Source organism: Accipiter gentilis, unplaced genomic scaffold, assembly GCF_929443795.1.
Source record: "Accipiter gentilis unplaced genomic scaffold, bAccGen1.1, whole genome shotgun sequence".
NCBI lineage: Eukaryota > Metazoa > Chordata > Aves > Accipitriformes > Accipitridae > Astur > Astur gentilis.
In genome coordinates this window covers 261,861-540,502 of record NW_026060847.1, presented here as the reverse complement: position 1 = coordinate 540,502, position 278,642 = coordinate 261,861, and the positions used below count along the sequence as shown (strand labels likewise).

Below are 278,642 nucleotides of genomic sequence, written 5' to 3'. Positions count from 1 at the left end.
CAGAGTCCAGGGCAGGGAGTGTTTTGGGGGGTTCTGGGATCTCTCCTTACACAAAAATGTGGGTTTTGTTCACCTAAGGCTATCTGCTGTGGGAAGTGGACTTCAGAGGAGATAACATGGACTTAATATGCAGCTGCTGAGTGTACTGCATCACTGCATGTCTGTGTGCAGCTCGTTCTCCAAGCAGGAGGGAGCTGGTGCCAGGTGGCTGAGAGAAAAGGTGGGGCTGGGGGTAAGGATGAAAAATGACCATAGATTGTTCAGACATAAAGGGTCTTGCTTTTACCAATCATTCAAACTCCATTAGGAGGATCAATATGAATTGAGGATTACTGATAGCATATGGTGCATGAGCAGAAAAATAAAGAAAAGGGGGGGGGGGAATAATTCCTTCTTATTGTTTAGTATTGAAGTCTTTCCACTTTGACTACACTCCTGAAATCTCTCTAATTAACCACATAAGAATTGAAGACCTAAAAGAAAATACTGCACAGAGCCTTGGCTCATTAGGGAGTTTTCATGCTAATGAGCCCTCTGGTGCCAAGTTCCTGAACTGCAGATCCTGAAAGACAACAAGCCTCTCAAGAAGTAAAAGCCAGCATCAAACTTCCAAGTTTCAGAGGGTGTTAGTGGGCGCCACTGAGGAATATCATTGAAGAGACCGTGGAGGGAATGCCCAGACAAGGAGACCGTCCCTGGGGGCTGGTGAAACAGGAAGTCAGAGGCACTGATTACAGGTGGAAGATCAATTGTGGAGGTGGCTGTGAAAGCCCCAAATGTGTTTTTCCAAGCAGGATGGCCAAACCCTGACCCCCATTCCCCTGGGAAGGGGGATCCTTTCCTTCATGGGGTGCTCACAGCTCTTCCTGGGAGCAGTTTGATGTGTGTGGGGGGGTGTGATGCCGAGTGAAGGACAGTGGTAGGACACCTCCCAAGCTCTTTTCGGGGTCAGTGAGGAGGGAACAAGGGCGTAGCGCTGTAAGGAACCAGTGTCCTCGCAAGGGCTTCAGTGGAAGAGACAGCAGCCACCGTGGAGATGACAAGGACTTCAGTTGTGTTGGCAGGGAGGAGGGGGGCACTGCACAAAAGCCCTGTTTGCACCACACACAGTCCTACACTGTCCTATGCCTGTGCCAGTTTCCCTGCAGACTTTAGCTGCCTCCCCCTGTTTCCCTACCTCACCCTGACCTTGGGATCTCCAAGTAGAACTTGGAGGAATAGAGTAATTTGAGCCGGGGGGGAAGTGCAAGGACAATGGACTTTACAATTTTGTCATTGTTTCTCACACTCCAAACCTTTTTTACTTGGCATAAATTAAATTGATCTTCCCCAAGTCAACCCTTCTTTGCCTGTGACAGTAATTAGTAAGTGATCTCCCTGTCTTTATCATGACCCATGAGCTATTCCATCTCATTTTCTCCCTTCATCCTTTTGAGTTGGAGGTTTGACTGGTCAGCAGGGTGGGGATCTGGGTGTTGGGCAAGGCTAAACCACTACAGCACAACCACCTCAGGACTGCTGTGTCTGGTATGGGGCTCACCAGCACAAGGAAGACCCAGACAGACTGGAGAGAACGTTGCAGAGGCCAGAAGGATGGTTGGGGCCTGGAGCACATTATGCACAAGGAGAGGCTGAGAAAGCTGGGGTTTGGAAGAATCCCTCAGAGCCAAACACTGGATCAAGGACCCAGGCCAGGTGGTGAGATCTCTATCAGTGGAGATTTTTAACATCTGTCGAGACAAGCACCTGATCTACCTGGAGGTGTCTGAGACTGGGCTTGGCTGAGAGTCTGGCTGTGGCAAGAGCTATGGGACTTGATGTGTAATGAGTGTTGGTAGGAAACTGGTTCCCTTTGTATTAGTAATGGCAGTAGAGCTGGGTATCCTAGAGACCTGGAGGAAGACAGGGGTGACCATGCAGCAAAGGTCCTTCCTCAGGGTTGGGCTGTACAGCCACTCATTCTCTGGCTCTTCTGTGTTCATATTATAGGTGATCCCCAACACTGACTGCATTTGCCCCTTCTCTGCCCCCTCCAGTCCCATGCCCCAGGGCAGCATGACAGTCCTGGCCCTGGAGCTCCTCAGCCAGCTCTTGCAACTCTTTAGCCCCCTTCCCCTGTGCCAGCTGGGTTCACGCTGCTTGTCTTGCGATTGCAGAGTCCTCCTTTCCCTCTGAATACCTGGAGTTAACGCTTTTGTGTGATTCCACCTGGGCAATCTCTCACTTTGTGGAGCTCCAGCCACACCCCAGGCACACACTGCCCATGGAGATCACCCGGGATATCCAGGCAGCTACAGATTCCCCTCCTGGAAGATGTCTTCTGCTCTGTCACATGTGGGAATAGACTGGGTTTGTACCTCAGTGACGACTCATCATCTCTATTGTCACCAGGCACCAACAGGTGAGTCCAAAATCCACCCCTCTAGTAGGTCACAAGATGACAATGAGCTTTTTGCCCTTGAAAACATGGATCAATAGGCCTTTTGGAGGTGCAGTATCTCGGGCCTGTTCCTGACACGAGGTTTGGAGAAACAGCCTCACCATCAGGCAGTGCACAGGGAAGATCCCTTTTTGTTACAGCAATTCTATGAGGGAGTCAGCTTGGACCCAGTGTTACAAAGACACATTTTTATATGGTCCTCCAGGTGAGACAGAGGAGGTTCATGCTTCACATGAAGTACGGGAAGTCCAGTTGTTGGTCTACGAACATGAAACCCCAAATAGCAATAACAAGAAGAGTAATAAAACAAAGCATGGACCTAGTATGGGAGTTACTTGTGGAAAAAGACTGGAAGTTTACTGGTATTGAAAAATGTCCGTGAAATCACTTTCCTCAGGGCATTTTTGAGCGCCCTGCTTCTCATGGTATAAATGAGGGGGTTCACAACTGGAGGCACCAGCGAGCACAGCACTGCCACCACCACATCCAGGGATGGGGAGCAGATGGAAGGGGGCTTCAGATGGGCAATCATGCCAGTGCTGACATATATGGAGACCACTCAGCCCACAAGACAACAGCCCTACCCAAGAGAACAAGGACCTCATTTCTGGGTCCCAGCACTACCAAAGGCCTTGGCTTTCCCCACCACAGGCTGTCCTGTACTGTCCTATGTCGGTGATCGTTTCTCTGCAGATTTTAACTCTCCCCCCTGCTTCCCCAATTCTCTCTGACCCCATGATATCCCAAGGTTTACTGAGAACTCTCTGTCCTCACTGTTCTTCAAATATAAAGCTGTAGTTTTCTGAGGGTTAGTCAATGTCTCTGAGTTCCCCCAAACCCATCTGGCTTCTTTCAAAGCCTTGTTTATGTTCCTCGAGCACCCAAGATGTGCTCCTCTAGCCCCAGGCTTCCTTGAATTCTTACATGCACGGCTCTCTCCCTGCACTATCACATGTCTCCCAAACCCTTACCTCTTCCCCCGCAGTGATGAAACTTCACCCCAGGGGGTCTGTGCATCCTTCACACTCATAGATGTTTCCTGAGGTCCACCCAAGTATGGGAAGTGAAGCAGGAAAAGAGCAAGGTCTGCTCATTTGGGATGACTGGGCATGGCCACCCTCAGCACTGGGCACTCCTCATCTAGGCATGCACACAACATTGAAAAATCTCTTTCATCCCTGACTTGCAGAAGAGGGGTCTTCCTTCCTGACATCTTCCCAGGACCTCCTCCTCTTCCCCACCCACAGACATCCACTGCTTTCCATTTCAGGCCTCAGAGAGAGTTTCAGGATTTGCTAAAGCCATCAGTCACCTCCTTGTTTCTCACTAACATCCCTCGACCTTCTGTCTGTGCCGTACACATGGCCAATCTTTGAGTGCTGCTCAGTGCTACTCACTCTTCAGAAGAAGCCTGAGATTCCTGCATATTCCTGGTGCTTATTAACTATCTTCCTGACTCCCTCCAGAGCTCATGGCAAACATTGTTGTCTACAACAGGGCCTTTATGACCATCTTTGTCGGGGAATGTAACGAATCTACGGAATTCCTGACAGTTCGAGAACAGCGCGACCTCGAGCAGCTTGTAGTATATCCTTGAAGAGTCTGGAAAGATCCGAGAAGACCGGTACAAAAACAAGATAGTGATAAGAAGAACCGTCCTAACGAACTCACCAATCATGAATTGTTAGTTACTAACCAAACCAATCATATACTAACACATACTCTAAAGAAGGGTATAAAAAGGTGTGTTAGAACAATAAAGTAGCCATTTTGTGTGATCTATTACTTGTCGTGTCCTTCTCTACCGCGACAAATGGTGACTCCGATGCGCCTGAGCGAACAGATCATCTAACGGCGATAAATCCAGCACTAGAGAGAAGTATACCAGCGGCGGCGAGAGCTGCGAGAGAGTATACCGGCGTCGAGAAAAACGTTGCGGAGACGGAGCCCGGTGAAGCTGAGAGCAGTTGAATCTGCCTGGTCCGGACCTGAGCCTAGACACCTAATAAGGTGAGCTGCCGGGGACTACTACTGTTAGAATGGGGCAGCAATTAACTAAGGAAGAGGAGACAATTTTGTCTACCTGGAGAGCCCTGTTAAAAAGAAAAGGGGTTAAAACCTCCGAACAAAACCTGAGGAGGATTTTATTATGGTGTAAGACCCACGGCTTTCAAGCCACAACTCTTACTGCGTTTAGTGTGGGAGCATGGCAATGTGTGGCCTTGAAAATGTTTGAGGAGATTTCTAAGGGGCAGACAGACCTGTGCGAGTTGGCTGTCGTATGGCGTTTGTTAACTGAGACTCTGAAGGACTGGAAAGCAGATTGTGATGCAAAAGATCAGCAAAAGAATGATGAGAAATCAGTAAATGGTAACACGGAAACAGCTTCGGCTCAAGCAACGGCTGCGGCCGATGCTGCGATGACAGCAGTTGCGGGTAGAAAACCCCTCACGAGCAAAATTAGATCATACCCTTACTCACCTCCTCCTCCTACGCCATTAATCACTTTCCCGGGCGATGAGGGGCCCTCCTCACCTACTGGTGCGGCGGCAGAAGGGGTGACTCCATCAGCCCCCCCCGAAGCGAAAAATGTGGCGATTAACACTGAGCCCGAAAGCCAGGGCCGTGCCGAAAACCAGGGCCGTGCAAAAAGCCAGGGCCGTGCCGAAAACCAAGGCCATGCCGAAAACCAGGGCCGTACCGAAAGCCAAGGCCGTAACGAAGCCCAGGGCCATAACGTACGTGAGGGCCGACAGGATGGTGGGACTCAAACTGAATGTGAGGGCCGCACGGAAAATGAGAGCAAAACTGAAACTGAGGCAGAAAAATCTCTAACTGACGCTATGCGATCCCTGCAGCTTGCAGACAAATCCATACCAAAAGAACCCCTGCCATGGACTCTCCCTCCGTCCATGGTAACTGTGGTCCCGAGATCCCCTGATCAATTTTGGGAGGGAGTTAGACGATATGCTGCCGACTCCGGCAACTGGGATCTAGTAGAACGCCTCAGCCCGTGCTCTCTAACACCTGCATTTCTAAAGCCTCTAGATAACGCAGCGGGGCCTCTTGTTACATTTCCTGTTTCCAAAGCTGCTGCGGGCACGAACCAGCAAGATGAGCACACTCCAGTCGGCTGGAGAGTAGTGCAGGATTTGCAGAATAAAGTACAAAAATTTGGAATCAATTCTCCTGAGGTAATGCAGGTTATTCGTATAATCAGCACAGATCTGCTGTGTCCATATGACATTATGCACCTTGCGCAAGTGCTGTTTCAGCCCGTACAATTGCAAGTATTTCAATACACCTGGAGGCAGATGGCACGCGCGGCGGCGCTGCATAATTCACGACTGCCACGGGACGACCCGAGAGTAGGCCTGGGAGAGGAAGCCTTGCTTGGTGAAGGGCAGTATAGTAACCCTCAGCTACAGGCTACGTGGCCTCCACTGGCTCTCGAACAGGCACAACATATAGGCCTTCTGGCAATAAAGAGAACCATGGATTTGGCAGCCCCGAAGCAAAAATATGCCACTATTCGTCAAGGCCCCACAGAACCCTTTTTACAATTTGTAAAAAATTTGAAAACATTTGAAAAATATTTGAAAAAAATATCTGCCGCCCTGGAAAAACAGGTAGACGATGAGGTCTTAAGACAAATGTTATGCAAACAGCTGGCAAAAGATAATGCTAATGAGGACTGTCAAAGGATCATACAGGCTCTGCCAGGAGATCCTTCTGTCCCTGACATGGTAGCTGCATGTTCTAAAGTTGGGACGCTGGTACACACAGTGACCACCATAGCCAATGCTATCAAAGATTCTGGAAAGTGCTCTGGGTGTGGCAGTGAAGGGCGTGTCGCTGTACAGACTTCTCCACACAAAACTTCCCCACGTAAACACCCGGTACACCACTCACCGGAGGTTATTTGCAAGAAATGCGGAAAATCAGGGCATTTTGCCAAACAGTGTCGTTCTAAATTTCATGCTAATGGGCAGCCGCTACAGGGAAACCGCAAAACGAGCGCGGGAGGGCGCGCGATGATATCAAATCCCCCTCCAACAACGAGCCAACTCCCCTCTGTGAACAACTGTCAGCCGCAACAGCTGGCTCAGCAGGGCTGGATGTATCCACCGCCGACACAGTAACTCTAGTCACGAAAGACATTGTTAAGGTCCCTCTTAATGCAAGGGGTCCTATCGGATGAGGGCTGAGTGCATTATTATTGGGAAGATCAAGTAGCACGTTAAATGGAATAATTGTACATGTGGGAGTTATTGATGCTGACTTTACAGGTCAAATTTGCACAATGATTTCAACCCTCTATCCACCAGTAACAATCCCTAAAGGTACTCGTATTGCTCAACTTGTTCCCTTTTTGAGCTCTGTTTCGAAAGCAGAACAGCGACTGCGATGCGATGGAAGCTTCGGCTCTACAGGACCCCCTCAGGTCTGCTGGTCCCAGACTGTCTCATCATCCCGACCACAAATGACGTGCACCGTGTCGAATCATGGAAAAATGCCAAGTACAGTAAGGCTTGCAGGGCTCCTGGACACCGGAGCCGATGCTACTATTATAGCCGATTATTTGTGGCCGTCCACCTGGCCCACAGAGGAGGCTGGTGTGGGAGTACTGGGGCTGGGAGGGTCCACGCCTGCAAAGGTAGCAGCCACTCCAGTTCTGATTACCAATCCTGAGGGCCAACAGGCAGTTCTTAAACCATATGTGGCGGCAGCTCCCCTCACTTTATGGGGGAGGGATTGCTTGTCGCAATGGGGGGTGAAAATTACTACGGATTTTTAATGGGGGCCACTGTGTTGCAGGGTGTTAAACAACCCACGCTTGTTCTAACCTGGTTAACGACTAACCCTGTGTGGGTGAATCAGTGGGCCCTACCAATTGACAGATTAAAGGCCCTGCAAGAATTGGTAGCGGAACAACTGGCTGCCGGACATATTGAACCATCTCATAGTCCGTGGAATACTCCAGTGTTTGTGATAAAAAAGAAATCAGGTAAATGGCGATTGTTGCATGACCTGCGGCAGGTCAATGCTGTCATGGCCACGATGGGGGCTCTGCAACCAGGCATGCCTTCACCTGCCATGATCCCTCAGGACTGGGAAATCATTGTCATGGACCTTAAGGATTGCTTTTTTACAATTCCATTAGCTACCCAAGACAAAGAAAAAATTGCATTCTCTGTGCCCTCTATCAATCATGCAGAACCAGCAAAAAGATATCAATGGAGAGTTCTGCCACAGGGCATGAAAAATTCACCAACCATTTGTCAATGGTTTGTTGCACAAGCTTTGTCACCTGTACGGGAAAAATTCCCTACTAGTTATTGCTATCGTTATATGGATGACATTCTGTTAGCATCAGACAACAAGGAGCAGTTGAATGACATGAAATATTTGACCATGCATTCACTACGACAATATGGGTTAGTTATTGCCCCTGAAAAAGTGCAAGTAATAGCACCCTGGAAATATTTGGGAATGACAATTACAAACAAACAGGTTGTGCCCCAACCTGTGAAGCTTAACCTTGCGGTTAAGACACTCAATGATGTACAGAAATTAATGGGATCCTTGAATTGGATCAGGCCCTATCTTGGACTGACTAATTCGCAGTTACAACCTCTATTGGACTTATTAAAACATTCCAATGATCCAACAGAACCCAGAATATTAAATAAGGAAGCATTAAATGTAATTCACATGGTGGAACAATGTATATACCAGAAATTTGTTTCTCGAATTGATCTGTCTCAATTGGTGCAGTTCTTTGTACTAGTTGACAAAACTGTGCCATTTGGTGCCTTGGTGCAGTGGAATTCTGAGTGGGATGATCCGTTACACATTTTAGAATGGATGTTTGTGTCATTCCGACCACGAAAAACTGCTCCTGGCTTGTTTGAACTTATTGCTGATGTAATCATAAAAGCCAGAAAACGATGTGTAGAACTAACAGGACGTGATCCAGCTACGATTGTTTTACCTGTTCAAAATGGGTACTTTGAATGGTGTCTGGTGAACAATTACGAGCTGCAAGCAGCTATGGCGGGCTTTCAAGGACAGATCTCGTATCATCTACCGTCGCACCCGCTCCTGAAATTTGCTCGAGATATACCATTTGGGCAGAAAAAATTAAGCCAGCCGGAACCTGTGAAAGGTCCTACCGTCTTCACGGACGGCTCTGGAAAAACGGGTAAAGCAGCAGTAGTATGGTACGAGAACAACAATTGGAACAGCAAAGTGGTACATCAAAATGGTTCCCCACAAGTAGTAGAGCTACGTGCAATGGCTGTTGCCTTTTCTATTTTTTCTGCTCCTGTAAATATTGTAACTGACTCAGCGTATGTAGCTAATCTAGTTTCTCGACTAGACAAAGTGGCTTTGACCATGTCAGACAATCAATTATTATTTGATGTGCTTTTAGACCTTTGGAAACGTATTCAATTACGAACAGAACCTTATTTTATCATGCATATCCGTAGTCATACCAATTTACCAGGTTTTTACACGGAAGGTAATGCCAGAGCGGATGCTCTTGCTTCTGCTATGGCTTTGGCTACTGTTCCTAACATCAAGCAACAAGCTATATTATCACATCAATTTTTTCATCAAGGTTTTCGAGCTTTACGACGGCAATTTGGTCTGTCCCATGCTGAAGCTCGTTCTATTGTAGCTGCCTGTCCTGATTGTCAGGGAATTCACACTCCGGCGTATTTTGGTACTAATCCCAGAGGTATACAAGCTTTACAGATTTGGCAATCTGATGTTACTCATATTAATGAATTTGGCAGACAAAAATATGTTCATGTTTCTATTGATACTTATTCTCATGCTTTGGTAGCAACAGCACATAATGGAGAAACAGGAAAAGATGTAATTCGGCATTTCCAGAAGGCTTTTGCTATGCTCGGGGTACCTCACCAAATTAAAACGGACAATGGCCCGGCATATGCTTCGCGAAAAGTTCAAACATTTTTTGATCTCTGGGGTGTTACTCATGTCACAGGCATTCCCCACTCCCCCACAGGACAAGCAATTGTTGAGCGTGCACATGGCACACTGAAGCAGCAGCTTCAAAAACAAAAAGGGGGAATGGTTGGGGAACCACCACAGGCATGTTTAGATAAAGCAGTTTATGTTCTTAATTTTCTCCATTGTAGCGATAATTCTCCCCTACCTCCTCTTTTTCAACATTTCTCTTCTCTCTGTTCAACACAGAATTTACAAAAGGGTATCAAAGTACATGTTAAAGATTTAGTTACTGGTCAGTGGAGTGGACCATGTGAGCTATTAACCTGGGGAAGGGGTTATGCTTGTGTTTCCACAGATGCTGGTCCTTGCTGGGTTCCTGCTCGGTGTGTTCGGCCTGTATTGGAACTTGCCTCAGGGTGAAGGATGGGTGATCTCACAACCTAAACAAAATGTCTGGGTCACTTTAGCAAACATGACACATCAGGACACCTTGTGTCTCGCCACAGCAACCCCTGAGAATCCATTCTCTACATGCTTGGTGGGACTACCCGTGGACACCTGGCCGAACCCACTGCGGATCCCGAATCTCTGTGATTCTCCAAAAAGTTGTACAAAAAACTGGGATCGTGTGTATGCACATCTTTTGCCAGTCACCCAGGAACCCCAAGAGTTAGGATTATTAGGATCTGTAATGATGGATGCTTGTGTGTTCTTTAATTACTCTTATAGCAATATTGCTCATCAGGGTCGAAATGTTAATGCAACTAGTATTCTCTATCACAATGCAACTGCGTGGAGTAATTATACTGCACCTAATGCTTCGCGATCTTCTGTTGTTCCTCTTGCGCTACCTCCTGGCGTGTTTCTAATCTGTGGAGATCGTGCCTGGGGAGGCATTCCATCTAAACTGAATGGAGCCCCGTGTAGCCTCGGACGCCTCACGTTATTAACACCAAATATGTTAACGATTCTGAACATGACTCGAAAGCATAGGCGAGTCCAAAGGTTTGCTCATCAGTTTAGCAGTTCCTGTCAAGATGACATCAAATTTTGGAATCGAGGCCAGATTTTAACAGCCTCCATATTGGCACCAGGAGTTGGCATTGCAAATGCCTTAAGAACTTTAAATAAGTTAGGATGTTGGCTTAGTAAGCAATCTAAGGCCACCTCTTTAGCTTTAAGTAACCTTCTAACTGATGTTGGTAGTGTTAGACATGCTGCGTTGCAAAATAGAGCTGCAATTGATTTTTTGCTTTTAGCACAAGGACACGGTTGTGATGAGTTTGAAGGGATGTGTTGTATGAATCTGTCCGACCATTCAGAATCCATTTTTAGTAGTATTCAACAATTAAAGAAGGGAGTCAGGAAGCTGACAGAAAGCGATGAATTAGATTGGCTAACAAAGATGTTCAAGGGTTGGGGATTGTCTGGATGGTTGTTATCTCTGCTCAAAACTGTGGGGGTAGTTATCTTGGTTGTGATAACTGTGCTCCTAATGTTGCCCTGTCTTTTCAGTCTTCTGCAAAGGGCCCTGCAGGGGGCGGCCAGGACAATATTTTTAGCACAAATACAAAAAGGGGGGATTGTCGGGGAATGTAACGAATCTACGGAATTCCTGACAGTTCGAGAACAGCGCGACCTCGAGCAGCTTGTAGTATATCCTTGAAGAGTCTGGGAAGATCCGAGAAGACCGGTACAAAAACAAGATAGTGATAAGAAGAACCGTCCTAACGAACTCACCAATCATGAATTGTTAGTTACTAACCAAACCAATCATATACTAACACATACTCTAAAGAAGGGTATAAAAAGGTGTGTTAGAACAATAAAGTAGCCATTTTGTGTGATCTATTACTTGTCGTGTCCGTCTCTACCGCGACACATCTTTTATGAAATCATTGTCTTTTTAAGATCTTCTCTGCAGAAAGAGTAGCCACAGAAGAGCACCAAAGCCACCACAACAGAATCTGAGAGAAGTGCCAGTAAGAAGCGACTGAGCAACACCCAATGTTCTGGCTTCCTAGCAAGGAGTCTCTCCTGTGTGTCACCTCTTCTCATGAAAGGAACAGGAAAACTGTCCATCCCATGGAGCTCTGCAGAAAGAAGATGGAGCTGTACATAGTGTGAAGCGATATAAGTGGTATCAGCAGGTGGAGAAGACTCCTGTAGGGAAGGCTTAAAGAGGGAGCACTCTGTTTTCACCCAGATAAAATAAGAGACCAAGCAGTGTCCTCACATGATGGTTAGAAATGTCCTGAGATAAAAGAGCATGGATGAGAGAAGGTGCGAGAGATTTGGTTTGCAGAGTTTTGAGGTAGTACTTTCTGTGTCTGAGCAGCCTGAGGTTTGGAACTAAGAAATATATCAAAGCTCTTGAGGACATTTTGGAATTAGTGGAACTATCACTACTAGCAGTAACAGGACAGTGCTGAAAGGGAACTCCTTTGTACTCTCAATGATGAAGTAAGGCTATTTAATTTATTTTTTTTTTACATGACAAAAATAGCTATGCGTTCTTAGTGATTAGCCTCTGGTATACAATTCTTAGAACAAGTGTCCATGATGGCAACTCCGGGCAGCTGCTTCATGGCCCCCGTCAGTGCCCTGTCCCTGTGCTGGCCCAGCCCCACTGCCCATACACGGTCCCACAGCCCCACTCTGCAGGCACAGCATGGGAAAGGGAAGAGTCAGGGGTGGGGAACATCCCCCCATTGTGATCCCAATGATGGTCTTCAGGTCATAGTTGCCCCATGACCCTTCTACATTTGCAGCTTCCCCAGCACTCGACCCATGCCCTGCCCCAGACTTCTGCCAGTTGGGTTTTGCAGACAGCTCTGCTCCAGGATCTGCCAGGGTCTGGGGAAGGAGAGAAGAAGCTGGGCAGGGCTGTCTGTTCCACCAAACCAGCCTTTGGACCACCAGGAAGATAGAGGTGGCCTCAGCAAAACTCACCCATAAACCTGGGGAGACCATCAAGTGCTGAAAATGGCAAATGAGAGATGCTGGGGGTGACAAAGGCCCTGAGCCACCTTCTGTGTCTGTCCACACCACCAAAGCAGAGACTTCCCTCCTCCTCTCCCAAACACCTGCATGTCTTCCATGCTTTCAGTAAGCCCTGGCTCTGAACAACAAAACCCCGCTGTGAGTCTTGCCCTGCATAGTCATACACTACAAGCTCAGCAGTGATGATTTTCTCCCCTGGGCACTTTCCAGCCCAGACCAGCTCCCTGTAAACTCTTCCCACTGCCCTTGACCTCTGTCCAGCTCCCCTGCCCTCTGCCCACCACAACCCAGTCTGGGCTGGCCCCACAGCAGTGCCCACCACAGGGTCCTGCAGAACTCTGGGCACTCACCCCACAGCCCCAGACCCTCTGAAGGGCACAGCAGCTCCTCAGGAGTAGAGAGGGGTGAGCCCCAGGGGTGGGGGGCATCTGTTGCACATGGTCTGAGGAGATCCCCTTGTACGAAGAAAATGCTGCAATGGAGGCCAGCTCTGTCACAGAAGTGCCCACCGCCTGTCCTTGACTGTGGCCACAGGCCTGCCACACAGCAGGACTCTAACCATGCTTGAAGAGCACTCAGGCCTTCTACCACCCCAAGGGTTCAGAAGGAAAGCATGGAAGTGGGAAGAGAGCAGCTCGGGAAAGACCAAGCTCTGCTGATGCCTGGCTGCTGTGCCAGGAATCTTTTCTTCTTCCCCTCTGCAGACAGGCACTGCTCCCTGCAGCTGCAGAGAAGGTCTTGGAGGAAGGATCTTGGAAAAACAAGTCACTGTAGGGCCATTTATTTGGTTAAACTCATAGAAGGTACGGCTCCGCATTTGCACAGCCTGCGGGGCACACAAAAGCTGGATAGACTGTAAATTAGAAACCAGAGAAGAAAGACATTTCTTTGTGGAAAGCATTCAGATAAGTAAAACAAAGCAAAAATGAACCAAAAAAACCCCACACTCAGAACCCCAAATCAACTTAGGACAACCATCAGAAGACAAGCTATACTAAGATATATTATGAGTCCTATGCAAAGGACAACAAGCAGATTATTCCTTTGGAAAAACATCCATTGATTAGTTTTCTCAGGGCATCCTTGATCTCATGGTTTCTCATGCTGTAGATGAGGGGGTTCACGGCTGGAGGCACCACTGAGTATAGCAATGCCACCGCCAGGTCCAGGGATGGCGAGGAGATGGAGGGAGGCTTCAGGTAGGCAATCATGGCAGTACTTATAAACAAGGAGACCACAGCCAGGTGAGGGAGGCATGTGGAAAAGGCTTTGTGCCGTCCCTGCTCAGAGGGGATCCTCAGCACAGCCCTGAAGATCTGCCCATAGGACAGCACAATGAAAACAAAACATCCAACAGCTAAACAGACAGCAACTACAAGTACCCCAACTTCCCTGAGGTAAGCACCTGAGCAGGAGAGCTTGAGGATTTGGGGGATTTCACAGAAGAACTGGTCCACAGCATTGCCTTGGCAGAGGGGTAGTGAAAATGTATTGGCCGTGTGCAGCACAGCATTGAGGAACCCAGAGCCCCATGCAGTTGCTGCCATGTGGACACAAGCTCTGCTGCCCAGCAGGCTCCCGTAGTGCAGGGGTTTACAGATGGCAGCGTAGCGGTCATAGGCCATGACAGTGAGAAGAAAATACTCTGCTGACATCAAAAAGAGAAACAGAAAGAGCTGGGCAGCACATCCTGGGTAGGAGATGGCCCTGGTGTCCCAGAGGGAGTTGGCCATGGCTTTAGGGACAGTGGTGGAGATGGTGCCCAGGTCGAGGAGGGAGAGGTTAAGGAGGAAGAAGTACATGGGTGTGTGGAGGCGGTGGTCACAGGCTACGGCGGTGATGATGAGGCCATTTCCCAGGAGGGCAGCCAGGTAGATGCCCAGGAAGAGCCAGAAGTGCAAGAGCTGCAGCTCCCGTGGGTCTGCAAATGCCAGGAGGAGAAACTGGGTGTTGGAGCTGCTGTTGGACATCTGCTGCCTCTGGCTGTGGAGCACTGAACAGGGGGGCAAGGGCAGTGACAAGTTAGGGCATTATTCTTTGAGCAATAGCAACGCTATTTCTCCTACTACACGTTCAGAGCACCTTTACTATTGCAATGATATTTTCATTTAGCTCCATTCCTGGAGCTCTGGATGGTGCTGGCTGAGTGTGCCCTGAGGATCAGGACCTCTGCCTACTGGTTGCCAAGGAATCATCTTTGCTCTGCAGCAGTGGGTTTCTGGGAATGGTTTCTGTCAGACCTGGTGTTTGAATTGGTCAGATGAAAGCACTACTAATATAAATTGGTTGTCAACATCAACACTCCCAGGGCTAAGAAAACACAATCAAAGCATTGTTTGGGGTGGCGGGGGGGGAAAGGGGGGATAAGGGGTGGTGTTTACATCTCTTCCCCATCTCACCGTGAGATTTTCTGGGATTTCAGAAAAAACTCATCATTTCTGCTACACTCAGAGAAAATAAAGTGGGTCCTGTGAGGAAAGAGTTCTGCCTGTGGCTTAGGGGAGCTGATCTGTCACTCTGTCTTGTTGCTAGATACCCTGAGCTCTCACATTACTGAGATGGAGGGTAATCACCCCCCGATGTTAACCTGAAAAGAATCCAGGCAATACTGAGAGCAGGGACATCCACTGTCCAACACCAAGTGACTCCCTCTTTCTTAAGGTCTCTGCACCCCACTTCTTGCCAAGGATACACATGGTTCATTTCACAAACCCAGCAGCATTTCCTCAGTCATAGGGTCTCTGTGCATCTCCATGGGGCATTCAGGTAACACCAAGATGCTATGGGACAGACCTGCATCCTGGAGGGCAACTCACATCTTGGAAAGACACCCCAAGAAAATAGCTAAGTGTCCTGATGATGGTATCTCAGGATGGGAGAGTAGCTCATTTCCTAGAGAATGACACAGGCTAAGTTGCCTACAGCTCCTCAGCTTGGAGGAAAGCTTGGACACCTGTAACCTTGTTCCCATGGACACAGCTGCATGGGAGGACCCACAAGATCAGTGTGTGACTCTGCAGCTGAAACTCCCACCCCAGAGAAACAGACAGCAGGAACAAGGTAACAGTAGCAATAACACAGACTAGCGGAGAAGCAAGGAAAAATAGGGTGAGGGTCTGGCTCAGAGAGGCAAAGGCAGAGGCAGCCAGGCACTCAGGAAAGAGTTACCCTTACCCAGCTGTACATGCCACCTCCCAGACACCAGCACAGCCAGGCAGTTGTTCCCAGTCCCTGTGCTCTACTTCAGGAGGCTCCTCTCAGACTTACTGATCACTCCAAGTTACAGCTCAGGAGTCTCAGGGACTTGTTCAAGCATGACAGCTCTTTTTCCATTCCTTCCCCCAAATTCCCCCAGAGTAGGAAACTGAAAACAAAGACTCAAGAAGGATCCTTATGATATAGTAGTCCCTGCTTCGACCTTCCCCTTGAAAAGTGCCCTTGGAAATGTCCTTGGGATGATCTGGAGCTGAGAGCTGCTCTGACCCACACAGCACCCTCTTGTCAGCAGAAGGACCCTGCCCTGCTGGGGATTGCTTCTTCCACCCACAGCTTCTCCCCACTCTGCTGTTTACAGTTCCTCAGGTAGGCTGAGTACTTACCCTGACTGGTGGCAGAGTCCCTGCCCCAGCACACAGCCCCCCACGGTGCAGGGACCCTGCTCAGAAGGACAGCCCTGGGCACCCCTGGCTGCACACCCACCTTCACACTCTGCAGCCATCCCCAGCTGAAGGCAGCTGACATGCCCTGTCCCTCTGAGGGCGCAGCAGGGAAGCTGTGCTCCAAAGCACGTCCCTTTTCTGTACGCTGGAGAAAATGTGAGAGTTTACCTGAGAGATCCCATAGGCTGTGGGATGTGCCAGCTTTAGGAGGTCATTCCAAGACCCACAGCTCCATTGCCCTGCTGCCAGAGACTTACCCTGTGAACGGCTGTCAAGATTTTTCTCCAGGTCAGCTCTCCTCTCTCCTCACACCCCAGACCACCTTTAACCTCCCTCCGACTTCCCTCCTCTCCTCTCGGTGCCTGCTGGCAGTGCCCTCAGCCCTGCTGCGCTTTGCAGAGGAGCTGCTCCTGGGCAGAGCTGTCTCTCGGCAGTGCTGCCTGCTTGCCATGAGCTCCCTCCAGCCCTGGAGCCCAGCCCAGCTCAGCAGCAGAGGACCAGCCCAAGGCAGCCCTTTCTCTGCCCCCTCTGGGCTCCCTCCAGGTGTCCCTGGGGCTCCAGGGGAATCTGCTGGGAAACAGGCTGAAGCAAACACTGGTGTTGCCTCCCTCAGCTACAGAGAAACTTATGTTCTGTAGTATTTCTTTCATTAGAAGAAGAGTTGGGTACATGTTAGGGAGGCTCACACAATCAATTCCAAGAGGTGTTAAAACTCAGATTTGTTCTTCAGTAAAAAGTTAGTTAGAACTCTGGTGACATTTGTGAACGACAGGCTTGAGGATGTAAGGGGAATTAGTACTTTACAGGCAACTTAAGTATTCTTAAGATTTAAAATGATGACTCAAAAGGTGCATATCACTCACCTAGAAGATGAGCGCTCCCAACCTGCAGGAATTACCTAGGGCGTCATCCCGACCCAAGGGGAGAGTCCTGACTGCAGACCCGCTTCTCTGAGGAGTACTGATTCCAAAATGTCCTCGGGCAGGACCCCGTTTATACCCTTGTTGAATCTGATCTGTGGTCATTTTAATCCTCATTGGCCTAAAGGTCAGTACTTCAGTGTACCTTGCGCTTCTCGATTGGTCAGTTTAATTTTCAACCTGCAGCCTCTAGAGTTTGGGTTATTTTTCCTCTCCTCCCTGCCCAGAGAAGTTTTGTTTCCCTTCAGGGGCAGGGTGTCCTGGCACACATTGCATCCTGTGACCACAGCCCAGGTTTCCTTGGAGTGGTCGTACAGTTACCTCTTGCCTCCAGAGCTAAAAGGGACCGCAGTCTGATGAATTTGACTCTCATTGTGGGTCATCATTTCATTCTGGGCTAGAGTTCAAGTGGACTATCTGACACACGAACAGGTTTTGAAGAGAGTATACTCAACCGCTAGTACAAACTTCACTGCCAAACGTGTGATACAACTTAGTGCAATACAGATTACAGTAATCATAACTGCAAACATTATTAAAGATTAGAGAAGGCTGGTCATCCACCCTGTCAAAGAAAATCCCAACATATCAATACTTTCCCACCCAGCCAAGTAGTCCCTGGTGCAGAAGCAATTGCCTCTGAGTCTCTTGCCACTTTCTTTTGTTGATTTGATCTTGAAGCTACATTGACACATTTGGAATGAACACAGCAGTCCCCCATCAACAGGTTCAAAACTCCACATACACCTTTCTCTTTCAGTAGCATCAAATCCAGTACGGCTCAGTTTTGGATGGTCATTTTACTGGTATGTTGTAACTGATTGTTCAAGAGTCCCAAACTGGCAGATGTAACATTGGCTGAGGTTGATAGCTGTAAACTCAATTCTAGAATGCTCTATTGGTGTTCCCTTGGGTACCGTACACAGCCACCCCCATGGAATTTCAGGGCATGGTGTAGTGCCATTCCAGCTCCACCCCGTGATCTCATGGGTTAGTTGGAGGATATAGTCACATCTGGTGTTCCATACCAAACTAGCATTTACTGCACCTGGTGACCAACTATAAACAACATGCGTATACCCTCCTCCCCCATCCAATCTGAACCTCCAACTATGATAGTTACATTGCTCCCATGTGAGCTTAAGGGCTTGCGATATATTGATGTCCATCATCTTTGCCATGATGTTGTCATCCAGGTCTTAATCATCCACACCTGCCACCGCCATCACTGCCAGTAGAACCACTGGAATGGCTCGTTTCTTCATTGTCCTGTAAGAAAGCACAAACTAGACCTCAGTCTTAAAACTGGGTCACAGAGTTAGAAGTCCAGGATTATCCACCGGGCAATGTGGTGACATGGTGAGTCTTTCCGCTCCTGTCTAAGGCTTCCCAGGCATATAAGCCTCTGGGTTTTGCTAAGGTGACAGGAACAATACCAATGGAAGGTAGTTTCACCATGATAGGTTGGCCCACGTATGTCCCCAGTGGAAACTGGCATCTCTGACCTCTGGTATAGTCATCGCCTGTTAACAGTCCTGTAGGACAAAATGCTCGAATTTTTGTACTACCCTAATTTCCCCACCGGTTATTAACAGCAAAAGCTGCTCGTGGTAATCATGTATCCCAGTTATGGCATGAGACATCAGCATGTTTTTTAATCAAGCCATTGGTTCGCTCAACTATACCATTAGCTTGGGGGTAACATGGTGTGTGAAACACCCATTTGATGCCTTCCCCTCGCACCCAGTCTTGTACCACTGTGGCTCTGAAATGTGACCCATTATCACTTTGAATACATTGAGGAATAGGTAGAATACCAAACCATTCTCACAAAACCTGAACTGTCTGGTCTCCAGTAGCTGTGCCAACAGCTGTTGCCATAGACAATCCTGATGCTACCTCCACTCCTACCAAAATATATTTCCTCCCAGATGATGGTCTCAGAGGACCACTGTAATCAGCCTGCCACGTGCTCCAAAGAGCCTTGCCTTGTCTGATATGCTGGGCCGGAGCTTGGTTTGGATGATTAGCCTTAAGGCTTATTTGGCATTGCGGGCAAGCTGTGAGAATAGCTTCATGGGTTTTCATAGACACCAGCCAACCCTGAGATCGGCATTCATAATAGAGTTGCTCTTTCCCTGAGTGGCCTTTCTTGATATGCAACCATTCATCTAATCTATCCCAGTCTTCCTTCTCACTGGTGACCATCCTGATTTGGGCCAGGTGGTCCACCTGTTGATTCCATTTTGCAGCTGGGGTTCCATCCCAAGCATGTCCCTTCACCCATCGTACCTTTAAATGTCGGGACCTCCCTATTGCCAGGAGACGTTGACAGTCTTCTGTCCTCCACACTTTCACATGACCTACTTCCCACTTACTAGATTCCCACTGACATATCCACTCTGTAGCGCCCTTAAAGGTTGCGTAAGAGTCAGTATAGATGATGGTAGCACCATTCTCTACGGCCAGTAATAAAGCCTGTAGTTCTCCTACTTGTGCACTACCTTCACCCTCTTCCTCGACTGTCTTCCCAGTACCAGTCTCCAATGCCACTGCTTTATATTGCTATTTTGATCCCACTTGATGGGCAGATGCATCCGTGAACCACACTGCCTGCATATCTGGGCCTGTCACAGATTTGGGTGCCTCCTCAATTGGAGAAGGACCTTGACATTTAGAAGATGGGACGTCTAGCCCATTCTTGACTAACAGATTCCTGATGGCCTCAGACACTTGCCCTACCTGTTCCTTGTTATCCCCACCAGCCAGGATATCATCTATATATTGATACATGTGAACACCTGATGGTACTTCCACAGCATCAAGGAGCTTGGCTGAAGCATTGTGAGCAATAGTTGGGGAATGCCTATATCCCTGGGGAAGTCAATTAAAAGCACATTGGGTCCCCTCCCAAGTGAAGGCAAACTGGGGTTTGTCCTCTTCCCTTAGGGGAACCATAAAAAACATATCCTTGACATCTAAAGCAGCCATCCATGGGTCGGCCGCAGCCTTTATTGCTGTTCCTATTGAGGTTATACTTGGAAGAGCAGCAGTTAATGGTGAGGTATTACTGTTCAACCTCCTATAATCAATTGTTAGTCACCACCTCCCATCTGGTTTTCAGACTGGCCAAACAGGAAAATTATAAAGGGAATGTGTGGGACTTATGAACTTGTCTCTTCTCAAGGTAGTTAATTACTTCCAAAATGCCCCATTTGGCACTGGCTGGCAGCAGGTATTGATAGACATGGGTTACTTTAGATTGCGGTAGTGCAGGAGCAAGTCGCAAGGTTCTCACATGGAGAGCCTCTGCCCCTCTGCCCTCAAAGCTCCACAGCCTGCCATTGGGTAGGTACCATTGTTTGCCTGCCCGCACATCAAATCCCAGTATATTTCCCTCATAGGGGCTCTGAGCCACTTCCACAGCCATCATTCTCTTTTCCCCAGGTAGCCAGAATTGAGTTCGAGCTATGGGACATTGTTCTGCTGCTCCTGTCACTCCTATAATGTTTATAGCCTTTCTCAATGGTTTAATTGCCAGCTCACTAGCTTGTTGTTCATTTAAAACACTAATTTGGGCTCCTGTATCAATTAAGAATTCTAAACTTATCTGTCTTGGACCCACAGGAATGTGTGTATAAGGCTTTTTATCAGCAGACCATTGGCAAGTATTCACCATGCGGATTTGGTGGCCTGAACCCCAAACCGCAGCTTCTAGTTTGTTGACCCTTCTGGTTCTTCTCACAGTGCTGCAAAAGGGTTATGGTTCTCAGCCAGAGGGGGTGGGGTTACTGGCGCTTCCATTTGGTCTCTAGCGTTCCCCTCTAGCAATTTCATTCCTGGATGTGGTCAGGGAACTGCCTGTGTGAGACGGGTTGACCCTGGCTGGAGGCCAGGTGCCCACCAAAGCTGTTCTATCACTCTCCCATCCTCAGCTGGAGAGGGGAGAGAAAAATATAACAAAAAAGCTTGCGGGTCGACATAAGGACAGGAGAGATCATTCACTAATTACCGTCACGGGTAAAACAGACTCAGCTTGGGGAAAATTAGCTCAATTTATTACAAATCAGCCAGAGTAAGGTAATGAGAAATAAAACCAAATCTCAGAACACCTTCCCTCCACCCCTTCCTTCTTCCCGGGCACAACTTCACTCCTGGATTTCTCTACCAACCCCCCCCCAGCAGCACAGGGGGACAGGGATGGGGTTTACGGTCATCACACTTTATTTTCTGTCGCTTCAATCCTCCTCAGGGGGAGGGCTCATCACACTCTTCCCCTGCTCCAGCGTGGGGTCCCCCCCATGGGACACAGTCCTCCACAAACTTCTCCAATGTGGGCCATTCCCACGGGCTGCAGTTCTTCATGAACTGCTCCAGCATGGGTCCTTTCCACAGTGTGCAGTCCTTCAGGAGCTCACTGCTCCAGCATGGGTCCCCCATGGGGTCACAAGTCCTGCCAGAAAACCTGCTCCGTGGGCTCCTCTCTCCACAGATCCACAGGTCCTGCCAGGAGCCTGCTCCAGCGTGGGGTTCCCACAGGGTCACAGCCTCCTTCGGGAACCCACCTGCTCCGGCGTGGGATCCTCCACGGGCTGCAAGTGGATATCTGCTCCACCATGGACCTCCCTGGACTGCAGGGGGACAGCCTGCCTCACCAGGGTCTTCACCACAGGCTGCAGGGGAATCTTTGCTCCAGCAGCTGGAGCATCTCCTCCCCCTCCTTCTTCACTGACCTTGGTGTCCACAGGGTTGTTTCTCTTGCACGGTCTCACTCCTCGCTCCGGTGGCTGTTTCTCTGCAACCCAACTTTTTTCCTTCTTAAAAATGTTATCATAGAGGTGTTACCACTATCGCTGATGTGTGTGTGTGCAGAGCTGGGGGGGTGAGACCGTGTGCTGCCACCTGTCCCATGCACCACCCCATTGAGTGCCTGGCTGTGGGGCACCAGCAGCAAGGGGTGGAGAGAGCCCAGAGGCGGGGGGAGGTAGCGATGGGGCGAGGAGAGAAATGCCAGAGCGGGGCCGGGGGAAATGTGAGCGGAAGACAGATGGCCGAGGCTGGCAATGCTCTGGGTAGTGCTGGGGGGGGCTCTGGGACAAGGGAGATGATGGGAGGAGTGCAGGGCAGAATAGTCCATCCCCGTGGTGTCAGGCCCCCAGGCTGTCCCCTCTGCCCAGCCCTGCCCACCCCCTGGCTACTCTAGACCCATGGGGCAGATAGGGGAAAGCTCCAGGTGGAGGAAACATGGGAGCTGCTCCAGGGTCAGACGAGGGGTGCATGACCCTGGGGCCAGAGGGGCATGAGCGCTGACTCCGATGGGATGATGCGAGGGTGACGCTGCCCCAGATAATCTCCGCGGCGATGTTGCCCTCACTGGGGATGTGGTAGCTGTGCCTGGACAGTGCAGTGGGGCTGTGCCATTGGGCCAGTCCTGGGCTGGCCCAAGAAACAGGTTTGGGGCAGCACAGTGTGATCCCATTGCCCCTCTGCCTGTCCCTCTGCCAGCCTTACCTCTGTCCCCAGGCTCCAGGAGTGCTCAGGAGCCCTTCCCTGAGGCCCTGTACGAGGAGATCGGTTACAGCCCAGTGTGGGAGAAGCAGGCGAGGTTTGGTCGCTCAGGTGGGTGTGGGTCCTCCCTGGAGGAACATCTGCAGGACCCTTTCCCCTGGCCCCAACCCCGGGCTGATTCCCTGAGGCCCACCAGCCCATGGTCCTTGTGACACTGGGGCCACGTGGTCTGTGGGGAGACCATCCAGGTCCTGGGCCTGGAAGGGGAGCTTTCTGCCAAACAAACAGCTTTGCCTGTCCCAGCAGGACAGCCCCTCTCTTCCTGCCCCTGCACCCCAAGTGACACCCACGGAGTGAGGGAAGGGGCTGTCCTAGGGCAGCTCTGGGAGCACCTTTGAGACAGGGTTTGCCCCAGGGAGACAGGGGGATTTCCCAGCCCTCCTCCCCACGCAGCCCCAGCTCTGTGTGTTCCCCTTCCCCAGCAGCTCTGACCACGAGGCAGGTCAGAGGGGCTCACTTCATAACAGCCACCGTGCATCTCTGCAGGCTCCTATTCAGAGGAGTCCCTGACCCAGCTGCAGCCCTACCCTGGGGTCAGCTGTTGCCTTTCGAAGGTGTGGAGACCTGGTTCAGGAACGGCACGGCGACCAACCCCAGGTCGCTCGGTCCATCAGCTCGCAGACGCCAATGTGGTAGACGGCAAATGGCGTTTATTTGTGAATGACCCGGCATTATATAGCTTGGGTTTACAACGTCACTTCCGTCCGCTTACATCATGAACTAAGCACCATTGGCTGTCAGGAGAGGGGCCCTACCTTTCCGTACAGCGCGGTATCTTCCGGCCGCCAGACCCTAACTACCAACAGTCAGCGAGGAGGAGGATGGTCTGGGCTCAGCACCAGGTAACAGAGGCAAGAAGGAGTTGATCTCCCTGAAGACATGTGGTGGGCAGGGGTGTCACTCTGTGTCAACGCTGGAGATGGGGAGGACATGGGGGTCTCCTGTGGTACTGCCAATACCCGTGTCTCAGCCCTGTGTCCCTGCGCATCTTCGCTCTGCTCTGCAGGACGTATCTTCTCACTGTCACCAGCTCCCTTCTCTCTTCAGATGTGCTTGTCCCACCTGGAGGTGACCCAGCAGATGGTTATGATGATGCCAGGGAGGTTTCTGATCCCGCGATGGATGTTGCCCCTGGGCAGGGAGAGAGGGAAATGACCAGGGATCCAGAGGAGGGAGCAGAGCCCAGGGATGCACCCAGAGGTGAGAGGGAAATTTAGCACTGCTGGTTCCTGGGGTGCCACCCCTGGGGCCACCCAAGTCACTGCTGTCCTGAGACCCCAGCCGCCTGTCCCAGGAGTTTTCCTTGGAGGGACTAGGGGTAGGAGAAGGAGCTGAATGTGGTGAGGAGCAGGGAGGAAGATGCTGTACAGTCTCCATGGGCCGAACTGCGTTGTCCTGCTTTGCTGCTTGCAGGGGCCAGCCTGCGCTCCTGGAGAAGTGCTGGGCTCCCTGGAGCTGAAGGAGACACGTGGCCCCTGCCCCTGGGGAGCGTGGGCTATGATGATGCTGAAGAGGTGTCTCTGGCACATCCCCTTGAGGACAAAATGGCTGTGACACCGGAGCTCTGTGCACAACAGTCCCAGGGCCCCAGGCCATGAAAGCCCATCGCTGCTGTGCAGCTGCATGCAGCCAGGAGGGAGAAGAGGTCTGTGGAGCTGGGAGAGCCGTAAGCACCAGGGAACCATGTGCCTTCGCCCACGGGCAACAGAAACCGCCTGGAGTTTCCTCTATTTTTATTCCCATTGTTATGCTGTGCATCATCTTTGTTCTCAATAAAAGTCTCCGGGGGCTTTGACCCGGAGCTGGTGCTTGCCTGGCCAAGTGTGAGGGCATCTTCTTGAGGCTGATGAGGAGGACAGAGAACAAAGTCATGGAGGTGGGAAAATGGGCATGTCTCAGGGACAGCAGGCTTGGGGTCAGGCTGTGGGGCAGCGAGAGCCCATGGTCCCTGGGGAATAATCCTGCTGAGAGACATTTCCACCCTAATGGGCACAGGCAGTTTCTAGTCAAAAATGACTCTCTGATAGGTCCCGTGGTGCATCACAGTGGGAGCACCCATTTTATGAGTGTAGGGTTTCCCAGCTGCTCTTTGCCTCAGGCAGGGCCTGGGCCATGCTGGTGCCACAGTGCAGAGGCCATGACAGAGCTGCCATGTCAGGGTGAGCCCTGAACACCCCAGCCAGCCCCAGGGGGAGAGATGGCCCATGGATTACCTCCCACCATGGTTAGGAGGTAGCTCTGCTCCCCACTGCCCCAGCACAGGGTGTAGAGCTGCTTTTTGGGAACCATGGGGCTGGGATTCCCTCTCCTCATGCTCTGCCAGGACCCCAGTCTCCATCGGCTGCTCCTGCTGCCTTGGGCCCTTGCAGACCCTGAGCACTCTTTTCAAGGCACTGAGCTGCCTTCTATCTGAGCAGAGGCTGTAAGGCCCCACGGCAGCCCTGGGACCCCCTCCTCCTGCTCTTCTCCAGCTCCCACCCCCGCTCTTCTTCTGCCTCTCCATGGATGTCAGTTTGGATTTGTGTCAGGGTGGTACTTGTGTGCAGGTACAAGAGGGATGGGAACAGAGGGGATGGGGGCACCTTTCCCCCAGCACTGTTGGAGGGCCGGGGGGATGGAGGAAAGAACCCCAGGAGATGTGTGCTGCAGCCAGAAGCCATGGTCCAGTCCCTGGCCTGGAGAAGGGCTAATCTGGGAGGACGCTCAAGTGGGCACATTTCCATGGCAGAGGAGATTTTGTGTCCTTCCCCTAAAAGAGGCACTGCTGGAAGCTGAGCCAGGGTTCCTCTGCCTTGGCTGTGGCTTTCAGCTGCCCCAGTGCCTATGGGCAGAGAAACCTCTTATGCAGGAACCAGGAGGTGAAAAGGATTTGACACCTGGGCACGACCTGGTGCCCAAACCGCTCTCCCTGGTTGTCCTGGTGGGTCTCCACACCCCTCTGGCACTTCCCCAAAAGGCTCCTCTGCTGTGGGAAGGTGCCTTGGCTGTCTGTGGCAGGGTTCCCTGTGAGGAGTTGCTGGAGCTCAGTACTGCTGCAAGCAGCAGGATCTGGCCCTAGAGGAGAAACGGGAAGGAGGCGGAGGTCACCAACATCCTCTCCCACTTCAGCATTGCCCCATTCCGTGCTGGGAGCTCCTCCACCCCTGGGGTGATCCTGGGGGGATCTGGCAGAAGCCCAGGCACTCACATCCCTCTGCCCCATACCCCAGAGCCTTCCTGATGGCAGACCCAATGGGAGAGCAGCGTTCCCAAGGTGAGACCCTCACGGTGATGGGTGACATACATGGGCACTGCAGACACAGCCTCCATCTCCTGGAAAACTCCCAGGGGGGCAAGCTCCAGCCCTGCATCTCAGAGAAGGTGTAAAAGTGAAGTAAAGAAGGGGGGAGTGTTATCTTCCGAACACAGGACGGTGGGGGCTATGGGCAGTATGGACACTGACGTGCAGACTCAAGGTGCTCCAAGTGGGCACTGGGGAGAGGAACCCAGCGCCTGTCCTGTGCCACCTCACTGCCAGCTCTGCCCTCCCACAGGTGTAATACTTCTCCCTTACCCTGGTGCTTGGCAGGTATTTTCCTCTTCCTCCTTGGGGAGATGAGCCACAGGCCTGTGTGTGCTTGAGGGGGCAGCACACCTGAGCTGGAAGAACCTTTTTCATGGCATTTGGGGACCTGAACTGTCAGGCCCTGCAGGCTGGGTCCATTGTCTGCAGCAAAGCAAGATTGTCTCTGTACCCCAGATCTGTGGTTGTTCCTGCAGCTCCCGAGGACCTGCCTGAGGGGGGTCACAGTGACACCCCATGTCTCAGCACTGCAGCCCCCATGCTGGGCAGAGCTTGGCTGTTTCAAGCCCATAGGAGAGCAGCCTTATTTCTCTGAGTTTCGGCTCACCAGGGTGCTGGGCACCCTGCAGTGAAAGTCCATGTCTCATGCCCCATTTTGGTTGTGGGTGTTATTGCCAGGGGAGGAGCTGAGGCACCATCTCCTGGCCCTCCCTGCCTGTGCATGGCTGTGGACAGACCTGTGACTCCCTGATCCTACCAGCACAGTAGTTACGGACTAGTGGCGGAGTCACCAAACACCCCAGGCGCAAGAGGTGGGCACTGGTCGCACCTCTGCAGGGCTGTTCCTGACCTCAGCAGATCCAGGTTCCCTGAGCTGAGGCTCTTCTCAAGCCAGTGGCAATGGTGGAAGGATGGTGGAGACAAAACTCCAGCTGGGAGTCCCACAGCACTGTGCATGCTCGTCCAGCCCTGACAGCCTTACCTGCTGGCACAGAGTGCTTCCCATGTGGTATGGGATCTCCACCTAGAGTGGAGACAGGACAATCCCAAAGCCTTCGCCCTGGAAAGCCAGCAGGGCAGTGTGGCTCTGGTCCCAAAGGACACCTGGGCTGGACCAACACCCTCACACCACATCTCCCAGTGCAGCCAGAAGGGATTCTGTAGTGTGCTGCTGCTGTCTATCCCCTCCCTGAAGTCTCCTTGCAGGCACACTCTGCTGCCAAGCATTTCCCCTGGCTGGTTTGTGGGTCTAGGATTCAGGGCAGTGACCTGGGCTCAGGTCCAGCACAGCTGCCTGCTTCTCCTCCAAGAAAGGGCCCAGCAGAGGCAGCACACACAGGACTCCCACAGCCCTGCCCACCTCACAGCCAAGCCCTGGGTGGGCAGGTCAGGCCCAAAGGGCCTGGGGAGGAGCAGTGCCCGAGCTCCAGCCCACAGCTGCCTGAGGCTGGGCAGTCAGGGCAAAAGCACCACCCCTGGAGATGCCAGGGACTGAACCCAGGACCTCCCACATGCAAAGCGGGTGCTCTTCCACTGAGCTCCATCCCCTTGATGCCTGCCAGCAGGACAGCTGCTCTTCTCCTGTGATGTGTCTATGACAAGGGAAGCAGTCTGTGCACCATCAAGAACGGCAAAGAGGAGAGAGACAGGGTCTTTGCAGAGACCCTGCAAAGGAGAGATGCCAACTGCTGTGGTGCAGGGAAGGAGGGTCGGCTAGAGACCACCCCAAAGAAGCACAGAATGGAGAGTCCTGTCCGGGGGAAGGCTGGGGGCTTGCAGTGCAAGAGGAAGGCTCATTCTAACCTGCAGATCTGCAGCTACATGGGCAGTGCTCTGGAAGAGATGAAGGAGCAAGGAGGGCCAGGGCAGGTTGGAAGAAGTCAGGCAGGCAGTCTCTGCAAAAATCTACAGGAGCAAATCAGTGCTGAAGCCCGGGGTTGAACCAGGGACCTTTAGATCTTCAGTCTAACGCTCTCCCAGCTGAGCTACCTCAGCCCTGCCCCAGCAGCCCTTGTCCCAGTTCCACCCCTGCCAGGCCACAGGCTGACAGACAGATATGTGTTGGGCCTCAGTTACAAAGGTGAGTGGTGAAGGCAAGTGGGCAGGCCAGGCACAGGCAGCTGCCAAAGCTGCAGGTGGAAGAAGGGTGAGGATGGTGGAAGACCTCTCTCATAGGGAAGAGAGGGCCCAGAGGAAGCAGAGCTTTTCTAGTGCCATAGGCTTTTGCTTCCTTCTTGCATGAGCAAGAGTGTTCTGTTCAATGTGTGGAGACCATATTTAGGGGGAGAGAAGGCTTGAAAACCTCCAAGGACTGGGACTGCACAACCTCTCAGGGCAACCTCTTCCAGTGAGTAAGTGCCCTTATGGTTATGACCTCATGGACCTCATCTCCTGGCTGAACATTCTTTCAACTTTTGTCCTTTGCCTCTCATTTTCCCACCATGCACCACAATGAAGAGACTGGTTCTGTTTTCTTAACTGCCTGGTAGGTACTGAAATGCTTCTGTGAGGTTTCCCGAAGCCTTCTCATCTCCATACTGAACAGTGTTCCCGAAGGCTTTCCTCAGGTGGAAAGTTCTCCAGCCCCGTGCACACCCCGCACACCTGACTGTGTTGGTGCCCCTTCACTGAACTTGCTCCAGTTAATCAATGTCTTTCCTGTACGGGGGGCAGGAGGCCCCAAGCTCAGTGCAGTGCTGTGCATGTGGTCTAGCAAGCAGTGAATGGAGGGGAGAATCCCTCCCCCTCATCTCCTGGCCATGCTTCTCTTCATACAGGCAGGCTGTTCTTGTCCTTCTTGGCTGCAGGGGCTCACCGCTGGCTCATGGGCAGCTTGTTGTCCACCATGGCCCCCAGGGCCTTTTCTGCTCAGCTGCACCCTACCCGGGGGCTGTTGCCCAGGGTTAGGCCACCCCAGGGGCAGGACTTGGCATTTCCTCTCTATGAAATCTAGTAGGTTCCTTTTGGCCCACTCTGCCAACTTGTTGAGATTCCTCCAGAAGGCAGCACTCCCGTGTATAGACTGGTCCGCACCTCAGGTTTGTGTCATCCAAAAACTCTGTCAGCTCCTCCAGGACACTGACAGCATCATTAAGCCCCAGAAGAGACCCTGATGCATCCAATCAGTCTTTTACTCACCTCCTTGCCCACCTCTCAAGACTGTAGCTTCCTAGCTTTGATACAAGAATACTGTGGGAGACCGTGTGGTGGGTTGACCTTAGCTGGCGGCCAGATGCCCAGCGGCCAGATGCCCAGCCAGCCACTCTCTCACTCCTCCTCCTCCTCAACAGTACAGAAGGAGAAAAAAGGAAAAAAAATGCTGAATTCCTTGTTATGAAATCAGGGACATCACTTCCCAATTAGTCATGAGCAAAACAGGCTCTAAAGGAGGAATATCAACTTATTTTATTACCAATTCAAATAGGGGTATTGTCATGGTTTCAGCCCAGCTGGTAACAAAGGACCACACAGCTGCTCACTCACTCCTCCCTGCTCCCATCCAGTGGGATGAGGAGGAGAACCAGAAAGGAGAAAAGAAAAAAAAACCCTGGAACCTTGTGGGTTGAGATGAGGACAATTTACTGGGACAACACAAAAAGAGAGGTTACAACAACAACAATGGTACTAACAAAAGAATATACAGAATGAGTGATGCGCAGTGCAACTGCTCAGCATCAGGAACCCGACACTCCACCACTTCCCCCATGGAAAGCCAAGAACCCCCCCCCAGCCCGCTCCCCATTTATATACTGAGCATGATGACACATGGTATGGAATAGCTCCTTGGCTAGTTCAGGTCAGCTGTCCTGGCTGTGCCCCCTCCCAGGTTCCTGTGAAAATTAACTCTACCCCAGCTGCACCCAGGGCAGCTGGATAGTGAGAAGAAAAGTTAAATACTACAACAGCACCTCCCCTTTCCCTTTTTTTCCCAGGGTCAGTTTCATTCCTTCATTGCTGACTCCTCTACCTCCTTTCCCTGTGAGTGGTCAAAGCGGGAATGGGGACGACAGTCAGTTCCTAACAGTTCACCTCTGCTGCTCCCCCCTTACGCTTTTCCTGTGGCATCCTTCCCACAGGCTACAGTTCCTTCAGGAAATATCCAACTTCTCTGGCATTTGATCCTTCACAGGCTGCAGGGGAATCTCTTCTGCATCATATGGAGTTCCTCCTCCCCTCTCTTCTTCACTGACCTTGCTGTTTGCAGGAATTTTCCTCATGCTCTTTTTTTTTCCTTACTCCTGTTCCACTCTGGCATTTCTGCCCTTTCTTAAATACACTTTCACAGAGGTGCTACCAGCTTTGCTGATGGGTTAGCTTTTGCCAGCAGTAGGTCTGTTGCAGAGCTGGCTGGACTTGGCTGTGTCCAGCATGGGATAATCCATTGTCTCTTCTCCCAGGGGCTCCTGCTGCCCATCCGCTACCAAAAACAGGGACACAGACACCAATAGAGAGCAAGAAGCTTGGCCTTGCTAAATGACATCCCCTGCTCTTCTAGTGTCAAGCAATCCAAACTACTTGTTGAGGGGGCATAGAGAGAAACAGAGACGGCCTTGACACTGTGCAAGCACTGCTTAGCAATAGCTAAAACATGGCAGTGTTATTAACACTGTTTTGGCCACCAGTGCAAAGCACTGTAGGAGCTGCTGTGAGGAAAGTTAACCCAAGCTGCTACCCAAAGTTGAAAATACCACAGCAACCACCTCAAAAATAGGATACGGAACAAGAAATGCAAGACCAATGTGGAAAGGTTTAAGAGGGTAGGCTGTTCCTCTTGGCAGGTTTTGCAACAGTAAAAGAGAAGAGCTTGGGTGGGGGGAATAAAAAGAGAAGCAAATGATGTGGCCAAGGTTGTTTGGTGTCAACTGTGAAGCAGCTCTGCACCTGATGCGAATAATTTCTGTGGTCAGGGAGAACCTGAGAGATTTCCCTCATTTGTAAACATGAAGGGGAAGGAAGGACAGCATCATTTAGGCTGGAAGGGACCTCAGGAGGTTTTTGGAAAAAACTCCTGCTTGAAGCAGGTCCAGACCAGATTACTCAGGGCTTTATCCAAAGATGCCTTGGTCACTTTCTGGGATAGAGCCTGCACAATCTCCCAGGGAAACAGCTTCCAGCATTTGGCTATCCTCATGTTGGAAACATATCTCTCTATATGTACACTAATGCCCTTGTTTCAGCCCATTGCCTCTTGTCCTTGTGTCTTGTACTATGGACACGAGCCTGACTCAGTCTTCCTGGGAACACTGCAATGCTGCTACATGTTTCGCCCAAGATCTTCCTTTCTCCAGTCTGGACAAGCCCAGCTCCCTCAGCTTCTCCTCACAGCTAAAGTGCTCCAGACTCTGACCATTATGGGGGCCCTTTGCTAAACTGGCTCCAGCTTGCCAACATGTTTCCTGTGCTGGGATCTGAAATCTGGACACAGTGTTCTGTAGAATCTTCCCTCAATCAATTGGCCGTGCTCATGTTTGTATAGCCCAAGGTGCTCCTGTCCTTCCTTGCTTCCAAGGCACACGGCTGCATCCTTTCCATCTCACTGGCCACCAAGACCTTTCCGAAATGCCTCCTTCCAGCCAGGCGGTCCCACGCCTGTGTCATTGCCAGGGTTAGTCCCCTGCAGGGACAGAAACTGGCATCTGTCCTTGCAGGATTTCCTGACTTTCCTGCCAATGCATGCTCTCCTCTTCCTTGAAGCCTTTCCCTGAGCACAGGGGCCTGGAGACCATTTCAGGAAGCATTCAGGCACAGCAGGCATTCATTCCTTCAGCCCCAGCTGTGCATGTACATGTAGTTTGCTGTCACCTACATGTATCTTGGACCACCTCTGGCAACTCAAATGTCACCAGGTATTTGTGTCTGAACACCTGATTCCTGCTTTTCATCTCCATTAATTCAGATGGAAGCTGAGAGAAGGAACTCACATGCAGGTGCCTATTTTGTGCACACCTGAAGAGATTCAAGAAAAATCCCACCTCTTGTGGCTCTGTGGTGTGCATGGGAGGGAGCTGACTCTCCTTCAAATGCCATAAATAGAAACGCAGGATGAAACGCCACCATTGACCCATGGATCCCTTCCCTCAGTCCATGGATCCCTTCCCACAGTAGGTGCAAAGGAGATCCCTGCCCTTCACTCTCTGAGTACGATGTCTAAAAAATAACATGAAAAAGTGGTACATTAACAGTAACTCTGAGAGAAGGATTATATTTCTGGAATGAAAAAAAGGTTGCATGTAGATGTAACTTTGTGTCTGAGCAGAAAGTTTTATTTCAGGAAAGAACTGTCTCTCCCTAGATGAGGGAAGGATCATCATTGATTGCCTCAGCCTGTTTCCCAGCAGGTTCCCCTGGAGCCCCAGGGACACCTGGAGGGAGCCCAGAGGGGGCAGAGAAAGGGCTGCCTTGGGCTGGTCCTCTGCTGCTGAGCTGGGCTGGGCTCCTGGGCTGGAGGGAGCTCATGGCAAGCAGGCAGCACTGCCGAGAGACAGCTCTGCCCAGGAGCAGCTCCTCTGCAAAGCGCAGCAGGGCTGAGGGCACTGCCTGCAGGCACCGAGGGGAGAGGAGGGAGGCAGAGAGAGATGTTAAAGGCAGTCTGGGGTGGGAGGGGAGAGGAGAGCTGACCTGGAGAAAAATCTTCACAGCCCTTGACAGGGTAAGTCTCTGGCTGCAGGGCAATGTAACTGTGGTTCCTGGAATGACCTCCTAAAGCTGGCACATCCCACAGCCTATGGGATCTGTCAGAGGGACTCCCACAGTTTCTGCAGTGCAGAGAATAAGGCCGTGCTTTGGAGCACAGCTTCCCTGCTGCACCCCGAGAGGGACAGGGCATGTCAGCTGCCTTCACCTGGGGATGGCTGCAGAGTGTGAAGGTGGGTGTGCAGCCAGGGGTGCCCAGGGCTGTCCTTCTGAGCAGGGTCCCTGCACCGTGGGGGGCTGTGTGCTGGGGCAGGGACTCTGCCACCGGTCAGGGTAAGTACTCAGCATGCCTGAGGAGAGTGGGGAGAAGCTGTGGGTGGAAGAAGCATCTCACAGCAGGGCAGGGTCCTTCTGCTAAAAGGAGGGTGCTGTGTGGATCAGGCCTGCTCACAGCTCCAGATCACCCCCAGGACATTTCCAAGGGCACTTTTCAAGAGGAAGGACAAAGCAGGGTTTACTCTAAACTAAAGGAAATTTTCTGAGTCTGTGTTTTAAGTTTCCAACTATGGGGGAATTTGGGGGAAGAAATGGAAGAGGACCTGTCATGTTTTCAGCAAGTCCCTGAGACTCCTGAGCTGTAACGTGGAGTGATCAGTAAGTCTGAGAGCAGCCTCCTGAAGTAGAGCAGAGGGACTGGGAACAGCTGCCTGGCTGTGCTGGTGTCTGGGAGGTGGCATGCACAGCTCGGTGAGGGTAACTCTTTCCTGAGACTTCAGCTGCCTCTCCCCTTGCCTCTCTGAGCCAGTCGATCTCTGCTTTTTTCCTTGGTTCTCCACTTGTCTGTGTTACTGTTATCTTGCTGCTGCTGTCAGGTTCTCTGGGGATGGGAGTTTGAGCTGCAGAGTCACACACTGATCTTGTGGGTCGTGCCATGCAGCTGTGTCCATGGGAACAAGTGTCCCAGCTTTCCTATCATCTGAGGGGTTATGCTCAATGCTGTCTGTGGGGCTGGGGAATGAGCTGATTCTCCCTTACAGAGATGCCATCACATCAGGTCACTTGGCTATCACCTCCGAGTGTCCTTCCAAGCTGTTAGCCGCCCTGCAGGATGCAAACCTGTCTCAGAGCAGCTTTTTGTGATCTGAAAGCCCCATGGAGAAGCACAGAGATGCTAGGACTGAGGAAATGCTATTGGGTTGGTGAAATGAGCCCGGTGTGGTTTTGGCTAGAAGCAGGGTGCTGAGACTTTGAGAAAGGGGGAGACATTTGGTGGTCTGCAGTGGATGTGTCTGCTCTCAGCAGTGTCTGGTGGCTTTTCAGGGTAAAACAGGGGAGTGTGATCGCCCTTCATCTTAGAAAGGTGCAAGCACAGTGCAAGTGGGAACTAGACAGAAGGACAGAGCAGCTCCCCCTGTCTCTGCACTAAGCCACGGGCAATCCTCTTGACTTGCCTGGCTCACTGTGTTCTCCTGGAGTGCAGCAGAAATGCTGAAGGTTCCTGAGATCTAAGAAAACTCCCCAGGGGCGATGTGGGCAGCTGTAAAAAACCCTAGAACTCTTAAACTTCTTTTACCTTCCTGGTTCCTTAGCACTGGGAGTGCAAATGCTGACAAGCCCTTCTGTGTTTAGGAGCGGTTTCAGCTGACAAAGTCAAACACCAGACTGGCCCCTGCCCGCACCGATCCCATGAAGCCACTGCTGCAGAGCAGGGCTGACTTTTCAAGAGCCCATGGGCAGAGGCTCTGCTCTTCATTGCACGCTCAGCCAGCACCAAGCTGGGCTCCAGCCACAGACCTGAAGGAAGGTGTCCTGGAAAAGGAAAAGGGTCTCTGTGTGTGAGTGGAAGGGTCTATGGGAAATGGCTTTGATATTGCTCAGAGAATAATGCCCTGACACTTCAGTGTCTTTTTTCTACTTTGACAGCACCCCATTCCCAGAGGCAGCAGATGTCCAACAGCAGCTCCATCACCCAGTTCCTCCTCCTGGCATTTGCAGACACATGGGAGCTGCAGCTCTTGCACTTCTGGCTCTTCCTGGGCATCTACCTGGCTGCCCTCCTGGGAAACAGCCTCATCATCGGTGCCGTAGCCTGTGACCACCACCTCCACACACCCATGTACTTCTTCCTCTTCAACCTCTCCCTCCTTGACCTGGGCTTCATCTCCACCACTGTCCCCAAAGCCATGGCCAACTCCCTCTGGGACACCAGGGCCATCTCCTACCCAGGATGTGCTGCCCAGCTCTTTCTGTTTCTCTTTTTGATGTCAGCAGAGTATTTTCTTCTCACTGTCATGGCCTATGACCGCTACGTTGCCATCTGCAAACCCCTGCACTACGGGACCCTCCTGGGCAGCAGAGCTTGTGTCCACATGGCAGCAGCTGCCTGGGGCTGTGGGTTCCTCAATGCTGTGCTGCACACTGCCAGTACATTTTCACTACCCCTCTGCAAGGGCAATGCTGTGGACCAGTTCTTCTGTGAAGTCCCCCAGATCCTCAAGCTCGCCTGCTCAGATGCCTACCTCAGGGAAGTTGGGGTACTTGTGGTTAGTGTCTGTTTAGGCTTTGGGTGTTTCGTTTTCATTTTGCTGTCCTATGTTCAGATCTTCAGGGCTGTGCTGAGGATCGCCTCCAAGCAGGGACAGCACAAAGTGTTTTCCACGTGCCTCCCTCACCTGGCTGTGGTCTCCTTGTTTATAAGCACTGGTAGTTTTGCCTACCTGAAGCCCCCCTCCATCTCCTCCCCATCCCTGGACCTGCTGGTGGCAGTTCTGTACTCGGTGGTGCCTCCAGCTCTGAACCCCCTCATCTACAGCATGAGAAACCATGAAATCAAGGATGCCCTGACAAAACTAATGACTGGATGCTTTTTAGAAGTAATAAACTGCCTCTTGTCTTCTGCATAGTACTTACATCTCATTACAGACCCAACCTGTCTTTTGCTGGTCTTTTTGTGGTGATTTTGGGTGTGGTTTTACTCCTTCTATTTCGCTTTGGTTTACTTATCTGAATGCTTTCCACAAACAAGTGTCTTTATTCCTCTGCTTCCTAATTCACAGTCTATGCAGGTTTTGTGTGCCCTGGAGGCTGTGCAAATGAGGATCCATAACCTCTGTGTGTTTAAACAAAATAAAGGGCCCTGCAGTGTCTTTTTTTTTCTGAGATCCTTCCTCCAAGACCTTCTCTGCAGCTGCAGGGAGCAGTGCCTCTGCGCAGAGTGGAAGAGGAAAAGAGTCCTGGCACAGCAGCACTGCAAGGGATCACTAGCGCTTGGTCTTTCCCGAGCCGCTCTCTTCCCACTTCCATGCTTTCCTTCTGAACCCTTGGGTTGGTGGAAGGCCTGAGGGCTCTTCAACTTAGTTAGAGTCCTGCTGTGTGTCAGGCCTGTGACCACAGGCAAGGACAGGCAGTGGGCACTTGTATGACAGAGCTGGCCTCCACAGCAACACTTCCATCATACAAGGGGATCTCCTCAGGCCTTGTGTCACAGATGCCGCCCACCCCTGGGGCTCGGCACTCTGCACCCCCGAGGAGCTTCTGTGCCCTTCAGATGGTCTGGGGCTGTGAGTTGAGTGCCCAGAGCTCTGCCACACCCTGTGGTGGGCACTGCTGTGGGGCCATGCCAGACTGGGCTGCACTGGGGAGAGTTTAGAGGGGGGTGGAGGGAGGTCAAGGGCAGTGGGAAGAGTTTACAGGGAGCTGGGCTGGGCTGGGCTGGAAAGTTCCCAGGAGAGGAAAATGTCAGTGTAGAGGTTGCAGTGTGTGACCATGCAGGGCGAGGATTCACACTGGGAGTTTGTGGTGCAGAGCCAGGGCTTGTGGCAAGCATGGAAGACATGCAGGTGTAGGGGAGAGGAGGAGGGAAGTCTGTGCTTTGGTGGTGTGGACAGACAGGGAACGTGTCTCAGGGCCTTTGTCACCCCCAGCATCTCTCATTGACCATTTCCAGCACTTGCTGGTCACCCCATATTTTACGGGTGAGTTTTGCTGTAAGGCCACCTCCACATTACCAGTGGTCCTAAGGCTAGTTTGGGGGAATAGACAGCCCTACCTGGCTTCTCTCCTTCCACAGACCCTGGCAGACCCTGGAGCAGAGCTGTCTGCAAAACCTCACGTGGGATAAGGCTGGGGCAAGGCATTGGTCAGGTGCTGGGGAAGCTGCAAGAGTAGGAGCATCATGGCGGAACTGTGATCTGAAGCCATCTTTGGGATCACAATGAGGGGAAGGTCCCCACCCATGACTTTCCCATGCTGTGCCTGCACTCTGGGGCTGTGGGTCCATGTACAGGCAGAGGGGCTGGGCCAGCACAGGGACAGGGTGCTGACAGGGGCCATGAAGCAGCTGCCAGGAGGTGCCATCATGGACACTTGTTCTAAGAATTGTATAGCAGAGGCTAATCCCTGAGAACTCATAGCTATTTTTGTCATGTAAAAAGATAAATTAAATAGCTTTAGTTTATCATCGAGAATACAAAGGAGTTCCCTTTCAGCGCTGTCCTGTTAATGTTATTACCGATAGTTCCACTAATTCCAAAACATCCTTGAGATCTTCCATATTTTTCCTTGGCTCCAAATCTCAGGCTGTACAGACACAAAAAGTACTAACTCAAATCTCTGCAAACCAAATCTCTCCCACCTTCTCTCATCCACGCTCTTTTACCCCAGGACACTTCTCCCCATCAGGTCAGCACACTGCCTGGTCTCTTTTTTATCTGGGTGAAGTCAGGGTGCTCCCTCAAAATGCCTTCTCTACAGGATTCCTCTCTACCTGCTGATTCTGCTTGCATCACCTCACACAATGTACAGCTCCATCTTCCTTCAGCAGAGCTCCATGGGATGGACAGTTTTCCTGCTCCTTTCATGAGAAAAGGTGATAAACAGGAGAGACTCCTTGCCAGGAAGCCAGAGCCTTGGGTGTTACTCACCTGGTTCTTACTGGCATGTGATGGGTCTGTGCCCATAACCCAGAGGTCAATGGATCAAAACCATCCTCTGCTACCAGGAGCAGGTTTTCTGGCAGGCCTTGTGACCCCGTGGGGGACCCACGCTGGAGCAGTGTGCTCCTGAAGGACTGCACACCATGGAAAGGACCCATGCTGGAGCAGTTCGTGAGAACTGCAGCCCGTGGGAAGGACCCACGTTGGAGAAGTTCGTGGAGGACTGTCTCCCATGGGAGGGACCCCACACTGGAGCAGGGGAAGAGTGTGATGAGCCCTCCCCCTGAGGAGGAGTGAAGCAGCAGAAAATAACGTGTGATGACCGTAAACCCCATCCCTGTCCCCCTTGTGCCGCTGGGGGGGCTTGGTGAAGAAATCGAGGAGTGAAGTTGTGCCCGGGAAAAAGGGAGAGGTGGAGGGAAGGAGTTCTGAGATTTCGTTTTATTTCTCATTACCTTATTCTGGTTGATTTGTAATACATTGAGTTAATTTTCCCCAAGCTGAGTCTGTTTTGCCCGTGACGGTAATTAGTGAATGATCTCTCCTGTCCTTAACTCGACCTGCAAGCTTTTTTTATATTTTTCTCTCTCCTGTCCAGCTGAGGATGGGGGAGTGATAGAATGGCTTTGGTGGGCACCTGGCATCCAGCCAGGGTCAACCCATCACACTGGCACTTCATTCAGACTCTGTTGTGGTGTGCTTGGTGCTTTTCTGTGGCCATTCTTTCTGCAGAGAAGATCTTACAAGAAAATGATTTCATAAAAGATGGTCATAAAGGCCTTGTTGTAGACAACAACTTTTGTCATGAGCTCTGGAGAGAGCCAGGAAGATAGTTAATAAGCACCAGGAATATGCAGGAATCTCAAGGCCTCTGCTGAAGAGCGAGCAGCTCTGAGCAGCACTGATTGATTGGCCATGTGTAGGGCTCAGAGAGAGGGTTGAGGGATGTCAGTGAGAAACAAGGAGGTGGCTGATGGCTTTAGCAAATCCTGAAACCGTATCTGAGCCCAGAAATGGCAAGCGGTGGATGTCTGTGGATGGGGAAGAGGAGGAGGTGTGTCCTGGGAAGGTGTCAGAAAGGAAAACCCCTCTTCTGCAAGTCAGGGATGAACGAGAATTTTTCCATGTTGTGTGCATGCCTAGGAGATGGTTAATGCTCACTGCTGAGGGTGGCTGTGCCTAGTCATGCCCCACGAGCTGACCTTGCTCTCTTCCCCTCCTTCACTCCCCAACTTGGATGGGCCTCAGGATCCTGAAGGAAGCATGAACCTTCTAGAGTTAAGTCCCATCACTGCGGGGGAAGAGGACTAGAATTGATTGCCTATAATATGAACACAGAAGAGCCAGAGACTGAGTGGCCATACAGCCCAACCCTGAGGAAGGACCTTTGCTGCATGGTCACCCCTGTCTTCCTCCAGGTCTCTAGGATACCCAGCTCTACTGCCATTACTAATACAAAGGGAACCAGTTTCCTACCAACACTCATTACACATCAAGTCCCATAGCTCTTGCCACAGCCAGACTCTCAGCCAAGCCCATTCTCAGGCACCTCCAGTTAGATCATGTGCTTGTTTCAACAGATTTTGAAAATCTCCACTGACAGAGATCTCACCACCTGGCCTGGGTCCTTGCTCCAGTGTTTGGCTCTGAGGGATTCTTCCAAACCCCAGCTTTCTCAGCCCCTCCTTGTGCACAATGTGCTCCAGGCCCCAGCCATCCTTCAGGGCCTCTGCAACTTTCTCTCCAGTCTGTCGGGGTCTTCCTTGTGCTGGTGAGCCCCATACTGGACACAGCAGTCCTGAGGTTGCTGTCCTGTAGTGGGTTAGCCTTGCCCATGTCCTGGTTTCAGCTGGGATAGAGTTAACTGTCTTCCTAGTAGCTGGTACAGTGCTATGTTTTGAGGTCAGTATGGGAAGAATGTTGATAACACACTGATGTTTTTAGTTGTTGCTAAGTAGTGTTTAGACTACAGTCAAGGATTTTTCAGCTTCTCATGCCCAGCCAGCGAGAAAGCTGGAGGGGCACAAGAAGTTGGCACAGGACACAGCCAGGGCAGCTGACTCAAAGTGGCCAACGGGGTATTCCATACCATGGGACATCCCATCTAGTATAGGAACTGGGAAGGGGGGGCAGGGAATTGCCGCTCGGGGACTAGCTGGGTGTCAGTGGGTGGGTGGTGAGCAATTGCCCTGTGCATCATTTGTACATTCCAATCCTTTTATTACTACTGTTGTCATTTGTTAGTGTTATCATTATCATTATTAGTTTCTTCTTTTCTGTTCTATTAAACTGTTCTTATCTCAACCCAGGAGTTTTACTTCATTTTCCTGATTTTCTCCCCCATCCCACTGGATGGGGGGGGGAGTGAGTGAGCAGCTGCGTGGTGCTTAGTTGCTGGCTGGGGTTAAACCACGACATCCTCCTATCTACAGCCTCTGGACTTTAAACATTGGGGGAGGGGGACACTGAGAAAAATGCTCAGGGAAGCTGAGATTTGCATGGAGAGCCCATCGGAGCTATGGGCCTGCAGGAAGAGATTGCTTCTGGTTCTCTTTTGAACCAGCCCAGAGGACCTGGACTGGCATGTGCAGTGTCCCGGGCACTCCCCTGCAAGTGTGGAATAGGAAGATGGCTCTTAGTGTGTGACACAGCAGAGAGGTGCTGGTGGAGCTGGCTGGTGTCATCACGAGGCCTCTCTCAAATATCTTGGAAGGGGCAGAGACATCAGGATGGTTCCAGGATCATCAGAAAAGGTAAATCTCAAACCCATCTTCAAGAAGGGCAAGAAGGTGGATGGGGAGTGTTACAGGTTGGCCACCTTCACCTCAGTCCCTGGCAAGGTGATGGGAAAGTGCTCTTGCAGCCATCTCCATCGCTTGAAGGACAAGAAAAGGATTGCTGAACCCATGTGGGAGGGGAAAGAAAGGCATGCTGTGTACCTGGACTTTTGCAAGTCCTTGGATGTGGTTTCCCATAGTCTCCTTAGAGCGGATTGTTGACATCTGCATGAAGACGTGGAAGATGCAGTGCATGGGAAGTTGGCTGGACGATCAGGATCAAATTCCATCAGTGGTACATACTCCTCTGACGAGCCAGATCCTAGCAGCAACCCTCCATGATCAGCAAAATTTAATAAACAATCATTAAAAGATGGAAATTAACACTTTCTGTGCTATTAGATAGCTTTCCATTTCTGCATAGGCTTCAACATTTTTCTAAAACTTAAATTCTGATCTTGATTCAGTTGCCTGCACAGAGGTGGCCATGGCTTACAAGCTGCCCTGTGGTAGCTGAAGCACCCCTGTGGGAAAAGTGGTTCAGGAATCCTTCGGATGTACGTGTGCGTTTGCAGGCAGGGAACCTCTGGGGTGGTGCAGGGCATCACCTTCCTCCAGTGCTGCTGGGTAGGCTGTGAAGAGGCCTCTCAAGCACAGCAGACAGTACGTCCCCTTGGATGGTGGCTGTGAGGTCACTTCTCACTGGTCAGCAGCAGAAGAGAGAGAGATACTCTGAGGTCATGAAGGTCATGAGGAAGCCGTCCTCAACAAGGTGACACATTTGGGGAGGTCAGGAGCAGCCTGGGCAAAAGAAATGGGAGATTTGGGGGAGGGAAGAGGGGCTTGACCAACAGACACAAAAGATTTTGAAGAGGTAAAATGGGTTAAGGGGACGTTGCTGTGAAAACACTGACTCTGAATACATTCTTGTTAAGCCCTTGCACTATCTCTAACTAGTAAGCTTAAGCCTAACGCTACCCCTAAATACTCCTCCCCCTGACAGTAATCCACTCTTAGCAATCTAACAGAGTTTAGGCTATCCCTAAAAACAAACCTTACATCTAAACCAAATCCCAAACCCATATCCCCTTTCCCTTACACTTACCCGGTTGCTCAACCTCGTCCCTAGCCTCTACCTCTAGTATTAACATGTTGGCCTTAATCCTCGCCCTCACCCCAGCCCTAAAGAAAACCCTAACCCACCATGCTAGCCCACACCTTAAACACTAGCCAGGGAACCTCAGCAGAACACCAAACTCTCTCCCGAAGCCTTTGCCTAATCCCCAACCCTGAAAGGTGAGCTCTAATCCCTAAACTCCAACCTCAACACCGAATCCCTGAAGCTCTCTTTCCCATGCTCTAGTCCCCTCATCTTGGTCACCTCTCCTCAACCTTACTTAAGCTGTATGGACCCTGGGACTGGGGCAGGGATTGCGAGGCCCCAGAACAGTCGCATGGCATTGGGAGAAGAATGTGAGGTGACCTGTATCTGATGAGCTCATAGGCCACAAGGAGGAGATGGGTGGGAATGCTATGGTGAGGTCAGCTCTGCCTCAGGATCTCATGGGACAGCAGGTGGCACAAGGCTGGGGAGGTGGCTGGGAGGTCCCTTCTGTCCTTGGAGTTGATACGCCAGCAGCAGGACCATGGCTGGGAAAGGGACTGTGAGGTCATTTCTTTCTGAAGGAGCTGATAGGTCAGCCCTTGACTCATGGCTGGGATATCTGCTTTTATGCTCACATCTGCCAGGCCAGCAAAAGCGTGTTGATTGGGAGAATCCCTTTCCCTAATCACCTGGTAGGCCCATCCAGGAAGAGGGCTCGCATATGGGTTCTCACACCTCTTCTGCCTGAGTACATGATGGGACAGCAGCAGGCACATGGCTTGGAAGATCATGGTGAGTTTACTTCTGGCTGGTCAGCTCACATGCCACAAGAAGGCTGATGGGTTAGGCTATCACTCTGACACTAATTATGTCTGAGAAGCTCATAGGCCAGCAGGAGGCACATGGCCATGAAGACGAGCGTGAGGTCATTGGAAACTCCAATCTCTGGGGGTCATTTGCCATCAGCAGACACATGGCTGGCATGTCGGCTATGACATCACTTCTGCCCGAGAATCTGATAGCCAGCAGCAGACATGTGTCTTGGTTGTTGTTCTGTACCTGGAGGTTCTGGTTTATTACGTCCCCAGTAAGAGAGGCACGCAGCCTCAGTGCAGTAGCATTTAAAATGCCATTTGATACAGCAAACACTACAAACAGTGAATAAAGCCAACTACATACAGGGCTGTATTATGAGAGACATGGCCATCCAGACAAGGCTGTTCTCATCCCTCTGGCCTCGGCACTGGTGTGGCCACATCTGGACTAGTGTGTCTGGGTGTGGGGTTCCCCTTTCTGGAGGAGCAGGGAAGAATTGGAGTGGTCCCAGAGGACATCTGCCAGGACGGGTATTGGGGCCTCTTTGGAGAGGCTGAGGGGCTTGGGCTTCTTTAGCCTGGTGAAGTGGAGGCTCAGGGCACGATGGTAGTAGAGTGCACCTGCTTGAAGGGTGGCTTCAAAGGGGATGGAGCATTTCTTGGTAGTGGGAAGAGAAGGAAACCTGCACAAAGTGCAGCTTGGAAGGATCAGACTGGGTGTGTTGAGAAAGAAATGTCACTCAAAGGGTAGCCTTGTGGTGCAAGAGGTCACCCAGAGAGAGCCCGGATCAGCCCATGGCGTTGTGTTTCAAGGAAAATCCAGCCAGGCTGCAGAGACATCAGTGAAGGAACAGAAATGCTGGGCTGAGAGCTAGGTGGGAAAGCAAGATGGACGTCAACAGCCTGAAGGGAAGGAGGTAAGGCATGGGACAGGTTATGACAGCCTGCAGTAGAGATGGCCAAGTGCTCTGGCAAGGCTGAAAGGCAGAACAGGTCCAAGGGATTTGTTGTCTTGGCTTTGTCAGATGCCTCTGAGGCCAACAAGGCCTACCAGCCAAAACTGGTTTTGAGGCTCTGGACTTAATTTCTTCCTCACTTCTGCTTGGGGAGGCCGGGAGGTGTTGCACAGTTTCCCTACGCTTGACATTGCTCACCCTCACATCCTGCTGACCCAGGAAGAGGCCTGAGCCATGCATGAGGGACAGGTTCTGCCTTCCCAGGGCCTGGGGATCAGGGCTTGACCTTTCTGCTGCATAAAACAAAGCAAGGGTTTTCTCAGCATTACAGCCACCTGCACAGTGCTTTTGCCTACCTGCAATCACAGACTCCAGTTATCTGCTCTAACGAGTCCCTGGGGAGGCTTTGCCAGGAATGGCCCTCAGTGGGGCCCATTAATGCTTCAAGGTACTTTGCTTCTGACTTTGACTTCTTGAGAAGTTTATTTCAGTCTGCTCTCAGTAGCTGAGCTTCATGTGCTGAGTGTCAAACACACCATGGGGCTCATTACAATACACAAAGCTCTAGGAAGCCATTTTTCTTCCTGCAATTTTCTTCAAGTCTTCAAGACTTGTACAGCTAATTAGAAAAACTTCATAGTGTAGTTAAGGAGGAAGATTTCAAAGTGCACCTATACCCATGACTTCTTTCTTTTAAAGGATCATTTTTCTTACTTTTCAGTACAGACAAGAGGTGATAGAAGCATTCTCCAAGTGATAATGATCCATAGTGTCTGTTCTGGAGGTCTGGACAGCTATTAAAGGCAGTCTCTTGAGGTCTGACACTGTATGGACACCCTTGCTCCTCATCTCTCAAACCTCAGCACTTCTGACATTGGCCACCTGGGGGCTTACATCTCTGTTCCTTGCCTCAGACTTCTCCACTGATCTCTACAGCTGGAGGTTACAGCTCCATTGCATCATCTCCCCCCTGCTCTCCTTAGAGAACTGGCTGCACACAGGCCCAGAAGATTTTTTCCTATTTGCAAGCAAAGCAAAGACAATCATTTTCAAGTTTCGTAAACAATAAGTCACACTGCTCAACCACATGTGAAGTACAAGCTGCCCCTAATGAGGCTGCCTTTCTACAAGGGATAGTCTTATGAGAAATGTTTGTGACAGATACTAAAAAGTTAGAGATAAACACAAGTAAAGAACTGCCTAAAGAGGCAATTAGTCTACTGGAGGACAGGCAAGCTTGTAACTCCCTGAAGCTCAAAGCAGCTGCATAGGGGAGAGGTATCTTGAACAAAGAGTAAGAGAAGGAGACAAGTAGAGCATCATGGAAAGGGCCTTTGCCTAGGCAGTTTGCATCTGAAAAGATGACTTTCAGAAATGGTCATTGTATCAGGCCAGGTGTAAGTATATGAAAGACTTGAGAAACTAAATACACTGAGAGAAGGGGAGTCAAAAGAATCTCAGTACACATAATAACGGGGCGTGAAAGATGATGTTTAGTGCTTACATTGCTGAAATTAGCTGAGGTAGAGACAGTCCTTGATAAGAAGAGCTGATCCCAAGAACCAGCCAATGAGGTAGAGACAGTCCTTGGTAAGAAGCAGGAGCAGGCCCCAAGAGCCAGCTAAGACTGGTCTTGCGGCTTGGGTGGATACCAAAAATTCACTGAGCCTGCGCAAGGAAAGAGGTTACTAGCAGTGACAAAGAGAAGTCATCTTTCTTCATCTCTGCGACCACCAGACGACCACCACAAAGAGGCCCTGCACAGGCGCAGTTGGGAGGAGACTATGGAAATGACCTCTCGGAGCTAATTTTAATATGAAGCGGGGATAGGTCATGTATAGGTATAGGCATATTGTGAATATGTAATACCTGACTGTATAAACTTGAGGCGAACTGCCGAGTCGGGCGCGCACGAGTTTGGTGGGACTACCCTCCGTGCTGCCCAGCGCTGAATGAACATACCTACTTTACAATCTCACTGACTGTGGAGTCTGTTTCCCACACGTCAGCTGGACACACAGGGGATCACTCCACCTAGTGTGTGCACCTGTCTGGTTTAACCATGCAGGTTAAATACACACCTGTTATACATATTCACTAAATTTCTGGGAAATGTTATACATAATCATCAACTGTCAGATAAATCATTAGCATATGTAAATGTCCCTTTACACAGGCGTGGTGAAGTCTTTGGTGGTCTTCAGAAGCCCTCTGGTGGTCTTCCATAGTCTTCCTCACTTTGTCCAATAGTTGACCTCTCTTATGTGATTCTGTGTAGTCCGATTTTTGCCATCATGTATTAGATTACGTAAAAAGAACATTCAATGTTAATTCTTGAATTTAACGTTTCTAGTGATTGGCCCTCAGTCACACCACCTTATCAATATTCTTATACTACAACAATTATTGGTTAATCTTACTTAGTTCCACTAACTGGAATCTTGATCAAAGTGGGGTTTCTAAGCAACAGAACTAAGGTCCATAACGATCTCTCTCAGTTTCTTAGGACAAAACACTACAAACTAACAAATCGGTCAAAGTTTCTATGGTTAACTAATGTTAGACAATACTTATTCTTTTATGATTGTATACAGCACATTTTGTATGTTCTTAAGTTTCGACTACTACATTGCGAGCTTCAAACCCCTATATTCTACACTCTTTACCTTTTGATCAAACCCAACTCATATAAAATTTTAACTTATCAGAATATTTGTATCATCACCGACTGAAGGGTAGTGTGGTGAAACCTAATGAATATTCAGATTGGCAACAGATCTTTAAAGACACACTAGTATCTAACTTGGGGACACACGGTATAGAAGAGAAGAACAGAAAATGTAATGCGAGAAAAAGTCGACACAGCGGTTTGCTTTCCCACCGTTGGTGGTCCACATCTTCTGGCCATAAATAACACATTCATCTCCTTTCTTCTCAGCCTTTGGTTTTATACCAGCCACATCAGAGCCTGCTCCAGTCTTGCAGAGTCCAGGCGGATCCTCCTGGAAGTGGTGCCGCTGGTTTCTCGATGGCCCATCAACTACTGTGAGCAGTGAAGTTTGCTTCATGCCGTTGCCTCCAAGTTTGCTCTGCCAGGCCTGTGTCTTGATAAATTTTGGTTGCTGGTTTCCCTTTTTTCTATTGGTTTCCCAGTTGACAGCTCCTGCCCTGACCCCACAGCCCAGGGACAAGCCACAGTGAGACAGGGACCCAAAGGAACCTTAGTAGATATAGTAGATATATGGATGTAGCTAGGAACTGTTTAGTAATTATCTAGCTTATAATGAAGTTAAAGAAAATTCAGTAGAGGTAGACATGGCGAGAGGATGAGAAGTGATGATTAACGTTTGCATTGTTGAGGCTGGCTGGGGCAGGAGATAGTCCCTGAGAAGAAGCAGCAGTCGACCCCAAAAACCAGCCAAGACCAGTCTTGTGACTTTTTGGAACTAATTTGAAAATGAAGCGGAGATAGATCATGCCTATGTATGGGCGTATTGTGAAACTCCATGTATATGTAACACTTGACTGTATAAACTTGAGGAGAACTGCCGAGCCGGGCGTGCACGACTTTGGTGGGACTACCCCCCGTGCTGCCCAGCGCTGAATGAACATACCTACTTCACAATCTCACTGATTGTGGAGTCTGTTTTCTGCACATCACAGGAAATCATAGAATCAGAGAATCAAGGAATCATTGAGGTTGGAAAAGACCCTTAAGACCATCACATGCAGTGGCGTGGGGGAAAAGATCCTAATGTAAAAGTCAGTGGTAATTCAGTGTATGCCTGGAGAGACAAAACCACAGCCATGAACAGCCCCCAGGACATCATGAACACAAAGTCCTGCACAGCTCGGCCATGCAAGGTGGAGGGGAGGTGCATTGAGCATCTGGAGCCCATGACTGTCCTGATCCAATGTCAGGGAAAGTTTCAATATGATCCCAAGAGCCAGATTAAGACACAAATGAGGTCAAATGCCGTATACCCAAAACAGCTTTTATTATCAAAAGTAGCAAACGTAGAAAATAGTAGCAATAGGATAGAATGGAAGGAAAAGGCAGAAATCAAACAAGCAGTCGGGATAGAGTTGCAAGAATAGTCACCACCATGGATCAAGCAGCGTCCCGTTGGTCCTCAGTCTTCAATTCTTCAGTTATGGGTGCACGCCATGGCCTGTGTCCATGTCTTTTTTTATACGGCATAGCCTAATGCATGCACATACGTACTGTTAGCATGCTGCAGGTTTCGTCTATCACATGATCTTTGGGTGATCGACACCAGAAACCAGTATGTTTTCTCAAAGACTACAGCTTCCATGACAATGGTAGTCTCCACATTCCTGCATGCTTCACCAGCTCCAGCCTGCCTCTTCCCCTGGATGCCTCAGTGGCCTGGTTATCGTCCTTATGGGCCAGAGGAGTATCCTGCTTAAACAAGCCATCCCAGAGACAAATGGCTCAAGATAAATAGTTCACAGTTCAGCCTCTCACAGCAAACAATTTTTGAGACAAATGCCTCGAGATGACAGTCTCTCACAATGACCTGCCCTCCTAGCCTGTGATGGGGGGTGCCCCAGGGAAGGCTGTGGGCTGGGGGTCCAGGAAGGCACTTGGGTCCAGCATGAGGCTCTGAAACCTCCTGTGAACCCAGGACTGCTGAGACCATGAGGCAGGGAACCGCCACCCCTCCCAGAGCAGGGCAGAGGACCCAGGGGTCCAGGCTGCCTGCTCATGATCCTCTCCTGCCCCGACACCAAACTGTGCATACATTCTGTATGGTATGTCTAAATATTTTGATGGTTTCCATATTTTGCACCAGCCGTGGAAACTGCTTTGCTGCTAGGTGACTGTAAAAGTGTGATTTGGTAAATAATTATTAGAAATCTTACACTAACACTATGATTGAAACAACAGACAAAAGTATAGCCAAGCAATTAACTAGTAGAGGTAGTTACTCTTAAGTTTTGCAGTTCTTTGCTCTTTGGACTAGATGTTCCTGGACACTAGATGAGAACAATGTTGAGACTGACCACATGTGATTGATGCTGCCTTAAGCTTCAAGATCAAAGAACAAGGACAGGAATAAAGACTTCAAGGACAGCCAGCAAGAACTTCAAATGGGTCGGTGGTCGCAAAAGCAGCCCTTCGACTCAAAGGGATCCTTCACGGCACGTGATCGGATATAGGCAGTACTAAGATAATCAGTTGCAATAATTTTTATGTAAATGCATACTAATCTGATTAATATGCAATTAGTTATTCTATATAACCTGTTAGTGCTAAAGCTGTGGGATGCACGCTAGGTGGAACTATCCCCCATGCATCCAGTGCTGCAATAAAGAATGCCTGCTTTCTAAAACTCCAAAATGAGTCTTGGATGGTGTCTTCGACCGGCTTTTTGGTATCACTCACTAGAGCCCTGGTAAGAACCTCTTTCCCTCTGTGCCTCCAAAACACCGGCTGCCCCAAGAGTTGGCATCGTCTCCCCCTCACCTCTCCCAGCCTCCTGGGGGGACAGTCCAGGTTGCCCTTATCTGGGGGCACATGGTGGGTGGGAAGGGGACACCCCAGGTGCCCCCGCTCCCTCAGCCCCTCTGCTCATCGTGGTGGTCCAGCCAGAGAGGACCCAGGCATCTGGGCACTGGGCAAGTAGACGGGACATGGATGCAGGCACACACACACACACACACACACACGCACACACAGAGCGTAGCTTTGCTGAAGGGGTTTATTGATCATGAGAGGGAAATGGCCCAGGGCTCCCAGGGGATCAGGTGGGGTCATCCAGGGATGATCATCTCCTCATGCCGCTGGAGGGGGACAGGACAGGGCTGTCACCATCACTTGAGGACCTGCAAGAGAGAGCCCAAATTGTGACGCACACACCCCCCCCCCCAGTGTCTGCTGGGACATGAGAGGGGCCTTGTCCCCACCACCTCTCTCTGCAGAGACCTGGGGAAGGAGAAGGGAACTGGAGCCCTCTGTCTACCCAGGACAGGACTTGGCTCACCTGAGATCCAGATGGCACCCAGAGCCCCCTATCTACCCCAGGATGCCCCTATATCTCCCAGAAGCCTGCCCAGACCTCACAGTGATCCTGGGGGGTGTGTATGGCACAGCCCCCCTGCCTGGCCTGCACAGTGACCTTCTGGCTCCATAGAGCCCTACTGCATGCAAGGAAAGGCATGGGGGCAGCTCTGTGCAGCTCACCCTGGGACATGCATCAGGGACAGTCCCCTCTCTTTCCCTCTGCATACCCAAGGTCTGCCCACCCCAGAGGGCTCAGGGATCCACCGGGGCCCAGGATCCTTTGTGGGGCTGCAGACGCCCTGATGTTGCTCACCTGGACAGCAGCAGCTACAGGCACGCTTCTCCGCTGCAGAAGAAGTCTTAATTCCTGTTCGGTCAGAAGATCCTGGGGCGAAAGGGAGGATTAGCGACATGCTTGGGTGAACTGGGTTGTTCTGGGAGGCAGGGGAAAGCAATGGAATCCTTGGGGAAGGTGCCTCTGGGAGAAATGGGGTACATGAGCTCGTATGGTGGTGCACAGAAAGCAGTGGGGGTCCTGGGGAGGGGGCCCACCTGGGTGTGTGGCTGTGTACTGGGGTACACATATTTTTGTTATAGCCAGCCAAAGAATACTGGTACATTCAAAGACTATAAGTGGCACCTTAAATTAATGCCCGAGTTAAAAGTAGTACCTTAAATAAAAAATACAGCTGAGATTAAATAAAACTTTTACTCCTTTCCATATATCATATGGTCAGAGGACCTGGTTTGTTCAGTGGGAGCAGATGCCACTTTCTCAGGCCGGTAGTTCGTCAGGTGTACTTTCCATCACACGAGACAGCTGGGTGGGAGGCACACACAGGAAAGATGCTTGTCTCCATTGCCATCGTGCACAATGGCCTGAGCACAACCTGTGCGGCTGAGTTGCCAAAGCAGTGAGCTGACGCAGCCCTCGGAGGGCTTCATTGGTAACCGAATGAGTGGGCAAGGGTGGAGGGTAAACACCATATAGATGGGAGTCGACAAACAGAAATGGGATGGGATAGTCCGGGTGTGGGTTCCTGGGGCTGCTGCCGATGCCTTTGAGTACCTGCAACATCTGTGTGGAGCAGAGAAACACTCAAAAGGATTCAATGTCCAAAGAAAGGACATACAGTGTGCTGGTAAAGAGTTCCCCCTCTTCCTTGACCATCACCAACAGGATGAGGAGTGCACATGTCCAGCTTGGACTTGGACCCCCAGCACTTACATTGCAGTGCGAGGCTCCTAAGAGAAACCGTGATTCATCTCTCTTGTCTGTAGGAGCAACAGCACAACTGTCTGTGCCCACTGGGCCTCCTTCTCCTGCCTCCCCAGCCAGGGCAGAGGCAGGTGGTTCTCACAAACTGCACATCCAACAGGACTGGAAGGAGTATTACAGAGGCTCGTACTATCAAACACAGCAGGTGTTAAAAATCAGATTTATTCTTCGATAAAAAAGTTCCTTAGAACTCTGATTAGCGAACCACAAGCTCAACGATGTAAGGGGAAATTAGTACTACACAGCGGACTTTAGAATTCTTAAGGTTTAAAAATGATGACTCAAAATGAGCATATCGTTTACCTATGAGATGAGGGCTCTCACCCTCAAGGAGTTACCTAGGGTGGCATCCCAATCCAAGGGGAGAGTCCCTGACTGCAGACCTGCTGCTCCCAGGATGAATTCTGGAAATGTTGCCAGGATCCCAGGCAGGGAAGGATCCTGGAAAGTCTCTCAGAGCTCAATATTGCTAGTCCTATGGATTCAGCAGGAAAATCTGAAGTAGTGCCATGATGATATTGCTGCTAACACAGCCATGAAAAACAGATGCAGTTGGGTACTTGTTGGAGCGGCGGAGGAATGCACATAAGTCGACCCAATATGAGGGATAGAAGTGATTCAACTTTATTTGCACGGATAGCTCATATTTATACAGTTTGCGATAATTATGCCTACTAGTCCTCATACGATTGGTACATTGCTAATGTTTATTCATTACTAATACACACCCACTTGTGGCTGGCAGCTATGCGTGTTCAGTAACTTTCTCATGAGAACTTCTTCAAAAGTTACTTGTGAAGTTATGCCAAGGCCACACCCTCCCTGTCTTTCTCCTGATAACAGCGAGACCAGCTGTTGTTTTTCTCCTGATATCAGCAAGGCGAGCAGTCTTCGGCCAAGGCCTAGTCTTGCTGCCCACGCTGACATTCCTTCACACAGAACTCTGCTCGCACAACTTTTCTATAGACCCATGTCCTATCTCATCAAGCCAATTCCCAACAGGTACTTGCACCTTTGGGGCTTGGCAATGTCCCCGTGCAGAGCACTGTCCCTGAAAACAGAGATGTCCATTTCCCTCTCGCCAGCTATCGGAGTAGCACTGAGGTCGGTCACAGCACACCACCTACTGCTCGTACAAAGGCCTCCCAGGTAAAGGCAGAGCTTGTTGCAGACCAAAGCAGATGTCTTTGCACTGCCCGTGCATGCAGTGAGCTTTCCTGAACGAGTGAGCACCTGTCACAACGTGGCCCATGAGATGAAGCCAAATGTGAGCTGGAAGGAGTGGGAGGTGGCCACAGAAAGAAGAAACCAAATTGGTGCCAGTCACATCTGCACAGCTTGGCTGTGGGGTATGAGGGACCGGGGTTGATTCCCTCTGTTGTCCAAACTACCCCACCTCGCCAAATGGTGTTCACTTTCAATAAGGTTTTACTGAGGGGCGAGGGGGTGGAGAGGAGAGACACAATTTGTAGGGGAAAAGCATGTGTTCACACACATGCAGACAGACAGCCGCACAGAGCAGCATGCCCAGCCCTGGTGACAAGCTGGTGGGAGAAAAGCTCCTGAAGAGGGTGCATGGAACAGGCAGGTAAAGAGGGGCAGAGCTGGGCTTCCCAGAGCAGACAGGGAGAGACAGGGGTCTGGGAAGAGGCAGGAAGGGAATGCCAGGGCTCTTGGAGAAAACAGAGCGCCACTGGTGTGCTCCCACCTCTGACAACACCCATGAAAGCAATCGCCTTGATGACACTCCCCCTCCCATCCTGAATTCAAGATCTCGTGCTTGGTTGCCATGTATGAGTTTCTAGAAAAATCCTAGCCTTTGTCCTGCATTATGTCCTCTGCTGTCCTGGAGGGATTTAGTTTCCCAGGCCATGGCACATGCATTTTCTAGCCTTGTTCTGGGGGAGGGGTGTTCCCCCTTTTAACTTTCCATTTCCTTTTTAGTTTTCTGTTTCTTCCTCTGCATTTCCTTTTCCTTGTTGTGCCTGCCCCTTTCCATCCCAGTCAAATCTACATGGGGGTTTGCTTGGCTTGCACTCACCTCTGAGGCAGATGAAGGTGCTGATGCAAGGGGAAGCACCGTGCTTTCCCAATGCCTGCCTCAGCACTGCAAAGAGGACAGTCAGATCCTGCCACTTGTCTTTTCCTCTGGGAATGGACTCAGCTAGGCGAGAGGGTTGACGTGGGAGGAGGGCCTGCTGGACATTGTTGCCTTCTGGAGCGAATATTTGAGAGAGACCCACAAGCACTGTGGGACCATGGGTACGTGAGCTCGTCCACAGAGGCTGCAGTGAACAGGAGATGGTGCCATTTAAAATCCCAAGAGAGGTGTGCAAGATGGCCTGAGCCCGAGGCAGCTCCAGCTCCCTTGGAGGGATGAGCAAGCCCTTCAGGCGCAGGCTGAGGTGGGGTGACCAGGGATGGGCTCTTGGCACAGCCAGGATGGCAGGCCTGGGCAGGGAGCAGGCAGGTCCCGCCTGTGGGGTTGGGCTGGGACTGGTCACAGGTACCTCCCTGCAGAGCACACCTCTTGCGCTCCAGGCTGCGCTCAGGCAGGGCTGGCACCAGGGCAAGGGCTCCTGGGGCAGGGCTGAAGTAGCTCACCTGGGAGAGGCTTAGACTGACAACCCACAGGTTCAAGCCCCAGCACAAGCAATGTGTTCCCCTTGGCTTTTCAAGAGCTGCTCTGACTTCTTCCAGCCTTCCCCGATCCTTGTCCCTGTACTCTCCCTATGTGAGAGCAGAGCTTCCCCCATGCTGGACACTGTTTGTGTGATGCAGATGCTGCAAGAAGGGCTTCAGCAAGTGTGTCGTCAGCCAGAAGGAGACAAAAAAATTGTGGGCCCACTGCTCACAGTGGTTCACAGACCACTGAAGAAATGGAGACCTGAGGAGAACCAGGTCACAAGGACCAACCCTGCCCTGGGTCCTGCATGGGTTGGGGGGAGTGGGTTGACCCTGGCTGCCAGTGAAGCCTCACACAGCTCCTTCCTCACCTACTCACCCCACACCCCAGTGGGATGGGGGCAGAGAATAGGAAGAGCAAAAGTGAGGAAAGTCATGGGTGAAGATAAAAATAATTTAATAAGGGAAGGAAAGAGGAAGAAGGAAGAAAGAAAAAAACCACCCTCTGCCAAAATAATAAGTGATGCAAAGGCAATCACTCACCACCTTCCACAAGTACACCGATACCCAGCCAGTCCCCAGGCATTGGCCACCCACCCAGAAAACACCCTCTCCTCCATCTTTATTGCTGAGCATGATGCCATATGGCATGGAATATCTGTTTGGTCAGTTCCAGTCACCTTTCCTGGCTGTGTCCCCTCCCGACATCTTGCACACCCCCAGCCTACTCACTGGGGGACAGAGTGAGAAACAGAGAAGACCTTGATGTTGTGCAGATACCTTTCAGCAACAGCAAAATCACTGATGTGTTATCAGCACTGGTTTTGTCACTAATCCAAAGCCCAGCACCTTATGGGCTGCTATGAAAAAAATTAACATCATCCCATCCAGATCCAGTACATTGGGTCAAAGAATTCTAGTGGGGAAGGAGGGCCGAGGTGGAAAGCCTGATCCAGGGATGAAGGGGCTGGGGCAAGGGAGTGGGTGTCTCAGTCTGTCCAAGATGTAGAGTGAACAGAGAAGAGGAGCTTTATCTGGAGCCAGAGGAGCATGGCTGGAGCAGGGACTTGCTCCCTTCTCTGGGAACAGGGGAGGAAAAGAGGGGGGGAGGGAGATCTGGGTGAGGATCTTGGTTTAGTCCTCAGAAAGAGGAACTGCTCCCCTTACTCCAACCTCTCCACCTCCCTTTGCAGCAGGAGAAGCAAAGGCTTCTTACTCAGCTGCTCAGCTGCTGCAGTCTCCAGCTGGTTTCTGAGGCATGCCTGCAACAGGGCCTGGCCAGACAAGGGAAGAGGGGTGCGTGGGTGTTACCCACGAACCACCCAATAGAAATGGCCCATTTTCCCTTGGCAGTGCAGTGAAAGTAGACCTTCACTCATGGCTGACATGTGAGCTTCATGCTCCCGAAATTTGTACCAGAGGGGAAGATGACTCCCACCCTGGGAACCCACAGTGAGAAAGATGCCCTCATGATGGCCCTTGGAAAATATTCTCGTATGAGGCCAAGTACGCTTTTTTATCTCCTCCAGAAAAGAAAACCTTGATACTTCCAACAGTTCCCACATGTAAGCCTACCAAGATGTTTATTATCAAGGGAAAAGCAAACCCGTGACCTTGTCAGCATTGCTTTCTAAACAACATTTCTCTACCAGGACCTTTTGCTTTCTTCCCCTTGCTGCCTCACAAGCAGTCTCAGTGGCGTGCACATCTGAAGACCCCATTGGTATCTAGAGCTTTCCTATTCAAAGGAACAAGAAGTGTCTTTTGCCTGTGTCACCAACGTAGCTGTGGGTGCAGGTCGTGGCTTTCCTGATCATTCTCCTGAGGGCCTCCCTGACCTCCCTGTTCCGCAGGCTGTAGATGAGGGGATTGACCAAGGGCGTGAGGATAGTGTAGAAAAAGGAGAAGACTTTGTTGAGCTGCCTCAGTGGGGCTGTTCTGGGCAGCAGATAGACAACAAAGAGGGTGCCATAGAAAACAGTGACAACGGTGAGGTGAGAGGAGCAGGTAGAGAAGGCCTTCTGTCTGTGCTGGATGGGATCCTCAGGATGGCAGCTATGATGCACATGTAGGAGGCCAACGTGAACAGGAATGGACAGATTAGGTCCAGGAAGGCGAAGATGAACACAACGAGCGTGAACACCCTGGTGTTACTGCAGGCAAGCTCCAGCAATGGTGAAAACTCACAGAAGAAGTGGTCAATGGACTTGGGGCCACAGAACTGCAACTGGGAGAAGACAACTGTGACTACCAGCAGCAGCAGTGAACTCCCTAGCCAAGATGCAGCTGCAAGATGGAAAGAGACCTTCCAGGTCATGAGGCTTGCATAGAGCAAGGGCTGGCATATGGCCAAGTACCGATCATAGGACATGGCTGCCAGCAGGTAACACTCGGTAGTTGCAAAGGAAGCAAAGAAGTAGAACTGAGCCATGCAGCCATGTGCAGAGATGCTGTTGTCCCCAGTCAGGAAGCTGGCCAGCAACCGTGGCAGGATGGTGGAGCTGTAGCAGGTCTCTAAGGAGGACAAATTGCCCAGGAAGAAGTACATGGGGGTGTGGAGATGCCGGTCTGCCACCACTAGCACAACAATGAGGATGTTCCCAACCATGGTGACTGAATAGATCATAAGCAAGAGAAGAAAGAGCAGGTTCTGGAGTATGGGGACATCACGTATTCCCAGCAGCACAAAATCTGTGGATGATGTCCAGTTGTCATTTTCCCGTTCAGCCATGCAATGTTGTTTGTCTTTTATTTCCCCAGTTGCCACAAAGAGGGGCTACAAGAAAGAAACACATTTCAGCATATACCTTCAATATTTTTTTGTGTGTGTAGGACATTGCTCCTTTCACATTAGATTTACGTGTTTCTTGTATAATGAAAGCACAAAAAAATGTTCTTCCTGATGGGTTAAGAACACTCATCCCAGCAGACCCACCGGAGACTCTAGAGGCAAGCTGCCCAACAAAAGTTCTTCTTTCTCACTGCAGAATAAACCTGTGATGTGCATTTGCTCACACAGAAACAGACAACTTTCATATGCCTGTGGGTATGACCTGGAAAACAAGTTACAGGTGTTGAGGATCTACATCCTTCCACTCTCAGGAAAGAAAAAGCATGCCAGAAAAAACAACCCCCACTCTCCAAAAAAACCCATTGTGTGAAATATCATGCCAGATGCTGTCCGTCGTCCAAAGCAAGGGATGGGCACATCACAGGGTGAGTGGCCACAGCTCTCTCAAACACCGACATGAGGGGAAAAGGACTCCCACCCCACTCCTTCCCCACCACCACACAGGCCAATTTCTTCCATTGGGAAAGGCCAGATGAGGAGTTACTGCTTCAGATGAGCAAGGGACTGTGCTGTGGAACTGCCAGAGAGCATGCTAAAGCCCACTTTGTAGGTCAAAACGCAGCATAAAAAGTGACCAGGAGAGGACCAAAAAGAAGATAGGGAAAGGGTAACTGAGGTAACCGAGCCACAGGGGAGAAGTTGTGAAGGGAGGAGTAACGAGAAGGATTAAGGAGACAAATCCCAGGCTTTTTTCAGTGGTGCCATGAAGAAAGGACACATTGAAAGACAGGAAATTCCATTTAAAGATAGGGTGGTCAAACACTGGAACAGGTTGCCCAGAGAGGTTTGGGAGGCTCCATCCTTGTGGGAATTAAAAACTTGATGGGGCATGGTCCTGAGCCACATGCTCTAGCTGACCCTGCTTTTTAGAAGGGGCGGTTGGACTAGATGATAAGCTGGGGTGGCTGCCAAGCTGAGCTGCTCCATGATTCTGTGATTGAAAGCTGCTTTCCATTTTTTCCCTCCTGAGCAGTGGTTCCTGAGGGCTTTGAGGCTGCCTGCTTGCAAATCCCAGCCCAGCAGCAGGACCCCAGCATGGCCAGCTGTGCTTGTGGGGCACAAGTGAAAAAGCAGGACGCTGAGCAGGGCATCCCCAGGAGGCCTGGGGGTGAGGTGGGACAGCATCAGGGTCAGGGGCATGGACAATGTCAGGGTCATGCCTCAGCATGTGATTGGAGAAACCTCATGCCCGAGAAACACAGCTCTCTGCAAGAGCAGTTCCCTCCAAGTGTCTCATGACCACCTCTTGGGCTGGAATGCATTTCTTCCAGCGCTGATCATCACAGGAACTCTTCTGAGAGTTTTCCAAAAGCTACTCAGAATAATGTATACCCCCAGCCATCTCCACTGCATGGGACTGAGAAAGCTGAGCGTTGCAGAACAAATCCTACTTCATCATAATTCTGTGAGTGAGAAAGCAAGCAAAACCCAGCCACAACAAAAAAGAAAAAGAAACCAAGAGAGAATTGAAATAGCCCTGTGAATGATGAAGTGAAGGGCACAGGCTATCTGGCCCCACAGAGCCCGCCCAAACGCTCCCCCGCTGCCCAGCCAAGGTGGGAGACTGTCCCAGGGCTCTCCCTGGGATTTCACGGTGCAGTGCCAGGGGCTCAGGAGTGTCTAGGAAAAGCGGGGAGCTGGGGTGAGAAGACGTGCAGGAAAGGACAAGGCTAAGACTTAGGTCCCTATACTCTCATTTCTTCTGTTCAAAGACCCAGCAGATTGAGTAATAAGACCCAGCCTTCACTCACCCTCGGCACATCCAGCACAAACCTACAGTCTCATCATGAAGCAGTGACATCTGCTCTGAATGGATCATGGCAATGAAGTCCAAGGTTAGGGTCTTACCTTCTGCCTCTTCCCTACCGTGTCCTTCACTTCTTGGACTGCACTGCAAGCCCTGCACCAGGGCTCATTCCTTACTCTGCCCTTGCCCTCTTCTGCCAGCAGCTCCTAAGGTGAGTCTCCAGCAGCACCTCAAGGCTCCCTGCTCTCTCAAGTGTCCCAGGGTTTATAGCAGAAACAAGACTCTAAAGGTTCCTGCTGCAGCGTGTCCCTCCTGAGGATTTGCAGAGTAAAAACAGTATAATTGACTCCCTGGTGGGATGGAAGCTCTGAGGTGGTGGGGACTGCGTCAACAGCCGCAGGCAGTGCTGAACCCCTGGGAATATGATGTAAACTGAGGCAGGGCAACTGAACCAGGGACATCTCTGACTTTGGTGAGCAGGGCAGGAAAGTCCCCGGGAATGGCATTCACCTCACTTCCCGTCAGATGACTGCATCTTCATCAACTCACATAGAATTAGAAAGGCTCAGACCTTCTGAGGCAGAGGGGCCTGGCTTGTGGGGAGCTGAAGTCAGCAGAGCAGTGCCTATGTCCTTCCAGAGAGGATTCCCTTCTCCAGCATGAGAGGTGCACAGGGGCCTCCCTTGCTCCTTTGCTAGCCAACGGGAGCAAGTGGGCATGACTCCTTCCAGTCCTGTTGGATGTGCAGTTTGTGAGAACCACCTGCCTCTGCCCTGGCTGGGGAGGCAGGAGAAGGAGGCCCAGTGGGCACAGACATTGGTGCTGTTGCTCCTACAGACAAGAGAGATGAATCACAGTTTCTCTTAGGAGCCTCGCACTGCAATGTAAGTGCTGGGGGTCCAAGTCCAAGCTGGACATGTGCACTCCTCATCCTGTTGGTGATGGTCAAGGAAGAAGCGGAAGATGTCTATGAGGTTGTTTTGGAAAAGAGCGGCCATATGGGTCTATTAAAGGGTGAGCGAGTCTTTCTGACCACTCCCTGACTCTCCAGGCACTGAGCTTATGGATGGGAACCAGGGAGTCTCAGTTGGTGCGATACTGTTCCTGGTGCACAGTCATGGGAGAAAATGTCACCTGCTGTTCCTTACCCCACAGCAACCCCACAACAGAAGGATCGTCTGAGGGACTGGGCAAGCTAAACAACTGCTTAATATTCTCTGGACTAAAGGCAGCTATACCCAAAGACCACCAGTACCCTTTTAGGCCTTTGAAGTATCCTCCCCTGAGGTAGTCTCTGCCAAGAATACATGGAGCCTCAAGACCAGTCACAATACCTTTCCCAGGTAGGCTTACCTCAGGCTCCGACACAGACACTTCATTGATCCTCCCATCAAACCAGAAATGCAGATGGATTCCTCCCCTTTGTAATCTGATGGTATTAGAGTAGCCTCTGCACTGGTGCCCACAAGAGCTTTATACTCCTGTGGGGCTGATGTGCCAGACCATCGAACCCACACAGCCCAGTAAACCCGGCTGTCCCTTTCCTCCGCCTGGCCAAAGGCAGGGCCCCTCTATTCCTGGCCAGAGTCTTCATCACTTGGGTTTTTGTAACTGCAAAGCACAAGTCCCTTCATCAATGTCAAAAGCAAGATCAGCCCTTCTACTCTGACCCACAGACCTTGGAGCAGTAATTTTCCTGGATGGATGCCTTCTCTCTGTTGTTTTTCCTTGCAGTTCCTGTACCCGAATTTCTAGTCTCCAGGTAGGTTCACCATCCCACTGCCTCATATCCTTCCCGCGGTCATGCAGAGAGAACCACAGGGTTGCACGTGGTGTGCACCACCGGTACCCTCTCCCTGGAACAGAAAAAGGCTGGCTCTTAATGGCTGGGACCTTGGTTGGTGTGGGTGAGGAAGAGCTATCCTTCTCGGATTGCTCGGACAATTTGGGGGTGAGTTTCTCCACAGCCTACACACAGGCCCATAGGGAGGAAGCAAGATTATCTTTGTATTCTTGGAGTTGTCTGTCCAAACCATCCATAGCTGGTGCCTCTGTGTTTCTCCAGCTCATTATTGCCAGGGTGTTGGCATATGACGTCGGAGCATTTCATACAAACTTTTGCCACATGGACCGCTTGCACTGGATTTCATCCAGGTCTTTGGATGCCTGGTTTTTGTCCAGGTTGCTGTAATGCACCTCCGCCATGGCTAATTCCCTCAGGTACTGGACACCTCCCTCAATGGTGGTCCACTTGTCTGGGAATTTGCAAGATCTTCCTTGAAGGGATACCTGTCCTTCACACTCGACAGGACTCGCCTCCAGAGGCTGAGGACTGCTGCCCCTTTTCCAATCCCTTTGTCAACGGCCTTACCCCTAGCAAGGGATCCCAGCTGCTGGGCTTCCTTACCCTCTAATTCCCGACCCTTGGCCCCAGTATCCCAGCATCAGAGCAGCCAGCTGATAATTGGCTCTCCTGGATGATGGCTGAAATCTGTTTGCATATCTGCCAAGCTGACCTCAGCTTCCGTTGTTTCTTCTTGCCTATAGGGGCGACTGGCATAGTTGAGGCCTGGGTCTCTGGTTCAGCCACAGTGTCTGTTTGTATGTCGTTAGATGCAGAGACCCTCTCTTCTCCTTGAGGGTGCTGAACAGTGCTGAATAGTGCTCAGTAGGCGAAGGGCAGGCCCCAGCACAGCGCAACAAGCTGTGTCTCTTTGGCATAGCCAGCACCAGGGCACCCTTTTTGCAAACATTCTGTCACTTCATCAGGATCCCGCGCTCATCTGGGTTGAAGTCTCAGATCCTTGGAGGTGACAACAATCCTCAGTACCTGCCTGTATTCCCCTGCATGCCTTGCCACCCATAACCACACGGCCTTGGGGCATATCCCTGGGTGGTATTCCTAAATGGTTGGTTAACCCTAGAGAAAGTGGAATAAAAATTCTTGAGAAGTACCAATAAGGAGTATTTTGGCTACCCAAGGATGTTCAAGCTACTGAGAATTTATTGTAACGAGGGAGAAAATATATGCCATGAAGAAAAAGCTGGTGAAGGTGACATTCTGTGTTTCCTCCCTGTCCTGGTTTCAGCTGGGATAGAGCTAACTGTCTTCCTAGTAGCTGGTACAGTGCTATGTTTTGAGTTCAGCATGCGAAGAATGTTGATAACACTAATGTTTTCAGTTGTTGCTCAGTAGTGTTTAGACTATAGTCAAGGATTTTTCAGCTTCTCATGTCCAGCCACGGCACAAGAAGTTGGCACAGGACACAACCAAGGCACCTGACCCAAACTGGCCAATGGTGTATTCCATACCATGTGACGTCCCATCGAGTTTAGGAACTGGGAAGTGGGGGGGGGGGGGGGGGGGGGCAGGGAATCGCTGCTCAGGGACTGGTGGGCTGTCGGTCAGCAGGTGGTGAGCTATTGCCCTGTGCATCATTTGTACATTCCAATCCTTTTATTACTACTGTTATCATTATCATCATAGTTTCTTCTTTTCTGTTCTATTAAACCGTTCTTATCTCAACCCAGGAGTTTTACTTATTTTCCCGATTTCCTCCCCCATCCCACTGGATGGGGGAAGTGAGTGAGCGGCTGCGTGGTACTTAGTTGCTGTCTGGGGTTAAACCACGACACTCCCCCAAAAACTCTCAGAGGAGAAAAGGGAAAAGGTGTAATTGTTAATTGTCTCCATGAGATGATTCTTAGAGTAATGGCATCAATGCAGAACTCAGATACCTGATTAAGATCAAGGCCAGTGCTTTTGTAATAAACCCCCCAGGCAAAACACCACCAAGTGCTACAGACCACAGCAAACTGCAAAAGGCAAACCCAAGCTTTAACATGCACAGCAAAGAGGAGCCTGGCACGGATCAGATACACTAATGGTGAGAACAGTTAAGTCAATACCATGACCAGCAACTGCTGAACAGATATCAAAGCTGTAAATTCCATCTAATATGCTCTGGTCAACTCTGCTGTTGACTCTACCCCAGCCAAAAGTAGTACAGCCGGACAGAGACGGCCTGCTGAGCCCTGTCCGTCCCTCCACCTTCTGCAGGTACTAAGGGCCACTGGGAACCTCGAGGGTACTGGGAGCTGGGACGCAAGACGTAACGGTGGGGAAAACGGAATGCCCACTCTCCATCTGTTGCCACTAACACGCCTGCCAGTGCTGCAGCAAGTGCCTCTGCCCCTCCTTTCCCCAGCCCCAGCCCTTCTCTTCCCCTTTTGTGCCTGCCTCGGTTGGTCTCTCTCTCCATCCCTGCCTCCATCCCTGGGTTTCCGACAATGACGTTGGGGAAAATGCATCTGAAAATGGTAGAGGGGAGAGCTGGGGTGAATGCTGAGGCTCCAACCCTATATACGTATGCAAGATGAACAGATAACCCAAGTGTCTCCACCAAAGAAGAGGTAGCACATGCACTTTTCTTTTTCTCCCCTTTCCCTCTGTACAACAACGGGATACCTCACTGCAGCTCAAAGCCTGAGGAGAACAACCATGCTAAAACTTTATCGGGAAAATAAATGTGGTAAAATTTCCACTGCCTCACAGAAGAGACTGCAAGAAAAAACAGAGAAAATTCAGAAGTGCTCTCAGCCCTGCTCGGAGAAGGTGGTAGGAGACAGCACAAGTAGGAGTAGCTACGCTTTAGACCAACCTTGTAAAGTCTTTGTCCATCTCTTTGTCAAACGGGCAAACGCATGACATTTTACTTTTTTCATTACACTCGTGTTACAAAAACACAAGCATGTCTTCTTAGAGACCATTACACCAGCAGCAGGGATCTTCCTGAATTGCACCTTTCATGTTAAGTGGCGATCAAATGCCGTCCACCTGCTTTGCATTTAGCTCAAAGGCAGCCTTGACCTCTCCTAAGTCAATATCCCTCAGTTATGACAGTGCGTACAATTCATCGATTCTTTGCAAAATCACTTCAGAATACGAATAACATCACAGCATACTTAAATATGCTCTCCAATTCAACACTGTGTAACTTAGCTATCTAATAAAAAGCGCAGAAAGCAGAAGCTGTCAAAATGAAAATCCTCCAGGTGACTGACTGCCTGCCTGCCTGCTCTTTGGGCACTTTCCAAAGCAAATATTGAAGTCAGTTGCCTTAGGTCTTTTCACAACTGATCCACAACACATCCCTTATTTATAGTCAGTGTCCTGTAAATATAGAACCATCACCCTTAAAAAATGACGCATATTGTCAAAGAAGGATCTGAGCCATGTACACTTCTCATGCACCACGTATCAGTGTATTTTTATTTATCTCTTTTCATGTGGATAAAATCACACAGGCTTTCTTTGCAGCTATGGCAAGAGTCTGTATCATCATGGGAACAAAGGCCGGGACACCCTGGCTGCACCGAAACTCAGTCAAACCTCCCACTGACTTCAAAACCTAAACCAGATCTTTACCACCAGCCTTTGATTCCCAGCTTGCATCTCATAGAAACAGATATTCCTCTCACCTTAATAGACAGAGGACTAAATTAGAGCACTATTTTACTTTGAGATACGTGATGTGGGCTTCTGGATGGTTTTGGAAGTGAATGGCGATTGGGAAGCACAGCATGGTAGCTTGAATTACTGCGGTGCATAACAAACAGAGGATGAGTTTACAGAGGAATGTGACAACCTTACGAAGTATTCATGGTTCTGCTATCGTAATGTTGATGTCCCACGAACTCCGGACAGGCAATGAGTCCAATGCAATTAATGCTGCCCTTGCTCAATGTGGCTAGTGGGTTTGCTGGTCATTCCGTGTGGTACTTCTAACTATCAGCTAGTCAGAGACAAGTAAATATGTGCTGCGTCTCCTGGTTGAGAACTTATGTATTGGGTCTGGCTGAGATGGAGTTAGTACTCCCTATAGCAGCCCTCATAGCACTGTGCTCTGCAGCTCTGTAGCTAGAAAGGTGTTGATAACACACCAGTGTTTTGGCTACTGCTGAGCAGTGCTGGCACAGCATCAAGGCTGTCTCTCCAACATTTTTGCCCTCCCCTCAATGGCAGGCTGGGGCAGGGCAAGATCTTGAGACGGGACATAACCAGGACAGCTGACCTAAACTAACCAAACAGATATTCCATACCATATGACGTCAGCTCAGATATAAAAGATAAGTGAAGGGAGACGGAGGTGGGGGCATTTTTGTCTTCCGGAGCAAGCACTACGCGTACAGGAGCCCTGCTTCCCAGGAAGTGGCCAGACATCGCCTGCTGATGGGAAGTAGAGAGTAACATCATTTGTTTTTTCTTTGCTTTCGCGCGCAACCTTTGCTATCATTTTATTAAACTGCCCTTATCTTGACCCACGAGCCTTTCGTTATATTTTTCTCTCCCCCGTTCCAGCTGAGGAGGGGGAGTGATAGAGCGGCTTTGGTGGGCACCTGGCATCCAGCCAGGGTCAACCCACCACAGTCCTTTTTGGCACCCAATGTGGGGCATGACAACGGCAGTTTTGCATTAAGCGTTCTATAGCTAGTCATTAAGTGGCAAGCTCCTGTGCAGGTCACAGAGCTTGTTAGCTGCTTGCTTATCTCTAGCTTGCTGAGTTTGGGAACATGTTAATGCAAATAATGGCTGTGTGCTTTGTCCTGGCACTGATGGCTTTGTTGTGCTGTGGGAGCTATCTTGTGTGGAGAATGAAGGAACGTGGGAACGTGCTAATACCAATAGTGTCTATGTGCTTTGTCCTGGCAGTGATGGTTTTGCTGTGTTGTGGGAGCTATCTTGTGGAGGAGATGAGGGAACACATCTCCCTCTCCCTACCAGGCATTGATGTGAATGGTTTTATTATGCAGGCTCCCGAGGTCCTTGTTCACCCTTACGTGAGCCCTCTCTATCGAGTAATGTGGAAAAAGAACTATTTTGAATGGGGCCCTGAACAACAACAAGCCTTTGAGCATATCAGACAGGAAATAGCTCGTGCAGTAGCTCTTGGGCCCGTCCGAACAGGACCAGATGTACAAAATGTACTCTACACTGCAGCTGGGGAACATGGTCTCACCTGGAGCCTGTGGCAGAAAACACCAGGAGAAACCCGAGGTCGACCATTAGGGTTTTGGAGTCGGGGGTACCGAGGATCAGAAGCTCACTATACCCCGACTGAAAAAGAGATCTTAGCAGCATATGAGGGGGTTCGAGCCGCTTCAGAAGTTGTTGGTACAGAAACATATCTCCTCTTGGCACCACGATTGCCCGTGCTACACTGGATGTTCAAAGGAAACATCCCCTCTACACATCATGCAACCAGCGCTACATGGAGTAAGTGGATAGCATTGATCACGCAACGGGCTCGACTGGGGAAATCTAACCACCCAGGAATTCTGGAAGAGATCATGGAATGGCCAGAAGGCAGAGATTTTGGAGCATCACCTGAGGAGGTGACTCGTGCCCAAGAGGCACCACCATATAATGAGTTATCAGAAGATGAAAGGTGTTATGCTTTGTTTACTGATGGATCCTGTCGTGTGGTAGGGAACCATCGGAAGTGGAAAGCTGCTGTGTGGAGTCCCACACGACAAGTCGTTGATGCCCCTGAAGGAGAAGGCGAGTCAAGTCAGTTTGCAGAAGTGAAAGCCATCCAACTGGCTCTAGACATTGCTGAACAAGAAAAGTGGCCGGTACTCTACCTCTATACCGACTCCTGGATGGTGGCTAATGCCCTATGGGGGTGGCTACAGCAGTGGAAGAAGACCAATTGGCAACGCAAGGGTAAACCCATCTGGGCAGCAGCATTGTGGCAGGACATTGCTGCCCATGTAGAACACATGACTCTAAAGGTACGTCATGTAGATGCTCACGTGCCCAAAAGCCGTGCCACTGAAGAACATCGAAATAATGAACAGGTAGACAAGGCTGCCAAAATAGATATAGCTCAGGTGGACCTGGACTGGGAGCGTAAGGGTGAGCTATTTGTAGCTCGATGGGCCCATGAGACATCGGGACATCTAGGGAGAGATGCAACGTATAGGTGGCCTTGTGATCGAGGGGTGGACCTGACCATGGAGGCCATCACACAGGTCACTCATGAATGTGAAACATGTGCTGCAATCAAAAGGGCCACCAGAGTAAAGTCTCCCTGGAACAGAGGGCGGTGGTTGGGTTTTCAATATGGCGAGGCCTGGCAAATTGACTACATTGGACCACTGCCACGAACACGCCAAGGCAAGTGCTACGTACTCACCATGGTGGAAGCAACTACTGGTTGGCTAGAAACATATCCTGTAAACCATGCCACTGCCCGAAACACCATCTTAGGCCTCGAAAGGCAAATTTTATGGCGACACGGTACCCCAGAAAGAATTGAATCAGACAGTGGGACTCATTTCCGAAATAACCTTATAAGCTCCTGGGCAAAGAAACATGGCATTGAGTGGGTATACCACATACCCTATCACCCGCAGGCATCTGGAAAAAATTGAGAGATATAATGGACTGTTGAAGAGTATGTTGAGAGCGCTAGGCAATGGGACATGGAAGCATTGGGATGCAAATTTAGCAGAAGCCACTTGGCTAGTTAACTCTAGAGGATCTGCTAACCGTCCTGGTCCTGCCCAAACAAAACCCCTACATACTGTGGGAGGAGATAAGGTCCCCGTGGTGCACATGGGGAAGTGGCTGGGGAAGGCAGTGTGGATTGCACCTCCCATGGGAAAAGGCAAACCCATTCGTGGGATTGTCTTTGCTCAGGGACCTGGGTGTACTTGGTGGGTAATGCGGAAGGATGGGGAGACCCAGTGTGTGCCTCAAGGACATTTAACCTTGGGGGAAAAATAATCTGTGATGTGAGTTGTATGTTGCAGGAAGTAATGTAGCAGGAATGACCTGAACTGCAGAGGAGTGAAATTCGCAAGGAACCAGACAAGTGCATCGGTGACCCAAACCAAGCCGACGTTGGTGCCCAACGATTGAACGTACTGCTTCTCCTGTCCTGACCACTCATCTAGACGGATGGGGCCCAAGTCATAACCTGTGTGTGAACATCTGAAGGAGTGGAAGAAGCCCCTGTAATATCTATCTCTTAAAGGACAAGGGATAGTAATTAATAAGAATGTATAAATCTGTACGTTGGGTATAAAAGTTGTTTAAGTATGTAGTTTCAGTTGTAAGTGTTGGTAAGAAAGGATTTCAGTAATGAGAATTAAATACAATAGTATGGTTAGAAGATATCTGTATTAAATTATGTGGGACCTGAGCAGGACGCAAATGGTATGGAATAAGGGGTGGAGATTGTATTGGGTCTGGCTGAGATGGAGTTAGTACTCCCTATAGCAGCCCTCATAGCACTGTGCTCTACAGCTCTGTAGCTAGAAAGGTGTTGATAACACACCAGTGTTTTGGCTACTGCTGAGCAGTGCTGGCACAGCATCAAGGCTGTCTCTCCAACATTTTTGCCCTCCCCTCAATGGCAGGCTGGGGCAGGGCAAGATCTTGGGACGGGACATAACCAGGACAGCTGACCTAAACTAACTAAACAGATATTCCATACCATATGACGTCAGCTCAGATATAAAAGCTAAGTGAAGGGAGATGGAAGTGGGGGGCATTTTTGTCTTCCGGAGCAAGCACTACGCGTACAGGAGCCCTGCTTCCCAGGAAGTGGCCAGACATCGCCTGCTGATGGGAAGTAGAGAGTAACATCATTTGTTTTTTCTTTGCTTTCGTGCGCAACCTTTGCTATCATTTTATTAAACTGCCCTTATCTTGACCCACGAGCCTTTCGTTATATTTTTCTCTCCCCCATCCAGCTGAGGAGGGGGAGTGATAGAGCGGCTTTGGTGGGCACCTGGCATCCAGCCAGGGTCAACCCACCACAGAAAATTTCCTTTACTTTAGAGTACACCCTGCTTTGTCCTTCCTCTTGAAAAGTGCTCTCAGAAACATCCTGGGGGTGATCTGGAGCTGTGAGTTGCCCTGACCCACACAGCACCCTCTCGTCAGCAGAAGGACCCTGCCCTGCTGGGCACTGCTTCTTCCACCCACAGCTTCTCCCCACTCTGCTGTTGGAGTTCCCCAGGCAGGCTGAGTACTTACCCTGACCGATGGCAGAGTCCCTGCCCCAGCACACAGCCCCCCTTTGGGGTGCAGGGACCCTGCTCAGAGGGACAGCCCTGGGCACCCCTGGCTGCACACCCACCTTCACACTCTGCAGCCATCCCCAGCTGAAGGCAGCTGACATGCCCTGTCCCTCTGAGGGTGCAGCAGGGAAGCTGTGCTCCAAAGCATGGCCTTTTTCTCTGCACTGCAAAAACTGTGAGTCCCTCTGACAGATCCCTTAGGCTGTGGGATGTGCCAGCTTTAGGAGGTCATTCCAGGAACCACAGTTACATTGCCCTGCAGCCAGAGACTTACCCTGTCAAGGGCTGTGAAGATTTTTCTCCAGGTCAGCTCTCCTCTCCCCTCCCACCCCAGACTGCCTTTAACATCTCTCTCTGCCTCACTCCTCTCCCCTCGGTGCCTGCAGGCGCTTTGCAGAGGAGCTGCTCCTGGGCAGAGCTGTCTCTCGGCAGTGCTGCCTGCTTGCCATGAGCTCCCTCCAGCCCAGGAGCCCAGCCCAGCTCAGCAGCAGAGGACCAGCCCAAGGCAGCCCTTTCTCTGCCCCCTCTGGGCTGCCTCCAGGTGTCCCTGGGGCTCCAGGGGAACCTGCTGGGAAACAGGCTAAGGCAATCACTGGTGTTTATTCCCTCATCTAGCGAGAGCCAGTTCTTTCCTGAAATAAAACTTTCTGCTCAGACACAATGTTACATCTACATGCGACTTTTTTTTCGTTCCAGAAATATAATCCTTCTCTCAGAGTTACTGTTAATGTACCACTTTTTTTGTGTTATTTTTTTAGACAGGATACTCAGAGAGTGAAGGGCAGGGATCTCCTTTGCACCTGCTGACGGAGGGGGTCCATGGACTGAGGGAAGGGATCCATGGGTCAATGGTGGCGTTTCATCCTGCATTTGTATTCATGGCATTTGAAGGAGAGTCAGCTCCCTCCCATGCACACCACAGAGCCACAAGAGGTGGGATTTTTCTTGAATCTCTTCATCTGTGCTGTCTGTTTATTTGGGGGTGGGAGTTTCAGCTGCAGAGTCACACATTGGTATTGTGGGTCCTCCCATGCAGCTGTGTCCATGGGAACAAGTGCCCCCAGCACAGGAAAGACATGCATCAACTGGAGCAAGTTCAGTGAAGGGGCACCAACACAGTCAGGTGTGGGGGGGTGTGCACGGGGCTGGAGAACTTTCCACCTGAGGAAAGGCTGAGGGAACACTGTGCAGTATGGAGATGAGAAGGCCTCGGGAAACCTCACAGAAGCATTTCAGTACCTATCAGGCAGTTAAGAAAAGGGAGCCAGGGTCTTCATCATGGTGCATGGTGGGAAAATGTAAGGCAAGGGACGAAAGTTGAAAGAACGTTCAGGCAGGAGATGAGGTCCATGAGGTCATAACCATAAGGTCACTTATGCACTGGAAGAGGTTGCACTGAGAGGTTGTGCAGTCCCACTCCTTGAAGGTTTTCAAGCCTTGTCTCCCCCTAAATATGGTCTCCAAACATTGAACAGAACACTCTTGCTCATGCAGAAGGAAGCAAAAGCCTATGGCACCAGCAAAAGCTCTGCCTCCCCTGGGCCCTCTCTCCCCTATGACAGAGGTCTTCCACCAACCCCACCCTTCTTCCACCTCCAGCTTTGGACACTGCGTATGCCTGGCCTGCCCACTTGCCTTCACCACTCACCTTTGTAACCGAGGCCCGACACATATCTTGGCACTCCCACTGTAAGCTGGCACCCACCCCACACCTGGAGTCTACCTGGCCATGGAGGCAGTTAGAGGCCAGGTCTCCTCTGCCTGGCACTGGGCACAGATTTTGCCTGGGAATGTCCCCAAGGAGCTCTCTTCATGAGTATGTCAGCCTGTGGCCTGGCAGGGCTGGAACTGGGACAAGGGCTGCTGGGGCAGGGCTGAGGTAGCTCAGCTGGGAGAGCGTTAGACTGAAGATCTAAAGGTCCCTGGTTCAACCCCGGGCTTCAGCACTGATTTGCTCCTGTAGATTTTTGCAGACACTGACTTCTTCCAACCTGCCCTGGCCCTCCTTGTTCCTTCACCTCTTGGCAGAGCACTGCCCCTGAACTGTAGCTGCAGATCTGCAGGTTAGAATGAACCTTCCTCTTGCACTGCAAGCCCCCAGCCTTCCCCTGGACAGGACTCCCCATTCTGTGCTTCATTGGGGTGGTCTCTAGCCGACCCTCCTTGCCTGCACCACAGCAGATGGCATCTCTCCTTTGAGGGGTCTCTGCAAAGACCCTGTCTCTCTCCTCTTTGCCATTCTCGATGGTGCACAGACTGCTTCCCTTGTCATAGACACATCACAGGAGAAGAGCATCTCTCCTGCTGGCAGGCATTAAGGGGATGGAGCTCAGTGGAAGAGCACCCGCTTTGCATGTGGGAGGTCCTGGGTTCAGTCCCTGGCATCTCCAGGGGTGGTGCTTTTGCCCTGACTGCCCAGCCTCAGGCAGCTGTGGGCTGGAGCTCGGGCACTGCTCCTCCCCAGGCCCTTTGGGCCTGACCTGTCCACCCAGGGCTTGGCTGTGAGGTGGGCAGGGCTGTGGGATGCCTGTGTGTGCTGCCTCTTCTGAGCCCTTTCTTGGAGGAGAAGCAGGCAGCTGTGCTGGACCCGAGACCAGGTCACTGCCCTGAATCCTAGACCCACAAACCAGCCAGGGGAAATGCTTGGCAGCAGAGTGTGCCTGCAAGGAGACCTCAGGGAGGGTATAGACAGCAGCAGCACACTACGGAATCCCTTCTGGCTGCACTGGGAGATGTGGTGTGAGGGTGCTGGTCCAGCCCAGGTGTCCTTTGGGACCAGAGCAACACTGCCCTGCTGGCTTTCCAGGGCAAAGGCTCTGGGATTGTCCTGTCTCCACTCTAGGTGGAGATCCCATACCACATGGGAAGCACTCTGTGCCAGCAGGTAAGGCTGTCAGGGCTGGACGAGCATGGGCAGGGCTGTGGGACTCCCAGCTGGAGTTTTCCTTCCACCATCCTTCCACCATTGCCACTGGCTTGAGAAGAGCCTCAGCTCAGGGAACTTGGATCTGCTGAGGTCAGGAACAACCCTGCAGAGGTGGGACCGGTGCAGACCTCTTGTTCCTGGGGTGTTTGGTGACTCTGTCACTAGTCCGTAACTACTGTGCTGGTAGGATCAGGGAGTCACAGGCTGTCCACAGCCATGCACAGGCAGGGAGGGCCAGGAGATGGTGCCTCAGCTCCTCCCTTGGCAATAACACCCACAACCAAAATGGGGCATGAGACATGGACTTTCACTGCAGGGTGCCCAGCACCCTGGTGAGCCGAAACTCAGAGAAATAAGGCTGCTCTCCTATGGGCTTGAAACAGCCAAGCTCTGCCCAGCATGGGGGCTGCAGTGCTGAGATATGGGGTATCACTCTGACCCCCCTCAGGCAGGTCCTCGGGAGCTGCAGGAACAACCACAGATCTGGGGTACAGAGACAATCTTGCTTTGCTGCAGAGAATGGACCCAGCCTGCAGGGCCTGACAGTTCAGGTCCCCAAATGCCATGAAAAAGGCTCTTCCAGCTCAGGTGTGCTGCCCCCTCAAGCACACACAGGCCTGTGGCTCATCTCCCCAAGCAGGAAGAGGAAAATACCTGCCAAGTACCAGGGTAAGGGAGAAGTATTACACCTGTGGGAGGGCAGAGCTGGCAGTGAGGTGGCACAGGACAGGTGCTGGGTTCCCCACTTGGAGCACCTTGAGTCTGCACGTCAGTGTCCATATAGCCCATAGCCTCCACCATCCTGTGTTCGGAAGATAACACTCCCCCCTTCTTTACTTCACTTTTATACCTTCCTTCTCTGAGATGCAGGGCTGGAGCTTGCCCCCATGGGAGTTTTCCAGGGGATGGAGGCTGTGTTTGCAGTGCCCATGTATGTCACCCATCACCATGGGGGTCTCACCTTGGGAATGCTGCTCTCCCATTGGGTCTGCCAGTAGGAAGGCTCTGGGGTATCGGGCAGAGGGACGTGTGTGCCTGGGCTTCTCCCAGATCCCCGAGGATCACCCCGGGGTGGAGGAGCTTCCAGCAGGGAATGGGGCAATGGTGAAGTGGGGAGGATGTTGGTGACAGCCACCTCCTCCCCTCTTCTCCTCTAAGGCCAGATCCTGCTGCTTGCAGCAGTACTGAGCTCCAGCAACTCCCCACAGGGAACCCTGCCACAGAGAGCCAAGGCACCTTCCAGCCCACAGCAGAGGAGCCTTTTGGGGAAGTGCCAGAGGGGTGTGGAGACCCACCAGGACAACCAGGGAGAGCAGTTTGGGCACCAGGTCCTGCCCAGGTGTCAAACCCTTCTCCCCGCCTGGATCCTGCACAAGAGGTTTCTCTGCCCATAGGCACTGGGGCAGCTGAAAGCCACAGCCAAGGAAAAGGAACCCTGGCTCAGCTCCCAGCAGTGCCTCTTTTAGGGGAAGGACACAAAATCTCCTCTGCCATGGAAATGTGCCCACGTGAGCATCCTCCCAGATGAGCCCTTCTCCAGGCCAGGGACTGTACCATGGCTTCTGGCTGCAGCACACATCTCCTGGGGATCTCTTCTCCATCCCCCTGGCCCTCCAACAGTGCTGGGGGAAAGGTGCCCCCATCCCCTCTGTTCCCATTCCTTTTGTACCTGCACACAAGTACCGCCCTGACACAAATCCAAACTGACATCCATGGAGAGGCAGAAGAAGAGCGGGGGTGGGAGCTGGAGAAGAGCAGGAGGAGGGGTCCCAGGCAGCCGTGGGGCTTTGAAGCCTCTTCTCAGGAAGGAGGCAGCTCAGTGCCTTGAAAAGAGTGCTCAGGGTCTACAAGGGCCCAAGGCAGCAGGAGCAGCCCATGCAGACTGGGGTCCTGGCAGATAATTAGGAAAGGGAATCCCAGCCCCGTGTGTCCCAGAAAGAAGCTCTGCACCCTCTGCTGGGGCAGTGGGGAGCAGAGCTGCCTCTTATCCATGGTGGGAGGTAATCCATGGGCCATTTCCCCCCCTGGGGCTGGCTGGGGTGTTCAGGGCACTGCGGCCACCTCAGGGCTCACTTCTGTGGGGCCACAGCCCAGGACTCACCCTGACATGGCAGCTCTGTCATGGCCTCTGTACTGTGGCACCAGCATGGCCCAGGCCCTGCCTGAGGCAAAGAGCAGCTGGGAAACCCTACACTCATAAAATGGGTGCTCCCACTGTGGTGCATCACAGGACCTTTCAGAGAGCCATTTTGACTAGAAACTGCCTGTGGCCAGTAGGATGGAAATGTCTCTGTCAGCAGGGTTATTCCCCAGGGACCATGGGCTCTTGCTGCTCCATAACCTGACCCCAAGCCTGCTGTCCCTGAGACATGCCCATTTCCCCACCTCCATGACTTTGTTCTCTGCTCCTCCTCATCAGCCTCAGGAAGATGCCCTCACACTTGGCCAGGCAAGCACCAGATCTGGGTCAAAGCCCCTGGAGACTTTTAGTAACAACGAAGATGATACATAGCATAAAAAGGGAATAAACATAGAGGAAATTCCAGGCAGTTTCTACTGCCCATGGGCCAAGGGACATGGTTCCCTGGTGCTCATAGCTCTCCCAGCTCCACAGACCTCCCTTCTGGTTGCATGCAGCTGCACGGCAGGGATGGGGTCTCATGGCCTGGGGCTCTGGGACTGTTGTGCACAGAGCTCCGATGTCACAGCCGTTGTGTCCTCAGGGGGGTGTGCCAGAGATACCTCTTCAGCATCATCATAGCCCATGCTCCCAAAGGACAGGGGCCACGTGTCTTCTTCAGCTCCAGGGACCCCAGCACTTCTCCAGGAGCGCAGGCTGGCCCCTGCAAGCAGCAAGGCAGGACAATGTAGTTCAGCCCATGGGGTCTGTACAGCATCTTCCTCCCTGCTCCTCACCACATTCAGCTCCTTCTCCTACCCCTAGTCCCTCCAAGGAAAACTCCTGGGACAGGTTCCCCCTTCCCAGGAACCAGGGGTCTCAGGACAGCAGTGACTTGGGTGGCCCCAGGGGTCGCACCCCAGGAACCAGCAGTGCTAAACTTCCCTCTCACCTCCGGGTGCAACCCTGGGCTCTGCTCCCTCCTCTGGATGCCCGGCCATTTCCCTCTCTCCCTGACCAGGGGCAACATCCTCCACGGGATCAGAAACCTTCCTGGCATCATCATAACCATCTGCTGGGTCACCTCCAGGTGGGACAAGAACATCTGAAGAGAGAGGGGAGCTGGTGACAGTGAGAAGATACGTCCTGCAGAGCAGAGCGAAGATGCGCAGGGACACAGGGCTGAGACACGGGTATTGGCAGCACCACAGGAGACCCCCATGTCCTCCCCATCTCCAGCGGTGACACAGAGTGACACCTCTGCCCATCACATGTCTTCAGGGAGATCAACTCCTTCTTGCCTCTGTTACCTGGTGCTGAGCCCAGACCATCCTCCTCCTCACTGACCCCAGGGTAGGGCTGCAGCTGGGTCAGGGACTCCTCTGAATAGGAGCCTGCAGAGATGCACAGTGGCTGTTAGGAAGTGAGCCCCACTGACCTGCCTCGTGGTCAGAGCTGCTGGGGAAGGGGGACCCACAGAGCTGGGGCTGCATGGGGAGGAGGGCTGGGAAATCCCCCTGCCTCCCTGGGGCAAACCCTGTCTCAAAGGTGCTCCCAGAGCTGCCCTAGGACAGCCCCTTCCCTCACTCCGTGGGTGTCACTTGGGGTGCAGGGGCAGGAAGAGAGGGGCTGTCCTGCTGGGACAGGCAAAGCTGTTTGTTTGGCAGAAAGCTCCCCTTCCAGGCCCAGGACCTGGATGGTCTCCCCACAGACCACGTGGCCCCAGTGTCACAAGGACCATGGGCTGGGGGGCTTCAGGGAATCAGCCCGGGGTTGGGGCCAGGGGAAAGGGTCCTGCAGATGTTCCTCCAGGGAGGACCCACACCCACCTGAGCGACCAAACCTCGCCTGCTTCTCCCACACTGGGCTGTAACCGATCTCCTCGTACACAGCCTCAGGGAAGGGCTCCTGAGCACTCCTGGAGCCTGGGGACAGAGGTAGGGCTGGCAGAGGGACAGGCAGAGGGGCAATGGGATCACACTGTGCTGCCCCAAACCTGTTTCTTGGGCCAGCCCAGGACTGGCCCAATGGCACAGCCCCACTGCACTGTGCAGGCACAGCCACCACATCCCCAGTGAGGGCAACATCACTGTGGAGATTATCTGGGGCAGCGTCACCCTCGCATCATCCCATCAGAGACAGCACTCATGCCCCTCTGGCCCCAGGGTCATGTACCCCTTGGCTGACCCTGGAGCAGCTCCCATGTTTCCTCCACCTGGAGCTTTCCCCTATCTGCCCAATGGGTCTAGAGTAGCCAGGGGTGGGCAGGGCTGGGCAGAGGGGACAGCCTGGGGGCCTGACACCACGGGGATGGACCCTTCTGCCCTGCACTCCTCCCATCATCTCCCTTGTCCCAGAGTCCCCCCCCCAGCACTACCCAGAGCATTGCCTTGGCCATCTGCCTTCTGCTCACATTTCCCCCAGCCCCGCTCTGGCATTTCTCTCCTTGCACCATTGCTACCTCCCCCCGCCTCTGGGCTCTCTCCACCCCTTGCTGCTGGTGCCCCACGGCCAGGCACTCAATGGGGTGGTGCATGGGACAGGTGGCAGCACACGGTCTCACCCCCCCAGCTTTGCCAATGCCCCTCACTGACACCCCACAGCCCTTCCAGGAGGTATCTCCCCCTGGGACCGCTGTGGAAAGACCAACCTCTGCGCCCAGCCCTGGTGCATAGAGCTTGCCCAGCCAGGAGGGCCAGGAGCAGGAAGAGAAGGGCCCCCAGGATGATGCAGATGATGACGGGCACTGAGACTCTCCCTCTGCCACTCAGACGGCCCTGGGGGGAATCTGTGTGGGCAAGAATATGGAAAGGCCAGCACCAGGCCTGGGTGAGGTGGGAAAAGCACCATTCCTGACCCCCATCACACAAGGCAGCAGGGATTGGAGAGCCCCAGGGATGAGCAATGGAGAAGCTTCTACCCTGGTGAGTAAATTATAATGTTCCCTACCCTTCTCACCACCAGACCAGTGCCTTCTCCTGGGAGTTTCACACCCCAGCAAGGAGCCCCTTCCACCCTGCTGCAGGTCACAGTCTTTCCCTGGGGATACCCAGCTGCAGGGGCAAGGCAAGTTACCTGCTCGGGGTGGGAGTGCTGCTGTCCTGGGTGTAGCTGCAGAGGAGGAAAAGAAGAGCTGGGCTGAGAGGGTGGGTGTGAGGGCAGCGGGGAGCCTCTCCCCCAACACACCGTGTGTGTGTCTGTGGATGTCCCTGACACATCCCACCCAAATTGCCTCTCCTGCAGTGCTAGAAAGAGAGGGCGGGATAGGGAACAGTGCCTCTGCTCTGGGTGGCAGGCAGGATGGCACAGGCAGCCCAGGGGATAACCCTGGGGCTGCAGGGCCCCACAGGCAATGGCCAGAAGACGTCCAGTTCCACCGAGGCTGCTCCCCACTTGGCACCAGGCTCCTGCACTCTGCAGAAATGTTCTTGCTCTTGGGAGGTTACAGGCCATGCCAGGACCAACGGGGCAAAAGGCCTTCCCCTGAGCAAGGGGTCCCAGCCCTGCCACTCACCTGAGCAGTTTACAGCAGCGTCCTCCTTGTGCCGGCAAGCACCGCCATCCCCAGGCCGGGCCCAGCAGTCCTGCAGAGACGGCTCTGTCCCACGGCACTCCACCTGCTCCAGCCAGATGGGGCCCGTCCCCTCCCCAAACGCAGCCTCATGCAGGGCAGACATCGCGGGGCCACAGCCCAGCTGCCTGCACGCCACCTCGGCATCCCGCATGTCCCAGGAGTCGTCACATACTGTTCCCCAAGAGCCACGGTGCCAGACCTCCACTCTGCCCGAGCACCTGTCCTCACCTCCCACGGCACGAATCTTCTCCCTGTCTGGAGAAGGCAAAGACCTCCCATGGCACGGAGACTGCAGGCAGAGCCCTGCCAGACAAGAAGCATCCACAGAGGAGCAGCTCCCTACCTGTGCAACTCGTGGAGTTGGGGCACGGGGCCAGAGGGATTGAGGGCATCTCTGGGCGTCTCCCTGAAGAGGAAACACTGTGGTGAAAGGTCTGGTTTGGGAGATCGTGCAGAAGAGAGGAGAACTGAGCTCTGCTTGTGCCTCCCTCTGCTATCTCGATCTCGGCAGCAACTGAACCCTGGTCATTGAGGGGGCATGCACAGGACTGTGGGGGGACCCAGACTGCTCAGCCCCCAAAAGTCCCTGTTTAACAGAGCAGCAGGAACATGTCTATGGAGGGGAGGTTCTTCTGAACCCTGTCTGGTCTCTTCTGAGACCTCACCTGGAGATGCCTCTGCCTCCCCCAGGCGCTGCTGGCAACCTGGGTGGCAACTGCTGCTGGATGTGTGTGGCTGTGATCGCTTTTCTGCCACCAGCAGCAGAAGGGACTGACATGGAAAGGGAAAGCCCCTCCAAGCTCTTTCTCTACATTTGGCCATACCCAGCAGGCAACAGGCGCTGTGGTGACACTGGGGTGCCCAGGTGGTTCAGAGTTACCAGTACAGGTGATGTGGGTCTCCTCTCGCAGCTCTTCACATGACCGTGGGTTCCAGGGAGCAGAGGGACACTGCCAGAAGGAGCTGGTTTTTTCCCCACATTGCACGTAATCCAGCCACGTAGGACCAGACACCCTTCCGTAAGGCAGCTGTGTTTCCAGAGTTCCTCCATCCCCGCAGCCCAGCTCCTTGCATGCCAGAGACACCGTGTCGAGAGTCATCGAGTTGGAGCAAATGCTGCCCCACGTCCCGTTGTAGAAAACCTGCAGGCGCCCGGAGCAGCCATCACTGTTCTCCAGCCTCAGGGCCACGAACTCTGGGAGGATAGGCACCAAGGGGGAACAGGCTGGTCTGGGGCTGTGGGACCCAGGACACCCTGCACCCCCCAGGCCCTTATCTGGGTAGGGCCAGGGCCAGCACATCCCCCTTGCACCCAAGTGCAGAGAGAAGTCCCTGATGGACAGACACCCCTGCCCTTCCTGCTAACCCTCAGGGATGGCTGAGCTCTCCAGGGACCCGCAGTGGGACTGAGGGTACCCGTGCATGGGTGTCCACAAGACATGCTCGGGCTGGAGCTCAGAGGCAGCCAGGGACAGCCTTGGCCATGCCTGTCTCTCCTTGTGTCCTGGCCTCCCCAGGAACTAGATTCCCACTACAGCTCCCACCACAGACCTGAGCAGATGACTCCCGCATCCTCTTTGTGCCCGCAGTCGTGCTGCCCCCAGGGCCTGGCAGGGCAGTCCCAGAGAGCAGCTTCGGTCCCAGAGCAGTTCACGCCATCCAGCCAGATCTGCCCGGAGCCTTCCCCGAACTGAGCGGAGCCGGCTGCCTTCACTGCCCCTCCACAGTCCAGCTGGTGGCAAATGACGGCAGCATCAGACAGGTCCCAGCCATCATCACAGACAGTTCCCCAGATGCCCTGGTAGTAGATCTCCACTCTCCCAGCACAGCGCCCAGACCCGTTCACCAGCCGGACCCTCCGGCTCCCTGCAGTGGGCAGAAACCTCGGTTGCTGTCAGGGGCCGGCTGCCCACCCACCCCATCACCTGGGGGGCCCGTGCAGCACCACTCACCCCAGCAAATGACTGCCACGTCCTCCGCAACCCCTGCTGCCAGTGCACTCTCGGGCCGGGAGGTGTTGCAGAGAGACAGGTTGGCCTCGTGCCCTGTGCACCGGACCCCTCGCAGCCCCACGGGACCCGTCCCTCGCTCAGGCTTTGGGGGGTTGTAGGCTGTCCCTGCCTCTCCACACTGCAGCTGCCGGCACACCACGCTGGCCTCCTGCACGTCCCACTGGTCGTCCAGGACTCTGCCCCATGTCCCGTTCTGGAAGATCTCCACTCGTCCGTCGCACCGGCTCCCTCCACCCACCAGCCGCAGGGATGCAAAGCTGGCTGAGCCTGGGGAGAGCAGAGATGCCACAGCACCCTTCAGGGAGCAGGGTGAGGGGGGATTTTGCAATCATACACAACAAGATTGAGACTTTTGCTGATGAGAAGTGAAGGCAAAATCCTCTCTGCAGCTCACACCCAGGTCTGCTGCTGCTGGGGGCACCCAGGCACTTGCTGCCTGGGTGGTGGGATAAGGCTCTGTAGAGCTCTGTCTGGGGTTGGGATGCAGTTGTCTGCAGCCAGAGAGGTGGAGCACAGCCCTGGAGCCCTGTCCTGGGCTTGTCCAACAGTAGGAGAATGGAGGAGCCCAGGCCTGGTGGTGGTGCTGGGACCTAAGCCACTGCCCTGGGGGCAGATGCTTGCCTCCGTTCAGCCCTCAGCTCTCACAAAGTAGAGCTGTCACTCTGAGCAGGCAAAGCCCTCCAGATGGCTCCTGGGGAAGCCAGGGTTTCTCCAGGGAGAAATTCAGCCTTGCACAGCCATGGGATCCCTGCTTTGGGTGGCCACGTCACACACGAATGGCAAATGGAGTTAATGAAGCATTTTTCCAGCACTCACCTGAGCAAACGACAGCAGCGTTGTTCCCGTGGGAGCATGGTGAGGCTCCCAGGGTGATCACTGGGCACTGTCCCAGGTGGGCTTCTGTCCCGTCACAGTGGAATGAGTCTCTCCAGACGGGGCCAGTCCCTCTCCCAAAATGCTCTCCTCCAGGAATGGACTCAGCAAACCCACAGTTGAGTTGACGACAGAGAACGTGGGCATCTGAGAGATCCCAGTGGGAGGCACAGAGGGTCCCCCAGGTCCCCGACACCTGGACCTCTACCCTCCCTGCACACGCTGTGCTGCCGTTCACCAGGCTGAACCCTGTGTATTGTGGGGACAGAGGAGGAGGAGAGAGGGTGGATTGGTGCTCACATACCCGCAGTAGCTGGCAGGGAGGCCAGAGGGACAGCATGCCTTTCTTCTCCTTCTGCACTATTTTCATGCTGCAGACAATCCCATCATCCCTCCTGTCCTCACACCTGGCCCAGCACGGTCCTTGCTCTGTTCCCCAACCCCTGCCACAGCCCTGGTGGTCAACACCTCCCTGAGTCCTTACGTGTGCAGGTGACAACAGCGCTGTTTGCATGGGTGCAGGGCTGGTCCCTGGAGGACCCTCTGCGGCAGGAGATGAGGCGGGATTCATTCCCCACACACTGCAGCTCTCCATCCCAGATGGGACTGACCCCTTCTCCAAAGTGAGCTGGCCCAGCAAAAGGCAGGGCCACGCCGCACTGCAACTCCCTGCAGACAACATCAGCATCTTTGGGACTAAAATGTGAATCACAGACAGTTTTCCACTGGTCCCCGTCATGGATCTCCACACGTCCTGAGCAGTGGCTCTTCCCTTCCACCAGCCGGACAAATCCTGGAAAAAAACCCATAACAACTGGGAGTTCCCAGAGCCCTCTGGCAGTTAAATGCCCATGTCCTGCATCATGCTCAAGCAAGCCATGACCAAACTGCCCAGCGCACATTCCAGAGGAAGTTGTTGGGGGGGTGTTGGTGACACAGGCACATCCAGACCCCCACGCACCCCATCTCTACACCAGCAGAGCACTTGAGGGTGTGTGTCTGTCACAGACTCACAGCCACAGGTGCTGCTCAGACAAACTGCTGCACACAAGGTCCCCTGAGCAGCCTGGCATGGTCCCCCCAGCACTGCCATAGTGTGAGCAGTCTGGATCCAGGAGAACTGGCCCAGATGATAATGACTGCTGCAGCCTGCCTAGCCCCTGCAGAGCTTTGGGCCAGGCAGGACCATCGCCCGGATGCAACCAGAAGCACCCTCTGATCCCAGGGGTGTTCCTGGGGTGTTGGAAGGTTCATTTTAGGTGGAAGATGTCACAGAGCAGAGAAACGGTGCAGCAGCTATCATGCCTGGTGCCTGTGAAGATCCCTCTGATGTCTGTTTGGCGGGGAGGATGTCCTCAGCCAGGGACAGAGTGCTCTGCCTGGAGGTGTCCACAACCGAGATGGATGGCATGACAGAGGGGCAGGAGAGTCCCCCTGGACCCATGCCAGCTCTCAGAGAACAGCAGGCACAGATGAGGGTCAGTAACTGCTGCCAAAGACCCTGTGTCATGGGGCGGTGTGGGGAACCATGGGCAGGCAGGAGAGATTGGGCAGTGGGTCACTGCTGCCTACATGGGACTGTGCCCCAGAGGGCTGTCACAGTCCCAGGGATATATCCCAGTGCCAGCCTGTGACTGTGGTGATGCAGGAGGAAGCAGCCAGAGTCGAGCATCTGCCAAGCCTCTAACCCTCGCAAATGCTGGTCCACACAGCCAAGCCTTGGGCACAGGCAGCAAAGGGCTTTGTGGCCACCCTGCTCCATTCCCCAGGGCCCAGCACTCATCCTCTCTGAAAAGCCCATTTGATTCAGGTGAGGTAACCATGTCTGCAAAGGGGAATGACCAAGGAGGATCAGCCATCTCATGCCGTTCCTCCAAGGTGTGTGTGGAGTGCTGAGCAAGTGCCCCTGCGTGTTTCCAGCACAGGGACCCTCAGCATTCTTGGCTGCAAACTGGCAGAATGGGTGGAGATCAGTGAAGCCCAATGGACACCCCGGGGAAGGATGGAGGATTCATCTGCAGCCCAAGACACTGACTGAGGGTGACTGAGGCACTCTGGCGAGGTCAGATCACCCTGGGGTAGGATCCCTCTGGGCCTTCCCCAAGGACTGGGGACATCAACAATGACAGTCCCAGCCTGGCAGTTAGACCAGCACCACTGGGCCCTGCTCTGGTGTCCCCTTGTTGCTCCCTGAGAACACAGCCACGGTCCCATCCCCCATCCCAGACCCAGAGGTAGGCAGCAGGCTGTCCCCTTACCTGAACAGATCACTCCAGCATCCTCACTGTGGTCACAGTCATGTTCACCCCATCCACTGTGTCTGCAGTCAGACAGGGCAGACTCGGTGCCTTTACAGCCAACCTCATCCATCCAAATAGGGCCAGATCCTGCCCCAAAGTGTCCATCCTCGGGAGCTCCAACAGCAGACCCACAGCCCAGCTGCTTACAAACCACTGCTGCATTGTTCATGCTCCAGTAGTCACCACACACCGTCCCCCACTCGCCATTGTGTTTCACCTCCACTCTCCCAGCACAGCGACTGCCGCCATCCGCCAGCCTCACCTCCGCAGCTCCTTCAAACACCAGCATGGGATGCGTCAGGAGAGTGCCAAACCCCAGCACTGCAGGTCTGGGGGAACCCCCTACGTGCGCCGAATCACAGGTACTGGGGTAGGAGCCCTCTATCTCTCCCTCTCTCCTCCAGGCTCTCCCCAGATCAGTGCAGGGGTCCTTTTTATCCCCATGGACTGCACAAGGCTGTGGGTGCCCAGTTCCAGCCCAGCTGTGTCACTCTCCATCCCACTGCACAAGGCAGCTCTTCCCACCCCAACAGCCACCTGCCCCCCACTCACACCCACCCACACACTGCCAAGCACTGCACTGGACACCCTCTACTCCCCAGCCTGGCACCCCCTCAACAGCTCCTTGTACCCAGGCCTGCAGCTTCCAGCACCAGACTGCACCTGCCCCAGCACCATCCAAACCCACCCCCACCCCCAGGGCTTTTCACGTTCCCAGGGAGCACTGAGATGATTCTGAGGATCCCCCAACCCATGTCCCCTCCTCACCCCTGGTGTCAGCCCAGTCCCTACACTGGGCCAAGCTCCCCAGGAAGGATGTCTCTCTACTGTAGATGCCCCAGTCCCCTTCTCTCTGTGGGGTCCAAACTGCTCTCATGGGGTCAGGGGGTCCCCTGGACCAAGGGGGCAGTGAGCAGCACACAAACCCTCCGAGGTACCCTAGAGCTCGGCAGTGCCCTGGGCATCTCTGGGTGCCGCCATCACCAGCTAGGCCACCACCAGCTCCAGAGGCACAGTGCTGGGGAACAGGGCATCCCAAAGGGGTACCCCAGGACAGGGTGTCTATGAATCCAGCCAGGCACAGGCTGCCCTGAACACTGGACCCTTGGAAAAAGAGCTATTCTTGCCGACCCAGATGGGCACAGGGAAAGGCCCAGGGTCCCTGGACCTGAGCACCTTCTGCCCCTCATCTCAGTAGCACCTGCAAAGAAACCCCATTCCCAGAAAAATCCCAATGACCACACTGGTACCTGCTGGCCCTGGGCTGTGGGACAAGGGAGTTGACACTTACCCCTGCACAGCTGTACCCAGAGGAGAAGCCACAGCACCTGCGGGAACACCAGTCCCTCTGTCCCCATCCTGAGCCTCCTGCCCTGCCAGCACACCACTGCTGCACCCCACTCCCTGTCACAGCTCCCGGGAACTCACAGGGACAACAGCAATGGGAGGGTTATATATCTCTGCAGATGCCAGCCCAGCTACAGGAGGAGCCAATTGAAGCAGCAGCACCTTTTTAGACATTATCGGGAGCCATCTCCCCTCCGACACAGCCCAGCCCTCCAATGAACTTCTCCAGCACCATTCATGACCATATATGAGAGGTGGCTCCGCTACAGGTGTCACGTCACTGTGGTGGGGGGCAGACACAAGACAGGGCCAGTTGTGGGGTGGGAACAGGTTTTTCACCCCCTGAACCGTGCCATGTGGACTAGGAGCACTAAGCATCTCCTGCACCGGGCACATCCAAGAGCCCCAGAGGCGAATGTCCAGCCACCCCTGTGCCATGGGAATCACAGGGCTGAGACTGCACCGGGGGCTGTGTCAGGAAGGGGAGGAATCAGCCCCTGCCCCTGCTTCAGACCCCGCTTTGCTGGGAGCAGCAGCTGGGAAAGGGCCTTGGCCAGGGGAAGAGCTCCATTCCACGAGTGCCGGCTCGTTTGTCCCTCCCTGGAGGGCCCCATGGTGGGTCCCTCGCACAAGCCAGACACGGAGCTGGGACATGTCCCTGCCCAGCAGCAGACATGCAGCCCAGAGGCTCAGACACATCCCTGACTCTCGGCATGTCACCGAGGGGCCGTTATTCCCCGCGGGTGGCTCGGGAGCTGCAGCCTGCAGGTGCACAAACCACAGCCCACGTGGCCTCGCAGCTTTCCCCGCGCTCCGGAGGAAGTCTGTGGTTTCCTCCTGGCGCCGTGCCCAGGCACATCCCTGTGGTGCCCCCGAGCCACCCCTACTCCGACTGCTCCAGCCAGGGCTGCAGGGGCTGCTCCTTTGGCCTCGCAGAGACGGGGCCGAGGGGATCCCGTCCCCTCTGATGCCCTTGTGACAGCACACGGCCGCTCTGCACCGAGCCCCGCAGCCATGGGGTGCCATCGGTGACGTGAACACTGCCATCCTCCCACAGGCACCGCTCTGTGCTCATGATTTATATTGATGGTGACCTCACACCCTTCCTACTGCCACCACTGCGTGTGCCTGAGTTACAGTGCCACATGTGTGGTTGCGGTGGATGGACTTCTGCTAACGATGGGTCTTCCAAAAAGCCATGTTTGGTTGTGGTCTGAATATTATTTTGGTGACACCAGAAGCAACGACCCAAGCTATGTGCCAGCCCCTGGCCTACCAGCTATCCAGGCACGATTGACATCACAAGTTCATCCATACACAGCCACGTGCATACTCCTAGCCTATCTGCTACTCAGCCACAGGTGATGTCATAGTGTCTGCATCTGACATGGGCCTGCTCCTGCCCTATCAGCTATTCAGACACCAATGACCTCAAAACCACCAACACAAACTAGGGGCCTGCTCCTGCCCTATCAGTTACTCAGGCAGCAGTGACATTAGAAGCACCTACACGTGCCATTGGCCTACTCCAGGCCTATGAGCTGCTCAGGCAGGAGTGACCTCATGAGCACAAACACAAGCCATGGGCCACCTCCTGCTCTATCAGCTACTCAGGCACCAGTGACCTCACACATACGTGTACATCTATTTGCCAGGTTCTTGCTGTTGCTGTAGTCTGCCTCTGGTGACCTTACAAGAACCTCTAAGGGCCATGAACCTGGTCCTGGCCTATCAGCTCTTCAGCCCAGAGTGACAAGTACATACCCAAGCCATGTTTCTCCCTGTGCTGGTTTCAGATCGGACAGAGTTGCATTCCTAGTAGCTGGCGCAGTGCTATGTTTTGATTTCAGTATGAGAAGAATGTTGATAACGCTGATGTTTTCAGCTGTTGCTAAGTAATGTTTAGTCTAAAGTCAAGGATTTTTCAGCTTCTTATGCCCAGCCAGCAAGAAGGCTGGAGGGACACAAGAAGTTGGGAGGGGACACAGCGAGCGCAGCTGACCCAAACTGGCCAACAGGGTATTCCATACCATGTGATGTCACATTTAGTATATAAACTGGGGGGAGCGGGGGCAGGGGGATCGCCGCTTAGGGACTAACTGGGCATCGATCGGCAGGTGGTGAGCAATTGCACTGTGAATTCTTTGTATATTCCAATCCTTTTATCATTACTGCTGTCATTTTATTAGGGTTATCATTATCATTAGTTTCTTCTTTTCTGTTCTATTAAACTGTTCTTATCTCAACCCACGAGTTTTACTTCTTTTCCCGATTTTCTCCCCCAGCCTCTGGGCGGGGGGGTGAATGAGTGAGCAGCTGTGTGGTGTTTAGTTTCTGGCTGAGGTTACACCATGACACTCCCTCTTGCCTATCAGCTACTCAGGCACCAGTGAGCTGGCCACCACATCTCCACCTACTTGCTATCTGCTTGCCTGTGAGATGCAAAGGCACAAGCGACCTTGCAAGCTCTGACACAAGCCACGCCCCACCTCTTGGCCTATCAGATAGTCAGGTATCAGTAATCTCACAACCACGTACACAAGCCACCTGCCAGCTCCCAGCCTATGATCTACTCAGGCACCAGTGACCTCACAAGCCCATAGCAACCTATTTTCTATGTGCTCGTCTGGTGGGGTGACCCCATGTGGCAGCCCCACCCGGTGACTTGCTCACTCCCCTCTGGTGGGATGGCAGAGAAAAATGAAAGGACAAAGGTGAGAAAAAAATCTCAATGGTTGAGATAAAGACAGTTTAATAAGTGGATTACTTCTTCTACCTTGAAGAACGCCTAGCACTCCCCTAGTTCTATTGCTGACTATGACACTATATGGTGTGGAACATCGCATTGGTCCGTTGGGGTCAGCTGTCCTGACTTTGTCCCTTCCCAGCCTCTTGCCACCCCCAGCCTCCTCGCTGTCGGGGCAGAGTGAGGAACAGAGAAGTCCTTGATGCTGTGCAAGCGCTGCTCAGCAGTAGTTACAATGTCAGTGTGTTATCAGTCAACACTCTTTTGACCACCAAGGCAAAGCTTGGCACCACAGGGGCTGCTGACAAGAAAATTAACGCCATCCCAGCCAGACCCAGTACAATCTTCACACCTTCTTCCCTCCCGTTTACATCCTGCTCAGGTCCTACAGGATTCAACACATTTACATCCACCATCACCACCCCCTTCCCCATCCTTTGACATGACACACACAGAGCATACTGGATTTGGCTGGTGTGGCTCAGGTGGACCTGCACAAGTGCCAGCACGCTCCTGACCTCTCCCCTCTCTCAGTCAGCCAAAGCTGTTTGAAACAATCAGGTTATCAACCTAAGGACAAAGAAATGTGTATAGCACCAGTCTGCACCCCACAGTGGTCTTACAGGTAGCTGTGAGATCCCCCACAACCCCATGGGGAAAGGGAGTTCCCCACTACCACCCTCCCTCTCTGCTTGGAACCTTGAAAGCCACTTTGCAGTTCATGGGCTCACTGGCTAGTTCCTCTCGTCCACATGGTCTCTTTTGAGAGCCTCATTGGGTCTTTTCTGTATTGTCCCCATGCACATATTCTTCTGAAGTTGGCATTTTGTCCTGCTTTTCCATGATTGCAGATGGCATTGCCTGTGTCTTGCAGCACCGAGGAAAGCTCAGAGTCTGCCCCAGTAACCCTGCATGGCCATCCTGCTTCGCTGGGCTGGGATGTGGGGGACTCCTAGGCCGGTTCACGGGATGGGATGCTTCTTGCTGTGTTAACAGGATTTGTACTGAGGGCTCCTTGGTGACCGCCTAGGAGGGGGCCATAGCCCTCGGGCATGTTCCACCTTGTCTGTGTCCTCCCCACCCTCTTGAAATTCCCCCCAACCCAGACATGTCTGGACTTCTGCAGCCTGGTAAAGGCCTGGTAAACCTTGACCCACCCTTGTACTTTTCTTTCTGTTCACATTTAAACTCTAATTGTTCATTCCATTAGCTCTTATTAAAGGTTTTATCCATTTTATACCTATGTTATAATGGCTATAAATATTTAATTTCTCCAGATTTATACATGTTTTTTATATATAAAAATACATATACATATAAACCTATACGTATATATATGCGTACAGAGGGGTATATATATTTAAAATACAGTATCTATTCATAAATACATAAAAAAATATTTATACGTATTTGTACACTCACTGATATATATGTATATGAAACCAAAAATCTGTATATTGTAGTACAGTTATATATTTTGATAACTGAGCACTTCCTTGTCCAAAGCAGGCAGGCAGCCAATCACAGAGCTGCATGAGAACATGTGGGTATGACGGTGTCCTGGTTTCAGCTGGGGTAGAGTTAGTTGCTGGCTGGGGTTAAACCATGACAGTCCTTTTTGACGCCCAACATGGGGCTCGAAGGGTTGAGATAACAACGAACCTGACCAGAGCTTGTTAAACCAGATCTGTTATAAGCATTCATTCCATTGCTCTAATAGTCGCTGGTCACTATGTTGATTTATGTGTTCTTAGAGTTGTTGCCCTGTTTTTTAAAGTTCTGTTATCTATCACCTCGCTTGCTGTATGTAGTCCCTCTTCTGCTGCTTATCATCCGTGGGAGGTGGATTAAGGCTTTCACTTTGATGTATTGTATAACATTAGTTTATGGTATAATAAAGTCATCAGCTGTGGGATTAAGCCGGTATTTGCAGTCAGCATTGTCACCTTTATACTGCGGGAGCCATCTGAGCCATTAATAACTACACCATTTACCTTTCCTCCTTGGAAAGCCAATCTATGGTTGGGGTGTTGGGGGATGCAACGAGTCTACGGAATTCCTGACAGTTCGAGAATAGCACGGCCTTGAGCAGCTTGTAGTATATCCTTGAGAAGTCTGGAAAGATCCAAGAAGACCAGTACGAAAACAAGATAGTGATAAGAAGAACCATCCTGACAAACTCACCAATCATGAATTGTTAGTTACTAACTAAGCCATTCATATACTAACACATACTCTGAAGAAGGGGATAAAAAGGTGTGTTAGAACAATAAAGTAGCCATCTTGCATGATCTATTGCTTGTCGTGTCCGTCTCTACTGTGACAAATGGTGACCCCGATGCGCCTGAGCGAACAGGTCATCTAATGGCAATAAATCCAGCACTAGCGAGAAGTATACCAGCGGCAACAAGAGCTGCGAAAGAGTATACCGGCAGCGAGAAAAGCTGTGAAGCTGAGAGCAGTGGAATCTGCCTGGTCCGGACCTGAGCCTAGACACCTAGTAAGGTGAGCCACCGGGGACTAAACTGTTAGAATGGGGCAGCAATTAACAAAAGAAAAAGAGATGATTTTGCCTACCTGGAAAGCCCTATTAAAAAGAAAAGGGGTCAAAACCCCAGAACAAAGCCTGAAAAGGATTTTAATATGGTGTAAGATGCAAGGCTTTACAGCCAGAACAGTTACTTCATTCAGTGTGGATGCATGGCAAGCAGTGGGCTGGAAAATGTTTGATGAGATCTCTAAAGGACAGAAAGAGCTCTGTAAGTTGGCGATCGTATGGCGTCTATTACGTGAGACCCTGAAGGAATGGAAAGCAGAATGTGATGCGAAAGATCAGCAAAAGAAAGATGAGAAATCAGAAAATGTTATCAATGAAAAAGTTTCTGCTCAAGTAACAGCTGTGGCCGATGCTGCAATATCAGCAGTTGCGGGCAGAAACCCCCTCATGAGCAAAATCAGATCATACCCTTATTCACCTCCTCCTCCTATGCCATTAATTACTTTACCGGGCGATGAGGGGCCCTCCTCACCTACTGGTGCGGCAGCGGAAGGGGTGACTCCATCAGCCCCCCCTGAGGAGAAAAATGCGGTGACTAACACCGAGCTGGAACGTGCGGGCCGTAATGAAATTGAGGGCCGAAAGGACGGTGAGAGTCAAACTGAATATGAGGGCCGAACAGAAAGTGAGAGCCAAAATGAAACTGAGGCAGAAAAAGCTCTAATTGACGCTATGCGATCTCTGCAGCTCGCAGATAAAACCATACCGAAAGAACCCCTGCCATGGACTCTCCCTCCATCCACAATAACTGTAGTCCCAAGATCCCCTGATCAATTCTGGGAGGGAGTTAGAAGATGTGCTGCCGACTCTGGCAACTGGGATCTAGTAGAACGCCTCAGCCCGTGCTCTCTAACACCTGCATTTCTAAAGCCTCTAGATAACGGAGCAGAGGCTCCTGTTACATTTCCTGTTTTCAAAGCTGCTGCAGGCACAAACCGGCACGATGAGCACAATCCAATAGGCTGGAGCGTAGTGCAGGATTTGCAGAAAAAAGTACAAAAATTTGGAATCAATTCTCCTGAGGTAATGCAGGTTATTCGTATAATCAGCACAGATCTGCTGTGTCCATATGACATTATGCACCTTGCGCAAGTGCTGTTTCAGCCCGTACAATTGCAAGTATTTCAATACACCTGGAGGCAGATGGCATGCACAGCGGCGCTGCATAATTCACAACTGCCACAGGGTGACCCGAGATTAGGCCTTGGAGAGGATGCTTTGCTTGGTGAAGGGCAGTATAGTAACCCTCAGCTGCAGGCGACATGGCCTCCGATGGCTCTCAAACATGCCCAAAATATAGGCCTTATGGCAATAAAGCGAACCATGGATACGGCAGCTCCAAAGCAAAAATACATCACTATCTGCCAAGGCCCCACAGAACCCTTTTTACAGTTTGTAGAAAAAATATCTGCTGCCCTGGAAAAACAGGTAGAAGATGAGGTCTTAAGACAAATGCTATGCAAACAGTTGGCAAAAGATAATGCTAATGAGGACTGTCAAAAGATCATACAGGCTCTGCCAGGAGATCCTTCTGTTCCCTGACATGGTAGCTGCATGTTCTAAAGTTGGGACACTGGAACACAGGGTGGCCACCCTAGCCAATGCTATGAGAAATTCTGGAAAGTGCTTTGGGTGTGGCAGTGAAGGGCACATCACGGTAACTTCTCCACACAAAACATCACCAGGTAAACAACGGGTGCACCACTCACCGGAGATTACTTGCAAGAAATGTGGGAAATTAGGACATTTTGCAAAACAATGTCGTTCCAAATTTCATGCTAATGGACAGCTGCTACAGGAAAACCACAAAACGAGTGCGAGAGGGCGCGCGAGGAGAACAAATCCCCTCCCGACAGCTGGCCAATTCCTCTCTGCGAACAATTGTCAGCTGCAACAGCTGGCTCAGCAGGGTTGGATGTATCCACCGCCAACACAGTAACTCTAGTCACGAAAGATATGGTTAAGGTCCCTCTTAATGCAAGGAGTCCTATAGGACGGGGACTGAGTGCATTGCTACCAGAAAGATCAGGTAGCATGTTAAATGGAATAATCGTGCATGTGGGAGTTATTGATGCTGCTTTTACAGGTCAAATTTGCGCAATGATTTCGACCCCCTACCCGCCAGTAACAATCCCTAAAGGTACTCGCATTGCTCAACTTGTTCCTTTTTCGAGTTCTATTTCAAAAGCAGAACAGTGACTGCGATGCGATGGAGGCTTCAGCTCCACGGGAACCCCTCAGGTCTGCTGGTCTCAGACTGTCTCATCATCCTGACCACATATGATGTGCACGCTGTCGAATCACGGAAGATCTCCGACTCCAGTAAGGCTTGCAGGGCTCCTGGACACCAGAGCTGATATGACTATTATTGCCGATTATCTGTGGCCATCTACCTGGCCAACAGAGGAGGCTGGTATGAGAGTAGTGGGGCTGGGAGGATCCACACGAGCAAAGATGGCAGCCACTCCAGTTCTGATTACCAATCCTGAGGGCCAACAAGCAGTTATTAAGCCATATGTGATGGCAGCTCCCCTCAATTTATGGGGGAGGGATTGCTTGTCGCAGTGGGGGGTGAGAATTACCACGGATTTTTAACGGGGGCCACTGTGCTGCAGGGTGTTAGACAACCCATGCTTGTTTTAACTTGGTTAACAAATAACCCTGTGTGGGTGGATCAGTGGCCCCTACCAACTGAAAAAATTAAAGGCCCTGCAAGAAATGGTAGCAGAACAACTAGCTGCCGGACACATTGAACCATCTCACAGTCTGTGGAATGCTCCAGTGTTTGTGAAAAAAAAGAAATCAGGAAAATGGAGATTTTTGCATGACCTGTGGCAAGTCAATGCTGTCATGGCCACAATGGGGGCTCTGCAACCAGGCATGCCTTCACCTGCCATGTTCCCTCAAGACTGGGAAATCATTGTCATGGACCTTAAGGATTCCATTAGCTTCCCAAGACAAAAAAAAAAAAAAAAAAAAAAAAAAATTTTTGCATTCTCTGTGCCTTCTATCAATCATGCAGAACCGGCAAAAAGATATCAATGGAGAGTTCTGCCACAGGGCATGAAAAATTCACCAACCACTTGTCAATCATTTGTTGCACAAGCTCTGTCACCTGTAAGGGAAAAATTCCCTACTAGTTATAGTTATCACTATATAGATGACATTCTGTTAGCATCAGACAACAAGGAGCAGTTGAATGGCATGAAAAATTTGGCCACGAATTTGCTACAACAATATGAGTTAGTTATTGCCCCTGAAAAAGAGCAAAAAATAGCACCCTGGAAATATTTGGGAATGACAATTACAAATAAGCAGGTTGTGCCCCCACCTGTGAAACTTAACCCTGCAGTTAAGACACTCAGTGATGTACAGAAATTAATGGGATCCTTGAACGGGATCAGGCCCTATCTTGGACTGACCAATTCACAGTTACAACCTCTATTGGACTTATTACAAAATTCCAATGATCCAACAGAACCCAGAATATTGAATAAGGAAGCATTAAATGTAATTCACAGGGTCGAACAATGTATACACAAGAAATTTGTTTCTCAACTTGATCTGTCTCAATTGATACAATTCTTTGTACTAATCGACAAAACTGTGCCATTTGGTGCTTTGGTGCAGTGGAATTCTGAGGGGGATGACCCATTACATCTTTTAGAATGGATGTTTTTGTCATTTCTGGCCACGAAAAACTGCTCCTGGCTTGTTTGAACTTATTGCTGATGTAACCATAAAAGCCAGAAAATGATGTGTAGAACTAACAGGACGTGATCCAGCTACGATTGTTTTACCTGTTCAAAATTGGTACTTTGAATGGTGTCTGGTAAACAATTACAAGCTGCAAGCAGCTATGGCAGGTTTTCAAGGACAGATCTCGTATCCTCTACCATCGCACCCGCTCCTGAAATTTGCTCGAGAAATACCATTTGGTCAGAAAAGCTTAAGCCAGCCGGAGCCTGTGAAAGGCCCTACTGTCTTCACAGATGGTTCTGGAAAAACAGGTAAAGCAGCAGTAGTATGGTATGAAAACAACAACTGGAACAGCAGAGTAGTATATCAACATGGTTCTCCACAAATAGTAGAGCTGTGTGGACATAGCACATTGAAGCAGCTGCTTCAAAAACAAAAAGAGGGAATGATTGGGGAGCCACCACAAGCATGTTTAGATAACGTAGTTTATGTTCTTAGCTTTCTCTATTATGGGGGTAATTCTTCTCTACCTCCTTTGTTCAACACTTCTCTTTTTTCAACACAGAATTTACAAAGAGGCATTAAAGTACATGTTAGAGATTTAGTTACTGGTCTGCGGAGTGGACCGTGTGAGCTATTAACCTGGGGGCGAGGTTGTGCTTGTGTTTCTACAGATACAGGCCCACAATGGACTCCCGCTTGATTTGTACGACCATCATCATCTTGAACATCCCAGAGGGTGCGGCAATATGAATACCACCTAAACCAAAAACAAAGTGTAGGTCACCTTGACCAATATAACAGGACAAGTTTCTCTTTGCATTGCAACCGCATCACAAAGTCCATGAACCAATAGAGAGGATGACTATGACTCATGCAGTGCGCCTGGCCCGCGAGCGCATGCATCGTAGGTTGCAAATGAGGCGGATTTTTGGCACCCACTGGCCACGTGTGCTGAAATCCGTTCCTCTTCAAATGTATAAATACCGGGATTTTCCGAAGAGCATCGGGCTGGTGTACGGCAAGGCCATCGTTGCCTCCGTGGGGGTGCCCAAGGAAAACTGGCACCTACCGATTGCTGAATTTGCGGAGCAAGACAGCACAAGAATGTACAGATGGTTCGTCTACCTCACAGTCCTCGGATGGACGTAGTCATGGATACCACCGCAAACCAAAGAAAACATCTGGATGACCCTGGCTGACATGACCGGATAAGATTGCTTATACCTTAGTACAGCAACACCAAGCAATCCCTTTTTCACAGGTTTAATAGGGGGTTACACTGACATCAACAAAATTTAAGAACTTATTGATGGAGACCCCTGTGCAGCAGGTCATTGACTCAATGGATGGGAATGCCTGGTTTTCACAGATCTGGCATTAACCCTCATTGCCACCCCAGGAATCACAAATTCTGGGGTCCCTGAATACAGACTGGTGTAGTATTATCAGATTTACTGCTAGACATTGATAGTGTCAGACATGCTACGCTATAAAATAGAGCCGCAATTGATTTCTTGCTTTTAGCACAAGGACAAAGATATTTGAGGGTTGGGGATTGTCTGGATGGTCGATATCTCTGCTCAAGACTGTAGGGGTAGTGATCTTGACTGATAACTACGCTTCTAATGTTGCCCTGTCTTTTCGGCCTTCTGCAAAGGGCCCTGCAGAGGGCAGCCGGGATGATATTTTTAGCACAAATACAAAAAGGGGGAATTGTCAGGGATGCAACGAGTCTATGGAATTCCTGACAGTTTGAGAACAGCATGGCCTTGAGCAGCTTGTAGTATATCCTTGAGAAGTCTGGAAAGATCCAAGAAGACCAGTACGAAAACAAGATAGTGATAAGAAGAGCCGTCCTGACAAACTCACCAATCATGAATTGTTAGTTACTAACTAAGCCAATCATATACTAACACATACTCTGAAGAAGGGGATAAAAAGGTGTGTTAGAACAATAAAGTAGCCATCTTGCATGACCTATTACTTGTCGTGTCCGTCTCTACCACGACAGTGGGGTACCTTTCTTCCCCTCTCCTTTCTCCTTCAATCCAGTTACAATGATGTTTGAGAATTTTGAATAATTTGAATACCCTTGGGATGTTGAGACCAGCACGGTCCTAGCCCTACTGCTAGGAATTAGCATGCTCCTGAATGTGGTTCAGCTCTTGTTTGAGGTTAAACAACTCTTTAAGAAGATCACCAAGAGATCTGCCCCAAAGCTGGATAATTAAGTGTGGCAGGGTGTGTGGGGTAGTAAGGCCAAGTACCTAGAAAAGTGGGCACCTCCAGTGTTCTGGAAATTCACCCCCGAACACGTGCAGAATCCAGAAGAACTAGTAAAATATTTGGAAAAGGTTTGCTGTCACCCTGGCAACTCTAGAGAGGCAAAATTGCTACAATGTGCTGGGGCGTGGCCCATGCCTATGGAGCCCTGTTCAACACCACTCAGTACCCTCAAGGGGAAGAGAAGGTCTCTGGACCTAACAACAAAATGATGAGCACTGTGGTCACCCAATCCTTGGCCCCTCCAGTCCCGGCAATGAGCATTGCGGTCACCCAGACCTTGGTGACGGGCACTGTGGTCCCTCCAGCCCTGGTGACAAGCACTGCGGCTACCCAAACCCCGGCAACAGACACTGCAGTTATCCAAAACTCGGCGAGCAGTACTGCAACTGAACCAGCAGACCAACCTGCACCAGTGTCAGTTGCTGCCATACAGAAGAAGAAATATACAAAAAAATCAGTTCACTTAGGGAGGGAGGGAGATGAGCCAGGGTCATCACGGGAACAGGAGGAAGAGGCAGATCCAGAGGTAATAACCAGGTCCCTATCCTTGAGTGAGCTGCGGGAAATGCGAAAAGATTTTGGCTGCCATATAGGTGAGCATATTATCACCTGGCTCCTCCGATGCTGGGACAATGGGGCTAATAGCTTGGAATTAGAACGTAGGGAAGCCAAGCAGCTGGGATCGCTTGCCAGGGAGGGTGGCATTGACAAGGCACTTGGAAGAGGGACACAAGCCCTCAGCCTCTGGAGGCGACTCCTGTCAAGTGTGAAGGAAAGGTGTGGACACATATTTAGCTAACGGTTGCAAGAGCATTCCAGATGCCTTTAGAAGACCTTGAACAGAACAAACAAGAAGACAAAACAAGAAAGATGCCAATTAGAAGAACACAGGTGCGCATTCCGCGATAAAGGGAACTTGGCACAAAGAACCTCAATTTGGCAGTTTATCTTGACGAATTAGACTGAGACAAGTTTCACATGTTTTAGTTGATATAACCAATTATGTCCTATGTTCCTGTGCATGTACAGAGTTAGTATAACCAATTATATCTTATGTTTATGCGCGTGTACAATGTTGATATAACCAATCATATTTTATGCTTGTGTGCATGTACAGTGACTTTGCAGAATATGTGACTATAAGTATGTGTGTGTTTTAGCAATAAAGGGTCGTCTGTCATCCGCTTTCAAGATTACAGGCATCCGTCTACTTCAATCTCCTCAGAAGGGTACCCCTTTAAGGAAGATGTTATATGTCAATCGAGCAAGTGGACCACCATGGAAAGAGGTATCCAATATCTGAGGGAATTAGCTGTGCTAGAGACGATTCATCATGACCCGGACAACCCACAATTACCCAAAGATCCAGACAAAGTCCAATGCACATGACCAATGTGGCAGAAGTTTGTATGGAGTGCACCATCATCTATGCCAACTCACCGGCAATAATGACCTGGAAAGACAAAGAGCACTGAAAGTGGATGAAGTGGCTCGCCAACTCCAGCAATACAAAGAAAATCTCTCTTCCTCCCTACAAGCCTGCATTTCGGCTGTGGAGAAGCTGTCCCAGGATGTCCAGCAAATCAAAGAGGATGTGTCTTACTCTCCACTTGTAAGGATGAATGTCTCAGCTATTAGGAGTGTGTGTTCCTCTGCCCAAGAAAGAGAATATAGAAGGTACACACCACGAGATGCCCTGTGGTTATACCTATGTGATCATGGAGAGGACATGAGGAAATGGGATGGAAAACCTACCTTGGTCCTAAATGCATGGGTATGTGAGTTGTAAGGAAAAACCACCACAAAAGGGGATTCTGCCAGGAAAAATGTCGCTCCAGTTTCCAACAGAGTAGAAGGGTTGATTTTATTTCTGATCCTCTTGAAGGGACTGATGAGTCAATTTTACAAGAAGTGAGTACTGGATACTCTGAGCAGAATTAGAGGGGCCCTGCCTCCAGCCAGGTGGAGGAAAGGGATAACCGGTTCTATTGGACTGTGTGGATTTGATGGCCTGGCACGTCAGACCCACAGGAGTATAAGGCTTTAGTAGACACCGGCGCACAGTGCACTCTAATGCCATCAAGTTATCAAGGGGCAGAACCCATTTGTATTTCTGGTGTGACAGGGAGATCTCAAGAGTTAACTGTATTGGAAGCTGAAGTAAGCCTCAATGGGAATGAATGGCAGAAACACCCCATGGTGACTGGTCCAGAGGCTCTGTGTATCCTTGGCATAGACTATCTCAGGAGGGGGTATTTTAAGGACCCGAAGGGGTATCGATGGGCTTCTGGTATAGCTGCCTTGGAGACAGAGGGCACTAAACAGCTGTCTACCCTGCCTGGCCTCTGTCAAGACCCTTCGATTGTGAAGTTGCTGAGGATTGAAGAACAACAAGTGCCAATTGCTACCACGACAGTGCACCAGCCACAATATTGCACCAACCGAGACTCTCTGATTCCCATCCACAAGTTGATTCACCAACTGGAGAGCCAAGGAGTGATCAGCAAAAGTCGCTCACCCTTTCAGAGTCCCATATGGCCAGTGCGGAAGTCTAATGGGGAGTTGAGACTAACAGTTGACTATTGTGGCCTGAATGAAGTTACACCACTGCTGAGTGCTGCCGTTCCAGATATGCTAGAACTTCAATACGAGCTAGAGTCAAAGGCAGCCAAGTGGTATGCCACAGTTGACATTGCTAATGCATTTTTCTCAATCCCTCTGGCAGCAGAGTGTCGTCCACAATTTGCCTTTACTTGGAGGGGTGTCCAGTACACTTGGAATCAATCGCCCCAGGGGTGCAAACACAGTCCCACCACATACCATGGACTAATCCAGACTGCACTGGAAAAAGGGGAAGCTCCAGAACACCTTCAGTACATTGATGACATCATCGTATGGCACAACATGGCACAAGAAGTCTTTGAGAAAGGGAAGAAAATAATCCAAATCCTTCTGAAAGCTGGTTTTGCCATAAAAGAAAGTAAGGTCAAGGGACCTGCACAGGAGATCCAGTTTTTGGGAATAAAATGGCAAGATGGACGTCGTTAGATCCCAATGAACGTGATCAACAAAATAGCAGCTATGTCTCCACAGACTAATAAAAAGGACACACTAGCCTTCTTAGGTGTTTTAGTTTTAGTTGATATAACCAATTATATCTTATGTTTATGCACGTGTACAGAGTTAGTATAACCAATTATATCTTATGTTTATACGCGTGTACAGTGTTGATATAAGCAATCATATTTTATGCTTGTGCGCATGGACAGTGACTTTGCAGAATATGTGACTATAAGTATGTGTGTGTCTTAGCAATAAAGGGTTATCTGTCATCTGCTGTCAAGATTACAGGTGTCCGTCTACTTCAGACTCCTCCAATGGTGACCCCGACGTGACTGTGGGCCAAGAAAACACTGGAATTGCTGCAAGTGCGTCCAGAGGAGACCCTAGCCGAACGATTGTCTAGCCAGCTGGACTGAGTGGACAACCTTCCCCTGGAAGATCAATCACCCTGCTCTTTTGGAAGTAAGGTGAGCAGGTAGAAGGATTAAATGGGTGCCCAGATGTCTGTGGAAGAAGGGGCAATTGTATGAATGCTTTTGCATATCCTCTCCATGAGAGGAATTAAGTATGATTCAAATACTTTACGTATGATGCTGAAGTGGCTTAAGGACCATGGTGCCCCCACTTCGAATGTAGAAGCCTTTGAAGTTAAAAATTGGGAAGAAATGGGAAAAGTAATTTGGGACTTTGTATCGTGTGGGGACGTGAAGGCTCAGAAAATCTCTGCTACGTGGAGATTGGTGCTGGAAACGTTGAAAGCCCTTAAGGCAGAAAAGGAGGTGGCTGCCGCTGCAAAAATTTCAATTGAAGATACCCCAGAAAAAAAGAAAAGTGTGTGTGTTGAGGTGGTAAATAATTTGGACAGTGATGAGGAATTAAACACCAAGGGAGAAGTCATTAATGGAGGCAACGATCAACCTTTAAGTAACCTTCCTCTAGAGCAGAGACCTATCCCCTCTGCACCTCCCTATGAGGCAGATACATCCCCAGGAGAAGCTATAAAAAAAGCGATGGAAGGACATAAATGATAAAATGATAACCAAAGGTCTTAATCCTGTGGCTTTTCCAGTTACAGTCACACAGAATGCCCCAAACGTGTGGCAACCTTTCAATTGGGATTTAATAAAAGAAGTACGGAAAACAGTAATGGCTAATGGTCTTTCTGCTCTGTTTAGTCAGGCGTTACTGGAGTATATATTTTCTGGTCAAATTTTAACGGGCTTTTACTGTACACAATTGGCTACAATGATTTTAACCCCAACTCAGCATCTATTATGGAAGGTGAAATGGGCAGACTTATGTGGTTTAGTGGCACTAAGAAATTTCGACCACCCAGAAGGAGATCCGCGATATGTGATCACTGCTGCAGAAATGATGGGGACTGGTGACTTTGCAGATGTTAACAGGTGGGCAAGGCTACTGGTGGAAGCATTGCAGGAGTCAGCTTCCTTAGCTCTGAAGGTGATGGTAACCTTGCCTGAAGCTGGAAAGCCAGAACAATCATTTACAAGTATAAGGCAGAGTAATACGGAACCTTATATGTCCTTTATTGATTGTCTGCGAGATGCTATTGAAAAGCAAATAGATAATGCTGATGCCCAAGAAGCATTGATAATAAAATTGGCCATGGAAAATGCAAATGCAGACTGTAAAAAAATACTACAATTGATGCCAGGAAGAGTGACACTAGTAGATATGATAGAGGCCTGTAACAAATTTGGGTCTTTGGAGCATAAAACTACATTAATGGCCAATGCTTTTGCTGTAGCCATGCGAATAGATACAAAAAGTAAGAAATGCTATAAATGTGGACAACCGGGACATTTGCAGTTTCAGTGGGTTTCAACTTTGGGTTGAATATGTTAATCACATCATTCCTGTACATTACTTGTATTGTCCTGCAATTCCCCGTATAGTTATCATCGTTGAGGCACTGGCCCGCAAAACTGAAAGGCTGATCTGTTGGAGTTTCAATCTAGAGGGACCTTGACACACTTATGGATTTGACCAAGAGAAACCTCCAGAAGATTTACAAGGAAAGGGGGAAGGTCTGCACTGGGGCAGAAAAACCTCGTGCATCAGGACAGGATGAGACTTGACTGAATGTGGAGTTCCCTGCGGAGAAGGGCATGGGGGTTATGATGGATGCCATGGGAGCCAGTGGGTCTCCCATTTTGAAAGGCGGATGGGGAAACTGGAGAAGGTCCAGAAGAAGTCTGTCATGCTGGGGAGAGGGGCCTAAAGCACACGAGCTGTGTAGAGAGGTTGAGGGCAGTAGTCGTACTCAGTGTGCTGCAGGGGAAGCACAGGGCAGTCTAAAAGCAGGTGACAGCTACCTGGAGAGATGGTCAAGCCAAACCCTTCTGCAGTGCCAAATGTTATGGCAGAGGCAAGAGGCAGAAACTTCTTCCTGGCAGCTTCACACTGGGCCTTAGGAAAAAAAGGAAAAGGCAGGTGGTGCTGCACTGCAGCAGGACATCCAGAAAGCATCTTTCACTTCCATGTTTGGGGGGTTTCAGGTTTCAGCTCCACAGCCAGCTTGACCCTGGGGTTGGTGATAGCCCAGCCTTTGGTGGGAGGCCACCATTACAGATGTGGAGACAAGGCATTTGATCAGGTCCTTGAACCTAGGAACCGGTATGCCATGCCACCTGAGATTCCTGGGAACACCTAAGCTTTTGTCCAGAGAACTGTGATTCCTCTTGAAGTGTCCTGGCCAATCTCTTGACCCATGTGGTACTTTAGGCTCTGGAGGGAATCAAAACCAACTTTAGGAGTAGGCTAGCTTCATTTTGCATGCTAAAATGCATGGGAGATGAAGGCAGCCCAGAGCTTCCAGGCTCCCTGCTGCACAGTTAGGACTTCAGAGCCTGGAACGGCAGGTAATGGTGCTGTGTCAGTGTACACCACATCCAGGTTTTGCCTGCCTTTGTGCCTTTTCACTAACCTGGGATCTGTCCCTTGGCTGCCTTTGGCCAAAACCAAAACAACTCACCTATTCCACCTCCCCATCCTGATGAAAATTCTGAGAAATTGATGGAGCAGACCTGACTTAAGGGTAATATTGTCTAAGAGGTGTGATCTTGAAATGATAGCAAAGAGCTAGCAGTGAGAGGAAAAGCACTGTTCTAAGAGTTGCGTGCCAGAGGGTAATCACTAAGAACTTGTGGCTATATTGTCAAGTAAAAACGAAATGAAAGAGCTTTAGTTCATCATCATGCATGCAAAAGATTTCCCTTGCAGCACTGTCCTGTTACTGTTATTACTGTTATACCTCTAATTCCGAAACATCCTTGAGAGCTTCTATATTTTTCCTCAGCTCCAAACATCAGGCTGCTCAGACACAGAAAGTACTAACTCAAATCTCTGCAAACCAAATCTCTCCCACCTTCTCTCATCCACACTCTTTTACCCCAGGACACTTCTAACCATCGTGTCAGCACACTAGCCAGTCTCCATTTTTTTATCTGGGTGACGTCAGGGTACTCCCTCGCAAAGCCTTCCCTACAGAAGTCTTTTGTACCTGCTGATCCTGCTTCTATCACCTCACACAACATACAGATCCATCTTCCTTCTGCAGAGCTCCATGGGATGGACATTTTTCCTGCTCCTTTCATGAGAAAAGGTGACAAACAGGAGACACTCCTTGCCAGGAAGCCAGAGCCTTGGGTGTTGCTCAGCTGCTTCTTACTGGCACTTCACTCAGACTCTGTTTTGGTGTGTTTGGTGCTTTTCTGTGGCTCCTCTTTCTGCAGAGAAGATCTTAAAAAGACAATGATTTCATAAAAGATGGTCATAAAGGCCCTGTTGTAGACAACGTTTGCTAAGAGCTCTGGAGAGAGCCAGGAGGATGGTTATTAAGCACCAGGAATGTGCAGGAATCTCAAGGTCTCTGCTGAAGAGTGAGTGGCTCTGAGCAGCACTGACTGATTGGTGATCTGTAGGGCTCAGAGAGAGTGTCGAGGGATGTCAGTGAGAAACAAGGAGGTGGCTGATGGCTTTAGGAAATCCTGAAACCGTCTCTGAGGCCAGAAATGGCAAGCAGGGGATGTCTGTGGATGGGGAAGAGGAGGAGGTGTGTCCTGGGAAGATGTGAGGAAGGAAGACACCATTTCTGCAAGTCATGGATGAAAGATTTTTCCATGTTGTGTGCATGCCTAGGAGATGGTAATGCTCACTGCTGAGTGTGGCCGTGAGCAGTCATGCCTCACAAGCTGACCTTGCTCTTTTCCCCTCCTTCACTCCCCAAATTGGATGGGCCTCAGGATCCTGAAGGAGGCATGAACCTCCTAGAGTTAAGTCCCATCACTGCGGGGGAAGAGGGAAGGGTTTGTGAGCCACAGGGGAAGGCAGGGAGAGGGTGGGGTGTAGCAGGGAGTGTGTTAAAGGCAGAAAGAAGATAGGAGGGGGGGGTGATTCTAAAGTGAAATAGGTGGAGTTTTGATTTTGAGGCAGCAGGAGAAGGAGGACATGAATTTCAGTGCTGGGAAGTGGAGTGAGGATTTGAGTTTGGGGCTGGGATGTCTTGGATGACAGAGAAGCATTCACAAGTCTTTAGAAGAACTGGACAGGTTGTGGGGAACTCCCAGGCATTGGCCAATCCTACGGTAAGCAGTGATTTGTGTTTGAAGCAACAACCAGAGAGACATCAGTAAATCTTGGGGCATCATGGGGGTCAGGGTGAGTTAGGGAAGCACGGGGTGGTTAAAATGTGCAGGGAAACAGTACAGGCATAGGAGAGTGTAGGTGGCAGAGGCAACCAAGGGCCTTGGTGGGGCTGGGTCCCCGTCCCACCCCCAACATTTTGCACCTGTCACCAGTGCCTCTGATTTCCTCCTTCACCAGCCCCCAGGGACAGCCACCTCTTCTGGGCATTACCTTGCTGCTCTCTTCAGTGATGGTCCTCAGTGGGGCCTGCTAACACCCTCAGAGTCTTGGAGGTTTGCTGCTGACTTTTACTTCTCCAGAGGTTTCTTCAGTCTCCCAGCACCTGCAATTCAGGAACTTGGCACCAGAGGGCTCATTGATATGCAAAGCACCCTAGCAAGCCAAGTCTCTGGGCAAAATTTTTCTTAATTCCTCAGTTCCTGTGTGGTTATTGAGAGCAGTTTCAGGAGTGCAGTCAAAGTGAAAAGATTTCAAAAATAAAGAACAATAAGAAAAGATTTTCTAGTGCTCTGATTTTTCCTACTTATACAAGAAGTGATGTATGAACATACACAGAATTCAAGAACAGTTGGGGAAGTTTTACTGTACCCCTTGAAGTGAATTAAAGACATGTTTTTGCTTGAGTATATTAAAAACATAACTTAATGAACACTACTTTGGGCAGAGTCCTAGCACTGTAAGTGTTTCTACAAGGTGTCTGCAATGATGCGTCCCAAGCTGATTCCTCATACACACTTGCACCAGCACCAATAATGTGAAAGTCAGCACAGGACACCTGTCATGGTTTAACCCCAGCCAGCAACTAAGCACCACAGACGCTCACTCACTCCTGCCCGCCCCCCCCCCCCCCCCCATTGGATCGGGGAGAGAATTGGGAAAAAAGGTAAACCTCGTGGATTGAGATAAGAACAGTTTAATAGAACAGAAAGGAAGACACTACTATGTAGGGATTGGCGCTCGGAAGATCTCGCGATGTACGGAAAGAGAAGCGTTAAAGGAGGCAGTATGACCGACAGACAGTATGTAAGGGCGTGACGCAGTTGAATAAACGCCATTTGCAGCATCCTCATATTGGTGTCAGTGCTCTGTGGCCCAGGGTATGGTGGACCCTGTGCCGAGTCCCACGGGGTGATCAGACGAATGTCTACAAGTGGTGACCCTGACGTGATTGGACATCGGCGGATTACGCGGGGCGTAATCAAAGGCCTGGCCAGGCATGGAAGGAGTCCTGAAGGTGTTGGACTCATGCTCTAGAGAGGTAAAAATCCCTATGGGACAAAAAGAAGCGAAAGCTTGCCTAGAGCGGCTCCTGAAAGAGGAAGCGATAGAGCGCCTGGGGGACATATTGTCTCCTGAGTGCTGGCCGAAATGCACCACGGCTTTAGCGGAACGGGCTATGGCGACGCAGCATGGTCCGGAGTTAAAGACGTGGGGGCGGATTAGGGCGATTTTCAGGAAAGTGCGGGAGGAGGGCTTAACATGGAAGGAAGCAAAGAGATTGATGCACGCGCAGGCGGATCGGGGCGTGCAGGCGGATGGGGAGGCGCGGACAGAAGGGCTGACGGAGGTAGCGGAGCAGACGCCTCTGGTGCTCCCAGTGCAGCCGTCGGCACCGGCCGAACCACCGGGATACCCTTGGGAGGAGTTTGAACGGGAGCGTGAACGGGCGAGAGAGGAGGAGCGGGAGAAAGAGCGACAGTTAATTCAGGAGGCAGAGGAACCCGTGGCTGAGCAAAGGAGACGGGAGAAGGAGAGGCAGAGACTAGAGGAGGCGGAGAGGGCTGTGATGAAGGGATCAGAAAAGGAGCAGGTAGAGGAGGGAGCGGTTCCCCTGTATGATCCGGAGGATTGGGTGCCGGGACGTGTTTTGCGAACCGCGCCACAAGCGCACCCTAAGATGGCGCCGACATCCGCTTTCTCCCCGGATGTCTCTCCGGAGGTCGGGAGAGGCGGAGCACGGCCAAAGGAAGGAGGAAGGAAAGTCAGGACACTCCCACTTCCGTGCGTAGCGGAAGAGGAAGAGAGTGGGCCGGACTCAATCGAGGGGTCGGCTCAACGGTTAGAGGAGGCGTGGCAACTGGTGGGCGGAAACCGCTGTCGTCCGCCGCACGCAGCGATAAAACAAAAGGCTATCTCCGGCTGTAAGGCGCAGTCGGCAGCAGCCAGTGAAAAGGCAACGCCTATGCCTTTAATACCTGCGCCCGACCCAGCTACAGATCCGCTGCAGATGTTGCAGCGAGTAGTAGAGGAGATGCAGGAGCAGGTGAAGCAACAGCGGCAGCTGCTACAAGCAGCTGGGGAACAGAAAGGAGTTCCCGATTCACCGAAGGTCACGTTGCCAGACTGGAAAATTGTAGCAAAGGAATGTGTTATGGACGGCATACGCTTTGAAGGACCCCCTTTAGTTTGCCCAGTCCGAGCTGGTCCAGGTGGTGTAGGGGTGGAGTGGTCTCCGTTAGATAGCAAGCTTTTGCAACAAGTGAAGAAGACCGTGGATGATTACGGCTTAGGACATCCCATGACAGGCTCTCTTTTAGATGTGGTTTTTTCAGGTTCACTGACTCCCTGGGATTCGCGACAGTTTTGCAGTATGATTTTGACTCACACCTTTTTCTTGATTTAGAAAGAAGCTTGGACAAACAGATTACAAGCAGCACTAGTTGAGACCCAACAAGAAAGACCCAGAAACAGGAAAGTGGGAAGGTGGGAGGCGCTTGGTGACACAGGGAAGAGGGTATGCTGCAGTACAATCATCAGAGCACCCAGACTCACGTGTGCGCTGGGTGCCGTCACGGTGGTTGAAACCAGACCTCAGTCAATAACGATTTGTTGTGAGTTATTTTGCAGGATGCCGTTCAGAAGATCATCTGAGTACCTGCACTGTGGTCGTTGTGACCCTTGGGTGCTTGTCAAGTATGACCGCTGTGGACAACAACTCTGGAGACGCACCAACCGAGCATCAAAATGGTGTGACCGATGTTTTGAACACCGCAGATCCACTTTACAGCAACCGCTGTGTGTACCCCATAAGCAGGGGACTATGATATGCTTTTAGACAAAGCCAATCAATTACAGGAGGCAGGTGACAGTGGCTTGACAATGTCCTCTCGTCGACCTGGCAATGGCTCCTGTCTTTGATTGACTGAAAAACGTTGACCCTATTTGGAATCCTTTTGGTGGTGGTTATTATGGTTTGTTGTGGGATACCAGCACTGACTGTTTGCGTGCGGAAACTCTTTATACAGAGTGCGGGTACCCACCAGTACACGAATTACCATGAGGTGGTGGGATCACTTATAGCTGTAACGCCAGTTTGTACCGTCGGTCATCCGCCATAGTGAGGGGGGACTTGTAGGGATTGGCGCTCGGAAGATCTCGCGATGTACGGAAAGAGAAGGGTTAAAGGAGGCGGGATGACCGACAGACAGTATGTAAGGGCGTGACGCAGTTGAATAAACGCCATTTGCAGCATCCTCATATTGGTGTCAGTGCTCTGTGGCCCAGGGTATGGTGGACCCTGTGCCGAGTCCCACGGGGTGATCAGACGAATGTCTACACTACTAATGATAATAATAGCACTAATAAAATGACAATAATTGTGATAATACAAGTATTGGAATATACAAATGATGCACAATGCAATTGCTCACCACCCTGCTGATTGACGCCCAGTCAGTCCCAGAGCAGCAATCACCTACCCCCATTCCCCGCAGTTTATATTCTAGAAGGGACGTTACATGGTATGGAATACCCCGTTGATCACTTTAGGTCAGCTGCTCTGGCTGTGTCCACTCCCAAATTCTTGTGCCCCTCCAGCTTTCTTGCTGGCTGGACATGAGAAGCTGAAAAATCCTTGCCTTGAGACTAAACATTCCTTAGTGACAACTGAAAACATCAGTGTTATCAACATTCTTCTCATACTGAACTCAAAAACATAGCACTGTACCAGCTACTAGGAAGACAATCAACTCTATCCAAGCTGAAACCAGGACACCACCTCAGCCTGGGTTTGGGTCCCCCGCCCAGCCCAGCTCTGCTGCCCAAAGTGTCCCCTGAGCCTCCCATTTCAGGATGGCTACAAGACAATACTGTGGCTGCTCCTTATCTCATCTCCAAGGGAAACCACTCCCTGACAGGGAGTCCTCCTCTCTCTGGCATTCCTGCTTCCAGCCAGCTTAACTCCTTCTGCAGTTGGGACTTCTTGCCCTCCATGCCAGATAAATCCTTGGTCACAAATTACCACTGCTGAGCAGTCATTATCTGAATTTTCAATTTAGGTTTCCCAGAAATGGCACACCTTGCTGCAGTGTCGAGGATCTGGCAGGACAGCTCTCAGGGTTTCTTTAGTGTGGGGGAGGACATCCTCCAGAGCGGGGCTTCCCTGCTGCACCCTCAGAGGGACAGGGCATGAGGCTGCCCTCTCCTGGGGATGGCTGCAGAGTGTGAAGGTGTTTGTGCAGCCAGGGGTGCCCAGGGCTGTCCTTCTGAGCAGGGTCCCTGTGCCCCAGGGGCCTGTGTGCTGTGGCAGGGACTCTGCCGCCTGCCAGGGTCAGCACTCAGCCTGCCCGGGGATCTTTCCATGGCACCATGGGGAGAAGCTGTGGGTGGATGGAGCAACCTGCAGGCAGAGCAAGGCAGGGTCTTTCTGCTGTTGAGAGGGTGCTGCCTAGGTCAGGGCTGCTCACAGCTCCAGATCACCCCAGGGCATGCCCAGGGGGACTTTTTCCAGAAGCACATCAAGGCAGGGGCTACTTGGGAAGAAAGGTGCTTTCTGGGGTCTGTGCTCTCAGCTTCCTGCTGTGGTTGTGGGGTAAAACAGGAGATGTCACTGTGTATGTTGGTAGGTGAAACCAGTAGCAAACATGAAACCAAAGCAGGCAGCAAGTATAGAAAGAGGCCTGAGAGCCAGTTATTTTAGAGACCATAAGCCTCGACTGGATTTTGGAGAGCCCTGAGAGTCTGTGAGTTGGCTACAGGACGGATAATGTTGCTCAAACCACCTCCTGGAGAAAGTGAGGGGTTTGGGGAGGTCAGGTACTGATAAATCCATCGGCCTGGACCTGGAAGGGAAGTTGCCCTTTATGTGAGAGAGCAGCAGGCGTACATGGAGCACTGCTGGATAGGGACAGATGGACAGTCTGCATGAGAGGCCAGAACAACATAAGCAATGTTGTAGTGGGTGTCTGTGTGTTGCAGACCTTCTGATCAGAAAGAAAAAGCAGGTGAGGCCTTCCTCAGACAACTGGAAGAAGCCTCCTGTTTGCAGGCCCTGCTCCTCATGGCAGACTGAAACTGCCCTGAAATTTGCTGAAGGGGCAACGCAGCGAGGCGAAAGCCATCCAGGAGGTGTTTGGAGTTCATTGACAGCATCCTCGTGGCAAGGGTGCCTGAGGAGCCAGTGAAGGGGAGTGTCCTGCAGGACGTCATCCTTGGAAACAAGGAAGAGCTGGTCAGGGGTGTAATAGTCAGGGGTGAGAAAGTAGAGTTGAGGTTCCTGAGAGGCAAAGAGCAGGACTTCAGGAACAAGGCAAAGCTCAGGCCTTCAGGAGAGCAGGCTTTGGTCTGCCAAGGGACATCCTTGACAGTATCCCATGGGATATGGTCCTGCAGAGAAGAGGGGAGAGCTCTTTGATGGGCAAGGCTGTCCTCTTCAAGCACCAGAACAGTATCCCAGACAGGCAGGAAGTCAGGCAATTTTGCAGGAGGCCGGTATGGGTAAGAAAGGACCTTCTGACAAAAATCAATATTCCTAGACTCGATATTTAGAAAAATGTCTTCTCCAAAAGGGTCATCAAACATTGGAACAGGCTGCCTGGGGAAGTGGTTGACTTACCATCCTTGGAGCTATTTAAAACACATCTATATGTGATGTGGCACTTAGGGCCATGGTTTAGTGGTGGACGTGGCAGGGTTAGGTTTATGGCTTTACTCAATGATCTTATACTCAAAGGTCTTTTACAAACTTGCTCCAGTGCAGTTTGTGCAAAACAGGTGCCTGCAGGCCAGCCCCTGCTCTGAGCTCCTGCTGGGATCCATGGGGATGCAGGGTGGCTGTCAGCTGCTCACACACAAACACCTGGTAGCATTTGAGGTGCCAGGGGTGGTCAAAAACTTGGTTACAGAGGCCAGGTCTACCCCGCCCACCCGGTTAGAGAGGCGTGGTCTAGCCCACCTGTGTGGGTAGGGAGGCCAGGTCTACGCCACCCGCTGAGGTAGGGAGACCAAGTCTACCTCACTGGCTCCAGTAGGGAGGCCAGGTCTACCCAACCTGCACGGCTAGGGAGGTCTGGTCTACCCCACCAGCGCCGGTAGGGGGGCCAAGGCTACCATGCCCGCGCAGATAGGGAGGCCAGGTCTACCCTCCCAGCACCGGTCGGGAAGCCAAGTCTAACCTGTCCACGCGGTTAGAGAGGCCTTGTCTACGCCACCGGCTCTGGTAGGGAGGCCAGATCTATCCTGCCTGCTCGGGTAGGGAAAACAGGTCTACTCCACCCCTGCGATTAAGGCAGCCAATTCTACCCTGCCCACGTGGTTATGGAGGCCAGGTCTACCCCTCCCGTGTGGTTATGGAGGTCATCTCTACCCCGCCCTTCCGTGTAGGAAGGCCAGGTCTACCCCGTCTGCACGGGTAGGGAGGCTAGGTCTTCCCCGCCCACACCGTTAAGGAGGTCTGGTGTACCCCACTGGCACCGGTAGGGAGGCTAGGTGTACCCCGCCCGAACGGTTATGGAGTCCTGGTCTATCCCACCCACGAAGGTAGGAAGGCAAGTTCTACCCCACCCATGCAGTTAGGGTGGGCAGGTCTACTTCTCCCGTTGGGGTAGGGAGCCCAGGTCTATTCTGCCCACGTGGTTAGGGAGGGCTGTTCTACCTTGCAGTTGCCAGTAGCAAGTCCTGGTCTACCCCGCCCGCTCAGCTAGAAAGGTCAGGTCTACACCACCGGTGCTGATAGTGAGGCCAAGTCTACCCTGCTCACGCGGTTAGGGAGGCCTGGTCTAAACCACCGGTGCAGCAGGGAGGCCAGTTCTACCCCACGGTGCCGGTAGGTAGGCCAGGTCTACCCCGATAGCGCGGTTAGGAAGGCCTGGTCTACTCCACCTACTCAGCTAGGGAGGCTTGTTTACCCACTGGTGCCAGCAGGGGGACCAGTTCTACCCCGCCGCACAGTTAGGAAGGCCAGGTCTACTCTGCCCATGCGGTTAGGGAGGCCAAGTCTAATCCGCCCTCGTGGTTAAGCAAGCCAGGTCTAATCCGCCTGCGTGGTTAGGGAGGCCAGGTCTACCCAACCGGAGCACCATGGAGGCCAGGTCTAGCCCACGGGCGTGGGTAGGGAGGCCAGGTCTATGCCGACCGCATGGTTAGGGTGGCCGGGTCTACCCCTCACTTGCTATTAGGGAGCCCTAGTCTACCCCGCCCACTCAGCTAGGGAGGCCAGGTCTACCCCATTGGCGCCGGCAGGGAGGCCAGTTCTACTGCACCCGCGCGATTAGGAAAGCCTGGTCTACCTCACTTGTGAGTTTAGGGAGGCCAGGTCTACTCCACGGTGCTGGTAGGGAGGCCACGTCTACCCCACCTGCATGGTTAGGGAGGCCTTGACTGCCCCACCATCATTGGTAGGGTCACCAGGTCTACCCCGCATGCTCAGGTAGGGAGATCATGTCCACCCGACTGGCACCGGCAGGGAGGCCAGTTCTAACCCGATGCACGGTTAGGAAGGCCTGGTCTACACTGCCCTTGCCGTTAGTGAGACCTGGTCTACCCCACCCACTAGGCTAGGGAGGCCAGGTCTACCCCACCGGCACTGGCAGGGAAGCCAAGTCTACCCCGCCCACGTGGTTAGGGAGTCCTGGTCTATCCCACCGGTGCAGCAGGGAGGCCATGTCTACCCCAAGGGCACCGGTAGGGAGGCCAGGTGTAGCCTCCCGTGCAGTTAGGGAGGCCTGGTCTACCCTACCGGTGCCAGTAGGTTGGCCAGGTCTACCCCACCCTTGCTGGTAAGGAGGCCTGGTTTACCTTGCCCACTCAGCTAGGGAGGCCAGGTCTACCCCACCGGCGCTGGCAGCGAGGCCAGATCTACCCCACCCGTGCCGTTAGGGAGGCCTGGTCTACATGGCTCGCACGTGCAGGGAGGCCCAGACTACCCCGCTAGCACCAGTCGGGAGGCCTGGTCTACGCCCCTTGTGCGGCTAGGGAGGCCTGGTCTAGTCCACTTGCACGGTTAAGGATGTGGCAGCACATCCCGCCCCCTCATCCTGCCAGCAGGAAACGAAACTCCAGGAAGGGAGAAGGGGAAGGAAACCCTGGAGGCTGCAGTTTGAAATTTGAACTGGCCAATCGAGATGCACCAGGTACACCGAGGTGACCCTCCTAGCCAATAGAATTAAATGACCACAGGTCAGATTCAACAACGGTATAAACGGGGTCCTGCCAGAGGACACATTGGCAGTCTTCCATGGAGCAGTGGGTCAGCAGCTAGGGACTCCCTCTCCGGTCAGGGCACCACTGAGGTAACTCCTCAAGGGAGAAAGCCTTCAGCTTTCAGGTGCGCATTTTGAGCCATCACTTTAAATCTTGGGGATACTTAAGTCAGCCGTGTAGTATTAATTCTCTTTACATCATTCAGCATGTCGACTTCTATGTGGACTTCTAACTAACTTTTGCTGAAGAATAAATCTGAGTTTTAACACCTGTTGGATTTGGTTAGTCGTGCATCCGTGACACCCACCCAGGCCAACTCCCCCCAGTTTATATACTAGACATGACTGAGACAAAGGGAGTCAAAAGGGTCTTAGTAGACATAATAAAGGGGGGTGAAAGAAGATGTTTAGTGCTTACATTGTTGAAATTAGCTGAGGTAGAGACAGTCCTTGATAAGAAGAGCTGGTGCCAGGAACCAGCCAATGAGGTAAAGACAGTCCTTGATAAGAAGCAGGAGCAGGCCCCAAGAGCCAGCTAAGACTGGTCTTGCGGCTTGGGTGAATACCAAGAAATCACTGAGACTGTGCAAGGAAAAAGGTTACTAGCGGTGACGAAGAGGAGTCATCTGTCTTCATCTCTGCGACCACCAGACGACCACCATAAAGAGGCCCTGCACAGGTGCAGTTGGGAGGGGACTATGGAAATAACCTCTTGGAGCTAATTTTAATATGGAGCGGGGATAGGTCATGCATATGTATAGGCGTATTGTAAATATGTAATACCTGACTGTATAAACTTGAGGCGAACTGCCGAGTCGCGCGCGCACGAGTTTGGTGGGACTACCCCCCGTGCCGCCCAGCGCTGAATGAACATACTTACTTTACAATCTCACTGATTGTGGAGTCTGTTTTCCGCACGTCAGTTTGGCGAGCCAGGCAGGAGACTCTCTGCTCGGCTGCGGGACCGACTGCGGAGCGGATGCCCCTCGGCGCTCCCTGAGCACTTTCCTCGGAGGAGCCTCCGCTGCCAGCCGCTCACCGCGGGAGCAGACAACAACCTCCTGCAGAGCTGCGGGCCAAACAGTATGTTTTACAAGGGGAGCCTGTAAAAGTACGGGCCGGGGCAGCTGGTAAATCGCACAGAGACGTCTGGCATGCAGCGTAGTCCCCGTATGGGAGAAGGGTACCCTGTTGGGGGGATTTGCTGACCGATAGAGCGGCCGCTAGCGATCTTGGGGGTAGATCGAGCAAATCCGGGGTGACTGCTGCATCCCAGTATCGGGAGCCAGGACGGACCTGTCGATGACTGGTATATAAGAGGCAGGAGAAGGGTAAGCGCACCCCCTCGCAATTGCGCTCAGTTTATGGGGTAAGTGGACTCCCTCGCAATTGTGCTTGGTTTATTTTTGCAGCTGCTGAAGGTTGTCAACTCGAGCGATGCTTATATGATGTCAATGCTTGGAAATTTATGTTAAAGAATTTGTGTGGGTGTGTGGAAATGATATGTTCAAATTTATAGGTGTATGTATGTTTGTTAATGTGTGAATGTCCTTATGTATCAATAGGGGTGATTCCTTGCTTTGTATGTGGGCTTGCAACTGGACTATATAATAATTAGCATCCAGCTTGGGTTTTGTTGAAGTGTAAATCTTGGGGGAGAAGCTGGTACTGTACATCTAGCAGACGGAAACCAAATTGCCTTGAGTGTTTTCTCCAAATTCCACACTTTTATGATTGGGAAAGAAGTCACTAAGAATCCGAAATAGTGAGATTGGTGTGTAAAGGAAAATTTAATTCCAGAAATTTGGGACGTGTAGGAGGAGTTATAAAATGGGAAACAATCAAGGAGGAATATTGAGGAAAAGTCCTCTGGGTTGTGTAATTGCTCACTGGAAAGATCTTGTTGGGACCGGAGGTACGGAAAGTAAAAAGAACCTTATTAAATACTGCAATCAATGGTGGCCGTTGTATAAGTTAGAAAGTGATGCTAAGTGGCCACTTAATGGGTCACTAGATTATAATACTCTATTACAACTAATGCTGTTTTTAAGAAGAGAAGGAAAATGGGATGAGGTTTCGTATGCAGACATGTTTTTCACCCTCCGAAATCATCCAGAGTGGCAAAGGGACTGTGGAATGGTACCCCCACAGGACCCCATGGTGCTTGCACTTGAGCGAGAGAACAACAAGGAGCTTAGAGGTAAACTGAGGCGGTGTTGTTCGGCATGTAGTATTGGACAAAGATGTACAAAGACAAATAAAATTCATCAGGTACTAGAACAAGATCTAACTGATTTGTTTAAGCCTCCCCCTCGACCACAGGAACAGGATGCAGACTCGGATAGAACTCCGACCCCCCCGAGCAGTCCTGTATCTTCCCGTACTAGGAAGAAAACTACCTCAACAGCTTTACAAGCAACTCTCCGAGAGGCGGTGGAGCCAGATGATGGGACGATGTTAATTAAAGTACCCTTTTCTACTGCTGACCTAGTGTAGGGTTTAGGGATTAATCCGTGCAGGGCCCGGACGACGGAACACCAATGTGATGATTAAAGTCGCCATTTTATTGAGCTTAGCTAATCATTTTTATACAATTCTCTAAGTTGTTGAGAGACTTTGATTGGCTACTACATGCAAGCGCTTGGTGTCCACACGCACAAGCATAGGCGGTGATTGGTTATATCGGTACTGTCCACGCGCACAAACACAAGACATAATTGGTTGTGTTAATTAAAGCATACAAGACTTGTCTTAGTCCAATTGGTCAAGATAAGTCCCTGAACTGAGGTTGTTTGTGCCAAGTTCCCTTTATCGTGGAATGTGCACCTGTGTTTTCCTAATTGGGATCCTTCTTCTTCTATCTTCTTATTTATTGTGTTCAAGGCCTTCTAAAGGCGCCTGGAACAGACTTGTGACCATGAGCTATTTTCAGGCCCAATAACTAAGTTCCATATAACTGAACCCTACACCTAGGGGAATGGAAAAAGGTTGCAAAAGATTATAGGAGAGATCCGATAAGTGTAGCTAAGCATTTCCAATTTATTGTAAAACAGCATAACCCTGACTGGAAGGATATACAGCTATTATTGGAATATATGACTGAGACAGAGAAGCAGCTGATTTTAAAAACAGCAGGGAACCTTGCTGAAGATCATTATAAGATCACAGGAGGGGACATTAAGGAATATTGCCCTCTCCAAGACCCAAAGTGGGATGCTAATAGATCTGCACATATGGAAAGCTTGCAGGGGTATCAGGAGTGGATTATAAAAGGAATGGAGAGAGCGATCCCCAAAAGTATAAATTGGTCAGCTTTATATGCAGTTAAACAGAGTCCTTCCGAGTCTCAATCTGAATTCCTGGATCGACTGAGGGATGTAATGCGCTGCAGCACACCGCTGGATCCTGGGTCAGAGGTAGGAATGCAACACTTAGTCTCCCTGGTTTTGGGTCAGTCTACAGGGGATATAAGGCGCAAACTTCAGAAATTATGCCCTACAGAGAGTAGGAATTTAGAAATATTGTTGGATGAAGCATGGAGGGTATTTAGTAACAGAGAAGAAGGATATAGGCAAGGGCAGAGGAAATTAATGGCTGTTATTCAGGAAGAAAGAGGAAGAGGGCCTAGATGAGACTTGCCCTGACTGGGCAAGGATCAATGCGCTTTGTGTAAGAAATTTGGTCATTGGAAAAGGGAATGCCCAAGGAACAAGGAGGATCAGAGGGCTCAAACAGGAAGAACGGTAGCCCCTGTGAAGGGAGACTGACGGGAACCTGGGTTATCTACCCTAGCGGATCCACTGGTTATAATTAAGCTAGGGAAAACACAACAAGAGGTAGAATTTTTGGTAGATACAGGAGCAACATACTCGGCTTTGAATCAGGCTTTGATGCCCCTGGGAAATGATTATGTCACGGTGAAAGGAGCGACTGGCCAAAGTGAAAAGGCATATTTTTGTAAACCTTTAGAATATAAATTAGGAAAACAGTGGGGCATTCATAAATTTTTATATATGCCCAACTCCCCAAAGGCACTTCTGGGAAGGGACTTGTTGGAACCATTGGGAGCAAAAATTGTATTCAAAAAGGGAGAAATTACTCTGGAGGTAAAAGATCAGCAATATATTCAAATATTGAGCCTAACCCTAACTAGTCTCCCCCTAGAAGGAAGCATTAACGAGGACATCTTAAACCAAGTGTATCCGGGGGTATGGGCTACCGATGTACCTGGAAGAGCGAAAAATGCTCCACCTGTTGAAGTTAGGATCAAGGAAGGCCAAAAGCCGGTAAGAATTAAACAATATCCCCTAAAGAAAGACGACAGAGAAGGAATCCGGCCGGTGATAGAAAAATTTTTGCAGTTGGGATTATTAAAAGAGTGTGACTCTGAATTCAATACCCCTATATTACCTGTTCGGAAGCCCGATGGATCATATCGGGTGGTCCAAGACTTACGGGCGGTGAATAAGATAACTGAAGATCTTTACCTGGTAGTGGCGAATCCGTATACCCTGTTAACTGTATTAACACCTGAATTGACTTGGTTTACTGTTTTAGATTTGAAGGATGCCTTCTTTTGCCTCCCTCTCCATGAAGCCAGCCAAAAGTTATTTGCATTTGAATGGGAAAACCCCAAGAGTGGTCGAAAGACCCAGCTCACTTGGATGGTGTTGCCACAAGGATTTAAGAATAGGCCTACCATTTTTGGCAATCAGCTTGCGAAAGACTTAGAATCCTGGGAAGCCCCGTCTGAGGAGGGGAAGCTGTTGCAGTATGTGGATGATATCCTGATCGCCACCAAAACAGAGAAAGATTGTATGACATGGATGGTGAGTCTGTTGAATTTCCTGGGACTCCAGGGGTACCGGGTATCCAAGAAAAAGGCACAGGTAATGCAACGCAAAGTGAATTATTTGGGCTATGAAATTAGTGCGGGACAGAGAACTTTGGGACAGGTCCGTAAAGAGGCAATATGTCAAACTCGGAGACCTCAGACAGTAAAAGAGTTACGGACTTTTCTGGGAATGACAGGGTGGTGCCGATTGTGGATCTATAATTCTGGATTGCTTGTTAAACCACTGTATGCGTTGACAGCCACTGAGCAGAAACACCTTGAGTGGAATAAGGAGACCGAACGAGCCTTTGAGCTACTGAAAAAGGCTTTGATGTCGGCCCCGGCCTTAGAACTCCCAGATGCAAGTAATACGTTTCTTCTTTACTCCCATGAGAAGCAGGGCATTGCCCTGGCAATATCAGCACAAAACCTGGGCCCATATCGACAGGCAGTTGCCTACCTCTCTAAGCAGTTAGACACGACTGCAAAAGGTTGGCCTGGATGCCTGCGGGTGGTTGCGGCTGTGATACTGAATATACAGGAAGCCCGAAAGTTTACTCTGGGCCAGAAAATGACTGTTTTGGTGTCTCACACATTATCAGCAGTACTGGAAGCAAAAGGTGGACACTGGCTCTCTCCGCAAAGATTCCTGAGATATCAAGCTATATTGGTAGAGCAGGATGACGTGGAGATTGTAGTCACTAACATTGTCAACCCAGCTTCTTTTCTCAGCGGGAACACAGGAGAACCGGTACATCATGACTGTTTGGAAACCATTGAAGCAACATACGCCAGTCGCCCAGACCTGAAAGACAGCCCCATGGAAAACGGGGAAACTCGGTTCACAGACGGAAGCAGTTACGTCCTGAATGGTAATCGACATGCGGGATACGCCGTCACCACCAGCCAAGAGGTAATAGAATCAGGGGCTTTGCCCATGAACACCTCCGCACAGAAGGTAGAAATAATTGCTCTAACGCGCGCCCTGGAATTGGCCCAGGGCAAAGTTGTGAACATTTATACAGACTCAAAATATGCCTTTGGAGTTGTACACGCACATGGAGCAATTTGGAAGGAGAGAGGACTATTGAGTTCTCAAGGGAAAAATATCAAACGCGCAGAAGAAATTCTGAAGTTACTGGAAGCTGTCCAGCTCCCTAAGAAAGTAGCAATTATGCACATTAAGGCACACCAGAAAGTGAGCTCAGATTTGGAAAAAGGGAATGAGCTGGCGGACAGAGAAGCAAAACAAGTGGCCAAAACAAAGGTAAAAACAGAAGGGGCCTTAATTCCCGATAGGCAGATTTCCCTAGAAGGTAAGCCAAAATACACTAAGGAAGATCAAAAGCTCATTACAGATTTAGAAGGGTCATATAATGAAGAGGGGTGGGCTCATACCCCACAGGGCAAGCTAATTGTTCCCTCTTGCTTATTATGGCATTTGATACGGGAGGAACATAGAAAAAGACATTGGGGAACAGAAGCTCTGTATAATCATTTGATAAGAGAAATTGTGGCTAGAAATTTATACACCACGGTGAGACAGGTGACACAACAATGTGATCTTTGCCTCCAGACTAATCCTAAGAATACCCCCAAGCTGGAAATGGGCCAGATTGGAAAAGGCAATGGGCCTGGACAACAATGGCAAATTGATTTTACAGAACTTCCAAGAAGAGGGGGGTATCGATATTTATTGGTAGTAACTGATACCTTTTCAGGTTGGCCAGAAGCATTCCCAACAAGAACAGCTAAAGCTCGGGAGGTAACTAAAATACTGGTACAAGAGATAATACCACGTTTTGGGGTTCCAGCAACCATATCCTCTGACAGAGGACCACATTTTGTCTCAAAAATAGTACAACAAATTAGCCGCCACTTGGGTATAGATTGGCAGCTTCATACTCCATATCACCCCCAGTCGAGTGGTCAAGTGGAGAAAATGAACCACTTAATCAAACAGCAAATTGTGAAATTAGGACAAGAAGCAAATTTGACATGGCCTCAGTCTCTCCCTTTAGCCCTTCTGCGTATACGAACAAGACCAAGGGCGAAAGAAGGACTGAGCCCCTTTGAAATTCTGTATGGGCAACCCTATGGGATACAGAGAGGGGTGTCTCTACAAGCGGGGGATGAAATTATGACTTCTTACATGGTGGCATTAGGTAAGCAACTTAATAAAATCAAGAAGCATGTGATAGGGACTCGAGGGAGAGGTTTGGATGGGCCTGTGCATAATATACAATCAGGAGATTATGTGTATGTAAAGTCTCTTACAGAAAAAACTCTGGAGCCGCAGTGGGAAGGACCATTTCAAGTATTACTTACCTCCTTCACCGCAATTAAGATCGAGGAACAGAACGCCTGGATCCATCACACTAGGGTGAACAAGGCACCCAAAGGACAATGGAATTCACAAGATAAAGGACCTTTGAAGCTAAAATTTGTGAGACATTGATTGTTATGTTCCTGAGTTGGACCTTGTCCAAGGGGCAGGCTTGGGATCGAAATACTTACTTAAATATGACAGAGAGTATCTCGAAAGTACTAAATTTATCAGATTGTTGGGTATGTAATCCCCTTCCTCGAGGGAACATGGAACTCCCCTTTTTAGGAATCCCGACCACAAATTGGACATCTCTCATTAAAGACGGGCCAGACAGGAATGGATCATGCCCTCATGGAAAAGGGAATACCCAGCAGGGACCCAGCTTTGATTTGGAGGTGCCCAACCTTAAAGAGCTCTTAATTACTGGCCATTGCTTAAATATTACTGATAATATTTGGGGAGACATGGATAATTATAGCCTTGCGGAAAATCTGGGAACTTTTGATAAAGGAAAATTAGAACGTCTTGGGCTAAACTTAAGTATCAGTTTCTATTATATCCGGAAACCAAAGGGTGGGCCAGGAAAGAAGGGGCAAGAGCAAGACAGAAGGGAGATGCATCTTGGTCCAAGATGCAACACAGGGCCAGGATACTGGTGGCTCTGTGGGGATGGCAAGGCCAGAAAGAGTTTACATCAGAACTGGAAGGGACACTGTGTTCGAGGATACCTTGCACCTCAGGCCAGTATATTCGAGGGAGCTTCGCCTCCCCGAGGGTTTTTGAGAACACCTTGGCTCCGTGTAAAACGGGCTGAAAACCCACTAGTTATTCGAGGTACTACGTACCATAGTTCTGTCCGATGGCTATTCCCGTCTTTAGGGGTAAGCAAGTTGGAGAAAGCTATCGTGAATATATCTGCTACATTAGAGATTATAGAAAGTGCTACAATTCATGCAGTTCAAGGGTTGCAACTGGAAATACAATCCCTGAGTAAAGTAGTGCTCCAAAATAGAATGGGATTGGACATGCTTTTAGCAAAGGAAGGGGGCTTATGTGTAGTTATAAACCAAAGCTGCTGTACCTATATCAATCAAAACCAACGAATTGAAACAGATCTTGAGGAGATATGGGAAAGGACTAAAATACTACATGAAGTTTCCCAAGATGACACTTCTTGGGGCTTGACAGGCATATTAGAAAAATTAACCTCCTGGTTGCCAAATTTGACATGGTTAAAGCATTTGTTTGTCACAATAATAATCATCATTCTGTTGTCTGTGGTCCTTTGCATAGTGGTTCGATGTGGCCTTTTGTGCTGTAAGAGTACAGGAGACTCTTACAGTGAATGGCAAAAGAATCAGTTACGACGAAAACTCGAGACCAACAAATACTTTGAGAGGATGCTAGATAGGGAAATAATGCATTAGAAGTACTAGGATTAAATATAGTAAAAGAATTTACTATTTTCTAGAAAAGGGGGGACTGAGACAAGGGGAGTCAAAAGGGTCTTAGTAGACATAATAAAGGGGGGTGAAAGAAGATGTTTAGTGCTTACATTGTTGAAATTAGCTGAGGTAGAGACAGTCCTTGATAAGAAGAGCTGGTGCCAGGAACCAGCCAATGAGGTAAAGACAGTCCTTGATAAGAAGCAGGAGCAGGCCCCAAGAGCCAGCTAAGACTGGTCTTGCGGCTTGGGTGAATACCAAGAAATCACTGAGCCTGCGCAAGGAAAAAGGTTACTAGCGGTGACGAAGAGGAGTCATCTGTCTTCATCTCTGCAACCACCAGACGACCACCATAAAGAGGCCCTGCGCAGGCGCAGTTGGGAGGGGACTATGGAAATAACCTCTTGGAGCTAATTTTAATATGGAGCGGGGATAGGTCATGCATATGTATAGGCGTATTGTAAATATGTAATACCTGACTGTATAAACTTGAGGCGAACTGCCGAGTCGCACGCGCACGACTTTGGTGGAACTACCCCCCGTGCCGCCCAGCGCTGAATGAACATACCTACTTTACAATCTCACTGATTGTGGAGTCTGTTTTCCGCACGTCATGATGTCACATGGTATGGAATAACCCTTTGGCCAGTTTGGGTCAGCTGCCCTGGCTGTGTCCCCTTCTGGCTGGCTGGGCATAAGAAGCCGAAAAATCCTTGACTTTAGACTAAACATTACCTAGCAACAGCTGAAAACATCAGTGTTACCAACACTCTTCTCATAGTGAACTCCAAACATAACACTCTACCAGCTGCTAGGAAAAAGAAATCTATCCCAGCCAAACCAGCACACCACCACACTGAGGATAGCCAACACTGCACTGGAGGGCAGGGCTGCCTTCCCAAAGGACATAGGAATGCTGGAGGGGTGGGCCAAAAGAGAACTGCATGCTATCCAGTAAGGACAAATCCAAAGTCCTGCCCCTAAAGCAGGCCATGCCCCTGCAATGAGGGAGGCAAGGGGCTGCATGGCTGCGTAGCAGCTCTGTGGGAAAGGCTCTGGTGGTCCTTGGGTGCCATGAGGCAAAAGATGAACCAGCAGCAAAGACAACCAACAGAGTCAAGGACTGCAGGAGCAGGAGCACAGCCAAGGAAATTGATTATCCCTCTCTCCTCAGAACATTTGACATCATATCCAGGAGAATTCACGAGGCTTTGAGCCCCCTGTAGTGCCAAAGAGACATTGGCAAACTGGATCCAGGTCAGATGAGGGCCACCAAGGTGATCAGGGCTGAAGCACTTGTCGTGTGAGAAGAAGCTAAAAGAGCTGGGCTTGTTCAGCTGGGAGAAAGGAAGGTCCTGGGGGAACATGCAAGCATCATGGCACTGGTCCTAGTAAGGCTGAGTCAGGCTTATGTCCGTGGTACAAGACACAAGGACAAGAGGCAATGGGCTGGAAAAAGAGAGGGTCAGGGCACATACAGGGAGAAACTTTTCCAACACGAGGATACTGAAGCGCTGGAAGCTGTTTCCCAGAGAATATGCAAAGGCTTGATCCTTGAACGTGATGAAGAGATGTTTGAATAAAGCCCTGAATAACCTGCTCTGACCCTGCTTTGTGCAGGAGGTTGGTCAAGACACCTGCCAAGGTCCCTTCCAGCGTGAATGAATGATGCTGTCCTTCCCTCCCCTTCATGTCTTCAAACGAGGGAAAGCTCTCAGGTTCTCCCTGGCCACAGAAGTCATGCACATCAGGTGCTGGGCTGCTTTGCAGGTGACCCCAAACAGCCTTGACCACATTCCTTGCTTCCATTTTACTTCCCTGAAACTACAAGTGCTCCTGTTTTACTATCATAACACCATCCAAAAAGAACAGCCTACCCTGCTAATCTTTTCCCCATTGGCCATGCATGACTTCTTTTGTAACCTCTTCTGGTGTTTTTGAGAGGGTTCCTGTGGCATTTTGCACCTTGGTAGGCAACTCCATGAAGCACATCGTTCTCTTTCATCACCTGCAGTGTCCTGTAATCCTCCATATTCATCCACTTCTTGAGGCAGTGGCCCACAGACCTTACATGTTGAGGTGGTGTATTTTCAGCCCAAAGGGACCTTGAGACACTTGTGGATTTGGCCAAAGAAACCTCCAGAAGTTTTACAAGGCAAAGGGGAGAAGGTTTGCACTGGCTCAGAAGAACCCCATGCCTTGGGACAGGCTGTGACATGACTGGCTGAGGAGCTGCCTGGGGGGTTATGATGGATGCCATGTGAGCCAGTGGGTTTCCCATTTCTAAGGAGGATGGGGAAACTGGAGAAAGTCCTTTGATAATCCTTCATGTGTTTGTGTGGTTTCCCTAGGAGTCTCAGTATGTACCCCAAAAAGCATTAACCTGCCTAAATGTAAATATCTGCAACGTAGCAGTCTACATCTCTGTCAGCCCCTCTAGGTAATGCCAGCTGAATCAGTGTCTGCCATATAAGGCATGATAGCCCATCCTCAGGGACACATCCAAAGCACTTTAGATGAAGGGTGGTCTTGCAAAAGGTCGCCCTTTATGTTCCCCAGGTGGCCTGGACACTGCTGGTTTTCCCTCTTCAGAGAGTGGCAGAGGCTGGATCTGATTCTCAGGACAGATGCCTTTCCAGGAAGCCACAGGCATGGGTGTGGCTCACCTGGTTCTTACTGAAACTTTACTCAGCACCCGTTTTGATATTTTTGCTACTTTTGTGTGACTACCCTATCTGCACAGACGATCATAAAAAAGGCAACCATTTCACAAGAGTTGGTCATCAAGGCCCTGTTGTGGCCAAGAAAGCTCGTCATGAGCTCTGGAGGGAGCAAGGAAGCTTATAAAAAGCACCAGGAAGATCCAAAACACTCAAGACGTCTTCTGAAGAGTGAGTGGTGCTGAGCATCAGCGATTGGCCGTGTGTAGGTGTGCGAGACAGGGTTGAGGAATGTTAGTGAGAAAGAAGGTGGTGGCAAATGGCTGTGGCAAACGGCTATATCAAATCCTTACAACCATGTCTGAAAACAGAACTGGAAGGCAGGCGATGTCGGTGTGTGGAGGTTGAGGAAGAGGATTGTCCTGGGAAGATGGCAGGAAGGCAGGCCCCTCCTTGGCAAATGAGGGCTGATATAGATATTTCCATGTAGCGTGCACAGAGAGTGCCGTGTGGGTGTATCGGTGAGTGGTGAGTTAAAGGCAGGGAAAAGATTTAAAATATCGGGGCGGGAGTCATGCTGTAGTGAAACACGTTGAGTTTGTAATGTGAGGCAACAGCAGAAGAAGGAGGATGTGCAGTTTAGTGCTGTGTTGTGGTGCTAAATGGAGGATTCTAGCAAGTCTGGCCCTTGGAAATCTTGGGTGTAAATGAGCATTAGAAGGCTTTAAAAGAAAAGGGATGGCTTGTGGGGACCTCACAGGAATTGGCAAATCCTCAGAAAACCCCAGCTTGGAAGCAAGGAAGTAGGCACAGTCACAGGACAGTGTAGCTGTGTTGGAGATGGCCGAGGGCCTTGGTGGGGCTTTGACACCCCAGCAGAGCAGAGACCCTTGTTCTCTTGGCTATGGCTGCTGTCTCTTCCACTGTTGCCCACTAGAGGACATGAGGTCCTTACAGCTCCAGTGCTGTGTTGCCTCCTCACCCACCATCCACAGAACCTGCAAGGTGTTGTACTCCTGACCTGTACCTGGCAGCATCACACACTCCCACTTCGCATTGCCCGCAGGAAGAGCCCTGAGCATCCCAAGAGGAAATGGTGCCACATCCCCATGGGATGGAGGTCAGGGCTTGGCCATCCAGCTTGCTGAAGCCCATCAAGGGCTTTCACAGTGACTGCCACATTTAATGTTCCTCCTGTACCAAGTGCCTCCAACTTTCTGCTTCACCAACCCTCAGGGACAGGAGCTTTGCTCATTCCCTGCATGGTCTCTTCAGTGACGGATTTCAGCAGGGCCTGCTAACACCCACACAAACCTGGAGGTTTGCTTCTGACTTGGACTTCTCTAGAGGCTTGGTCAGTCTCTAGGGATCTGCAGTTCAGGAACTCAGCCCCAGAGCACTCATTATCATGCAAAACACCCCAAGGAGCCAAGTCTGGGTATAATTTGCCTTTAGTCTTGTGGTAGGCTGACCCTGGCTGGGTGCCAGGTGCCCACCAAAGCCACTCTATCACTCCCCCTCCTCAGCTGGACAGGGGAGAGAAAACATAACAAAAGGCCCGTGGGTCAAGATAAGGAGAGTTTAATAAAGTGAAAGCAAAGGTCGCGTGCGAAAGCAAAGAAAAACAAATGATGTTATTCTCTACATCCCATCAGCAGGCGATGTCTGGCCACTTCCTGGGAAGCAGGGCTTCAGTACGTGTAGTGGTTGCTACAGAATACGAAAATGCTACCCTTCCATCTCCTTTTACTCGGCTTTTATAGCTGAGTCATATGGCATGGAATATCTGTTCGATTAGTTTTGGTCTGCTGTCCTGGCTATATCCCCTCCCAAGATCTTGCCCAGCCCCAGCCTGCCATTGAAGGGGCAAAAATGCTAGAGAGACAGCCTTGATGCTGTGTCAGCACTGCTCAGCAGTAGCCAAAGCACTGGTGTGTTATAGACACCTTTCTATCTACCAATGCAGAGCACAGCGCTATGAGGGCTGCTGTGGGGAGAATTAACTCCATCTCAGCCAGACTCAATACAAGTCTTCAATTTTTCTGTGGTGAATTAGAGAGATTTCAGGAGTGTAGTCAAAGTGAGAAGATGTCAAAGCAAAGAGACTAAGTGAATGAAATGCTTGATTTTGCATAGCCAATACTGCATTCATCCCAATGTATTTGGGTTACAGGAATGTCTTCAAGTAGTCTGCACCACCTAGACCCATGTGGCTGGATTGGCAGAGCCACGCCCCAGCAGGGGCAATCCCCATCTCCCAGGCTGAGGCATGCAGTCAAGATGCAAATGTCTTCAGTGCCAAATTCTTACAGGTCTCCAGGCAGAGCGGAACCAATATTTTATGACCCACTGAGGCTGAACCATCAATCCCAATTCCACCCATCTCTTTATCCATCCATCCATCCATCTATCCCTCCATCCCTTTGCCCATCCTTCCAGATGTCCTGTATGCAATCATATCATAAAACACACCACTGATCATCCACCCTCATCCAGAAATCCAGCCCTTTCATCCTAGAAAGCCATGAGGTTGGTCTCTCATGATCCACCCTGGACAAATCCATGCTGGCCATGCCCAGTCACCTTCCTCTTCATCTTCCCAGAAATATCATCCAGGAGGACATGCTCAGGGACACACTGCTCTCCTATAGGAGGTTAAACAGCCTTTTGTTCCTCCGGTAATCCTCTTGTCTGTGTTGGAAGACAGCTGCCAACTTGTTTGGAAGCCATCAGGGACTTATCCTGATCTTCATGATGTGTCAAAAGTGATGCAGGGTGAGTCTTGCTATGAAATTGGCTTGCTCCCTCTCCAGCCTTGGATGATTCCCCTCTGCTCCCAGGGGCTGTTAAATGCTGAGTTTGCTCAAGTAACCTCTGACTTGATCCCCACTTACTGCTGGTTGTTTTCCTCCAGGGTCCTGCCACCAGTCACAAAGGCCTGGCAGAAGGCACAGCCAAAGAAGTCATTAAGTTCCTCAGCCTTACCTGCTCCTACACTGAGGAAGCTCAGCAGCAGGACTACATGCTCCCTGTCTATTTTTTTATGGTTAATGAACCAGTATCAGCTCACCTTGCTGCCTCTATCCTTCCGTGCATCTCTCAAGGCAATGGGAGCTTTGGCTTTGGCATCATCCTTACATCCTGGGACAAGGTTTGTACATTCTGTCGGCAACTTTACCTGCTTCCACCTCCTGCCTGCTGCCCTTTTGCCCTGGAGCTCAGTCAGTTCACACAAGCAGCCTTCTGAGATGGTTGCTTCTCTTCAAGAGTATTTGGGGAGATCCTTCCTGTGCCTAGAGGAGGCTGTCCTGTAAGGCCTATCAGATTTCCCATGCTACTTCACCCTTCAGAGCTGCTTCCCATGGCAACACTTGTGTCGCACTCCTGAGTATGTCAAAGTCTTCTCCTCTGGAGCCCCAGGTCTGTGCTCTGCTGCTGGCCTTACTCACTGCCCTTTGGTGTCTCATCCCCCACTAATTCATGGCCATGAGAGCCAAGACTGACACTGAACATCATCACATCCTTAACCAGCTGTTCCTTGTTGGCCAGGATCAGGTCCAGGTGAGAATCACCCTTAGTCGCCCACGTGGCAGCTGTCTGAAGAAGTTGTCCCAAGAGCCTTCAGGCTGTTGGCACCCTGTTGCTTGGCCTTGCCAGGGAATGCCAGGGCACTTAAGTTCACCACAGGAACCTGCTCATGAACCTGGAGACTTCCTGGGGTTGCTGACAAAAGACCTTTTGTTTCCTCTCCCTGATCAAGCAGGTTGTAACTGCAAACACAAGGTCACTCTTGCTGACTCCTGCTCTGTTCCTAAATGACAAATTTAGTCCAACCTGTTGTCTGTCACAGAGAGAACCTCCACAAATCCAAGCTTCCCCTTTCATACATGGAGGATAGTCCTCATCGTCCCTGCTGCTCCCTGGGCAGAGCCTGTATCCCTCCATTGCAGCACCAAAGCTCAGCAAGCTGTCCCACCACGACTCATTTAATCCAAAACCATCAAATTTCTGTGACAAGCTATGGGTCTTCAGCTCCTCCTGGCAGTGCACATTTGGGCCACTGCATCTCAGCTGTGACAGCACAGTGGACCACACACTTCTCACAGGGAAACCTGAACACTGGTCCTGACCAGAAAAATATTGAACATCAAGTTCTTAGGGCTGTGCTGCCCTACACTGTGCTGCACATACAGCACGGCCATCAAACCTCTTCTGTGCTGCACAGATCCCTTGGCCACAGGACAACCTCAGCAGCATGTTGTCACACAAGAGCCTGCAGGCAGGTCCCACTCTGTACTGGACATTACGTCTCCTGCTTGGCCTTGCCTGTATGTAACTGTGCAGCAAGATGTTCTCATGAAAACATTTCTGTTTGACTGCTGACACGATGAGTAGAGTTGTTCCCTGCAAGAAAATCCTACAGTAGCTTGAATGACCAAAACAGGAGACTGTCTTCTATGGATGGGGTCTGCATGCTTTGCTGCATTTGGGCTGAAGGCCCATTCAATGCTACACCACCTGAGTTACCACCATCTAAAGGGACCAAAGGTGATCTGCATGATACTCTCCTTAGAGTGTTAACAATGATGAACATAATTTTAAAAGGTAGCTCACAGTGTCCAAATCCCTTTCTTACCGGGGTCATAACAGACCAGCACCTCCTAGAGAAGAAAACACTCTCGGCACCCTTGGATGCAGCCCCTGTGGTTCCCATGGACTGGTAAGGGTGTAGTTTGTTTGAGTAACCCCAGGCTTGATCCCCATCCACTGCTGGTTGTTCTCCTCCAGAGTCCTGCCTCACAGCTCAATGGCCTGCGAGACCATGCTGCTGGTAACCGAGGCTGTGATGTAGACTACCTCGGATCTATCTACACCTACACTTCCTCACTTCAGCAGTGGTCCTATCTTACGTGGTTTTCTTCTTTAACAGTTCCTAAAGTACCAAAAGTTCATCCTGGTGTCCTTGAATTCCTTCCTGAGTTTCTAATGAGTTCTGATATGGACCATTGCTGTGCTTGGAGGATGCTGTTCTTGAAGACAAGATGTATACAGGGACACTCTGAAAATTCTTGGTCTTTTCGTTCATTGTATCATCAAGGGAGTGAGTAAAAACCCCTGTGAGACATGCTTTGTGTTCATGCAATGCCTGCAGCTCTTGGGAGCAGAGGGACCACACCTTGCCTCTCTGATGGCATCTGATGATTGATACCTCTGACTGGTGGCATAAGTCAAGGGCACACAGGCACCAAATCGCACTCTGTGATGCTGTCTGCAGTGTCTGTGATGTAACACCCTGAATGGGAATTGCTTTCCTGTGAGTCCAGTGAGGTCCATGCCAGCCTTGGCATCTGGTGCAGCTCTGTGGCCCTGGATTTGGACATTAAATAGAGTACCTGCCCTGAATTCTGTTAGGAAATGTGGGGATGAGAATGGGAAACATGCTATTATAGCCAGCAGAGGTAAAGTAAATTCAGCTGATGGAGGAAAAAGGGAGACACAGTTCTCCCTATGGTACATGACAGCAATTGTTCATATGAATACCTGTATAAAGTGCCATGGACATAAGGAGTACGCAAAGGTTCTTTTGGCCTTTGTTTGTGCATAAGCTCTAATGTCACTTGGCCAAAGGAATTTCACACCAGGCTCATACGTGATTCTTGAGATGTTGCCCCGTCTCTATGAATTTTCCATTACAGTTTGCTATTACCTACATGTATCTTGGACCACCTCTGGAAACACAAATGTCAACAGGTGTTTGTGTCTGAACACCTGACTCCTGCATTTCATCTCCATTAATTCACATGGGAGCTGAGAGAAGGAGCTCCCGATGCAGGTGTCTATTTTGTGCACACTTGAAGAGAGTCAAGAGGAATCCCACCTCCTGTGGCTTTGTGGTGTGCATGGGAGGGAGCTGAGCCTTCTTCAAATGCCATGAATAGAAACACAGATGAAGCCCCACCATTAACCCATGGGTCCCTTCCCTCATTCCATGGATCCCTTCCCTCAGTAGGTACAAAGGTGTCCCCTGCCTTTCACTCTCTGAGTATCCTGTTTAAAAAATAACACGAAAAAAGTGGTACATTAAAAGTAACTCTGAGAGAACGATTATATTGCTGGAAAGAAAAAAAGTTGTCATGTAGATGTAACTTTGTCTCTGAGTGGCAAATTTTATTTCATGAAAGAAGTGGCTCTCCCTAGCTGAGGGAATAAACATCAGTGATTGCCTCAGCCTGTTTTCCAGCAGGTTCCCCTGGAGCCCCAGGGACACCTGGAGGGAGCCCAGAGGGGGCAGAGAAAGGGCTGCCTTGGGCTGCTCCTCTGCTGCTGAGCTGGGCTGGGCTCCTGGGCTGGAGGGAGCTCATGGCAAGCAGGCAGCACTGCCGAGAGACAGCTCTGCCCAGGAGCAGCTCCTCTGCAAAGCGCAGCAGGGCTGAGGGCACTGCCGGCAGGCACCGAGGGGAGAGGAGGGAAGGGAGAGAGAGTTTAAAGGCGGTCTGGGGTAAGAGGAGAGAGGAGAGCTGACTTGTAGAAAAATCGTCACAGCCCTGCACAGGGTAAGTCTCTGGCAGCAGGGCAATGCAGCTGTGGTTCCTGGAATGACCTCCTAAAGCTGGCACATCCCACAGCCTATGGGATCTGTCAGAGGGACTCTCACAGTGTCTCCAGTGCAGAGAAAAAGGCCGTGCTTTGGAGCACAGCTTCCCTGCTGCACCCCGAGAGGGACAGGGCATGTCAGCTGCCTTCAGCTGGGGATGGCTGCAGAGTGTGAAGGTGGGTGTGCAGCCAGGGGTGCCCAGGGCTGTCGTCCCTGCACCGTGGGGGTCTGTGTGCTGGGGCAGGGACTCTGCCATCGGTCAGGGTAAGTACTCAGCCTGCCTGGGGAACTGTAACAGCAGAGTGGGGAGAAGCTGTGGGTGGAAGAAACAGCTCGCAGCAGGGCAGGGTCCTTCTGCTGACAAGAGGGTGCTGTGTGGGCCAGGGCAACTCACAGCTCCAGATCATCCCCCACGACATTTCCAGGGACACTTTTCAAGGGGAAGGTCAAAGCAGGGACTGATATAAAGTTAAGGAGCTTTCTGGAGTCTGTGTTTTCTCTTTCCTAGTCTTGGGGAAGTTTTGGGAGAAATGGAAGAGGAGCTGTCATGCTGGAACCAGTCCCTGAGACTCCTGAGCTGTGACTTGGAGTGACCAGTAAGTCTGAGAGGAGCCTCCTGAAGTAGAGCACAGGGACTGAGAACAGCTGCCTGGCTGTGCTGGTGTCTGGGAGGTGGCATGCACAGCTGGGTGAGGGTAACTCTTTCCTGAGACTTCAGATGCCTCTTCCCTGCCTCTCTGAGCCATTTGATCTCTGTTTTTTCCTTGTTTCTCCACTTGACTCTATTACTGTCATCTTGTTGCTGCTGTCAGGTTCTCTGGGCTGGGAGTTTCAGCTGCAGAGTCTGTCCTGGTTTCAGCTGGGATAGAGTTAACTGTCTTCCTAGTAGCTGGTACAGTGCTATGTTTTGAGTTCAGTGAGTGAAGAATGTTGATAACACTGATGTTTTAATTTTTTGCTCAGTAGTGTTTAGACTATAGTCAAGGATTTTTCCAGTTCTCATGCCCAGCCAGGGCACAAGAAGTTGGCACAGGACACAACCAAGGCACCTGACCCAAATTGGCCAATGGTGTATTCCATACCATGTGACATCCCATCTAGTTTTAGGAACTGGGAAGCGGGGAGCAGGGATTCGCCACTGGGGGACTAGCTGGGTGTCGGTCAGCGGGTGGTGAGCAATTGCCCTGCGAAGTAGTTGTACATTCCAATCCTTTTATTACTACTGTTGTCATTATATTAGTGTTATCATTATCATTATTAGTTTCTTCTTTTATTACTACTGTTTTATTACTACTGTTGTCATTATATTAGTGTTATCATTATCATTATTAGTTTCTTTTTTTCTTTTCTATTAAACCGTTCTTATATCAACCCAGGAGTTTTACTTTTTTTTACGATTTTCTCGCACATCCCACTGGATGGGGGGAGTGAGTGAGCGGCTGCGTGGTGCTTAGTTGCTGGCTGGGGTTAAACCACGACAGAGTCACACACTGATCCTGTGGGTCCTCCCATGCAGCTGTGTCCATGGGAAAAAGTGTCCCAGCTTTCCTATCATCTGAGGGGTTATGCTCAATGGTGTCTGTGGGGCTGGGGAATGAGCTGATTCTCCCTTACAGAGATGCCATCACATCAGGTCACTTGGCTATCACCTCTGAGTGTCCTTCCAAGCTGTTAGCTGCCCTGCAGGATGCAAACCTGTCTCAGAGCAGCTTTATGTGATCTCAAAGCCTCATGGAGAAGCACAGAGATGCTAGGACTGAGGAAATGCTCTTGGGTTGGTGAAATGAGCCCGGTGTGTCCTTGGCTACAAGCAGACTGCTGAGATTTTGAGAAAGGGGGAGACATTAGGTGGTCTGCAGTGGATGTCTCTGTTCTCAGCAGTGTCTGGTGGCTTTTCAGGGTAAAACAGGGGAGCGTGATCACCCTTCATCTCAGAAAGGTGCAAGCACAGTGCAAGTGGGAACTAGACAGAAGGACAGAGCAGCTCCCCCTGTCTCTGCACTAAGCCATGGACAATCCTCTTGACTTGCCTGGCTCACTGTGTTCTCCTGGAGTGCAGCAGAAATGCTGAAGGTTCCTGAGATCTAAGAAAACTCCCCAGGGGCGATGTGGGCAGCTGTAAAAAACCCTAGAATTCTTAAACTGCTTTTACCCACGTGGTTCCTTAGCACTGGGAGTGCAGATGCTGACAAGCCCTTCTGCGCTAGGAGTGGTTTCAGCTGACAAAGTCAAAAACCAGACTGGCCCCTGCCCGCACCGATCCCATGAACCCACTGCTGCAGAGCAGGGCTGACTTTCCAAGAGCACATGGGCAGAGGTCCTGCTCTTCATTGCACGCTCGGCTGACACCAGGCAGGGCTCCAGCCACAGGCCTCAAGGAAGAGGAAAAGGGTCTCTGTGTGTGAGGGTTGGAGGGACTATGGGAAATGGCTTTGATATTGCTCAGAGAATAATGCCCTGACTCTTCTGTGTTTTTCTTCTACTTTGACAGCACCCCATTCCCAGAGGATGAAAATGTCCAATGGAAGCTCCATCACCCAGTTCTTCCTCCTGGCATTTGCAGACAGATGGGAGCTGCAGCTCTTGCACTTCTGGCTGTTCCTGGGCATCTACCTGGCTGCCCTCCTGGGAAATGGCCTCATCATCACCGCCATAGCCTGTGACCACCACCTCCACACACCCATGTACTTCTTCCTCCTCAATCTATCACTTCTCGACTTGGGCTCCATCTCCACCACTGTCCCTAAAGCCATAGCCAACTCCCTCTGGAACAACAGGGCCATCTCCTACACAACGTGTGCTGCCCAGGTCTTTCTGTTTACCTTTTTGATCTCAGCAGAGTGTTCTATTCTCACTATCATGGCCTATGACCGCTACGTTGCCATCTGCAAACCCCTGCACTATGGGACCCTCCTGGGCAGCAGAGCTTGTGTCCACATGGCAGCAGCTGCCTGGGGCAGTGGGTTCCTCAATGCTGTGCTGCACACGGCCAATACATTTTCACTACCCCTCTGCCAAGGCAATGCTGTGGACCAGTTCTTCTGTGAAATCCCCCAGATGCTCAAGCTCGCCTGCTCAGATGCCTACCTCAGGGAAGTTGGGGTACTTGTAGTTGGTGTCTGTTTAGTCTTTGGTTGTTTTGTTTTCATTTTGCTGTCCTATGGGCAGATCTTTAGAGCCGTGCTGAAGATCCCCTCCGAGCAGGGACGGCACAAAGCCTTTTCCACGTGCCTTCCTCACCTGGCTGTGGTCTCCTTGTTTGTAAGCACTGCCACGGCTGCCTACCTGAAGCCCCCCTCCATCTCCTCCCCATCCTTGGACCTGCTGGTGGCTGTTCTGTACTCGGTGGTGCCTCCAGCTGTGAACCCCCTCATCTACAGCATGAGAAACCATGAGATCAAGGATGCCCTGAGAAAACTAATGACTAGATGCTTTTTAGAAGGAATAAACTGCCTCTTGTCTTCTGCATAGTACTTATATCTTATTACAGAACCAACCTGTCTTTTGCTGGTCTTTTTATGGTGATTTTGGGTGTGGTTTAACTCCTTCTATTTTGCATTATTTTACTACTCTGAATGCTCTCCACAAAAAAACTGTCTTTATTCCTCCAGTTTCTAATTCACAATATATCCAGGCTTTCTGTGCCCTGGAGGCTTTGCAAATAAAGAGCTGTACCCTCTGTGTGTTTAAGCAAAATAATGTGCTCTGCAGTGACTGTTTTCGGTTGGGTTTTTTTGAGATCCTTCCTCCAATACCTTCTCTCGTGCTGCAGGGCACAGTGCCTGTGTGCAGAGGGCAAGAAGAAAAGAGTCTTGGCACAGCAGCACTGCCAGGGAGCACCAGCACTTGGTCTTTTCCGAGCTGCTCTCTTCCCACTTCCATGCTTTCCTTCTGAACCCTTGGGTTGGTGGAAGGCCTGAGTGCTCTTCAAGCTCGGTTAGAGTCCTGCTGTGTGTCAGGCCTGTGACCGCAGGCAAGGACAGGCAATGGGCACTTGTGTGACAGAGCTGGCCTCCATAGCAGCATTTCCATCACACAAGGGGATCTCCTCAGGCCTTGTGCCACAGATGCCCCCAACACTGGGGGCTCAGCCCTCTCCACCCCCGAGGAGCTGCTGTGCCCTTCAGAGGGTCTGGGGCTGTGGGGTGAGAGCCCAGAGGTCTGCCGCGCCCTGTGGTGGGCACTGCTGTGGGGCCATGCCAGACTGGACTGTGCTGGTGAGAGGGCAGGGGAGGTGGCGAGAGGTCAAGGGTGGTGGGAAGAGTTTAGGGGTAGCTGGTCTGGGCTGGAAAGTGCCCAAGAGAGAAAAATATCCATGTAGACCTTGTACTGTGTGACCATACAGGGTAAGGACTCACACTGGGTGTTTGGGGTGCAGAGCCAGGGTTTGTGGAAAACAGTGAAGACATGCAGATGAGGAGGAGAGGAGGAGACTTGTCTGTGCCCTTGGCAGTGTGGACAGACAGGGAAGGTGGCTCAGGGTCTTTGTCCACCCCATGTCTCTCATTGGCCATTTCCAGCACTTGCCGGTCACTGCAGGTTTACAGGTGAGTTTTTCTCTGAGGCCATCTCCACCTTCCTGCTGGGCCATGTGCTGGTTTGGGGGAAAGGATAGCCCTGCCCAGCCTCACTCCTTCCCCAGACCCTGGAGCAGAGCTGTCTGCAAACCCCCATGTAGGCCAAGGCTGTGGCAGGGCAGGGGTCGGGTGCTGGGGAAGCTGCAAAAGTAGGAAGGTCATGGGGGAACTGTGATCTAAAGGCCGTTGTAGGGCTGAAAATAGGGGGAACGTTCCCACGCCTAACTCTACCCAGTCCCATGCTGTGCCTGCACAGTGGGGCCGTGGGATTGTGTATGGTCATTGGGGCTGGGCCAGCACACAGACAGGGCACTGACAGGAGCCATGAAGCAGCTGCCATGAGGTGTGAGCTGATGGCTTTAACAAATCCTTAAACCCTATCTGAGCCTGAAATGGAAAGCCATGGATGTCTGTGGATGAGGAAGAGGAGGAGGTGTGTCCTGGGAAGATGTCATGAAGGAAAACCCCTCTTCTGCAAGTCAGGGATGAAAGAGATTTTTCTATGATAATGTGCATGCCTGGAAATGGAGAAGGCCCACTGCTGAGGGTGCATATCATGCCAAGAGAGCTGAACTTGCTCTTTTCCTGCTTCACTTCCCATACTTGGACGGACCTCGGGAAACCTCTATGAGTATAGAGGATGCACAGACCCCCTGGGGTGGAGTTTCATCACTGCGGGGGAAGAGGGAAGGGTTTGTGAGACATGTGGTAGTGCAGGGAGAGAGCGGTGCATGTAAAAATTCAAGCGTGCCTGGGGCTAGAGGAGCACATCTTGGGTACTAGGGGAACATAAACGAGGCTTTGAAAGAAGCCAGGTGGGTTTTCGGGAACTCAGAGACATTACCTAACCCTCAGAAAACTACAGCTTTATGTTTGAAGAACAGTGAGGACAGAGAGTTATCAGTAAACCTTGGGCTATCATGGGCTCAGAGTGAGTTGGGGAAGCAGGGGGGAGAGTTAAAATCTGCAGAGAAATGATCACTGACATAGGACAGTATAGGACAGGCTGTGGTGGGGAAAGCCAAGGCCTTTGGTAGGGCTGGGACCCAGAACTGAGGTCCTTGTTCTCTTGGCTAGGGCTGCTGACCTGTGGGCTGAGTGGTCTCCATGTATGTCAGCACTGGCATGGTTGCACATCTGAACACCCCCTCCATCTCCTCCCCATCCCTGGATCTGGTGATGGCCGTGCTGTACTCGCTGGTGCCTCCAGTTGTGAACCCTCTCATCTATAGCATGAGGAACAGGGAGCTCAAAAATGCCCTGAGGAAAGTGATTTCACGGACATTTTTCAATACCAGTAAATTTCCAGTCTTTTTCCACAAGTGACTCCCATACTAGGCCCATGATTTCTTTTATTATCATTGTTGTTATTGCTCTTCGGGGTTTCATGTTCATAGACCAATCCTTGGACTTCCCATATTTCATGTGAAGCATGAACCTCCTCTGTCTCACCTGGAGGACCATATAAAAATGTGTGTTTGTAACACTGGGTCCAAGCTGACTCCCTCACAGCATCTCTGTAACAAAAAGGGATCTTCCCTGTGCACTGCCTAATGGTGAGGCTGTTTTTCCAAGCCTTGTGTCAGGAACAGGCCCGAGATACTGCACCTCCAAAAAGGCCTATTGATCCATGGTTTCAAGGGCAAAAAGCTCATCGTCATCTTGTGACCTACTAGAGGGGTGGACTTAGGACTCACCTGTTTGTGCCTGGGGATAGTGGAGTGATGAATGGTCACTGAGGTACAAACCCAGTCTATTCCCACATGTGACAGAGCAGAAGACATCTTCCAGGAGCGGAATCTGTAGCTGCCTGGACATTCCAAGGGGTCTCCATGAACAGTGTGTGCCTGGGGTGTGGCTGGAGCTCTACAAAGTGAGAGATTGCCCAGGTGGAATCACACAAAAGTGTTCATTCCAGTTATTCAGAGGGAAAGAAGGACTCTGCAGTCATAGGGCAGGCAGCAGGAACACGGCTGGCATGGGGGAAGGGGGCTGGAGAGATGCAAGAGGTGGCTGAGGAGCTCCAGGGCCAGGACTGTCATGCTGCCCTGGGGCGTGGGTCTGGTAGGGGCAAAGAAGGGGTAAGAGCAGTCAGTGTTGGGGATCACCTATAATATGAACACAGAAGAGCCAGAGAGTGAGCGGCCATACAGCCCAACCCTGAGGAAGGACCTTTGCTGCATGGTCACCCCTGTCTTCCTCCAGGTCTCTAGGATACCCAGCTCTACTGCCATTACTAATACAAAGGGAACCAGTTTCCTACCAACACTCATTACACATCAAGTCCCATAGCTCTTGCCACAGCCAGACTCTCAGCCAAGCCCATTCTCAGGCAGCTCTGGCTAGATCAGGTGCTTGTCTCGACAGATTTTGAAAATCTCTCCTGATAGAGATCTCACCACGTGGCCTGGGTCCTTGCTCCAGTGTTTGGCTCTGAGGCTTTTTTCCATAACCCAGCTTTCTCAGCCTCTCCTTGTGCACAATGTGCTCCAGGCTCCAGGCATCCTTCTGGCCTCTGCAACTTTCTCTCCAGTCATTCAGGGTCTTCCTTGTGCTGGTGAGCCCCATACTGGACATAGCAGTCCTCAGGTTGCTGTCCTGTAGTGGGTTAGCCTTGCCCAACACCCAGACACCCACCCAGCTGCCCAGTCACACCTCCAACTCAAAAGGACAAAGGGAGAAAATAAGATGGAATAGCTCATGGGTCACGATAAAGACAGGGAGATCACTTACTAATTACTGTCACAGGCAAAGAAGAGTTGATTTGGGGAAGATCAATTTAATCTATGCCAAGTAAAAAAGGTTTGTGTTGTGAGAAACCATCACAAAATTATTCAAGTCCATTGCCCTCCCACTTTCCCCCAGGCTCAGATTACTCCATTGATCCAAGTTCTTCTGCTTGGAAGATCCCAAGTTCACGGTGAGGTAGGGAAACAGGAGGAGGCAGCTTCATTCTGCAGGGAAAATGGCAGAGACATTGGACAGTGTAGGACTGTCTGTGGTGCAAACAGGGCCTTTTTGTGGCTGCCCCCCTCCTCCCTGCCAACACTACTGAAGTCCTTGTCATCTCCACGGTGGCTGCTGTTTCTTCCACTGAAGCCCATGCAAGGACACCAGTTCTTTACAGCCCCAGGCCCTTGTTCCCTCCTCACCGACCCCCAAAAGAGCCTGGGAGGTGTCCTACTGCTGTCCTTTTCTCGGCATTACACCCCCCCCCCATGTCAAACCGCTCGCAGGAAGAGCTGTAAGCATCCCATGAAGGAAAGGATCCCCCTTCCCAGGGGGTTGGTGGCCAGGGCTTGGCCATCCTACTTGGAGAAACACATTTAGGGCTTTCACAGCCAACTCCACAATTGATCTTCACCTGTAACCAGCGTCTCCAACTTCCTGTTTCACCAGCCCCCAGGGACAGTCTCCTTGTCTGGTCATTCCCTCCATGGTCTCTTCAGTGATGTTCCTCAGTGGAGGCCACTAACACCCTCAGAAACTTGAAAGTTTGATGCTGGCTTTTACTTCTTGAGAGGCTTGTTCAATCTTTCAGGATCTGCAGTTCAGCAACTTGGCACCAGAGGGCTCATTAGCATGAAAACTCCCTAACGAGCCAAGGCTCTGGGCAGTATTTTCCTTCAGGTCTTCAATTCTTATGTGGTTAATTAGAGAGATTTCAGGAGTGTAGCCAAAGTAGAAAGATTTCAATACTAAACAATAAGAAAGGATTCTTTTTTTTCCCCCAATTTTCTTTATTTTTCTGCTCATGCACCATATGATATCAGAAATCCTCAATATATATTTATTCTCCTAATGGAGTTTGAATGATTACAAAAATCAAGACCCTTTCCGTCTTAACAATCTATCGTCATTCTTCATCCCTACCCCCAGCCCCACCTTTCCTCTCAACCACCTGGCACTTACAGCAGCCTTGTTCAAATCTGAGCTTTCTTCACTAAAGTCTGTAGCTGCATGCTTCAGTCCATGGGCACCAACCCCCTCCTGCTTGGAGAACGAGCTGCACACAGACACACAGCGATGTAATACACTCAATGGCTATATATTAAGTCCACATTACCTCCTCTGAAGTCCACTTCCTACAGTGCATAACCATAAGTGAACAAACCCCACATTTTTGTGTAAGCAGAGATCCCAGAACCCTCCAAAACACTCCCTGCCCTGGACTCTATCTGTCCATATCTGCTCTTTGCACACAGCAAGTCATACACTGAAGTCACAAGCTCCCCTGATTCACAGAGGGGAAAAAAGAGAGAAAGTGAATGAAATGCTCTCTTTTGAATATCCAAACAGGCACTACTCACAATGTATCGGGGACACAGGAGCATCTTCAAGCAGACCCTGCAGTACCTAGACCCACGCATTTTTCATTCCCTTGAGGGTAAAGTACCTGTGTTTCCATTGCAGGTGAAGGCAAAGATGAGAGTGATCACCTCTAAAGTTGGGTGCCTTGGCTGCCATGGCCCATGCTTCCTTTTCTACTCAAGGGGGAGAAATCAGTAGTCTCAACTGAGATGCTTGGACACACCCTGCCTGGTGACCAGCTCCTGCTCCAGAAGTGCTCTTGTAGGTAGGTCATGGATCCCATTTCCTAGTCCCACATGGGGTCTTCAGCCACCCCTGGGTATCTTGGAGGCAGCGTCAACCTCTGTGATGGCAACTGAATCAACCCTGGAATGAAGATGTTAGGCAAAAGTAGAAACATATGCAGAAAAGAACTTGGGGTAATAAGTGCATAGAAAGTCACTTTTCAGCACTTTGATATTGGTCTGCAAATTCTCACGAATTTTTCCATAGGCCATGGACATGGACCAGCAAGATGATGACACTTTCTCTCCCTTTATATAAATAGAGATTTCTATAGCCATTTCCAAAAATCTATTTCCTCCCAACACTTTGAATGGAGAACTGTGTTCTGGTGACACACTTGTATTGTCATATTGCACATCCACATTTCCTACCTAAAGGTTGCTTGGAGCAATGAAGCTTGGAGCAGTTGGACAGATCAACCTATATTTCTTTGCCAACAAGAAATGGACACACCTGCTATCACTTCCATCATATCATCCTTTTTTTCTGATCTGGACACATCTTTATGGGATGTACAATGGCATAACACCATGGCCCAGCAATGCCAGACCTCAGCTGATACACAGAGGTCTAGAGCACAGACACATAAAGAGCCCCAGAGCAGAGATGTGGAAAGCAAATGTCACTCGTGTCTTCAAGTAAGAAACAGAAGGAAGGTTCCACCAAGCTGCTGGTGCCATGGTGGCACAGGAGTGATGGTGTCACTGACCGGGCCCTGCCACTGAACCTGCTGGTTTCTAGACTTCCAACCAGCTCTGGGTCCAGCCACCAGCTCCTCCCATGCCAGCTCTGTTCTGGTCCTCTAGCCCCTCACACACAGTGTCACCCTCTGGCCAAGGCACAGCCACTCTGTGGGTGCCGTGCTGTCACCATGCCACCCCTTCCCCATCAGGACTAGGAGGAGCAGGATTTCTGAAGACACTCAACAAGTATTTTGGGCTTGGGCTGCTGCTTCAGAGCCACTCTCTGAAGTCACATGAGCACCCCGTCAATCTTTGCTGGCCCAGATGCTGAGCCCAACCAAGCTCCTGCAGAGCCAAGACCCCTGTCTGCTGGGACACCCTTCTCCCCGTCCCCCAGGGTTTTGGCATTCAAGGGCTGGCTCCATTCCCCTGTCCTTCACTCGGCATCACACCCCCACACACACATCAAACTGCTCCCAGGAAGAGCTGTGAGCACCCCATGAAGGAAAGGATCCCCCTTCCCAGGGGAATGGGGGTCAGGGTTTGGCCATCCTGCTTGGAAAAACACATTTGGGGCTTTCACAGCCACCTCCACAATTGATCTTCCACCTGTAATCAGTGCCTCTGACTTCCTGTTTCACCAGCCCCCAGGGACGGTCTCCTTGTCTGGGCATTCCCTCCACGGTCTCTTCAATGATATTCCTCAGTGGCGCCCACTAACACCCTCTGAAACTTGGAAGTTTGATGCTGGCTTTTACTTCTTGAGAGGCTTGTTGTCTTTCAGGATCTGCAGTTCAGGAACTTGGCACCAGAGGGCTCATTAGCATGAAAACTCCCTAATGAGCCAAGGCTCTGTGCAGTTTTTTCTTTTAGGTCTTCAATTCTTATGTGGTTAATTAGAGAGATTTCAGGAGTGTAGTCAAAGTGGAAAGATTTCAATACTAAACAATAAGAAGGAATTATTCCCCCCCCTCCCCCCCCTTTTCTTTATTTTTCTGCTCATGCACCATATGCTATCAGTAATCCTCAATTCATATTGATCCTCCTAATGGAGTTTGAATGATTGGTAAAAGCAAGACCCTTTATGTCTGAACAATCTATGGTCATTTTTCATCCTTACCCCCAGCCCCACCTTTTCTCTCAGCCACCTGGCACCAGCTCCCTCCTGCTTGGAGAACGAGCTGCACACAGACATGCAGTGATGCAGTACACTCAGCAGCTGCATATTAAGTCCATGTTATCTCCTCTGAAGTCCACATCCCACAGCAGATAGCCTTAGGTGAACAAAACCCACATTTTTGTGTAAGGAGAGATCCCAGAACCCCCCAAAACACTCCCTGCCCTGGACTCTGTCCATATCCGCTCTTTGCACACAGCAAGTCACACATTGAAGTCACGAGCTCCCCTGATTCACAGAGGGGGGAAAAAAGAGTCAAAGTGAATGAAATGCTCTCTTTTGAATAGTCAAACGGGCACTAATCCCAATGTATCTGGGACACAGGAGTGTCTTCCAGCAGACTCTGCAATACCTAGACCCACGCATTTTTCATTCCCTGCAGGGTAAAGTACCTGGGGCTCCATTGTCAGTGAAGGCAGGCATGAGAGTGATCCCTTCGAATGCTGGGCACCTTGGGTGCTGTTGCCCAGCCTTCTTTTTCTACCCGTATTAAGTAGTCATCCATTACGATCCAAAAACCCCCATGGCACTATGTCTAGTTGAGGCTTGACTATCTCCATTGTGGACATCCCACAGTCTTTCTGGGTGCACGTTCCCAGTGCCGGCCAGATCTTATAGTGCAGATTCTTTTCTCTTAAGCCTAGTCTGTATTTCCCATGGCCCAACTTTTTCCCATGGCTTCTCATCCTTCCACTGTGCCCACGTGGGAAGACTCTGACTCATCCTCCTCTGCACCATCCCATAAGCTAGCCGTAGGCAGTGACAGTATCATCTCCCTTAGGCCAGCCTTGAATTTCTGTCATCCTTCTCTTTGGCCCACTGATATCGATTGGTCTTCAGCACACTCCCCATTTCCAGCAGCTGGATGTTGTTGCACATGTGGGCCTAAACCTGTGTCTATAACTGCCGTGCTGATCCACACCAGATCCCACTCCAGCTTCAGGAGATAACTAGGCATGATAAGTCAGGGGTTACCCACCCCATTCCAGGGGTCTTCATCCCAATGAGACAGACCCTGTCCTCACACCAGTGTATTGTCTGTACCGTTTCTGCAGTCACTCCATGGGGAATGGAGGTGACCAGCTTTGATGCACATGTGCATCCACAGAGGCAGCTCCTCACACGCTGTTCTCTACAACATGGACTGTGGCAGAGGGGCCTAGTTCTACCTGTAATTACTTATGAGATGCCCCCATCACCCTGGAAAGTCTTTCTCTGCAGGGGTAGAAAACCTTTCCATTGCTCTCAGTGAAAGTATTGACCCATGGAGGTGTAATGACTGTCAGCTAAATGGCAGTCACACTTGTGAGTTACCTGCCAGAAAAGAAACTGTCCTGTGCTAAAAAAGGAGGAGTGCAGTTTCAAAGTGCAGATCTCCTAACTCCTCTGCCTTTCTTAGCCCAGACGTGGAGAAAGTGACACAGGAGGTGTGATGCATAAGTATCCTGACTCAGATGACCAAACCAAGGACTCTCTGATACCACGATGGTATCACAGATATCACAAAGGGAGAGCTGTGCCTTTCTGGAGGGCAAACTACAGCCTGGCAGGAGTCCCACAACAACACAATAACACAGTGTTGGTTTAAAGAAGATGTGAGAGTCATAGCCATATGATGTAGGCTATAGACATAGGCCCCATGGACTACATCCTGGAGCCCCACAGGTTAGAAGGGGGCTTGGGCACCTCCTTGCAGACACTTCCATGCCAGGACCAACAGGGTCAAGTGTCTGAAATGCAACTGAACGCCCCATCCCAAAGAGCCTGGGAGCTAGAACAGGAGCAGCAGGCACAGATGGGGAAAACAAGGAGCAATAGTGTCATCCTCCTGCCGAGGGACAGACAGATGGGCACCCAGGAGACCCTTCACCTTACCCAGCTGTGCACACCACCTTCCACAGCAGCACCACAGGGCAGTCTCTTTCAGCCCCTTTCTCCAGCAGAGGGGAAGGTGCACAATGGGGGAGAGATGCAGGCGATATGCTCCTCTGCTTGAGGTCCTGCTGCAGAGGAGACATGTCTGGGCTGAGCTTGATCCCTCAGGTAACCCTTACCAGACCTCATCCTGACCCCAATCTGTGCATCAACTTCCTGGCTTGACCGTGGACCTGCTCCATCATCAGAACCTTGCCAGATGACCTGGACTCTGAACTGCCTCCAGCTGCCAGCCCCCTGGCCTGCCCTGCTCCCTTGGTGGGAGCTCAGGCTGGTGAGGCCCCCTCCCTGCTCACCTGGGGATACCCCTCACTTCCCAGCTAGCTCTGCCTTCCGGAGCAGTTGTCCCTTGCTCCCCCCTAACAGAGCTGAGGTCCCAATCTTGTCACCATTACCTGAATCTCCGCTGCCCTCCCCTATGCTCTGGTTGACTTGATGGCTTCACGATGCCCGTTGTCCTGATGGACTCTCACTTTGCTACAGCTGACAGGGCTTCACAAGGAACAACCCACCAACATCCTGGACTTTTCCTCTGCCCTCTCTCCATAATGTTGTCTCTACTTGGCAAGCTTAGTGATGAAATTGCTAGGGGAAAAAAAAAAAAAAAAAAAACAACCAAAAAAAACCTCAAAGCAAGAGGAAAATAAAACCCAAGAAAAACAAGTGATGCAAAAGAAGACAATTGCTCACCACCAACCAATCAATGCCCAGCCAATCCCCAAGCAATGGCAGCTGCTTCCGACCTCTACCTCCCCAGTTTTCTTTCTGAGCATGACATCACATGCTATGGAATATCCCTTTGGTCAGTTGGGGTCAGCTGTCCCAGCTGTGTCCCCTCCCAACTTCTTCTGCACCCGCAACCTACTTGCTGGCAGAGCAGTGTGAGAAGCAGAAAAAGCCTTAATGCTGTGCAACCACTGCTCAGCAGTGACGACATCATAAGTGTGTTACCAACCCCGTTTTCAGCACAAATCGAAAACGCAGCCCCATACAAGCTACTGTGAAGAAATTTAACTCTGTCCCAGCCAAAACCAGCACACTCAGGTTGGAAAGGACTTCAGGAGGTCTCCAGCTCAGCAGGGTCAACTCTGGAGTAAGAGCTGGTTGCTCAGCACTGGATCTAAGTTATGACTTGAAAACCTCCAAGAACGGAAATAGTATAATTTCTCTGGGCAGCCACTTCCTGTGCTTGACTGTCCTCATGAGGAAAACACTTTCCCTTGCCTCTGGTGTGAACTTTTCTTGTGTCAGTCTCTTGTACTCCCTCCATGCACCACCGTGAACTGACTGGAAGACATGGGAGAAGGGAAAAGCTCCTTGTCTCCAGCCCCCTACTCCTGAAAGGAGCTCCAGCAAATCTCGCTCAGTACAGCTGAGCCTCATGACTGAGCCGGTGGCCATTCCTGAAAACTTCCCTTCAAACTGGAAGCCTCCTGGAAGCTTCAGGTTTTTGGACAAGGTAGTTTTCTTCTCAGTTTCATGTCTGACTCTCTCCTCTTACGAAATACAGTTAAATTCTTCTTAACTTGGAAAGGAGGAGAGGAAATCCCAATAGTGCACAAGGATCGAGGAGAGAACCTGGCCCATTCAAATCTGTGGGGCTTCATCCACAGCTGCTGAGAGAGGACAGGCTGCTGGGTGGATGTGCACAGGCAAGTGAAAGAGGGTCGGGCTGCCCAGGGGGAATGCAGAGACTGTGTCTGTGCATGCAGGGGTGGAGTCAGGGCAACTCTAGTTAGAGCTCAGCTGGAGCTGGAACCAGCAAAGGCTGGATAAGCAGAACAGCTTCTCTAAGTACATCCACAGCAAAAGCTATGAGAGGAGCTAAGGAAAATGTGTACCTGCTGCTCAGTGGGGCAGGGGACCTTGTCGCCAAGGGCATGTACAGACCTGAGGTACTCAGCACCTTTTTCCTCTGCCTGAGGCTTCCCAGTTTCCCAAGCCTCCTAGCAGAAACGGGGGGAGCTGAGCACCCAGGCCCTGCTGACCCCAGCTGCGTCTCACATGGGCATAGAAGACAGCCATCTTCTGGGAACTCTTGGGGTCTGGTCCAGAAGACAAGCCATGCTGGGCTGGCCTTTTTTCCTTACTCAGGATATGGAGACGTGTGGGAGGATGGAGCTGGCCATGTACCACCCCAAAGCTGGGCTGAGCAGCCAGCACTGGAGATGAGTGATGTGAGGGGCTGCCCTGTGACAAGTGTCCCGCAGCAGCTTCCCCTTGTGTCCAGGGAACAAGGGATCAGACCGAGCTTTTCTTCTGCACCTTCCACACTTGGTTTCTCTCCAGCAAGTGCTGGCTCTGCACCATGAGTACAATGATGTTAGCCCACACTGCCCAGTCATATTGAGCAGCTCAGTGCTCATCTCCATTATTCAGACAAGCTCAGCCCCATTCCCAGCTCTCCCTGGTACACACCACAGGGAGCTGCAGAGCTCTGGGATCTCCTACCAAAGCCTGAGCTCCTCTGAAGGGAACAGCAGTGCCAGGAAGATGGGGAGCAGGGGCCTCAGGGAGGAGGGCATGTCAACCCTCCTGTCAGCCCCAAACTGCAGGCCAGCAATGGCATGAGGAAATGGAGGCCAATGACTCCCTTGTATCCAGGAAAGTCCTCACCAAGACAGCCTTTGCCTTCCCCCCATTCCCACTGCCAGCCCCGCTCCCCAGGACAGCGTTGAAAGCCTTGGTCCTGGGGATCCTGCGACCCCTCCAGCAGCTCCTGCTGCTCCAGCCATAGAGCAGCCAGCACTTAACTGGCATGTGCAGAAATGGATTTCTCTTTCTTATTTCATCCAGAAGCACAGAGGTGTTTGGGTGCTACACTAGATCCAGGCCACATTTTTTTTCCTGAGGGTGCATGAATCACTCTCCAACCTCCTTCCCTGTGCCTGCTGGGTCCCTGCTGCCTCTCCTGGGATTGCAGATCCCTCCATTACCTTTTGGATCTAGTGTTTTCCCTTTTTATGACCATGCTCTCCCGATCCAATATCAGGGAGGTTTGTTAAATGATCCCGAGAGTGAGATTAAGACAGAAACGAGGTCAGATGCTGTACATCCTTACAAATTTTATTTCCTACAATAACCAATAACTGCGATAGAACAGAGGGAGGAAGGAGAAAAAGAGGCAGACCTAAGCAAGAGAATGGAAGAGAGGTAGCAAGAGTAGTTACCACCACCATGAAGCCAGCAACGTCCCGCTGAGTCGGTTCTGGTGCCGGTGATGGAGGGTTGGGTTCCTCTGCTGCCAGTCAGGTGTCACTCCTTCATAGCCAGGTGTCATAGTCCCTCCGATGTTTTCCAGGTTCAGGTCTTCCATCTGTGAGAGGGGAGTACGCAGTTCTCTTATTGTCCCAGTCCCCACAATTTTTTGGAAAAGTCCACCCATTTCCACAGAACTCATTACCCTATCGGGCAAGCACAGCTTGGCAGGTGCGGGTGTGGTGGTTTCTTCGGGGACGTCTTTGTGCGTACTCTCCCATACAACAGCAGGACATTGAGGCAGCAGCATCATGAGTCAGCAACTCAGCACAGTTCCTCACATTCTCCCATACCACAGCAGGACATTGAGGTAGCATCACCGTGAGTCAGCACATTCTCCCATACAACAGCAGGACATTGAGGCAGCAGTAATGTGAGTCAGCAATTTAGCACAGTCCCTCACACATGCCTTGTGTGGTCCTTCATTTTGTGAAGCTCCCCACTCACTCCTGGGCACATGCTGTGCCTTCAGATCCCCTGAGCTCTCCCAATTCACCTCCAGAAAGGATGAGTGTTGGCCATTAGCCCATAGCACGTGTGGCAGCCCAAGGCAGGTAAGCATGAGACAACTCTCCAACTCTGTTTGCGCTAGGCACTGACACCTGAGCCCTGGATCCAGACGTGGGTCCCCAACAGATCACACTGGGGTGCCGAGCTCATCCTCCAGGTCAGTGGGGAACCTAACGAAAGCCAGAGGATCTTTTCGGGTGCAGCTGAATGACAATGTCCTTTCCTGCTCTTTTGAGTTACAGCCTGGTCTTCAGGACCTGCACTGAAGGTCTCTGTGGTGGTGAGATGACACTTTTTAAAGACATAGCATTAGGGAGCCAGCTGCGATAATATTGTAAGCATTTACAGAATGCTTCTAGGTCACACACAGCAGGTTTCACCATTAGTGGAGCTGGGATGAATCCAAACATTTCTGTAGGATCGCAAGCATGACAGAGACAGCAACAAGAAAAACCAAGCAGATTGCAGGCGTGCCCTTAGACACCATGGGTACCACGACGGCATAGGGCTGGTCAAGGCATTCTAGATGAAAAATGGCTCTGAAACCATTTTTCTCACTGCGTCCTTGAATTCCCTCTCCAAAGAATGGAGGACAGCTAATTCCAAGAGCATGATTTCACAGAGAGAAGGTGTCTAAAAGAGATGGAGATTTCCCCCTCTGTTAACCCCCATTTCTGTCCCTAGGCAGTGACAGCAAGAGGTCCATTTTCCCTTCTGTAGGGCAGTGACTCTGCCGAGCCAGCACAGATATCCAGCCTCTGGTTAGAAACCCTCGGAGGGGATGGGTATTCAGCTCCCCCATGCACCCCACAGACCCACCCTCTTGCTGCAGAGCAGATGTGCACAAAAGAAGCTCCTGCATGCGAGTACCTGGTCTGAGCTCCTTCTCTAGTCAGTGGGAATGGAGGGTGGCAGTTGGTTACTCACACTTTTGTGTGGCCTGCTGCATTTGCAGTGCCGGGACCGAGAGTGGTCCAAGACATGTACAAGTGCCTGCAAGCCCTGACAGAGCAATTCTGAGTGACCCACAGCCTTCCTCTGCATCAACACTAGGGATGAGTGGGCCTCCACTGAATGGGGGTGACACTGATCACTCTCCAGACTCCTTCACCCCTGCTGTGGGGTCCCTGCTGCCTCCTCTGGGATTGCAGAGTCCTTGTTTCCCTGTGGATACACCAATTTGACACTTGAACTTCGGTGACTCCAACTTGGGTGCTCTCTCACATTCACTGCCCACCTCGGGCACACTCTGTCCCTGGAGAGCCTGGGGGATCTCCAGGCAGCTCCAGTTTCCCCTTGAGAATGACATTGTCTGCCCCGTCTGACATGTGACAGCCTTGAGTATGTCACTCAGTGACCAGCCATGGCCTCCACTGTCACTAGACAGTGACGGGTGAGCCCTAAATCCAATCCTTCATCTCTACATGGTCACAAGGTGACTGAAGGGCTTTTGTTCCTGCAGACAGGCAGAACCCTGAGCAACAGCCGTTTTCATGCCTACTCCTGACTCCAGCATTGGAAGACAAGCCCAGTGTTCATGTGCAACACAGAAGAGATCTCATTTTATTACAAAGATGTTGTAATGTGTTCAGCTCTCAACAAGCATTAGACACCTTTATAGAGGGTCCATGTAAGAAAGAGGGGGTTCATACCTCTGTAGAAGTAAAAGGACTCCAAACATTACTGTAGGAACATTATAAATGAAGAATAACAATTACAGTAACAAGAAAGAGAACAACAAGAACAAAAGGTCAGGACTGGTGTGGAATAGCCTGGCAGTCATTTCTGGAGAGATGGGATGTTTCTTGGTGCTAAATAGGAGTCCATGAAATCAGTTTCCTAATACCATTCTTGATCTCCTGGTTCCTCATGCTGTAGATGAGGGGGTTCACTGCCGGAGGCACCACTGAGTACAGAACTGCCAGCACCAGGTCCAGGGATGGGGAGGAGATGGAGGGGGGCTTCAGGTAGGCAATCACGCCAGTGCTTACAAAGAAGGAGACCACAGCCAGGTGAGGAAGGCACGTGGAAAAGGCTTTGTGCCGTCCCTGCTTGGAGGGAATCCTCAGCACAGCCCTGAAGATCTGCCCATAGGACAGCACAATGAAAACAAAACAATAGAAGTGCACAAAGACACTAAGCACAAGTACCCCGGCTTCCCTGAAGAAGGAGTTCAAGCAGGAGAGCTTGAGGATTTGGGGGATTTCACAGAAGAACTGGTCCACAGCATTGCCCTTGCAGAGTGCTATTGAGAATGTATTGGCCGTGTGCAGCACAGCATGGAGAAACCCACTGCCCCAGGCAGCTGCTGCCATGTGGACACAAGCTCTGCTGCCCAGGAGGGTCCCGTAGTGCAGGGGTTTGCAGATGGCAACGTAGCGGTCATAGGCCATGACAGTGAGGAGATACAATTCTGCTGACATCAAAAAGGTAAAGAGAAAGACCTCAGCAGCACATCCTGAGTGGGAAATGGTCCTGCTGTTCCACAGGGAATTGGCCATGGCTTTAGGGACAATGGTCGAAATGGCACCCAGGTCGAGGAGGGCGAGGTTGAGGAGGAAGAAGTACATGGGGGTGTGGAGGTTGTGGTCGCAGGCTACAGTGGTGATGATGAGGCCGTTGGCCAGGAGGGCAGCCAGGTAGATGCCCAGGAAGAACCAGAAGTGCAAGAGCTGCAGCTCCCGTGTGTCGGCAAATTCCAGGAGGAGGAACTGGGTGATGGAGCTGCCGTTGGACATCTGCTTCCTCTGGACACAGGGGACTGTCCAAGGAGGAAAAGGCAGTGACAAGTTAGCAGAAACATCTCTGATAAAACCAAAGTTATGTCTCCTACACCCTCCCCCTGACACACAAACAACCATTTTCCTTCCTCAGGAGGAAATTTCATTCTGCCTCTGGTCTTCCGCTTCATTGTCTGTGGCTCTGTGTGCTGGAGCAGGGCCTCTGCCCATTGTCTCTTGAGGAGTTGACCCAGCCCCACTGCAGTGGGTAGATGGGAATGTGGCAGGGGGGTTGGGTTTGATATTCAGAATATGTCAGATAAAATCACGCTTAACACAGGAGGGCTTGTCAGCATCTGCACTCCCAGTGTTAAAAAATGTGGGTGACAGAAAGATGTTTTAGGGGGGGTGGGGTTTTTTAACTACTTCCCCCATTGTGCCCTGTAAGTGTTCTCTGAAATCAGAAATCATGAGCTGAGACATGAGAGGCAAAGGGATTCACTGTGGCTTAGTAAGGAGTGAATGGAACCAGGTACCTGTGCTTGCAGTTTTCTCAGATGCAGGCTGATCACACTCCCATGGTACCAATAAAAACCACCAGATGCTCCTGAGAGCAGAGGGACCCACTGCAGACCACTAAATGCCTCACCCTTTCTCAAGGTCTCAGCGCCCTCTTTCTACCCAAGGACACACATGGCTCATTTCACCAACCCAACAGCATTTCCTCAGTCATAGCATCTCCGCACTTCTCTCTGTGGGCTTTCAGGTAACGGGAAGATGCTCTGTGAAAGATTTCCATACTTAAGGACAGCTCGCAGCTTGGAAAGCCACCCCAAAGAGATAGCCAATGGCCTAATGATTACATCTAATCCAAGGAAAACCAGCTCATTCCCCAGCCCCACAGACTGCATGCCCACAGCCCCACAAGTGAAAGCTGGGACACCTCATTTCCATGGACACACCTGCATAGGAGGACCCACAAGGTCAGAGTGTGACTCTGCAGCTGAAACTCCCATTCCCAGAGAGCCTGACAGCAAGAATGAAGTAACAATAACAACAACACAGACAACTGGAGAAACATGGGAAAATACAGTGAGTGTCTGGCTGAGAGAGGCAGCTGGGGACTCAGGAAAGTTCTGCTTACTCAGCTGTTCAGACCTCCTCCCAGACACCAACAGTGCCAAGCAGATGCTCTCAGCCCTGAGCTCTGCAGAGGGAAATGGGCACGTGGCTGGAGAGCTGCACCCACGGCTCTGCTGGAGCTCTGGCTGCTGAGGAGATGGTTCATGCCTTGGACCCCCCAGCTCTGAGGGCAGAGGCTTTGCTGGGAAGGAGAGGAACCAAAGGGGCTTGCTCACAGGAATGGGTCTGCGCGGGAGGGGATCATACAGAGTTTTCTGAATTCTCCCTCCCACATTTCTGTGTTTTGTTCCCTCTCATTCCCTGATCATATTGCTGTTGCCTGGAGATTTTTTCCTGGGAGATGTTTTCCTATCCCATTTCATTTCCCTGTCAGCACTCACAGACCCCATCGCAACCTTTGCACACCCATCTTGGACCTACAGAAACCTGCCTGTTTGCAGAGCACTGGCTGGTGCATGTTCCTGTTGGCAGGTGCAAAAGGGCAGCTCAGAACAACCCTGATGGGTCCAGCAAAGGGGGTGCTGTCCCTAGGCAGGGCAGTGGCTCAAGACACTTTAACAGGCTCCTAGCAGACCTACTGATCACTGTGCCCTGGTACGCAGCCCCCTGCAGCAGAGGGACCCGCTCTAAAGCACAGCTCGGGGAGTGCCCTGCACAAATGTCTTCACACTCCTGCAGCCGTCCCCAGAAAAAGGTAGCTGTCATGCCCTGTCCTTCTGATGGTGCAGCAGGGAATTCCTGCTCTGGACTACATCCTTGTCTACTGTAGAGAAACTGTGAGTTTTACTTACAGAGCTCATAATCTGTGGATTGTGCCAGCCTTTGGAGATCCCGTCAGGATACTCTTGTGCATTGCCCTTCAGTCAGAGACCTACCGTGTGAAGATGTGTCCTGCAACAAGCCCTCCTTGGTCCTCCAACTGCTGACTGCCTTTAACCTCCCTCTTCCTCACTCCTCTCCCCTCGGTGCCTGCAGGCGGTGCCCTCAGCCCTGCTGCGCTTTGCAGAGGAGCTGCTCCTGGGCAGAGCTGTCTCTCTGCAGTGCTGTCTTCTTGTAATGAGCTCCCTCCATCCCAGGAGCCCAGCCCAGCCCAGCAGCAGAGGAGCAGCCCAAGGCAGCACTTTCCTCTGCCTGCTCTGGGCTCCCTAAAGATGCCTCTGGAGCTCTGGGGCTGACAGCTCCTGAAAGGCACCGGGGTCACCCCTGGGGAACATGCTGCAAAATCACCTGAAGTAATCACCAACAGGAGAGAGAGAGAATGATTCCAGAAGCATGGTTTGCCCTGCCAGAGAGCGGTTCTCTGTGACAGGCGTCAACGTTCCCCTCTCGACATCGATATTCTTCACCCACAAGAAAAGGGCCACACAGACAGGGCCACGGAGGGGCTTGGCTTCCCTTGTGCAGGCCAGGGATTCAGCTGAGGCAACACAGGCTTCTCATCCTGACCAGGAACCCCTTGCGTTGAAGCAGGACTCAGCTCCCTGCTTTGACTCCACAGACCCAGCGGAGCTGGGAATCCTCCTGCTTCAGTTCAGGTGTGCACAAAAGAGTTGCCAGTGTGTGAGCCCTGCTCTGAGCCCCTTACCTTTAGTCAGTGGGGACTCAGGTGCTCACATACAGGTACTTTGTGATGACTGAGGTGCCAGAGGTGGTCCAAGACATGTGCAAGTGTTTGCAAGCCCTGATGGAAAATCTCTGAGAATAGCCACCTGCTCCCTGAGCTTCACCTGAGGGCCAGAGGGGGAATGGAGAGATCCTGGCCACCCACAATGACATCAGATGTTTAAGGCACCTGAACATGCCTTGTAAAATATCTGAAAAGCCTCTAGTGCCATGCCAGGTGCCTGTGTGCCAAACACAACTCCACTCAGTAGGCAAACACAGCACCCAACCTCCAGGAAAGCCATGCCCTCTTAGAGCTGGTGGGGGGCAGACACCCCAGGGCCTCCCAAAGGGGTCCAGTGACTATGTGCCACTACCTGAACGACAGCACCACAGCAATGATGCAAGGCCATGCCACCTACGCTCGTGGTGATGCAGGGCTGGGAAGCAGATCCCAGCAGGGTGCCCTCCCCTGTGCTTCTGTTCTCAGCCCTGCACTACCCTCCTCTCTCTGAACCTCTACTCACCTGCCTGATACTAAGAAGAGGGAAGCTGATAATAATCACAGACTCATAGGATCATAGCATGGTTTTGGTTGGAAAGGAGCCTTTAAAGACCACCCAGTTCAAACCCCTTGCCGTAGCACTTTCACTGGATCTTTCACTGGATCAGGTTGCTCAAAGCCCCATCCAACTTGACCCTGAACACTGCCAATGATGGGGCATCCACAACTTCCCTGGGCAACCTGTCCCAATGTCTCACTACCCTCACCATAAAAATGTTCTTCTTATATCCAATCTACCCTCTTTAGTTTTGAAACCCTTACCCCTTGTCCTGTCACTTCAGACCTTGGTAAAAAGTCTCCATCTTCTTAAACTCCTCCTTTATATAGTGTATGGCTGCACTAAGGTCTCCTGTCACAGATTCTGATTGAGAATTCTGCCAAGCACACCAGTTTGTTGCAGACAGGTGATATAGACTGCTTGAAGAATCACTGCCAGAGGTATCAGCAAAAGTGGTTTTCTTGAAACTTAGCAAAGTTTGATGGCGAGGTACATTCTATCACTTACCGCACAAAGGATATAAAAATGATTCAAAATTACCAACACAGAATCAAAGGTACCAATACAAAATCTGTATAGAGCACTATCGTACAAGGTAATACGTGATATTGGTCATTTCCCAAAGATCTGCAGAACGTAAGAAGTCTCTCAGCCTCAAGAACCTTGAGAGATGTCCCAGCTCAAGGGGAGATCACTGCCGTGCAGCCAGCTGCTTAGCAGGGAGAGCTCAAAGAAGGCTCACTTAGGCTGTCATATTTATGGAATAAAGTGGTTGGCTCACAGTCAAATTACATGCAATGGAGAAGGTGTGCATGAGACTCCTTGTACCCACAACTTTCTTTGTTCCTTGACAAACGAGTCTTGGAGGAAGCACCTGCTATTCACGGGTTAATCGCATGCTGGCTGTTCCAGTTTGCAAGCCCATACGCATCAATGTTCACCATGTCACTCTCTTCCTGTGTGGGTTTCCAGAGAATAGCTTGGAACTAGAGAGGTTCTTAGTCATGTTATACCTAGGCCTTTACCTCTTTTGGAGCCTGAACCGAACTACCACTAGTTTGGCCAAAGAGTCAAGTGCATCCATCCCAGGGACTCAGCTCCCTCCCATTCCTGCCACAAACCAAGGGGTGGTGGGAATCCTCTCGCCTCAGTTCAGGTGTGCACACAATACAGTCCTCTGAAGACTGGAAGAAATCAGATGTCCCTGCTATCTCCAAGAAGGACCCAGGGAACTGCAGGCCAATCAGCCTCACCTCTCTCCCTGGGAAGGTAATGGAGTAGCTAATCCTGGAAATCTTTCCAGTCACATTGTACTGGTTTTGGCTGGGTGGAGTTAATTTTCTTCATGGGGGTCCCTGTGGTGCTATGTCTGGGATCTGTGACCAAAAAACTGTTGACAACACACCAGTGTTGGAACTATTGCCGAACCATGTTTGCACAGCATCAAGGCCCTCTCTGTTCTCTCTTTTCCTCCCCAGCGAGTAAACTGTCTTTCTTGGTGAGGGAAGAGCAGGGGATGTCATTTAGCAAGTCAAAGGTTTACACTGTCTATTGGTGTCCATGTCCACATCTTGGTAGCAGGGGTGGGGTGGTGTGCAGTGAAGGCCCCTGTGAGGAGACACCAGGGGCTGCCTCCATGCCAGACACATCTGGTTCCAGCTGGCTCCAAAATGCACCCACCACTGGCCAAAACCTGAGCCCATCAGCAAAGCTGGGGGAACCTCTGTGAAGGTATATTTAAGCAAGGATACAACTGCTAGAGTGGGAGAGGAGCGAGGAGAAAGAAGTGTGAGAAACAGCCCTGCAAACACCAAGGTCCATGAAGAAGGAGGGAGAGGAAGTGCTCCAGGTGCCAGAGCAGATGGTCTCCTGCAGCCCATGGGGAAGACCCCAGTGGAGAAGGTAATCCCTGCAGCCTGTGGATGACCCAACACTGGAGACATTGGATAATTCCTAAAGGAATGGTGGCTTGAGGAGAGCCCATGCTGGAGCAGATTTATGTCAAAGGACTGTAGCCTATAGGAGGGACTGCATGGGAAAAGTGTTAGAAGGAAGGAGCAGCAAAGAGGAACTGGTATGGACTGACCACAACCCCCCCATTCCCCACCCCTGCACTCCTCACAGGGGGAGGAGGTAGAAGAGTTGTGAGCTAAGGAGGGAAGTTGAGCAAGGGAGAACAGGGTGGGGAGAGGCCTTCCTTGGGGAAGGAGATAAGGTCTGTCTTATGTCCACCAGCCCCACACTTCTTCAGCCTTTGCATTGCACATGCCTGGTCTGCCCACGTATCTTTGCCGCTGTCACATTTGTACGAGGCCCACACACATCTTGGCACACACCAGTGTAAGTTGGCCTCCACCAAACCTGGAGCCCAGCTGGCCTTGGAGACAGGGAGGGGCCAGGTCCCCCCTGCCCAGGGCTGGGCAGAGCTTTTCCCTGGGAACCTCCCTGAGGAGCTCTCCTCCTGTCTGTCAGCCTGTGGCCTGGCACAGGTGGCACAAGGACAAGGGCTGCCAGGGCAGGGCTGAAGTAGCTCAGCTGGGAGAGCTTTCGACTGAAGATCTAAACGTCCCTGGTTCAACCCCGGGCTTCAGCAGTGATTTGCTCCCTTTCATTTTTGCAGAGCCCATCTGCTGGCTTCCAGCCTGCCCCAGCCCTGCTTGCTCCTTCACCCCTTGTCAGAGCACTGTCCCTGCCTTGTAGCTGCAGATCTGTGGCTAAGAAGGAGCCTTCCTCCAGCACCAACAGTCCCCAGCCTCCCCCTGGGCAGGACTCTCCATTTAGTGCTCCTCTGGGGTGCCCTCCAGCTGTCCCTCCTTCCCTGCTCCACACAGATTGGGATCTTTCCTCTGCGGGGTCTCTGCAAAGACCTCCTCTCTCTCCTGCTTGTCATTCTTGATGGTGCACGGACTGCTCCCATTCTCATACACCTCCTCCACCTGGTCCTCCGTTCCCGGACCTGAGGCCACCATTGCCCCAGTCCCAGGGAGAAGCACTCCCTGGAGCTGAGGCCTGAATGGCAGCATCCTCCCTCCGGAGGTCTGTCGCAGCGAGAGCTCTGATGTGCCCAGGACATCTGACAAAGCTGTGCTGAGGATCAGCCACTGTAGTGCCTGGGCACCAGTGTTATTTCGTCACACGCTGTCTTGAGCAGAGTTTCTTGGCCCCCGCTGCAAGGATTGATGAAACACCGATGTGCTCCTCCCTGGGCATCAGCAGGGAGATACAGAGCACAGGGGGATCCCTCTGGGGCCCCACATGAACATCGCTCTGCATCAGCTCATGCCTGCTGCGAGGGCACAAGTTGGCACACAAATGCCAGCAATGGCTCCCCTGCGGTCCAGCATGGAAGGTCACCAACTCTTACACCGTGTCTTCACAACAGCCCCAGCTCAACCACTCCACATTATTTTTACTCTCCAAATTTACCCTCTTCTGCATGTCCTGGCACTGCATACACTCCTGTGTTCTCCATCCCCCCAGCACCAGACCCAGGGCTCACAGCACAAGTGTCTCAGTAGTCCCCAGTTCCCTTACTCAAACCTGCTCACCCACCAGACTGCACTGCCCAGCCCAGCTGCAGCCCCTCACAGCCCTCAGTCCCTGCCCAGAAAAAGAAAGAGCTGCTCATGCGCTCCAACAAGCTGCTGGGCTCCCCCCTTGCAACTTCTTGCTGCTATGGAACACTGCTCGCCTGTCACGAACACAGTGATGGCTGCAACCCAGGACATCCTTGTCTCCAGTTGACAGCATATTTCCATACATTCTGTATGGTATGTCTAAATATTTTGATGGTTTTCATGTTTTGCACCAGCCGTGGAAACTGGTTTGCTGCTAGGTGACTGTAAAAGTGAGATTTGGTAAATAATTATTAGAAATCTTATACTAACACTATGATTGAAACAATAGACAAAAGTATAGCCAAGCAATTAACTGGTAGAGGTAGTTACTCCTAAGTTTTGCAGTTCTTTGCTCTTAGGACTAGATGTTCCTGGACACTAGATGAGAACGGTGTTGAGACTGACCACATGTGTTTGAAGCTGCGTTAATCTTCAAGATCAAAGAACAAGGACAGGAATAAAGACTTCAAGGACAGCCAGCAAGAACTTCAAATGGGTCGGTGGTCGCAAAAGCAGCCCTTCGACTCAAAGGGATCCTTCACGGCACGTGATCGGATATAGGCAGTACTAAGATAATCAGTTGCAATTATTTTTATGTATATGTATACTAATCTGATTAATATGCAATTAGTTATTCTATATAACCTGTTAGTGCTAAAGCTGTGGGATGCGCGCTAGGTGGAACTATCCCCCATGCATCCAGTGCTGCAATAAAGAATGCCTGCTTTCTAAAATTCCAAAACGAGTCTTGGATGGTGTCTTCGACCGGCTTTTTGGTATCAATCTCTAGAGCCCTGGTAAGAACCTCTTTCCCGCTGTGCCTCCAAAACACCGGCTGCCCCAAGGGCTGGCACTGTCTGCCCCTCACCTCTCCCAGCCTCCTGGGGGGACAGTCCAGGTTGCCCTTATCTGGGGGCACATGGTGGGTGGGAAGGGGACACCCCAGGTGCCCGCACTCCCTCAGCCCCTCTGCTCATCGTGGTGGTGCAGCCAGAGAGGACCCAGGAATCCGGGCGCTGGCCATGGAGATGGGACATGGATGCAGGCACACACACACACACACACAGAGCGCATAGCTTTGCTGAAGGGGTTTATTGATCATGAGAGGGAAATGGCCCAGGGCTCCCAGGGGATCAGGTGGGGTCATCCAGGGATGATCGTCTCCTCATGCCGCTGGAGGGGGACAGGACAGGGCTGTCACCATCACTTGAGGACCTGCAAGAGAGAGCCCAAATTGTGACACACACACCCCCCCCAGTGTCCGCTGGGACATGAGAGGGGCCTTGTCCCCACCACCTCTCTCTGCAGAGACCTGGGGAAGGAGAAGGGAATTGCAGCCCTCCATCTACCCAGGACAGGACTTGGCTCACCTGAGATCCAGATGGCACCCAGAGCCCCCTATCTACCCCAGGATGCCCCTATATCTCCCAGAAGCCTGCCCAGCCCTCACAGTGATCCTGGGGGGTGTGTATGGCACAGCCCCCCTGCCTGGCCTGCACAGTGACCTTCTGGCTCCATAGAGCCCTACTGCATGCAAGGAAAGGCATGGGGGCAGCTCTGTGCAGCTCACCCTGGGACATGCATCAGGGACAGTCCCCTCTCTTTCCCTCTGCATACCCAAGGTCTGCCCACCCCAGAGGGCTCAGGGATCCCCCGAGGCCAAGGATCCTTTGTGGAGCTGCAGACGCCCTGACGTTGCTCACCTGGACATCAGCAGCTACAGGCACGCGTTTGTAACGCAGAAGAAGTCTTAATTCGTCCTCGGTCAGAAGATCCTGGGGAGAAAGGGAGGGTTAGGGACATGCTTGGGTGCACTGGGTTGTACTGGGAGGCAGGGGAAAGCAATGGGATCCTTGGGGAAGGTGCCTCTGGGAGAAATGGGGTACATGAGCTCATATGGTGGTGCACAGAAAGCAGTGGTGGTCCTAGGGAGGGGGCCCACCTGGGTGTGTGGCTGGGGTGTACTGGGTTGTAATGGGATGGATGGGAATGCAATGGGGGCCCTGGGGAAGGGGCCCTCCCTGGGAAAGATCTGTGGTGCAGGGCTGTTCTCTGGGGTTGCAGTGGGGTGCACTGGGGCACACTGGGATGCCCTGGAGTGTCGTGGCCATAGAGGGAGAAGGTCTGGGGCCAGCAGAAGGCGTCTAAGTGCAGTTCAGTGAACGTTGTTCCTAAATCCGACTGACTCCTCTTGTGGAGAGAGCATGGAAGCTCACTGGGAAGTCCCCAGTACCAGAAAGGGATGGGAGCACCAAAGTGTCCTCCAGTTCCCCAGACTGGAGGCCCTCCAAGTCCTCCCCACTACTTACCTTCAGGTTAACATCTCCACTTCCTTCCGGGAGTGCCTAGGGAAGGAGAGCAAAGGAGTGGTCTGCATTGGACCTTGATGGGGCTGTAGGTGGGGCACAGGTGTCCCCAGCCCCCTCCAGGACCATGGCTTCCCCCTGGTCTGAGCGGGAAAATCCCTTCTGCTCCCCCCAGCCCCATCCCTCCAAGTTTCACCTGGGATAGCTGTTCAGGCAGGGACCAGGGGTGGGGATGGAGACAAGGATAGTGTGGGGAATTCAGGGCCTCCAAAGAGGATGGGGGTGAGGGTGAGGGTGAGGGAGGGCCCCCAGACAGTGCACTGGGGTGAATCAGTGGACCCCAAGGGACTGGTCTGGGGGTGCTGAAGGGGCAGGCCTGCATGGGATGCCTGTGAGGGGTAAAGGAATTCAAGTGGAGGGGACACAGGGACTTCAAGACAGTGAGGTGGTGGGAGCAGAAGGAAGAGGGCTGCAGAGGACAGAACAAGGGGATTGGAAGTGCGTTTGGCAGTGGGGGTTCAAGGAAGGGGGTCTGGGGATGATAAGAATTGGACAGGATGAAAGGCAAAGGACTGAGGGGAAAGACTGAAAGAAAGGCATTGGGAACAATCAACGGGAGGGCTTTTGAGGACCCTAGATAGGACACAGAGGAGATCCCAGGGAGGAGATGTCTGAGGGCACCAAAGGATGGGATAGGGAGGCTCAAAAGGGAGAGATGGGGAGGGCACCAAGTCAAGACACCCGTGGGGGTCCTCACAGGAGTTTGTGGTGAACCTTCCCAAGGAACTCGGGCTCTGGGCACAAGAAGATTAATTTCAGGGGAAGTGGAGGGAAGAGATGGAATTGTGGGAGGGAGAAAGCTGCATTGCCCAGGGCTGGAGGTGAGGGGAGCCTGGGGATTCTCCTTGCTTGGGAAAGGGAGAGGCCAAGTCAAGGGGTTTCGTGCTCACCACGACAATTTTGTTCTGCAGGAGAGCTGATGTCCTGCAGCCAAGACCCCTCCCCAGCCTTGAGCCTCTCCCCGTGGCATTGAGGACTCACCTGAGCATCTTCTGGCATGCACAGCAGGATGGTGAAGAGCAGGGCCAGGCTGAGCACGGCGACCTTCATCTTCCTCTGCAGTGTGGCGAGTGCTGGGTGAAGCTTCAGAAGGTGAGGGGCAGATTTATCCCTCCCAGGACTCCTCCTTTCCCCCCTCCCCGAGAGCCCCCAGGGCAAATCCAAGCTTGGCAGAGACACCAGCCCTGGCAAGGAGCCCACCTCTGGCACGGAGTTGCCCCCGCCTTTGGCACTGGACCAGCCACCTTCCATGGCATCGGTCCGGCTTCCTCCATGGGGCAGCTGCACATGGAAGGGCCCAGGCACCTGGGGGTGGTGAGGGGGGGCAGGCAGTGACCCACTGACAGCTGGACACCCTACGGTGACAATCCACTGCTCCAGCACAAAACCATCCTCCCAGCAGCCCCCAAAGCCAGATGCCCCCATCTCCCAGTGCCCCTCACCTCCCAGCACTGCCATCTCCCAGTGCCGCTCCCCTCCCAGGCCAGGCTTTCCCTCCGGGACTACCCCAGAGATGAGGTCAGCCTCAAACCAGGGCTCTCTAAGAGTCATCTCTGACCCCTCTCCAGCCCCTTGGGTAAACAGGGTGCTGGGAATGACCCCTCTTCTTGGGGGACCAGGGACCCCGGGGTTTGGGAACACAGGGTGGCGAGAGGACAACTGGGGGCATGGGCAATGGGGACAGCCAGATGGCTGGGATCTTCAGTCACTGGAGGCAATGGGGAGCACTGGTATTCACTGGGCACTGGGAGATGAGGGTAGGGCTTGGGGGAAGCCCTGGGGTGGTCGCAGTGTCCAGTTCCAGCCCACCCCATTTCCCGTGACTACAGGCCCCAAACTGGTCCAGTCCCCAGCCATGGCTGCCCCAGAGGAGAGATCAGAGGGGACTAACCCCCACCCTGGCCCTCACCCTGCCACTGACTTGGGCTGCTGTGCCCACCCAGATGGCCTGGGTCCCACTTCTGCAGAGTTGCTCCCAGCTGGGGGGTCCCAGTAACCCTGTCCCCAACAAGGCTCTGGCTCCAGACCTGTTCCTGGCTGGCACTTGGCCACAGCTCACCAAAAGCCCTTGTCCTCAAAAAGTGTCCCTTCAATGCCCTCATCCTCGGCCCAGGCCAGTGCTGTCCCTGAGCAGGACTTGGCTCTCCAGAGGGACACGAAGAAGCGGACACTTGTCCGCAGGCAGCCACTCAGAGCTAATTGTGGGGACAGAGCTGCCCTGGCAAGAGGAGGGATGTTTGTCCCTGCAGCATCTCTGATAAGCCGTGTTTGCCCAGGGCCCGTGGCACCAGGAACCCGTTCTGCAAGCTTGGTCTTCACGAGAGCGCCCGATGAGGGAGGCTGTGGTGGGGGTTAAATCATCCTGGACGCCTGGGCTCCCCTCCAGCCCCAGCAGCTGGCAGAGGTGGGCAGTGCTGGGGGACGGGGCAGGAGCAAGTCCTGGGACACCCTGCACACCTGGGGCTCTCCCGCTGCCCTGGGGACAAGCTGGAGCCCAGAGGCAGGGGCATTCCCAGGGAACAGCCTGACTGTTGCTGTCCTTTGGGAAAGCCTGGTGGCACAGCAGTCCTGCTGGAGTGAGAGTCACGCGATCTGCCATCGCTGCTGTCTTCAAGGATGCAAGTGCCCCAAACAGCAGAGGGAATGGCTGGTACCTCTGTTAGCAGGGACAAACTCATAATGAAGATGGGCATATTTTGGATCAACAGGTTCTGTCACCCCTGTTTTACCTCCCTGTAGGTGCTCACAACTATGAGAAGTGATACATAACAGGACACATATTTATTTATGTCTGCATAATGAGAAGACCAGCATTTTTACTGGTCTTGTGAGCTAGGGCTGGTAAGGTCTCAACCAGGAGACGCAGCACATATTTACTTGTCTCTTTAGGTAGCTGATAGTCAGAATTACCCACACGTAATGACCAGCAAACCCACTAGCCACACACTGAGCAACGGCAGCATTGAACGCATTGGACTCATTGCCTGTCCGGAGTTCGTGGGACATCAACATTGCGATAGCAGATCCATGACTACTTCGTAAGTTTGTCACATTCGTCTGTAAACTCATCCTCTGTTTGTTATGTGCCTCAGTAATTCAAGCTACCATGCTGTGCTTCCCAATCGCCATTCACTTCCAAAAACATCCAGAAGCCCATGTCACATGTCTCAAAGTAAAATAGTGCTCTATTTTAGTCTTCTGTCTATGCAGGTGAGAGGAAAATCTGTTTCTATGAGACGCAAGCTGGGAATCAAAGGCTGGTGGTAAAGATCTGGTTTAGGTTTTGAAGTCAGTGGGAGGTTTGACTGAGTTTCGGTGCAGCCAGGGTGTCCCGGCCTTTGTTCCCATGATGATACAGACTCCTGTCACAGCTGCAAAGAAAGCCTGTCTGATTTTATCCACATGAAAAGAGATAAATAACAATACACTGATACGTGGTGCATGAGAAGTGTAAATGTCTCAGATCCTTCTTTGACAATATGTGTGATTTTTTAAGGGTGATGGTTCTATCTTTACGGGACACTGACTATAAATAAGAGATGTGTTGTGGATCCGTTGTGAAAAGATTTAAGGCAACTGACTTGAATATTTGCTTTGGAAAGTGCCCAAAGAGCAGGCAGGCAGGCAGTCAGTCACCTGGAGGATTTTCATTTTGACAGCTTCTGCTTCCTGCGCTATTTATTAGATAGCTAAGTTACACAGTGTTGAATTGGAGAGCATATTTAAGTATGCTGTGATGTTATTCGTATTCTGAAGTGATTTTGCAAAGAATCGATGAATTGTACGCACTGTCATAACTGAGGGATATTGACTTAGGAGAGATCAAGGCTGCCTTTGAGCTAAATGCAAAGCAGGTGGACGGCATTTGATCGCCACTTAACATGAAAGGTGCAATTCAGGAAGATCCCTGCTGCTGGTGTAATGGTCTCTAAGAAGACATGCTTGTGTTTTTGTAACACGAGTGTAATGAAAAAAGTAAAATGTCATGCGTTTGCCCGTTTGACAAAGAGATGGACAAGAGACTTTACAAGGTTGGTCTAAAGCGTAGCTACTCCTACTTGTGCTGTCTCCTACCACCTTCTCCGAGCAGGGCTGAGAGCACTTCTGAATTTTCTCTGTTTTTTCTTGCAGTCTCTTCTGTGAGGCAGTGGAATTTTTACCACATTTATTTTCCCAATAAAGTTTTAGCATGGTTGTTCTCCTCAGGCTTTGAGCTGCAGTGAGGTATCCCGTTGTTGTACAGAGGGAAAGGGGAGAAAAAGAAAAGTGCATGTGCTACCTCTTCTTTGGTGGAGACACTTGGGTTATCTGTTCATCTCGCATACGTATATAGTGTTGGAGCCTCAGCATTCACCCCAGCTCTCCCCTCTACCATTTTCAGACGCATTTTCCCCAACCTCATTGTCGGAAATCCAGGGATGGAGGCAGGGATGGAGAGAGAGACCAACCGAGGCAGGCACAAAAGGGGAAGAGAAGGGCTGGGGCTGGGGAAAGGAGGGGCAGAGGCACTTGCTGCAGCACTGGCAGGCGTGTTAGTGGCAACAGATGGAGAGTGGCCATTCTGTTTTCCCCACCGTTACGTCTTGCATCCCAGCTCCCAGTACCCTCGAGGTTCCCAGTGGCCCTTAGAACCTGCAGAAGGTGGGGGGACGGACAGGGCTCAGCAGGGCGTCTCTGTCCGGCTGTACTACTTTTGGCTGGGGTAGAGTCAACAGCAGAGTTGACCAGAGCATATTAGATGGAACTTACAGCTTTGATATCTGTTCAGCAGTTGCTGGTCATGGTATTGACTTAACTGTTCTCACCATTAGTGTATCTGATCCGTGCCAGGCTCCTCTTTGCTGTGCATGTTAAAGCTTGGGTTTGCCTTTTGCAGTTTGCTGTGGTCTGTAGCACTTGGTGGTGTTTTGCCTGGGGGGTTTATTACAAAAGCACTGGCCTTGATCTTAATCAGGTATCTGAGCTCTGCACTGATGCCATTACTCTGAGAATCATCTCATGGAGACAATTAACAATTACACCTTTTCCCTTTTCTCCTCTGAGAGTTTTTGGGTGGAGGAATAACAGAATGGCACCTTCACCACCTTTTTCTTCATGGCATATATTTTCTCCCTCGTTACAATAAATTCTCAGTAGCTTGAACATCCTTGGGTAACCAAAATACTCCTTATTGGTACTTCTCAAGAATTTTTGTTCCGCTTTCTCTAGGGTTAACCAACCATTTAGGAATACCACCCAGGGATATGTTCCAGGGCTGTGTGGTTACGGGTGGCAAGGCATGCAGAGGAATACAGGCAGGTACCTAGGATGGTTGTCACCTCCAAGGGTCTGAGACGTCAACCCAGATGAGCACGGGATCCTGATGAAGTGACAGAATGTTTGCCCTGGTGCTGGCTATGCCAAAGAGACACAGCTTGTCGCGCTGTGCTGGGGCCTGCCCTTCGCCTACTGAGCACTATTCAGCACTGTTCAGCACCCTCAAGGAGAAGAGAGGGTCTCTGCATCTAACGACATACAGACACTGTGGCTGAACCAGAGACCCAGGCCTCAACTATGCCAGTCGCCCCTATAGGCAAGAAGAAACAACGGAAGCTGAGGTCAGCTTGGCAGATATGCAAACAGATTTCAGCCATCATCCAGGAGAGCCAATTATCAGCTGGCTGCTCTGATGCTGGGATACTGGGGCCAAGGGTCGGGAATTAGAGGGTAAGGAAGCCCGGCAGCTGAGATCCCTTGCTAGGGGTAAGGCCGTTGACAAAGGGATTGGAAAAGGGGCAGCAGTCCTCAGCCTCTGGAGGCGAGTCCTGTCGAGTGTGAAGGACAGGTATCCCTTCAAGGAAGATCTTGCAAATTCCCAGACAAGTGGACCACCATTGAGGGAGGTGTCCAGTACCTGAGGGAATTAGCCATGGTGGAGGTGCGTTACAGCAACCTGGACAACAACCAGGCATCCAAAGACCTGCATGAAATCCAGTGCACGCGGTCCATTTTGCAAAAGTTTATATGAAATGCTCCGATGTCATATGCCAACATCCTGGCAATAATGAGCTGGAGAAACACAGAGGCACCAGCTATGGATGGTTTGGACAGACAACTCCGAGAATACAAAGATAATCTTGCTTCCTCCCTATGGGCCTGTGTGTAGGCTGTGGAGAAACTCACCCCCAAATTGTCCGAGCAATCTGAGAAGGATAGCTCTTCCTCACCCACACCAACCAAGGTCCCAGCCATTAAGAGCCAGCCTTTTTCTGTTCCAGGGAGAGGGTACCGGTGGTGCACACCACGTGCAACCCTGTGGTTCTCCCTGCGTGACCGGAGGAAGGACATGAGGCAGTGGGATGGTGAACCTACCTGGAAACTAGAATCTCGGGTACAGGAACTGCAAGGAAAAACAACAGAGAGAAGGCATCCATCCAGGAAAATTACTGCTCCAAGGTCTGTGGGTCAGAGTAGAAGGGCTGATCTTGCTTTTGACCTTGATGAAGGGACTTGTGCTTTGCAGTTACAAAAACCCAAGTGATGAAGACTCTGGCCAAGAATAGAGGGGCCCTGCCTTTGGCCAGGCGGAGGAAAGGGACAGCCGGGTTTACTGGGCTGTGTGGGTTCGATGGCCTGGCACATCAGCCCCACAGGAGTGTAAAGCTCTAGTGGGCACCAGTGCAGAGGCTACTCTAATACCATCAGATTACAAAGGGGAGGAATCCATCTGCATTTCTGGAGTGATGGGAGGATCCCATGAAGTGTCTGTGTTGGAGCCTGAGGTAAGCCTACCTGGGAAAGGTATTGTGACTGGTCCAGAGGCTCCATGTATTCTTGGCAGAGACTACCTCAGAGGAGGATACTTCAAAGGCCTAAAAGGGTACTGGTGGTCTTTGGGTATAGCTGCCTTGAGTCCAGAGACTATTAAGCAGCTGTTTAGCTTGCCCAGTCCCTCAGAGGATCCTTCTGTTGTGGGGTTGCTGCGGGGTAAGGAACAGCAGGTGACATTTTCTCCCATGACTGTGCACCAGGAACAGTATCGCACCAACTGAGACTCCCTGGTTCCCATCCATAAGCTGATTCCATGCCTGGAGAGTCAGGGAGTGGTCAGAAAGACTCGCTCACCCTTTAATAGACCCATATGGCCGCTCTTTTCCAAAACAACCTCATAGACACCTTCCGCCTCTTCCTTGACCATCACCAACAGGATGAGGAGTGCACATGTCCAGCTTGGACTTGGACCCCCAGCACTTACATTGCAGTGCGAGGCTCCTAAGAGAAACTGTGATTCATCTCTCTTGTCTGTAGGAGCAACAGCACCAATGTCTGTGCTCACTGGGCCTCCTTCTCCTGCCTCCCCAGCCAGGGCAGAGGCAGGTGGTTCTCACAAACTGCACATCCAACAGGACTGGAAGGAGTCATGCCCACTTGCTCCCGTTGGCTAGCAAAGGAGCAAGGGAGGCCCCTGTGCACCTCTCATGCTGGAGAAGGGAATCCTCTCTGGAAGGACATAGGCACTGCTCTGCTGACTTCAGCTCCCCACAAGCCAGGCCCCTCTGCCTCAGAAGGTCTGAGCCTTTCTAATTCTATGTGAGTTGATGAAGATGCAGTCGTCTGAAGGGAAGTGAGGTGAATGCCATTCCCGGGGACTTTCCTGCCCTGCTCACCAAAGTCAGAGATGTCCCTGGTTCAGTTGCCCTGCCTCAGTTTACATCATATTCCCAGGGGTTCAGCACTGCCTGCGGCTGTTGACGCAGTCCCCACCACCTCAGAGCTTCCATCCCACCAGGGAGTCAATTATACTGTTTTTACTCTGCAAATCCTCAGGAGGGACACACTGCAGCAGGAACCTTTAGAGTCTTGTTTCTGCTATAAACCCTGGGACACTTGAGAGAGCAGGGAGCCTTGAGGTGCTGCTGGAGACTCACCTTAGGAGCTGCTGGCAGAAGAGGGCAAGGGCAGAGTAAGGAATGAGCCCTGGTGCAGGGCTTGCAGTGCAGTCCAAGAAGTGAAGGACACGGTAGGGAAGAGGCAGAAGGTAAGACCCCAACCTTGGACTTCATTGCCATGATCCATTCAGAGCAGATGTCACTGCTTCATGATGAGACTGTAGGTTTGTGCTGGATGTGCCGAGGGTGAGTGAAGGCTGGGTCTTATTACTCAATCTGCTGGGTCTTTGAACGGAAGAAATGAGAGCATAGGGACCTAAGTCTTAGCCTTGTCCTTTCCTGCACGTCTTCTCACCCCAGCTCCCCGCTTTTCCTAGACACTCCTGAGCCCCTGGCACTGCACAGTGAAATCCCAGGGAGAGCCCTGGGACAGTCTCCCACCTTGGCTGGGCAGCGGGGGAGCGTTTGGGCGGGCTGTGTGGGGCCAGATAGCCTGTGCCCTTCACTTCATCATTCACAGGGCTATTTCAATTCTCTCTTGGTTTCTTTTTCTTTTTTGTTGTGGCTGGGTTTTGCTTGCTTTCTCACTCTCAGAATTATGATGAAGTAGGATTTGTTCTGCAACGCTCAGCTTTCTCAGTCCCATGCAGTGGAGATGGCTGGGGGTATACATTATTCTGAGTAGCTTTTGGAAAACTCTCAGAAGAGTTCCTGTGATGATCAGCACTGGAAGAAACGCATTCCAGCCCAAGAGGTGGTCATGAGACACTTGGAGGGAACTGCTCTTGCAGAGAGCTGTGTTTCTCGGGCATGAGCTTTCTCCAATCACACGCTGAGGCATGACCCTGACATTGTCCATGCCCCTGACCCTGATGCTGTCCCACCTCACCCCCAGGCCTCCTGGGGATGCCCTGCTCAGTGTCCTGCTTTTTCACTTGTGCCCCACAAGCACAGCTGGCCATGCTGGGGTCCTGCTGCTGGGCTGGGATTTGCAAGCAGGCAGCCTCAAAGCCCTCAGGAACCACTGCTCAGGAGGGAAAAAATGGAAAGCAGCTTTCAATCACAGAATCATGGAGCAGCTCAGCTTGGCAGCCACCCCAGCTTATCATCTAGTCCAACCGCCCCTTCTAAAAAGCAGGGTCAGCTAGAGCATGTGGCTCAGGACCATGCCCCATCAAGTTTTTAATTCCCACAAGGATGGAGCCTCCCAAACCTCTCTGGGCAACCTGTTCCAGTGTTTGACCACCCTATCTTTAAATGGAATTTCCTGTCTTTCAATGTGTCCTTTCTTCATGGCACCACTGAAAAAAGCCTGGGATTTTTCTCCTTAATCCTTCTCGTTACTCCTCCCTTCACAACTTCTCCCCTGTGGCTCGGTTACCTCAGTTACCCTTTCCCTATCTTCTTTTTGGTCCTCTCCTGGTCACTTTTTATGCTGCGTTTTGACCTACAAAGTGGGCTTTAGCATGCTCTCTGGCAGTTCCACAGCACAGTCCCTTGCTCATCTGAAGCAGTAACTCCTCATCTGGCCTTTCCCAATGGAAGAAATTGGCCTGTGTGGTGGTGGGGAAGGAGTGGGGTGGGAGTCCTTTTCCCCTCATGTCGGTGTTTCAGAGAGCTGTGGCCACTCACCCTGTGATGTGCCCATCCCTTGCTTTGGACGACGGACAGCATCTGGCATGATATTTCACACAATGGGTTTTTTTGGAGAGTGGGGTTTGTTTTTTCTGGCATGCTTTTTCTTTCCTGAGAGTGGAAGGATGTAGATCCTCAACACCTGTAACTTGTTTTCCAGGTCATACCCACAGGCATATGAAAGTTGTCTGTTTCTGTGTGAGCAAATGCACATCACAGGTTTATTCTGCAGTGAGAAAGAAGAACTTTTGTTGGGCAGCTTGCCTCTAGAGTCTCCGGTGGGTCTGCTGGGATGAGTGTTCTTAACCCATCAGGAAGAACATTTTTTTGTGCTTTCATTATACAAGAAACACGTAAATCTAATGTGAAAGGAGCAATGTCCTACACACACAAAAAAATATTGAAGGTATATGCTGAAATGTGTTTCTTTCTTGTAGCCCCTCTTTGTGGCAACTGGGGAAATAAAAGACAAACAACATTGCATGGCTGAACGGGAAAATGACAACTGGACATCATCCACAGATTTTGTGCTGCTGGGAATACGTGATGTCCCCATACTCCAGAACCTGCTCTTTCTTCTCTTGCTTATGATCTATTCAGTCACCATGGTTGGGAACATCCTCATTGTTGTGCTAGTGGTGGCAGACCGGCATCTCCACACCCCCATGTACTTCTTCCTGGGCAATTTGTCCTCCTTAGAGACCTGCTACAGCTCCACCATCCTGCCACGGTTGCTGGCCAGCTTCTTGACTGGGGACAACAGCATCTCTGCACATGGCTGCATGGCTCAGTTCTACTTCTTTGCTTCCTTTGCAACTACCGAGTGTTACCTGCTGGCAGCCATGTCCTATGATCGGTACTTGGCCATATGCCAGCCCTTGCTCTATGCAAGCCTCATGACCTGGAAGGTCTCTTTCCATCTTGCAGCTGCATCTTGGCTAGGGAGTTCACTGCTGCTGCTGGTAGTCACAGTTGTCTTCTCCCAGTTGCAGTTCTGTGGCCCCAAGTCCATTGACCACTTCTTCTGTGAGTTTTCACCATTGCTGGAGCTTGCCTGCAGTAACACCAGGGTGTTCACGCTCGTTGTGTTCATCTTCGCCTTCCTGGACCTAATCTGTCCATTCCTGTTCACGTTGGCCTCCTACATGTGCATCATAGCTGCCATCCTGAGGATCCCATCCAGCACAGGCAGACAGAAGGCCTTCTCTACCTGCTCCTCTCACCTCACCGTTGTCACTGTTTTCTATGGCACCCTCTTTGTTGTCTACCTGCTGCCCAGAACAGCCCCACTGAGGCAGCTCAACAAAGTCTTCTCCTTTTTCTACACTATCCTCACACCCTTGGTCAATCCCCTCATCTACAGCCTGCGGAACAGGGAGGTCAGGGAGGCCCTCAGGAGAATGATCAGGAAAGCCACGACCTGCACCCACAGCTACGTTGGTGACACAGGCAAAAGACACTTCTTGTTCCTTTGAATAGGAAAGCTCTAGATACCAATGGGGTCTTCAGATGTGCACGCCACTGAGACTGCTTGTGAGGCAGCAAGGGGAAGAAAGCAAAAGGTCCTGGTAGAGAAATGTTGTTTAGAAAGCAATGCTGACAAGGTCACGGGTTTGCTTTTCCCTTGATAATAAACATCTTGGTAGGCTTACATGTGGGAACTGTTGAAGTATCAAGGTTTTCTTTTCTGGAGGAGATAAAAAAGCGTACTTGGCCTCATACGAGAATATTTTCCAAGGGCCATCATGAGGGCATCTTTCTCACTGTGGGTTCCCAGGGTGGGAGTCATCTTCCCCTCTGGTACAAATTTCGGGAGCATGAAGCTCACATGTCAGCCATGAGTGAAGGTCTACTTTCACTGCACTGCCAAGGGAAAATGGGCCATTTCTATTGGGTGGTTCGTGGGTAACACCCACGCACCCCTCTTCCCTTGTCTGGCCAGGCCCTGTTGCAGGCATGCCTCAGAAACCAGCTGGAGACTGCAGCAGCTGAGCAGCTGAGTAAGAAGCCTTTGCTTCTCCTGCTGCAAAGGGAGGTGGAGAGGTTGGAGTAAGGGGAGCAGTTCCTCTTTCTGAGGACTAAACCAAGATCCTCACCCAGATCTCCCTCCCCCCCTCTTTTCCTCCCCTGTTCCCAGAGAAGGGAGCAAGTCCCTGCTCCAGCCATGCTCCTCTGGCTCCAGATAAAGCTCCTCTTCTCTGTTCACTCTACATCTTGGACAGACTGAGACACCCACTCCCTTGCCCCAGCCCCTTCATCCCTGGATCAGGCTTTCCACCTCGGCCCTCCTTCCCCACTAGAATTCTTTGACCCAATGTACTGGATCTGGATGGGATGATGTTAATTTTTTTCATAGCAGCCCATAAGGTGCTGGGCTTTGGATTAGTGACAAAACCAGTGCTGATAACACATCAGTGATTTTGCTGTTGCTGAAAGGTATCTGCACAACATCAAGGTCTTCTCTGTTTCTCACTCTGACCCCCAGTGAGTAGGCTGGGGGTGTGCAAGATGTCGGGAGGGGACACAGCCAGGAAAGGTGACTGGAACTGACCAAACAGATATTCCATGCCATATGGCATCATGCTCAGCAATAAAGATGGAGGAGAGGGTGTTTTCTGGGTGGGTGGCCAATGCCTGGGGACTGGCTGGGTATCGGTGTACTTGTGGAAGGTGGTGAGTGATTGCCTTTGCATCACTTATTATTTTGGCAGGGGGTGGTTTTTTTCTTTCTTCCTTCTTCCTCTTTCCTTCCCTTATTAAATTATTTTTATCTTCACCCATGACTTTCCTCACTTTTGCTCTTCCTATTCTCTGCCCCCATCCCACTGGGGTGTGGGGTGAGTAGGTGAGGAAGGAGCTGTGTGAGGCTTCACTGGCAGCCAGGGTCAACCCACTCCCCCCAACCCATGCAGGACCCAGGGCAGGGTTGGTCCTTGTGACCTGGTTCTCCTCAGGTCTCCATTTCTTCAGTGGTCTGTGAACCACTGTGAGCAGTGGGCCCACAATTTTTTTGTCTCCTTCTGGCTGACGACACACTTGCTGAAGCCCTTCTTGCAGCATCTGCATCACACAAACAGTGTCCAGCATGGGGGAAGCTCTGCTCTCACATAGGGAGAGTACAGGGACAAGGATCGGGGAAGGCTGGAAGAAGTCAGAGCAGCTCTTGAAAAGCCAAGGGGAACACATTGCTTGTGCTGGGGCTTGAACCTGTGGGTTGTCAGTCTAAGCCTCTCCCAGGTGAGCTACTTCAGCCCTGCCCCAGGAGCCCTTGCCCTGGTGCCAGCCCTGCCTGAGCGCAGCCTGGAGCGCAAGAGGTGTGCTCTGCAGGGAGGTACCTGTGACCAGTCCCAGCCCAACCCCACAGGCGGGACCTGCCTGCTCCCTGCCCAGGCCTGCCATCCTGGCTGTGCCAAGAGCCCATCCCTGGTCACCCCACCTCAGCCTGCGCCTGAAGGGCTTGCTCATCCCTCCAAGGGAGCTGGAGCTGCCTCGGGCTCAGGCCATCTTGCACACCTCTCTTGGGATTTTAAATGGCACCATCTCCTGTTCACTGCAGCCTCTGTGGACGAGCTCAGGTACCCATGGTCCCACAGTGCTTGTGGGTCTCTCTCAAATATTCGCTCCAGAAGGCAACAATGTCCAGCAGGCCCTCCTCCCACGTCAACCCTCTCGCCTAGCTGAGTCCATTCCCAGAGGAAAAGACAAGTGGCAGGATCTGACTGTCCTCTTTGCAGTGCTGAGGCAGGCATTGGGAAAGCACGGTGCTTCCCCTTGCATCAGCACCTTCATCTGCCTCAGAGGTGAGTGCAAGCCAAGCAAACCGCCATGTGGAATTTGACTGGGATGGAAAGGGGCAGGCACAACAAGGAAAAGGAAATGCAGAGGAAGAAACAGAAAACTAAAAAGGAAATGGAAAGTTAAAAGGGGGAACACCCCTCCCCCAGAACAAGGCTAGAAAATGCATGTGCCATGGCCTGGGAAACTAAATCCCTCCAGGACAGCAGAGGACATAATGCAGGACAAAGGCTAGGATTTTTCTAGAAACTCATACATGGCAACCAAGCACGAGATCTTGAATTCAGGATGGGAGGGGGAGTGTCATCAAGGCGATTGCTTTCATGGGTGTCGTCAGAGGTGGGAGCACACCAGTGGCTCTCTGTTTTCTCCAAGAGCCCTGGCATTCCCTTCCTGCCTCTTCCCAGACCCCTGTCTCTCCCTGTCTGCTCTGGGAAGCCCAGCTCTGCCCCTCTTTACCTGCCTGTTCCATGCACCCTCTTCAGGAGCTTTTCTCCCACCAGCTTGTCACCAGGGCTGGGCATGCTGCTCTGTGCGGCTGTCTGTCTGCATGTGTGTGAACACATGCTTTTCCCCTACAAATTGTGTCTCTCCTCTCCACCCCCTCGCCCCTCAGTAAAACCTTATTGAAAGTGAACACCATTTGGCGAGGTGGGGTAGTTTGGACAACAGAGGGAATCAACCCCGGTCCCTCATACCCCACAGCCAAGCTGTGCAGATGTGACTGGCACCAATTTGGTTTCTTCTTTCTGTGGCCACCTCCCACTCCTTCCAGCTCACATCTGGCTTCATCTCATGGGCCACGTTGTGACAGGTGCTCACTCGTTCAGGAAAGCTCACTGCATGCACGGGCAGTGCAAAGACATCTGCTTTGGTCTGCAACAAGCTCTGCCTTTACCTGGGAGGCCTTTGTACGAGCAGTAGGTGGTGTGCTGTGACCGACCTCAGTGCTACTCCGATAGCTGGCGAGAGGGAAATGGACATCTCTGTTTTCAGGGACAGTGCTCTGCACGGGGACACTGCCAAGCCCCAAAGGTGCAAGTACCTGTTGGGAATTGGCTTGATGAGATAGGACATGGGTCTATAGAAAAGTTGTGCGAGCAGAGTTCTGTGTGAAGGAATGTCAGCGTGGGCAGCAAGACTAGGCCTTGGCCGAAGACTGCTCGCCTTGCTGATATCAGGAGAAAAACAACAGCTGGTCTCGCTGTTATCAGGAGAAAGACAGGGAGGGTGTGGCCTTGGCATAACTTCACAAGTAACTTTTGAAGAAGTTCTCATGAGAAAGTTACTGAACACGCATAGCTGCCAGCCACAAGTGGGTGTGTATTAGTAATGAATAAACATTAGCAATGTACCAATCGTATTAGGACTAGTAGGCATAATTATCGCAAACTGTATAAATATGAGCTATCCGTGCAAATAAAGTTGAATCACTTCTATCCCTCATATTGGGTCGACTTATGTGCATTCCTCCGCCGCTCCAACAAGTACCCAACTGCTTCTGTTTTTCATGGCTGTGTTAGCAGCAATATCATCATGGCACTACTTCAGATTTTCCTGCTGAATCCATAGGACTAGCAATATTGAGCTCTGAGAGACTTTCCAGGATCCTTCCCTGCCTGGGATCCTGGCAACATTTCCAGAATTCATCCTGGGAGCAGCAGGTCTGCAGTCAGGGACTCTCCCCTTGGATTGGGATGCCACCCTAGGTAACTCCTTGAGGGTGAGAGCCCTCATCTCATAGGTAAACGATATGCTCATTTTGAGTCATCATTTTTAAACCTTAAGAATTCTAAAGTCCGCTGTGTAGTACTAATTTCCCCTTACATCGTTGAGCTTGTGGTTCGCTAATCAGAGTTCTAAGGAACTTTTTTATCGAAGAATAAATCTGATTTTTAACACCTGCTGTGTTTGATAGTACGAGCCTCTGTAACACTCCTTCCAGTCCTGTTGGATGTGCAGTTTGTGAGAACCACCTGCCTCTGCCCTGGCTGGGGAGGCAGGAGAAGGAGGCCCAGTGGGCACAGACATTGGTGCTGTTGCTCCTACAGACAAGAGAGATGAATCACGGTTTCTCTTAGGAGCCTCGCACTGCAATGTAAGTGCTGGGGGTCCAAGTCCAAGATGGACATGTGCACTCCTCATCCTGTTGGTGATGGTCAAGGAAGAGGGGGAACTCTTTACCAGCACACTGTATGTCCTTTCTTTGGACATTGAATCCTTTTGAGTGTTTCTCTGCTCCACACAGATGTTGCAGATACTCAAAGGCATCGGCAGCAGCCCCAGGAACCCACACCCGGACTATCCCATCCCATTTCTGTTTGTCGACTCCCATCTATATGGTGTTTACCCTCCACCCTTGCCCACTCATTCGGTTACCAATGAAGCCCTCCGAGGGCTGCGTCAGCTCACTGCTTTGGCAACTCAGCCGCACAGGTTGCGCTCAGGCCATTGTGCACGGTGGCAATGGAGACAAGCATCTTTCCTGTGTGTGCCTCCCACCCAGCTGTCTCATGTGATGGAAAGTACACCTGACGAACTACCGGCCTGAGAAAGTGGCATCTGCTCCCACTGAACAAACCAGGTCCTCTGACCATATGATATATGGAAAGGAGTAAAAGTTTTATTTAATCTCAGCTGTATTTTTTATTTAAGGTACTACTTTTAACTCGGGCATTAATTTAAGGTGCCACTTATAGTCTTTGAATGTACCAGTATTCTTTGGCTGGCTATAACAAAAATATGTGTACCCCAGTACACAGCCACACACCCAGGTGGGCCCCCTCCCCAGGACACCCACTGCTTTCTGTGCAGAACCATACGAGCTCATGTACCCCATTTCTCCCAGAGGCACCTTCCCCAAGGATTCCATTGCTTTCCCCTGCCTCCCAGAACAACCCAGTTCACCCAAGCATGTCGCTAATCCTCCCTTTCGCCCCAGGATCTTCTGACCGAACAGGAATTAAGACTTCTTCTGCAGCGGAGAAGCGTGCCTGTAGCTGCTGATGTCCAGGTGAGCAACGTCAGGGCGTCTGCAGCCCCACAAAGGATCCTGGGCCCCGGTGGATCCCTGAGCCCTCTGGGGTGGGCAGACCTTGGGTATGGCAGAGGGAAAGAGAGGGGACTGTCCCTGATGCATGTCCCAGGGTGAGCTGCACAGAGCTGCCCCCATGCCTTTCCTTGCATGCAGTAGGGCTCTATGGAGCCAGAAGGTCACTGTGCAGGCCAGGCAGGGGGGCTGTGCCATAAACACCCCCCAGGATCACTGTGAGGGCTGGGCAGGCTTCTGGGAGATATAGGGGCATCCTGGGGTAGATAGGGGGCTCTGGGTGCTATCTGGATCTCAGGTGAGCCAAGTCCTGTCCTGGGTAGACAGAGGGCTCCAGTTCCCTTCTCCTTCCCTAGGTCTCTGCAGAGAGAGGTGGTGGGGACAAGGCCCCTCTCATGTCCCAGCAGACACTGGGGGGGGTGGGGGGGGTGTTCGTCACAATTTGGGCTCTCTCTTGCAGGTCCTCAAGTGATGGTGACAGCCCTGTCCTGTCCCCCTCCAGCGGCATGAGGAGATGATCAACCCTGGATGACCCCACCTGATCCCCTGGGAGCCCTGGGCCATTTCCCTCTCATGATCAATAAACCCCTTCAGCAAAGCTACGCTCTGTGTGTGTGTGTGTGTGTGTGTGTGTGTGTGTGCCTGCATCCATGTCCCGTCTACTTGCCCAGCGCCCAGATGCCTGGGTCCTCTCTGGCTGGACCACCACGATGAGCAGAGGGGCTGAAGGAGCGCGGGCACCTGGGGTGTCCCCTTCCCACCCACCATGTGCCCCCAGATAAAGGCAACCTGGAGTGTCCCCCCAGGAGGCTGGGAGAGGTGAGGGGGAGACGATGCCAACTCTTGGGGCAGCCGGTGTTTTGGAGGCACAGAGGGAAAGAGGTTCTTACCAGGGCTCTAGTGAGTGATACCGAAAAGCCGGTCGAAGACACCATCCAAGACTCGTTTTGGAGTTTTAGAAAGCAGGCATTCTTTATTGCAGCGCTGGATGCATGGGGGGTAGTTCCACCTAGCATGCATCCCACAGCTTTAGCACTAACAGGTTATATAGAATAACTAATTGCACATTAATCAGATTAGTATACATTTACATAAAAGTAATTGCAACTGATTATTTTGGTACTGCCTACATCCAATCACGTGCAATGAAGGATCCCTTTGAGTCGATGGGCTGCTTTTGTGACCACCGACCCATTTGAAGTTCTTGCTGGCTGTCCTTGAAGTCTTTATTCCTGTCCTTGTTCTTTGATCTTGAAGCTTAAGGCAGCATCAATCACATATGGTCAGTCTCAACACCGTTCTCATCTAGTGTCCAGGAACATCTAGTTCTAAGAGCAAAGAACTGCAAAACTTAGGAGTAACTACCTCTACTAGTTAATTGCTTGGCTATACTTTTGTCTATTGTTTCAATCATAGTGTTAGTATAAGATTTCTAATAATTATTTACCTAATCTCACTTTTGCAGTCACCGAGCAGCAAAGCAGTTTCCACGACTAGTACAAAACATGAAAACCATGAAAATATTTAGACATACCATACAGAATGTATGGAAATATGCTATCATGAGCACCATCCCCCAGGCAGCACAGTTTGGTGTCGGGGCAGGAGAGGATCATGAGCAGGCAGCCTGGACCCCTGGGTCCTCTGCCCTGCTCTGGGAGGGGTGGCAGTTCCCTGCCTCATGGCCTCAGCAGTCCTGGGTTCACAGGAGGTTTCAGAGCCTCATGCTGGACCCAAGTGCCTTCCTGGACCTCCAGCCCACAGCCTTCCCTGGGGCACCCCCCATCACAGGCCAGGAAGGCAGGTCATTGTGAGAGACTGTCATCTCGAGGCATCTGTCTCAAAGATTGTATGCTGTGAGAGACGGAACTGTGAACTATTTATCTTGAAACATTTGCCTCTGGGATGGCTTGTTTAAAGAGGACACTCCTCTGGCCCATAAGGACAATAACCAGGCCACTGAGGCATCCAGGGGAAGAGGCAGGCTGGAGCTGGTGAAGCATGCAGGAATGTGGAGACTACCATTGTCCTGGAAGCTGTAGTCTTTGAGAAAATATACTGGTTTCTCATGTCGATCACCCAAAGATCAAGTGATAGACGAAACCATGAGCGTGCTAACAGTACGTATGTGCATGCATTAGACTATGCCCTGTAAAAAAGACATGGACACAGGCCATGGTGTGCACCCATAACTGAAGAATTGAAGACTGAGGACCAACGGGACGCTGCTTGATCCATGGTGGTGACTATTCTTGCAACTCTATCCCGACTGCTTGTTTGATTTCTGCCTTTTTCTTCCATTCTATCCTATTGCTACTATTTTCTACTTTTGCTACTTTTGATAATAAAAGCTGTTTTGGGTATACGGCATTAGACTTCGTTTGTGTCTTAATCTCGCTCTTGGGATCATATTGAAACTTTCCCCGACATTGGATCAGGACAGTCATAGGCTCCAGATGCTCAATGGAACTCCCCTTCACCTTGCATGGACAAGCTGTGCAGGACTTTGCGATCATGATGTCCTGGGGGCTGCTCGTGGCTGTGTTTTCATCTCTCCAGGTACACACTGAATTACCACTGACTTTTACATTAGGATTTTTTCCTTCACGCCACTGCACGCGATGGTCTTAAGGGTCTTTTCCAACCTCAGTGATTCCTTGATTCTCTGAGTCTATGATTTCCTGTGATGTGCGGAAAACAGACTCCACAATCAGTGAGATTGTGAAGTAGGTATGTTCATTCAGCGCTGGGCAGCACGGGGGGTAGTCCCACCAAAGTCGTGCACGCCCGGCTCGGCAGTTCTCCTCAAGTTTATACAGTCAAGTGTTACATATACATGGAGTTTCACAATACGCCCATACGTAGGCATGATCTATGTCCGCTTCATTTTCAAATTAGTTCCAAAAAGTCACAAGACTGGTCTTGGCTGGTTTTTGGGGTCGACTGCTGCTTCTTCTCAGGGACTATCTCCTGCCCCAGCCAGCCTCAACAATGCAAACGTTAATCATCATTTCTCATCCTCTTGGGCCATGTCTACCTCTATTGAAATTTCTTTAACTTCATTATAAGCTAGATAATTACTAAACAGTTCCTAGCTACATCCATATATCTACTATATCTACTAAGGTTCCTTTGGGTCCCTGTCTCACTGTGGCTTGTCCCTGGGCTGTGGGGTCGGGGCAGGAGCTGTCAACTGGGAAACCAATAGAAAAAAGGGAAACCAGCAACCAAAATTTATCAAGACACAGGCCTGGCAGAGCAAACATGGAGGCAACGGCATGAAGCAAACTTCACTGCTCACAGTAGTTGATGGGCCATCGAGAAACCAGCGGCACCACTTCCAGGAGGATCAGCCTGGACTCTGCAAGACTGGAGCAGGCTCTGATGTGGCTGGTATAAAACCAAAGGCTGAGAAGAAAGGAGATGAATGTGTTATTTATGGCCGGAAGATGTGAATCACCAGCGGTGGGAAAGCAAACCGCTGTGTTGACTTTTTCTCGCATTACATTTTCTGTTCTTCTTGTCTATACTGTGTGTCCCCAAGTTAGATACTAGTGTGTCTTTAAAGATCTGTTGCCAATCTGAATATTCATTAGGTTTCACCACACTACCCTTCAGTCGGTGATGATACAAATATTCTGATAAGTTAAAATTTTATATGAGTTGGGTTTGATCAAAAGCTAAAGAGTGTAGAATATAGGGGTTTGAAGCTCGCAATGTAGTAGTCGAAACTTAAGAACATACAAAATGTGCTGTATACAATCATAAAAGAATAAGTATTGTCTAACATTAGTTAACCATAGAAACTTTGACCGATTTGTTAGTTTGTAGTGTTTTGTCCTAAGAAACTGAGAGAGATCGTTATGGACCTTAGTTCTGTTGCTTAGTGTCCTGGTTTCAGCTGGGATAGAGTTAACTGTCTTCCTAGTAGCTGGTACAGTGCTGTGTTTTGAGTTCAGCATGTGAAAAATGTTGATAACACTGATGTTTTCAGTTGTTGCTCAGTAGTGTTTAGACTATAGTCAGGGATTTTTCAGCTTCTCATGGCCAGCCACGGCACAAGAAGTTGGCACAGGACACAACCAAGGCACCTGACCCAAACTGGCCAACGGTGTATTCCATACCATGTGACGTCCCATCTAGTTTAGGAACTGGGAAGGGGGGGGGGGGGGGCGGGGAATCGCTGCTCAGGGACTGGTGGGGTGTCGGTCGGCGGGTGGTGAGCTATCGCCCTGTGCATCATTTGTACATTCCAATCCTTTTATTACTACTGTTGTCATTTTATTAGTGTTATCATTATCATTATAATTTCTTCTTTTCTGCTCTATTAAATCGTTCTTATCTCAACCCAGAAGTTTTACCTTTTTCTTTTTTTCCCCGAGTTCCTCCCCCATCCCACTGGATGGGGGAAGTGAGTGAGCGGCTGCGTGGTACTTAGTTGCTGGCTGGAGTTAAACCACGACACTTAGAAACCCCACTTTGATCAAGATTCCAGTTAGTGGAACTAAGTAAGATTAACCAATGAGAGGGCCAATCACTAGAAACGTTAAATTCAAGAATTAACATTGAATGTTCTTTTTACGTAATCTAATACATGATGGCAAAAATCGGACTACGCAGAATCACATAAGAGAGGTCAACTATCGGACAAAGTGAGGAAGACTATGGAAGACCACCAGAGGGCTTCTGAAGACCACCAAAGACTTCACCACGCCTGCGTAAAGGGACATTTACATATGCTAATGATTTATCAGACAGTTGATGATTATGTATGACATTACCCAGAAATTTAGTGAATATGTATAACAGGTGTGTATTTAACCTGCATGGTTAAACCAGACAGGTGCACACACTAGGTGGAGTGATCCCCTGTGTGTCCAGCTGACGTGTGGAAAACAGACTCCACAATCAGTGAGATTGTAAAGTAGGTATGTTTATTCAGCGCTGGGCAGCACAGGGGGTAGTCCCACCAAACTTGCGCGCACCCAACTCGGCAGTTCGCCTCAAGTTTATACAGTCAGGTATTACATATTCACAATATGCCTATACATATGCATGACCTATCCCCGCTTCATATTAAAATTAGCTCCGAGAGGTCATTTCCATAGTCTCCTCCCAACTGCGCCTGCGCAGGGCCTCTTTGTGGTGGTCGTCTGGTGGTCGCAGAGATGAAGAAAGATGACTTCTCTTCGTCACTGCTAGTAACCTCTTTCCTTGCGCAAGCTCAGTGAATTTTTGGTATCCACCCAAGCCGCAAGACCAGTCTTAGCTGGCTCTTGGGGCCTGCTCCTGCTTCTTACCAAGGACTGTCTCTACCTCATTGGCTGGTTCTTGGGATCAGCTCTTCTTATCAAGGACTGTCTCTACCTCAGCTAATTTCAGCAATGTAAGCACTAAACATCATCTTTCACGCCCCGTTATTATGTGTACTGAGATTCTTTTGACTCCCCTTCTCTCAGTGTATTTAGTTTCTCAAGTCTTTCATATACTTACACCTGGCCTGATACAATGACCATTTCTGAAAGTCATCTTTTCCGATGAAGACTGTCCAGACAAAGGCCCTTTCCCTGATGCTCCACTTCTCTCCTTCTCTTACTCTTTGTTCAAGATACCTCTCCCCTATGCAGCTGCTTTGAGCTTCAGGGAGTTACAAGCTTGCCTGTCCTCCAGTAGACTAATTGCCTCTTTAGGCAGTTCTTTACTTGTGTTTATCTCTAACTTTTTAGTATCTGTCACAAACATTTCTCATAAGACTATCCCTTGTAGAAAGGCAGCCTCATTAGGGGCAGCTTGTACTTCACATGCGGTTGAGCAGTGTGACTTGTTTACGAAACTTGAAAATTATTTTCTGTGCTTTGCTTGCAAATAGGAGAAATTCTTCTGGGCCTGTGTGCAGCCAGGTCTTTAAGGATAGCAGGGGGGAGATGATGCAATGGATCTGTAACCTCCAGCTGTAGAGATCAGTGGAGAAATCTGAGGCAAGGAACAGAGATGTAAGCCCCCAGGTGGCCAATGTCAGAAGGGTGAGGTTTGAGAAGTGAGGAGCAAGGTTGTCCATACAGTGTCAGACCTGAAGGCACTGCTTTTCCTAGCTGTCCAGACCTCCAGAACAGACACTATGGATCATTATCACTTGGAGAATGCTTCTATCACCTCTTCTCTATACTGAAAAGTAAGAAAATTGTCCTTTAAAAAGAAAAAAAATCATGGGTATAGATGCACTTTGAAATCTTCCTCCTTAACTACACTATGAAGTTTTTCTAATTAGCTGTACAAGTCTTGAAGACTTGAAGAAAATTGCAGGAAGAAAAATGGCTTCCTAGAGCTTTGCGTATTTCAATAAGCCCCATGGTGTCTTTGAGTCTCAGACCATGAACCTCAGCTACTGAGAGCAGACTGAAATGAACTTCTCAAGAAGTCAAAGTCAGAAGCAAAGTACCTTGAAGCATTAATGGGCCCCACTGAGGGCCATTCCTGGCAAAGCCTCCCCAGGGACTCGTTAGAGCAGATAACTGGAGACTGTGATTGCAGGTAGGCAAAATCACTGTGCCTCACTGACTTCCACACTGGACATATGGGAGCATTAAAGGGTGAGCGAGTTTTGCTGATCACTCCTTGGCTCTCCAGTTGGTGAATCAACTTGTGGATGGGAATCAGAGAGTCTCAGTTGGTGCGATATTGCTGCCGGTGCACCGCCATGGTAGCAATTGGCACTTGTTGTTCTTCAATCCTCAACAACTTCACAATCGAAGGGTCTTGACAGAGGCCAGGCAGGGTAGACAGCTGTTCAGTGCCCTCCATCTCCAAGGCAGCTATACCGAAAGCCCATCGATACCCCTTCGGGTCCTTAAAATACCCCCTCCTGAGATAGTCTATGCCAAGGATACACGGAGCCTCTGGACCAGTCACAATGGGGTGTTTCTGCCATTCATTCCCAGTTAGGCTTACTTCAGCTTCCAATACAGTTAACTCTTGGGATCCCCCCATCAGACCAGAAATACAAATGGGTTCTGCCCCTTGATAACTTGATTGCATTAGAGTGCACTGTGCGCCGGTGTCTACTAGAGCCTTATACTCCTGTGGGTCTGACGTGCCAGGCTATTGAATCCACGCAGCCCAATAGACCCAATATCCCTTTCCGCCACCTGGCTGGAGGCAGGGCCCCTCTAATTCTGCTCAGAGTATCCAGTACTCACTTCTTGTAAAAGTGGCTCATCAGTCCCTTCAAGAGGATCAGAAATAAGATCAGCCCTTCTACGCTGTTGGAAACTGGAGCGACATTTTTCCTGGCAGAATCCGCTTTTGTGGTGTTTTTTCCTCACAACTCACATACCCGTGCATTTAGGACCAAGGTAGGTTTTCCATCCCATTTCCTCATGTCCTCTCCATGATCACATAGGTATAACCACAGGGCATCTCGTGGTGTGTACCTTCTATATTCTCTCTCTTGGGCAGACGAACGCTCACTCCTAATAGCTGAGACATTGGTCCTTGCACGTGTGGAGTAGGACATATCCTCTTTGAATTGCTGGAAATCCTCGGACAGCTTCTCCACAGCTGAAATGCAGGCTTGTAGGGAGGAGGAGAGATTTTCTTCATATTGATGGAGTTGGCGAGCCATTTCATCCACTGTCGGTGCCTCTTCGTCTTTCCAGGCCATTATTGCCAGTGAGTTGGCATAGAACAATGGTGCGCTCTGTACAAACTTCTGCCACATGGGTCTTGTGCTTTGGACTTTGTCTGGATCTTTGGGTAATTGTGGGTTGTCCGGGTCATGATGAATCGTCTCTAGCATAGCTAATTCCCTCAGATATTGGATACCTCTTTCCATGGTGGTCCACTTGCTTGATTGACATATAACATCTTCCTTAAAGGGGTACCCTTCTGAGGAGATTGAAGTAGACGGACGCCTGTAATCTTGAAAGTGGATGACAGACGACCCTTTATTGCTAAAACACACACATACTTATAGTCACATATTCTGCAAAGTCACTGTACATGCACACAAGCATAAAATATGATTGGTTGTATCAACACTGTACACGCGCATAAACATAAGATATAATTGGTTATACTAACTCTGTACACGCACAGAAACATAATTGATTATATCAACTAAAACACGTGAAACTTGTCTCAGTCTAATTCGTCAAGATAAACTGCCAAATTGAGGTTCTTTGTGCCAAGTTCCCTTTATCGCGGAATGCGCACCTGTGTTCTTCTAATTGGCATCTTTCTTGTTTTGTCTTCTTGTTTGTTCTGTTCAAGGTCTTCTAAAGGCATCTGGAATGCTCTTGCAACCGTTAGCTAAATATGTGTCCACACCTTTCCTTCACACTTGACAGGAGTCGCCTCCAGAGGCTGAGGGCTTGTGTCCCTCTTCCAAGTGCCTTGTCAATGCCACCCTCCCTGGCAAGCGATCCCAGCTGCTTGGCTTCCCTACGTTCTAATTCCAAGCTATTAGCCCCATTGTCCCAGCATCGGAGGAGCCAGGTGATAATATGCTCACCTATATGGCAGCCAAAATCTTTTCGCATTTCCCGCAGCTCACTCAAGGATAGGGACCTGGTTATTACCTCTGGATCTGCCTCTTCCTCCTGTTCCCGTGATGACCCTGGCTCATCTCCCTCCCTCCCTAAGTGAACTGATTTTTTTGTATATTTCTTCTTCTGTATGGCAGCAACTGACACTGGTGCAGGTTGGTCTGCTGGTTCAGTTGCAGTACTGCTCGCCGAGTTTTGGATAACTGCAGTGTCTGTTGCCGGGGTTTGGGTAGCCGCAGTGCTTGTCACCAGGGCTGGAGGGACCACAGTGCCCGTCACCAAGGTCTGGGTGACCGCAATGCTCATTGCCGGGACTGGAGGGGCCAAGGACTGGGTGACCACAGTGCTCATCATTTTGTTGTTAGGTCCAGAGACCTTCTCTTCCCCTTGAGGGTACTGAGTGGTGTTGAACAGGGCTCCATAGGCATGGGCCACACCCCAGCACATTGTAGCAATTTTGCCTCTCTAGAGTTGCCAGGGTGACAGCAAACCTTTTCCAAATATTTTACTAGTTCTTCTGGATTCTGCACGTGTTCGGGGGTGAATTTCCAGAACACTGGAGGTGCCCACTTTTCTAGGTACTTGGCCTTACTACCCCACACACCCTGCCACACTTAATTATCCAGCTTTGGGGCAGATCTCTTGGTGATCTTCTTAAAGAGTTGTTTAACCTCAAACAAGAGCTGAACCACATTCAGGAGCATGCTAATTCCTAGCAGTAGGGCTAGGACCGTGCTGGTCTCAACATCCCAAGGGTATTCAAATTATTCAAAATTCTCAAACATCATTGTAACTGGATTGAAGGAGAAAGGAGAGGGGAAGAAAGGTACCCCACTGTCGCGGTAGAGACGGACACGACAAGTAATAGGTCATGCAAGATGGCTACTTTATTGTTCTAACACACCTTTTTATCCCCTTCTTCAGAGTATGTGTTAGTATATGATTGGCTTAGTTAGTAACTAACAATTCATGATTGGTGAGTTTGTCAGGACGGCTCTTCTTATCACTATCTTGTTTTCGTACTGGTCTTCTTGGATCTTTCCAGACTTCTCAAGGATATACTACAAGCTGCTCAAGGCCATGCTGTTCTCAAACTGTCAGGAATTCCATAGACTCGTTGCATCCCTGACAATTCCCCCTTTTTGTATTTGTGCTAAAAATATCATCCCGGCTGCCCTCTGCAGGGCCCTTTGCAGAAGGCCGAAAAGACAGGGCAACATTAGAAGCATAGTTATCAGTCAAGATCACTACCCCTACAGTCTTGAGCAGAGATATCGACCATCCAGACAATCCCCAACCCTCAAATATCTTTGTCCTTGTGCTAAAAGCAAGAAATCAATTGCGGCTCTATTTTATAGCGTAGCATGTCTGACACTATCAATGTCTAGCAGTAAATCTGATAATACTACACCAGTCTGTATTCAGGGACCCCAGAATTTGTGATTCCTGGGGTGGCAATGAGGGTTAATGCCAGATCTGTGAAAACCAGGCATTCCCATCCATTGAGTCCATGACCTGCTGCACAGGGGTCTCCATCAATAAGTTCTTAAATTTTGTTGATGTCAGTGTAACCCCCTATTAAACCTGTGAAAAAGGGATTGCTTGGTGTTGCTGTACTAAGGTATAAGCAATCTTATCCGGTCATGTCAGCCAGGGTCATCCAGATGTTTTCTTTGGTTTGCGGTGGTATCCATGACTACGTCCATCCGAGGACTGTGAGGTAGATGAACCATCTGTACATTCTTGTGCTGTCTTGCTCCGCAAATTCAGCAATCGGTAGGTGCCAGTTTTCCTTGGGCACCCCCACGGAGGCAACGATGGCCTTGCCGTACACCAGCCCGATGCTCTTCGGAAAATCCCGGTATTTATACATTTGAAGAGGAACGGATTTCAGCACACGTGGCCAGTGGGTGCCAAAAATCCGCCTCATTTGCAACCTACGATGCATGCGCTCGCGGGCCAGGCGCACTGCGTGAGTCATAGTTATCCTCTCTATTGGTTCATGGACTTTGTGATGCGGTTGCAATGCAAAGAGAATCTTGTCCTGTTATATTGGTCAAGGTGACCTACACTTTGTTTTTGGTTTAGGTGGTATTCATATTGCCGCACCCTCTGGGATGTTCAAGATGATGATGGTCGTACAAATCAAGCGGGAGTCCATTGTGGGCCTGTATCTGTAGAAACACAAGCACAACCTCGCCCCCAGGTTAATAGCTCACATGGTCCACTCCGCAGACCAGTAACTAAATCTCTAACATGTACTTTAATGCCTCTTTGTAAATTCTGTGTTGAAAAAAGAGAAGTGTTGAACAAAGGAGGTAGAGAAGAATTACCCCCATAATAGAGAAAGCTAAGAACATAAACTACGTTATCTAAACATGCTTGTGGTGGCTCCCCAATCATTCCCTCTTTTTGTTTTTGAAGCAGCTGCTTCAATGTGCTATGTCCACACAGCTCTACTATTTGTGGAGAACCATTTTGATATACTACTCTGCTGTTCCAGTTGTTGTTTTCATACCATACTACTGCTGCTTTACCTGTTTTTCCAGAACCATCTGTGAAGACAGTAGGGCCTTTCACAGGATCCGGCTGGCTTAAGCTTTTCTGACCAAATGGTATTTCTCGAGCAAATTTCAGGAGCGGGTGCGATGGTAGAGGATACGAGATCTGTCCTTGAAAACCTGCCATAGCTGCTTGCAGCTTGTAATTGTTTACCAGACACCATTCAAAGTACCAATTTTGAACAGGTAAAACAATCGTAGCTGGATCACGTCCTGTTAGTTCTACACATCATTTTCTGGCTTTTATGGTTACATCAGCAATAAGTTCAAACAAGCCAGGAGCAGTTTTTCGTGGCCAGAAATGACAAAAACATCCATTCTAAAAGATGTAATGGGTCATCCCCCTCAGAATTCCACTGCACCAAAGCACCAAATGGCACAGTTTTGTCGATTAGTACAAAGAATTGTATCAATTGAGACAGATCAAGTTGAGAAACAAATGTCTTGTGTATACATTGTTCGACCCTGTGAATTACATTTAATGCTTCCTTATTCAATATTCTGGGTTCTGTTGGATCATTGGAATTTTGTAATAAGTCCAATAGAGGTTGTAACTGTGAATTGGTCAGTCCAAGATAGGGCCTGATCCCGTTCAAGGATCCCATTAATTTCTGTACATCACTGAGTGTCTTAACTGCAGGGTTAAGTTTCACAGGTGGGGGCACAACCTGCTTATTTGTAATTGTCATTCCCAAATATTTCCAGGGTGCTATTTTTTGCTCTTTTTCAGGGGCAATAACTAACTCATATTGTTGTAGCAAATTCGTGGCCAAATTTTTCATGCCATTCAACTGCTCCTTGTTGTCTGATGCTAACAGAATGTCATCTATATAGTGATAACTATAACTAGTAGGGAATTTTTCCCTTACAGGTGACAGAGCTTGTGCAACAAATGATTGACAAGTGGTTGGTGAATTTTTCATGCCCTGTGGCAGAACTCTCCATTGATATCTTTTTGCCGGTTCTGCATGATTGATAGAAGGCACAGAGAATGCAAAAATTTTTTTTTTTTTTTTTTGTCTTGGGAAGCTAATGGAATCCTTAAGGTCCATGACAATGATTTCCCAGTCTTGAGGGAACATGGCAGGTGAAGGCATGCCTGGTTGCAGAGCCCCCATCGTGGCCATGACAGCATTGACTTGCCACAGGTCATGCAAAAATCTCCATTTTCCTGATTTCTTTTTTTTCACAAACACTGGAGTATTCCACAGACTGCGAGATGGTTCAATGTGTCTGGCAGCTATTTGTTCTGCTACCATTTCTTGCAGGGCCTTTAATTTTTTCAGTTGGTAGGGGCCACTGATCCACCCACACAGGGTTATTTGTTAACCAAGTTAAAACAAGCATGGGTTGTCTAACACCCTGCAGCACAGTGGCCCCCGTTAAAAATCTGTGATAATTCTCACCCCCCACTGCAACAAGCAATCCCTCCCCCATAAATTGAGGGGAGCTGCCATCACATATGGCTTAATAACTGCTTGTTGGCCCTCAGGATTGGTAATCAGAACTGGAGTGGCTGCCATCTTTGCTCGTGTGGATCCTCCCAGCCCCACTACTCTCATACCAGCCTCCTCTGTTGGCCAGGTAGATGGCCACAGATAATCGGCAATAATATCATATCAGCTCTGGTGTCCAGGAGCCCTGCAAGCCTTACTGGAGTCGGAGATCTTCCGTGATTCGACAGCGTGCACGTCATATGTGGTCAGGATGATGAGACAGTCTGAGACCAGCAGACCTGAGGGGTTCCCGTGGAGCTGAAGCCTCCATCGCATCGCAGTCACTGTTCTGCTCTTGAAATAGAACTCGAAAAAGGAACAAGTTGAGCAATGTGAGTACCTTTAGGGATTGTTACTGGTGGGTAGGGGGTCGAAATCATCGCACAAATTTGACCTGTAAAAGCAGCATCAATAACTCCCACATGCACGATTATTCCATTTAACGTGCTACCTGATCTTTCTGGTAGCAATGCACTCAGTCCCCGTCCTATAGGACTCCTTGCATTAAGAGGGACCTTAACCATATCTTTCGTGACTAGAGTTACTGTGTTGGCGGTGGATACATCCAACCCTGCTGAGCCAGCTGTTGCAGCTGACAATTGTTCGCAGAGAGGAATTGGCCAGCTGTCGGGAGGGGATTTGTTCTCCTCGCGCGCCCTCTCGCACTCGTTTTGTGGTTTTCCTGTAGCAGCTGTCCATTAGCATGAAATTTGGAACGACATTGTTTTGCAAAATGTCCTAATTTCCCACATTTCTTGCAAGTAATCTCTGGTGAGTGGTGCACCGGTTGTTTACCTGGTGATGTTTTGTGTGGAGAAGTTACCGTGATGTGCCCTTCACTGCCACACCCAAAGCACTTTCCAGAATTTCTCATAGCATTGGCTAGGGTGGCCACCCTGTGTTCCAGTGTCCCAACTTTAGAACATGCAGCTACCATGTCAGGGAACAGAAGGATCTCCTGGCAGAGCCTGTATGATCTTTTGACAGTCCTCATTAGCATTATCTTTTGCCAACTGTTTGCATAGCATTTGTCTTAAGACCTCATCTTCTACCTGTTTTTCCAGGGCAGCAGATATTTTTTCTACAAACTGTAAAAAGGGTTCTGTGGGGCCTTGGCGGATAGTGATGTATTTTTGCTTTGGAGCTGCCGTATCCATGGTTCGCTTTATTGCCATAAGGCCTATATTTTGGGCATGTTTGAGAGCCATCGGAGGCCATGTCGCCTGCAGCTGAGGGTTACTATACTGCCCTTCACCAAGCAAAGCATCCTCTCCAAGGCCTAATCTCGGGTCACCCTGTGGCAGTTGTGAATTATGCAGCGCCGCTGTGCGTGCCATCTGCCTCCAGGTGTATTGAAATACTTGCAATTGTACGGGCTGAAACAGCACTTGCGCAAGGTGCATAATGTCATATGGACACAGCAGATCTGTGCTGATTATACGAATAACCTGCATTACCTCAGGAGAATTGATTCCAAATTTTTGTACTTTATTCTGCAAATCCTGCACTACGCTCCAGCCTATTGGATTGTGCTCATCGTGCCGGTTTGTGCCTGCAGCAGCTTTGAAAACAGGAAATGTAACAGGAGCCTCTGCTGCGTTATCTAGAGGCTTTAGAAATGCAGGTGTTAGAGAGCACGGGCTGAGGCGTTCTACTACATCCCAGTTGCCAGAGTCGGCAGCACATCTTCTAACTCCCTCCCAGAATTGATCAGGGGATCTTGGGACTACAGTTATTGTGGATGGAGGGAGAGTCCATGGCAGGGGTTCTTTCGGTATGGTTTTATCTGCGAGCTGCAGAGATCGCATAGCGTCAATTAGAGCTTTTTCTGCCTCAGTTTCATTTTGGCTCTCACTTTCTGTTCGGCCCTCATATTCAGTTTGACTCTCACCGTCCTTTCGGCCCTCAATTTCATTACGGCCCGCACGTTCCAGCTCGGTGTTAGTCACCGCATTTTTCTCCTCAGGGGGGGCTGATGGAGTCACCCCTTCCGCTGCCGCACCAGTAGGTGAGGAGGGCCCCTCATCGCCCGGTAAAGTAATTAATGGCATAGGAGGAGGAGGTGAATAAGGGTATGATCTGATTTTGCTCATGAGGGGGTTTCTGCCCGCAACTGCTGATATTGCAGCATCGGCCGCAGCTGTTACTTGAGCAGAAACTTTTTCATTGATAACATTTTCTGATTTCTCATCTTTCTTTTGCTGATCTTTCGCATCACATTCTGCTTTCCATTCCTTCAGGGTCTCACGTAATAGACGCCATACGATCGCCAACTTACAGAGCTCTTTCTGTCCTTTAGAGATCTCATCAAACATTTTCCAGCCCACTGCTTGCCATGCATCCACACTGAATGAAGTAACTGTTCTGGCTGTAAAGCCTTGCATCTTACACCATATTAAAATCCTTTTCAGGCTTTGTTCTGGGGTTTTGACCCCTTTTCTTTTTAATAGGGCTTTCCAGGTAGGCAAAAACATCTCTTTTTCTTTTGTTAATTGCTGCCCCATTCTAACAGTTTAGTCCCCGGTGGCTCACCTTACTAGGTGTCTAGGCTCAGGTCCGGACCAGGCAGATTCCACTGCTCTCAGCTTCACAGCTTTTCTCGCTGCCGGTATACTCTTTCGCAGCTCTCGTTGCCGCTGGTATACTTCTCGCTAGTGCTGGATTTATTACCATTAGATGATCTGTTCGCTCAGGCACATCGGGGTCACCATTTGTCGCAGTAGAGACGGACACGACAAGCAATAGATCATGCAAGATGGCTACTTTATTGTTCTAACACACCTTTTTATCCCCTTCTTCAGAGTATGTGTTAGTATATGAATGGCTTAGTTAGTAACTAACAATTCATGATTGGTGAGTTTGTCAGGATGGTTCTTCTTATCACTATCTTGTTTTCGTACTGGTCTTCTTGGATCTTTCCAGACTACTCAAGGATATACTTACTACAAGCTGCTCAAGGCCGTGCTATTCTCGAACTGTCAGGAATTCCGTAGACTCGTTGCATCCCCCAACACCCCAACCATAGATTGGCTTTCCAAGGAGGAAAGGTAAATGGTGTAGTTATTGATGGCTCAGATGGCTCCCGCAGTATAAAGGTGACAATGCTGACTGCAAATACTGGCTTAATCCCACAGCTGATGACTTTATTATACCATAAACTAATGTTATACAATACATCAAAGTGAAAGCCTTAATCCACCTCCCACGGATGATAAGCAGCAGAAGAGGGACTACATACAGCAAGCGAGGTGATAGATAACAGAACTTTAAAAAACAGGGCAACAACTCTAAGAACACATAAATCAACATAGTGACCAGCGACTATTAGAGCAATGTAATGAATGCTTATAACAGATCTGGTTTAACAAGCTCTGGTCAGGTTCGTTGTTATCTCAACCCTTCGAGCCCCATGTTGGGCGTCAAAAAGGACTGTCATGGTTTAACCCCAGCCAGCAACTAACTCTACCCCAGCTGAAACCAGGACACCGTCATACCCACATGTTCTCATGCAGCTCTGTGATTGGCTGCCTGCCTGCTTTGGACAAGGAAGTGCTCAGTTATCAAAATATATAACTGTACTACAATATACAGATTTTTGGTTTCATATACATATATATCAGTGAGTGTACAAATACGTATAAATATTTTTTTATGTATTTATGAATAGATACTGTATTTTAACTATATATACCCCTCTGTACGCATATATATACGTATACGTTTATATGTATATGTATTTTTATATATAAAAAACATGTATAAATCTGGAGAAATTAAATATTTATAGCCATTATAACATAGGTATAAAATGGATAAAACCTTTAATAAGAGCTAATGGAATGAACAATTAGAGTTTAAATGTGAACAGAAAGAAAAGTACAAGGGTGGGTCAAGGTCCCCCACTTTACCAGGCTGCAGAAGTCCAGACATGTCTGGGTTGGGGGGAATTTCAAGAGGGTGGGGAGGACACAGACAAGGTGGAACATGCCCGAGGGCTATGGCCCCCTCCTAGGCGGCCACCAAGGAGCCCTCAGTGCAAATCCTGTTAACATAGCAAGAAGCATCCCATCCCGTGAACCGGCCTAGGAGTCCCCCACATCCCAGCCCAGCGAAGCAGGATGGCCATGCAGGGTTACTGGGGCAGACTCTGAGCTTTCCTCGGTGCTGCAAGACACAGGCAATGCCATCTGCAAACATTGAAAAGCAGGACAAAATGCCAGCTTCAGAAAAATACGTGCGTGGGGGCAATACGGAAAAGACCCAAAGATGATCTCAAAAGAGACCATGTGGATGAAAGAAACTAGCCAGTGAGCCCATGAACTGCAAAAGTGGCTTTTGAGGTTCCAAGCAGAGAGGGAGGGTGGTAGTGGGGAACTCCCTTTCCCCATGGGGTTGTGGGGGATCTCACAGCTACCTGTAAGACCACTGTGGGGTGCAGACTGGTGCTATACACATTTCCTTGTCCTTAGGTTGATAACCTGATTGAATGTTTCAAACAGCTCTGGCTGACTGAGAGAGGGGAGAGGTCAGGAGCGTGCTGGCACTTGTGCAGGTCCACCTGAGCCACACCAGCCAAATCCAGTATGCTCTGTGTGTGTCATGTCAAAGGATGGGGAAGGGGGTGGTGATGGTGGATGTAAATGTATTGAATCCTGTAGGACCTGAGCGGGATGTAAACGGGAGGGAAGAAGGTGTAAAGATTGTACTGGGTCTGGCTGGGATGGCGTTAGTTTTCTTGTTAGCAGCCCCTGTGGTGCTGAACTTTTCCTTGGTGCTCAAAAGAGTGTTGACTGATAACACACTGACATTGTAGCTACTGTTGAGCAGCGCTTGCACAGCATCAAGGCCTTCTCTGTTTCTCAGTCTGCCCCGACAGCGAGGAGGCTGGGGGTGGCAAGAGGCTGTGAAGGGACAAAGTCAGGACAGCTGACCCCAACGGACCAATGCGATATTCCACACCATATGTTGTCATAGTCAGCAATAGAACTAGGGGAGTGCTAGGCGTTCTTCAAGGTAGAAGAAGTAATCCACTTATTAAACTGTCTTTATCTCAACCATTGAGATTTTTTTCTCACTTTTGTCCTTCCGTTTTCCTCCGCGATCCCACCGGTGGGGAGTGAGGAAGTGACTGGGTGGGGGCTGCCACATGGGATCACCCCACCAGACGAGCACATAGAAAATAGGTTGCTATGGGCTTGTGAGGTCACTGGTGCCTGAGTAGATCATAGGCTGGGAGCTGGCGCGTGGCTTGTGTAAGTGGTTGTGAGATTACTGATACCTGACTAGCTGATAGGCCAAGAGGAGGGGCGTGGCTTGTGTCAGAGCTTGTGAGGTCACTTGTGCCTTTGCATCTCACAGGCAAGCAGATAGCAAGTAGGTGGAGATGTGGTGGCCAGCTCACTGGTGCCTGAGTAGCTGATAGGCAAGAGGGAGTGTCATGGTGTAACCTCAGCCAGAAACTAAACACCACACAGCTGCTCACTCATTCACCCCCCCGCCCAGAGGCTGGGGGAGAAAATCGGGAAAAGAAGTAAAACTCGTGGGTTGAGATAAGAACAGTTTAGTAGAACAGAAAAGAAGAAACTAATGATGATAATGATAACCCTAATAAAATGACAGCAGTAATGATAAAAGGATTGGAATGTACAAAGAATTCACAGTGCAATTGCTCACCACCTGCCGATCGATGCCCAGTTAGTCCCTAAGCGGCGATCCCCCTGCCCCCGCTCCCCCCAGTTTATATACTAGATGTGACATCACATGGTATGGAATACCCTGTTGGCCAGTTTGGGTCAGCTGCGCTTGCTGTGTCCCCTCCCAACTTCTTGTGTCCCTCCAGCCTTCTTGCTGGCTGGGCATAAGAAGCTGAAAAATCCTTGACTTTAGACTAAACATTACTTAGCAACAGCTGAAAACATCAGCGTTATCAACATTCTTCTCATACTGAAATCAAAACATAGCACTGCGCCAGCTACTAGGAATGCAACTCTGTCCGATCTGAAACCAGCACAGGGAGAAACATGGCTTGGGTATGTACTTGTCACTCTGGGCTGAAGAGCTGATAGGCCAGGACCAGGTTCATGGCCCTTAGAGGTTCTTGTAAGGTCACCAGAGGCAGACTACAGCAACAGCAAGAACCTGGCAAATGGATGTACACGTATGTGTGAGGTCACTGGTGCCTGAGTAGCTGATAGAGCAGGAGGTGGCCCATGGCTTGTGTTTGTGCTCATGAGGTCACTCCTGCCTGAGCAGCTCATAGGCCTGGAGTAGGCCAATGGCACGTGTAGGTGCTTCTAATGTCACTGCTGCCTGAGTAACTGATAGGGCAGGAGCAGGCCCCTAGTTTGTGTTGGTGGTTTTGAGGTCATTGGTGTCTGAATAGCTGATAGGGCAGGAGCAGGCCCATGTCAGATGCAGACACTATGACATCACCTGTGGCTGAGTAGCAGATAGGCTAGGAGTATGCACGTGGCTGTGTATGGATGAACTTGTGATGTCAATCGTGCCTGGATAGCTGGTAGGCCAGGGGCTGGCACATAGCTTGGGTCGTTGCTTCTGGTGTCACCAAAATAATATTCAGACCACAACCAAACATGGCTTTTTGGAAGACCCATCATTAGCAGACGTCCATCCACCGCAACCACACATGTGGCACTGTAACTCAGGCACACGCAGTGGTGGCAGTAGGAAGGGTGTGAGGTCACCATCAATATAAATCATGAGCACAGAGCGGTGCCTGTGGGAGGATGGCAGTGTTCACGTCACCGATGGCACCCCATGGCTGCGGGGCTCGGTGCAGAGCGGCCGTGTGCTGTCACAAGGGCATCAGAGGGGACGGGATCCCCTCGGCCCCGTCTCTGCGAGGCCGAAGGAGCAGCCCCTGCAGCCCTGGCTGGAGCAGTCGGAGTAGGGGTGGCTCGGGGGCACCACAGGGATGTGCCTGGGCACGGCGCCAGGAGGAAACCACAGACTTCCTCCGGAGCGCGGGGAAAGCTGCGAGGCCACGTGGGCTGTGGTTTGTGCACCTGCAGGCTGCAGCTCCCGAGCCACCCGCGGGGAATAACGGCCCCTCGGTGACATGCCGAGAGTCAGGGATGTGTCTGAGCCTCTGGGCTGCATGTCTGCTGCTGGGCAGGGACATGTCCCAGCTCCGTGTCTGGCTTGTGCGAGGGACCCACCATGGGGCTCTCCAGGGAGGGACAAACGAGCCGGCACTCGTGGAATGGAGCTCTTCCCCTGGCCAAGGCCCTTTCCCAGCTGCTGCTCCCAGCAAAGCGGGGTCTGAAGCAGGGGCAGGGGCTGTTTCCTTCCCTTCCTGACACAGCCCCCGGTGCAGTCTCAGCCCTGTGATTCCCATGGCACAGGGGTGGCTGGACATTCGCCTCTGGGGCTCTTGGATGTGCCCGGTGCAGGAGATGCTTAGTGCTCCTAGTCCACATGGCACGGTTCAGGGGGTGAAAAACCTGTTCCCACCCCACAACTGGCCCTGACTTGTGTCGGCCCACCACCACAGTGACGTGACATCTGTAGCGGAGCCACCTCTCATATATGGTCATGAATGGTGCTGGAGAAGTTCATTGGAGGGCTGGGCTGTGTCGGAGGGGAGATGGCTCCCGATAATGTCTAAAAAGGTGCTGCTGCTTCAATTCGCTCCTCCTGTAGCTGGGCTGGCATCTGCAGAGATATATAACCCTCCCATTGCTGTTGTCCCTGTGAGTTCCCGGGAGCTGTGACAGGGAGTGGGGTGCAGCAGTGGTGTGCTGGCAGGGCAGGAGGCTCAGGATGGGGACAGAGGGACTGGTGTTCCCGCAGGTGCTGTGGCTTCTCCTCTGGGTACAGCTGTGCAGGGGTAAGTGTCAACTCCCTTGTCCCACAGCCCAGGGCCAGCAGGTACCAGTGTGGTCATTGGGATTTTTCTGGGAATGGGGTTTCTTTGCAGGTGCTACTGAGATGAGGGGCAGAAGGTGCTCAGGTCCATGGACCCTGGGCCTTTCCCTGTGCCCATCTGGGTTGGCAAGAATAGCTCTTTTTCCAAGGGTCCAGTGTTCAGGGCAGCCTGTGCCTGGCTGGATTCATAGACACCCTGTCCTGGGGTACCCCTTTGGGATGCCCTGTTCCCCAGCACTGTGCCTCTGGAGCTGGTGGTGGCCTAGCTGGTGATGGCGGCACCCAGAGATGCCCAGGGCACTGCCGAGCTCTAGGGTACCTCGGAGGGTTTGTGTGCTGCTCACTGCCCCCTTGGTCCAGGGGACCCCCTGACCCCATGAGAGCAGTTTGGACCCCACAGAGAGAAGGGGACTGGGGCATCTACAGTAGAGAGACATCCTTCCTGGGGAGCTTGGCCCAGGGCATGGACTGGGCTGACACCAGGGGTGAGGAGGGGACATGGGTTGGGGGATCCTCAGAATCATCTCAGTGCTCCCTGGGAACGTGAAAAGCCCTGGGGGTGGGGGTGGGTTTGGATGGTGCTGGGGCAGGTCCAGTCTGGTGCTGGAAGCTGCAGGCCTGGGTACAAGGAGCTGTTGAGGGGGTGCCAGGCTGGGGAGTAGAGGGTGTCCAGTGCAGTGCTGGGCAGTGTGTGGGTGGGTGTGAGTGGGGGGCAGGTGGCTGTTGGGGTGGGAAGAGCTGCCTTGTGCAGTGGGATGGCGAGTGACACAGCTGGGCTGGAACTGGGCACCCACAGCCTTGTGCAGTCCATGGGGATAAAAAGGACCCCTGCACTGATCTGGGGAGAGCCTGGAGGAGAGAGGGAGAGATAGAGGGCTCCTACCCCAGTACCTGTGATTCGGCGCACGTAGGGGGTTCCCCCAGACCTGCAGTGCTGGGGTTTGGCACTCTCCTGACGCATCCCATGCTGGTGTTTGAAGGAGCTGTGGAGGTGAGGCTGGCGGATGGCAGCAGTCGCTGTGCTGGGAGAGTGGAGGTGAAACACAATGGCGAGTGGGGGACCGTATGTGATGACAACTGGAGCATGAACAATGCAGCAGTGGTTTGTAAGCAGCTGGGCTGTGGGTCTGCTGTTGGAGCTCCTCAGTATGGACACTTTGGGGCAGGATCTGGCCCTATTTGGATGGATAATGTTGGCTGTAAAGGCACCGAGTCTGCCCTGTCTGACTGCGAACATGGTGGATGGGGTAAACATAACTGTTACCACAGTGAGGATGCTGGAGTGATCTGTTCAGGTAAGGGGACAGCCTGCTGCTTACCTCTGGGTCTGGGATGGGGGAAGGGACCGTGGCTGTGTTCTCAGGGAGCAACAAGGGGACACCAGAGCAGGGCCCAGTTGTGCTGGTCTAACTGCCAGGCTGGGACTGTCATTGTTGATGTCCCCAGTCCTTGGGGAAGGCTCAGAGGGATCCTACCCCAGGGTGATCTGACCTTGCCAGAGTGTCTCAGTCACCCTCAGTCAGTGTCTTGGGCTGCAGATGAATCCTCCATCCCTTCCCCGGGGTGTCCATTGGGCTTCACTGATCTCCACCCATTCTGCCAGTTTGCAGCCAACAATGCTGAGGGTCCCTGTGCTGGAAACACGCGGGGGCACTTGCTCAGCACTCCACACACACCTTGGAGGAACGGCATGAGATGGCTGATCCTCCTTGGTCATTCCCCTTTGCAGACATGGTTACCTCACCTGAATCAAATGGGCTTTTCAGAAAGGATGAGTGGTGGGCCCTGGGGAATGGAGCAGCGTGAACACAAAGCCCTTTGCTGCCTGTGCCCAGGGCTTGGCTGTGTGGACCAGCATTTGCGAGGGTTAGAGGCTTGGCAGATGCTCGACTCTGGCTGCTTCCTCCTGCATCACCACAGTCACAGGCTGGCACTGGGACATATCCCTGGGACTGTGACAGCCCTCTGGGGCACAGCCCCATGTAGGCAGCAGTGACCCACTGCCCAATCTCTCCTGCCTGCCCATGGTTCCCCACACCGCCCCATGACACAGGGTCTTTGGCAGCAGTTACTGACCCTCATCTGTGCCTGCTGTTCTCTGAGAGCTGGCATGGGTCAAGGGGGACTCTCCTGCCCCTCTGTCATGCCATCCATCTGGGTTGTGGACACCTCCAGGCAGAGCACTGTGTCCCTGGCTGAGGACATCCTCCCCGCCAAACAGACATCAGAGGGATCTTCACAGGCACCAGGCATGATAGCTGCTGCACCGTTTCTCTGCTCTGTGACATCTTCCACCTAAAATGAACCTTCCAACACCCCAGGAAAACCCCTGGGATCAGAGGGTGCTTCTGGTTGCATCTGGGCAATGGTCCTGCCTGGCCCAAAGCTCTGCAGGGGCTAGGCAGGCTGCAGCAGTCATTATCATCTGGGCCAGTTCTCCTGGATCCAAACTGCTCACACTATGGCAGTGCTGGGGGGACCATGCCAGGCTGCTCAGGGGACCCTGTGTGCAGCAGTTTGTCTGAGCAGTACCTGTGCCTGTGAGTCTGTGACAGACACGCACCCTCAAGTGCTCTGCTGGTGTAGAGATGGGATGCGTGGGGGTCTGGATGTGCCTGTGTCACCAACACCGCCCCAAAAACTTCCTCTGGAATGTGTGCTGGGCAGTTTGGTCATGGCTTGCTTGAGGATGATGCAGGACATGGGCATTTAACTGCCAGAGGGCTCTGGGAACTCCCAGTTGTTATGGGTTTTTTTTCCAGGATTTGTCCGGCTGGTGGAAGGGAAGAGCCACTGCTCAGGACGTGTGGAGATCCATGACGGGGACCAGTGGAAAACTGTCTGTGATTCACATTTTAGTCCCAAAGCTGCTGACGTTGTCTGCAGGGAGTTGCAGTGCGGCATGGCACTGCCTGTCTCTGGGCCAGCTCACTTTGGAGGAGGTGTCAGTCCCATCTGGGATGGAGAGCTGCAGTGTGTGGGGAATGAATCCCGCCTCATCTCCTGCCGCAGAGGGTCCTCCAGGGACCAGCCCTGCACCCACGCAAACAGCGCTGTTGTCACCTGCACACGTAAGGACTCAGGGAGGTGTTGACCACCAGGGCTGTGGCAGGGGTTGGGGAACAGAGCAAGGACCGTGCTGGGCCAGGTGTGAGGACAGGAGGGATGATGGGATTGTCTGCAGCATGAAAATGGTGCAGAAGGAGAAGAAAGACATGCTGTCCCTCTGGCCTCCCTGCCAGCTACTGCGGGTATGTGAGCACCAATCCACCCTCTCTCCTCCTCCTCTGTCCCCACAATACACAGGGTTCAGCCTGGTGAACGGCAGCACAGCGTGTGCAGGGAGGGTAGAGGTCCAGGTGTCGGGGACCTGGGGGACCCTCTGTGCCTCCCACTGGGATCTCTCAGATGCCCACGTTCTCTGTCGTCAACTCAACTGTGGGTTTGCTGAGTCCATTCCTGGAGGAGAGCATTTTGGGAGAGGCACTGGCCCCGTCTGGAGAGACTCATTCCATTGTGATGGGACAGAAGCCCACCTGGGACAGTGCCCAGTGATCACCCTGGGAGCCTCACCATGCTCCCACGGGAACAACGCTGCTGTCGTTTGCTCAGGTGAGTGCTGGAAAAATGCTTCATTAACTCCATTTGCCATTCGTGTGTGACGTGGCCACCCAAAGCAGGGATCCCATGGCTGTGCAAGGCTGAATTTCTCCCTGGAGAAACCCTGGCTTCCCCAGGAGCCATCTGGAGGGCTTTGCCTGCTCAGAATGACAGCTCTACTTTGTGAGAGCTGAGGGCTGAACGGAGGCAAGCATCTGCCCCCAGGGCAGTGGCTTAGGTCCCAACACCACCACCAGGCCTGGGCTCCTCCATTCTCCTACTGTTGGACAAGCCCAGGACAGGGCTCCAGGGCTGTGCTCCACCTCTCTGGCTGCAGACAACTGCATCCCGACTCCAGACAGAGCTCTACAGAGCCTTATCCCACCACCCAGGCAGCAGGTGCCTGGGTGCCCCCAGCAGCAGCAGACCTGGGTGTGAGCTGCAGAGAGGATTTTGCCTTCACTTCTCATCAGCAAAAGTCTCAATCTTGTTGTGTATGATTGGAAAATCCCCCCTCACCCTGCTCCCTGAAGGGTGCTGTGGCATCTCTGCTCTCCCCAGGCTCAGCCGGCTTTGCATCCCTGCGGCTGGTGGGTGGAGGGAGCCGGTGCGACGGACGAGTGGAGATCTTCCAGAACGGGACATGGGGCAGAGTCCTGGACGACCAGTGGGACGTGCAGGAGGCCAGCGTGGTGTGCCGGCAGCTGCAGTGCGGAGAGGCAGGGACAGCCTACAACCCCCCAAAGCCTGAGCGAGGGACGGGTCCCGTGGGGCTGCGAGGGGTCCGGTGCACAGGGCACGAGGCCAACCTGTCTCTCTGCAACACCTCCCTGCCCGAGAGTGCACTGGCAGCAGGGGTTGCGGAGGACGTGGCAGTCATTTGCTGGGGTGAGTGGTGCTGCACGGGCCCCCCAGGTGATGGGGTGGGTGGGCAGCCGGCCCCTGACAGCAACCGAGGTTTCTGCCCACTGCAGGGAGCCGGAGGGTCCGGCTGGTGAACGGGTCTGGGCGCTGTGCTGGGAGAGTGGAGATCTACTACCAGGGCATCTGGGGAACTGTCTGTGATGATGGCTGGGACCTGTCTGATGCTGCCGTCGTTTGCCACCAGCTGGACTGTGGAGGGGCAGTGAAGGCAGCCGGCTCTGCTCAGTTCGGGGAAGGCTCCGGGCAGATCTGGCTGGATGGCGTGAACTGCTCTGGGACCGAAGCTGCTCTCTGGGACTGCCCTGCCAGGCCCTGGGGGCAGCACGACTGCGGGCACAAAGAGGATGCGGGAGTCATCTGCTCAGGTCTGTGGTGGGAGCTGTAGTGGGAATCTAGTTCCTGGGGAGGCCAGGACACAAGGAGAGACAGGCATGGCCAAGGCTGTCCCTGGCTGCCTCTGAGCTCCAGCCCGAGCATGTCTTGTGGACACCCATGCACGGGTACCCTCAGTCCCACTGCGGGTCCCTGGAGAGCTCAGCCATCCCTGAGGGTTAGCAGGAAGGGCAGGGGTGTCTGTCCATCAGGGACTTCTCTCTGCACTTGGGTGCAAGGGGGATGTGCTGGCCCTGGCCCTACCCAGATAAGGGCCTGGGGGGTGCAGGGTGTCCTGGGTCCCAGAGCCCCAGACCAGCCTGTTCCCCCTTGGTGCCTATCCTCCCAGAGTTCGTGGCCCTGAGGCTGGAGAACAGTGATGGCTGCTCCGGGCGCCTGCAGGTTTTCTACAACGGGACGTGGGGCAGCATTTGCTCCAACTCGATGACTCTCGACACGGTGTCTCTGGCATGCAAGGAGCTGGGCTGCGGGGATGGAGGAACTCTGGAAACACAGCTGCCTTACGGAAGGGTGTCTGGTGCTACGTGGCTGGATTACGTGCAGTGTGGGGAAAAAAACAGCTCCTTCTGGCAGTGTCCCTCTGCTCCCTGGAACCCACGGTCATGTGAAGACCTGCAAGAGGAGACCCGCATCACCTGTACTGGTAACTCTGAACCACCTGGGCACCCCAGTGTCACCTCAGCGCCTGTTGCCTGCTGGGTATGGCCAAATGTAGAGAAAGAGCTTGGAGGGGCTTTCCCTTTCCATGTCAGTCCCTTCTGCTGCTGGTGGCAGAAAAGCGATCACAGCCACACACATCCAGCAGCAATTGCCACCCAGGTTGCCAGCAGCACCTGGGGGAGGCAGAGGCATCTCCAGGTGAGGTCTCAGAAGAGACCAGACAGGGTTCAGAAGAGCCTCCCCTCCATAGACATGTTCCTGCTGCTCTGTTAAACAGGGACTTTTGGGGGCTGAGCAGTCTGGGTCCCCCCACAGTCCTGTGCATGCCCCCTCAATGACCAGGGTTCAGTTGCTGCCGTGATCGAGATAGCAGAGGGAGGCACAAGCAGAGCTCAGTTCTGCTCTCTTCTGCACGATCTCCCAAACCAGCCCTTTCACCACAGTGTTTCCTCTTCAGGGAGACGCCCAGAGATGCCCTCAATCCCTCTGGCCCCGTGCCCCAACTCCACGAGGTGCACAGGTAGGGAGCTGCTCCTCTGTGGATGCTTCTTGTCTGGCAGGGCTCTGCCTGCAGTCTCCGTGCCATGGGAGGTCTTTGCCTTCTCCAGACAGGGAGAAGATTCGTGCCGTGGGAGGTGAGGACAGGTGCTCGGGCAGAGTGGAGGTCTGGCACCGTGGCTCTTGGGGAACAGTGTGTGACGACTCCTGGGACATGCGGGATGCCGAGGTGGCGTGCAGGCAGCTGGGCTGTGGCCCCGCGATGTCTGCCCTGCCTGAGGCTGCGTTTGGGGAGGGGACGGGCCCCATCTGGCTGGAGCAGGTGGAGTGCCGTGGGACAGAGCCGTCTCTGCAGGACTGCTGGGCCCGGCCTGGGGATGGCGGTGCTTGCCGGCACAAGGAGGACGCTGCTGTAAACTGCTCAGGTGAGTGGCAGGGCTGGGACCCCTTGCTAAGGGGGAAGGCCTTTTGCCCCGTTGGTCCTGGCATGGCCTGTAACCTCCCAAGAGCAAGAACATTTCTGCAGAGTGCAGGAGCCTGGTGCCAAGTGGGGAGCAGCCTCAGTGGAACTGGACGTCTTCTGGCCATTGCCTGTGGGGCCCTGCAGCCCCAGGGTTATCCCCTGGGCTGCCTGTGCCATCCTGCCTGCCACCCAGAGCAGAGCCACTGTTCCCTATCCCGCCCTCTCTTTCTAGCACTGCAGGAGAGGCAATTTGGGTGGGATGTGTCAGGGACATCCACAGACACACACACGGTGTGTTGGGGGAGAGGCTCCCCGCTGCCCTCACACCCACCCTCTCAGCCCAGCTCTTCTTTTCCTCCTCTGCAGCTACACCCAGGACAGCAGCACTCCCACCCCGAGCAGGTAACTTGCCTTGCCCCTGCAGCTGGGTATCCCCAGGGCAAGACTGTGACCCGCAGCGGGGTGGAAGGGGCTCCTTGCTGGGGTGTGAAACTCCCAGGAGAAGGCACTGGTCTGGTGGTGAGGAGGGTAGGGAAGGTTGAAATTTCCTCATTGGGGTAGAAGTTTCTCCATTGCTCATCCCTGGGGCCCTCCACCCCCTGCTGCCTTGTGTGATGGGGGTCAGGAATGGTGCTTTTCCCACCTCACCCAGGCCTGGTGCTGGCCTTTCCATATTCTTGCCCACACAGATTCCCCCCAGGGCCGTCTGAGTGGCAGAGGAAGAGTCTCAGTGCCCGTCATCATCTGCATCATCCTGGGGGCCCTTCTCTTCCTGCTCCTGGCCCTCCTGGCTGGGCAAGCTCTATGCACCAGGGCTGGGCGCAGAGGTTGGTCTTTCCACAGCGGTCCCAGGGGGAGATACCTCCTGGAAGGGCTGTGGGGTGTCAGTGAGGGGCATTGGCAAAGCTGGGGGGGTGAGACCGTGTGCTGCCACCTGTCCCATGCACCACCCCATTGAGTGCCTGGCCGTGGGGCACCAGCAGCAAGGGGTGGAGAGAGCCCAGAGGCGGGGGGAGGTAGCGATGGGGCAAGGAGAGAAATGCCAGAGCGGGGCTGGGGGAAATGTGAGCAGAAGGCAGATGGCCAAGGCAATGCTCTGGGTAGTGCTGGGGGGGGGGACTCTGGGACAAGGGAGATGATGGGAGGAGTGCAGGGCAGAAGGGTCCATCCCCGTGGTGTCAGGCCCCCAGGCTGTCCCCTCTGCCCAGCCCTGCCCACCCCTGGCTACTCTAGACCCATTGGGCAGATAGGGGAAAGCTCCAGGTGGAGGAAACATGGGAGCTGCTCCAGGGTCAGCCAAGGGGTACATGACCCTGGGGCCAGAGGGGCATGAGCGCTGTCTCTGATGGGATGATGCGAGGGTGACGCTGCCCCAGATAATCTCCACAGTGATGTTGCCCTCACTGGGGATGTGGCGGCTGTGCCTGCACAGTGCAGTGGGGCTGTGCCATTGGGCCAGTCCTGGGCTGGCCCAAGAAACAGGTTTGGGGCAGGGCAGTCTGAATCCCATTGCCCCTCTGCCTGTCCCTCTGCCAGCCCTACCTCTGTCCCCAGGCTCCAGGAGTGCTCAGGAGCCCTTCCCTGAGGCCCTGTACGAGGAGATCGGTTACAGCCCAGTGTGGGAGAAGCAGGCGAGGTTTGGTCGCTCAGGTGGGTGTGGGTCCTTCCTGGAGGAACATCTGCAGGCCCCTTTCCCCTGGCCCCAACCCCGGGCTGATTCCCTTAAGCCCCCCAGCCCATGGTCCTTGTGACACTGCGGCCACGTGATCTGTGGGGAGACCATCCAGGTCCTGGGCCTGGAAGGGGAGCTTTCTGCCAAACAAACAGCTTTGCCTGTCCCAGCAGGACAGCCCCTCTCTTCCTGCCTCTGTACCCCAAGTGACACCCACAGAGTGAGGGAAGGGGCTGTCCTAGGGCAGCTCTGGGAGCACCTTTGAGACAGGGTTTGCCCCAGGGAGGCAGGGGGATTTCCCAGCCCTCCTCCCCACGCAGCCCCAGCTCTGTGGGTCCCCCTTCCCCAGCAGCTCTGACCACGAGGCAGGTCAGAGGGGCTCACTTCATAACAGCCACCGTGCATCTCTGCAGGCTCCTATTCAGAGGAGTCCCTGACCCAGCTGCAGCCCTACCCTGGGGTCAGTGAGGAGGAGGATGGTCTGGGCTCAGCACCAGGTAACAGAGGCAAGAAGGAGTTGATCTCCCTGAAGACATGTGATGGGCAGAGGTGTCACTCTGTGTCACCGCTGGAGATGGGGAGGACATGGGGGTCTCCTGTGGTGCTGCCAATACCCGTGTCTCAGCCCTGTGTCCCTGCGCATTGTCACTCTGCTCTGCAGGACGTATCTTCTCACTGTCACCAGCTCCCTTCTCTCTTCAGATGTTCTTGTCCCACCTGGAGGTGACCCAGCAGATGGTTATGATGATGCCAGGGAGGTTTCTGATCCCATGGAGGATGTTGCCCCTGGTCAGGGAGAGAGGGAAATGGCCGGGGATCCAGAGGAGGGAGGAGAGCCCAGGGTTGCACCCGGAGGTGAGAGGGAAATTTAGCATTGCTGGTTCCTGGGGTGCCACCCCTTGGGCCACCCAAGTCACTGCTGTCCTGAGACCCCAGCCTCCTGGGAAGGGGGAACCTGTCCCAGGAGTTTTCCTTGGAGGGACTAGGGGTAGGAGAAGGAGCTGAATGTGGTGAGGAGCAGGGAGGAAGATGCTGTACAGACCCCATGGGCCGAACTACATTGTCCTGCCTTGCTGCTTGCAGGGGCCAGCCTGCGCTCCTGGAGAAGTGCTGGGGTCCCTGGAGCTGAAGAAGACACGTGGCCCCTGTCCTTTGGGAGCATGGGCTATGATGATGCTGAAGAGGTATCTCTGGCACATCCCCCTGAGGACAGAATGGCTGTGACATCAAAGCTCTGTGCACAACAGTCCCAGAGCCCCAGGCCATGAGACCCCATCCCTGCCGTGCAGCTGCATGCAACCAGAAGGGAGGTCTGTGGAGCTGGGAGAGCTGTGAGCACCAGGGAACCATGTCCCTTGGCCCATGGGCAGTAGAAACTGCCTGGAATTTCCTCTATGTTTATTTCCTTTTTATGCTATGTATCATCTTTGTTGTTACTAAAAGTCTCCGGGGGCTTTGACCCAGAGCTGGTGCTTGCCTGGCCAAGTGTGAGGGCATCTTCCTGAGGCTGATGAGGAGGACAGAGAACAAAGTCATGGAGGTGGGGAAATGGGCATGTCTCAGGGACAGCAGGCTTGGGGTCAGGCTGTGGAGCAGCGAGAGCCCATGGTCCCTTGGGAATAATCCTGCTGACAGAGACATTTCCATCCTACTGGCCACAGGCAGTTTCTAGTCAAAATGGCTCTCTGAAAGGTCCCGTGATGCACCGCAGTGGGAGCACCCATTTTGTCAGTCTAGGGTTTCCCAGCTGCTCTTTGCCTCAGGCAGGGCCTGGGCCATGCTGGTGCCACAGTACAGAGGCCATGACAGAGCTGCCATGTCAGGGTAAGTCCTGGGCTGTGGCCCCACAGAAGTGAGCCCTGAGGTGGCCGCAGTGCCCTGAACACCCCAGCCAGCCCCAGGGGGGAAGATGGCCCACAGATTACCTCCCACCATGGATAAGAGGCAGCTCTGCTCCCCACTGCCCCAGCAGAGGGTGCAGAGCTTCTTTCTGGGACACACGGGGCTGGGATTCCCTTTCCTCATTATCTGCCAGGACCCCAGTCTCCATGGGCTGCTCCTGCTGCCTTGGGCCCTCGTAGACCCTGAGCACTCTTTTCAAGGCACTGAGCTGCCTCCTTCCTGAGAAGAGGCTTCAAAGCCCCACGGCTGCCTGGGACCCCTCCTCCTGCTCTTCTCCAGCTCCCACCCCCGCTCTTCTTCTGCCTCTCCATGGATGTCAGTTTGGATTTGTGTCAGGGCGGTACTTGTGTGCAGGTACAAAAGGAATGGGAACAGAGGGGATGGGGGCACCTTTCCCCCAGCACTGTTGGAGGGCCAGGGGGATGGAGAAGAGATCCCCAGGAGATGTGTGCTGCAGCCAGAAGCCATGGTGCAGTCCCTGGCCTGGAGAAGGGCTCATCTGGGAGGATGCTCACGTGGGCACATTTCCATGGCAGAGGAGATTTTGTGTCCTTCCCCTAAATAGGCACTGCTGGGAGCTGAGCCCGGGTTCCTTTTCCTTGGCTGTGGCTTTCAGCTGCCCCAGTGCCTATGGGCAGAGAAACCTCTTGTGCAGGAACCAGGCGGGGAGAAGGGTTTGACACCTGGGCAGGACCTGGTGCCCAAACTGCTCTCCCTGGTTGTCCTGGTGGGTCTCCACACCCCTCTGGCACTTCCCCAAAAGGCTCCTCTGCTGTGGGCTGGAAGGTGCCTTGGCTGTCTGTGGCAGGGTTCCCTGTGGGGAGTTGCTGGAGCTCAGTACTGCTGCAAGCAGCAGGATCTGGCCTTAGAGGAGAAGAGGGGAGGAGGTGGCTGTCACCAACATCCTCCCCACTTCACCATTGCCCCATTCCCTGCTGGAAGCTCCTCCACGCCGGGGTGATCCTCGGGGATCTGGGAGAAGCCCAGGCACACACGTCCCTCTGCCCGATATCCCAGAGCCTTCCTACTGGCAGACCCAATGGGAGAGCAGCGTTCCCAAGGTGAGACCCCCACGGTGATGGGTGACATACACGGGCACTGCAAACACAGCCTCCATCTCCTGGAAAACTCCCATGGGGGCAAGCTCCAGCCCTGCATCTCAGAGAAGGAAGGTATAAAAGTGAAGGAAAGAAGGGGGGAGTGTTATCTTCTGAACACAGGATGGTGGAGGCTATGGGCAGTATGGACACTGACGTGCAGACTCAAGGTGCTCCAAGTGGAGACTGGGGAGAGGAACCCAGCACCTGTCCTGTGCCACCTCACTGCCAGCTCTGCCCTCCCACAGGTGTAATACTTCTCCCTTACCCTGGTACTTGGCAGGTATTTTCCTCTTCCTCCTTGGGGAGATGAGCCACAGGCCTGTGTGTGCTTGAGGGGCCAGCATGCCTGAGCTGGACGAGCCTGCTTCATGGCATTTGGGGACCTGAACTGTCAGGCCCTGCAGGCTGGGTCCATTCTCTGCAGCAAAGCAAGATTGTCTCTGTACCCCAGATCTGTGGTTGTTCCTGCAGCTCCCGAGGACCTGCCTGAGGGGGGTCACAGTGACAACCCATGTCTCAGCACTGCAGCCCCCATGCTGGGCAGAGCTTGACTGTTTCAAGCCCATAGGAGAGCAGCCTTATTTCTCTGAGTTTCGGCTCACCAGGGTGCTGGGCACCCTGCAGTGAAAGTCCATGTCTCATGCCCCATTTTGGTTGTGGGTGTTATTGCCAAGGGAGGAGCTGAGGCACCATCTCCTGGCCCTCCCTGCCTGTGCATGGCTGTGGACAGTTGTGACTCCCTGATCCTACCAGCACAGTAGTTACGGAGTAGTGACAGAGTCACCAAACACCCCAGGAACAAGAGGTCTGCACCGGTCCCACCTCTGCAGGGTTGTTCCTGACCTCAGCAGATCCAAGTTCCCTGAGCTGAGGCTCTTCTCAAGCCAGTGGCAATGGTGGAAGGATGGTGGAAGGAAAACTCCAGCTGGGAGTCCCACAGCCCTGCCCATGCTCGTCCAGCCCTGACACCCTTACCTGCTGGCACAGAGTGTTTCCCATGTGGTATGGGATCTCCACCTAGAGTGGAGACAGGACAATCCCAGAGCCTTCGCCCTGGAAAGCCAGCAGGGCAGTGTTGCTCTGGTCCCAAAGGACACCTGGACTGGACCAGCACCCTCACACCACATCTCCCAGTGCAGCCAGAAGGGATTCCGTAGTGTGCTGCTGCTGTCTATACCCTCCCTGAGGTCTCCTTGCAGGCACACTCTGCTGCCAAGCATTTCCCCTGGCTGGTTTGTGGGTCTAGGTTTCAGGGCAGTGACCTGGTCTCGGGTCCAGCACAGCTGCCTGCTTCTCCTCCAAGAAAGGGCTCAGAAGAGGCAGCACACACAGGACTCCCACAGCCCTGCCCACCTCACAGCCAAGCCCTGGGTGGGCAGGTCAGGCCCAAAGGGCCTGGGGAGGAGCAGTGCCTGAGCTCCAGCCCACAGCTGCCTGAGGCTGGGCAGTCAGGGCAAAAGCACCACCCCTGGAGATGCCAGGGACTGAACCCAGGACCTCCCACATGCGAAGCGGGCGCTCTTCCACTGAGCTCCATCCCCTTAATGCCTGCCAGCAGGAGAGATGCTCTTCTCCTGTGATGTGTCTATGACAAGGCAAGCAGTCTGTGCACCATCGAGAATGGCAAAGAGGAGAGAGACAGGGTCTTTGCAGAGACCCTGCAAAGGAGAGATGCCATCTGCTGTGGTGCAGGGAAGGAGGGGCGGCTAGAGACCACCCCAATGAAGCACAGAATGGGGAGTCCTGTCCAGGGGAAGGCTGGGGGCTTGCAGTGCAAGAGGAAGGTTCATTCTAACCTGCAGATCTGCAGCTACAGTTCAGGGGCAGTGCTCTGCCAAGAGGTGAAGGAACAAGGAGGGCCAGGGCAGGCTGGAAGAAGTCAGTGTCTGCAAAAATCTACAGGAGCAAATCAGTGCTGAAGCCCGGGGTTGAACCAGGGACCTTTAGATCTTCAGTCTAACGCTCTCCCAGCTGAGCTACCTCAGCCCTGCCCCAGCAGCCCTTGTCCCAGTTCCACCCCTGCCAGGCCACAGGCTGACATACTCATGAAGAGAGCTCCTTGGGGACATTCCCAGGCAAAAGCTGTGCCCAGTGCCAGGCAGAGGAGACCTGGCCTCTAACTGCCTCCATGGCCAGGTAGACTCCAGGTGTGGGGTGGGTGCCAGCTTACAGTGGGAGTGCCAAGATATGTGTCGGGCCTCGGTTACAAAGGTGAGTGGTGAAGGCAAGTGGGCAGGCCAGGCATGCGCAGTGTCCAAAGCTGGAGGTGGAAGAAGGGTGGGGTTGGTGGAAGACCTCTGTCATAGGGGAGAGAGGGCCCAGGGGAGGCAGAGCTTTTGCTGGTGCCATAGGCTTTTGCTTCCTTCTGCATGAGCAAGAGTGTTCTGTTCAATGTTTGGAGACCATATTTAGGGGGAGACAAGGCTTGAAAACCTTCAAGGAGTGGGACTGCACAACCTCTCAGTGCAACCTCTTCCAGTGCATAAGTGACCTTATGGTTATGACCTCATGGACCTCATCTCCTGCCTGAACGTTCTTTCAACTTTCGTCCCTTGCCTTACATTTTCCCACCATGCACCATGATGAAGACCCTGGCTCCCTTTTCTTAACTGCCTGATAGGTACTGAAATGCTTCTGTGAGGTTTCCCGAGGCCTTCTCATCTCCATACTGCACAGTGTTCCCTCAGCCTTTCCTCAGGTGGAAAGTTCTCCAGCCCCGTGCACACCCCCCCACACCTGACTGTGTTGGTGCCCCTTCACTGAACTTGCTCCAGTTGATGCATGTCTTTCCTGTGCTGGGGGCACTTGTTCCCATGGACACAGCTGCATGGGAGGACCCACAATACCAATGTGTGACTCTGCAGCTGAAACTCCCACCCCCAAATAAACAGACAGCACAGATGAAGAGATTCAAGAAAAATCCCACCTCTTGTGGCTCTGTGGTGTGCATGGGAGGGAGCTGACTCTCCTTCAAATGCCATGAATACAAATGCAGGATGAAACGCCACCATTGACCCATGGATCCCTTCCCTCAGTCCATGGACCCCCTCCGTCAGCAGGTGCAAAGGAGATCCCTGCCCTTCACTCTCTGAGTATCCTGTCTAAAAAAATAACACAAAAAAAGTGGTACATTAACAGTAACTCTGAGAGAAGGATTATATTTCTGGAACGAAAAAAAAGTCGCATGTAGATGTAACATTGTGTCTGAGCAGAAAGTTTTATTTCAGGAAAGAACTGGCTCTCGCTAGATGAGGGAATAAACACCAGTGATTGCCTTAGCCTGTTTCCCAGCAGGTTCCCCTGGAGCCCCAGGGACACCTGGAGGCAGCCCAGAGGGGGCAGAGAAAGGGCTGCCTTGGGCTGGTCCTCTGCTGCTGAGCTGGGCTGGGCTCCTGGGCTGGAGGGAGCTCATGGCAAGCAGGCAGCACTGCCGAGAGACAGCTCTGCCCAGGAGCAGCTCCTCTGCAAAGCGCCTGAAGGCACCGAGGGGAGAGGAGTGAGGCAGAGAGAGATGTTAAAGGCAGTCTGGGGTGGGAGGGGAGAGGAGAGCTGACCTGGAGAAAAATCTTCACAGCCCTTGACAGGGTAAGTCTCTGGCTGCAGGGCAATGTAACTGTGGTTCCTGGAATGACCTCCTAAAGCTGGCACATCCCACAGCCTAAGGGATCTGTCAGAGGGACTCACAGTTTTTGCAGTGCAGAGAAAAAGGCCATGCTTTGGAGCACAGCTTCCCTGCTGCACCCTCAGAGGGACAGGGCATGTCAGCTGCCTTCAGCTGGGGATGGCTGCAGAGTGTGAAGGTGGGTGTGCAGCCTGGGGTGCCCAGGGCTGTCCCTCTGAGCAGGGTCCCTGCACCCCAAAGGGGGGCTGTGTGCTGGGGCAGGGACTCTGCCACCGGTCAGGGTAAGTACTCAGCCTGCCTGGGGAACTCCAACAGCAGAGTGGGGAGAAGCTGTGGGTGGAAGAAGCAGTGCCCAGCAGGGCAGGGTCCTTCTGCTGACGAGAGGGTGCTGTGTGGGTCAGGGCAACTCACAGCTCCAGATCACCCCCAGGATGTTTCTGAGAGCACTTTTCAAGAGGAAGGACAAAGCAGGGTGTACTCTAAAGTAAAGGAAATTTTCTGTGGTGGGTTGACCCTGGCTGGATGCCAGGTGCCCACCAAAGCCGCTCTATCACTCCCCCTCCTCAGCTGGATGGGGGAGAGAAAAATATAACGAAAGGCTCGTGGGTCAAGATAAGGGCAGTTTAATAAAATGATAGCAAAGGTTGCGCGCGAAAGCAAAGAAAAAACAAATGATGTTACTCTCTACTTCCCATCAGCAGGCGATGTCTGGCCACTTCCTGGGAAGCAGGGCTCCTGTACGCGTAGTGCTTGCTCCGGAAGACAAAACTGCCCCCCACTTCCATCTCCCTTCACTTAGCTTTTATATCTGAGCTGACGTCATATGGTATGGAATATCTGTTTAGTTAGTTTAGGTCAGCTGTCCTGGTTATGTCCCGTCCCAAGATCTTGCCCTGCCCCAGCCTGCCATTGAGGGGAGGGCAAAAATGTTGGAGAGACAGCCTTGATGCTGTGCCAGCACTGCTCAGCAGTAGCCAAAACACTGGTGTGTTATCAACACCTTTCTAGCTACAGAGCTGCAGAGCACAGTGCTATGAGGGCTGCTATAGGGAGTACTAACTCCATCTCAGCCAGACCCAATACAATCTCCACCCCTTATTCCATACCATTTGCGTCCTGCTCAGGTCCCACATAATTTAATACAGATATCTTCTAACCATACTATTGTATTTAATTCTCATTACTGAAATCCTTTCTTACCAACACTTACAACTGAAACTACATACTTAAACAACTTTTATACCCAACGTACAGATTTATACATTCTTATTAATTACTATCCCTTGTCCTTTAAGAGATAGATATTCCAGGGGCTTCTTCCACTCCTTCAGATGTTCACACACAGGTTATGACTTGGGCCCCATCCATCTAGATGAGTGGTCAGGACAGGAGAAGCAGTACGTTCAATCGTTGGGCACCAACGTCGGCTTGGTTTGGGTCACCGATGCACTTGTCTGGTTCCTTGCGAATTTCACTCCTCTGCAGTTCAGGTCATTCCTGCTACATTACTTCCTGCAACATACAACTCACATCACAGATTATTTTTCCCCCAAGGTTAAATGTCCTTGAGGCACACACTGGGTCTCCCCATCCTTCCGCATTACCCACCAAGTACACCCAGGTCCCTGAGCAAAGACAATCCCACGAATGGGTTTGCCTTTTCCCATGGGAGGTGCAATCCACACTGCCTTCCCCAGCCACTTCCCCATGTGCACCACGGGGACCTTATCTCCTCCCACAGTATGTAGGGGTTTTGTTTGGGCAGGACCAGGACGGTTAGCAGATCCTCTAGAGTTAACTAGCCAAGTGGCTTCTGCTAAATTTGCATCCCAATGCTTCCATGTCCCATTGCCTAGCGCTCTCAACATACTCTTCAACAGTCCATTATATCTCTCAATTTTTTCCAGATGCCTGCGGGTGATAGGGTATGTGGTATACCCACTCAATGCCATGTTTCTTTGCCCAGGAGCTTATAAGGTTATTTCGGAAATGAGTCCCACTGTCTGATTCAATTCTTTCTGGGGTACCGTGTCGCCATAAAATTTGCCTTTCGAGGCCTAAGATGGTGTTTCGGGCAGTGGCATGGTTTACAGGATATGTTTCTAGCCAACCAGTAGTTGCTTCCACCATGGTGAGTACGTAGCACTTGCCTTGGCGTGTTCGTGGCAGTGGTCCAATGTAGTCAATTTGCCAGGCCTCGCCATATTGAAAACCCAACCACCGCCCTCTGTTCCAGGGAGACTTTACTCTGGTGGCTCTTTTGATTGCAGCACATGTTTCACATTCATGAGTGACCTGTGTGATGGCCAGGTCAGGTCCATGGTCAGGTCCACCCCTCGATCACGAGGCCACCTATACGTTGCATCTCTCCCTAGATGTCCCGATGTCTCATGGGCCCATCGAGCTACAAATAGCTCACCCTTACGCTCCCAGTCCAGGTCCACCTGAGCTATATCTATTTTGGCAGCCTTGTCTACCTGTTCATTATTTCGATGTTCTTCAGTGGCACGGCTTTTGGGCACGTGAGCATCTACATGACGTACCTTTAGAGTCATGTGTTCTACACGGGCAGCAATGTCCTGCCACAATGCTGCTGCCCAGATGGGTTTACCCTTGCGTTGCCAATTGGTCTTCTTCCACTGCTGTAGCCACCCCCATAGGGCATTAGCCACCATCCAGGAGTCGGTATAGAGGTAGAGTACCGGCCACTTTTCTCGTTCAGCAATGTCTAGAGCCAGTTGGATGGCTTTCACTTCTGCAAACTGACTTGACTCGCCTTCTCCTTCAGTGGCCTCAATGACTTGTCGTGTGGGACTCCACACAGCAGCTTTCCACTTCCGATGGTTCCCTACCACACGACAGGATCCATCAGTAAACAAAGCATAACACCTTTCATCTTCTGATAACTCATTATATGGTGGTGCCTCTTGGGCACGAGTCACCTCCTCAGGTGATGCTCCAAAATCTCTGCCTTCTGGCCATTCCATGATCTCTTCCAGAATTCCTGGGCGGTTAGATTTCCCCAGTCGAGCCCGTTGCGTGATCAATGCTATCCACTTACTCCATGTAGCGCTGGTTGCATGATGTGTAGAGGGATGTTTCCTTTGAACATCCAGTGTAGCACGGGCAATCGTGGTGCCAAGAGGAGATATGTTTCTGTACCAACAACTTCTGAAGCGGCTCGAACCCCCTCATATGCTGCTAAGATCTCTTTTTCAGTCGGGGTATAGTGAGCTTCTGATCCTCGGTACCCCCGACTCCAAAACCCTAATGGTCGACCTCGGGTTTCTCCTGGTGTTTTCTGCCACAGGCTCCAGGTGAGACCATGTTCCCCAGCTGCAGTGTAGAGTACATTTTGTACATCTGGTCCTGTTCGGACGGGCCCAAGAGCTACTGCATGAGCTATTTCCTGTCTGATATGCTCAAAGGCTTGTTGTTGTTCAGGGCCCCATTCAAAATAGTTCTTTTTCTGCGTTACTCGATAGAGAGGGCTCACGTAAGGGTGAACAAGGACCTCGGGAGCCTGCATAATAAAACCATTCACATCAATGCCTGGTAGGGAGAGGGAGATGTGTTCCCTCATCTCCTCCACAAGATAGCTCCCACAACACAGCAAAGCCATCACTGCCAGGACAAAGCACATAGACACTATTTGTATTAGCACGTTCCCACGTTCCTTCATTCTCCACACAAGATAGCTCCCACAGCACAACAAAGCCATCAGTGCCAGGACAAAGCACACAGCCATTATTTGCATTAACATGTTCCCAAACTCAGCAAGCTAGAGATAAGCAAGCAGCTAACAAGCTCTGTGACCTGCACAGGAGCTTGCCACTTAATGACTAGCTATAGAACGCTTAATGCAAAACTGCCGTTGTCGTGCCCCACGTTGGGCGCCAAAAAGGACTGTGGTGGGTTGACCCTGGCTGGATGCCAGGTGCCCACCAAAGCCGCTCTATCACTCCCCCTCCTCAGCTGGATGGGGGAGAGAAAAATATAACGAAAGGCTCGTGGGTCAAGATAAGGGCAGTTTAATAAAATGATAGCAAAGGTTGCGCGCGAAAGCAAAGAAAAAACAAATGATGTTACTCTCTACTTCCCATCAGCAGGCGATGTCTGGCCACTTCCTGGGAAGCAGGGCTCCTGTACGCGTAGTGCTTGCTCCGGAAGACAAAAATGCCCCCCCCTCCGTCTCCCTTCACTTATCTTTTATATCTGAGCTGACGTCATATGGTATGGAATATCTGTTTGGTTAGTTTAGGTCAGCTGTCCTGGTTATGTCCCGTCCCAAGATCTTGCCCTGCCCCAGCCTGCCATTGAGGGGAGGGCAAAAATGTTGGAGAGACAGCCTTGATGCTGTGCCAGCACTGCTCAGCAGTAGCCAAAACACTGGTGTGTTATCAACACCTTTCTAGCTACAGAGCTGCAGAGCACAGTGCTATGAGGGCTGCTATAGGGAGTACTAACTCCATCTCAGCCAGACCCAATACATAAGTTCTCAACCAGGAGACGCAGCACATATTTACTTGTCTCTGACTAGCTGATAGTTAGAAGTACCCACACGGAATGACCAGCAAACCCACTAGCCACATTGAGCAAGGGCAGCATTAATTGCATTGGACTTATTGCCTGTCCGGAGTTCGTGGGACATCACCATTACGATAGCAGAACCATGAATACTTCGTAAGGTTGTCACATTCCTCTGTAAACTCATCCTCTGTTTGTTATGCACCGCAGTAATTCAAGCTACCATGCTGTGCTTCCCAATCGCCATTCACTTCCAAAACCATCCAGAAGCCCACATCACGTATCTCAAAGTAAAATAGTGCTCTAATTTAGTCCTCTGTCTATTAAGGTGAGAGGAATATCTGTTTCTATGAGATGCAAGCTGGGAATCAAAGGCTGGTGGTAAAGATCTGGTTTAGGTTTTGAAGTCAGTGGGAGGTTTGACTGAGTTTCGGTGCAGCCAGGGTGTCCCGGCCTTTGTTCCCATGATGATACAGACTCTTGCCATAGCTGCAAAGAAAGCCTGTGTGATTTTATCCACATGAAAAGAGATAAATAAAAATACACTGATACGTGGTGCATGAGAAGTGTACATGGCTCAGATCCTTCTTTGACAATATGCGTCATTTTTTAAGGGTGATGGTTCTATATTTACAGGACACTGACTATAAATAAGGGATGTGTTGTGGATCAGTTGTGAAAAGACCTAAGGCAACTGACTTCAATATTTGCTTTGGAAAGTGCCCAAAGAGCAGGCAGGCAGGCAGTCAGTCACCTGGAGGATTTTCATTTTGACAGCTTCTGCTTTCTGCGCTTTTTATTAGATAGCTAAGTTACACAGTGTTGAATTGGAGAGCATATTTAAGTATGCTGTGATGTTATTCGTATTCTGAAGTGATTTTGCAAAGAATCGATGAATTGTACGCACTGTCATAACTGAGGGATATTGACTTAGGAGAGGTCAAGGCTGCCTTTGAGCTAAATGCAAAGCAGGTGGACGGCATTTGATCGCCACTTAACATGAAAGGTGCAATTCAGGAAGATCCCTGCTGCTGGTGTAATGGTCTCTAAGAAGACATGCTTGTGTTTTTGTAACACGAGTGTAATGAAAAAAGTAAAATGTCATGTGTTTGCCCGTTTGACAAAGAGATGGACAAAGACTTTACAAGGTTGGTCTAAAGTGTAGCTACTCCTACTTGTGCTGTCTCCTACCACCTTCTCCGAGCAGGGCTGAGAGCACTTCTGAATTTTCTCTGTTTTTTCTTGCAGTCTCTTCTGTGAGGCAGTGGAATTTTTACCACATTTATTTTCCCGATAAAGTTTTAGCATGGTTGTTCTCCTCAGGCTTTGAGCTGCAGTGAGGTATCCCGTTGTTGTACAGAGGGAAAGGGGAGAAAAAGAAAAGTGCATGTGCTACCTCTTCTTTGGTGGAGACACTTGGGTTATCTGTTCATCTTGCATATGTATATAGTGTTGGAGCCTCAGCATTCACCCCAGCTCTCCCCTCTACCATTTTCAGATGCATTTTCCCCAACCTCATTGTCAGAAACCCAGGGATGGAGGCAGGGATGGAGAGAGAGACCAACCGAGGCAGGCACAAAAGGGGAAGAGAAGGGCTGGGGCTGGGGAAAGGAGGGGCAGAGGCAGTTGCTGCAGCACTGGCAGGCGTGTTAGTGGCAACAGATGGAGAGTGGGCATTCCGTTTTCCCCACCGTTACGTCTTGTGTCCCAGCTCCCAGTACCCTCGAGGTTCCCAGTGGCCCTTAGTACCTGCAGAAGGTGGAGGGACGGACAGGGCTCAGCAGGCCGTCTCTGTCCGGCTGTACTACTTTTGGCTGGGGTAGAGTCAACAGCAGAGTTGACCAGAGCATATTAGATGGAATTTACAGCTTTGATATCTGTTCAGCAGTTGCTGGTCATGGTATTGACTTAACTGTTGTCACCATTAGTTTATCTGATCCGTGCCAGGCTCCTCTTTGCTGTGCATGTTAAAGCTTGGGTTTGCCTTTTGCAGTTTGCTGTGGTCTGTAGCACTTGGTGGTGTTTTGCCTGGGGGGTTTATTACAAAAGCACTGGCCTTGATCTTAATCAGGTATCTGAGTTCTGCATTGATGCCATTACTCTAAGAATCATCTCGTGGAGACAATTAACAATTACACCTTTTCCCTTTTCTCCTCTGAGAGTTTTTGGGGGAGTGTCGTGGTTTAACCCCAGACAGCAACTAAGTACCACGCAGCCGCTCACTCACTTCCCCCATCCAGTGGGATGGGGGAGGAAATCGGGAAAATAAGTAAAACTCCTGGGTTGAGATAAGAACGGTTTAATAGAACAGAAAAGAAGAAACTATAATGATAATGATAACAGTAGTAATAAAAGGATTGGAATGTACAAATGATGCACAGGGCAATAGCTCACCACCCACTGACCGACAGCCCACCAGTCACTGAGCAGCGATTCCCTGCCCCCCCCCCCCCCCCCCCCCACTTCCCAGTTCCTAAACTCGATGGGACGTCACATGGTATGGAATACACCATTGGCCAGTTTGGGTCAGGTGCCTTGGTTGTGTCCTGTGCCAACTTCTTGTGCCGTGGCTGGCCATGAGAAGCTGAAAAATCTTTGACTATAGTGTAAACACTACTGAGCAACAACTGAAAACATCAGTGTTATCAACATTCTTCGCATGCTAAACTCAAAACATAGCACTGTACCAGCTACTAGGAAGACAGTTAGCTCTATCCCAGCTGAAACCAGGACAGGGAGGAAACACAGAATGTCACCTTCACCAGCTTTTTCTTCATGGCATATATTTTCTCCCTCGTTACAATAAATTCTCAGTAGCTTGAACATCCTTGGGTAGCCAAAATACTCCTTATTGGTACTTCTCAAGAATTTTTATTCCACTTTCTCTAGGGTTAACCAACCATTTAGGAATACCACCCAGGGATATGCCCCAAGGCCGTGTGGTTATGGGTGGCAAGGCATGCAGGGGAATACAGGCAGGTACTGAGGATTGTTGTCACCTCCAAGGGTCTGAGACTTCAACCCAGATGAGCGCGGGATCCTGATGAAGTGACAGAATGTTTGCAAAAAGGGTGCCCTGGTGCTGGCTATGCCAAAGAGACACAGCTTGTCGCGCTGTGCTGGGGCCTGCCCTTCGCCTACTGAGCACTATTCAGCACTGTTCAGCACCCTCAAGGAGAAGAGAGGGTCTCTGCATCTAAAGACATACAAACAGACACTGTGGCTGAACCAGAGACCCAGGCCTCAACTATGCCAGTCGCCCCTATAGGCAAGAAGAAACAATGGAAGCTGAGGTCAGCTTGGCAGATATGCAAACAGATTTCAGCCATCATCCAGGAGAGCCAATTATCAGCTGGCTGCTCTGATGCTGGGATACTGGGGCCAAGGGTCGGGAATTAGAGGGTAAGGAAGCCCGGCAGCTGTGATCCCTTGCTAGGGGTAAGGCCGTTGACAAAGGGATTGGAAAAGGGGCAGCAGTCCTCAGCCTCTGGAGGCGAGTCCTGTCGAGTGTGAAGGACAGGTATCCCTTCAAGGAAGATCTTGCAAATTCCCAGTCAAGTGGACCACCATTGAGGGAGGTGTCCAGTACCTGAGGGAATTGGCCATGGTGGAGGTGCATTACAGCAACCTGGACAAAAACCAGGCATCCAAAGACCTGCATGAAATCCAGTGCACGCAGTCCATGTGGCAAAAATTTATATGAAATGCTCCGACGTCATATGCCAACACCCTGGCGATAATGAGCTGGAGAAACACAGAGTCACCAGCTATGGATGGTTGGGACAGACAACTCCGAGAATACAAAGATAATCTTGCTTCCTCCCTATGGGCCTGTGTGTAGGCTGTGGAGAAACTCACCCCCGAATTGTCCGAGCAATCCGAGAAGGATAGCTCTTCCTCACCCACACCAACCAAGGTCCCAGCCATTAAGAGCCAGCCTTTTTCTGTTCCAGGGAGAGGGTACCGGTGGTGCACACCACGTGCAACCCTCTGGTTCTCCCTGCGTGACCGGAGGAAGGACATGAGGCAGTGGGATGGTGAACCTACCTGGAAACTAGAATCTCGGGTACAGGAACTGCAAGGAAAAACAACAGACAGAAGGCATCCATCCAGGAAAATTACTGCTCCAAGGTCTGTGGGTCAGAGTAGAAGGGCTGATCTTGCTTTTGACCTTGATGAAGGACTTGTGCTTTGCAGTTACAAAAACCCAAGTGATGAAGACTCTGGCCAAGAATAGAGGGGCCCTGCCTTTGGCCAGGCAGAGGAAAGGGACAGCCGGGTTTACTGGGCTGTGTGGGTTCGATGGCCTGGCACATCAGCCCCACAGGAGTGTAAAGCTCTAGTGGGCACCAGTGCAGAGGCTACTCTAATACCATCAGATTACAAAGGGGAGGAATCCATCTGCATTTCTGGAGTGATGGGAGGATCCCATGAAGTGTCTGTGTTGGAGCCTGAGGTAAGCCTACCTGGGAAAGGTATTGTGACTGGTCCAGAGGCTCCATGTATTCTTGGCAGAGACTACCTCAGAGGAGGATACTTCAAAGGCCTAAAAGGGTACTGGTGGTCTTTGGGTATAGCTGCCTTGAGTCCAGAGACAATTAAGCAGCTGTTTAGCTTGCCCAGTCCCTCAGAGGATCCTTCTGTTGTGGGGTTGCTGCGGGGTAAGGAACAGCAGGTGACATTTTCTCCCATGACTGTGCACCAGGAACAGTATCGCACCAACTGAGACTCCCTGGTTCCCATCCATAAGCTGATTCCATGCCTGGAGAGTCAGGGAGTGGTCAGAAAGACTCGCTCACCCTTTAATAGACCCATATGGCCGCTCTTTTCCAAAACAACCTCATAGACACCTTCCGCCTCTTCCTTGACCATCACCAACAGGATGAGGAGTGCACATGTCCAGCTTGGACTTGGACCCCCAGCACTTACATTGCAGTGCGAGGCTCCTAAGAGAAACTGTGATTCATCTCTCTTGTCTGTAGGAGCAACAGCACCAATGTCTGTGCTCACTGGGCCTCCTTCTCCTGCCTCCCCAGCCAGGGCAGAGGCAGGTGGTTCTCACAAACTGCACATCCAACAGGACTGGAAGGAGTCATGCCCAATTGCTCCCGTTGGCTAGCAAAGGAGCAAGGGAGGCCCCTGTGCACCTCTCATGCTGGAGAAGGGAATCCTCTCTGGAAGGACATAGGCACTGCTCTGCTGACTTCAGCTCCCCACAAGCCAGGCCCCTCTGCCTCAGAAGGTCTGAGCCTTTCTAATTCTATGTGAGTTGATGAAGATGCAGTCGTCTGAAGGGAAGTGAGGTGAATGCCATTCCCGGGGACTTTCCTGCCCTGCTCACCAAAGTCAGAGATGTCCCTGGTTCAGTTGCCCTGCCTCAGTTTACATCATATTCCCAGGGGTTCAGCACTGCCTGCGGCTGTTGACGCAGTCCCCACCACCTCAGAGCTTCCATCCCACCAGGGAGTCAATTATACTGTTTTTACTCTGCAAATCCTCAGGAGGGACACGCTGCAGCAGGAACCTTTAGAGTCTTGTTTCTGCTATAAACCCTGGGACACTTGAGAGAGCAGGGAGCCTTGAGGTGCTGCTGGAGACTCACCTTAGGAGCTGCTGGCAGAAGAGGGCAAGGGCAGAGTAAGGAATGAGCCCTGGTGCAGGGCTTGCAGTGCAGTCCAAGAAGTGAAGGACACGGTAGGGAAGAGGCAGAAGGTAAGACCCTAACCTTGGACTTCATTGCCATGATCCATTCAGAGCAGATGTCACTGCTTCATGATGAGACTGTAGGTTTGTGCTGGATGTGCCGAGGGTGAGTGAAGGCTGGGTCTTATTACTCAATCTGCTGGGTCTTTGAACGGAAGAAATGAGAGCATAGGGACCTAAGTCTTAGCCTTGTCCTTTCCTGCACGTCTTCTCACCTCAGCTCCCCGCTTTTCCTAGACACTCCTGAGCCCCTGGCACTGCACAGTGAAATCCCAGGGAGAGCCCTGGGACAGTCTCCCACCTTGGCTGGGCAGCGGGGGAGCGTTTGGGCGGGCTCTGTGGGGCCAGATAGCCTGTGCCCTTCACTTCATCATTCACAGGGCTATTTCAATTCTCTCTTGGTTTCTTTTTCTTTTTTGTTGTGGCTGGGTTTTGCTTGCTTTCTCACTCACAGAATTATGATGAAGTAGGATTTGTTCTGCAACGCTCAGCTTTCTCAGTCCCATGCAGTGGAGATGGCTGGGGGTATACATTATTCTGAGTAGCTTTTGGAAAACTCTCAGAAGAGTTCCTGTGATGATCAGCGCTGGAAGAAACGCATTCCAGCCCAAGAGGTGGTCATGAGACACTTGGAGGGAACTGCTCTTGCAGAGAGCTGTGTTTCTCAGGCATGAGCTTTCTCCAATCACACGCTGAGGCATGACCCTGACATTGTCCATGCCCCTGACCCTGATGCTGTCCCACCTCACCCCCAGGCCTCCTGGGGATGCCCTGCTCAGTGTCCTGCTTTTTCACTTGTGCCCCACAAGCACAGCTGGCCATGCTGGGGTCCTGCTGCTGGGCTGGGATTTGCAAGCAGGCAGCCTCAAAGCCCTCAGGAACCACTGCTCAGGAGGGAAAAAATGGAAAACAGCTTTCAATCACAGAATCATGGAGCAGCTCAGCTTGGCAGCCACCCCAGCTTATCATCTAGTCCAACCGCCCCTTCTAAAAAGCAGGGTCAGCTAGAGCATGTGGCTCAGGACCATGCCCCATCAAGTTTTTAATTCCCACAAGGATGGAGCCTCCCAAACCTCTCTGGGCAACCTGTTCCAGTGTTTGACCACCCTATCTTTAAATGGAATTTCCTGTCTTTCAATGTGTCCTTTCTTCATGGCACCACTGAAAAAAGCCTGGGATTTGTCTCCTTAATCCTTCTCGTTACTCCTCCCTTCACAACTTCTCCCCTGTGGCTCGGTTACCTCAGTTACCCTTTCCCTATCTTCTTTTTGGTCCTCTCCTGGTCACTTTTTATGCTGCGTTTTGACCTACAAAGTGGGCTTTAGCATGCTCTCTGGCCGTTCCACAGCACAGTCCCTTGCTCATCTGAAGCAGTAACTCCTCATCTGGCCTTTCCCAATGGAAGAAATTGGCCTGTGTGGTGGTGGGGAAGGAGTGGGGTGGGAATCCTATTCCCCTCATGTCGGTGTTTCAGAGAGCTGTGGCCACTCACCCTGTGGTGTGCCCATCCCTTGCTTTGGACGACGGACAGCATCTGGCATGACATTTCACACAATGGGTTTTTTTGGAGAGTGGGGTTTGTTTTTTCTGGCATGCTTTTTCTTTCCTGAGAGTGGAAGGATGTAGATCCTCAACACCTGTAACTTGTTTTCCAGGTCATACCCACAGGCATATGAAAGTTGTCTGTTTCTGTGTGAGCAAATGCACATCACAGGTTTATTCTGCAGTGAGAAAGAAGAACTTGTGTTGGGCAGCTTGCCTCTGGAGTCTCCGGTGGGTCTGCTGGGATGAGTGTTCTTAACCCATCAGGAAGAACATTTTTTTGTGCTTTCATTATACAAGAAACACGTAAATCTAATGTGAAAGGAGCAATGTCCTACACAAAAAAAGAAATATTGAAGGTATATGCTGAAATGTGTTTCTTTCTTGTAGCCCCTCTTTGTGGCAACTGGGGAAATAAAAGACAAACAACATTGCATGGCTGAACGGGAAAATGACAACTGGACATCATCCACAGATTTTGTGCTGCTGGGAATACGTGATGTCCCCATACTCCAGAACCTGCTCTTTCTTCTCTTGCTTATGATCTATTCAGTCACCATGGTTGGGAACATCCTCATTGTTGTGCTAGTGGTGGCAGACCGGCATCTCCACACCCCCATGTACTTCTTCCTGGGCAATTTGTCCTCCTTAGAGACCTGCTACAGCTCCACCATCCTGCCACGGTTGCTGGCCAGCTTCTTGACTGGGGACAACAGCATCTCTGCACATGGCTGCATGGCTCAGTTCTACTTCTTTGCTTCCTTTGCAACTACCGAGTGTTACCTGCTGGCAGCCATGTCCTATGATCGGTACTTGGCCATATGCCAGCCCTTGCTCTATGCAAGCCTCATGACCTGGAAGGTCTCTTTCCATCTTGCAGCTGCATCTTGGCTAGGGAGTTCACTGCTGCTGCTGGTAGTCACAGTTGTCTTCTCCCAGTTGCAGTTCTGTGGCCCCAAGTCCATTGACCACTTCTTCTGTGAGTTTTCACCATTGCTGGAGCTTGCCTGCAGTAACACCAGGGTGTTCACGCTCGTTGTGTTCATCTTCGCCTTCCTGGACCTAATCTGTCCATTCCTGTTCACGTTGGCCTCCTACATGTGCATCATAGCTGCCATCCTGAGGATCCCATCCAGCACAGGCAGACAGAAGGCCTTCTCTACCTGCTCCTCTCACCTCACCGTTGTCACTGTTTTCTATGGCACCCTCTTTGTTGTCTACCTGCTGCCCAGAACAGCCCCACTGAGGCAGCTCAACAAAGTCTTCTCCTTTTTCTACACTATCCTCACGCCCTTGGTCAATCCCCTCATCTACAGCCTGCGGAACAGGGAGGTCAGGGAGGCCCTCAGGAGAATGATCAGGAAAGCCACGACCTGCACCCACAGCTACGTTGGTGACACAGGCAAAAGACACTTCTTGTTCCTTTGAATAGGAAAGCTCTAGATACCAATGGGGTCTTCAGATGTGCACGCCACTGAGACTGCTTGTGAGGCAGCAAGGGGAAGAAAGCAAAAGGTCCTGGTAGAGAAATGTTGTTTAGAAAGCAATGCTGACAAGGTCACGGGTTTGCTTTTCCCTTGATAATAAACATCTTGGTAGGCTTACATGTGGGAACTGTTGAAGTATCAAGGTTTTCTTTTCTGGAGGAGATAAAAAAGCGTACTTGGCCTCATACGAGAATATTTTCCAAGGGCCATCATGAGGGCATCTTTCTCACTGTGGGTTCCCAGGGTGGGAGTCATCTTCCCCTCTGGTACAAATTTCGGGAGCATGAAGCTCACATGTCAGCCATGAGTGAAGGTCTACTTTCACTGCACTGCCAAGGGAAAATGGGCCATTTCTATTGGGTGGTTCGTGGGTAACACCCACGCACCCCTCTTCCCTTGTCTGGCCAGGCCCTGTTGCAGGCATGCCTCAGAAACCAGCTGGAGACTGCAGCAGCTGAGCAGCTGAGTAAGAAGCCTTTGCTTCTCCTGCTGCAAAGGGAGGTGGAGAGGTTGGAGTAAGGGGAGCAGTTCCTCTTTCTGAGGACTAAACCAAGATCCTCACCCAGATCTCCCTCCCCCCCTCTTTTCCTCCCCTGTTCCCAGAGAAGGGAGCAAGTCCCTGCTCCAGCCATGCTCCTCTGGCTCCAGATAAAGCTCCTCTTCTCTGTTCACTCTACATCTTGGACAGACTGAGACACCCACTCCCTTGCCCCAGCCCCTTCATCCCTGGATCAGGCTTTCCACCTCGGCCCTCCTTCCCCACTAGAATTCTTTGACCCAATGTACTGGATCTGGATGGGATGATGTTAATTTTTTTCATAGCAGCCCATAAGGTGCTGGGCTTTGGATTAGTGACAAAACCAGTGCTGATAACACATCAGTGATTTTGCTGTTGCTGAAAGGTATCTGCACAACATCAAGGTCTTCTCTGTTTCTCACTCTGACCCCCAGTGAGTAAGCTGGGGGTGTGCAAGATGTCGGGAGGGGACACAGCCAGGAAAGGTGACTGGAACTGACCAAACAGATATTCCATGCCATATGGCATCATGCTCAGCAATAAAGATGGAGGAGAGGGTGTTTTCTGAGTGGGTGGCCAATGCCTGGGGACTGGCTGGGTATCGGTGTACTTGTGGAAGGTGGTGAGTGATTGCCTTTGCATCACTTATTATTTTGGCAGAGGGTGGTTTTTTTCTTTCTTCCTTCTTCCTCTTTCCTTCCCTTATTAAATTATTTTTATCTTCACCCATGACTTTCCTCACTTTTGCTCTTCCTATTCTCTGCCCCCATCCCACTGGGGTGTGGGGTGAGTAGGTGAGGAAGGAGCTGTGTGAGGCTTCACTGGCAGCCAGGGTCAACCCACTCCCCCCAACCCATGCAGGACCCAGGGCAGGGTTGGTCCTTGTGACCTGGTTCTCCTCAGGTCTCCATTTCTTCAGTGGTCTGTGAACCACTGTGAGCAGTGGGCCCACAATTTTTTTGTCTCCTTCTGGCTGACGACACACTTGCTGAAGCCCTTCTTGCAGCATCTGCATCACACAAACAGTGTCCAGCATGGGGGAAGCTCTGCTCTCACATAGGGAGAGTACAGGGACAAGGATCGGGGAAGGCTGGAAGAAGTCAGAGCAGCTCTTGAAAAGCCAAGGGGAACACATTGCTTGTGCTGGGGCTTGAACCTGTGGGTTGTCAGTCTAAGCCTCTCCCAGGTGAGCTACTTCAGCCCTGCCCCAGGAGCCCTTGCCCTGGTGCCAGCCCTGCCTGAGCGCAGCCTGGAGCGCAAGAGGTGTGCTCTGCAGGGAGGTACCTGTGACCAGTCCCAGCCCAACCCCACAGGCGGGACCTGCCTGCTCCCTGCCCAGGCCTGCCATCCTGGCTGTGCCAAGAGCCCATCCCTGGTCACCCCACCTCAGCCTGCGCCTGAAGGGCTTGCTCATCCCTCCAAGGGAGCTGGAGCTGCCTCGGGCTCAGGCCATCTTGCACACCTCTCTTGGGATTTTAAATGGCACCATCTCCTGTTCACTGCAGCCTCTGTGGACGAGCTCACGTACCCATGGTCCCACAGTGCTTGTGGGTCTCTCTCAAATATTCGCTCCAGAAGGCAACAATGTCCAGCAGGCCCTCCTCCCACGTCAACCCTCTTGCCTAGCTGAGTCCATTCCCAGAGGAAAAGACAAGTGGCAGGATCTGACTGTCCTCTTTGCAGTGCTGAGGCAGGCATTGGGAAAGCACGGTGCTTCCCCTTGCATCAGCACCTTCATCTGCCTCAGAGGTGAGTGCAAGCCAAGCAAACCCCCATGTGGAATTTGACTGGGATGGAAAGGGGCAGGCACAACAAGGAAAAGGAAATGCAGAGGAAGAAACAGAAAACTAAAAAGGAAATGGAAAGTTAAAAGGGGGAACACCCCTCCCCCAGAACAAGGCTAGAAAATGCATGTGCCATGGCCTGGGAAACTAAATCCCTCCAGGACAGCAGAGGACATAATGCAGGACAAAGGCTAGGATTTTTCTAGAAACTCATACATGGCAACCAAGCACGAGATCTTGAATTCAGGATGGGAGGGGGAGTGTCATCAAGGCGATTGCTTTCATGGGTGTTGTCAGAGGTGGGAGCACACCAGTGGCTCTCTGTTTTCTCCAAGAGCCCTGGCATTCCCTTCCTGCCTCTTCCCAGACCCCTGTCTCTCCCTGTCTGCTCTGGGAAGCCCAGCTCTGCCCCTCTTTACCTGCCTGTTCCATGCACCCTCTTCAGGAGCTTTTCTCCCACCAGCTTGTCACCAGGGCTGGGCATGCTGCTCTGTGCGGCTGTCTGTCTGCATGTGTGTGAACACATGCTTTTCCCCTACAAATTGTGTCTCTCCTCTCCACCCCCTCGCCCCTCAGTAAAACCTTATTGAAAGTGAACACCATTTGGCGAGGTGGGGTAGTTTGGACAACAGAGGGAATCAACCCCGGTCCCTCATACCCCACAGCCAAGCTGTGCAGACGTGACTGGCACCAATTTGGTTTCTTCTTTCTGTGGCCACCTCCCACTCCTTCCAGCTCACATCTGGCTTCATCTCATGGGCCATGTTGTGACAGGTGCTCACTCATTCAGGAAAGCTCACTGCATGCACGGGCAGTGCAAAGACATCTGCTTTGGTCTGCAACAAGCTCTGCCTTTACCTGGGAGGCCTTTGTACGAGCAGTAGGTGGTGTGCTGTGACCGACCTCAGTGCTACTCCGATAGCTGGCGAGAGGGAAATGGACATCTCTGTTTTCAGGGACAGTGCTCTGCACGGGGACACTGCCAAGCCCCAAAGGTGCAAGTACCTGTTGGGAATTGGCTTGATGAGATAGGACATGGGTCTATAGAAAAGTTGTGCGAGCAGAGTTCTGTGTGAAGGAATGTCAGCGTGGGCAGCAAGACTAGGCCTTGGCTGAAGACTGCTCGCCTTGCTGATATCAGGAGAAAAACAACAGCTGGTCTCGCTGTTATCAGGAGAAAGACAGGGAGGGTGTGGCCTTGGCATAACTTCACAAGTAACTTTTGAAGAAGTTCTCATGAGAAAGTTACTGAACACGCATAGCTGCCAGCCACAAGTGGGTGTGTATTAGTAATGAATAAACATTAGCAATGTACCAATCGTATTAGGACTAGTAGGCATAATTATCGCAAACTGTATAAATATGAGCTATCCGTGCAAATAAAGTTGAATCACTTCTATCCCTCATATTGGGTCGACTTATGTGCATTCCTCCGCCGCTCCAACAAGTACCCAACTGCTTCTGTTTTTCATGGCTGTGTTAGCAGCAATATCATCATGGCACTACTTCAGATTTTCCTGCTGAATCCATAGGACTAGCAATATTGAGCTCTGAGAGACTTTCCAGGATCCTTCCCTGCCTGGGATCCTGGCAACATTTCCAGAATTCATCCTGGGAGCAGCAGGTCTGCAGTCAGGGACTCTCCCCTTGGATTGGGATGCCACCCTAGGTAACTCCTTGAGGGTGAGAGCCCTCATCTCATAGGTAAACGATATGCTCATTTTGAGTCATCATTTTTAAACCTTAAGAATTCTAAAGTCCGCTGTGTAGTACTAATTTCCCCTTACATCGTTGAGCTTGTGGTTCGCTAATCAGAGTTCTAAGGAACTTTTTTATCGAAGAATAAATCTGATTTTTAACACCTGCTGTGTTTGATAGTACGAGCCTCTGTAACACTCCTTCCAGTCCTGTTGGATGTGCAGTTTGTGAGAACCACCTGCCTCTGCCCTGGCTGGGGAGGCAGGAGAAGGAGGCCCAGTGGGCACAGACATTGCTCCTACAGACAAGAGAGATGAATCACGGTTTCTCTTAGGAGCCTCGCACTGCAATGTAAGTGCTGGGGGTCCAAGTCCAAGCTGGACATGTGCACTCCTCATCCTGTTGGTGATGGTCAAGGAAGAGGGGGAACTCTTTACCAGCACACTGTATGTCCTTTCTTTGGACATTGAATCCTTTTGAGTGTTTCTCTGCTCCACACAGATGTTGCAGGTACTCAAAGGCATCGGCAGCAGCCCCAGGAACCCACACCCGGACTATCCCATCCCATTTCTGTTTGTCGACTCCCATCTATATGGTGTTTACCCTCCACCCTTGCCCACTCATTCGGTTACCAATGAAGCCCTCCGAGGGCTGCGTCAGCTCACTGCTTTGGCAACTCAGCCGCACAGGTTGCGCTCAGGCCATTGTGCACGGTGGCAATGGAGACAAGCATCTTTCCTGTGTGTGCCTCCCACCCAGCTGTCTCGTGTGATGGAAAGTACACCTGACGAACTACCGGCCTGAGAAAGTGGCATCTGCTCCCACTGAACAAACCAGGTCCTCTGACCATATGATATATGGAAAGGAGTAAAAGTTTTATTTAATCTCAGCTGTAATTTTTATTTAAGGTACTACTTTTAACTCGGGCATTAATTTAAGGTGCCACTTATAGTCTTTGAATGTACCAGTATTCTTTGGCTGGCTATAACAAAAATATGTGTACCCCAGTACACAGCCACACACCCAGGTGGGCCCCCTCCCCAGGACCCCCACTGCTTTCTGTGCACCACCATACGAGCTCATGTACCCCATTTCTCCCAGAGGAACCTTCCCCAAGGATTCCATTGCTTTCCCCTGCCTCCCAGAACAACCCAGTTCACCCAAGCATGTCGCTAATCCTCCCTTTCGCCCCAGGATCTTCTGACCGAACAGGAATTAAGACTTCTTCTGCAGCGGAGAAGCGTGCCTGTAGCTGCTGCTGTCCAGGTGAGCAACATCAGGGCGTCTGCAGCCCCACAAAAGATCCTGGGCCCCGGTGGATCCCTGAGCCCTCTGGGGTGGGCAGACCTTGGATATGGCAGAGGGAAAGAGAGGGGACTGTCCCTGATGCATGTCCCAGGGTGAGCTGCACAGAGCTGCCCCCATGCCTTTCCTTGCATGCAGTAGGGCTCTATGGAGCCAGAAGATCACTGTGCAGGCCAGGCAGGGGGGCTGTGCCATACACACCCCCCAGGATCACTGTGAGGTCTGGGCAGGCTTCTGGGAGATATAGGGGCATCCTGGGGTAGATAGGGGGCTCTGGGTGCCATCTGGATCTCAGGTGAGCCAATTCCTGTCCTGGGTAGACAGAGGGCTCCAGTTCCCTTCTCCTTCCCCAGGTCTCTGCAGAGAGAGGTGGTGGGGACAAGGCCCCTCTCATGTCCCAGCAGACACTGGGGGGGGAGGGGGGTGTTCGTCACAATTTGGGCTCTCTCTTGCAGGTCCTCAAGTGATGGTGACAGCCCTGTCCTGTCCCCCTCCAGCGGCATGAGGAGATGATCATCCCTGGATGACCCCACCTGATCCCCTGGGAGCCCTGGGCCATTTCCCTCTCATGATCAATAAACCCCTTCAGCAAAGCTACGCTCTCTGTGTGCGTGTGTGTGTGTGTGTGTGTGCCTGCATCCATGTCCCGTCTACTTGCCCAGTGCCTAGATGCCTGGGTCCTCTCTGGCTGGACCACCAAGATGAGCAGAGGGGCTGAAGGAGCGCGGGCACCTGGGGTGTCCCCTTCCCACCCACCATGTGCCCCCAGATAAAGGCAACCTGGAGTGTCCCCCCAGGAGGCTGGGAGAGGTGAGGGGGAGACGATGCCAACTCTTGGGGCAGCCGGTGTTTTGGAGGCACAGAGGGAAAGAGGTTCTTACCAGGGCTCTAGTGAGTGATACCGAAAAGCCGGTCGAAGACACCATCCAAGACTCGTTTTGGAGTTTTAGAAAGCAGGCATTCTTTATTGCAGCGCTGGATGCATGGGGGGTAGTTCCACCTAGCATGCATCCCACAGCTTTAGCACTAACAGGTTATATAGAATAACTAATTGCACATTAATCAGATTAGTATACATTTACATAAAAGTAATTGCAACTGATTATTTTGGTACTGCCTACATCCAATCACGTGCAATGAAGGATCCCTTTGAGTCGATGGGCTGCTTTTGTGACCACCGACCCATTTGAAGTTCTTGCTGGCTGTCCTTGAAGTCTTGATTCCTGTCCTTGTTCTTTGATCTTGAAGCTTAAGGCAGCATCAATCACATGTGGTTAATTTCAACACCGTTCTCATCTAGTGTCCAGGAACATCTAGTTCTAAGAGCAAAGAACTGCAAAACTTAGGAGTAACTACCTCTACTAGTTAATTGCTTGGCTATACTTTTGTCTATTGTTTCAATCATAGTGTTAGTATAAGATTTCTAATAATTATTTACCTAATCTCACTTTTGCAGTCACCGAGCAGCAAAGCAGTTTCCACGACTAGTACAAAACATGAAAACCATGAAAATATTTAGACATACCATACAGAATGTATGGAAATATGCTATCATGAGCACCATCCCCCAGGCAGCACAGTTTGGTGTCGGGGCAGGAGAGGATCATGAGCAGGCAGCCTGGACCCCTGGGTCCTCTGCCCTGCTCTGGGAGGGGTGGCAGTTCCCTGCCTCATGGCCTCAGCAGTCCTGGGTTCACAGGAGGTTTCAGAGCCTCATGCTGGACCCAAGTGCCTTCCTGGACCTCCAGCCCACAGCCTTCCCTGGGGCACCCCCCATCACAGGCCAGGAAGGCAGGTCATTGTGAGAGACTGTCATCTCGAGGCATCTGTCTCAAAGATTGTATGCTGTGAGAGACAGAACTGTGAACTATTTATCTTGAAACATTTGCCTCTGGGATGGCTTGTTTAAAGAGGACACTCCTCTGGCCCATAAGGACGATAACCAGGCCACTGAGGCATCCAGGGGAAGAGGCAGGCTGGAGCTGGTGAAGCATGCAGGAATGTGGAGACTACCATTGTCCTGGAAGCTGTAGTCTTTGAGAAAATATACTGGTTTCTCATGTCGATCACCCAAAGATCAAGTGATAGACGAAACCATGAGCGTGCTAACAGTACGTATGTGCATGCATTAGACTATGCCCTGTAAAAAAGACATGGACACAGGCCATGGTGTGCACCCATAACTGAAGAATTGAAGACTGAGGACCAACGGGACGCTGCTTGATCCATGGTGGTGACTATTCTTGCAACTCTATCCCGACTGCTTGTTTGATTTCTGCCTTTTTCTTCCATTCTATCCTATTGCTACTATTTTCTACTTTTGCTACTTTTGATAATAAAAGGTGTTTTGGGTATACGGCATTAGACTTCGTTTGTGTCTTAATCTCGCTCTTGGGATCATATTGAAACTTTCCCCGACATTGGATCAGGACAGTCATAGGCTCCAGATGCTCAATGGAACTCCCCTTCACCTTGCATGGACAAGCTGTGCAGGACTTTGCGTTCATGATGTCCTGCGGGCTGCTCGTGGCTGTGTTTTCATCTCTCCAGGTACACACTGAATTACCACTGACTTTTACATTAGGATTTTTTCCTTCACGCCACTGCATGTGATGGTCTTAAGGGTCTTTTCCAACCTCAATGATTCCTTGATTCTCTGATTCTATGATTTCCTGTGATGTGCAGAAAACAGACTCCACAATCAGTGAGATTGTGAAGTAGGTATGTTCATTCAGCGCTGGGCAGCACGGGGGGTAGTCCCACCAAAGTCGTGCACGCCCGGCTCGGCAGTTCTCCTCAAGTTTATACAGTCAAGTGTTACATATACATGGAGTTTCACAATACGCCCATACATAGGCATGATCTATCCCCGATTCATATTAAAATTAGTTCTAAAAAGTCACAAGGCCAGTCTTGGCTGGTTTTTGGGGTCGGCTGCTGCTTCTTCTCAGGGACTATCTCCTGCCCCAGCCAGCCTCAACAATGCAAACGTTAATCATCATTTCTCATCCTCTTGGGCCATGTCTACCTCTATTGTAATTTCTTTAACTTCATTATAAGCTAGATAATTACTAAACAGTTCCTAGCTACATCCATATATCTACTATATCTACTAAGGTTCCTTTGGGTCCCTGTCTCACTGTGGCTTGTCCCTGGGCTGTGGGGTGGGGGCAGGAGCTGTCAACTGGGAAACCAATAGAAAAAAGGGAAACCAGCAACCAAAATTTATCAAGACACAGGCCTGGCAGAGCAAACTTGGAGGCAACGGCATGAAGCAAACTTCACTGCTCACAGTAGTTGATGGGCCATCGAGAAACCAGCAGCACCACTTCCAGGAGGATCAGCCTGGACTCTGCAAGACTGGAGCAGGCTCTGATGTGGCTGGTATAAAACCAAAGGCTGAGAAGAAAGGAGATGAATGTGTTATTTATGGCCGGAAGATGTGAATCACCAGCGGTGGGAAAGCAAACCGCTGTGTTGACTTTTTCTCGCATTACATTTTCTGTTCTTCTCGTCTATACTGTGTGTCCCCAAGTTAGATACTAGTGTGTCTTTAAAGATCTGTTGCCAATCTGAATATTCATTAGGTTTCACCACACTACCCTTCAGTCGGTGATGATACAAATATTCTGATAAGTTAAAATTTTATATGAGTTGGGTTTGATCAAAAGCTAAAGAGTGTAGAATATAGGGGTTTGAAGCTCGCAATGTAGTAGTCAAAACTTAAGAACATACAAAATGTGCTGTATACAATCATAAAAGAATAAGTATTGTCTAACATTAGTTAACCATAGAAACTTTGACCGATTTGTTAGTTTGTAGTGTTTTGTCCTAAGAAACTGAGAGAGATCGTTATGGACCTTAGTTCTGTTGCTTAGTGTCCTGGTTTCAGCTGGGATAGAGTTAACTGTCTTCCTAGTAGCTGGTACAGTGCTGTGTTTTGAGTTCGGTATGCAAAGAATGTTGATAACACTGATATTTTCAGTTGTTGCTCAGTAGTGTTTAGACTATAGTCAAGGATTTTTCAGCTTCTCATGGCCAGCCAGGGCACAAGAAGTTGGCACAGGACACAACCAAGGCACCTGACCCAAACTGGCCAACAGTGTATTCCATACCATGTGACGTCCCATCTAGTTTAGGAACTGGAAAGGGGTGGGGGGGGGGGGGGCGGGGAATCGCTGCTCAGGGACTGGTGGGGTGTCGGTCGGCGGGTGGTGAGCTATTGCCCTGTGCATCATTTGTACATTCCAATCCTTTTATTACTACTGTTGTCATTTTATTAGTGTTATCATTATCATTATAATTTCTTCTTTTCTGCTCTATTAAATCGTTCTTATCTCAACCCAGAAGTTTTACCTTTTTTTTTTTTTCCCCGAGTTCCTCCCCCATCCCACTGGATGGGGGAAGTGAGTGAGCGGCTGCGTGGTACTTAGTTGCTGGCTGGAGTTAAACCACGACACTTAGAAACCCCACTTTGATCAAGATTCCAGTTAGTGGAACTAAGTAAGATTAACCAATGAGAGGGCCAATCACTAGAAACGTTAAATTCAAGAATTAACATTGAATGTTCTTTTTACGTAAGCTAATACATGATGGCAAAAATCGGACTACGCAGAATCACATAAGAGAGGTCAACTATCGGACAAAGTGAGGAAGACTATGGAAGACCACCAGAGGGCTTCTGAAGACCACCAAAGACTTCACCACGCCTGCGTAAAGGGACATTTACATATGCTAATGATTTATCAGACAGTTGATGATTATGTATGACATTACCCAGAAATTTAGTGAATATGTATAACAGGTGTGTATTTAACCTGCATGGTTAAACCAGACAGGTGCACACACTAGGTGGAGTGATCCCCTGTGTGTCCAGCTGACGTGTGGGAAACAGACTCCACAGTCAGTGAGATTGTAAAGTAGGTATGTTCATTCAGCGCTGGGCAGCACGGAGGGTAGTCCCACCAAACTCGTGCGCGCCCGACTCGGCAGTTCGCCTCAAGTTTATACAGTCAGGTATTACATATTCACAATATGCCTATACCTATACATGACCTATCCCCGCTTCATATTAAAATTAGCTCCGAGAGGTCATTTCCTTAGTCTCCTCCCAACTGCGCCTGTGCAGGGCCTCTTTGTGGTGGTCGTCTGGTGGTCGCAGAGATGAAGAAAGATGACTTCTCTTTGTCACTGCTAGTAACCTCTTTCCTTGCGCAGGCTCAGTGAATTTTTGGTATCCACCCAAGCCGCAAGACCAGTCTTAGCTGGCTCTTGGGGCCTGCTCCTGCTTCTTACCAAGGACTGTCTCTACCTCATTGGCTGGTTCTTGGGATCAGCTCTTCTTATCAAGGACTGTCTCTACCTCAGCTAATTTCAGCAATGTAAGCACTAAACATCATCTTTCACGCCCCGTTATTATGTGTACTGAGATTCTTTTGACTCCCCTTCTCTCAGTGTATTTAGTTTCTCAAGTCTTTCATATACTTACACCTGGCCTGATACAATGACCATTTCTGAAAGTCATCTTTTCAGATGCAAACTGCCTAGGCAAAGGCCCTTTCCATGATGCTCTACTTGTCTCCTTCTCTTACTCTTTGTTCAAGATACCTCTCCCCTATGCAGCTGCTTTGAGCTTCAGGGAGTTACAAGCTTGCCTGTCCTCCAGTAGACTAATTGCCTCTTTAGGCAGTTCTTTACTTGTGTTTATCTCTAACTTTTTAGTATCTGTCACAAACATTTCTCATAAGACTATCCCTTGTAGAAAGGCAGCCTCATTAGGGGCAGCTTGTACTTCACGTGTGGTTGAGGAGTGTGACTTATTGTTTACGAAACTTGAAAATGATTGTCTTTGCTTTGCTTGCATATAGGAAAAAATCTTCTGGGCCTGTGTGCAGCCAGTTCTCTAAGGAGAGCAGGAGGGAGATGATGCAATGGAGCTGTAACCTCCAGCTGTAGAGATCAGTGGAGAAGTCTGAGGCAAGGAACAGAGATGTAAGCCCCCAGGTGGCCAATGTCAGAAGTGCTGAGGTTTGAGAGATGAGGAGCAAGGGTGTCCATACAGTGTCAGACCTCAAGAGACTGCCTTTAATAGCTGTCCAGACCTCCAGAACAGACACTATGGATCATTATCACTTGGAGAATGCTTCTATCACCTCTTCTCTGTACTGAAAAGTAAGAAAAATGATCCTTTAAAAGAAAAAAGTCATGGGTATAGGTGCACTTTGAAATCGTCCTCCTTAACTACACTATGAAGTTTTTCTAATTAGCTGTACAAGTCTTGAAGACTTGAAGAAAATTGCAGGAAGAAAAATGGCTTCCTAGAGCTTTGTGTATTGTAATGAGCCCCATGGTGTGTTTGACACTCAGCACATGAAGCTCAGCTACTGAGAGCAGACTGAAATAAACTTCTCAAGAAGTCGAAGTCAAAGTCAGAAGCAAAGTACCCTGAAGCATTAATGGGCCCCATTGAGGGCCATTCCTGGCAAAGCCTCCCCAGGGACTCGTTAGAGCAGATAACTGGAGTCTGTGATTGCAGGTAGGCAAAAGCACTGTGCAGGTGGCTGTAATGCTGAGAAAACCCTTGGTTTGTTTTATGCAGCAGAAAGGTCAAGCCCTGATCCTCAGGCCCTGGGAAGGCAGAACCTGTCCCTCATGCATGGCTCAGGGCTTTTCCTGGGTCAGCAAGATGTGAGGGTGAGCAATGCCAAGCGTAGGGAAACTGTGCAACACCTCCCGGCCTCCCCAAGCAGAAGTGAGGAAGAAATTAAGTCCAGAGCCTCAAAACCAGTTTTGGCTGGTAGGCCTTGTTGGCCTCAGAGGCATCTGACAAAGCCAAGACAACAAATCCCTTGGACCTGTTCTGCCTTTCAGCCTTGCCAGAGCACTTGGCCATCTCTCCTGCAGGCTGTCATAACCTGTCCCATGCCTTACCTCCTTCCCTTCAGGCTGTTGACGTCCATCTTGCTTTCCCACCTAGCTCTCAGCCCAGCATTTCTGTTCCTTCACTGATGTCTCTGCAGCCTGGCTGGATTTTCCTTGAAACACAACGCCATGGGCTGATCCGGGCTCTCTCTGGGTGACCTCTTGCACCACAAGGCTACCCTTTGAGTGACATTTCTTTCTCAACACACCCAGTCTGATCCTTCCAAGCTGCACTTTGTGCAGATTTCCTTCTCTTCCCACTACCAAGAAATGCTCCATCCCCTTTGAAGCCACCCTTCAAGCAGGTGCACTCTACTACCATCGTGCCCTGAGCCTCCACTTCACCAGGCTAAAGAAGCCCAAGCCCCCCAGCCTCTCCAAAGAGGCCCCAATACCCATCCTGGCAGATGTCCTCTAGGACCACTCCAATTCTTCCCTGCTCCTCCAGAAAGGGGAACCCCACACCCAGACACACTAGTCCAGATGTGGCCACACCAGTGCCGAGGCCAGAGGGATGATAACAGCCTTGTCTGGATGGCCATGTCTCTCATAATACAGCCCTGTATGTAGTTGGCTTTATTCACTGTTTGTAGTGTTTGCTGTATCAAATGGCATTTTAAATGCTACTGCACTGAGGCTGCGTGCCTCTCTTACTGTGGACGTAATAAACCAGAACCTCCAGGTACAGAAGAACAACCAAGACACATGTCTGCTGCTGGCTATCAGATTCTCAGGCAGAAGTGATGTCATAGTCGACATGCTAGCCATGTGTCTGCTGATGGCCAATGACCCCCAGAGATTGGAGTTTCCAATGACCTCACGCTCGTCTTCATGGCCATGTGCCTCCTGCTGGCCTATGAGCTTCTCAGACATAATTAGTGTCAGAGTGATAGCCTAACCCATCAGCCTTCTTGTGGCATGTCAGCTGACCAGCCAGAAGTAAACTCACAGTGATCTTCCAAGCCACGTGCCTGCTGCTGTCCCATCATGTACTCAAGCAGAAGAGGTGTGAGAACCCACACCTGAGCCCTTGCCCTGGACGGGCCTATCAGGTGATTAGGGAAAGGGATTCTCCCAATCAAAACGCTTCTGCTGGCCTGGCAGATGTGAGTGTAAAAGCAGATATCCCAGCCATGAGTCAAGGGCTGACCTATCAGCTCCTTCAGAAAGAAATGACCTCACAGTCCCTTTCCCAGCCATGGTCCTGCTGCTGGCGTATCAACTCCAAGGACAGAAGGGACCTCACAGCCACCTCCCCAGCCTTGTGCCCCCTGCTGTCCCATGAGATCCTGAGGCACAGCTGACCTCACCATAGCATTCCCACCCATCTCCTCCTTGTGGCCTATGAGCTCATCAGATACAGGTCACCTCACATTCTTCTCCCAATGCCATGCGACTGTTCTGGGACCTCACAATCCCTGCCCCAGTCCCAGGGTCCATACAGCTTAAGTAAGGTTGAGGAGAGGTGACCAAGATGAGGGGACTAGAGCATGGGAAAGAGAGCTTCAGGGATTCGGTGTTGAGGTTGGAGTTTAGGGATTAGAGCTCACCTTTCAGGGTTGGGGATTAGGCAAAGGCTTTGGGAGAGAGTTTGGTGTTCTGCTGAGGTTCCCTGGCTAGTGTTTAAGGTGTGGGCTAGCATGGTGGGTTAGGGTTTTCTTTAGGGCTGGGGTGAGGGCAAGGATTAAGGCCAACATGTTAATACTAGAGGTAGAGGCTAGGGACGAGGTTGAGCAACCGGGTAAGTGTAAGGGAAAGGGGATATGGGTTTGGGATTTGGTTTAGATGTAAGGTTTGTTTTTAGGGATAGCCTAAACTCTGTTAGATTGCTAAGAGTGGATTGCTGTCAGGGGGAGGAGTATTTAGGGGTAGCGTTAGGCTTAAGCTTACTAGTTAGAGATAGTGCAAGGGCTTAACAAGAATGTATTCAGAGTCAGTGTTTTCACAGCAACGTCCCCTTAACCCATTTTACCTCTTCAAAACCTTTTGTGTCTGTTGGTCAAGCCCCTCTTCCCTCCCCCAAATCTCCCATTTCTTTTGCCCAGGCTGCTCCTGACCTCCCCAAATGTGTCATCTTGTTGAGGGCGGCTTCCTCATGACCTTCATGACCTCAGAGTATCTCTCTCCGTGCTGCTGCTGACCAGTCAGAAGTGACCTCACAGCCACCATCCAAGGGGATGTACTGTCTGCTGTGCTTGAGAGGCCTCTTCACAGCCTACCCAGCAGCACTGGAGGAAGGTGATGCCCTGCACCACCCCAGAGCTTCCCTGCCTGCAAACGCACTCGTACATCCGAAGGATTCCTGAACCACTTTTCCCACAGGGGTGCTTCAGCTACCACAGGGCAGCTTGTAAGCCATGGCCACCTCTGTGCAGGCAACTGAATCAAGATCAGAATTTAAGTTTTAGAAAAATGTTGAAGCCTATGCAGAAATGGAAAGCAATCTAATAGCACAGAAAGTATTAATTTCCATCTTTTAATGATTGTTTATTAAATTTTGCTGATCATGGAGGGTTGCTGCTAGGATCTGGCTCGTCAGAGGAGTATGTACCACTGATGGAATTTGATCCTGATCGTCCAGCCAACTTCCCATGCACTGCATCTTCCACGTCTTCATGCAGATGTCAACAATCTGCTCTAAGGAGACTATGGGAAACCACATCCAAGGACTTGCAAAAGTCCAGGTACACAGCATGCCTTTCTTTCCCCTCCCACATGGGTTCAGCAATCCTTTTCTTGTCCTTCAAGCGATGGAGATGGCTGCAAGAGCACTTTCCCGTCACCTTGCCAGGGACTGAGGTGAAGGTGGCCAACCTGTAACACTCCCCATCCACCTTCTTGCCCTTCTTGAAGATGGGTTTGAGATATACCTTTTCTGATGATCCTGGAACAACCCTGATGTCTCTGCCCCTTCCAAGATATTTGAGAGAGGCCTCGTGATGACACCAGCCAGCTCCACCAGCACCTCTCTGCTGTGTCACACACTAAGAGCCATCTTCCTATCCCACACTTGCAGGGGAGTGCCCGGGACACCGCACATGCCAGTCCAGGTCCTCTGGGCTGGTTCAAAAGAGAACCAGAAGCCATCTCTTCCTGCAGGCCCATAGCTCCGATGGGCTCTCCATGCAAATCTCAGCTTCCCTGAGCATTTTTCTCAGTGTCCCCCTCCCCCAATGTTTAAAGTCCAGAGGCTGTAGATAGGAGGATGTCGTGGTTTAACCCCAGCCAGCAACTAAGCACCACGCAGCTGCTCACTCACTCCCCCCCCCATCCACTGGGATGGGGGAGAAAATCAGGAAAATGAAGTAAAACTCCTGGGTTGAGATAAGAACAGTTTAATAGAACAGAAAAGAAGAAACTAATAATGATAATGATAACACTAACAAATGACAACAGTAGTAATAAAAGGATTGGAATGTACAAATGATGCACAGGGCAATTGCTCACCACCCACCCACTGACACCCAGCTAGTCCCCGAGCGGCAATTCCCTGCCCCCTCTTCCCAGTTCCTATACTAGATGGGATGTCCCATGGTATGGAATACCCCGTTGGCCACTTTGAGTCAGCTGCCCTGGCTGTGTCCTGTGCCAACTTCTTGTGCCCCTCCAGCTTTCTCGCTGGCTGGGCATGAGAAGCTGAAAAATCCTTGACTGTAGTCTAAACACTACTTAGCAACAACTGAAAACATCAGTGTGTTATCAACATTCTTCGCATACTGACCTCAAAACATAGCACTGTACCAGCTACTAGGAAGACAGTTAACTCTATCCCAGCTGAAACCAGGACATGGGCAAGGCTAACCCACTACAGGACAGCAACCTCAGGACTGCTGTGTCCAGTATGGGGCTCACCAGCACAAGGAAGACCCCGACAGACTGGAGAGAAAGTTGCAGAGGCCCTGAAGGATGGCTGGGGCCTGGAGCACATTGTGCACAAGGAGGGGCTGAGAAAGCCAGGGTTCGGAAAAATGCCTCAGAGCCAAACTCTGGAGCAAGGACCCAGGCCAGTTGGTGAGATCTCTGTCAGTGGAGATTTTCAAAATCTGTTGAAACAAGCACATGATCTAACCGGAGGTGCCTGAGAATGGGCTTGGCTGAGAGTCTGGCTGTGGCACGAGCTATGGGACTTGATGTGTAATGAGTGTTGGTAGGAAACTGGTTCCCTTTGTATTAGTAATGGCAGTAGAGCTGTGTATCCTAGAGACCTGGAGGAAGACAGGGGTGACCATGCAGCAAAGGTCCTTCCTCAGGGTTGGGCTGTATGGCCACTCAGTCTCTGGCTCTTCTGTGTTCATATTATAGGCAATCAATTCTAGTCCTCTTCCCCCGCAGTGATGGGACTTAACTCTAGAAGGTTCATGCTTCCTTCAGGATCCTGAGGCCCATCCAAGTTGGGGAGTGAAGGAGGGGAAGAGAGCAAGGTCAGCTCGTGGGGCATGACTGGGCACAGCCACCCTCAGCAGTGAGCATTAACCATCTCCTAGGCATGCACACAACATAGAAAAATTCTCGTTCATCCCTGACTTGCAGAAGAGGGGTTTTTCTTTCTGACACCTTCCCAGGACACACCTCCTCCTCTTCCCCATCCACAGACATCCACCGCTTGCCATTTCTGGGCTCAGATACGGTTTCAGGATTTGCTAAAGCCATCAGCGACCTCCTTATTTCTCACTGACATCCCTCAACCCTCTCTCTGAGCCCTACACATGGCCAATCAATCAGTGCTGCTCAGAGCTGCTCGCTCTTCAGCAGAGGCCTTGAGATTCCTGCATATTCCTGGTGCTTATTAACTATCTTCCTGGCTCTCTCCAGAGCTCATGACAAAAGTTGTTGTCTACAACAAGGCCTTTATGACCATCTTTTATGAAATCATTTTCTTGTAAGATCTTCTCTGCAGAAAGAATGGCCACAGAAAAGCACCAAGCACACCACAACAGAGTCTGAATGAAGTGCCAGTGTGATGGGTTGACCCTGGCTGGATGCCAGGTGCCCACCAAAGCCATTCTATCACTCCCCCATCCTCAGCTGGACAGGAGAGAGAAAAATATAAAAAAAGCTTGCAGGTCGAGTTAAGGACAGGAGAGATCATTCACTAATTACCATCAAGGGCAAAACAGACTCAGGTTGGGGAAAATTAACTCAATGTATTACAAATCAACCAGAGTAAGGTAATGAGAAATAAAATGAAATCTCAGAACACCTTCCCTCCACCCCTCCCTTCTTCCCGGGCACAACTTCACTCCTGGATTTCTTCACCAAGCCCCCCCAGCGGCACAAGGGGGACAGGGATGGGGTTTACGGTCATCACACGTTTTTTTTCTGCCGCTTCACTCCTCCTCAGGGGGAGGGCTCATCACACTCTTCCCCTGCTCCAGTGTGGTGTCCCTCCCATGGGAGACAGTCCTCCACGAACTTCTCCAACGTGGGTCCTTCCCACGGGCTGCAGTTCTCACGAACTGCTCCAGCATGGGTCCTTTCCATGGTGTGCAGTCCTTCAGGAGCACACTGCTCCAGCGTGGGTCCCCCACGGGGTCACAAGGCCTGCCAGAAAACCTGCTCCTGGTAGCAGAGGATGGTTTTGATCCATTGTCCTCTGGGTTGTGGGCACAGACCCACCACATGCCAGTAAGAACCAGGTGAGTAACACCCAAGGCTCTGGCTTCCTGGCAAGGAGTCTCTCCTGTTTATCACCTTTTCTCATGAAAGGAGCAGGAAAACTGTCCATCCCATGGAGCTCTGCTGAAGGAAGATGGAGCTGTACATTGTGTGAGGTGATGCAAGCAGAATCAGCAGGTAGAGAGGAATCCTGTAGAGAAGGCATTTTGAGGGAGCACCCTGACTTCACCCAGATAAAAAAGAGACCAGGCAGTGTGCTGACCTGATGGGGAGAAGTGTCCTGGGGTAAAAGAGCGTGGATGAGAGAAGGTGGGAGAGATTTGGTTTGCAGAGATTTGAGTTAGTACTTTTTGTGTCTGTACAGCCTGAGATTTGGATCCAAGGAAAAATATGGAAGATCTCAAGGATGTTTTGGAATTAGTGGAACTATCGGTAATAACATTAACAGGACAGTGCTGAAAGGGAACTCCTTTGTATTCTCGATGATAAACTAAAGCTATTTAATTTATCTTTTTACATGACAAAAATAGCTATGAGTTCTCAGGGATTAGCCTCTGCTATACAATTCTTAGAACAAGTGTCCATGATGGCACCTCCTGGCAGCTGCTTCATGGCCCCTGTCAGCACCCTGTCCCTGTGCTGGCCCAGCCCCTCTGCCTGTACATGGACCCACAGCCCCAGAGTGCAGGCACAGCATGGGAAAGTCATGGGTGGGGACCTTCCCCTCATTGTGATCCCAAAGATGGCTTCAGATCACAGTTCCGCCATGATGCTCCTACTCTTGCAGCTTCCCCAGCACCTGACCAATGCCTTGCCCCAGCCTTATCCCACGTGAGGTTTTGCAGACAGCTCTGCTCCAGGGTCTGCCAGGGTCTGCGGAAGGAGAGAAGCCAGGTAGGGCTGTCTATTCCCCCAAACTAGCCTTAGGACCACTGGTAATGTGGAGGTGGCCTTACAGCAAAACTCACCCGTAAAATATGGGGTGACCAGCAAGTGCTGGAAATGGTCAATGAGAGATGCTGGGGGTGACAAAGGCCCTGAGACACCTTCCCTGTCTGTCCACACCACCAAAGCACAGACTTCCCTCCTCCTCTCCCCTACACCTGCATGTCTTCCATGCTTGCCACAAGCCCTGGCTCTGCACCACAAACTCCCAGTGTGAATCCTCGCCCTGCATGGTCACACACTGCAACCTCTACACTGACATTTTCCTCTCCTGGGAACTTTCCAGCCCAGCCCAGCCCAGCTCCCTGTAAACTCTTCCCACTGCCCTTGACCTCCCTCCACCCCCCTCTAAACTCTCCCCAGTGCAGCCCAGTCTGGCATGGCCCCACAGCAGTGCCCACCACAGGGTGTGGCAGAGCTCTGGGCACTCAACTCACAGCCCCAGACCATCTGAAGGGCACAGAATCTCCTCGGGGGTGCAGAGTGCCGAGCCCCAGGGGTGGGCGGCATCTGTGACACAAGGCCTGAGGAGATCCCCTTTTATGATGGAAGTGTTGCTGTGGAGGCCAGCTCTGTCATACAAGTGCCCACTGCCTGTCCTTGCCTGTGGTCACAGGCCTGACACACAGCAGGACTCTAACTAAGTTGAAGAGCCCTCAGGCCTTCCACCAACCCAAGGGTTCAGAAGGAAAGCATGGAAGTGGGAAGAGAGCGGCTCGGGAAAGACCAAGCGCTAGTGATCCCTTGCAGTGCTGCTGTGCCAGGACTCTTTTCCTCTTCCACTCTGCGCAGAGGCACTGCTCCCTGCAGCTGCAGAGAAGGTCTTGGAGGAAGGATCTCAGAAAAAAAAAGACACTGCAGGGCCCTTTATTTTGTTTAAACACACAGAGGTTATGGATCCTCATTTGCACAGCCTCCAGGGCACACAAAACCTGCATAGACTGTGAATTAGGAAGCAGAGGAATAAAGACACTTGTTTGTGGAAAGCATTCAGATAAGTAAACCAAAGCGAAATAGAAGGAGTAAAACCACACCCAAAATCACCACAAAAAGACCAGCAAAAGACAGGTTGGGTCTGTAATGAGATGTAAGTACTATGCAGAAGACAAGAGGCAGTTTATTACTTCTAAAAAGCATCCAGTCATTAGTTTTGTCAGGGCATCCTTGATCTCATGGTTTCTCATGCTGTAGATGAGGGGGTTCAGAGCTGGAGGCACCACCGAGTACAGAACTGCCACCAGCAGGTCCAGGGATGGGGAGGAGATGGAGGGGGGCTTCAGGTAGGCAAAACTACCAGTGCTTATAAACAAGGAGACCACAGCCAGGTGAGGGAGGCACGTGGAAAACACTTTGTGCTGTCCCTGCTTGGAGGCGATCCTCAGCACAGCCCTGAAGATCTGAACATAGGACAGCACAATGAAAACAAAACAAACAAAGCCTAAACAGACACTAACCACAAGTACCCCAACTTCCCTGAGGTAGGCATCTGAGCAGGCGAGCTTGAGGATCTGGGGGACTTCACAGAAGAACTGGTCCACAGCATTGCCCTTGCAGAGGGGTAGTGAAAATGTATTGGCAGTGTGCAGCACAGCATAGAGGAACCCACTGCCCCAGGCAGCTGCTGCCATGTGGACACAAGCTCTGCTGCCCAGGAGGGTCCCATAGTGCAGGGGTTTGCAGATGGCAACGTAGCGGTCATAGGCCATGACAGTGAGAAGAAAATACTCTGCTGACATCAAAAAGAGAAACAGAAAGAGCTGGGCAGCACATCCTGGGTAGGAGATGGCCCTGGTGTCCCAGAGGGAGTTGGCCATGGCTTTGGGGACAGTGGTGGAGATGAAGCCCAGGTCAAGGAGGGAGAGGTTGAGGAGGAAGAAGTACATGGGTGTGTGGAGGTGGTGGTCACAGGCTACGGCGCCGATGATGAGGCCGTTGGCCAGGAGGGCAGCCAGGTAGATGCCCAGGAACAGCCAGAAGTGCAAGAGCTGCAGCTCCCGTGTGTCTGCAAATGCCAGGAGGAGGAACTGGGTGATGGAGCTGCTGTTGGACATCTGCTGCCTCTGGGAATGGGGTGCTGTCAAAGTAGAAAAAAGACACTGAAGTGTCAGGGCATTATTCTCCGAGCAATATCAAAGCCATTTCCCATAGACCCTTCCACTCACACACAGAGACCCTTTTCCTTTTCCAGGACACCTTCCTTCAGGTCTGTGGCTGGAGCCCAGCTTGGTGCTGGCTGAGCATGCAATGAAGAGCAGGGCCTCTGCCCATGGGCTCTTGAAAAGTCAGCCCTGCTCTGCAGCAGTGGCTTCATGGGATCGGTGCGGGCAGGGGCCAGTCTGGTGTTTGACTTTGTCAGCTGAAACCGCTCCTAAACACAGAAGGGCTTCTCAGCATTTGCACTCCCAGTGCTAAGGAACCAGGAAGGTAAAAGAAGTTTAAGAGTTCTAGGGTTTTTTACAGCTGCCCACATCGCCCCTGGGGAGTTTTCTTAGATCTCAGGAACCTTCAGCATTTCTGCTGCACTCCAGGAGAACAGAGTGAGCCAGGCAAGTCAAGAGGATTGCCTGTGGCTTAGTGCAGAGACAGGGGGAGCTGCTCTGTCCTTCTGTCTAGTTCCCACTTGCACTGTGCTTGCACCTTTCTAAGATGAAGGGCGATCACGCTCCCCTGTTTTACCCTGAAAAGCCACCAGACACTGCTGAGAGCAGACACATCCACTGCAGACCACCAAATGTCTCCCCCTTTCTCAAAGTCTCAGCACCCTGCTTCTAGCCAAAACCACACCGGGCTCATTTCACCAACCCAATAGCATTTCCTCAGTCCTAGCATCTCTGTGCTTCTCCATGGGGCTTTCAGATAACAGAAAGCTGCTCTGAGACAGGTTTGCATCCTGCAGGGCAGCTAACAGCTTGGAAGGACACTCGGAGGTGATAGCCCAGTGACCTGATGTGATGGCATCTCTGTAAGGGAGAATCAGCTCATTCCCCAGCCCCACAGACACCATTGAGCATAACCCCTCAGATGATAGGAAAGCTGGGACACTTGTTCCCATGGACACAGCTGCATGGCAGGACCCACAAGATCAGTGTGTGACTCTGCAGCTGAAACTCCAATCCCCAGAGAACCTGACAGCAGCAGCAAGATAACAGTAACACAGAGAACTGGAGAACCAAGGAAAAAAGCAGAGATCGACTGGCTCAGAGAGGCAAGGGGAGAGGCAGCTGCAGTCTCAGGAAAGAGTTACCCTCACCGAGCTGTGCATGCCACCTCCCAGACACCAGCACAGCCAGGCAGCTGTTCCCAGTCCCTCTGCTCTACTTCAGGAGGCTGCTCTCAGACTTACTGATCACTCCACGTTACAGCTCAGGAGTCTCAGGGACTTGCTGAAAACATGACAGGTCCTCTTCCATTTCTTCCCCCAAATTCCCCCATAGTTGGAAACTTAAAACACAGACTCAGAAAATTTCCTTTAGTTTAGAGTAAACCCTGCTTTGTCCTTCCTCTTGAAAAGTGCCCTTGGAAATGTCCTGGGGGTGATCTGGAGCTGTGAGCAGGCCTGATCCACACAGCACCCTCCTGTTAGCAGAAGGACCCTGCCCTGCTGCGAGATGCTTCTTCCACCCACAGCTTCTCCCCACTCTCCTCAGGCATGCTGAGTACTTACCCTGACCGGTGGCAGAGTCCCTGCCCCAGCACACAGCCCCCCACGGTGCAGGGACCCTGCTCAGAGGGACAGCCCTGGGCACCCCTGGCTGCACACCCACCTTCACACTCTGCAGCCATCCCCAGCTGAAGGCAGCTGACATGCCCTGTCCCTCTGAGGGTGCAGCAGGGAAGCTGTGCTCCAAAGCACGTCCCTTTTCTCTGCACTGCAAAAACTGTGAGAGTCCCTCTGACAGATCCCATAGGCTGTGGGATGTGCCAGCTTTAGGAGGTCATTCCAGGAACCACAGTTACATTGCCCTGCAGCCAGAGACTTACCCTGTCAAGGGCTGTGAAGATTTTTCTCCAGGTCAGCTCTCCTCTCCCCTCCCACCCCAGACTGCCTTTAACATCTCTCTCTGCCTCCCTCCTCTCCCCTCGGTGCCTGCAGGCAGTGCCCTCAGCCCTGCTGCGCTTTGCAGAGGAGCTGCTCCTGGGCAGAGCTGTCTCTCGGCAGTGCTGCCTGCTTGCCATGAGCTCCCTCCAGCCCAGGAGCCCAGCCCAGCTCAGCAGCAGAGGACCAGCCCAAGGCAGCCCTTTCTCTGCCCCCTCTGGGCTCCCTCCAGGTGTCCCTGGGGCTCCAGGGGAACCTGCTGGGAAACAGGCTAAGGCAATCACTGGTGTTTATTCCCTCATCTAGCGAGAGCCAGTTCTTTCCTGAAATAAAACTTTCTGCTCAGACACAAAGTTACATCTACATGCAACCTTTTTTTCATTCCAGAAATATAATCCTTCTCTCAGAGTTACTGTTAATGTACCACTTTTTCATGTTATTTTTTAGACATCGTACTCAGAGAGTGAAGGGCAGGGATCTCCTTTGCACCTACTGTGGGAAGGGATCCATGGACTGAGGGAAGGGATCCATGGGTCAATGGTGGCGTTTCATCCTGCGTTTCTATTTATGTCATTTGAAGGAGAGTCAGCTCCCTCCCATGCACACCACAGAGCCACAAGAGGTGGGATTTTTCTTGAATCTCTTCAGGTGTGCACAAAATAGGCACCTGCATGTGAGTTCCTTCTCTCAGGTTCCATCTGAATTAATGGAGATGAAAAGCAGGAATCAGGTGTTCAGACACAAATACCTGGTGACATTTGAGTTGCCAGAGGTGGTCCAAGATACATGTAGGTGACAGCAAACTACATGTACATGCACAGCTGGGGCTGAAGGAATGAATGCCTGCTGTGCCTGAATGCTTCCTGAAATGGTCTCCAGGCCCCTGTGCTCAGGGAAAGGCTTCAAGGAAGAGGAGAGCATGCATTGGCAGGAAAGTCAGGAAATCCCGCAAGGACAGATGCCAGTTTCTGTCCCTGCAGGGGACTAACCCTGGCAATGACACAGGCGTGGGACCGCCTGGCTGGAAGGAGGCATTTCGGAAAGGTCTTGGTGGACAGTGAGATGGAAAGGATGCAGCCGTGTGCCTTGGAAGCAAGGAAGGACAGGAGCACCTTGGGCTATACAAACATGAGCACGGCCAAGTGATTGAGGGAAGATTCTACAAAACACTGTGTCCAGATTTCAGATCCCAGCACAGGAAACATGTTGGCAAGCTGGAGCCAGTTTAGCAAAGGGCCCCCATAATGGTCAGAGTCTGGAGCACTTTAGCTGTGAGGAGAAGCTGAGGGAGCTGGGCTTGTCCAGCCTGGAGAAAGGAAGATCTTGGGCGAAACATGTAGCAGCATTGCAGTGTTCCCAGGAAGACTGAGTCAGGCTCGTGTCCATTGTACAAGACACAAGGACAAGAGGCAATGCGCTGAAACAAGGGCATTAGTGTACATATAGAGAGATATGTTTCCAACATGAGGATAGCCAAATGCTGGAAGCTGTTTCCCTGGGAGATTGTGCAGGCTCTATCCCAGAAAGTGACCAAGGCATCTTTGGATAAAGCCCTGAGTAATCTGGTCTGGACCTGCTTTAAGCAGGAGTTTTTTCCAAAAACCTCCTGAGGTCCCTTCCAGCCTAAATGATGCTGTCCTTCCTTCCCCTTCATGTTTACAAATGAGGGAAATCTCTCAGGTTCTCCCTGACCACAGAAATTATTCGCATCAGGTGCAGAGCTGCTTCACAGTTGACACCAAACAACCTTGGCCATGTTGTTTGCTTCTCTTTTTATTCCCCCCACCCAAGCTCTTCTCTTTTACTGTTGCAAAACCTGCCAAGAGGAACAGCCTACCCTCTTAAACCTTTCCACATTGGTCTTGCATTTCTTGTTTCTTATCCTATTTTTGAGGTGGTTGCTGTGGTATTTTCAACTTTGGGTAGCAGCTTGGGTTAACTTTCCTCACAGCAGCTCCTACAGTGCTTTGCATTGGTGGCCAAAACAGTGTTAATAACACTGCCATGTTTTAGCTATTGCTAAGCAGTGCCTGCACGGTGTCAAGGCCGTCTCTGTTTCTCTCTATGCCCCCTCAACAAGTAGTTTGGATTGCTTGACACTAGAAGAGCAGGGGATGTCATTTAGCAAGGCCAAGCTTCTTGCTCTATTTTGGTGTCTGTGTCCCTGATTTTGGTAGCGGATGGGCAGCAGGAGCCCCTGGGAGAAGAGACAATGGGTTATCCCATGCCGGACACAGCCAAGTCCAGCCAGCTCTGAACCAGACCTACTGCTGGCAAAAGCTAACTCATCAGCAAAGCTGGTGGCACCTCTGTGAAAGTGTATTTAAGAAAGGGCAGAAATGCCAGAGTGGAACAGGAGTAAGGAAAAAAAAAGAGCATGAGGAAAATTCCTGCAAACAGCAAGGTCAGTGAAGAAGAGGGGGAGGAGGAACTCCATATGATGCAGAAGAGATTCCCCTGCAGCCTGTGGAGGATCAAATGCCAGAGAAGTTGGATATTTCCTGAAAGAACTGTAGCCTGTGGGAAGGATGACACAGGAAAAGCGTAAGGAGGGAGCAGCAGAGGTGAACTGTTAGGAACTGACTGTATTCCCCATTCCCGCTTTGACCACTCACAGGGAAAGGAGGTAGAGGAGTCAGCAATGAAGGAATGAAGCTGAGCCTGGGAAAAAAAGGGGAAAGGGGAGGTGCTGTTGTAGTATTTAACTTTTCTTCTCACTATCCAGCTGCCCTGGGTGCAGCTGGGGTAGAGTTAATTTTCACAGGAACCTGGGAGGGGGCACAGCCAGGACAGCTGACCTGAACTAGCCAAGGAGCTATTCCATACCATGTGTCATCATGCTCAGTATATAAATGGGGAGCGGGCTGGGGGGGGGTTCTTGGCTTTCCATGGGGGAAGTGGTGGAGTGTCGGGTTCCTGATGCTGAGCAGTTGCACTGCACATCACTCATTCTGTATATTCTTTTATTTGTACCATTGTTGTTGTTGTAACCTCTCTTTTTGTGTTGTCCCAGTAAATTGTCCTCATCTCAACCCACGAGGTTCCAGGGTTTTTTTTTCTTTTCTCCTTTCTGGTTCTTCTCCTCATCCCACTGGATGGGAGCAGGGAGGAGTGAGTGAGCAGCTGTGTGGTCCTTTGTTACCAGCTGGGCTGAAACCATGACAATACCCCTATTTGAATTGGTAATAAAATAAGTTGATATTCCTCCTTTAGAGCCTGTTTTGCTCATGACTAATTGGGAAGTGATGTCCCTGATTTCATAACAAGGAATTCAGCATTTTTTTTCCTTTTTTCTCCTTCTGTACTGTTGAGGAGGAGGAGGAGTGAGAGAGTGGCTGGCTGGGCATCTGGCCGCCAGCTAAGGTCAACCCACCACACGGTCTCCCACAGTATTCTTATATCAAAGCTAGGAAGCTACAGTCTTGAGAGGTGGGCAAGGAGGTGAGTAAAAGACTGATTGGATGCATCAGGGTCTCTTCTGGGGCTTAATGATGCTGTCAGTGTCCTGGAGGAGCTGACAGAGTTTTCAGATGACACAAACCTGAGGTGCGGACCAGTCTATACACGGGAGTGCTGCCTTCTGGAGGAATCTCAACAAGTTGGCAGAGTGGGCCAAAAGGAACCTACTAGATTTCATAGAGAGGAAATGCCAAGTCCTGCCCCTGGGGTGGCCTAACCCTGGGCAACAGCCCCCGGGTAGGGTGCAGCTGAGCAGAAAAGGCCCTGGGGGCCATGGTGGACAACAAGCTGCCCATGAGTCAGCGGTGAGCCCCTGCAGCCAAGAAGGACAAGAACAGCCTGCCTGTATGAAGAGAAGCATGGCCAGGAGATGAGGGGGAGGGATTCTCCCCTCCATTCACTGCTTGCTAGACCACATGCACAGCACTGCACTGAGCTTGGGGCCTCCTGCCCCCAGTACAGGAAAGACATTGATTAACTGGAGCAAGTTCAGTGAAGGGGCACCAACACAGTCAGGTGTGCGGGGTGTGCACAGGGCTGGAGAACTTTCCACCTGAGGAATGCCTTCGGGAACACTGTTCAGTATGGAGATGAGAAGGCTTCGGGAAACCTCACAGGATCATTTCAGTACCTACCAGGCAGTTAAGAAAACGGAACCAGTCTCTTCATTGTGGTGCATGGTGGGAAAATGAGAGGCAAAGGACAAAAGTTGAAAGAATGTTCAGTCAGGAGATGAGGTCCATGAGGTCATAACCATAAGGGCACTTACTCACTGGAAGAGGTTTTCCTGAGAGGTTGTGCAGTCCCAGTCCTTGGAGGTTTTCAAGCCTTCTCTCCCCCTAAATATGGTCTCCACACATTGAACAGAACACTCTTGCTCATGCAAGAAGGAAGCAAAAGCCTATGGCACCAGAAAAGCTCTGCCTCCCCTGGGCCCTCTCTTCCCTATGAGAGAAGTCTTCCACCATCCCCACCCTTCTTCCACCTCCAGCTGTGGCAGCTGCCTGTGCCTGGCCTGCCCACTTGCCTTCACCACTCACCTTTGTAACTGAGGCCCAACACATATCTGTATGTCAGCCTGTGGCCTGGCAGGGGTGGAACAGGGACAAGGGCTGCTGGGGCAGGGCTGAAGTAGCTCAGCTGGGAGAGCGTTAGACTGAAGATCTAAAGGTCCCTGGTTCAACCCCGGGCTTCAGCACTGATTTGCTCCTGTAGATTTTTGCAGAGACTGCCTGCCTGACTTCTTCCAACCTGCCCTGGCCCTCCTTGCTCCTTCATCTCTTCCAGAGCACTGCCCATGTAGCTGCAGATCTGCAGGTTAGAATGAGCCTTCCGCTTGCACTGCAAGCCCCCAGCCTTCCCCCGGACAGGACTCTCCATTCTGTGCTTCTTTGGGGTGGTCTCTAGCCGCCCCTCCTTCCCTGCACCACAGCAGTTGGCATCTCTCCTTTGCAGGGTCTCTGCAAAGACCCTGTCTCTCTCCTCTTTGCCGTTCTTGATGGTGCACAGACTGCTTCCCTTGTCATAGACACATCACAGGAGAAGAGCATCTGTCCTGCTGGCAGGCATCAAGGGGATGGAGCTCAGTGGAAGAGCACCCGCTTTGCATGTGGGAGGTCCTGGGTTCAATCCCTGGCATCTCCAGGGGTGGTGCTTTTGCCCTGACTGCCCAGCCTCAGGCAGCTGTGGGCTGGAGCTCGGGCACTGCTCCTCCCCAGGCCCTTTGGGCCTGACCTGCCCACCCAGGGCTTGGCTGTGAGGTGGGCAGGGCTGTGGGAGGCCTGTGTGTGCTGCCTCTGCTGGGCCCTTTCTTGGAGGAGAAGCAGGCAGCTGTGCTGGACCTGAGCCCAGGTCACTGCCCTGAATCCTAGACCCACAAACCAGCCAGGGGACAATGCTTGGCAGCAGAGTGTGCCTGCAAGGAGACTTCAGGGAGGGGATAGACAGCATCAGCACACTACAGAATCCCTTCTGGCTGCACTGGGAGATGTGGTGTGAGGGTGCTGGTCCAGCCCAGGTGTCCTTTGGGACCAGAGCCACACTGCCCTGCTGGCTTTCCAGGGCGAAGGCTCTGGGATTGTCCTGTCTCCACTCTAGGTGGAGATCCCATACCACATGGGAAGCACTCTGTGCCAGCAGGTAAGGCTGTCAGGGCTGGACGAGCATGGGCAGGGCTGTGGGACTCCCAGCTGGAGTTTTGTCTCCACCATCCTTCCACCATTGCCACTGGCTTGAGAAGAGCCTCAGCTCAGGGAACCTGGATCTGCTGAGGTCAGGAACAGCCCTGCAGAGGTGCGACCAGTGCCCACCTCTTGCGCCTGGGGTGTTTGGTGACTCCGCCACGAGTCCGTAACTACTGTGCTGGTAGGATCAGGGAGTCACAACTGTCCACAGCCATGCACAGGCAGGGAGGGCCAGGAGATGGTGCCTCAGCTCCTCCCCTGGCAATAACACCCACAACCAAAATGGGGCATGAGACATGGACTTTCAGTGCAGGGTGCCCAGCACCCTGGTGAGCCGAAACTCAGAGAAATAAGGCTGCTCTCCTATGGGCTTGAAACAGTCAAGCTCTGCCCAGCATGGGGGCTGCAGTGCTGAGACATGGGTTGTCACTGTGACCCCCCTCAGGCAGGTCCTCGGGAGCTGCAGGAACAACCACAGATCTGGGGTACAGAGACAATCTTGCTTTGCTGCAGAGAATGGACCCAGCCTGCAGGGCCTGACAGTTCAGGTCCCCAAATGCCATGAAAAAGGCTCGTCCAGCTCAGGTGTGCTGCCCCCTCAAGCACACACAGGCCTGTGGCTCATCTCCCCAAGGAGGAAGAGGAAAATACCTGCCAAGTACCAGGGTAAGGGAGAAGTATTACACCTGTGGGAGGGCAGAGCTGGCAGCGAGGTGGCACAGGACAGGTGCTGGGTTCCTCTCCCCAGGCTCCACTTGGAGCACCTTGAGTCTGCACGTCAGTGTCCATACTGCCCATAGCCTCCACCATCCTGTGTTCAGAAGATAACACTCCCCCCTTCTTTCCTTCACTTTTATACCTTCCTTCTCTGAGATGCAGGGCTGGAGCTTGCCCCCATGGGAGTTTTCCAGGAGATGGAGGCTGTGTTTGCAGTGCCCGTGTATGTCACCCATCACCATGGGGGTCTCACCTTGGGAATGCTGCTCTCCCATTGGGTCTGCCAGTAGGAAGGCTCTGGGGTATTGGGCAGAGGGACGTGTGTGCCTGGGCTTCTCCCAGATCCCCGAGGATCACCCCGGCGTGGAGGAGCTTCCAGCAGGGAATGGGGCAATGGTGAAGTGGGGAGGATGTTGGTGACAGCCACCTCCTCCCCTCTTCTCCTCTAAGGCCAGATCCTGCTGCTTGCATCAGTACTGAGCTCCAGCAACTCCCCACAGGGAACCCTGCCACAGCCAAGGCACCTTCCAGCCCACAGCAGAGGAGCCTTTTGGGGAAGTGCCAGAGGGGTGTGGAGACCCACCAGGACAACCAGGGAGAGCAGTTTGGGCACCAGGTCCTGCCCAGGTGTCAAACCCTTCTCCCCGCCTGGATCCTGCACAAGAGGTTTCTCTGCCCATAGGCACTGGGGCAGCTGAAAGCCACAGCCAAGGTAAAGGAACCCTGGCTCAGCTCCCAGCAGTGCCTTTTTTAGGGGAGGGACATAAAATCTCCTCTGCCATGGAAATGTGCCCACGTGAGCATCCTCCCAGATGAGCCCTTCTCCAGGCCAGGGACTGGACCATGGCTTCTGGCTGCAGCACACATCTCCTGGGAATATTTTCTCCATCCCCCTGGCTCTCCAACTGTGCTGGGGAAAGGTGTCCCCGTCCCCTCTGCTCCCATCCCTCTTGTACCTGCACACAAGTACCACCCTGACACAAACCCAAACTGACATCCATGGAGAGGCAGAAGAAGAGCGGGGGTGGGAGCTGGAGAAGAGCAGGAGGAGGGGTCCCAGGCAGCCATGGGACTTTGAAGCCTCTTATCAGGAAGGAGGCAGCTCAGTGCCTTGACAAGAATGCTCAGTGTCTACGAGGGCCCAAGGCAGCAGGAGCAGCCGATGGAGACTGGGGTCCTGGCAGAGCATGAGGAGAGGGAATCCCAGCCCCGTGTGTCCCAGAAAGAAGCTCTGCACCCTGTGCTGGGGCAGTGGGGAACAGAGCTGCCTCTTATCCATGGTGGGAGGTAATCCATGGGCCATCTTCCCCCCTGGGGCTGGCTGGGGTGTTCAGGGCACTGCGGCCATTTCAGGGCTCACTTCTGTGGGGCCACAGCCCAGGACTCACCCTGACATGGCAGCTCTGTCATGGCCTCTGTACTGTGGCACCAGCATGGCCCAGGCCCTGCCTGAGGCAAAGAGCAGTTGGGAAACCCTAGGGTGAGGAAATGGGTGCTCCCACTGTGGTGCATCACAGGACCTTTCAGAGAGTCATTTTGACTAGAAACTGCCTGTGGCCAGTAGGGTGGAAATGTCTCTGTCAGCAGGGTTGTTCCCCAGGGACCATGGGCTCTTGCTGCTCCATAACCTGACTCCAAGCCTGCTGTCCCTGAGACATGCGCATTTCCCCACCTCCATGACTTTGTTCTCTGCTCCTCCTCATCAGCCTCAGGAAGATGCCCTCACACTTGGCCAGGCAAGCACCAGCTCCGGGTCAAAGCCCCCGGAGACTTTTAGTAACAACAAAGATGATACATAGCAAAAAGAGGGAATAAACATAGAGGAAATTCCAGGCAGTTTCTACTGCCCATGGGCCAAGGGACATGGTTCCCTGGTGCTCACAGCTCTCCCAGCTCCACAGACCTCCCTTCTGGTTGCATGCAGCTGCACGGCAGGGATGGGGTCTCATGGCCTGGGGCTCTGGGACTGTTGTGCACAGAGCTCCGATGTCACAGCCGTTGTGTCCTCAGGGGGGTGTGCCAGAGATACCTCTTCAGCATCATCATAGCCCATGCTCCCGAAGGACAGGGGCCACGTGTCTTCTTCAGCTCCAGGGACCCCAGCACTTCTCCAGGAGCGCAGGCTGGCCCCTGCAAGCAGCAAGGCAGGACAATGTAGTTCGGCCCATGGGGTCTGTACAGCATCTTCCTCCCTGCTCCTCACCACATTCAGCTCCTTCTCCTACCCCTAGTCCCTCCAAGGAAAACTCCTGGGACAGGTTCCCCCTTCCCAGGAACCAGGGGTCTCAGGACAGCAGTGACTTGGGTGGCCCAAGGGGTGGCACCCCAGGAACCAGCAGTGCTAAATTTCCCTCTCACCTCCGGGTGCAACCCTGGGCTCTGCTCCCTCCTCTGGATCCCCGGCCATTTCCCTCTCTCCCTGACCAGGGGCAACATCCTCCACGGGATCAGAAACCTCCCTGGCATCATCATAACCATCTGCTGGGTCACCTCCAGGTGGGACAAGAACATCTGAAGAGAGAGGGGAGCTGGTGACTGTGAGAAGATACGTTCTGCAGAGCAGAGTGACAATGCGCAGGGACACAGGGCTGAGACACGGGTATTGGCAGCACCACAGGAGACCCCCATGTCCTCCCCATCTCCAGCGGTGACACAGAGTGACACCTCTGCCCATCACATGTCTTCAGGGAGATCAACTCCTTGCCTCTGTTACCTGGTGCTGAGCCCAGACCATCCTCCTCCTCACTGACCCCAGGGTAGGGCTGCAGCTGGGTCAGGGACTCCTCTGAATAGGAGCCTGCAGAGATGCACGGTGGCTGTTATGAAGTGAGCCCCACTGACCTGCCTCGTGGTCAGAGCTGCTGGGGAAGGGGGACCCACAGAGCTGGGGCTGCATGGGGAGGAGGGCTGGGAAATCCCCCTGCCTCCCTGGGGCAAACCCTGTCTCAAAGGTGCTCCCAGAGCTGCCCTAGGACAGCCCCTTCCCTCACTCTGTGGGTGTCACTTGGGGTACAGAGGCAGGAAGAGAGGGGCTGTCCTGCTGGGACAGGCAAAGCTGTTTGGGAGAAAGCTCCCCTTCCAGGCCCAGGACCTGGATGGTCTCCCCACAGACCACGTGGCTGCAGTGTCACAAGGACCATGGGCTGGGGGGCTTAAGGGAATCAGCCCGGGGTTGGGGCCAGGGGAAAGGGGCCTGCAGATGATCCTCCAGGAAGGACCCACACCCACCTGAGCGACCAAACCTCGCCTGCTTCTCCCACACTGGGCTGTAACCGATCTCCTCGTACACAGCCTCAGGGAAGGGCTCCTGAGCACTCCTGGAGCCTGGGGACAGAGGTAGGGCTGGCAGAGGGACAGGCAGAGGGGCAATGGGATCACACTGTGCTGCCCCAAACCTGTTTCTTGGGCCAGCCCAGGACTGGCCCAATGGCACAGCCCCACTGCATTGTGCAGGCACAGCCGCCACATCCCCAGTGAGGGCAACATCACTGTGGAGATTATCTGGGGCAGCGTCACCCTCGCATCATCCCATCAGAGACAGCACTCATGCCCCTCTGGCCCCAGGGTCATGTACCCCTTGGCTGACCCTGGAGCAGCTCCCATGTTTCCTCCACCTGGAGCTTTCCCCTATCTGCCCAATGGGTCTAGAGTAGCCAGGGGTGGGCAGGGCTGGGCAGAGGGGACAGCCTGGGGGCCTGACACCACGGGGATGGACCCTTCTGCCCTGCACTCCTCCCATCATCTCCCTTGTCCCAGAGTCCCCCCCCCAGCACTACCCAGAGCATTGCCAGCCTCGGCCATCTGCCTTCTGCTCACATTTCCCCCAGCCCCGCTCTGGCATTTCTCTCCTTGCCCCATCGCTACCTCCCCCCGCCTCTGGGCTCTCTCCACCCCTTGCTGCTGGTGCCCCACGGCCAGGCACTCAATGGGGTGGTGCATGGGACAGGTGGCAGCACACGGTCTCACCCCCCCAGCTTTGCCAATGCCCCTCACTGACACCCCACAGCCCTTCCAGGAGGTATCTCCCCCTGGGACCGCTGTGGAAAGACCAACCTCTGCGCCCAGCCCTGGTGCATAGAGCTTGCCCAGCCAGGAGGGCCAGGAGCAGGAAGAGAAGGGCCCCCAGGATGATGCAGATGATGACGGGCACTGAGACTCTCCCTCTGCCAGTCAGACGGCCCTGGGGGGAATCTGTGTGGGCAAGAATATGGAAAGGCCAGCACCAGGCCTGGGTGAGGTGGGAAAAGCACCATTCCTGACCCCCATCACACAAGGCAGCAGGGGATGGAGGGCCCCAGGGATGAGCAATGGAGAAGCTTCTACCCCGGTGAGTAAATTATAATGTTCCCTACCCTCCTCACCACCAGACCAGTGCCTTCTCCTGGGAGTTTCACACCCCAGCAAGGAGCCCCTTCCACCCCGCTGCGGGTCACAGTCTTGCCCTGGGGATACCCAGCCCCGGGGGGAAGACAAGTTACCTGCTCGGGGTGGGAGTGCTGCTATCCTGGGTGTAGCTGCAGAGGAGGAAAAGAAGAGCTGGGCTGAGAGGGTGTGTGTGAGGGCAGCGGGGAGCCTCTCCCCCAACACACCGTGTGTGTGTCTGTGGATGTCCCTGACACATCCCACCCAAATTGCCTCTCCTGCAGTGCTAGAAAGAGAGGGCGGGATAGGGAACAGTGCCTCTGCTCTGGGTGGCAGGCAGGATGGCACAGGCAGCCCAGGGGATAACCCTGGGGCTGCAGGGCCCCACAGGCAATGGCCAGAAGACGTCCAGTTCCACCGAGGCTGCTCCCCACTTGGCACCAGGCTTCTGCACTCTGCAGAAATGTTCTTGCTCTTGGGAGGTTACAGGCCATGCCAGGACCAACGGGGCAAAAGGCCTTCCCCCTTAGCAAGGGGTCCCAGCCCTGCCACTCACCTGAGCAGTTTACAGCAGCGTCCTCCTTGTGCCGGCAAGCACCGCCATCCCCAGGCCAGGCCCAGCAGTCCTGCAGAGACGGCTCTGTCCCACGGCACTCCACCTGCTCCAGCCAGATGGGGCCCGTCCCCTCCCCAAACGCAGCCTCATGCAGGACAGACATCGCGGGGCCACAGCCCAGCTGCCTGCATGCCACCTCGGCATCCCGCATGTCCCAGGAGTCGTCACATACTGTTCCCCAAGAGCCACGGTGCCAGACCTCCACTCTGCCCGAGCACCTGTCCTCACCTCCCACGACACGAATCTTCTCCCTGTCTGGAGAAGGCAAAGACCTCCCATGGCACGGAGACTGCAGGCAGAGCCCTGCCAGACAAGAAGCATCCACAGAGGAGCAGCTCCCTACCTGTGCACCTCGTGGAGTTGGGGCACGGGGCCAGAGGGATTGAGGGCATCTCTGGGCGTCTCCCTGAAGAGGAAACACTGTGGTGAAAGGGCTGGTTTGGGAGATCGTGCAGAAGAGAGCAGAACTGAGCTCTGCTTGTGCCTCCCTCTGCTATCTCGATCACAGCAGCAACTGAACCCTGGTCATTGAGGGGGCACGCACAGGACTGTGGGGGGACCCAGACTGCTCAGCCCCCAAAAGTCCCTGTTTAACAGAGCAGCAGGAACATGTCTATGGAGGGGAGGCTCTTCTGAACCCTGTCTGGTCTCTTCTGAGACCTCACCTGGAGATGCCTCTGCCTCCCCCAGGTGCTGCTGGCAACCTGGGTGGCAACTGCTGCTGGATGTGTGTGGCTGTGATCGCTTTTCTGCCACCAGCAGCAGAAGGGACTGACATGGAAAGGGAAAGCCCCTCCAAGCTCTTTCTCTACATTTGGCCATACCCAGCAGGCAACAGGCGCTGAGGTGACACTGGGGTGCCCAGGTGGTTCAGAGTTACCAGTACAGGTGATGTGGGTCTCCTCTCGCAGGTCTTCACATGACCGTGGGTTCCAGGGAGCAGAGGGACACTGCCAGAAGGAGCTGGTTTTTTCCCCACACTGCACGTAATCCAGCCACATAGGACCAGACACCCTTCCGTAAGGCAGCTGTGTTTCCAGAGTTCCTCCATCCCCGCAGCCCAGCTCCTTGCACGCCAGAGACACCGTGTCGAGAGTCATCGAGTTGGAGCAAATGCTGCCCCACGTCCCGTTGTAGAAAACCTGCAGGCGCCCGGAGCAGCCATCACTGTTCTCCAGCCTCAGGGCCACGAACTCTGGGAGGATAGGCACCAAGGGGGAACAGGCTGGTCTGGGGCTGTGGGACCCAGGACACCCTGCACCCCCCAGGCCCTTATCTGGGTAGGGCCAGGGCCAGCACATCCCCCTTGCACCCAAGTGCAGAGAGAAGTCCCTGATGGACAGACACCCCTGCCCTTCCTGCTAACCCTTGAGGACAACTGAGCTCTCCAGGGACCCGCAGTGGGACTGAGGGTACCCGTGCATGGGTGTCCACAAGACATGCTCGGGCTGGAGCTCAGAGGCAGCCAGGGACAGCCTTGGTCATGCCTGTCTCTCCCTGTGTCCTGGCCTCCCCAGGAACTAGATTCCCACTACAGCTCCCACCACAGACCTGAGCAGATGACTCCCGCATCCTCTTTGTGCCCGCAGTCGTGCTGCCCCCAGGGCCTGGCAGGGCAGTCCCAGAGAGCAGCTTCGGTCCCAGAGCAGTTCACGCCATCCAGCCAGATCTGCCCGGAGCCTTCCCCGAACTGAGCAGAGCCGGCTGCCTTCACTGCCCCTCCACAGTCCAGCTGGTGGCAAACGACGGCAGCATCAGACAGGTCCCAGCCATCATCACAGACAGTTCCCCAGATGCCCTGGTAGTAGATCTCCACTCTCCCAGCACAGCGCCCAGACCCGTTCACCAGCTGGACCCTCCGGCTCCCTGCAGTGGGCAGAAACCTCGGTTGCTGTCAGGGGCCGGCTGCCCACCCACCCCATCACCTGGGGGGCCCGTGCAGCACCACTCACCCCAGCAAATGACTGCCACGTCCTCCGCAACCCCTGCTGCCAGTGCACTCTCGGGCAGGGAGGTGTTGCAGAGAGACAGGTTGGCCTCGTGCCCTGTGCACCGGACCCCTCGCAGCCCCACGGGACCCGTCCCTCGCTCAGGCTTTGGGGGGTTGTAGGCTGTCCCTGCCTCTCCACACTGCAGCTGCCGGCACACCACGCTGGCCTCCTGCACGTCCCACTGGTCGTCCAGGACTCTGCCCCATGTCCCGTTCTGGAAGATCTCCACTCGTCCGTCGCACCGGCTCCCTCCACCCACCAGCCGCAGGGATGCAAAGCTGGCTGAGCCTGGGGAGAGCAGAGATGCCACAGCACCCTTCAGGGAGCAGGGTGAGGGGGGATTTTCCAATCATACACAACAAGATTGAGACTTTTGCTGATGAGAAGTGAAGGCAAAATCCTCTCTGCAGCTCACACCCAGGTCTGCTGCTGCTGGGGGCACCCAGGCACTTGCTGCCTGGGTGGTGGGATAAGGCTCTGTAGAGCTCTGTCTGGGGTTGGGATGCAGTTGTCTGCAGCCAGAGAGGTGGAGCACAGCCCTGGAGCCCTGTCCTGGGCTTGTCCAACAGTAGGAGAATGGAGGAGCCCAGGCCTGGTGGTGGTGCTGGGACCTAAGCCACTGCCCTGGGGGCAGATGCTTGCCTCCGTTCAGCCCTCAGCTCTCACAAAGTAGAGCTGTCACTCTGAGCAGGCAAAGCCCTCCAGATGGCTCCTGGGGAAGCCAGGGTTTCTCCAGGGAGAAATTCAGCCTTGCACAGCCATGGGATCCCTGCTTTGGGTGGCCACGTCACACACGAATGGCAAATGGAGTTAATGAAGCATTTTTCCAGCACTCACCTGAGCAAACGACAGCAGCGTTGTTCCCGTGGGAGCATGGTGAGGCTCCCAGGGTGATCACTGGGCACTGTCCCAGGTGGGCTTCTGTCCCGTCACAGTGGAATGAGTCTCTCCAGACGGGGCCAGTGCCTCTCCCAAAATGCTCTCCTCCAGGAATGGACTCAGCAAACCCACAGTTGAGTTGACGACAGAGAACGTGGGCATCTGAGAGATCCCAGTGGGAGGCACAGAGGGTCCCCCAGGTCCCCGACACCTGGACCTCTACCCTCCCTGCACACGCTGTGCTGCCGTTCACCAGGCTGAACCCTGTGTATTGTGGGGACAGAGGAGGAGGAGAGAGGGTGGATTGGTGCTCACGTACCCGCAGTAGCTGGCAGGGAGGCCAGAGGGACAGCATGCCTTTCTTCTCCTTCTGCACTATTTTCATGCTGCAGACAATCCCATCATCCCTCCTGTCCTCACACCTGGCCCAGCACGGTCCTTGCTCTGTTCCCCAACCCCTGCCACAGCCCTGGTGGTCAACACCTCCCTGAGTCCTTACGTGTGCAGGTGACAACAGCGCTGTTTGCATGGGTGCAGGGCTGGGCCCTGGAGGACCCTCTGCGGCAGGAGATGAGGCGGGATTCATTCCCCACACACTGCAGCTCTCCATCCCAGATGGGACTAACACCTTCTCCAAAGTGAGCTGGCCCAGCAAAAGGCAGGGCCACGCCGCACTGCAACTCCCTGCAGACAACATCAGCATCTTTGGGACTAAAATGTGAATCACAGACAGTTTTCCACTGGTCCCCGTCATGGATCTCCACACGTCCTGAGCAGTGGCTCTTCCCTTCCACCAGCCGGACAAATCCTGGAAAAAAACCCGTAACAACTGGGAGTGACCAGAGCGCTCTGGCAGTTAAATGCCCATGTCCTGCATCATCCTCAAGCAAGCCATGACCAAACTGCCCAGCGCACATTCCAGAGGAAGTTGTTGAGGGGGTGTTGGTGACACAGGCACATCCAGACCCCCACGCACCCCATCTCTACACCAGCAGAGCACTTGAGGGTGCGTGTCTGTCACAGACTCACAGCCACAGGTGCTGCTCAGACAAACTGCTGCACACAAGGTCCCCTGAGCAGCCTGGCATGGTCCCCCCAGCACTGCCATAGTGTGAGCAGTCTGGATCCAGGAGAACTGGCCCAGATGATAATGACTGCTGCAGCCTGCCTAGCCCCTGCAGAGCTTTGGGCCAGGCAGGACCATCGCCCGGATGCAACCAGAAGCACCCTCTGATCCCAGGGGTGTTCCTGGGGTGTTGGAAGGTTCATTTTAGGTGGAAGATGTCACAGAGCAGAGAAACGGTGCAGCAGCTATCATGCCTGGTGCCTGTGAAGATCCCTCTGATGTCTGTTTGGCGGGGAGGATGTCCTCAGCCAGGGACACAGTGCTCTGCCTGGAGGTGTCCACAACCGAGATGGATGGCATGACAGAGGGGCAGGAGAGTCCCCCTGGACCCATGCCAGCTCTCAGAGAACAGCAGGCACAGATGAGGGTCAGTAACTGCTGCCAAAGACCCTGTGTCATGGGGCGGTGTGGGGAACCATGGGCAGGCAGGAGAGATTGGGCAGTGGGTCACTGCTGCCTACATGGGGCTGTGCCCCAGAGGGCTGTCACAGTCCCAGGGATATATCCCAGTGACAGCCTGTGACTGTGGTGATGCAGGAGGAAGCAGCCAGAGTCGAGCATCTGCCAAGCCTCTAACCCTCGCAAATGCTGGTCCACACAGCCAAGCCCTGGGCACAGGCAGCAAAGGGCTTTGTGGCCACCCTGCTCCATTCCCCAGGGCCCAGCACTCATCCTCTCTGAAAAGCCCATTTGATTCAGGTGAGGTAACCATGTCTGCAAAGGGGAATGACCAAGGAGGATCAGCCATCTCATGCCGTTCCTCCAAGGTGTGTGTGGAGTGCTGAGCAAGTGCCCCCGCGTGTTTCCAGCACAGGGACCCTCAGCATTCTTGGCTGCAAACTGGCAGAATGGGTGGAGATCAGTGAAGCCCAATGGACACCCCGGGGAAGGATGGAGGATTCATCTGCAGCCCAAGACACTGACTGAGGGTGACTGAGACACTCTGGCAAGGTCAGATCACCCTGGGGTAGGATCCCTCTGGGCCTTCCCCAAGGACTGGGGACATCAACAATGACAGTCCCACCTGGCAGCTAGACCAGCACCACTGGGCCCTGCTCTGGTGTCCCCTTGTTGCTCCCTGAGAACACAGCCACGGTCCCTTCCCCCATCCCAGACCCAGAGGTAAGCAGCAGGCTGTCCCCTTACCTGAACAGATCACTCCAGCATCCTCAACGTGGTCACAGTTATGTTTACCCCATCCACTGTGTTCGCAGTCAGACAGGGCAGACTCGGTGCCTTTACAGCCAACATCATCCATCCAAATAGGGCCAGATCCTGCCCCAAAGTGTCCATCCTCGGGAGCTCCAACAGCAGACCCACAGCCCAGCTGCTTACAAACCACTGCTGCATTGTTCATGCTCCAGCTGTCATCACATACGGTCCCCCACTCGCCATTGTGTTTCACCTCCACTCTCCCAGCACAGCGACTGCCGCCATCCGCCAGCCTCACCTCCACAGCTCCTTCAAACACCAGCATGGGATGCGTCAGGAGAGTGCCAAACCCCAGCACTGCAGGTCTGGGGGAACCCCCTACGTGCGCCGAATCACAGGTACTGGGGTAGGAGCCCTCTATCTCTCCCTCTCTCCTCCAGGCTCTCCCCAGATCAGTGCAGGGGTCCTTTTTATCCCCATGGACTGCACAAGGCTGTGGGTGCCCAGTTCCAGCCCAGCTCGGTCACTCGCCATCCCACTGCACAAGGCAGCTCTTCCCACCCCAACAGCCACCTGCCCCCCACTCACACCCACCCACACACTGCCCAGCACTGCACTGGACACCCTCTACTCCCCAGCCTGGCACCCCCTCAACAGCTCCTTGTACCCAGGCCTGCAGCTTCCAGCACCAGACTGCACCTGCCCCAGCACCATCCAAACCCACCCCCACCCCCAGGGCTTTTCACGTTCCCAGGGAGCACTGAGATGATTCTGAGGATCCCCCAACCCATGTCCCCTCCTCACCCCTGGTGTCAGCCCAGTCCATGCCCTGGGCCAAGCTCCCCAGGAAGGATGTCTCTCTACTGTAGATGCCCCAGTCCCCTTCTCTCTGTGGGGTCCAAACTGCTCTCATGGGGTCAGGGGGTCCCCTGGACCAAGGGGGCAGTGAGCAGCACACAAACCCTCCGAGGTACCCTAGAGCTCGGCAGTGCCCTGGGCATCTCTGGGTGCCGCCATCACCAGCTAGGCCACCACCAGCTCCAGAGGCACAGTGCTGGGGAACAGGGCATCCCAAAGGGGTACCCCAGGACAGGGTGTCTATGAATCCAGCCAGGCACAGGCTACCCTGAACACTGGACCCTTGGAAAAAGAGCTATTCTTGCCAACCCAGATGGGCACAGGGAAAGGCCCAGGGTCCATGGACCTGAGCACCTTCTGCCCCTCATCTCAGTAGCACCTGCAAAGAAACCCCATTCCCAGAAAAATCCCAATGACCACACTGGTACCTGCTGGCTCTGGGCTGTGGGACAAGGGAGTTGACACTTACCCCTGCACAGCTGTACCCAGAGGAGAAGCCACAGCACCTGCGGGAACACCAGTCCCTCTGTCCCCATCCTGAGCCTCCTGCCCTGCCAGCACACCACTGCTGCACCCCACTCCCTGTCACAGCTCCCGGGAACTCACAGGGACAACAGCAATGGGAGGGTTATATATCTCTGCAGATGCCAGCCCAGCTACAGGAGGAGCCAATTGAAGCAGCAGCACCTTTTTAGACATTATCGGGAGCCATCTCCCCTCCGACACAGCCCAGCCCTCCAATGAACTTCTCCAGCACCATTCATGACCATATATGAGAGGTGGCTCCGCTACAGGTGTCACGTCACTGTGGTGGGGGGCAGACACAAGACAGGGCCAGTTGTGGGGTGGGAACAGGTTTTTCACCCCCTGAACCGTGCCATGTGGACTAGGAGCACTAAGCATCTCCTGCACCGGGCACATCCAAGAGCCCCAGAGGCGAATGTCCAGCCACCCCTGTGCCATGGGAATCACAGGGCTGAGACTGCACCGGGGGCTGTGTCAGGAAGGGGAGGAAACAGCCCCTGCCCCTGCTTCAGACCCCACTTTGCTGGGAGCAGCAGCTGGGAAAGGGCCTTGGCCAGGGGAAGAGCTCCATTCCACGAGTGCCGGCTCGTTTGTCCCTCCCTGGAGGGCCCCATGGTGGGTCCCTCGCACAAGCCAGACACGGAGCTGGGACATGTCCCTGCCCAGCAGCAGACATGCAGCCCAGAGGCTCAGACACATCCCTGACTCTCGGCATGTCACCGAGGGGCCGTTATTCCCCGCGGGTGGCTCGGGAGCTGCAGCCTGCAGGTGCACAAACCACAGCCCACGTGGCCTCGCAGCTTTCCCCGCGCTCCGGAGGAAGTCTGTGGTTTCCTCCTGGCGCCGTGCCCAGGCACATCCCTGTGGTGCCCCCGAGCCACCCCTACTCCGACTGCTCCAGCCAGGGCTGCAGGGGCTGCTCCTTTGGCCTCGCAGAGACGGGGCCGAGGGGATCCCGTCCCCTCTGATGCCCTTGTGACAGCACACGGCCGCTCTGCACCGAGCCCCGCAGCCATGGGGTGCCATCGGTGACGTGAACACTGCCATCCTCCCACAGGCACCGCTCTGTGCTCATGATTTATATTGATGGTGACCTCACACCCTTCCTACTGCCACCACTGCGTGTGCCTGAGTTACAGTGCCACATGTGTGGTCGCGGTGGATGGACTTCTGCTAACGATGGGTCTTCCAAAAAGCCATGTTTGGTTGTGGTCTGAATATTATTTTGGTGACACCAGAAGCAACGACCCAAGCTATGTGCCAGCCCCTGGCCTACCAGCTATCCAGGCACGATTGACATCACAAGTTCATCCATACACAGCCACGTGCATACTCCTAGCCTATCTGCTACTCAGCCACAGGTGATGTCATAGTGTCTGCATCTGACATGGGCCTGCTCCTGCCCTATCAGCTATTCAGACACCAATGACCTCAAAACCACCAACACAAACTAGGGGCCTGCTCCTGCCCTATCAGTTACTCAGGCAGCAGTGACATTAGAAGCACCTACACGTGCCATTGGCCTACTCCAGGCCTATGAGCTGCTCAGGCAGGAGTGACCTCATGAGCACAAACACAAGCCATGGGCCACCTCCTGCTCTATCAGCTACTCAGGCACCAGTGACCTCACACATACGTGTACATCCATTTGCCAGGTTCTTGCTGTTGCTGTAGTCTGCCTCTGGTGACCTTACAAGAACCTCTAAGGGCCATGAACCTGGTCCTGGCCTATCAGCTCTTCAGCCCAGAGTGACAAGTACATACCCAAGCCATGTTTCTCCCTGTCCTGGTTTCAGATCAGATAGAGTTGCATTCCTAGTAGCTGGCGCAGTGCTATGTTTTGATTTCAGTATGAGAAGAATGTTGATAACGCTGATGTTTTCAGCTGTTGCTAAGTAATGTTTAGTCTAAAGTCAAGGATTTTTCAGCTTCTTATGCCCAGCCAGCAAGAAGGCTGGAGGGACACAAGAAGTTGGGAGGGGACACAGCGAGCGCAGCTGACCCAAACTGGCCAACAGGGTATTCCATACCATGTGATGTCACATTTAGTATATAAACTGGGGGGAGTGGGGGCGGGGGATCGCCGCTTAGGGACTAACTGGGCATCGATCGGCAGGTGGTGAGCAATTGCACTGTGAATTCTTTGTATATTCCAATCCTTTTATCATTACTGCTGTCATTTTATTAGGGTTATCATTATCATTAGTTTCTTCTTTTCTGTTCTATTAAACTGTTCTTATCTCAACCCACGAGTTTTACTTCTTTTCCCGATTTTCTCCCCCAGCCTCTGGGCGGGGGGGTGAATGAGTGAGCAGCTGTGTGGTGTTTAGTTGCTGGCTGAGGTTACACCATGACACTCCCTCTTGCCTATCAGCTACTCAGGCACCAGTGAGCTGGCCACTACATCTCCACCTACTTGCTATCTGCTTGCCTGTGAGATGCAAAGGCACAAGCGACCTTGCAAGCTCTGACACAAGCCACGCCCCACCTCTTGGCCTATCAGATAGTCAGGTATCAGTAATCTCACAACCACGTACACAAGCCACCTGCCAGCTCCCAGCCTATGATCTACTCAGGCACCAGTGACCTCACAAGCCCATACCAACCTATTTTCTATGTGCTCGTCTGGTGGGGTGACCCCATGTGGCAGCCCCACCCGGTGACTTGCTCACTCCCCTCTGGTGGGATGGCAGAGAAAAATGAAAGGACAAAAGTGAGAAAAAAATCTCAATGGTTGAGATAAAGACAGTTTAATAAGTGGATTACTTCTTCTACCTTGAAGAACGCCTAGCACTCCCCTAGTTCTATTGCTGACTATGACACTATATGGTGTGGAACATCGCATTGGTCCGTTGGTGTCAGCTGTCCTGACTTTGTCCCTTCCCAGCCTCTTGCCACCCCCAGCCTCCTCGCTGTCGGGGCAGAGTGAGGAACAGAGAAGTCCTTGATGCTGTGCAAGCGCTGCTCAGCAGTAGTTACAATGTCAGTGTGTTATCAGTCAACACTCTTTTGACCACCAAGGCAAAGCTTGGCACCACAGGGGCTGCTGACAAGAAAATTAACGCCATCCCAGCCAGACCCAGTACAATCTTCACACCTTCTTCCCTCCCGTTTACATCCTGCTCAGGTCCTACAGGATTCAACACATTTACATCCACCATCACCACCCCCTTCCCCATCCTTTGACATGACACACACAGAGCATACTGGATTTGGCTGGTGTGGCTCAGGTGGACCTGCACAAGTGCCAGCACGCTCCTGACCTCTCCCCTCTCTCAGTCAGCCAAAGCTGTTTGAAACAATCAGGTTATCAACCTAAGGACAAAGAAATGTGTATAGCACCAGTCTGCACCCCACAGTGGTCTTACAGGTAGCTGTGAGATCCCCCACAACCCCATGGGGAAAGGGAGTTCCCCACTACCACCCTCCCTCTCTGCTTGGAACCTTGAAAGCCACTTTGCAGTTCATGGGCTCACTGGCTAGTTCCTCTCGTCCACATGGTCTCTTTTGAGAGCCTCATTGGGTCTTTTCTGTATTGTCCCCATGCACATATTCTTCTGAAGTTGGCATTTTGTCCTGCTTTTCCATGATTGCAGATGGCATTGCCTGTGTCTTGCAGCACTGAGGAAAGCTCAGAGTCTGCCCCAGTAACCCTGCATGGCCATCCTGCTTCGCTGGGCTGGGATGTGGGGGACTCCTAGGCCGGTTCACAGGATGGGATGCTTCTTGCTGTGTTAACAGGATTTGTACTGAGGGCTCCTTGGTGACCGCCTAGGAGGGGGCCATAGCCCTCGGGCATGTTCCACCTTGTCTGTGTCCTCCCCACCCTCTTGAAATTCCCCCCAACCCAGACATGTCTGGACTTCTGCAGCCTGGTAAAGGCCTGGTAAACCTTGACCCACCCTTGTACTTTTCTTTCTGTTCACATTTAAACTCTAATTGTTCATTCCATTAGCTCTTATTAAAGGTTTTATCCATTTTATACCTATGTTATAATGGCTATAAATATTTAATTTCTCCAGATTTATACATGTTTTTTATATATAAAAATACATATACATATAAACGTATACGTATATATATGCGTACAGAGGGGTATATATATTTAAAATACAGTATCTATTCATAAATACATAAAAAAATATTTATACGTATTTGTACACTCACTGATATATATGTATATGAAACCAAAAATCTGTATATTGTAGTACAGTTATATATTTTGATAACTGAGCACTTCCTTGTCCAAAGCAGGCAGGCAGCCAATCACAGAGCTGCATGAGAACATGTGGGTATGACGGTGTCCTGGTTTCAGCTGGGGTAGAGTTAGTTGCTGGCTGGGGTTAAACCATGACAGTCCTTTTTGACGCCCAACATGGGGCTCGAAGGGTTGAGATAACAACGAACCTGACCAGAGCTTGTTAAACCAGATCTGTTATAAGCATTCATTCCATTGCTCTAATAGTCGCTGGTCACTATGTTGATTTATGTGTTCTTAGAGTTGTTGCCCTGTTTTTTAAAGTTCTGTTATCTATCACCTCGCTTGCTGTATGTAGTCCCTCTTCTGCTGCTTATCATCCGTGGGAGGTGGATTAAGGCTTTCACTTTGATGTATTGTATAACATTAGTTTATGGTATAATAAAGTCATCAGCTGTAGGATTAAGCCGGTATTTGCAGTCAGCATTGTCACCTTTATACTGCGGGAGCCATCTGAGCCATTAATAACTACACCATTTACCTTTCCTCCTTGGAAAGCCAATCTATGGTTGGGGTGTTGGGGGATGCAACGAGTCTACGGAATTCCTGACAGTTCGAGAATAGCACGGCCTTGAGCAGCTTGTAGTATATCCTTGAGAAGTCTGGAAAGATCCAAGAAGACCAGTACGAAAACAAGATAGTGATAAGAAGAACCATCCTGACAAACTCACCAATCATGAATTGTTAGTTACTAACTAAGCCATTCATATACTAACACATACTCTGAAGAAGGGGATAAAAAGGTGTGTTAGAACAATAAAGTAGCCATCTTGCATGATCTATTGCTTGTCGTGTCCGTCTCTACTGTGACAAATGGTGACCCCGATGCGCCTGAGCGAACAGGTCATCTAATGGCAATAAATCCAGCACTAGCGAGAAGTATACCAGCGGCAACAAGAGCTGCGAAAGAGTATACCGGCAGCGAGAAAAGCTGTGAAGCTGAGAGCAGTGGAATCTGCCTGGTCCGGACCTGAGCCTAGACACCTAGTAAGGTGAGCCACCGGGGACTAAACTGTTAGAATGGGGCAGCAATTAACAAAAGAAAAAGAGATGATTTTGCCTACCTGGAAAGCCCTATTAAAAAGAAAAGGGGTCAAAACCCCAGAACAAAGCCTGAAAAGGATTTTAATATGGTGTAAGATGCAAGGCTTTACAGCCAGAACAGTTACTTCATTCAGTGTGGATGCATGGCAAGCAGTGGGCTGGAAAATGTTTGATGAGATCTCTAAAGGACAGAAAGAGCTCTGTAAGTTGGCGATCGTATGGCGTCTATTACGTGAGACCCTGAAGGAATGGAAAGCAGAATGTGATGCGAAAGATCAGCAAAAGAAAGATGAGAAATCAGAAAATGTTATCAATGAAAAAGTTTCTGCTCAAGTAACAGCTGTGGCCGATGCTGCAATATCAGCAGTTGCGGGCAGAAACCCCCTCATGAGCAAAATCAGATCATACCCTTATTCACCTCCTCCTCCTATGCCATTAATTACTTTACCGGGCGATGAGGGGCCCTCCTCACCTACTGGTGCGGCAGCGGAAGGGGTGACTCCATCAGCCCCCCCTGAGGAGAAAAATGCGGTGACTAACACCGAGCTGGAACGTGCGGGCTGTAATGAAATTGAGGGCCGAAAGGACGGTGAGAGTCAAACTGAATATGAGGGCCGAACAGAAAGTGAGAGCCAAAATGAAACTGAGGCAGAAAAAGCTCTAATTGACGCTATGCGATCTCTGCAGCTCGCAGATAAAACCATACCGAAAGAACCCCTGCCATGGACTCTCCCTCCATCCACAATAACTGTAGTCCCAAGATCCCCTGATCAATTCTGGGAGGGAGTTAGAAGATGTGCTGCCGACTCTGGCAACTGGGATCTAGTAGAACGCCTCAGCCCGTGCTCTCTAACACCAGCATTTCTAAAGCCTCTAGATAACGGAGCAGAGGCTCCTGTTACATTTCCTGTTTTCAAAGCTGCTGCAGGCACAAACCGGCACGATGAGCACAATCCAATAGGCTGGAGCGTAGTGCAGGATTTGCAGAAAAAAGTACAAAAATTTGGAATCAATTCTCCTGAGGTAATGCAGGTTATTCGTATAATCAGCACAGATCTGCTGTGTCCATATGACATTATGCACCTTGCGCAAGTGCTGTTTCAGCCCGTACAATTGCAAGTATTTCAATCCACCTGGAGGCAGATGGCACGCACAGCGGCGCTGCATAATTCACAACTGCCACAGGGTGACCCGAGATTAGGCCTTGGAGAGGATGCTTTGCTTGGTGAAGGGCAGTATAGTAACCCTCAGCTGCAGGCGACATGGCCTCCGATGGCTCTCAAACATGCCCAAAATATAGGCCTTATGGCAATAAAGCGAACCATGGATACGGCAGCTCCAAAGCAAAAATACATCACTATCTGCCAAGGCCCCACAGAACCCTTTTTACAGTTTGTAGAAAAAATATCTGCTGCCCTGGAAAAACAGGTAGAAGATGAGGTCTTAAGACAAATGCTATGCAAACAGTTGGCAAAAGATAATGCTAATGAGGACTGTCAAAAGATCATACAGGCTCTGCCAGGAGATCCTTCTGTTCCCTGACATGGTAGCTGCATGTTCTAAAGTTGGGACACTGGAACACAGGGTGGCCACCCTAGCCAATGCTATGAGAAATTCTGGAAAGTGCTTTGGGTGTGGCAGTGAAGGGCACATCACGGTAACTTCTCCACACAAAACATCACCAGGTAAACAACCGGTGCACCACTCACCGGAGATTACTTGCAAGAAATGTGGGAAATTAGGACATTTTGCAAAACAATGTCGTTCCAAATTTCATGCTAATGGACAGCTGCTACAGGAAAACCACAAAACGAGTGCGAGAGGGCGCGCGAGGAGAACAAATCCCCTCCCGACAGCTGGCCAATTCCTCTCTGCGAACAATTGTCAGCTGCAACAGCTGGCTCAGCAGGGTTGGATGTATCCACCGCCAACACAGTAACTCTAGTCACGAAAGATATGGTTAAGGTCCCTCTTAATGCAAGGAGTCCTATAGGACGGGGACTGAGTGCATTGCTACCAGAAAGATCAGGTAGCATGTTAAATGGAATAATCGTGCATGTGGGAGTTATTGATGCTGCTTTTACAGGTCAAATTTGCGCAATGATTTCGACCCCCTACCCGCCAGTAACAATCCCTAAAGGTACTCGCATTGCTCAACTTGTTCCTTTTTCGAGTTGTATTTCAAAAGCAGAACAGTGACTGCGATGCGATGGAGGCTTCAGCTCCACGGGAACCCCTCAGGTCTGCTGGTCTCAGACTGTCTCATCATCCTGACCACATATGATGTGCACGCTGTCGAATCACGGAAGATCTCCGACTCCAGTAAGGCTTGCAGGGCTCCTGGACACCAGAGCTGATATGACTATTATTGCCGATTATCTGTGGCCATCTACCTGGCCAACAGAGGAGGCTGGTATGAGAGTAGTGGGGCTGGGAGGATCCACACGAGCAAAGATGGCAGCCACTCCAGTTCTGATTACCAATCCTGAGGGCCAACAAGCAGTTATTAAGCCATATGTGATGGCAGCTCCCCTCAATTTATGGCGGAGGGATTGCTTGTCGCAGTGGGGGGTGAGAATTATCACAGATTTTTAACGGGGGCCACTGTGCTGCAGGGTGTTAGACAACCCATGCTTGTTTTAACTTGGTTAACAAATAACCCTGTGTGGGTGGATCAGTGGCCCCTACCAACTGAAAAAATTAAAGGCCCTGCAAGAAATGGTAGCAGAACAACTAGCTGCCGGACACATTGAACCATCTCACAGTCTGTGGAATGCTCCAGTGTTTGTGAAAAAAAAGAAATCAGGAAAATGGAGATTTTTGCATGACCTGTGGCAAGTCAATGCTGTCATGGCCACAATGGGGGCTCTGCAACCAGGCATGCCTTCACCTGCCATGTTCCCTCAAGACTGGGAAATCATTGTCATGGACCTTAAGGATTCCATTAGCTTCCCAAGACAAAAAAAAAAAAAAAAAAATTTTTGCATTCTCTGTGCCTTCTATCAATCATGCAGAACCGGCAAAAAGATATCAATGGAGAGTTCTGCCACAGGGCATGAAAAATTCACCAACCACTTGTCAATCATTTGTTGCACAAGCTCTGTCACCTGTAAGGGAAAAATTCCCTACTAGTTATAGTTATCACTATATAGATGACATTCTGTTAGCATCAGACAACAAGGAGCAGTTGAATGGCATGAAAAATTTGGCCACAAATTTGCTACAACAATATGAGTTAGTTATTGCCCCTGAAAAAGAGCAAAAAATAGCACCCTGGAAATATTTGGGAATGACAATTACAAATAAGCAGGTTGTGCCCCCACCTGTGAAACTTAACCCTGCAGTTAAGACACTCAGTGATGTACAGAAATTAATGGGATCCTTGAACGGGATCAGGCCCTATCTTGGACTGACCAATTCACAGTTACAACCTCTATTGGACTTATTACAAAATTCCAATGATCCAACAGAACCCAGAATATTGAATAAGGAAGCATTAAATGTAATTCACAGGGTCGAACAATGTATACACAAGACATTTGTTTCTCAACTTGATCTGTCTCAATTGATACAATTCTTTGTACTAATCGACAAAACTGTGCCATTTGGTGCTTTGGTGCAGTGGAATTCTGAGGGGGATGACCCATTACATCTTTTAGAATGGATGTTTTTGTCATTTCTGGCCACGAAAAACTGCTCCTGGCTTGTTTGAACTTATTGCTGATGTAACCATAAAAGCCAGAAAATGATGTGTAGAACTAACAGGACGTGATCCAGCTACGATTGTTTTACCTGTTCAAAATTGGTACTTTGAATGGTGTCTGGTAAACAATTACAAGCTGCAAGCAGCTATGGCAGGTTTTCAAGGACAGATCTCGTATCCTCTACCATCGCACCCGCTCCTGAAATTTGCTCGAGAAATACCATTTGGTCAGAAAAGCTTAAGCCAGCCGGAGCCTGTGAAAGGCCCTACTGTCTTCACAGATGGTTCTGGAAAAACAGGTAAAGCAGCAGTAGTATGGTATGAAAACAACAACTGGAACAGCAGAGTAGTATATCAAAATGGTTCTCCACAAATAGTAGAGCTGTGTGGACATAGCACCTTGAAGCAGCTGCTTCAAAAACAAAAAGGGGGAATGATTGGGGAGCCACCACAAGCATGTTTAGATAACGTAGTTTATGTTCTTAGCTTTCTCTATTATGGGGGTAATTCTTCTCTACCTCCTTTGTTCAACACTTCTCTTTTTTCAACACAGAATTTACAAAGAGGCATTAAAGTACATGTTAGAGATTTAGTTACTGGTCTGCGGAGTGGACCGTGTGAGCTATTAACCTGGGGGCGAGGTTGTGCTTGTGTTTCTACAGATACAGGCCCACAATGGACTCCCGCTTGATTTGTACGACCATCATCATCTTGAACATCCCAGAGGGTGCGGCAATATGAATACCACCTAAACCAAAAACAAAGTGTAGGTCACCTTGACCAATATAACAGGACAAGTTTCTCTTTGCATTGCAACCGCATCACAAAGTCCATGAACCAATAGAGAGGATGACTATGACTCATGCAGTGCGCCTGGCCCGCGAGCGCATGCATCGTAGGTTGCAAATGAGGCGGATTTTTGGCACCCACTGGCCACGTGTGCTGAAATCCGTTCCTCTTCAAATGTATAAATACCGGGATTTTCCGAAGAGCATCGGGCTGGTGTACGGCAAGGCCATCGTTGCCTCCGTGGGGGTGCCCAAGGAAAACTGGCACCTACCGATTGCTGAATTTGCGGAGCAAGACAGCACAAGAATGTACAGATGGTTCGTCTACCTCACAGTCCTCGGATGGACGTAGTCATGGATACCACCGCAAACCAAAGAAAACATCTGGATGACCCTGGCTGACATGACCGGATAAGATTGCTTATACCTTAGTACAGCAACACCAAGCAATCCCTTTTTCACAGGTTTAATAGGGGGTTACACTGACATCAACAAAATTTAAGAACTTATTGATGGAGACCCCTGTGCAGCAGGTCATTGACTCAATGGATGGGAATGCCTGGTTTTCACAGATCTGGCATTAACCCTCATTGCCACCCCAGGAATCACAAATTCTGGGGTCCCTGAATACAGACTGGTGTAGTATTATCAGATTTACTGCTAGACATTGATAGTGTCAGACATGCTACGCTATAAAATAGAGCCGCAATTGATTTCTTGCTTTTAGCACAAGGACAAAGATATTTGAGGGTTGGGGATTGTCTGGATGGTCGATATCTCTGCTCAAGACTGTAGGGGTAGTGATCTTGACTGATAACTACGCTTCTAATGTTGCCCTGTCTTTTCGGCCTTCTGCAAAGGGCCCTGCAGAGGGCAGCCGGGATGATATTTTTAGCACAAATACAAAAAGGGGGAATTGTCAGGGATGCAACGAGTCTATGGAATTCCTGACAGTTTGAGAACAGCATGGCCTTGAGCAGCTTGTAGTATATCCTTGAGAAGTCTGGAAAGATCCAAGAAGACCAGTACGAAAACAAGATAGTGATAAGAAGAGCCGTCCTGACAAACTCACCAATCATGAATTGTTAGTTACTAACTAAGCCAATCATATACTAACACATACTCTGAAGAAGGGGATAAAAAGGTGTGTTAGAACAATAAAGTAGCCATCTTGCATGACCTATTACTTGTCGTGTCCGTCTCTACCGCGACAGTGGGGTACCTTTCTTCCCCTCTCCTTTCTCCTTCAATCCAGTTACAATGATGTTTGAGAATTTTGAATAATTTGAATACCCTTGGGATGTTGAGACCAGCACGGTCCTAGCCCTACTGCTAGGAATTAGCATGCTCCTGAATGTGGTTCAGCTCTTGTTTGAGGTTAAACAACTCTTTAAGAAGATCACCAAGAGATCTGCCCCAAAGCTGGATAATTAAGTGTGGCAGGGTGTGTGGGGTAGTAAGGCCAAGTACCTAGAAAAGTGGGCACCTCCAGTGTTCTGGAAATTCACCCCCGAACACGTGCAGAATCCAGAAGAACTAGTAAAATATTTGGAAAAGGTTTGCTGTCACCCTGGCAACTCTAGAGAGGCAAAATTGCTACAATGTGCTGGGGCGTGGCCCATGCCTATGGAGCCCTGTTCAACACCACTCAGTACCCTCAAGGGGAAGAGAAGGTCTCTGGACCTAACAACAAAATGATGAGCACTGTGGTCACCCAATCCTTGGCCCCTCCAGTCCCGGCAATGAGCATTGCGGTCACCCAGACCTTGGTGACGGGCACTGTGGTCCCTCCAGCCCTGGTGACAAGCACTGCGGCTACCCAAACCCCGGCAACAGACACTGCAGTTATCCAAAACTCGGCGAGCAGTACTGCAACTGAACCAGCAGACCAACCTGCACCAGTGTCAGTTGCTGCCATACAGAAGAAGAAATATACAAAAAAATCAGTTCACTTAGGGAGGGAGGGAGATGAGCCAGGGTCATCACGGGAACAGGACGAAGAGGCAGATCCAGAGGTAATAACCAGGTCCCTATCCTTGAGTGAGCTGCAGGAAATGCGAAAAGATTTTGGCTGCCATATAGGTGAGCATATTATCACCTGGCTCCTCCGATGCTGGGACAATGGGGCTAATAGCTTGGAATTAGAACGTAGGGAAGCCAAGCAGCTGGGATCGCTTGCCAGGGAGGGTGGCATTGACAAGGCACTTGGAAGAGGGACACAAGCCCTCAGCCTCTGGAGGCGACTCCTGTCAAGTGTGAAGGAAAGGTGTGGACACATATTTAGCTAACGGTTGCAAGAGCATTCCAGATGCCTTTAGAAGACCTTGAACAGAACAAACAAGAAGACAAAACAAGAAAGATGCCAATTAGAAGAACACAGGTGCGCATTCCGCGATAAAGGGAACTTGGCACAAAGAACCTCAATTTGGCAGTTTATCTTGACGAATTAGACTGAGACAAGTTTCACATGTTTTAGTTGATATAACCAATTATGTCCTATGTTCCTGTGCATGTACAGAGTTAGTATAACCAATTATATCTTATGTTTATGCGCGTGTACAGTGTTGATATAACCAATCATATTTTATGCTTGTGTGCATGTACAGTGACTTTGCAGAATATGTGACTATAAGTATGTGTGTGTTTTAGCAATAAAGGGTCGTCTGTCATCCGCTTTCAAGATTACAGGCATCCGTCTACTTCAATCTCCTCAGAAGGGTACCCCTTTAAGGAAGATGTTATATGTCAATCGAGCAAGTGGACCACCATGGAAAGAGGTATCCAATATCTGAGGGAATTAGCTGTGCTAGAGACGATTCATCATGACCCGGACAACCCACAATTACCCAAAGATCCAGACAAAGTCCAATGCACATGACCAATGTGGCAGAAGTTTGTATGGAGTGCACCATCGTCTATGCCAACTCACCGGCAATAATGACCTGGAAAGACAAAGAGCACTGAAAGTGGATGAAGTGGCTCGCCAACTCCAGCAATACAAAGAAAATCTCTCTTCCTCCCTACAAGCCTGCATTTCGGCTGTGGAGAAGCTGTCCCAGGATGTCCAGCAAATCAAAGAGGATGTGTCTTACTCTCCACTTGTAAGGATGAATGTCTCAGCTATTAGGAGTGTGTGTTCCTCTGCCCAAGAGAGAGAATATAGAAGGTACACACCACGAGATGCCCTGTGGTTATACCTATGTGATCATGGAGAGGACATGAGGAAATGGGATGGAAAACCTACCTTGGTCCTAAATGCATGGGTATGTGAGTTGTAAGGAAAAACCACCACAAACGGGGATTCTGCCAGGAAAAATGTCGCTCCAGTTTCCAACAGAGTAGAAGGGTTGATTTTATTTCTGATCCTCTTGAAGGGACTGATGAGTCAATTTTACAAGAAGTGAGTACTGGATACTCTGAGCAGAATTAGAGGGGCCCTGCCTCCAGCCAGGTGGAGGAAAGGGATAACCGGTTCTATTGGACTGTGTGGATTTGATGGCCTGGCACGTCAGACCCACAGGAGTATAAGGCTTTAGTAGACACCGGCGCACAGTGCACTCTAATGCCATCAAGTTATCAAGGGGCAGAACCCATTTGTATTTCTGGTGTGACAGGGAGATCTCAAGAGTTAACTGTATTGGAAGCTGAAGTAAGCCTCAATGGGAATGAATGGCAGAAACACCCCATGGTGACTGGTCCAGAGGCTCTGTGTATCCTTGGCATAGACTATCTCAGGAGGGGGTATTTTAAGGACCCGAAGGGGTATCGATGGGCTTCTGGTATAGCTGCCTTGGAGACAGAGGGCACTAAACAGCTGTCTACCCTGCCTGGCCTCTGTCAAGACCCTTCGATTGTGAAGTTGCTGAGGATTGAAGAACAACAAGTGCCAATTGCTACCACGACAGTGCACCAGCCACAATATTGCACCAACCGAGACTCTCTGATTCCCATCCACAAGTTGATTCACCAACTGGAGAGCCAAGGAGTGATCAGCAAAAGTCGCTCACCCTTTCAGAGTCCCATATGGCCAGTGCGGAAGTCTAATGGGGAGTTGAGACTAACAGTTGACTATTGTGGCCTGAATGAAGTTACACCACTGCTGAGTGCTGCCGTTCCAGATATGCTAGAACTTCAATACGAGCTAGAGTCAAAGGCAGCCAAGTGGTATGCCACAGTTGACATTGCTAATGCATTTTTCTCAATCCCTCTGGCAGCAGAGTGTCGTCCACAATTTGCCTTTACTTGGAGGGGTGTCCAGTACACTTGGAATCAATCGCCCCAGGGGTGCAAACACAGTCCCACCACATACCATGGACTAATCCAGACTGCACTGGAAAAAGGGGAAGCTCCAGAACACCTTCAGTACATTGATGACATCATCGTATGGCACAACATGGCACAAGAAGTCTTTGAGAAAGGGAAGAAAATAATCCAAATCCTTCTGAAAGCTGGTTTTGCCATAAAAGAAAGTAAGGTCAAGGGACCTGCACAGGAGATCCAGTTTTTGGGAATAAAATGGCAAGATGGACGTCGTTAGATCCCAATGAACGTGATCAACAAAATAGCAGCTATGTCTCCACAGACTAATAAAAAGGACACACTAGCCTTCTTAGGTGTTTTAGTTTTAGTTGATATAACCAATTATATCTTATGTTTATGCACGTGTACAGAGTTAGTATAACCAATTATATCTTATGTTTATGCGCGTGTACAGTGTTGATATAAGCAATCATATTTTATGCTTGTGCGCATGGACAGTGACTTTGCAGAATATGTGACTATAAGTATGTGTGTGTCTTAGCAATAAAGGGTTATCTGTCATCTGCTGTCAAGATTACAGGTGTCCGTCTACTTCAGACTCCTCCAATGGTGACCCCGACGTGACTGTGGGCCAAGAAAACACTGGAATTGCTGCAAGTGCGTCCAGAGGAGACCCTAGCCGAACGATTGTCTAGCCAGCTGGACTGAGTGGACAACCTTCCCCTGGAAGATCAATCACCCTGCTCTTTTGGAAGTAAGGTGAGCAGGTAGAAGGATTAAATGGGTGCCCAGATGTCTGTGGAAGAAGGGGCAATTGTATGAATGCTTTTGCATATCCTCTCCATGAGAGGGATTAAGTATGATTCAAATACTTTACGTATGATGCTGAAGTGGCTTAAGGACCATGGTGCCCCCACTTCGAATGTAGAAGCCTTTGAAGTTAAAAATTGGGAAGAAATGGGAAAAGTAATTTGGGACTTTGTATCGTGTGGGGACGTGAAGGCTCAGAAAATCTCTGCTACGTGGAGATTGGTGCTGGAAACGTTGAAAGCCCTTAAGGCAGAAAAGGAGGTGGCTGCCGCTGCAAAAATTTCAATTGAAGATACCCCAGAAAAAAAGAAAAGTGTGTGTGTTGAGGTGGTAAATAATTTGGACAGTGATGAGGAATTAAACACCAAGGGAGAAGTCATTAATGGAGGCAACGATCAACCTTTAAGTAACCTTCCTCTAGAGCAGAGACCTATCCCCTCTGCACCTCCCTATGAGGCAGATACATCCCCAGGAGAAGCTATAAAAAAAGCGATGGAAGGACATAAATGATAAAATGATAACCAAAGGTCTTAATCCTGTGGCTTTTCCAGTTACAGTCACACAGAATGCCCCAAACGTGTGGCAACCTTTCAATTGGGATTTAATAAAAGAAGTACGGAAAACAGTAATGGCTAATGGTCTTTCTGCTCTGTTTAGTCAGGCGTTACTGGAGTATATATTTTCTGGTCAAATTTTAACGGGCTTTTACTGTACACAATTGGCTACAATGATTTTAACCCCAACTCAGCATCTATTATGGAAGGTGAAATGGGCAGACTTATGTGGTTTAGTGGCACTAAGAAATTTCGACCACCCAGAAGGAGATCCGCGATATGTGATCACTGCTGCAGAAATGATGGGGACTGGTGACTTTGCAGATGTTAACAGGTGGGCAAGGCTACTGGTGGAAGCATTGCAGGAGTCAGCTTCCTTAGCTCTGAAGGTGATGGTAACCTTGCCTGAAGCTGGAAAGCCAGAACAATCATTTACAAGTATAAGGCAGAGTAATACGGAACCTTATATGTCCTTTATTGATTGTCTGCGAGATGCTATTGAAAAGCAAATAGATAATGCTGATGCCCAAGAAGCATTGATAATAAAATTGGCCATGGAAAATGCAAATGCAGACTGTAAAAAAATACTACAATTGATGCCAGGAAGAGTGACACTAGTAGATATGATAGAGGCCTGTAACAAATTTGGGTCTTTGGAGCATAAAACTACATTAATGGCCAATGCTTTTGCTGTAGCCATGCGAATGGA

The 278,642-nt window shown here is 51.3% G+C and overlaps 8 protein-coding genes and 5 non-coding genes across 14 annotated transcripts; 7 read left to right on the top strand and 6 right to left on the bottom strand.

The window, feature by feature from the left end:
- Window positions 1-13,440: 13,440 nt before the first annotated feature.
- On the bottom strand, window positions 13,441-14,442 carry LOC126036960 (olfactory receptor 14A16-like). The gene has a single exon (XM_049797187.1). It carries the CDS (start codon window positions 14,395-14,397, stop codon window positions 13,441-13,443), a length of 957 nt encoding a protein of 318 aa, XP_049653144.1. The 5' UTR covers window positions 14,398-14,442.
- Window positions 14,443-27,779: 13,337 nt separating this feature from the next.
- On the bottom strand, window positions 27,780-27,852 carry TRNAF-GAA (transfer RNA phenylalanine (anticodon GAA)). Its single transcript has one exon. It is a non-coding gene; the product is annotated as a tRNA-Phe (tRNA).
- A 6,560-nt stretch (window positions 27,853-34,412) lies between these two features.
- Window positions 34,413-35,393, top strand: LOC126036962 (olfactory receptor 14A16-like). The gene has a single exon (XM_049797189.1). The coding sequence runs from the start codon at window positions 34,437-34,439 to the stop codon at window positions 35,391-35,393; it is 957 nt and encodes a 318-aa protein (XP_049653146.1). The 5' UTR covers window positions 34,413-34,436.
- Window positions 35,394-54,751: 19,358 nt separating this feature from the next.
- LOC126036933 (olfactory receptor 1020-like) lies at window positions 54,752-55,740 on the bottom strand. Its single transcript, XM_049797166.1, is given in 2 exon segments — window positions 54,752-55,038; window positions 55,041-55,740. Coding segments are annotated over 2 exon segments (987 nt in total).
- A 13,832-nt stretch (window positions 55,741-69,572) lies between these two features.
- On the top strand, window positions 69,573-69,645 carry TRNAF-GAA (transfer RNA phenylalanine (anticodon GAA)). Its single transcript has one exon. It is a non-coding gene; the product is annotated as a tRNA-Phe (tRNA).
- A 3,638-nt stretch (window positions 69,646-73,283) lies between these two features.
- Window positions 73,284-263,130, bottom strand: LOC126036932 (scavenger receptor cysteine-rich type 1 protein M130-like). Its single transcript, XM_049797165.1, has 22 exons — window positions 263,036-263,130; window positions 261,938-262,062; window positions 261,128-261,442; window positions 259,355-259,663; window positions 258,810-259,119; window positions 257,938-258,254; window positions 257,537-257,851; window positions 256,866-257,180; window positions 81,462-81,776; window positions 79,688-79,996; window positions 79,143-79,452; window positions 78,271-78,587; window positions 77,870-78,184; window positions 77,199-77,513; window positions 76,662-76,724; window positions 76,255-76,573; window positions 75,820-75,845; window positions 75,395-75,532; window positions 74,574-74,669; window positions 74,073-74,138; window positions 73,763-73,849; window positions 73,284-73,468 (listed from the first exon to the last, which is right to left on the bottom strand). Exons 1-22 carry the CDS (start codon window positions 263,128-263,130, stop codon window positions 73,284-73,286), a joined length of 4,962 nt encoding a protein of 1,653 aa, XP_049653122.1.
- Window positions 130,643-134,055, top strand: LOC126036952 (olfactory receptor 14C36-like). Of its 2 annotated transcripts, XM_049797179.1 has the most exons (2): window positions 130,667-131,557; window positions 133,978-134,055. In XM_049797179.1, exons 1-2 carry the CDS (start codon window positions 130,667-130,669, stop codon window positions 134,053-134,055), a joined length of 969 nt encoding a protein of 322 aa, XP_049653136.1. The 2 variants fall into 2 exon arrangements, with proteins under 2 accessions (XP_049653137.1, XP_049653136.1); XM_049797180.1 differs by lacking the exon at window positions 133,978-134,055 and having other exon boundaries at window positions 130,643-131,623.
- On the top strand, window positions 166,885-167,877 carry LOC126036930 (olfactory receptor 1020-like). Its single transcript, XM_049797163.1, has one exon. The coding sequence runs from the start codon at window positions 166,885-166,887 to the stop codon at window positions 167,875-167,877; it is 993 nt and encodes a 330-aa protein (XP_049653120.1).
- On the bottom strand, window positions 206,859-206,931 carry TRNAF-GAA (transfer RNA phenylalanine (anticodon GAA)). The gene has a single exon. It is a non-coding gene; the product is annotated as a tRNA-Phe (tRNA).
- On the top strand, window positions 220,775-221,767 carry LOC126036929 (olfactory receptor 1020-like). The gene has a single exon (XM_049797162.1). It carries the CDS (start codon window positions 220,775-220,777, stop codon window positions 221,765-221,767), a length of 993 nt encoding a protein of 330 aa, XP_049653119.1.
- LOC126036958 (olfactory receptor 14A16-like) lies at window positions 241,707-244,942 on the bottom strand. The gene is made up of 2 exons (XM_049797185.1): window positions 244,786-244,942; window positions 241,707-242,686 (listed from the first exon to the last, which is right to left on the bottom strand). The coding sequence occupies exon 2, from the start codon at window positions 242,661-242,663 to the stop codon at window positions 241,707-241,709; it is 957 nt and encodes a 318-aa protein (XP_049653142.1). The 5' UTR covers window positions 242,664-242,686; window positions 244,786-244,942.
- TRNAF-GAA (transfer RNA phenylalanine (anticodon GAA)) lies at window positions 249,233-249,305 on the top strand. The gene has a single exon. It is a non-coding gene; the product is annotated as a tRNA-Phe (tRNA).
- TRNAA-UGC (transfer RNA alanine (anticodon UGC)) lies at window positions 249,680-249,751 on the top strand. Its single transcript has one exon. It is a non-coding gene; the product is annotated as a tRNA-Ala (tRNA).
- Window positions 263,131-278,642: the final 15,512 nt, after the last annotated feature.

Excerpts from the sequence above, each read along its gene's own strand:
- LOC126036960 (XM_049797187.1), bottom strand. The coding sequence starts at position 14,397 with ATGTCCAACAGCAGCTCCAACACCCAGTTTCTCCTCCTGGCATTTGCA.
- LOC126036962 (XM_049797189.1), top strand. The coding sequence starts at position 34,437 with ATGTCCAACAGCAGCTCCATCACCCAGTTCCTCCTCCTGGCATTTGCA.
- LOC126036952 (XM_049797179.1), top strand. The coding sequence starts at position 130,667 with ATGTCCAATGGAAGCTCCATCACCCAGTTCTTCCTCCTGGCATTTGCA. Across the intron at positions 131,558-133,977 it reads GAAACCATGAGATCAAGGAT|CTCAAAAATGCCCTGAGGAA; the intron begins GCCCTGAGAAAA and ends AGGAACAGGGAG.
- LOC126036930 (XM_049797163.1), top strand. The coding sequence starts at position 166,885 with ATGGCTGAACGGGAAAATGACAACTGGACATCATCCACAGATTTTGTG.
- LOC126036929 (XM_049797162.1), top strand. The coding sequence starts at position 220,775 with ATGGCTGAACGGGAAAATGACAACTGGACATCATCCACAGATTTTGTG.
- LOC126036958 (XM_049797185.1), bottom strand. The coding sequence starts at position 242,663 with ATGTCCAACAGCAGCTCCATCACCCAGTTCCTCCTCCTGGCATTTGCA.
- LOC126036932 (XM_049797165.1), bottom strand. The coding sequence starts at position 263,130 with ATGGGGCCCTCCAGGGAGGGACAAACGAGCCGGCACTCGTGGAATGGA. Across the intron at positions 259,664-261,127 it reads TGCTGGAGTGATCTGTTCAG|GATTTGTCCGGCTGGTGGAA; the intron begins GTAAGGGGACAG and ends GTTTTTTTCCAG. Across the intron at positions 76,574-76,661 it reads CAACTCCACGAGTTGCACAG|ACAGGGAGAAGATTCGTGCC; the intron begins GTAGGGAGCTGC and ends TGCCTTCTCCAG.